Consider the following 288,358-nt stretch of genomic DNA (forward strand, 5'->3'; position numbering starts at 1 on the left):
TACTGAATTTACCACCTGGTCCATGACAGGACCCATTCACAAATGCTTACACTGAGCCATTTAAGAGTCATCTGTTAACCTAAACTACACGTCACACAGAAGTGAGAGGAAAACCAGGCTATCCTGAGAAATAACTACATCAACAACAATTTAGCACTGGATGTTTGAGGCTGCAGTACCAATGACTATGCAACTGTTTTTGCCTAATAATAATAATAATAATAATAATAATAATAATAATAATAAAGAAGTCTTCCAATTAAGTAAGGAGTTTCTTTACAGATATCATTTAGTATTAGGTTATCAAATAGGTTGAAACAATATTTTCAAAACCTACTTTGCTCACCCCCCATGTTTTATATTTTTAGTGTTCTAAACCAGTGAACAGAGAAATATATTATTCTTACACCGCTCTGTGTATTAATTAATTAGTACTTTACAGGGTTTGAACTTTTAGGTACCACCAATTCTTTGTACTATCAGGCCAGATCTGGCCAATGCATTTATGCCTATAAAGATTTACCTAAAAAGTATTCTGCATACTCTTTGAAAATAACAAACTAGCCGACGCCTGCCGTAGCATACGGCGGTGTAAGAATAGGAACGGAAAATGGTGAGAAAGGAATTCAGAAATCAAGAAGAAATAAATACTTTTTGAAAGACGCGGTGTGCATGTAAAATTTCCGGCCAAGCAGGATTACATGTGAAAGTGATAAATAAATCAGGCTTTCCGAATTTACGTACTATGGCCATGGCATCCTGATAGTTTTGTTGCATGTATCTTGGACTTCTTGGAAATGTGGACAGTAATATAATCATTTTTCCTACACGTACATTGTTATTTTCAGCATTTGCTTGCAGTGCGTCTGATAGTTCCAGGCGTAGATCTTGTTGATGTAATCTGAGATAGTTGAGACGCACGCCCTCTGTTTTAACATATGCATCTATGACATACTGTTGGAATAGTTTGCCGCTGGAGTGCAAAATACTAAATGTATTCCTCATTGCTAATCTGTACGCGTAAAATTGGCATTGAGTAAGTCTTATTCGCTTGGCGGTTCTTTTATCGAAAACATGTTGTAAATCTTTGTGCCAGCCAATGTCTCCGTAAGGGAGTAAAAGTGTGTAAACCATAGGATCGCAATTCATATTGGGCGTGGAAATCTGTTTACAGGAGTTGCCTATGGGATAGATGCAAATGTTCCTTTCGGCAGGCGTTTCGCCATCTTCTCCAACGAAAATCACTGCAACATCGGTGTGACATGTCGGGGCATTGTATCGTCGTAAATCCTGCCTAGGGTTTTCCTTGAAAACCATTCGTACAGCTGCTGTTGGATTGGACTGAGTGATTTCATGCATGTGTTTGTATGATTTAGCGATGGGGTTGATGGTTCTGAGCATGGAATCTAGCTAGAGAAGTACATTTTCGCTGCATGCAGAGTTTGCTTTATTTTGTAAGCGTACTTCAGTAGCTTGTGCTGTGTCAAAAACATACAACTCTCCATATCCTGGAGAGGTGGAAGTGTTAGCATATAGTGGAGAGATTTGGTGATAAATTTGCCTGTGTACAGTATTTTAAAACAGTATGGTCCATGGCCAGGAGGTTGAGTTATCTGTGCACCCATGGAAGCAAACGCTAGAGAAGAGTTGTATTCTCGAATGTGTTCACGATCATTTTTAACTTCTGATGTTTGCTGTGTAAGAAGCTGTTGTAAAGACACAGGTGGCTCCCGCAAAGGTGGTAAAGCTACTTTACCGTTCTGGCAGCACCTCAAGTACTTGTTGGATGTATTACGCTCAGCAGGCCAGTACAGTGCATGACATGGAAGAGGACGAATAGGAATCGAGAAATGCCGTGTCGGCTGCGTGTGAGCGAGATCGGTTTTGAAGTGGAAGCAGGACGGACCAGAAAAGAAACATATACTGTATAAGAGATCATATTCCACTTTATTTTCTTTCAAATACGGTTGCCTCCATCTCATCAGAATCAGATCATTTAGGTACCATTTATTTAAGCAAAAAATTCTTTCTTAGTAACTGTATTCAGTAAAGGTAATTTACTTTTAATCACTCATTGTTGCTTTCCTTTTTTATATTTCTTTTTATCTTTAAGATTTTTGGATTTATCTCCAAAGACATTGTGTTTTCTTTTTTGTATTTCTTTGGTTTTTTTTTATATACAATTGTAATACACTGAAGAAGGGGATTCATTTCCCAAAACACATCAGTAATTGGATATTGACAGATTTTATTAAGATTACTATCATATCCCAGACTTCAAACAACAGTTTCACACTATTGAAGTTCTCATTAGTTTACATATTTCATTTTTATCTTGGTACAGAATTACCTCCAGAGTGGGCCTATTTTTCATTTTTTATCTATTCATTCCCTTCATTATATACAGTATGTTATTTTTTATGTTTATTTTAAAATCAGTATTTTTCCATTTCTATATATGTAAATCACTTACTAGGTTTCTTCATTTCATCATATATGTATTCAATGTTTGTTTATATATATATATATATATAGAGAGAGAGAGAGAGAGAGAGAGAGACAGATACTGTATAAATAAATGTTGTTGTTTTATTTATACACATATGTATACATATATTTAAATACTCATACATACACAAGCTGGCCACATTATTAGGCACACTTGTTGAACTGCTTCTTAACACAAATATCTAATCAGCAAATCACATGGCACCAACCCAATGCATTTAGGCATGCATCCATTGTCAAGAGAACCTGCTGAAGTTTAAACCAAGCATCAGAATGGGAAAGAAAGGTGATTTAAGACTTCTGTCACTGTCCTGCTCCACAGACAGATTGAGGAGATCGTTCCTCCCCCAAACTATGCGACTCTTTAATTCCACCAGGGGGGGTAAACGTTAATATTTAACATTAAACATAGTTATTGTCTGTTTTTTTCACCTGTATTATTATCATTCTTTAATTTAATATTATTTATTGTATCAGTATGCTGCTGCTGAAGAATGTGAATTTCCCATTGGGATTAATAAAGTATCTATCTATCTATCTCTATCTATCTTTAATTGACTTTGAACATGGCATGGTTGTTGATGCCAGACAGGCTGGTCTGAGTATTTCAGAAACAGCTGATCTACTGGGATTTTCACACACAACCATCTCTTGGGTTTACAGAGAATAGTCTGAAAAAGGGAAAACATCCAATGAGAAGCAGTCATCTGCAAAAATGCCTTGATGATGCCAGAGGCCAAAGGAGAATAGCTAGACTGGTTTGAGTTGATAGAAAGGCAAAAGTAACTCAAATAACCACTTGTTACAACTAAGGTATATATATATATATATATATATATATATATATATATATATATATATATTTGCAGTTGGAGATCCACAAAGGGAGAAAAAAAAACGAATCACGTATCATAAAATAGTTTTATTCCTGAGCTTTCAACCCCTATCAGGGGTCTTCATCAGAGGATAATTTCCCATCGGGATTAATAAAGTATCTATCTATCTATCTATCTATCTAATGCTTAGACTTTCAAGAATCAAAGGCAATATATAGCAACACATTCAGGGGGGGGTGGGTGGAGGTGACTAAGTCAGTATGATCGGGGGGGGGGGGTTGTACAGTTTAATTATTGTGTACATGTCCTTCTTAAGTTGGCATATGCTGGGTTTATGTCCAAGTGTCTGTTGATGGCATTTTCATCTGATAGCCAAGACTCAGCCAACTCTCTGGCACTTTTTGTACTGGCCTTAAATTTTACTTTCACGTTGTCCCAGTTGAATGTGTGTCCTGTCGATTTAGTATGTGCATATATCAAAGATAGTGCGTCCTTTCTTCTGACAGCGTTGCGATGTTCCTGTACACGTGTTGAAATTCTTTTTGACGTTTGTCCTATGTATACAGCTGAGCAAGAATTGCATGGAATACTATAAACTGCGTTTCGTGTTTCGGCTGTCGATTTCTTGTTTTTAGCATTAAACAGGACCATGCGCAGATTGTTGGTGGGTTTATGTGCTATTTTGATGCCCCACTTGGTCAGGGTGCGTGCCGTGCCTTCTGACACATTATGGTGGTATGGGAGTGAATGCCAGGTGGGGGGGGGGGTTCTGATGTACGTCGCTTGTATGCTGATTCCTTTGGCGCCTGCTGTGTAGACTCCGATTAATGAATGATATATATATATATATATATATATATATATATATATATATATATATATATATATATATATATAAAATTCCAGCTCTTAAAACGACAGGCAACAAGCAAAACACGTAGCTCACCAGCAGCAGCAGCAAGTCAGTAGATGATCCGACCACTTCTCCTTAGTGTGCATTCAGCCCCCATTCACAACATGAGCAGCAGAGACGCAAAGTGGCAAAAGGACAGCTGCTGTACAGGCTTTAAAATGATCAACATGCAGCGCGGCAAGCAGAACATGCAGCTCACCAGCAGCAGCAGCAAGCCAGCAGATGATCCAACCGCTTCTCCTTAGCATGCGTTCAGCTGGCCCCCCCCCCCCACCTCATTTCGCAAGCAGCAGAGACACAAAGAGGCAAAAGGACAGCTGCTGTACAAGCTTTAAAATGATTGACGTGCAGTGCAACAAACAGAACACGCAGCTCGCCAGCAGCAGCAGCAAGACAGCAGCTGATCCGACGACATCTCCTTAGCATGCGTTCAGCTGCCCCCCTTCACAACACAAGCAGCGTTATACGTCCTGCGAGAAAGAGATTTAACCACACCCAGGGCCAGAAATAAAGGACAAGTATTATTTTTTACAAAAGTTTTAAAGTAAAAGTGAAAATAATGTATATGTAACAATTCCCATGAAAATAACAATTTCTAAACCAAATCCGGGGGTGGGTGTGCAAAGCAAGCAGTGGGCAGAACCCCCTAGTATATATACTGTATACATATATTATATTATACTGTATAGAGTCTCTTTCATAGATTACTAAAATGAAATTAGAATGTATTTGAAGGAATTTACTGTTCCATGAGCATATAAATAACAATAAACATGATGTCAATACAATTTCTGGAAGATTTATAAGTGTAATTTAATATAAGTCAACTTATGGGCTTACAGTTTAATGTATAAATATAACAAAAATCCTTACAAAAAGAATAATGAGATGTACGTCAGCTTTTTCTTATGCTGTTAGGTTATGACAAATGCACTCTGAGATTTGCAGGTAAAGAAGAAACAGGTTTCAAAGTAAACTAGTTATCTTTACTGATCATGATGCCAGAGAGTGGTCACATGTTGCATGTTGATCAGCACATGCAAGTCAGAATTTTGCTGTACTCTATATACATAAGAATAATGATGTTACAAACCTATACATGAGCATCACATTAGAAATTATTTTTTATTTTTACATATTAAGTGCTCAAGACCCTTTATAGGTAGACTGATTTTAAATTAGTTAATTTATTTTCTCATGGATCTCAATCCACAAACTACACAGCTTTTCATTTGGAGATCCCAATTTTGTAGTTATAACTTCCCATGGCAAAAGACATAGCCTTTAAATGTTTTTTGAACATTATCTGTTGACTAGCTATGATGGGGTCAGAATGGTGAAATAAGGTTGAAGCTATCAAAAATAACCGTAAGCAGGCCAGGAACTTAACTGACCAGCCCAGAAACAACCCACCACAGACAAGCTTGCCCCAGAAAACTCCCAGCAGGTTTCAACATGGCTAGGCCTAAAGTAGAGAACACTGTCTTAACAGTTCAAAATACAGCAAAAGCCTTGCAAGAGGTGGGATGACTGAAATTAGCTCCCACTTTCCTGTAGATAAAGGCAAACAATGCTAAACCCACCATCATTCTGGGTAATAATATAATGTCTAGCATTAGTGTAACCTCCACTTGTACAGGTAAAAAAGTTTTTTCTTAAAATGTTTAATTATACATTAGTAGGATCTGCTTATGGCCTACTCTTTTCAGTCCAGACTCCAGGATGTCAATCTGGTTTATTTCACAAGAATGAAATGGCCATTGAAAAACACTGCCTTTATTTTTATTCTGCTGTTTCTTTGTTTGTTTTTAGGTGTTCTTAGAGTCATTTGGTAAAATACACTTGCAACCAATTTGGAGATTTCTGACAAACAAATCTAGATATTTGGCAGAATATATAAATTGCTGGATTAATCATGCCATTAATCTTGAAACAGGCCCTAGTTGGTCTGGCAGCTAAACAGCCACAAAATATCAATAGGCTATTTTCCACCGCGGGAACTATGTTTTCAAGAACCAATGGGTGTATTGCTTTCCCACCTCACAACAGTAACTGTAACCTTTATGCAAAATATGTGATGTGCAAAGAAAAGTAATGTATTTGTTGTGTCCTAGTATGTTTTAAATAATATCAAGAAAAGTTTTGCAATTTTTTAACAAAGTTAAATGCTTAATTTCTTCACAAAATTAAATGCTTAATTTCTTCTCTAGCCTCTCTGGATTTTCTGGATAAAAGTAGATTTCATTTTACCTTTTTCCAATCGTCAAGTATTCTTTGCATATACCAAAGTAGCATAGGTCTCCTTGATATACAGCATAATATAGCAGTCCGGACTGGAATATGCAGTTTTTCTTTATGAAGCATTTGCCACGAGATGGCAGCAGCGAAACGCGTTATACGCAAGGAAGTACATGTGCCGGGTAATCCACTATAAAGAACAGGTAGCTGCAGAATGGAAGTGGCCGAATATTCTCTTGTGCGCACACTTATGAAAAAAAACAGACCACAACTAAGCAGCCGAACAACGAGCATGTACGGTATCCATTAACTTGGAGAAACCTTTTCAGCGTGTACGAAAAAGGAGACTGCTCTTTTCAGGTACCATATTTAATTTACAATTAAATGTCGAATTACGGATTATTGCAAATACTAATTTGCGGTCCTTTGGTATTAGGTGTTTGTATGGAGAATTATGTCAGGATAGGATACATTACAGAAAATGTTCCCAGAAGGAATTCTAAAATAAATAAATAAATAAATAAGGGTTGTCTGAACGCTTATATTGTTTTTGAATTACTTGTTGCTGGCAGGATTTACTTAGTTTGGGTTCTTTTTTTCCACACCTAGACTTGGATGTTTGACACATTTTGTGAACTCAGCGTTTTAAAAATGTTCTTGTTGAACATTTTGCTTAGGGCGCAACTTTAAATCAAAAAATCAGACTCGATCCTGCTTTGCTTAGAAATATTCTTTCTTTTTCTTTGGCGTTTATTTCCATGTCTTTCGAAATTAATAGTTGCGCGAAAAAAACGTCTGGAATCATATCATAGAATACGAACAACATATAGAGATGGTAACGCAGTTAACAATTTCACTCTAGCAAAATGCAATGTGGTGACTGATGATGTATGGACCGTTGTTTGTGTGAGTCTGCATTACAATTAGATTACTTTTTATTTTTGACAGAATATTTCTTATAAGTCCATTTAATATGTATGTTAAACGAATCTCTGCTTCCAATACTTGATATAAAATAAGCTATTAATATAATATGCATAGTGGTTTTAAATTTCTTGAAGCTAAAAAACAATCGGTCGCAATGTAAAGTGTGTTCAGCAAAACTTGCATCAATTGTAAAAATAAAAAAATAAAAAAAAGCCACAAAAATGGTTAAGTTACGTTTTCAGGCTGTATGACATTTGAAATAGGAAAAAATCAAATTCTCACTTAGAGGATCTGTGCAGAACTTTTTCAAAACCTGGCAGGATCTAATTAATAACATTTTAGATTAAGTTCTTAAAGCACTGAGGAAGCGGATTCTCTCTCCATTTCTTTTTCTTCTCCATTTATCTTTATCCGCTTATTAATTCATCGATTTACTTATTTTTACTAGCTTTAAATTTTACTCTGTTGGCCATGCTCTTTCTCAGGGGTGGGGGTTGATTTGTTTCCAATCCTATTTTTGCAAAAAATTATCTATCTGTATGGAATGTTGTGATTACGATAAAATCAATAAAATTAAAAAAAAAAACTGAATCACTTAAGTTGATGTTTGATAGTATAACTCCAGTGATATATCCATACCATGCCATTTAGGTTGTGCGTTTTATAGTGGGAATACTTCAGGTTTTTGTTATGTGTGCGATCAATAGATCTGTGCAGTTCGTTGGACTGGAAAACTTATTCTTATACTTAAAATATTTATACTATGCCAAAATATTTATGCTATATCAGTGACGTCTGGAAACAAGGAGTGTTGGATATAGGTTTCCATTGCAAACAAGACAGATTTAAATTTCATGCAGGGTGACTTTGAGAGTAACGAAAGTCATAAATGTACACACACACACACATATATATATACAGTATATATATAATCCCATATCAAACACGCTAGCATCGCACGCGAAGCACAATCCAGTCTTTATTATTTCATACCTAGGTTTAAATGTTGGTCAGGGGACAAGCTGCCACACTATACAGTAGATTGCTTCTCCGACTCTCAGCTCTTGGACCCGAATTCGTTTCCAGCAGGGTGTGCTTCTTGCGGGGCTCCTAAATTCTGCCTGTGTTCGTATTCTTTCTTTGTAAACATTTTTAGATGTGTGTTTTAAACTTAAATATAACTCACTATATATGAGACTTTACAAACTGAATCGTTGTCACGCATAATTTATGTTTAGTTTTTTTCTTAATAAATATAAATGCCCAGGGTTTGTTTCCTGTCTTGCGCCCTGTGTTGGCTGGGATTGGACTCCAGCAGACCCCCGTGACCCTGTAATTAGGATATAGCGGGTTGGATAATAGATGGATAGATGTATATATCAATGATAAATATCAGAGATTATGAACTGGGGGTAGATCCAGATCCATCCATAACTGTTTTTAACTTACTGTGTACTACTCATTTATGGTGACCCAGAGTCTTATCTCTACAACTAAAGGGGTAAGGCAAGAAATACACTCTTAAAAGTAAAGGTGCTAGAGTGGTTCTTCAGAGCAATGCCATAGGAGAACCATTTCTGATTCCTAAAACACCTATACACATGAAGACAAGAAAGACCCTTTATTTATTTAGATTTGTAACAGGCTCCATACTGCAAATAACCATAACTAGATGGCAACAGATTTGTGAAATATCTATGGTTCATAATTTTAAAAAGGACTCTCACTGCATACAATAACATGGGCTAAATCCAGATTTTCTTAATCTGTTAGTGTTGTGCAAAGTATCCTATAATGCATTACAGATTTCAGTTTCTTCCTACATATTAGTAAGTTTTTCAAAGCACATAGAATTAACTTCATATTCAAAGAACCCTTTCCAGAATGTAATGGTGCTTTATCAAGCAAAGACTCAACAAGGAACCACACAAACAAGTAAAAAACTATAACATGCCAATAAAGAACTGTTATTTTTATGAGTGTAACTGGACAAATTCCCAGTCCCAACCATAGGGTGCACTAGTGCTCACCGTTTATGAACCACTAGCTAAGTCTCTGGGATGTGGAGGAAACAGAGTGCCCACACCTGCGTAAGGTTAGCTTTACATTTGGTATTAGCTTGAAAACATTTACCCTGATGTAGGACGGAGATATGATTTTCAACATTTAGTCTAACATTACTTTGGTGATGTCATCAAGTGCAACCTGCGAAAGCCTCTCAACAAAATCAATAGCATAAGCTACTGCACTACTGTGTCATTTCCTGATTAAAAAAAAATCAAAAGCTACTAAGTTGAGCTGATTTTTTTTGTTACAGTATAGTTGAAGGCTGTATGTGTTATATCAGCTTTGATTTTCTTTAAGGTATGGAATCTGTGGCAAAGAAACTTCCTAAGAAAGTGAAAGAAAAATTGCCTGTGACTGGCCCATACGCAATTACAGTGAAAGAGCTCATGGTGTGGTATTGTAACTATACCAACACACACGGATGTCGCAGGATTGTTGTTTCCAGAGGAAGGCTTCGACGATGGATTTGGACTGTCTTGACGCTGTCAGCAGTGGCTTTGATTTCATGGCAGTGCGCCCTGCTCATCCAGACCTATTACTCTTCCAGTGTTTCCGTCACTGTGCAGTTCCAGACTCTCACCTTCCCTGCTGTTACTGTTTGCAACCTCAACCCACTAAGGTACAAATCTAAATTTAAACTCAAGTATTTACAGTAAAGTAAGCTTAATACTTTGTTTTAATAAAAGCATGCAGTGAATGATGACAGCTTTGTTGATTAAATTGGTTGAAAGCATTCCTCACAAAATAGATTTTATTAATCAATGCCTGTACAAAACTTTAGAATGGTATTTACGTACATCTGTTGTTTTTCATTAATACCACTGAAATTCACTAACACATGTCTGGGACATGGATGAAAAACAATGGGAGAATCTGGAGACACATTAAATTACTGCAATGTTTTCTGCTAACCTTACTCCATACTTTTTAACAATAATTGGATGAGTAGATTTAGAAAACCTCATGTTATCCCATCTCATTCACAAAGATGCTTAATCTAATTAATGAATATTTAGTCTACAACTTACTCTGGCAGCACTGGCTTCAGGGCAGTCCAACACAGGAAGCACTCATTTACACATGCCAATCATGCAGGTCAATCTGGAACTGACAAATAACCTTACATGTACATGTTTGGGAATGTGGGATGAAAACCCATAAAGACACGGGAAACAGAGGTACTGAATAACTGCAGAATATTCATACTTTCATATAACATGTTTTTAGTACTCCTTATGTTTCCGCTGATTGGGTGTTTAGCTCAGCTAGGACAGAAATTAAACTTTTAGATAGATAGATAGATAGATAGATAGATAGATAGATAGATAGATAGATAGATAGATAGATAGATAGATAGATAGATAGATAGATAGATAGATAGATAGATAGATAGATAGATAGATAGATAGATAGATAGATAGATACTTTATTAATCCCAAGGGGAAATTAACATTTCTTATGTGAATATCATATATCACATATATATATTACATATCTTCTTATGTTAACATAATTGCCTTGAGCACATGGAATAGCTCTTTCTGAGACAGAAGAAGCCATGCCAGTTATTGTTTCTCCATATCAGTTTCAGTGATACAAGGAACAGTAATGGATACGATATATTATATGTAAAAAGGGAATGTTTACATATATTAGTGACACCAGGCAGAAGGGACTGTCATCCACAAAGATCTGTAAGGTATTTGTAATCCTATTCATGCTCTTTTTCTCAGGTATAGTGCAACAAAGCAGCTTTTAACAGAGCTGGATGAACAAGCTGAAAGGGCCTTGCAAGAGTTGTACAGCCCTAAAGAGCCCACTGAAAAAAGGAAGCGTCGTGGTCTTGTAACAGATAAGCATGCTGAAGATGGTCAAGTGGTCTCCAATCTCTTAAAGGATATCCCACTTTTCTGGCTTGACAAGAAAACCTTTTCTGCAGCTTTTGCTCCAAACAATAGAAAACGCACATATCCTGAAAAGTTTCTTTCCAAATCTGGCAGTCGCTTACGTTTTCATGAAGCACAGAGGCAAGCAGGCTTCCAGCTTGTAAGTAACATTTTATATTAAAAAATATGTATTTTTTTGTCATCAGAACCCCTATAAATATGATTGGTAAAGAACTCAGGGGACTGGTTTATAAATATTAAGAAGGAAAAAAAAAGGTTTCCTGGTTTCCAGCCTGTTTAGGGAGCCGCTAGGCATGTATTCCCCCACAACATGTAGCTAGGGTTATGATCAAGTTGGTAATGCTCCTAAGAGCCAACAGAGGGCAATATTATCTTGTTACCACACTAGTATTAGGTTCACTCTTGTCCTTGAAGTGAATTATAAATGGTCTCTTATTGAGATTCTCACAATGCTTTGTATTACCAATGTCTCTTGATAATAAGTTAGTTTAGGTAACTGTGTGGCACAGTGTTATGTTACTAAATACAAATGGTGCTATATTGAAAAACATGACTGAAATGTAAAATCCAGAACATTTTACAACATTTCTACTTTTGCAGAATTATTTTCTTTTCTTACCACTAGTGCAACTCTACCAATGTAACTGACTGTGTAGTCTATGCCTTTGACACGGGAATTAGTGCTGTTCAAGAGTGGTACTGGCTACACTTCAACAACATCATCGCACAGCAGTCTCTGGAAACACTTGTGGAAATGGGTTATTCTGCTGAGGAATTTATTTCAACTTGCACTTTCAACGAGGCTATGTGCAGTTTAAGGTAAGCATGAATTTATGTATCAATATTCCTTTTTCAACCCAGTGAAAGTACTTTGGATGAAATGTATTTCTTAGTTTCACTTAGCTTTTTCCTTTGGAAGGGCTTCAAGAGGCTAGATAGATAGATAGATAGATAGATAGATAGATAGATAGATAGATAGATAGATAGATAGATAGATAGATAGATAGATAGATAGATAGATAGATAGATAGATAGATAGATAGATAGATAGATAGATAGATACTTTATTAATCCCAAGGGGAAATTCCCATACTCCAGCAGCAGCATACTGATACAAAAAACAATATTAAATTAAAGAGTAATACAAATGCAGGTAAAAACAGACAATAACTTTGAATAATGTTAAACGTTAACCCCCCCCCGGGTGGAATTGAAGAGTCGCATAGTTTGGGGGAGGAACGATTTCCTCAGTCTGTCAGTGGAGCAGGACAGTGACAGCAGTCTGTCGCTGAAGCTGCTCCTCTGTCTGGAGATAACACTGTTTAGTGGATGCAGTGGATTCTCCATAATTGATAGGAGCCTGCTGAGCGCCTGTTGCTCTGCCTCGGATGTCAAACTGTCCAGCTCCATGCCTACAATAGAGCCTGCTTTCCTCACCAGTTTGTCCAGGCGTGAGGCGTCCTTCTTCTTAATGCTACCGCCCCACACACCACTGCGTAGAACAGGGCGCTCGCCACAACCATCTGATAGAACATCTGCAGCATCTTATTGCAGATGTAGATGGACGCCAGTCTTCTAAGGAAGTATAGCCAGCTCTGTCCTCTCTTGCACAGAGAATCAGTATTAGCAGTCCAGTCCAATTTATCATCCAGCTGCACTCCCAGGTATTTACTGTATAGGTGTGTACCCTCTGCACACAGTCACCACAGCCTGGGCCTCCTAAAATCCACCACCAGCTCCTTGGTTTTGCAGGTGTTCAGGTATAGGTGGTTTGTGTCACACCATTTAACAAAGTCCTTGATGAGGTTCCTATACTCTTCCTCCTGCCCACTCCTGATGCAGCCCACGATAGCATTGTCATCAGCAAACTTTTGCACGAGGCAGGACTCCGAGTTGTATTGGAAGTCCGATGTATATAGGCTGAACAGGACCGGAGAAAGTACAGTCCCCTGCGGCGCTCCTGTGTTGCTGACCACAATGTCAGATCTCCAGTTCCCGAGATGCACATACTGAGGTCTGTTTGTAAGATAGTCCACGATCCATGCCACTAGGTATGAATCTACTCCCATTTCAAACAGCTTGTCCCTAAGGAGCAGAGGTTGGATAGTGTTGAAGGCTAATGAAAGTTCATCAAATGGGATACTCACACAGACACCCATTCTAGTATATATGTAGCATTTGGAAGTTAAAAAGGAACTGAAAAACTGGAATGCCAGGAGAAACCTCTCAATGATGAAGGGTGAACATGTGCACTCCACACAGTAAGCCTCTGGGACAAGAATCAGATGTGGCTGCCTGGCTCTAACCACTGTGCAACTCTGCCACCATGTTACCCCAGGATGTATTTTTGCCACGGATATGTAGTACTAGGATGTTGTACCGTGTAAGCCATTATGGATGTAGTTCCAAGTCAAGCAAAATGACACCTTTTATTGGCTAACTAAAAAGATTACAATATGCAAGCTTTTGGGGATATGAAAATTTTTATATTTTACAAGCAAGAAATTGGTAGATAGAAAAAGCATTATAAAAGATAGATTCCTACATGTGACTCTAATTAGCTTTTATTAGCCTTATACATACATACATAAATACTGTACATACATACTATATACTGTACATACATATAAAAAGTAGTAGGTGAGTACTATTGATGGGCTTTGTTGGGTTGAATGGACTTCTCTTATGGTATAGTTAGATGGATATTTTCTTTAAGTTACAGTATGTAGTCCAAAGACATTCTGTCAGGTTGACTGGCAAATCACTGCTGGACCTGAGGTCAGTTTTTAAGTGTGCCAGTGTGTGCCCTGCTTAAGGCTGGTGTGTGTACATAGATTATTCCAGTCTCACTCTACAACTAGAAAATGAACAGGTGACTTTTACGCATTGTGTTTCTTTTATACAAGTATATACCCATATGTGTTATCTACTACCTATTTAAGCTCAGGGTGAATAGAATATTCCTCTTTCCCTTTCTCAGTACTATCAGCAATCAGTTCAAGGCAAAAACATGCCCCAGACTGGATAATGAGACACGTACAATGACATTAACACACACTAAGTCAATTTGGAGATGTCTATCAACATAACTTTTTTCTTATTGAGAATGGAGAGAATACATGCAGAATCCACACATAAGGCACATCGAGCCTGGAATTATACGGATGTGGTACACTACCTGCTGTTACACTGTAGTACCATAATATATAATTCCAATTGAAGTATTAGTTTTCAAAGTTTCATGTTGTCGCTCAGATTTGCAGTGTGGTTATGCCCCTTATAGCATTAGCAGAAGTAAGGCAGGAACTGACCATATACTGGACAACAATCTGTCACTGGGATGTAAGTTTAAATAGTGCATAAAATAAATTAAAAAACTGCATTTATATTTAAAAATAAATCCATTAGTTCTTTTTGTATTTCTGAGTGTAAATACAAAATGGAACACAGTATTACTGCACATGCAGGGCTACAAGATTCCTTTGGATTATTTAAAGTCAATGCGATTAATATTCTTGCATTTTTTGTTCTATCTAGGAATTTTACACAGAGTTACCACCCCACTCTTGGAAACTGCTACACTTTCAACAGTGGATATGATGGAGAAATTATACAGTCTTCGACAGCAGGCATCAAAAATGGTATTTGTCAGATATAACTAACCCTAATCCTAACTCTAGATCAAATGTTTATTTTCATTTTAAATGCACTCTTCAGTGCAAACATACCAACATTCTGCTTATTAGTCATGACTATGAAATAAGTATAACTTTCCTTTGCTTTTAACTGCAGCAAGATGGGATTTAGATTCACATATTCTGATACAATGAAGTACTTTTGGGTAAAATGATTACATTTTTAATTATTGATTATTATTCACTGCAAATGCAAAATTATAGATTATAGCCACACCTTTTGAAAAAATAGACTATGCTATTTCCTAAACCTGTATAATCCAAAGCAGCATCACAAGGAGGGATAGAGCCTTTCTCAGCAAGCATGGGGTGCAAGTCAGGAGCAATTCCCTAAATAGGGAGGCAATCCATTACAGGGGAACACACTATCATACCAGGGCATCACAAATCCACATATCCTGCATGTCTTTTGAAGGAAACAGGAGTATCCAGAAGTAACCCACACTCACACACGGAGAATATGCAAGATCCACGTAGAGAGGACCCGGGATGCAAACCCTGGTCTCCTTAAAGCGAGACAGCAGCACTACCACTACACCACTGTGCCACCCCAAGTAGAATTCTTTATTATAAACATATTTTTATGAGTAACTTAATTAAAATTGTTTAGCTTTATTAATTTTATAATTATTACTCCTGAAATTAGTTTCTAGAATTTTACTAGTAATACTTGAATTTGAATAAGGCGAAATTTGTGATATACACTTATAAAAGTAACACATTTTCAAGTGATGCAATACCTTGGTTGATAAAATAGTTTGGTGGAAAAAATTTAAAATAGTAAAATGTTTTTTCATTATATACTGTGTATTCAGGAAAAATTGGGTTCTTCACTTATCATAAAACAAATTATGTAAATCACTTAGAGATGTGAGGGGAAAAATCTGAATAATTATTCATTATTAATTATTACATACACTTAGCTCAGCCTAAAATGTGATTCACACTTATCATAGATTTAATAAATAATTTTGTAGTAAAAGTAAAGTTTTCAATAACTGATCATTATTACTCATTATCTACAACAAATTCGGAAATTTTGAATTTAGAATTTTTACTCAACATTGCAAGTTTTTTGTATGATGAGGCATTTCCTGTTTAAACTGTTGTTTTTCCACTAACTGATCATCATTGATTATTATATAGGCAGCACAGTGATGTGCTAGTTAGTTCTTCTGTCTTTCAGCTTCAGTGGCCCCAACCATTTCCTATGTAATGTTTATGTGTTCTCCCCATGCATGTGTAGCTATTCTTGTATTCTTACCATATCCCAAAAGCATCAGTGTTAGGTTAATTGGAGACTGAAGATTTGCCCAGTATGGATGTGTTTGTGAATGTGCCCAACAATGGATTGGCACCATGCTCAGGATTTGTTCCTAAACTTTATCAATGCTGCAGAACTTGGCAGCAGCAATTGATGACTGTAAACTAGTTAGGTAGGTTTAAAAATGATGGATTATTATTGTATAAACTGAATTTAGCCAAACTCAGGATATAAAAGTATTAATGTAACATATTTTTAAATGAAGAAGCACTTTTGATGTAACTGGTATGTGCAAGATGGGCTGAGGTTTTGCACTGGATGCTGTTCCATGACGTCTGCCTGTTTATCCTGTCACATGTCTAGAGATGGAATGGCTCTAGATGACAAATGAATGAAGAAATTATTTGAATTTTTTACCCTTTAAATAGTAGGAGAGTTGAAGAATAACTGTAACTGATATTTATTATATTAACCAATAACCCCATTTAACACTATATACATCATACAGATAATAAGCAGTCTGGACATTTTCTTGAGCCATAAAAGAAATCACAGAAGGTATTTTTGGCTTGGCTTAGCATTTTCTTTTTCCTTTTTTTAAATCTATGCTGAATTATTTAGGTCTCATTGTGGTCTTGAATCTTGGCCTAGAGGACTATAATCCATTTCTGTCCAGTTCAGAAGGAGCTATAATTATGATTCACAATCAAAATGAACATCCTTTCATTGAAGATCTTGGAATAATGATACAGACAGCAAAAGAAACCTCGATTGGGCTTCAGTTTGTAAGTCTGGAAATGATTCCTTCCTTATTTTTGGGCAAAAAGAGTACGTTGAGTGAGCCTCTTCAAAGTGTAATTAGTGGAACCTAGATAAACTTGACATTCTTTAATACAGCAACCATTTTCATGTAGTTCAGTGCTGAGTCAAGATAATAGTAGTAGTTAGTAGTATCATCACGTGTGCAGTGTACAGTGAAATTCTTACTTGCATGTCTGACCAATATATTACAAAAATTAAATAAACTATATAAAAATACAAAACAATTCACCTGAGGTACTCTTTAGTCCTCTTTCAATGCATAGCATGTAGTAGATGTAATATCCCTAATATTAATTATATTTGTAATTGCCAATATTACATTGCCCTGGTATAAGTGAGTATGGGCTTAGGATGTGAGAGAATGACTTCAACAGTTCCTACTTTGTGGTCACTGCAAAAAGCATAGGCTCCAGCTGTTAGCAACTGCCAAAGGAGAAAAGGAGATTCCATAAATAGGAGAAGAGATTGATGCTTTGGCTTTGCATGGAGTGGATGTGACTGAAATTCTAAACTTGCACTTTTCATTTCTGATTCTCTTCACTTACCATGTAGCGGTCCAGTTCTGCTAAGATTCACACCATCGAGAAGACAGTGATTTATTTATTTTTATAGTGGAGATTCCAGGGATCCACCCAGCCTTGGCCCCACCCGTATGCACTCACAAACAGAGACAACAACAAAGTAAACCGGTAATCAAACAACAATTAAAGAATGTAATGAAAACAAATTAAATAAATGAAAACAACAATACCACCCCTGTTCGCTTACGATGACTATACATTAAATACACAAAGCTCAAACAAAACACACTCAGCAAAGTCCATGAAAAACGGCAATGGATGAAATGAAATGGTGAAGACGGGTGGACGGGTTCAGGAGAACTCCATTTTTTGCAGAATGGCCATGAATCCACTTACAGTCCTCATGTACACAGGCAGACGGCAGACAATCCAGACCCCAACCATGAAACAATCCAGGACAAAATAAATAAGTACAGGTAACCCAACAGAAAGCAGACAGACAGGAACTTGAAACACAAATTACAAAACTTTTCTTTCCTTTTGGTCATCGGCCCCTTTTTAAAAGCTGCACTGACCTCCTTTGACCCCAACAGCCCCTGCACCCTCAACAGAAGACCAATCATAGCCACTGCAAGAACTGCTGGGAGTCACAGTTTGAACTTCTAGTAGCACCACTACAACCATACAACAGCAGCCGCTGTTCCACGGCTCTGGAATGCCCTACCAGAGAGCCTAAGAACACAGAAGATTGTGGGCTGTTTTAAAAAACAGCTAAAGTCTTTTCTATTTAGGAAAGCTTATTAACAAGAATGTTATAATTATTGTTGTTTTGTCTCTGTTTTTATCTCGCTTTGTCTTTGTTTAAACTTTTTATGTAGCACTTTGAGATTTACTACTAATGTTAAGTGCCCTATAAATAAAATGCATTATTATTATTATCATTATAACCATTTTTTTTTTAAATTTGAGCTATTAATTGCCACATATTCATCATAATTAAAGCAGCTGGCTTCATTAAGACATTCAAATTATTCTTGCCTCCAAAAACTATTTCTGTCACATGCAGTTCTTCAGTTTGCCAACTTAGATTAGTTAAAGGCAGTGTAATGGTTAGAAACCGCACCATAAAGCACTTGGAATCCACTTTCTCAGCTACAGTGGCATAGTCAGGGGAGGCTTATGTGTTTATATCGCCCCAAAACTGTTTCTCCAAAATAGACATCATTGGTCAATACTTTACAGCACATATTCACCCACCGTTGAATTTGCTTAATCCAATTGAAAATTATGGTGGCCAGAGCCTCAGCAGTATCAGACACAAGGTAGTAAATGATCCTGAATTGGATACCAGTGCATCCCAGCAAACATATATACAGTCAATTTAATTATAATCACATACCAGCTTTTTTCCAAAAATGTTTAAAAGAAAGGTCTATTGACATCAGTTCCTAGCTACAGGGAATTCTGCATAGATTGTACATGTTCTCCCAGGTGTTTAAATGAATATCCTCCAACAGCTACACTAATTGAAGAATATATCATACTTAGTAAATACTGTTTTCTGCATGAGCTATAATAAACTGGCATTTGCATCAAATACTTCTGAGATAGATGGATGGATTTGTGAAATAGTAGCCTTCTGTATGGACTTACATACTCAATATGATTCATGCGGATATCCTCTGAGAATAAAGAAAGATGGAGTTGTTAAATAACTGCTCATGTATGCAGTAGTCAAGTCCTATGTATGCTCACATAGTTCTCCTGTGAGGAGTCCAATCCTTCCTAGGTATAAAGACACTAACCTAAGTTGAGTGGTTCCACTGTATGGCCAAGGTATTCCCTTTGATTGACTGGCATCCCAACAACGACAGGTCTCTGTCTTATAAGTATTGACAGCCCAATGGACAGGATAAGCATGTTAAATAGACAAAATGTATTACATATCTGTATTATCTAAAGGAAATCACGATTAGTTGAGAAGTAAAATATAAGACCAGAGTCAAATATATGCTGGTACTGAGCAAAAAGATTGCAGTTGAACGTGCCATTTTGTTTGATAGTAGGAAAAAAGGAAGGTTCAAGTATAATAATAATCAACTCATGATCCTTCCTAAAATCTTTAAATAGAAAAAGCAATTTAGTTATCTTTTTTCCACCCCTCACCCAACCCTCATCCAATCTCAACACTAGAAACACATAAACAAGGATCCCTGCAATTCCTCAACCTAGCTGTCTCAATACACCATCTTCACAAATTTCACTATTCTCTAAATTCACTAGTACATCACACTGGCAAGGATTTTCTAGGACTAATGAAATTGTCTCTCATTCTAAATCAGATATGGAATTGCTATTGTCAAACATCTAACACTTTTACTTACAAGCTAAACCTTTAGCATAATTTTCTGACCCTTAAATTCTTCCAAACATAATGCAACATTTTTCTTGCAACCTTATAAATAGACCAAGAGGGTGGAAAATAGACAGATGTAAATTATGTTGTTTGTGTATGAGGTAGGGATGACCGCAAAATGTGCAATCTAAATACTGTACAGTTGATTCCTGTTAATCGGACCACATCGGGACGCGATCATTTTGGTCTGATTACACGAACATGCCCTATACATGTGCAACCAAGACGGGACGTGCTATAAGTAAGATATTAAAATGTCATTATGACCTTTATTGTGCTGCACACACGTATGGCGAATGTACAAACAAGAACTACATACATGTACATGTACGGTTGCTTACAACTTTGTTTATTGAAAAAGAAATCTACAAATTCTTCGAAACGATCTACATGACACTCAGCATGCGAAGCACAATAAAAAAGGTTACATTACCAAATTCCAGTCAACATTTGAAGAACTTGTCTAGTGTGATCTGACTCATTCTGTTGACGCACTGCACTTGACCTTTTATAAAAGCATAAATTCTCCTGGGGAGCCCAGGGATCCTCCCGATGTCGCTGACCCGCTTTACATCCGCTTTCCGTGGGCGACTTGTGGCTTCTTTTTCTTATTCTCTGTCACGTTCTTTGGTCCGATTAAACGGAATTCTGGTCCAAATAATCAAACAATATTAGGCTTATGTAATATGATCTGTTTTGGTTCTTTAGGATTCGGTCCGAATAAGCGGCTGGTCCGATTACCCGGTGGTCCAGTTAACCGGAATCGACTGTATAACATTAAGTCGTTAACTCATACCACTAATTATTTAGAAAATAAATGAATACAGGTACCTTAATGGTGAAATTCAAGGCACCTTGAGTATTTCAGCTTTTAATATGCCAACACAGAAAAAAACAACAAAGCAAAATCCCTTTTCTATTTTTGATGGTGTGAAAGAATGAGAGAATATTGCTGGAGGTAAAAGCCATTGTACAGCTCTGAAATCCTATTCCTATATTACACATGAGCTCATTGTGCCAGAAGCCATGAAGCACAAGTCTTCTAATATTGTAGAATAATTGTTCTTATTTTGCTTTACAGATGGAATCCCACAAGCTTGGTGAACCATACAGCAGCTGCACAGAAGATGGCACTGATGTTTCCGTCAATAATCTGTATAATAAAACATACTCACTCCAGGTATTTAACAACCTATAACATGATGTGAGTTGAACTGAATCGAGTTGAAATGGGTTTTGTCTTCTGCAACCCTTACAGTAATTGGAATGAAAAGGTTCTGACACTGAAAGGATAAATAAATGGAGGGTTGTTGCCTTTAACACATTAAGTAGAGTCTAATCCTGTAATGTATTATTACATATTCTGTAATAGCTACAAGATATTGGCTCCCAAAACAACTCTCATCTTGGAGGATGTCACCTCAGGGAAAACAGAAAACTGAAAATCTTCACGTTGGAGAAAAAGTTAAGATAAAGGATAAATAAAATAACTTGGAAGAAGTGTATTTTTCAGCTTTTGTTAGGAGAATGTAACTATATATGGTATCCAGAAGGGTGGTTCTTTTTGACCGTTTTCAAGCTTTAAGGTGGTGTTGCTTTATTCTGATTTAGTTCGAAAAATGGAGAAACGGAATGTCCTTTTGCTACCTGAACCTACACTATTATAGTGTGCTTATTTTGGCAATAGTGTGAAAGTATTGAAAAGAAGACCATTTTAAGGGGCCCGTTAGGGAGAATTTAAATTATAAAATCTAACAAGCATTTTTTTCAAGATGTCTCTGTATTTTGTATATCAAATCTTAAGATGAAAATATGAAATGGCAAAAGCTGGTATTGAATTTAGTAATATTATCATTCTGAAATTCTATATCAAAAAGAATCTAAAAGTAGAGCATGTACAGCAGATATTGAATCAGGTTCATACACAAATTGAATAATTTTCATTTATAATATATTTAAGCCAAAGTAGGTAATTAAATTGATCAAAGAAATGAACAACATTCTGGAAATAGCTGTTGATCTCCAGTGCAAGCATTGCAAAATTAAAAATGACATTAACTGACATAAACACCTACAGTAAAGTGAACTGTTCAATGCTGTTGCCCCTATATTCACAGTCAAGGATATGAACCACTCGACTGGTCAATGTCTAAATAGGGTTTTCATATTCTTCCTATATCTGCATATATTTTGCTCTAGGCCCTTTTGTTTCTCCCCCTCACATCACAAAGATGTTTGTATTAATTGCCAGTACTAAATATGACTCAAATGAGTGAATGTGTGTGAGTGAATGTACCCTGCAGCAGTCTGATGAACAGATTTGGTTCCTGAATGGTACCTGATGTTGTCAGAAGAGCACTAGACCCTACATGACCTTGAAATAGATGAGGCAGGGTTAGCAATGAATGAACGAATAACTAAGAAAATAATTTAATACTGTATAGTGTAGCTTTCCAGGAGTCATAGCTAATTTTATTGACTGCAACAAGCAACACAAATTTCATTTAAGCAGAAAAAGGCAACACATTACTTGTGAATGTAGTGTTTTAAGATTTTATCTCTCCCATGTCTTTGTGCAGGTGTGTCTTCATTCCTGCTTTCAGAAGGAAATGACTTTACAGTGTGGCTGTGCTCATTTTCACTACCCACTGCCTGCTGAAGCACAATACTGCAACTATAATGCTTTCCCAGACTGGAGTAAGTATACAGTAAGATCACAAGTCCATTTCAGTCAGGAGTGTTAAACTTGGGGGGCCTTAGCAGCCATTGGCTTTTTGCTTTAGCCAAGCATTTATTTCATGTTTTAATTAATTTTTCTTCTTGTTTACCTGTTATTAAAATCAGTACAGTATGCTGCTTAAGTTCTTTGTTTTTAAAATAAAAAATATTTTAAAATAAAAAACATACATTTATTAAGTTTTATTTTAGCACATATTGTAGATATATATTGTGACTCACCTGCCAACATGGTCATTAATATATTTCTATACAAATAATGCTTTTTTTTTTACAATGCAGTCAGCTTCCTATATATAAAGACAGGTGCATGTGGCATGATGTTTCCTCACAGATTCAGAGAACTGGTTTCAAACCTTGGTCACTCTCTATGTGACGTTTGCACATTCTCCCGTTGTGCACAAAAGTTTTTTCTGTGTTTTCTTATTTCCTCCTGCACCCCAAACACATGCATTTTAGTATAATTGCGACTCTATTTATATGATATAAGTCAGTGTGGATTTATGTATTTATCCTACAATAGACATGAATCCAATCCTGCATTCTTGCCTTGGACCCAGGGCTGTTAGACGAGACTGTAATTCCCATTGATCCTCTAAAGAAATCATCAGGCTAAGAATGTAGATGTATTCAAAAAGATGAATAAACATATAAGTCATTTCTAGTTGCGAGAAATAAATCTGCATTTTGGAGTATTCATAGTATTGGGCCAAACATTTATGAAATTAAATGCAAATGTCAAATTGCTGAATATTTCTGCCCTGACTTATTAGCAACATGTGAAATGTCCTCTGGTAAAAAAAAATATGAAGGAAGTAAAATCCATCTACTATTACAACTGTTGTGAATGTGGATTTTATGTATTATACAAGTAGTTTTTATATGTGCTTTCTTGGTTTATTATTATTTTAAGAATATTATTACATTTTTAACTTTATTTAATTATATTTTGATACAATTTTGTGCATCATTTTGAACTGTGGGCACTGCCATTCAGTGACCTTTTGTTGTTGGAAATGGTGTAGGAAGCTGTGTTATATGGTTTCTGGATTCAATTCTAAAAACCTTTTGCATGTGTTGACTACAGTATTCAAAATACTTACTAATGAAAACGTTTGTTTTTGACCATAGCCTGTTTTTTGAATTTTATAACCTTCATCTCCTTGTCTTATTGTTTTATGGCCCACCTTTCTAGCTCAGCAAAACAGCAATCATGTAGGTGTTGAAACTGACATTCCCGATTTAAATTGTCTAAATGAGCCTAGGAGAATAAACAAAGAGTATAAATTAAGGAAGTGTTTTTGATAACATAATACTGGAAGCACCTACTGCAAACCTCCAGGAATGCAGTTTGATGATCCTGCATTAGAATGGGAAAACTATATGCCATGTTCACAGCCATGCTGCTTGACATTAGAAAAATCACGTTTAAAGATCAAGCACTATATTCTTGTACTGTAGATCTGCAGTAAATTTTTGTGCTTAACCAGTTATTTCCAAATAAATTCAGGGTCACTCCGTCTCTTAGTATGTATATCTCTGTTTTAGTGGTCTGCTATTCCAAACTACATGCAAAGTTTCTGCAAGAGGAGCTGAATTGTCAGAAAACATGTAAAGGAACATGCCAGTAAGTGTTTCCAGACTACAACAAATATATATTTACATTGTAACAAAAGTAATGTACCAAAAGCATATTTTTGTTACAGTACTAAAGAATGGATCTTGACAGAAAGTGTGGCACAGTGGCCATCAGTAAACTCTGAGGTGAGAGCACCTGGCTTTGTTTATTGTGAATTGCATGTTAAATGTTAATTTGTTGTTTAAACTGCATAAAAATAGGACATTCTGCAGTTATCAAGTTAATGATAATGGTCTTACTTGCTGACAAGTGCCAGGTTCAAAATCATAAGCTTCACACCTCAAAGAGCTGTGATGTACTGAGAAATACAAGTACTGACCATACAAAACACGAAGGCAGTTGGTGGTGGTATATTTCTTATTAGTAGGCGAGGTTGTAGTTGGTCATAAAGAAAATCATTCAATACTCTGGGGAGACAGTGATCAATATTTAAATGACAAAAGGACCCTGAGACATGGTGAATAACTGGGCCCGCATTTGACACTTTATAGCCAAAGGAGACCTTATCATCAACATATAGTTTCACGGGTTTCTTATTAGCTGTCATATTTATTCATCCCCCTAAACCAGTTACAGTCTTAAGCTCCAGTTTCCTCCTGTAATATGGAAGAAAAAAAAAAAAGTGAATCTGAAATGTGTACCAACAAAATGATAAAAGAGTCTCTAAGGAGATTTGAACTTCATACAGCACTGCTCCAGGAGTCTTTGTGTCTGTGTGGGTTTTTTTGGGGGTACTCTAGTTTTTTCTCTCCCATCCAAATGATTTATGTGTTAGTCTAATCAGTGACTGTAAATTGGCCCTGTGTAAGAGAAATGTGGTGTGAATATACATCCTGATGGCTAGGTGCTTAGTGCAAGGTTGTTTCCTGCCTTGCACCTAATTCTGACAGTTTAACTTCCAGCTCTCCAGCCACTCTGGACTGGATTAGGAAAGTATGAAAGACAAACTGAGGAAAAGCTGAAAATAATTGCAGCCATTTACTACTAAAATATAACTAACTCTGCTCTTAAAATTTCTTTTTTGTTTAGCTAGGGGCTTACAGATTTACCACCAGAAAGGCCAATCACATCTATCATTCTTGTTGTTTCATAAAATGTATTTTAAAATGTACCTCTTTTTGCTTTTTCTAATTTACTTCTTTCTTCTTGCGTACAGAAGTGGGTCCTTCAGACTTTAAGATTTGGAAATGTACTTAAAAAGAAGCAAAACATTAGCAAGTGAGTTGCAGATTTATAACAGAAATTCATGATTTATCTTTTAAGACTGTATGCCTCTTCTGATATTAAACAAAACAGCCTCAAACAAATAAACACAAAAATGTAACTTTTGCATTTATGGCAATTACTTACATTTCAATAAAAAATATGTACCTAACATTTATCCAAAGCAATGTAAAAAACACAAGTGAATATATTCATTTCTGTATTAGTACAGTTGAAACCCTGACAGATTAAGGGACACAAGAGTTAGCAGAGAGAAGTTTTTTGGTAAAGTCAAATTGCTCAACCACAATATCTAGTAGACTAGTGAGATTTATTTAGCTGGCTTTTTAAAGAAAACAACTTACAAATCACAAACACATGGCAAAAACATTTTTTTTAAATTACGGTACACACAGAAGTATCAGTAAATCAAATGTTAAATGACCCACTCATGTCACACTGGCAGTCAGTCGTAGGAAGTGCACCAGCAACATTGTGCTTTATTTCAACAGCAAGAGTGAACTTCTTTGAAAAGAGAAAATCACTGATAATATTTTATAATATTTTTTCTGATTGGTAAAAATAAGAACACACTAAACAGATACTGAACCTCAAGATAAATGATGATCAATAAGCAAAATTTAAAGGGTGAAACAAATATTGTGCTTAAAAGTGATTAGTTCCTAAAATTCTCAAAAAAATAATTTTGTACAATAAATTTGAACTTGAATTGTTTAGTTTGACAGTATTTATTTTTGAAAGTATAATATAGACAAGCCTTATTTAAGATGGATGGTAAGCAGTAAATACCCTTCATCTTCAATAAGAAGGTGTTTTAACCGATGAACATGCAATAACACACCATAGTGTCTTCAGATACAAAGCACAATACAAAACACAAAATCACTTGAAAAGAACCCAAAACTATAAATAAATTTAATTTTGAAAGGAAGAAAATATAGAAAAATCCAGTATTAACCTAAGTACTGTATATATATATATATATATATATATATATATATATATATATATATATATATATATATCCTCACAGACAATCATGATACTTATACATCTTTTATACATGTTACATTATGCACAAAAATCATAAAACAAAATGATAAAAAAAATGTCTTGACTGCCTCTGTGTGCTGAATGACATATCTTGAGTTGCTGGTCTAAGTGATGAGTGTCTTCCACATTTAAAACATTGAAGTGCACTTGCTTCTAACTCTTGCAATGGAGTTGTTTTTTCAATTGTGTGACTACACTGCCTTCCTACTATTTGGCTTTTTTCTTAAGTCACTTCTGTTAACTAATATGTATGCAATACTGCTATACGTATCACCTAGTAGGACATGAGAACACTCATGTAACTCAGATCAAGATTTCTCTAGAATAGCATGAAGTCACCAGAGTATGCCTCCTCCTGGCAATATCAGCCTGTAATATACGTTTTAGAAGTCAGTAACCAGAAGAACACTAGAATCTCAGCTTTGAAAGAATGCAGTGTGCTAGAGCAGCCAGGGCAATGAATTTTAAACCAGAAGACTTGGCAGTTTAAGGCCTGCCTCCAAATTACTTTGTAAAGCAATGCACTGAACCTACTTCTACTGTGATTGAACAAAATGTGCATAAATATATGTAATATAGGTTAATCTTGAATGTCATATTCAATAAAGATTAAACAAAAGATAAAAAGATATAGCAACCAGGGCATGGGAAAAGATGGACTTCAAGCAGGTCCCATGGCTAATTCCTCATGCCCCAAGTTGTACCTACTTGTCCACACCAGCTATATGAACAGTTCTCCTTTTGCTAATAGAAACTCTTCTGTATAGTCCCTGTCTAGCTTTGTAACTGACTCATTTGCATGTAATGTTGATTTAACTTGGCAATCTGGTGTAACCATTATAATGACTGATTTTACCATCTTATCATTTTAGGGAGAATTTTGCTAAATTTTCAATTTTCTATAAGGACTTAAACTTGAAGACAATTACGGAAAGTCCACTTAACAATGTAAGTTTAAAGGGTAATGTGAAATTCATTGATTTTTTGCATTTCCCAGGTTCTCTAGTTCAGTTAATTTAATGTAATAATCAACTTACAGTGAATATATCCATCCATCATCCAATATATATCATCCATCATCCTATATCCTAACTACAGGGTCACAGGGGTCTGCTGGAGCCAAACCCAGCCAACACAGGGCGCAAGGCAGGAAACAAACCCCGGGCAGGGTGCCAGCCCACCGCAAGGCGTGCACACACACACACACCCACCACACACTAGGGACAATTTAGAATCGCCAATGCACCTAACCTGCATGTCTTTGGACTGTGGGAGGAAACCGGAGTACCCAGAGGAAACCCACGCAGACACGGGGAGAACATGCAAACTCCATGCAGGGAGGACCCGGGAAGCAAACCCGGGTCTCCTATCTGCAAGGCAGCAGCGCTACCCACTGTGCCACCATGCTGCCCACAGTGAATATATTTTTGAGTTAATTTTTAAAAAGATTTGTCTTTAAATTTCCTCTATATTTAATATTGGGTAGCATGGTGGTGCAGCTCCAGAGTTCTGGGTTTGAATCTCATCCTATTCATTACCTGTGTGAAGTTTGCACATTGTCTTGGTGTTTTGTTTGTTTCTCTTTGGGACCTCTGGCTTACCTATAACATTTCAAAGATGTTTGGGTTGAGTTAATTGACAAATAAATTGTTACAGTTTGAGTGAGTGTGTATGTGTGCACAAATGTGCCCTCCAATTGACTGAATCAGACAGGATTCCTTCCTTGTACCCCATTCTGCCAAAATAGGTGTATTTATATAAAAAATATAGCACAGTGGTATTACTATTTCACAGCTCTTGATACTCAAGTTAGATTCTTTGACCAGTTACTGTTCACAGTATACAGTTCTTCCAGAGTTTATGCTTGTCTTATCCCTGAACTATATTTTGGTTTATTCCAACATCTGTGCCTATCAGCTTACTTAGTTACTGTATGTTTGTTCAATGCGAGTATGGGTGTAAGTGTATGTTAAGATAGTTTTGAACTTCAAACCCTGAGGTTGTGGGTTCAAATCCCGCTACTGACACTGAGTGACCCGGAGCAAGTCACTTGACCTACCTGTGCTCCAGTTGGAAAACCAAAAGACATGTAGCCAATTTGATCATACATGTTGTAAGTCACCTTGGATAAAGGTGGCAGGTGTCAGCTAAATAAATAAATATAAATGTGATGGAATAGCATGCTGTCCAGGTTTGGTTTCTGATTTGATTTCTTGCTTGCATCATAATAATAGATATTTCTGTCTGGTTATTGTTGATCTGTTTGTAAGATGCTCTGAACATTTCTGTTTCCAAACAGATTGTGACATTATTATCCAATGTTGGAGGGCAACTTGGACTCTGGCTTAGCTGCTCTATAGTCTGTGTCATTGAAATCATTGAAGTTTTCTTCTTGGATGCACCTTGGATTCTTGTTCGCCAAATCATAAGGAGTTGTCAGATCAGATGTCGGGAAAGACAGCAGAGACCAACACTTCCAACTGTCTCTGGTGGCATTCCTGTAGATGAAGACCCACCCACATTCAATTCCGCCCTGCGGCTCCCTCAGCCCAATCTCCTTGAAGTTCCCAAGACCCCTCCACCAAACTACAACACACTAAGGATACATAATGTCTTTTCCCACATGAATGATGAAGATGAGCATGATACAATTACTCCAATAGATGACAGCATTGTGCATGACAATACAATGACCATAAATCAAAGAAGAAGAAAAGAAAATCCATTTCTTATCATATAAGTACTGAAGCATTGAATGATAATTTGTCTTGTATTTAATATTTTGTAAACATGAAGGCACTTGCAGGCCAGCTATTTTTCCATCAATAAATGCTTTACACTGATGTACAGTTGACAAATAGCTGTTCTGATTTATTGAGTAAATTAACGTTATTTTTGTTATATGTGGCATGCTGGAGAAACAGATAATTGTACTATATTCCAAATCTTGACACCTGGATGCGGTATCTGACCAGTCCACTGTCAAAATAGAACTTGCTTTTTTTGTCACATTTAAGTATTTTTTCCAGCAACTCTGATTTAGTTTATTTAGTGCTACCACATAAAGAAGGAGTTTTATATGCAGGAAAAATAAAACAATCTTAGACCCACTTAATCCATTGTAGTATCGCAGGTGTCCAAAGTCTATCCCAAAACCTTAGAACAATGCAGATGAGTAGGAGTGGCCCTGTTATACAGCGTGTCCCTCTTGACGCTTGAGGAGGAGACGAGCGTAGGGTTCGGCGGGGAGCCCTACAGATGCTGACGGACTGGCAGCAGGAGAAGTTTCTGTTTATTTTAAATGGATGTTACAGATTCCTGGAATTATTCTATCCCTGTTTTTAGTGGATTATTTATTGAACATTTTAACCTCCACAACTATCATGGTTTAATTGATTATCTATTTATTGAAGAACTTGCATTGCACTTTGAAACACATTGTTTTTAATAAATGCACTTGACATTTTTGTACCAACCCCTTCCTGACTGTGTTTGTCCTGATTTGACCAACTCTTCTCGGTACCTGACTTATCTTAGGTTACGAATTCAAGAGGTTCCTGGAAACACCAGTAAGCATTGAGTCAACCTCCACCATCACACCTATCAGAACTGGACACAAAGCGAAAACAGCCTGCAAAGAATGCCTGTCCATCACAGGGCTCACTCTCACACATACTCCCACAGGGTCATTTTGGAAATGGGAGTTAAACTAACCAACATGTCTTTGAGGATGTGGGAGTAAAACCCAGATAGATACAGAGAATATGCAAACTCCATACTGAGCACAAGGACTGGAACGCAGTATGCTAGGTCCATAAGACAGCAGCACTACCAGACAAACAGAATTGTATAAACTTTTATTTAATACTAACAGACTGAAGAAAATGTGTCTTTTACAAAACGTTGGATGATATTTTGCTTTGAAATTCAGTTGAGGTGTCAAAAGGCTTCTATTTATTATGCCTAGAGGGGGCTGGGCGGTCTCGTGGCCTAGGAACCCCTGCAGATTTTTTTTTCTCCAGCTGTCTGGAGTTTTTTTGTTTTTTTCTGTCCTCCCTGGCCATCAGACCTTACTTTTACTCTATGTTAATTAGTGTTCCCTAATTCTATTTTCTTATTTATTTTGTCTTTTTTCACTTTCTTCATTATGTAAAGCACTTTGAGCTACATCATTTGTAAGAAAATGTGCTATATAAATAAATGTTGCTGTTGTTTAGAAATGAAAACAGCAAAGATTTTCATGTTTCTACTACAGGGTCCTGGAGAGCCAACCTCTATCCAGCATCATTAGGTACAAGGCAAGAACCAGATTGCACAGATTGCAATCCATCAATCAACTGCATTCACAAAAAAAATAGTGTCTTTAAAATACTTTGCAGGGAATTTAAGATCTTTGTAAATACAGTTAACCTTATGATTTTGTAGTCAGTAATAACAAGAGACTCTTTAAAACGGATGCTAGTAATGAAAAGAAAGTCTTTAAATTTAGACTCATGTCCATTTTCCTAACCGTCTAATACAGCAGTCATCGAGATAATCCAGTGCTGACCTAGTCTTACTTCAGAAACAAGACTAACTTTGGGGTTTAGCATTGTTCTAGTGTACCACAGAGATGCAAACTAGAAGCGGATAAATACTAAGATTAAGAGAAAGTGCAACTGAAGTTTCATCTTTGGAGCTGAAGAAGGGGAGAAAGGTTGCATAGTAATTTAGACCACCTCATGAGCTGGGTAATGTTGCAAAATGAATTCCACACACATCAGACAGGCTGCCACAGACATGAAAAAGCACAAATGTGCAATATAAATATGGAAACCCTATTTTATATTTATAAGAAATAAATTGTTGTTAGTAATTCGGTTATTAGGAAAAGCTGGACGCATAACTAATGACATGCAACTGTAAACACTTCTGTATTATCTACGTAACTAGAGAATGGGTTACAGCATTACCAAACCCCATAGGCCCCAGGGTGTTACACACATATGTTTAAACTCTATGAGCATGTTATATAAAAATAAAACAACCTGTTGGGGTGGTGTCCCTTGGAGATTTAAACCAGCGGTCATTAGATCAGTGGAAGGAGTAATGTACTAGTAGGACTGTCGTGGTGTACTACGTCTGGTCTTGATCTGCAGCTAGTTAGCAACCTACTATCTCAGGTACACTGCAACTAGACCAACCAGTCTATTACTGGGCAAACACACACACATACTAGGGCCAATTTAACAACATTGTTAAATAGGCGAAAGACAATCAAGCGGCAGCCATGGCGCAATGAACACTGCTGTAGTACTTTTAACAAGAGAAAGGCACTTTGACTACAGGGTGCAAAGTCTGAGAAGCCTTTAAAGTTCATTTTGTGAGGGGTCCCTTTTCAGCTCAGTGTCAGGCAGGTCTGTTAAATCGTTTGTGAATACAAAATGAACAAAAAGGGAATGAATGATTGTTATAAGCAGGTGGAGGCAGTCCACTATTCTCCTTACCAGAAGCCGGTGTCAATTCTTTTGGTCCTCAAGTGACCTCGGTTGCGTAGCAGACGGAGTCCTCGATGTGTGGGAACACACACAGAGATGGTCACCCCAGTTTGTGGACTACTTGCCAATTGTATTTTATTTCTTTTATAACAAAATGGTGGAGATACAGCACTGAGCTACTCAAGAACACTTCTCTTCCCTTCGACCTTCCCCCCTAATTGTACCTCGTACCTCATTTTATATAAATCAATAAACTTAATCAGCAGCCCAACATGAACTACTTATTACAATTGTTTTTGAATGGGTTCTGGCCCACTGGCGTAGCCACCTTGCTGAAGGCCCCTGTGCAGTGCGAATTTATTCGTAAATAGATCCTAGGGGCCGGCTGGGCAGTGGCATCCACGACCATGTCACTATCACACACTAGTGACAAACAAACCAGCCCTCTAAATGAAATTTGTAATAACTTTTTAAATCACTGTATTACAGCCACTGTAAGACAGTAAAAATAAAATAAATTGTGGGAATGGAACGTGGGAGGTGTGGGTACATAGTATATACATCTATGTAAAATGTGGACCTGCTTACTTTTCCAAGACAACTTTGTGAAAGAAGATGATTAAAATATAACATAAGCTACAAAGTAGAAACTGTTCTGTGCAATAAAATTAAGCAATTTCAGTTTGTTACAAAGTAAAACAACAACACCTGCTGACAGGATATTACTACACAATCGACCTGTTTTACACAATAAAACAGATTACAGATTTGTTAAACTGTTAAAGCTTACAAAAGTGGAACTGACTGACAAGTCACAAATCATATTACTTCTAATATTACTAGTACCTTAAAATATTCGCTTGTGTGCCGTCTGTTGCGCAAAAGTCTCACAAATGTTTGACATGTCAGGTTGTCTGGCACGCTCGTTTACGATTGGGAGTACAGCCAAGCCATTAAGTCTGTCTTGCGACATGGTGCTTCTGAGGTAATTTTTGATGGATTTTAACATGGAGAACGACCGCTCACACGCTGGTATAGTGTATAGTCACTGGTATAGTCAGGAGTAACATGTAAGCCGTGCAAACGTCACTGAAAGTAGACAACGGTGCACAGTGATCTATCAGCAACAGTTCAGGTACTTTGAAAACAGTCAACTTGGTTGACAGGATGGATTGAAAACATGCACGAAATACCAACAATTGAGCGCAAAACGGCGGTGAAATATCAGTGCTATAGCTTTCAACGAGAAGATCGACAGCCGCATACAATTCGTCGTCATCCATCGAGGTCAGTTGATGGTAACAAGACATTGAACGTTGAAGTTACTGCATCGAAACTGTGAAACCGCTGTTTTAGCTAAGTTATTAAAAAAATTTTAAAAATCTATATGGCCCCGAGTGGGCCCCCAAAGCTCGTAGGCCCTTGTGCTTTGCACAATCCGTTGTTACGCCAGTGATCTGACCTCCCACCTGCCTACGAATCACTTGTTGCAGACATAGGTTTCACCAGTGGCTGCCGTTTTGCATTTGTCAGGCATATACAGAAACATCCATCCATCCATTATCCATCCCGCTAAATCCTAACTACAGGGTCACGGGGGTCTGCTGGAGCGAATTATTTTTTAAATAGTCCATTACAACGGAGATTTACGAAGCAAACTAAAACTTTTCGTAAAACTTTAGGACGAGATATCCTCGACTTAATGTGTCTGCTGTATATCAAGCATGTGCATTCAAACACAAGAAATTGCACGTTATATCAAATAGAAACCGGCACACTAACTGACGCTGCTCAATCACAGTTAACTGGGCTCTGGACACTTTTTATTTTAATAGATTTAGGCGACTAACGACTCGCTACCGCTGTAATGGGTGTGTGTGAACGCATACCGTGTGTTCCTATTCAGGATTCATCTATTCCAAGGGTTCCCAAACTTTTTTCAGCCGCAGACCCCTTTACCAAAAACTTTTAAAACCGTCGACCCCCTAATTACATGCAATGGTTTTTCATATCCGCACTTGCTTTGATATGTTCGATAAGACAATGAACAGACATGTTTGTGCTACATGTATTTTCATGCATTCTTACGTGTGACTCTTTTAATGACACATTTTACCTTTTCGTTCGCAAATTTGGTATGTAATGTGTTTTTTTTAAATGATTTTACTTCTTAATTAGGTACCTATTGGAATCATAGATATTTTGAAGTAACAAACAAATAGCAGTAGTAAGGGGGTCTATTTTTGCTGTCGTTGACCCCCAAATTTTTTCATTGAAACTATCGACCCCTAGAAAGTTCAAATCGACCCCAGGGGGTCAATATCGACCACTTTGGGAACCCTTGATCTATTCCCTCTGTCAGATGCGATCGACGTTCTCATAAAATACGTTTAGGACATGGATGGACGGAGAGACAGAAACATCCGTCCAACTTCTGAACCCGTTTCGCCCAGTTCAGGTACACGGGAGGAACCAGAGGCCGTTTCGTATGAAGCGTAACAGTGAGCGGCACTGTTCAGGGTGACAAAGGCAGCTGACATTCATGCCACTTCCCTCATATACATCAACTGAGAGTAGGCAATAAACCTACCCCACTGAATAACATTGGATCTCATGCAGGGGGTAACAAACAGAAATAACAAAAAAGTGCATGATACGCATATACAGTAACCAAATCGGGTGTAGAACATCCTCGAACATTGAAGCAGCAACGCAAGGGACTCACCTCCTAAATAAACAAAAGCAGACGTCAGCTAGGGACTAAACTGAAAAGCGCGCGGCTAAAGATCTTGGCTCGTGCGTGGGCGGGACAAGGCGTCTGGGAAAGAACGCGCGCGGTGCTGCGGTGCTGTGCTGCCTGTCAGTGGAGCTTCAAGGGCGCGGAGACAATCTGTACGAGCAGGCTAGGAAGTGTTGCGGAGGTGGCAAGGTGCAAACCACGCAAGTATGTTTAAAACTAACATTTAGTTTCTATACGATCTAATGGCCATAAACGTGTTCATGTGATAGTAATTTTGACCAAATATCTTAACCTGCATCGAAAGTTCATTAGCGTTTTTCAGTTCCCCTGGTTAAGTTAGAATGCACGTTTTGCTTTCAGTTAAACGTTTTATGTAGCATGATAGATTGTTTATGCATCGGGTGTTTAATCACAATTCGGTGCAAGCTTGCTTGTCTTCTTTTACACATTTAAAGCAGTTTAACTTGTTCCCATTTGGACATCTGTGCCTTGTACTACGCATAGAATGGATTTTTGTACCCGTGTTTTCATTCGTGGTAACAGACGGCGTGTAGGTTCGTAGGCAGAAGAGACCCACTTTTTGTAATATATTTTATAAGAAATAAAAAAACAAAGCAGGTTGGCTTTGATACATTTTTATGTGTCATTTCATAATCGAACAAGAGTCACACAGTTACTGAAATATATGAGCTCGGTGCGTGGATTTGTTGGCTTAGAACTTAGTACACAACCAGCAATGCTTCCATCGTTTTTTTTTGTTTTTGTAAAAAGTCATATATGAAGGTCCTATAAGGATAACTGCTAAGCCCTAGGCTGCTACGATTTAGATCTACGTTTGTTAAAAAATGACTTCAGTTTGCAGGTAACGCTAGATGAGCTTAAATTCTTTCAGATGTCCATAACATAACACAAAATAATATTTTAGTTTTTGTTTGTTAAGTTTAGTATTTTACATCATGAAAATAAACATACTAGCCATATTTGCACTGTGGAGTATTTTGATTGGGAAGGTACTGCTTATTTATACAAAACAATGTTTAAGATTACTGCTCCCAATATGAAGCAAACAAAAAGGTTAATAAGAACAAGAACCAAGAGGTGTTAATCGTAAGCTCTTTAGTGCAATTGTAACATTACGCCAGGAACCCAATGTACTGTATTAGCTTCTGTTTTACAAAAAGGATCTAATGACTAGGTAATTGTATGTGTGCATTTATACACATACACACATATATATATATTTCATGTCCCAAAGTACATCACCGTAAATTAGCCCATTGTAGGTGCAAGAGTGTGTCCCATAATGGATTGGTGCTCCATTGTGGGCTTGTTCTGCATTGAGCCTGATGTTGCTGGAATAAGATTAACCTCCAAAGAGGTTACAGGTTTTCATTTCATGCCTTTTGTAAGTACACGGTAATTCTTGCAGCCAATTTGCTCAAAGTTTAATTAGCTTGCTTACCATTTTTTGTAATCTCAGGTTACTTTTCTAGGAAATTGAGAAAATGAAACTGAGAAAGAGGATTATTGCAGTGAGAACAATTAGTCGATTCACTTCTCAAACTTCTTTGTTGCTTTAATTGGTTAATTCATTAATATCAATTGAGTTATTTTTTTTAAACTTGGATCAATTAACAATAATCCTAGTGGTCAAAAGTGATACATTGATTTCATTTTCATCCATCCATCCATTTTCCAACCCGCTGAATCTGAACACAGGGTCACGGGGGTCTGCTGGAGCCAATCTCAGCCAACACAGGGCACAAGGCAGGAACCAATCCTGGGCAGGGTGCCAACCCACTGCAGGAGATTTCATTTTCACATGTGTGTTAATTTATTTTATTTCATTTCCATTTATTCCTTATATCTTTCTGAAGTAGGGCTTAAAATGTACATGCACATATTTTCTCAATCTCCTCATTCCAATTCAGGGTCACAGGGAGCTTGAACCTATCATGGAACCAACCCTGGCCTGGATGCTAGTCCTCCTCCAGGGTACACTCACATAAATATACACAGACATTTTAGAGCGTCATTTTAAATTCATTCAATCTGTTTAGGATGTGAGAAGACAACTGGAATTTGCAGCGGATACAGAGGGAATGTATAAACTACATTCAGTGACTGAGCCTGAATGTAAACCCAGAACACTGGTTCTTTGAGGCAACAATGCTACAAACTTTCCCTCATACCATGTAACATTTAAATACAATATTTAGATGTTGATTACAAAAAAATCGAAGGTTACCAATCCGAATGCTAATGTTAGGGCCACAAAAGCAAAAGAAAATCTTTAACTGGTATTGCCTTTATCCTTACAGTGGTGGGAATGAAAAATCACAGTCTTTTGGAGGTGCTTTAGAATAGAGTGACAACCTCAAGTCATTCTTCTAGAGTGTGAATACTTAAAATCTTAAATAGTTTCAAAGGAGATCATTTTGTATGAGTTTTTGATTCAATAAACTTAACAGTCACTTCAGCATCCAAGTGGAGGGGCTGGTAGAAATTCATATCTGTTCCTGATCTCCAGATACCTATGATATGGGTCTCCTAGTAGGCTATTAAGGACCAAGGCTTGGAAAGAGAACATGCCATTATAAGCAGTGTTTAGTTTGATATCAATTGAGAAGTTACAGCTTATTTAATTGAAAGGTACTTTTTCATTCAATGTTTTCACCTTTAGCAGCATGATAGCACATAGGTTAATGCCCTTGCCTTATGGACCCAGTGTTCTAGGTTTAAATCCTGCTCCAGGTTGTTATTTGTGTGGAGCGTGCATATTCTTCCTGTATCTGCATGGGTATTTCATTGATATTCCAAAAATATATGTGTTAGATTAACCAGCAAATCCAAATTGACCCCGTGTGTGTGTGTAAGTGGGCCTTTCAATAGACATCAGTCCATCAGTGCTACAAGTATAGGCTGCAACCCCAATGACTATGAATTGGATTAAGCAGTTTGAGAATGTTATGTTTTCACTTTAGGTGTTAGAATATAGTTTGGCTCCTGAGATTTTTCTATGTTGTTTTTCTTATAGTGTCACCTGATAATATTAAAATGTTATTGCAAGGTAGTTTGGCCTAAATAAGCTTGATTTGAAAACACAAGGTTGCATAACACAGCTGTATATATCAGATTTTTTCTTTTGTCTTGGCCCATATTCTAAGAATATGTAAATTAATTGCTTTCAGAAGAATAACATTTTGAGATGCTTAAGACTGAACGCAAAGACAGTGCAGACAATGTGTAGTTGGAATATGTAGAGAAAACGGATGTAGGGCTGCGGCTGCAGGATTTATATTAGCTACAGATTTGATACTCATAAAGAAGTGCCTGTATCCTTTCATGTTCAACCTGTCTGAAACATTTTGGGATGCTTAAGACTGAACGCAAAGACAGTGCAGACAATGTGTAGTTGGAATGTGTAGAGAAAACGGATGTAGGGTTGCGGCTGCAGGATTTATATTAGCTACAGATTTGATACTCATAAAGAAGTGCCTGTACCCTTTCATGTTCAACCTGTCTGACCGCTTTCAGCCCCGGTTTGTAACTAGCAGCATAGCCCCAATGAACATAGTCACAGATTATCTACTTGCTTAAATCAAACAGAGTATCTTGTTTCGGGTTTAGTATTGCTAATCGTTGTTATTCATTTCTCCTGTGGTATGATCTGTTCTGGTGTGCAAGTGCAGACTGCAGTTAATGACCATTAATCTCCCATAAACAAATCAAAGCCATGTCAGCCTTTACAGTGCAAACTAATATTTTAAACTTTACTGAAATTATCAAAGATACATGTTCTAATTTTGGGACAGTGGCCACGAGCAGCTAAGTTTAATCACACTTACATGATTAAACTGTTTAAATATTTTCAGTTGTCTAGCTTCAATTGTCTGAAGGCTTTAAAAAAATATTTACTAAGAAAATGTGGAATGGTAACCTGGACACAAAAAAATGAACATACACAGGCTTGGCTCGCAATAGAAGTAAAATCCTGTAGTACTTCTTTATACTCCCTGCTCTGCGCTCCAATAAATGCAAGTTATCACAAATATACTAATAACCCAATTGTGCTTTACTCACTCAGAATATGGAACCAACGTAGAAAGCATTTTAAGATGGAAAATCTTTTATCCGCGGCACCTCTGCAAGAGAACCACCTCTTTCAACCCTCGCAAACATATCCAGTTTTTAATACCTGGAAAAGTTTTGGGATTAAAATGCTCAGAGATCTATATATAGACAACATATTTGCATCTTTTGAACAATTACGTTCCAAATTCAACCTCCCAACTACACATTGCTTTCACTATCTTCAAATTAGAAATTTTGTTAAACAGAAACTGCCCGATTTTCCTCACCTCGTACCCTCCACCATGCTGGAAAAAAATACTGCTCAATTTCGTGGAATTAAACACCATTTCCGCATTATATAAAATCTTATTAGAGTCCCTACCTTTCAAAGACCCAAGAGGACATTGGGAAGAAGATCTCTTAATCAATATATCAGAAAAGGAATGGAAGGTAGCAAAGCAGAGAATTCACTCGAGCTCCATATGCGCAAAGCATAGAATTATTCAACTAAAAATTATATATCGAGCTCATCTGTCTCGCTTAAAACTGTCCAAAATGTTTCCAGGGCAAGATCCAACCTGCGAACGATGCAACAAAGCTCCTGCCTCACTGGGTCACATGTTTTGGGCCTGCACCAAACTAACATCATTTTGGACCAAAATTTTTAAGTGCCTTTCAGACAGCCTTGGGGGTCACAATCCCTCCTAACCCATTAACAGCTGTGTTCGGTGTTCTTCCAGATGGACTTGAAGTGGAGAAGGACAAGCAAACGGTGATTGCATTCACTACACTTTTGGCACGCAGACTTATTTTGTTAAATTGGAAGAATCCTAACTCTCCTCTGATAAGTCAGTGGGAAGCTGATGTTTTATATTATTTGAAATTGGAAAAAATCAAATTCTCAGTTAGAGGATCTGTACATAATTTTTTCAAAACCTGGCAGGATCTAATCAATATTATTTTAGAATAAGAGAAATAACTATTACTGCATTTATTTTCCTTCTCCATTTTTTATTTACCTACAGTATATATATTTCTTCCTTTCTTTTGTTTATTGTTGCCTTATTAAAAATCCCTAAGCAATTCTCCTTTGGCTAAGCTCTCCTTCTCAGGGGTGGGGTTTGATTTGTCTTCAATTTTTTTTCTTATAAATTGATCTATTTGTATGGAATGATTACAATAAAATTAATAAATAAAATTGAAAAAAAAGAAAATGTGGAATGGTTCCTTTCAAATGGTCTAGCTTTTTGAGCATGCTAGTTGATGTTTTATGTTCTCAATTGTAGTAACATAAGGTTGCTTTGTCAGTGCTATTACAAATAAAAGAACTGTCCATCCATCAGTTCTTGATTTAGCTTGATCCATTCAGGGTTATAGGACAGAGTCAAACCTGGCAGCAATGAGCACAAGATATGAACCAAACCTGTACAGGATACCAGTCCATCTCATGGCATAATTGGTCATAATCTCAGAAACGTGCTCATTCTTAGGCAAATTTGCAGTCTTTTGGACTTTGAAGCAATTACATAGTGTGCCACCTTTTAAAACAGCCTTTTCAATCAGTTGAGTCTCCAAAAATATGTAGAGGTTTCTTATCAAATATGGTCAAAATACTTCTGAAAAGCAAAAAAACATGTGTTCATCTTAAGCAGTAACACATATTTTGTTTTATTCAAATTTCTTTTTTCCCCCCCTTTAGAGCCGTCTTGACAGAAGCATGAAATGGGTGTGCAGAAATATTTGACATATGCTCTTCATCGTATCCAGAAAGGACCAGGTTACACATACAAAGAGCTACTTGTCTGGTACTGCAACAACACCAACACCCATGGGCCAAAGCGAATCGTCACAGAAGGACCAAAAAAGCGTTTTCTGTGGTTCCTTTTTACTCTTGTATTTGCTGCTCTGGTGTTCTGGCAGTGGGGCATCCTTATTCAGACTTACATGTCTTGGGGAGTTAGCACGTCTCTCTCAGTAGGATTTAAGACTGCCCCATTTCCTGCTGTCACAATATGCAATGTGAATCCTTTCAAGTAAGTATGTATCAGCTTTGGAAGTGTCTTCATATATTTAATACAGTCACATGCATTGCACTTTAAAGTGTGACTTTGGATCACTTGGCTTTCCATTTAGGACTAGTTTCAACTTTGATTCTGTTGCAGTTAGTTAGATAGGAGAGACTCCAACTGACAATGCTTTGGATCAGGGAGGATGACATGTACAAGTATTTGCAGTGAATTTTAACAAATTGAGATGTGACACATACCTTAAAGTGATATGTCTTTGGTCCATTAAAGTATTTTAATGTGCCTCCTGAATAAATTATTCAGTCTTCCCCTCTATTAGCTCTTTGAGCACATTTGATATTGATTCAACTGAATGAGTCATCTCTAACATTACCCACTAATGTTTGTAGCAGTTGCCATTAAACACATTCTTCTAGTACTAATCTCACTCGAAGTGAGTTCTGGTAAGTTTATAATTAAATGTTACACCTAGGTAAAATTGAATAATAATTGGAAAATTTTGTCAACTTCATGTTTGTGTCCCTTTTGCAACATTCTAGAAATAAATTGCTTGCCTGCTGAGATGAGAAAGCAGCAAGGTAACACAGTGGTTAGTGATCTATCTATCTATCTATCTATCTATCTATCTATCTATCTATCTATCTATCTATCTATCTATCTATCTATCTATCTATCTATCTATCTATCTATCTATCACAGCTGCTCTCTCATGCATCTGCCTTTTATTTCAGGTATTCCAAAGTGAAGCCATTAATAGAAGATTTGGATGAGGCTGCAAGGACAGCTTTGGCAAAAATCCACACATATTTCATAAGTGGTAAAGTGCCTGAACTGCCTTTGATGGCAAATACATCTCTAGTGTCCGTGTTTTTGCAGAATATACCACTAGTTATAATGGATGAAAGTGATGTAAATAATCCAGCTATCATCAGTTTGTTTGAAAATGGCACAGATGGCTTTGTTCAAAATAATCCACACCCACCAACATCAGACCTCAAGGTGGCAATAAAATTGGTAGGTAAAAGTCTGTTTTTACTGTTTTCTGCATCATGTCTTAATGTAAAAACTCATGAAAGCATTGTCCTTTAGTTTATATAATATTGGACAATTAATAAAGCTGGCATAAATAGAAGGTATAATGAATAAGATGCTCATCAGAATGTATATTTGCCCTTAGGATTCAAATATACATGTATTTTAGTCCTGTTCTTTAAATTTTCCCAACCAATGAAAACAAAAAATATGTTTGGGTACAGAGTTTAAACAAAATATATACATTAACAGTTGTGTTTGGTGTACTACCTTAGAAGGCTGGCGTCCTTCAACATCTGCAATAAGATGCTGCAGATGTTCTATCAGACAGTTGTGGCGAGCGCCCTCTTCTACGCAGTGGTGTGCTGGGGAGGCAGCATTAAGAGGAAAGATGCCTCACGTCTGGACAAACTGGTGAGGAAGGCAAGCTCTATTGTTGGCATGGAGCTGGACAGTTTAACATCTGTGGCAGAGCGAAGGGCGCTCAGCAGGCTCCTATCAATTATGGAGAATCCACTGCATCCACTTAATAGTATCATCTCCAGACAGAAGAGCAGCTTCAGCGACAGACTGCTGTCACTGTCCTGCTCCACTGACAGATTGAGGAGATCGTTTCTTCCCCAAACTATGCGACTCTTTAATTCCACCCAGAGGGGTAAACGTTAACATTCAACATTATACATAGTTATTGTCTGTTTTTCTGTTTTTCACCTGCATTGTTATCATTCTTTAATTTAATATTATTTATTGTATCAGTATGCTGCTGCTGAAGAATGTGAATTTCCCATTGGGATTAATAAAGTATCTATCTATCTATCTATCTATCTATCTATCTATCTATCTATCTATCTATCTATCTATCTATCTATCTATCTATCTATCTATCTATCTATCTATCTATCTATCTATCTCCCAGATGGTCTTAAAGTGGACAAACAAACTGTAATTGCCTTTTCTTCACTATTGGTACATAGGCTTATCTTGCTCAACTGGAAGAATCCTATCCCGCCTCTTTTAAGTCAGTGGGCAACTGATGTTATATAGTATTTGAAATTGGAAAAAAAATCAAATTCTTACTTAGAAACAATTAGAACAAGTTTTGAACATCTTATGCCTAGGGAAATACTGGTTATTTTTGAAAATTTCTGCAACTTAAAGAGTGCAGCTACAGTTTTGCAGATAAATGATTTATAGTAAAAAATAAGTTTAAGTAAATTGAAGAAACCAATAAACCCTAATAATAAAGTTCTATCTGTCTCTGCCCTAGAAGAAACACTGAAAAAGCCACAATAAAACATTATAATACATATAGCAGCTTTAAAACAGAAGATTTAGATCAAGTTTTCTTAATTGTTAAACTATATCTCCTCTGTGCCAGTTATTATTCCACTTTTAAGTGACACTTTGGACTGGAGTTTAGTGTGCAACATTATACAGTCGATTCCGGTTAATTGGACCACCGGTTAATCGGACCAGCCACTTATTCGGACCGAATCCTAAAAAACCAAAACAGATCATATCACATAAGCCTAATATTGATCGATTATTTGGACCAAAATTCCGTTTAATCGGACCAAAGAACGTGACAGAGAATAAGAAAAAGAAGCCATAAGTCGCCCACGGAAAGCGGATATAAAGCGGGTCAGCGACATCGGGAGGATCCCTGCGCTCCCCAGGAGAATTTATGCTTTTATAAAAGGTCAAGTGCAGTGCGCCAACAGAATGCATCAGATCACACTAGACAAGTTCTTCAAACGTTGACTGGAATTTGGTAATGTAACCTTTTTTATTGTGCTTCGCATGCTGAGTGTCATGTAGATCGTTTCGAAGAATTTGTAGATTTCTTTTTCAATAAACAAAGTTGTAAGCAAACATACATGTATGTAGTTCTTGTTTGTACATTTGACATACTCGTGTGCAGCACAATAAAAGTCATAATGACATCTTAATATGTTACTTATAGCACGTCCCGTCTTGGTTGCACATGTATAGGGCATGTTCGTGTAATCGGACCAGCCGATTATTAGGACCAAAATGATCACGTCCCGATGTGGTCCGATTAACAGGAATCGACTGTATACTGTATACATTTTTCAATAGAAGATTAAGACAGGGCCTAGCACAAAATATGTTAGTTGAAGTTTATATGGATTTTTTGATTACTCAGTTTCTACTTCTTCTGAATATGTTCACCCTGATTCTACAGTTCTGTTTGTTGCTTTTAAAGCATGTTGTTGGAACTATAAGTAATAAAAATTAATTGGTGCCTCATTAGAGTTGAGTCCCACCTTGAATCCCGTCCTTCTAGGAATATTGCATGCTCTCCACAGCCCTGAATTGGACAAGCAGGTTACTAGAAAATGGAAGGGTGGGTGAATGGATGGTTGAACAGTGTTGCTGCCATGTCCTTTACAGGCAACACAAAGTGTACAATGTTATTGTTTATTATTATTGCAACTACTGTTTCATTGATAAAGCATGTGTCTGTCAAATCAATACAGCAAAGTTCTAGTAACCTAATTATGAAACTGTAATTGTTTATCCATCCATCCATTATCCAACCCACTATATCCTAACTACAGGGTCACGGGAGTCTGCTGGAGCCAATCCCAGCCAACACAGGGCGCAAGGCAGGAAACAAACCCTGGGCAGGGCGCCAGCCCACCACAGGGCGCGCGCACACACACACACACACACACACCAAGCACACACTAGGGATAATTTAGAATCACCAATGCACCAAACCTGCATGTCTTTGGACTGTGGGAGGAAACCAGAGTACCTGGAGGAAACCCATGCAGATACAGGGAGAACATGCAAATTCCGTAATTGTTTATTTTAAACATTTTATTTTCTAATGAAGGGTATGAATATTTGTAAGCCTGGATTGCTTTTCTTTTTTTAATAATGCAAATCTGCCTTTTACTCTCCGTCACTAATAATGCAGATTGTGTATTGGTATTTACCACATTGATATAATAGGCTTATATAAAACAATATACAGTACCATGTTTTTTTATGAAAATTCAGCTGTGTCCACAACATGTTATGTCTATCTGCCTATATACGAAATTGTTGAATGAATGTGACAATAAAGCATAATGTCTACAGATGTAAGAAAGAGTTTGTAAAATGCTTTTGGAATTTTCTGGATTCCTGCATGAATGTGTACTAAAATGTGATACAGTATTTCTCATTTAAGAAGCAGTTTGAGCATAGTGAAGATGCTATATAAATGAAATGCTTTACCATTTAAGTCCTTTATATTAGATAATGAATGTCTGGTTAAACAAGTAGCATACATAATATTGTACATTGCTATGTCTTTATTAAACATATTGTGATTTTTAAGGCTGAGGCTTGAAAAGGAATGTGAACCCTTAGTTTTAGTAACTGGTGGAACCCCTAATGTAAGAGCATTAACTGTAACCAAATGCTTCCTTTTGCTGTTGGTCTGACCTGCACAGCTTGTAGAAGATATATTGCCTGATTTTTCTTTATAAAAATGTTTCACTTAATTTATATTTCTGTGATGTCTTACAAGAACTGCATGCATGTGATCAGTGCTACAGGATTTCACTAGCATTGTGATCTGGAGTCTGCCTTGGCCAATGTAAAATATGGAATTCCGTTTGTGAAGGAAATCTGTTGTTAATTTACTCCTTGGGTTGTGGCCTTGGTCATGCTACATGACCTGACATTTTCTGAATTTCAGATTATAGACAAATGTCCTTATATTCTACAGTAGAATTTTCTGATTAAACTTGGAATTCCTTTTTCCCTGAATGATGGCAAGTCTTCCAGACCCAGACGTGTAAAGCAGTTCAACATATTACTGCTCCCGCCATTGTGTTGGTACGTCATAGTTGGGACAAGGCTTTGATGCTAATAACTATGTTCTCTTTTTTACAAGCACAATACTCTTAATTTAAATAAAAGTCCAACACTTGTCATATCTGTTTACAGAAAATTATTCATAGGTTCAGTACTGTCACATGTGAAATTCTTATTTGCATCCAGCAGTGTTGTGAAACATCCAAATGAACATTTTTAAACTTGAGATAAGACAGCAGTATTCCTTATTTTTCTTATAATATTTTCTTATGTGTCTGATTTTACACATGGACACAGTCATTGATCACCACCTATCCATATCCATGTACAGTGGAGCTTTTCATTCATCAGTGTAAGTTGTTCTCTTTAAAGCTGACCTTTTCCTTATAGTTTTTCTGTCCTGTGCCAGCCAGTATATTTCTTCTGCCCTTGGCCAGACAACTCAGTACATTGTGTTGCAGGAATCCTGTTAGACCAGGAAATAAAAGGAAACGGTTTTGGTTGGCAGAGAAATTTCTAATTTTATAAAGAGATATAAGACCACCACATCTAACCTTATTGTAAAAGAGAAGTCATTGTGTTGTAAGTAGTTGTAAGTGATGAGGGAAGCTGTTTAAGAGTGCAGCAGACTGGTGAAGTATTTATTAATTCTGAAACACAACTTTATGGACCAAGGTTTGCATGTTTTTGTTTCTGGATGGTAGGGAGTTTTCCATACATGAAATATATGTCAATTGGCAACTGTAAATTGAGTAAGTGTAGAGGTGTGCACAAGTGTATCTTATCCTATAAATGAATAAAGCTTAAAATCTTGTTTTTCTTAAAACATTTGTGGTATGACAACTCCCTAGTAATTTCATACAGCCTAGTCTACTAGGAGAAGAGTTACACTACTTGTCTGAGGTACATTTGGCAGAATGTACTTACTGAATATTAGTAAGTGCTTTCAAAGATAGTAATTTAAAGTTAATGTAAGAAATATAAATTACTGGTGAAAGACAGAGGACATTCAGGGTAGGAAAATATAATAGCACTGTATCATATTTCCTTTAGAGTTAACAAGAACCTAACAGAAACTAACAAAAGTTCCACTTGATAGGCCACATAATGTTCTCTACTATTAAATCTTTATAAAAACTTTGAACATTTGATTTTTAGAAATGTCAAACCTGCTTGTTTAGTCATTAACAGTTTAAGTTTAGGTATGATAAGCACCTATTAACAATCTGCATGTTATAAAACATACTGTAAACTTATTCAAAAATATAAAATAATAAAAACTAATAATAGTAACTTATTTAAAGTGTCATCTTAATTTTAATGATAATGTATTATTGTTAATAGCATGGCTCATAAAATGTTCATGGATTATTATTAGCTAGATTATAATGGATACTTAAAGTGTGATTGTTGAGTCTTCTAAACTTTACCTCACATTGTCTTCTTAGGTGTGCTTATGCCCTCTCTTCAGCTTTTTCTTGCAATTTAGGGTCATTAAATACATACAATAGATTAGCCATGTAACCACCACCACCAGCACACACACACACACACACACACACACACTGCCCAATGGAATCCATATCTGTTCTGTAGTTGTAGGCTTGAATATCACTGTTACAAATCTGTAAAATCAAAGACAGGGAATACTGCACAGCTTTATTGGCCATCCATTCATTTAGTCAATTTATCCATCCCCCAGTGTAATTTTAAAATGACGTTTAATTAATCATACTTTATAAATGTTTATGAAGAGACCTAGGACTCTTCTTTAAAAGAAGCTTTATCAGATAGAATAAAATTGATGTATATTAAAATTCTTAAGGACTCAGTGATCACTCACATTGCTTTATATTGGTAAAGATATTTAAGCTTGTGTAGGAGACACTGTGCAAGTGTGTGATAACTTCGGTATATAAAACATTGAGTTTTTGTTCTAAATTTTCACTTTTGTTATTTTAGTGCAATGCAAATAAAACAGAATGCCTTTATTGGAATTTCACCTCAGGAGTCGATGCTGTGAATGAGTGGTATTCCTTACATTTCATGGACATTATGTCTAAATTTTCTATTAATGAAAAAAAACAAATGGCATACAGTGGGAAAGAATTTATCCTAACCTGTCTTTTTGGGAACCAACCTTGCAGTTATAAGTAAGTATTGATAAAAACGAATGTTAAATATTTGTAACGAACATTTGAAACCTTACTATAAAGAAGAGTTATAGATAAGTCTTTCACACATACAGTGGTGTGAAAAATTATTTGCCCTCTTCCTGATTTCTTATTCTTTTGCATGTTTGTCACACAAAATGTTTCTGATCATCAAACACATTTAACCATTAGTCAAATATAACACAAGTAAACACAAAATGCAGTTTGTAAATGGTGGTTTTTATTATTTAGGGAGAAAAAAAAATCCAAACCTACATGGCCCTGTGTGAAAAAGTAATTGCCCCCTGAACCTAATAACTGGTTGGGCCACCCTTAGCAGCAATAACTGCAATCAAGCGTTTGCGATAACTTGCAATGAGTCTTTTACAGCGCTCTGGAGGAATTTTGGCCCACTCATCTTTGCAAAATTGTTGTAATTCAGCTTTATCTGAGGGTTTTCTAGCATGAACCGCCTTTTTAAGGTCATGCCATAGCATCTCAATTGGATTCAGGTCAGGACTTTGACTAGGCCACTCCAAAGTCTTCATTTTGTTTTTCTTCAGCCATTCAGAGGTGGATTTGCTGGTGTGTTTTGGGTCATTGTCCTGTTGCAGCACCCAAGATCGCTTCAGCTTGAGTTGACGAACAGATGGCCGGACATTCTCCTTCAGGATTTTTTGGTAGACAGTAGAATTCATGGTTCCATCTATCACAGCAAGCCTTCCAGGTCCTGAAGCAGCAAAACAACCCCAGACCATCACACTACCACCACCATATTTTACTGTTGGTATGATGTTCTTTTTCTGAAATGCTGTGTTCCTTTTACGCCAGATGTAACGGGACATTTGCCTTCCAAAAAGTTCAACTTTTGACTCATCAGTCCACAAGGTATTTTCCCAAAAGTCTTGGCAATCACTGAGATGTTTCTTAGCAAAATTGAGACGAGCCCTAATGTTCTTTTTGCTTAATAGTGGTTTGCGTCTTGGAAATCTGCCATGCAGGCCGTTTTTGCCCTGTCTCTTTCTTATGGTGGAGTCGTGAACACTGACCTTAATTGAGGCAAGTGAGGCCTGCAGTTCTTTAGACGTTGTCCTGGGGTCTTTTGTGACCTCTCGGATGAGTCGTCTCTGCGCTCTTGGGGTAATTTTGGTCGGCCGGCCACTCCTGGGAAGGTTCACCACTGTTCCATGTTTTTGCCATTTGTGGATAATGGCTCTCACCGTGGTTCGCTGGAGTCCCAAAGCTTTAGAAATGGCTTTATAACCTTTACCAGACTGATAGATCTCAATTACTTCTGTTCTCATTTGTTCCTGAATTTCTTTGGATCTTGGCATGATGTCTAGCTTTTGAGGTGCTTTTGGTCTACTTTTCTGTGTCAGGCAGCTCCTATTTAAGTGATTTCTTGATTGAAACAGGTGTGGCAGTAATCAGGCCTGGGGGTGGCTACGGAAATTGAACTCAGGTGTGATACACCACAGTTAGGTTATTTTTTAACAAGGGGGCAATTACTTTCTCACACAGGGCCATGTAGGTTTGGATTTTTTTTCTCCCTAAATAATAAACACCATCATTTAAAAACTGCATTTTGTGTTTACTTGTGTTATATTTGACTAATGGTTAAATGTGTTTGATGATCAGAAACATTTTGTGTGACAAACATGCAAAAGAATAAGAAATCAGGAAGGGGGCAAATAGTTTTTCACACCACTGTACGTGCATTTGTCTGATGTTACATGAATAAGTGTAGCAAATACATCAATGGGATCCTTTCCTTTAAAAGATAATTATTTGAAACACTGTAAAATTGACTAACACCCTAATGAAAATTGCTTTTCTATATATTAATGGTGCAGCCAAAATATAATGTCTTTAGATAGTATGGCATGCACTGAACAAATAGTGCAATTTGCAATTCCAAAACTGTGTATAGATATTTTTTATAGTAGTTCAGCCCAGTCAACATAGTGCCTTAGTGAAAGTTTGTTAGTACTCTGTTAGCTGCTGTACTATTGAAACTTGCAACCATTTTAGAAACCATTTGCCACCAGCTGTTATTCCTACACACACAAGATATTATTTACCAAATATGTGAGGGTATTAATTGTTTACTTAAATGTGCATATATTGCATTTTTGAAACGCATCATGTACTCCTGTATTTAATGTTAATTTGTGATTGTTGTAGTAGCAAATTCTTAATCTGTGTTTTTTATTTGACTTTAAGCACAGTAAACCCCTTAAAACATTAAGCACATCTTTTAAATACATAAATAATGCATTTTTAAAAATATATGAACTTGTTTAAACCAATCGGGGCTGCAGAAAGCAGGAGCCCATTTTAGTAATACTGAGCTCAAAGCAGGTATCGGTCTTGGATGTGGCATCAGTCCATCCCAGGGCACTCTCACTCACACATACACATACTCTCACCCAGATCAATAATGTTCCAGTAAAATTATTCAGTCATTAAATTTCCTTCCATATTTTTAATTCCCCAAAACAATGTATTCCAATACAGTGTCTCAGGGAGTTTGATTCATCAGAATTGTTTATTTAATTTTAGGGCTGAACTGGTGCTAGGCTTTCCTGAATTGTGATTTTTGCTATTTTATCCTTGGTGAAGCGGGTGCTCAACAGAGGATGGACTATATGACTCTAAGCCTTTTAAGTGTGGGTGAATAAATATTTTTATATATTCTGTGTGATGGAATAGGGTTACTAATATGTGTTTTATTTATTACCATTTGTTCAGAAATTTCAGCCAGATATTTCATCACTTTTATGGAAACTGTTATATTTTCAATTGGGGTCTGCATGACAAAGCAATTTCTTCTTCCAATCCTGGAGGAGAGTTTGGTAAGTAGTTGCAGTACATTAATAATGCTTTTGGCTTGATTGAGAACACAAGTAATGGATGATACTTCTGTAAAATATAAATTCAGAATTCTCACACAACACAAATAGAGTTTATGGGGGGTATGGGAAGAATAACACCTGGTTGTGCTCTTGAGTCATAAAGAAAGCATCAATAAGTGTTGGACCACAAGAAGACACAATAGCTTGCTTAAAACAATTTTCAGTTTTCCATAAACATGATTGGAGCATAGGAACTATAAAGAGAATCATTTAGATAGTCATCTTTCCATTCATTATAAATATCTGCTTCATCTAGTTCAGTGGTGTTGCCGAGACTGTAGTCTATCCCAGCAGCATCAGAGAGAAATCGATAATTAACCCTGGATGGATTTCCATTCTGTTATGCTCAGTCATATAGACCGAGTTAGACTCAGTAGTTAACCTAACCTCCATGTCAATGGAATGCAGGAGGAAAGATGAAGTACCTGGAGAAATTGTGCATGCCATCAGATTACTCTAAATATTTTTGGCAACAATCATCCATTAATTTCATCCAACCATCCATTTCCCAACCCGCTGAATCCGAACACAGGGTCACGGGGGTCTGCTGGAGCCAATCCCAGCCAACACAGGGCACAAGGCAGGAAACAATCCTGGGCAGGGTGCCAACCCACCGCAGTCCATTAATTTCATTTTGTCATTTTGTCTGAAGGTTTAAATGTAGTGTTAGACATCAACCAGAAGGAGTATATTCCATTCCTTTCCACTACTGCTGGAGCAAGATTGTTGGTTCACGAACAGAGAAGCTTTCCATTCCTGAAAGATCTTGGCATCTTTGTGCTTCCGGGGACTGAGACTTCAATTGGTATATCTGTGGTAAGGTCCACCAGTAGTACTTGAGACAAGTTTTTATTTCAACTGATTGTTTTACTATCATTTACTTATGTTTTTTTTAACGGTCTTCACATCTTTAGACAGAAAAATATTAAAAAATTACTTACAAATAATTTTTTCTTGATAAATTTAATCACATTATATACTCCTTTAAAGTTTATTTTCTTTATTATTTATTAAATAGCATCGGCCACAAGTACATTGCATGATGTCAAGAGGTTTTAGTGCCCACTTATGATCTGTGTATACACAGTCATGTTCTTAATGTCATAAAAATAGTTGTAACCATGCTCCAGTTTGCCTGAAAGTCTACCATACCTCTGTATAATTTTCTTGCTTACTGTTTTTTATATATTGATTGATGCCTATTTGCACAACTAAAACTGATCAGACGCAAATTGTAGATATATTATCAACTATTAGCAGAACGATTACCCCTGTAAACAATACCCAGAAACAGACTGGGCGATGCGTGCACTCTTGCTTAGAGGCTTGTTCATCAGTCAATATTAAAAATCCATTTCCTTTGGGTTAACTAGAACTTTATGTTGGCATTTAGAATGAGCTGTCCTCTCATTATTTGAATACCCTTCTTGGACATAGAGAATTAGTGAATAATAGGGTAATCATTGACAAATAGAGTTCAGAGTGAGGATATTTTGAAGTGGTAAACCTGTCTAAGAAAACTGGAATTGGTGGCTACCTGTAGAATGACAAGTTAGTAAAATATGGCGTCACTGGGGGAAAAAAAGTGTATTTAACATTAAGTGAAATTTAAAGTACTTGCTAAATAAATAGCCTGTTTGACCAAAAGTGCTTGTGTTGTAATCCCGTACCTCCACTGTCATTATCAAAAGCACCATGAAACTCACTGGTTAAACACATTATATTTTTCTGAATCACACAAAAAATAGTCACAGTAATTCTGTCGTAATTTCCACCTACAAAACAAGGTATTATTCTGCTAAAGCGAGACACCTTTTTTGGTGCTTTTGTTCTGAATTTCTACTACTCATTCTTTGAACTTTAATTTTTTTTTTTTTTTTTTTGTGGAGGATAAAATTGAACGTATGGAAGCACCTTACTCTGACTGTACACAAAATGGATCCGATGTCCCTATCACTGATTTATTTTATAAGATGTATGAAACCAGCTATTCAGTGCAGGTAAGCTGATCCCTAAATGGATTATGATAGAACCGGATGATACTTTAGCTGGGAGCTTCAGGTATCTGTATGGTGAATACAAAGAAGGTAAAAGAACTATTAACAAATGTCTTATGGATCCTGTGGATTTTTGTTTGTACAGAAATGAAAATAAGCTGCTGGATAAAATATACTGTGTATGTAATATGCAAAAATGCCTCATGTGTCCGTCACTACAGTGATCCTTGTCTGACACAAGGATAATTATATTGTAAATTAAATATTAAAATTTAAGTATCGGTGAATTAGCAAAAAGCTAGTTTGAAATGTAATGTTTCTTAGCAATTTACATAAATATATACTTTACTCTTTTAAAATTACTGATCGTAAATCTCAATGCCTTTGAAGTGGCAGTGGTACTCACTGTTCTGTGTTTAGAAAGACACATGTTCTTTCAAAATTCAATTAAAATTGAGTATCTGACCAGTGTTAACTTTTCTGCATTGTTCAAAGGAAACATTATTGTATGGTAAAATGAAACTGTATGATAAATTATGGGCAGGTACATTCTCGTTTCCTGTGGCAGAGTTACAGTTCAGAACATTTTTTTTGTAAGTACAAAAAAAAAAGTAGCGTGACTCTGGGTAGGCGCATGCATTGCCACTAATATAACCAACCCTGTCCCTGCACTAGTGTCCACAAAATCCATTTAATTAAGTTTTAGTGAGAACATTTTAAAGTGGTGTGGCAGTGGTTTACTGATAATAAACTTAAGTTTCAAGAGCTCTTGGTAAAGTGATTTGTTTCACCCTAGGCAAAGATGACATAAAAAGAAAAGTTCAATGTTCTTTCATTTACATTGTTTCCCTTTGGCATCCATTTTTTCTCCTCTTCTGGTAAAAGTATCTTTCTTTTTAGTAAAAATACATATATTTCATGATACCATAAAAATTTTAGTTCTGTGGAAGTTGTCTTAGTGAGGTTTATATAATAAAACATCAGTATAAACATACAGAATAATAATCACCAACCAGCAGCACCAAAACAGTTGATTTAAAAAAACATTTAGACATAAATACAACTAGTTTTCACAGACAAACATATTACTTCTGAAAATTCAAGTTCAAGAAGTTAACTTCAGTTTAGTCTTCTTCTAAAACAGTTTTTCTTTTGTAATATCTGGTGTGGATGTTAAGAATACTGCAACAGCCACTTTCGCTTTTTGTCATTTTAGAGATACATAAACAGTTTGTATGTGTTAATTAAAGTATATTCTAGCCATCTGAAAACAAATCATAACTTGATCCTAGTCATGGTGGAGTTGATTTTTGCCTTGTAACCATCACTCGGGAGATGGGGTGGGTCAAGAGTCTTTAAAAATACAAAAACTTAAAATATTTCCCCTAGGGTGACTTACCAAAATACAGACCTATGGCCCATTTATAAACATATGCAAAATAATCCTCTACCTGAATGTATAGTTATTTCCTAAAAGTTCTTCCAAACAATTTATAAAACATCTGTACCCAGGAGTACATGTTCCTTGGTCCTTTTCACAGATGACCGGTATATATTTGTGAATTTCCCCTTGGGATTAATAAAGTATCTATCTATCTTATCTATCTATCTATAAATCACAAATGACCTTGAAATTATAGTGACATGAATGAGAGCTTTGCCACTGCTTGGAAAACACTCTGTAATATATACAGCAGGATATAATTGTTCTGCCTGGGCAGAAATGCACAAAAAAGACAACTGAAAATTCTCTTAGGATCAGAAGATGCTGAGCCAAAAATAGTAGTTTTTAAAGCGAGCAAAGGGTCAGAAGCAGATTCAAGTGAATGTGCACCTGAACCAAAACAGTAATCCAAACTGAAAATCTATGTAAATGAAGCAAAAGTCTCTGAATTCTCACCAACATACACTCTAAAACGTTTTGGAAGTGTGGAAGAAAAAGTATGCCACAATATTAATTAAAAAAAGATGGTCTTTAATTACAATCTTATAAGATGATTCAAAGTCACTAATAGATTTGAATAATTAGATCACTATTAAACAGGATTTCATGGGAATCCAAACCCCTACATGTGTCTCTGCCAGTACAGTGTATGTGGGAATGCTGACACCACATGCTTTATTTTTCAGTGCTTTAAAGAATGAGTATTGTTGTACAGCAAGGAAAAGGGCGAAAGCACATTATTCCTATTTTTCCATATTAGCATACATGGCAGAAATATTGCTAATTAGGCTAATACATATGGATATCGCTATTTGACTTTCCACAGATGTATCCACAATCCTAGACAAAGGTTTTGTCCATCGCAACAACCTTTATATAGTCTTTCAGGTGGCATTTTTATGTACAACTTCTGTGACCTCGCCCCCTAGTGACATGTCACAATATCATTGCAACAGCTCAATAAAGAGGCAGCACCCAACGGAAAACAAAACAGCATTGCAATAGTTAAATTAACAAAGCTCAAACAGAAATATTAATAGAAAACAAAAATATACATTTTGAATTCTGAAAACCTCCATAAAATTGCTTTAACAGCAAGAAAAAATGATTGACCTCAAAAATATTTAACATATTCTCACAATAATTTTTTTTTTTTTTTGTTCTTTATTTCGCCTTATACAATTTCTTGTATTAGGAATTTGGTAGTTTTCGCATACCCCTTGGGGTCAGAGCGCAGGGTCAGCCATTGTACAGTGCTCCTGGAGCAATTACAGGTTAAGGGCCTTGCTCAAGGGCCCAGCAGAGCAGTGGCCTTTTTGGCAGTGACGGGGATTCGAACCGGCAACCTTCAGGATACCACAGCAGATCCTTAGCCTCAGAGCCACCACTCCGCCCTTGCCATGTAAACAGCAAGAAATCTTCCATGAACATGTTTTTTAAAATGACAAGTGCACAGGAAATTCATTGCAAAAAGAAAACAGTCTCCAAATGGGACATGGGTTCTGACGATGGGGTATAGACGAGGTGAAATATTTTATATTGTACAATGAGCACTGGGATTAATGTAAAATGAAAAAATATGTAATGCTTGACAGACTGACAATGGTAGTCAAAAAACAAATCAAACAAGGTTTGACTAAGGTTAGGTTGAGATAATCATGACCTCTCAGCATCCATGGCTCAAAAATGTTTGTCCATAAATTGTATATGTAGTGCACACATTAATTTGTAATGAGTGGTGTAGACTGACAAGGTTAACATCTAATTTTAAGTTAATGATATTTGAAATACTGAGACACAAACATGGGTGTTTTGTTATAGTCCACTGCAAAATCAAAGTAATGCGTAAGTCCTTATTGTGTATGTTTTTTGTTAAATGAATTTAAATAGGGCTTCTATGGCTTGCTTTCTATAGCTTTCTGCATTGCTCTTCTGCTGGCCTTTAACAGTATGTTAATTTCATTCTCTTTTTGCTTATTGTTTTTTAGGATGTAAGGGGTTAACACTTGACAGATGCACTTAATTAATTATTTTTTATGTGTTTGTTTGTTATTGCTTTTGTATAATTCTTGTAAAGTTATGAGTTATTCTCCCACCTGGGGGAAAAAGTGACTGAGCAATAGCCTACTGGTATATCTGCAGAAAGAAAATTACATATACACTCCATTCAGCTTCAGTATAAGAATATTTTCACATCAGTTTCAGGCTTTATAAATTACAATTTTAATGTAAGATCAAATCTGTGGAATTTAAGAACAGATCTGTTCATCTGATTGTTTTATAAACAAGAAGCCTGATTTTTCACGGAATGGTTCATAACTTTATTCCATAAGAGCAGGCATATAGTCTTTTCATAGGGCTGGTTCTTGTGACAGAAGTTTAGGACTTCAGGCCAGTCTTTAGATAATTGTAATAAATTTCAGAGTTGTAGTTTCTTACAGTATTATTTGTTAGTGGCTAGTATAACAGTTTTGAATAAGTGCACATTTTGTACTATATCATAGTTTTGCCAATGGCTTCTTATTAGCTAACAGATTCTGCAACATTAGGTAAATTTTGCTTTGCGTTTTTTTTTCTGTTTCCACAGTCATGTCTAAGATCCTGTTTTCAAATGAACCTTGTGAAGATGTGTGGGTGTGCTTATAATCTGTACCCACTGCCTGCAGAAGCACCCTACTGCAACTTTGGTGATCATCCGGAATGGGGTGAGGCATTTCTAGGGGTCTGCAGTCCTCTTACAATGTCCTGTTATCTGAGAGAGCCACATTGTCTTCTACTCATTGCTCCAGTGAACTGCATGCTTACTGTTTTAATACCTTGTCATTACAGTGTACTGCTATCATAAATGGAAAAAATCTGCAGAATCTGAGTTACTCTGTCTTCAAACATGCAAGCAATCCTGCAAGTATGCATCATTCTGATTAAATCCAATTTTTGTAATGCTTACATCTGAAATAAAATTCAGATTTGGGTTTAGAGTCTTTTTCCCCCAATAAGTTAGGTGGGTAATTCCATGAAGTATTTTGATTCTTTGTTGTAATTATACAACATGCTTATTAAAAACCCTATAACAGCTATTTAAATGTTATTTAAACTATCCATCCATTCAGATAGTACTTTAAATAAAAATGGTAAATAAAGCTGCCTAACCTGCATATCTTTGGAATGTGGAAGGAATGCAAAGTAATGACTAAACATGGCTAGAAATGTGCAAACCACAGGTTTAGAATGACATGACTAGGACTGGGATTGAAGCTGATATCCTAAGGCAACGAGTTGGCAGTATTCACAATTTTGGCACTATCGTGATATCCTGCTTCAGAAGTGAGAGGTGAACTTTTTCAGAGAAGAACCAGAAGATACGCGTAAAATAAAAACAAACCAAATAAACTGATACAAAGCAACCAAAACCCAGACAAAAGGAAATAATTGAAGTCAAAAAAACAGGCAAGAATTCAATATTAAGAAAGACACAAAGAAAAAAAAGGAGAAATCAGAACTTTATTTATTTATTCTAAGGTGTTGTATCCACAGATTGAATAAAAAATGATCTCCTAGCTAACCTTTTATCCTGTCAAGCCATTGAATTGGAAGTCGTAACCTCTTAGGTCAAGTCCCTAGAAATGTAGGATGGGACCCTAACGATTGACCCAAAGTTTAGCCATCAAGATGGTAAAATATTTTAGCTTTACTTAGAAGTGAGTACACTCCAAAACTGAAACCTGTTCATGACACCTGCCCTCACTAAGACTAGGGTCTACAAACCAAACCCCATTAAAATTTCCCATTTGAACAAGTGTTATAATTTTGGGAAGAGTGTCAGGAGATTGCTAAAATATTAATAATTCTATCAGGGTTTGAAATATATTTGGTAATAATATCTTAAATATTCCAATATCTGTGAACATGTCTTCTGCTAGTATCACATGTGAGCTTCAAAGTGCTTTTAAATTAAAATAAATAATATTATATGGTTTAGATAGATAGATAGATATTACAGTGAAGTTTATTTTTTCTTCCTTATAAACAACTAGTATATTAGCAAAATATGAAATTCCCTGTGTAAACCCATTTTCATTTCTTATTCTTTATAATTGAATGCAGTAGCTAACTAACATTGCCTCCTGATGGATCCAACATCCTGGTTTTGAGTCCTAGACCTGGTAGTTTCCTTTGTGAAGCTTGCATATTCTTCCCTTGACTGTATGGCTTTTTCTTCATGTACTTTGATTTTCCTTCCACATTCCTGGGACAAGCATCCAAAGTTAATTGTCGAGAATAAATTGGCTCACTGGGTGTATGTCTGAGTTTGCTAGTGAATCCTGAATTATACTTTGTGCTGCCAGGATAGGCTCAGCCCACACACCAATTCTGAACTGGATTAATCAGGTTTGAGAAAATATGTTATTTTATGTTAATTTCTGCCACATTTTCACATGAGTAAGTACAATCAACTGGCTCATTATTACATGGCTATGCATCAACTATTTTTGTATTTCTTATTTTTATGGTATGGTAAAAATACCAACAGTCCAGTTTTTGGGGTCTTTTCCTAGTTGTATTAACCTCTAAGGCATACAGTATATATGAACAATTTATTTATATAATCTCTAGTTTCATTGAATTTTCCAGGATAAATTTTGTGCAATCATTGTATTTCATTATTTTTTACTACAGTATATTAATCCTTTTAGCACATAATATATATAATGTTCAAACTCTTTGTTATAGCTTTAGTTTTTTCTGTTTTCAAAAGTAACATAGGGCTTTGACATTTGACTTTTTGCTTTGGTCTAAATTAGCCCAAGACTCTATTCCTGACCTCTTCTTTCAGATGCAGTCTCTGGCTTTTTCCCATCCTTGCCTATCTGTTACATAGCAAGGCCAGTCTTACAATGGAGTGGTAGGAGAGTAAGAAAAACAAGGAATGATTGAGAATTATGGCAATATCTCTCTCCTTTAGCATTGTATATCTTTTTGCCTCCATCTAGTTGAGTGCCTTATGATACATTTGCTAATGATTGCTGATTTTGACCTCTGTGTATTTTTAACCTTGCCTTTGGATTTTCATAATCAAATAGAACATTTTTCTAAACTACATTTGTTCATGGCTCCCCACGTGCCTGCTTCTCCATGCTCTCTAATCCCATGGCTTGCCCGTCCTTTTTATAAAGCTGTTGTATTGTAGGTGGATGGTGTTGGAGATTTCTTCTACATCTTAATCTAAAGATGTGGCGACGTTTGCCAACCTGACAGCTTTAGCCACAGGAAAAACACTGCCTTCCTCAATTTCAAAAAAATTAAAAAAAAACTAGTGTGCTTATTATTTTCTTATCAGTATATCTGCATACACACACTTCAGTGTACTGTTACTGTTTTACTTAAAAAACCTTATGGGGGATTACAAATTAAATAATGGGAGAACGTTTCAAGTAAATTAGCAGTAATACTCTTCAGTTGTTGCTGCATGTTATATTTCCCTTTTAATGTTTTTCTAATGTTCATTGGCTGTAAGGTTGTCACTGCTGTCATTTTTCCATTTGATGCTGGGCTACATTTTTGAAGATTTTATTATCACTTCATTCATTCTCTGAGCAGGGTGCTTTTCTATTCTTTGTATTACTATGTCCCTCTTTTTGGGCGAGCATTTATAGCTGGCCTGCAATGGCTACTCAGGTCCATCTACTACTCCAGACATAGGAATTTTTGGGGCAACATCTTTAACTCTTGGGATTGTGTTTTTCCTGGCTTAGGCTTACATCCAACAGTGACCCATTAGTGTCTATCACTTTGGGCTTGGATGCTCAGCATCTTCCTGAACAACATGGAGATGAGTTCCTCCAGTTTTCGGTTGCAACAGAGTCCAGGTATTTTTCTCATCAGGATAAATTACTTTGATTAATAACTGCTAGAGAAGCTAACACTTCCAACAGATGTGCTTTGTTAGGAATCTGTTGCTTCCTTAAAGCCAAATATTCAACAAGGGCAACACTTTCTTATCACTATTAGAGTGTTCCAAAGTTAGGCATATTTAATTTTTTAGGCACTCAAATAAAATTAGGGAAGCAGGTACTCTTACTGCACGTGACACCCATGACGTTCTTCATCTTTACCTTATTTTGCCTGATCAAACATCTATCTATTATGCTTTTAAGAACTGCTAGAGTTTTACCCAACTAGCATCTATCTAAACAACTCTTTTTAATTTAAATGATGTTTTTGCCAGCCCTTAACCCAAGACTTCACTGAAATATAGCTCATTATGTGTTTTTCCTCATCAATCAGCCTTTACACTATCCTAGCGATTCATCCTGTGGGCTACCTGATTGTATTATGGATTAACTTAAACAAACCTCCATACTGCCACTAATTATTCTGCACAACCACTCACTTACCTATGTGCAAGTGTTGTTTCCATTGACCAAGCCTGAATATTAGGAGTAAAATAAACTTTCACAGACAGAAAATATCCCACCCAACCAACAGTGATACTCTCACTATGTGTGCCAGCAAATCAAAGTCGAGGCATTTTTAATTTACTGGATACAGTTCTCCCTCCAGTTTGTCCTTTTCCTCCACTGACTGATAGGGATAAAGGCATATTTATAATAGTCTTGACAAGTTGTAAAACAATTCTGTGTATTCCAAGACATATAGTAAACATTGTATGCTGTTTTACAAATAATACGTGTAGCAAAAGCAGGTTATCTATAGTGTTAAACGTTTTTCATTGTTTTTCCCTCAGTGAATCTCAGCACTTGTTGACTGTGTCCATGGCTGACTGGCCATCAGAATCTTCAGAGGTAATTCTTTGTTGTAATTATTTAGTGTAAAACAACATTTGCTGTATATTTTCCACAAACCCCCTAATGCTTTGAAATTAAAGGGTATTTTTCATACCCATTTGATTTGGACAGGGGTCATGTGCTACTGGAATTCAGACTTGGCACTATGTGTTTAGATTATAGGAAAACATTGATACCACTTGGGAGAGAATGTACACATTACTAACAAAGGGCAACCCAGAGACAAGCTAGGGCCAAGAGACATTAGGTAGTAACATTATAGAAGGTCTTCCTTAACTATAGTACTGCATATGAAAGACGTATGTTGGCTCAACTCAAGATTGGAGTCTTTACCAACTCGGTGCTTCTTTGATTAAATCTGTACTTGTTCTACAATTTATCCATTTTCACCTACTTACCACGTGTAGGCCTGTGATGGGACAGTGCCTGTTCTAGCAGCTTATGGTATAAGATAGGAACTAACACCAAACAGACAGCCACACAGCCACTTCATCACATGACGTACTCACAAATAAACTCAAACATGGGGCCACCAACTAACCTAACCTGCATGTGCTTGGGTTGTGGGAGAAAAACCAGAGTACATGGTGGAAAGAACATGTAGACATAGGGAGAATATGTGTACTCCACACTGGAAGTGGCCAGGCTAGGAGCTAAACTCAAGTTTCTGGAGCTTTGTGGCAGCAGTGAAGGACACTGTGCCATCATATGAAATACAAGACAGGAACTAACCTTGGGTAGAAGATGCACTGGCACCAGGACAATTAAAGCACACAGAAACTTGACACTGCCAGTGACTAGCCCAAGAACTGAACTTTACTGCCCAGGAACTGAGCAACTAAAGCCTGATTTTTACTCATGTTGTGTGTCATTTTTTGAACACTAAAGTGAAATAAATTGAAATTTTTTTTAGATATCATTAAGTAAACATTTTGTTTTCAAGGTATTGCAACAATCCCTGTCTATGGTACTATTATGTTTTTTTTCTAGCTGTTGCCTGTAATCAAGGTGACTGAGGAGATCAGAACACATTCTTGACCAACAGTCTTGATGTTTAAGGTCCATTACCTTTGCCATTCCACCACAATCCCTGCACATGTTCAAGCAACTTAACTAAAACTGTATTATTTTTTACAGGACTGGATTTTCCATGTTTTATCCTATGAAAGAGACTTTTCAAGCAATGTGACCATAAATCGGTAATTGTATTCCAGTTTAAAGTTTTCCTATTATTAATTATAGATATTTAACAGATTATTGAGCAAAATAAAGAGTAAGCTATTTTAAATATACTAACCTAACAAATCACATGCTAATAGAACATCTGTACAAATGTGCAATATGAGGACAATATTAATAATTTTTCCTAAACAGCTCACAAACAAAACAAAAACACAGTGAGAAGGTATTCTTAAATAACAACAGCACTTATTACTCCATAAAAATGTTGACAGATGTGTTTTAAAAGGTAGCTTTGAAAATGGCCATTAAACCTGCAGTGAGGCTATTGTGTTATAATGGAATTCACAGAATAAACATCTACATTATGAAAACACTTTAGTGGGTTAGCTAAACTGGTAAGATCAAAATGTATTGGTGCACCAAAATGCTATTTGACAGAATTTACAGAGGTTTTGTAGAACTATGCATTGATTTAAACTAGGGAATAAAGTTGAGTGTCTGGACAAATATCTGCATTTTAAAGAATGTAAAACACACCTTTGAGTCTTCCTCAGCGGCTCCACTTGCTTTATGTCTTTTAGCTTGTATTGTGGAAGGAAACAGATATTCTCAAAAACACACACACCCCTGTGGGGCATGGCAAACTGCACGCAGGGGAGTATTTAATTTAGCTGCTGTGAAAGACAGAATTACAAAAGAGTGTTGCAGGTGGTATTTTCTAATAGGAGGGGCTGTTATTTAATATTCCAACCAAGAAAAGTATGTAATTATAGATCGGTTTTCTAAGCATTTGTCTTTTTTGTATCAATTTAACGAAATTCAATCTAATAGGAAATCATTTTTTATTATATATTTTTTCTCTACCTTAAGGCAGTATAGTGGTTAATGCTCAGTTCAAATTCTGGATTTGAATTCTACATCTGATCATTGTCTGCATGTCTTTTTTCTGGGTACTTCTGTTTCCCTCCTACATCCCAAAGAAGTGCTGGTTAAACTGATTGTGATTGACGCTTTGCCTTGTGTATACAGTATGTGTGGGTATGTCCAGGGAATGTTTCTGCTATGCCAGGATAGTCTCCAGCCTTCCATGACTATAAAATTAGAAGTGCTATTAGGTATACTATGTGCCATGATTATATTATTTTCCTTTCTAAGAACCGCAACCCATAAACCCCCACCTCCCAAGTCTCTTTCAGTTCCCTCATGAGAAAGTCACTAAATAGTTCTGATGGACGGAAATATTTTCATTTTGATTTAGGTCACATACCTCAATATGGTGTAAAATAGTAAGTGATATTTTGAACCAAGAGTAGGATATGGTTGTGTGTGTGCCTACTAAACTCATAAATATTGTAATTTCTCTTTTGTAGAGATGGAGTTATGAAGATGAATTTATATTTTAAGGAAATAAATTACAGGAGCATAACAGAATCGGCTTCTACTACAGTAAGTTATGGAAATTTAAGAAGTCAGGAAACATCTCAAATACATCCATCCTTTTCAAGCCCCTTAATCCACTTCACCCATTGCTGGTGTCTGTCCCAAGAATGCTGGGCACAAACCATGAGCTAGTCCATCATAGAGCACAATCATGCATACACTCACACAATCATATCAGGAGTAACATGGATGAATGCACAAACCTCATGCAGACAATGAGAAAAGCAGAATATAACTGCATTATTTTGGTGCTGGGAAACAGCAGGTTCAAGCACTACCAGAACATGCTTTAAGATAATATGAGACCATCTGTCAGAAGACTGAAGCTCAACCAAAAGTGGAACTTGCAACATGACAATGACCATAAACATATTAGTAAGCCACCAACGAATGGCTGAAAAGAAAGAAATGGAGGATTCTGGAATGGCCAAGTCAAAGCTTAGATCTGAATTCCATCAAGATGCTGTGGGGGATTGCAAATGGGCTGTGCACACAAGACACTCCTCAGACATCACACAGCTGAAAGAAACATTCTCCCAGTCAATGTCAGGTACAGCTAGCCAGTTGGGGGAAAAGGCTCCTTGAGGGTGTTAATGCTAAGAGTCTGCGGTGGGTTGGCACCCTGCCCGGGATTGGTTCCTGCCTTGTGCCCTGTGTTGGCTGGGATTGGCTCCAGCAGACCCCTGTGACCCTGTGTTCGGATTCAGCGGGTTGGAAAATGGATGGATGGATGCCAAGAGTGCACATACTTTGTTCACAAATGGAAATGGCATATCTGTTCATTTATTTCATTGAATACATTATTGCAATGCAAAATTTTCATTGTTTTTTTCAGTTATATCACCTTTATCTAAAGATATCATATATATGAAGATTAAATTTTGATATCTCCACAGGTTAAAAAAGAAACAATTCATGATGTGTACTTACTTTATATGACTGTACTTTCCAATCTCACATTGTAATATAATTGGCCACACTATGAGGCTTTACTTTGTCTGCACTTCAAACTCTGTTAGCAATGAATAGGCTATTAAAACCTTTACAAGACTCACTTTCAGACATCTCCTAGATTGAATTCTGGAGTCAGTGTGTCTGCAATGCAATATGGGAGAGTGACCAGATTACAGTACTTTCCAGCAGCCTCAAGCTTTCTTGTCCAATAATCCTTTTCTCCTCAGTAAGCGAATACTTTAGCTTGCCCCTTGCTTGGATGATCAAATAACCTAAATAATGCATTGAAAACAGCAAGTACAGTATTTTGTGTTTTTGTCATTGATAAGTGGTTTAGCACAGGGGTGAGCAATGTCAGTCTTGGTGGGCCGCAGTGGCGGTGGCTGCAGATTTTTGTTCCAACCCTGTTCTTTAATAAGAAACCAATCCTTAACAATAGCGAATCATATTTAATTTTATGGTTTGTTAGTGTTTTAACTCTGCCATGTCAGGTCATTCTTATATCGTTGATTTATTTCCTTTTTAAGGATATCATCTAGATGATTTGTAGCCTAAAAACAGATGAGTAATTCTCAGTCCTTTACATTTTTCTCTTCAGTTTTCTTCCAAATATTTTACTAACCAATTAGTTCATGATGAATACACACAGGTGTAATTGGGGACAAGTTAGACTGAGAACTGCTGGTTTGTCATTTGCATCTTATCACTAATAAGGAGCAGTTAAGGACTGTGAATGCAGCATTTTAAGACTAAAATAAGCCATTAAGGATGCTAAATGGTCAACTAAAATGAAGCAATAAGTTCTTCATTAGCAACAACTGACTTTTCACTAAGAAATTTGGATAAAACAAAAACCTGCAGCCACTAGGACTAATATTGCTCACCCTAGTTTTAGCATAAACGGGAAGAAAAATGCTCAGCAGTAAGTGAGGTTAACGGGTTTTGAAGGTTTTTTCATTTAATACTTGTGGCTTTCAAATCTTCAATAAACTTCAGACCACTACTGTGATTTGGTCACACCAGTAAATTGTACTATAGACTGTAGGAGATACCTGGGAGTGGGCCCTGTACTGGTTTTAAAGGTTTGTTCATTGCCAGTTGCTGAGTCTGCAGGAACAATTAAACAAAGCCATAAAATACAATTGTTATTAGATATGGTGATACAAGGACCATTCTCAGGTCAATGTCTAACTAATCAGAGTCTTTCTTTCCCCAGGTTGTATGGCTGCTGTCTAATTTAGGAGGTCAGTTTGGATTATGGATGGGTGGCTCAGTGATATGTATAGTTGAATTCGGAGAAATCATAATTGACTGCCTTTGGATTACCATTATAAAATTAATCATGTGGAACCGAAACTGGAAATTGAAGAAAGCTCAAAGCCAATACATGGGGCCTCCTCCTTCCATTTCACAGCTTGCTGAAGGCCACATGAACACAGGATTTGAACCTGATAATGTTACCTCTGACTCCGGTCAGTCTCTGCAGACAATGAGTTCATGCGAACACCCGGTGCACCCAATTCCTGGTACTCCACCGCCACATTATGATTCTCTCCGTCTCAAGTCAGTAAGAGTAAACAATGAATAGGTTAGTGTACTTGGTTTTCAGCTGATAAATAAATCTTGGTAGTCTGAATGTGATGTGCCAGGGCAGTTCTGCTGATGGCTCCTTCCTTATACATGTTCTGTACATGCAGGTTTTCTTATTTTTCAATCTGTCACTAGAGGTGTAGGAGATGAGCCATATGAAGTGCACTCCAGGAGGTAAAGTTGTTTTTTCCAAGCTGTTAAGCACATTGTGGTACCTTTTGAAGGGCCCAAAAATACTTATCCTGATAAGGGAAGTGTTATGTTTAAAATATATTTAAAGTAATAAATACTGTGGCACTATCCAGGAGTGTAGCATAATAAAGATACCTATTGAGTGATAACTGCATTTTCATTAGAAAAAGAAGTTATTCAGTCAATGTGTGTCTTGCATTTTTCTCTGTCTTGAGTCTAGACGGATTCTTTTATCTGTCTGCTCAAGTTCTTCACCAGCCGTATTTTTCTACACAAAAACCCATCCACGTGCCAGCTATGGATACAACTCCTTCATTTTTGGCAGCAAATAAAAGGGGCTTTTTACCTAAAGGTATGTAAAAACTGCCCTCTGCTCCGCATCTTTTTCCTCACGTGTTCATTTCAAAGAGCAGTGATGTTTCAAATTGGCACACAGTCCACAATTTCCTCCTGTCGGCAAAGTACTGACCCCAAGCCGTTGAACAATAAATGGCTTTTATACAGTATGCGTTCTTTACTGGGCTACTACAAGCCTTCTGTGTCTTACTTTAATCACAAAACTGATCTCTCATGGAGGTTTTTTTTTTCCAGTGTATTTACTTCAACTTCTATATTGGTATTTGTCATAGCCCTACAATTTTTAAGTTCAAAGTTGTACTACTGATGAAACAGTATTTCCATGATGGTTTGTGACCCAGTTCACTTGGAAATTTAGGGTGGCCCTGCATCACCTTTTTTTTATAAGTGTAAATAAATGGCAACATATAGTCAGCATTCTGTAAGTTCTACTCAAATGTATTGCATTAAGTGTAGCATATCTGAGGCTCCTGCTGTTATATTTTGAACCCCATCAACATTTTTCAGTAAAAGCAAAGTAACTAAGTAAACTGCACTTCAGCAGGACCCCACGGATTTTGCTGTAATCCCAGATTTCTCTTCTGCCAGAGATGTCTAATGTGGTAATTTGAGCTCTCTGCGAGAGAGAGCTCATACCAATTCCTAACCCACGGTCTAATCTCATTATTTAGTAGCTATAATGAGGAACAAAATTAGTTAACTTTATATTTAATTTGTCCATTTTATTATAGGGTAATTTAGATGTAGTTTTTAAGTGAATAAAGTGTGTGTCCAGAGTTCATCATGAAAAATTGTTCTGTAACAGCAAACAGCCAGCATTTTGCTCACTGGCTACCTGCCCAATGATTCATAGGAAGTCAAACAGGATAGGGAACTGATGAAACGTTTTAAAGGAGTGTTGAATTTTGGGGTGCATGTAAAATAGACAAAAATTATGGAAAATAAATTGAAAAGCCACAGGAGTGTCATTCTTTATTAAAATACATATGTTTAGGCTTAGATATGGTAACCATTGTGTATAGGTTTGGAAAAAGTTGTGAAATGGGGGCTTGGAACTTGTCTCTCATGGCTAGCTTCAAGTAACTTAGCTGAAAAGCAACCAGACCTTGGGAATGTATCAGCTGTCCAATTTTGGTTGATGCAAAATGTTCCCTAAACAAAAAGGGCCCTCAACAAAGGTCAGGACTTCAGAAATATTACAACTGCCAAAGAGAGAAAACAACTCTTGTCAGCTTTGCCATCTCCTGTCCCTCCGCTCTCAAGCATCACACCTGCTTTAAAAAGACAAAGCTTGAAACAACTAAAGCTAAAGCCACCTGATATGGAGCATGCTGTGTGACCCAAATTTAAATCATTCAGGTTTTATGTTTTTTATACCCAACATCTTTGTCTAGATTGAGTAATGATTGGAATAAAGTTCAGGTATTACCTCTGAAGCTGTTTTGGTGTTTACTGAGATTTACAGTGCATCTGGAAAGTATTCACAGCGCATCACTGTGTCCACATTTTGTTATGTTACAGCCTTATTCTAAAATGGATTAAATTCATTTTTTTCCTCAAAATTCTACACACAACACCCCATAATGACAACGTGAAAAAAGTTTACTTGAGGTTTTTGCAAATTTATTAAAAATAAAAAAATTGAGAAAGCACATGTACATAAGTATACACAGCCTTTGCCATGAAGCTCAAACTTGAGCTCAGGTGCATCCTGTTTCCCCTGATCATCCTTGAGATGTTTCTGCAGCTTCATTGGAGTCCACCTGTGGCAAATTCAGTTGACTGGACATGATTTGGAAAGGCACACACCTGTCTATAGAAGGTCCCACAGGTGACAGTTCAGGTCAGAGCACAAACCAAGCATGAAGTCAAAGGAATTGTCTGTAGACCTCCGAGACAGGATTGTCTCGAGGCACAAATCTGGGGAAGGTTACAGAAAAATTTCTGCTGCTTTGAAGGTCCCAATGAGCACAGTGGCCTTCATCATCCATAAGTGGAAGAAGTTCGAAACCACCAGGACTCTACCTAGAGCTGGCCGGCCATCTAAACTGAGCGATCGGGGGAGAAGGGCCTTAGTCAGGGAGGTGACCAAGAACCTGATGGTCACTCTGTCAGAGCTCCAGAGGTCCTCTGTGGAGAGAGGAGAACCTTCCAGAAGGACAACCATCTCTGCAGCAATCCACCAATCAGGCCTGTGTGGTAGAGTGGCCAGATGGAAGCCACTCCTTAGTAAAAGGCACATGGCAGCCCGCCTGGAGTTTGCCAAAAGGCACCTGAAGGACTCTCTGGTCTGATGAGACAAAGATTGAACTCTTTGGTGTGAATGCCAGGCGTCACGTTTGGAGGAAACCAGGCACCATCCCTACAGTGAAGCATGGTGGTGGCAGCATCATGCTGTGGGGATGTTTTTCAGCGGCAGGGACTGGGAGACTAGTCAAGATAAAGGGAAAGATGACAGCAGCAATGTACAGAGACATCCTGGATGAAAACCTGCTCCAGAGTGCTCTTGACCTCAGACTGGGGTGACGGTTCATCTTTCAGCAGGACAACGACCCTAAGCACACAGCCAAGATATCAAAGGAGTGGCTTCAGGACAACTCTGTGAATGTCCTTGAGTGGCCCAGCCAGAGCCCAGACTTGAATCCGATTGAACATCTCTGAAGAGATCTTAAAATGGCTGTGCACCGATGCTTCCCATCCAACCTGATGGAGCTTGAGAGGTGCTGTAAAGAGGAATGGATGAAACTGGCCAAGGATAGGTGTGCCAAGCTTGAGGCATCATATTCAACAAGACTTGAGGCTGTAATTGCTGCCAAAGGTGCATCGACAAAGTATTGAGCAAAGGCTGTGAATACTTATGTACATGGGATTTCTCAGTTTTTTTATTTTTAATAAATTTGCAAAAACCTCAAGTAAACTTTTTTCACGTTGTCATTATGGGGTGTTGTGTGTAGAATTCTGAGGAAAAAAATGAATTTAATCCATTTTGGAATAAGGCTGTAACATAACAAAATGTGGACACAGTGATGTGCTGTGAATACTTTCCGGATGCGCTGTAGCAATGACTGACAAATGTTAATATACTGAGGTGCATTCAGGGGTAGCAGTTCAAGTGCGGGCTGCCATTCGGTGACTTGTCAAGCACGACTTTGGCCTCCGTTTGCGTATTTATTCGGCCCGTTCAAAGGTAGCTATTGGGGAACAGAGCACCACATCCATGAATCCGGCAGGGAAGCAGCCCTTAAAGCAGATCTTGGCCTTAGGTATTCTGAAGTGTAGCCCATTCAGGGGAAACAACCTGAGAGCGGATCGAATGGGATGAGTGCAGATTAGTGGGCTTTTTAAAACATTAGGGTGGTATCTTCATTCAAGTGTCCTCCCTTGTAAATAATGATAAAAAATACTGTATTAGAATAGCATGTTGTATTATTACTGTATTAAGTCAGATTTCAGCTCAGCCTCTTTATTATATGCAATCTCCAAAAAGCGTCAAAATGAATGTCACTTGTGGGAATTTGTCTTAAAGGATCCTGCATGTGGTGTACAAGCAAATTCATTCAGTGAATGACAACTGCATCAAATACGAATGAAGGCGTGTGGTTTACTGATTACACAAAGCTTGAGCTCCGTTCCGTTTGCGCAGTGGCATTTATGTTTTTCTTTTCATCAGTAATAATACCGATCATGACCTTGATTTTGAAGTCTGTGTATTGTTTTTGCATTACACCCTAGCATGATTTTGACAAACTGCAGATGTACATGTGAGCATAAACAAAGTCACCTCAAATGTGAAGCTCGATTACCTACATTTTACAAATCCATTTTTTTTTAAAGAAATGCTCATATTGGAGTTGGCAGAGGGCCTACCAGGGAAATATGACAGTGAACAAAGGTCCTTTCGTGCACGATTATACTTTTCTATCCTTCTTGTTTCTGCATACAGTATGTTTCCACTGAACAATGGACATTTATGCTGATCCAGTGCTTTAAAGTGCCCATTGTGTGCATTTCTCTGTTGTATTACGGGCACTTTAGTTCTCTGTTGATTAGCAAAGGAAAAAAACATTTCAGGTTTGGCATCTTTGCCTACAAGCTTACCTAAAAGAATGTCAACAATATGCTTTATTTCAAAATAGACTTTTTGTTTTTTTTGTAGTTGGCATGCAATTTGTAGTTTGACTGCTTGTTGGCACGTCTTTGTGGTGGTTTTTTTGGGGGGGATTTCACACTTTAACAATAAGTGGCGTTTGTTGCCACACCGATGCCTTGGTTACTAAACAAAGTGTTCTGCAGTGATATGTGAGACCACAGACATCCAGCCTTACCTCTGAACTGTGAATTTGTTTAGCTTTTATTTGATCTATTTCCATTTTTTATTAGCTCTTAGTATTTGTAACTGCTTTCTCGTGGCAGAGGAGAACAGGACGGAGTTTACTGGCACACGTCAGGCCAAAGCAAATATCAGCTGCTTCACGTGCCTAGAAGAGAAAGCGGTCAGTTTTAACTAAAGCAAACAAGTACATTCTGACTTGAATGGCTTGAAGTTTATTACACGTCTGCTGTAAATGTGCTGCATATTCGTATTGCGATCACAGAAAGCTACAGAAATAGTCATCACCAGAAAGACGTGAATCTTTACTTTTCAGGGCAGATGGAATTGAACATTTTCTTTTATAGAGTTTTTGGTCATTTTTCTTCCCTGGGTTTACACTTACGGTAACATCCATGCACGATTACCCTAATGTTCGATTACCTGTACAGCATGCATTGCTTATTTTTAGCTAGGACACATACTAGCATGGCGTCGCATAGCGGCCACATCCGCGGTCTCGTGAATCTAGTGGCCAGGGTTCAAAAGTGAGCTCACTGCATGTCTGTGTCTGCAAGGTTCTTAACACGTCCCAAGGGTCTTCCTCCAGGTACATCCCCCCCAAAGACGTGTGTGCCGCTTTATCTGGCACTGCAATGAGCTGATGCCCTGCGATGCCCTCAGTGCTCGTGACTCTGAACTGGATTACGCAGGTTTGAAACAGTTACTAGTATACAGAGAAGGATTCAAAAGTAATGAGCCTTTGTTCAAAAAGACAAATTTATTGAGCAAATCGGTACAACTAATTAATAGTCTTCAAAATAGGCACCTCCTGCATCAATACGCTTTTGTAGGCGGCTTTTCCGTGACTCGAAGGCGTCCACGTAGGCCTGTTCCGGGATGGCTGCCTTGACATTTGCTTGGATGTCCTCGATCGAGTAAAAGCGTTTTCCTTTCAGCGTTGATTTTAAGCGCGGGAACAAGAAGAAGTCAGAAGGCGACACGTCCGGACTGTAGGGAGGCTGGGGGACCACCCGGGCCAGGTAGGCGCTCACGATGAAGGCGGTGTGGCTGGGCGCGTTATCGTGGTGAAGCTTCCAGCTGTCCTTGATGTCCCTTCGCTTGCGCGTGACGCTTCTTTTCAGCCTTTTCAGGACTTCCAAGTAGTAAGCAGCATTCACGGTCTGTCCTTGCGGGACAAACTCGTAGTGGATGATCCCCTTCACTCCGAAGAAGGCAATGAGCATGGTCTTTGTCTTCAACGCGTACCGTTGCTCTAACGAACTTTCCATTCCGCCGTGTAACGCACTACCGCACAGGGGTTCCCGTCAAGGCCGATCCTACTGCTCCGAAAGCTCGGAGCGGTAGGAGCTCCGTTGCGTTGTGAAGCCAACACCCACCGTTGCTGGCAAGTGGGGCGCGCGGCGAGGTACGTTCGCGTCAGAACAAAATGAGGCTCATTACTTTTGACTCCTACCCTGTAGTTTAAAAGTGTATGTGATGTTCAGTTGTACGGTCCTCGTCAAACTTCACTGCAAACGTGAAATACAGGAAGTCTGTGTATAATATTCACTTGTTCGTAAATGGGCCTGTATGCAAAATAATAAAACTGAGAACTCTGTAATGTGCATTCTTATATGGATTAAACAGTCTTCTGTAAAATGCCCATATACATTTATTTTATTTAGATTCATATTTACATTATGATTGAAAAGAAAAAAAAACTACAGATCAGTGAACAGATAACATAAAACCTTGGTATAAAAATCATCTTCAGAACAAAGTTCCTTTATGAAACATAATGGTCGATGCTTCTCACTGCTGCAATGGTGGACACTACTCGTCTTGGCAGGGCTTTTGCCGTCTGTCTGTAATCTTCAGGTTTGGCCTTCAGAAGAGTCAGAATGTGCTGTAAAGTCCGTGAAGGCTGCAGGCCCAAAGCATCCATCACATTACTGAGGTAATCTGAAAATAAAATTTAAAAAACCTTTAGGCCCTTTGCTTTGAATTAAGTTATTTATTAACAGCAAACAGGTTTACCTTGTTGATCTTCTTGGTTTTGACTCCTATTTACATTTGTGTTAACTGAAAACCTACATTTTTCTTGCCAATGTGACATTTAACAGACAAGAACAGTAATCTTAAAATCCTACCAGATTATAAAATGCAATGAATTAAAATTAATAACCAAAAATATGTCCACTGCTCTCTGCTACTATCTACGTACTGTGCCTCAAAGGTGTGTGGAGTATCGACAGAAAATAAAGAACTGCCACATTAATCACTGAGTTCTATAAAATATCCGTCCATCCATCCTATAAAATATAACATTTACAAATCCACTTTATCCTGCTGAGCATCACGGGGGGCTGAAGACAAGGTAGCGTCATGTCCTGCACCGCCCCGTCGTCCTTATTTCTGTTGACTTCACAAACAATTATGTGGTTGTGTGGCTTAATGCTGCAGTAATCCTTTCCTTCTTCCAAAATTCAGGAGGTTTTATTAGCCGTGTGCAAGAGCCACAGTGGAACGAACGCTTACTACTGGGCCTTAGTTCAGCCTCATCCTCGAACAGAAAAAAATGGACCAAATAAAGTAGTAAAAGGCTATCAGTGCAATACAAGATAATCAGGGATAAAAACAAAAGAGACAATAGTGTAGTGAACACAATAACAGTATTACAGATCACCTTTAGGAAGGGCATGTATTTAGCAATTTATTATAATTTAAAAAAAGACAAATTAACCTGTGTGGGGAACAGCCCGGACACAAACAGGTAGACACGATGGTTTCACCACACACACGTTTATTTACAATATTTACAGTTATTGGTGCACGATACCCAGTGCCACAGCACCAATCACCCCTTCAGTCCTGGCCACACAACACAATGCCTTCACTGTCTCTGCTCCGCCTCCACTCCTCTCCACCGAGCTTCGTCCACTTCCACCCGACTCTTGCCATTGAATGGAGGGAGGTGGCCCCTTTTATACACCCCCGGATGGGCTCCAGGTGCTTCCCGACCCTCTTCCGTCGACACTCCCCTGTGTGGCAGAAGTGCCGGCTGCGCAACCGGAAGGACTCCGGGTGTCCCTGCTCCTCTTCCCCCCAGCACTCCGGGTGTGACGGAAGATCTGAGGTCCAGGGCTCCCAAAGCAACCAGGGCAGTCGCCCCCTCATGTTCTGGAGGAGGCACAAGCCCTCCTCCGGTCCTCCTGGGCATCCTGGCCGGGCATGAACCCCAGCCGGGTGCCACACCTGCAAAACTAAATTGTATTGCCACGAGTAAGAGGGTGCGCTAATGCATTAGCACAAATAAGTCTGGATTTTGGGCTCCACCAGCATCTTCCTTTGGTTTACCTTTGCTTTCAATTAGTAAAGTACAAACTCACTGCTGGAGCATACATTCTAATTCTGGGCGACCTGAACAACAATACTCTCAAACAAACACAAACTAAACCAGACTTACTGAAGCAAATGGATTCCAAACAGTACCTGTTGTGTGTTCTACAGCACTTAAAGGAAGTGCTAATGAGGAGCACTGACCGCTGCTCCAAAGTACAATCCCACCCACCCCACCGCACTATAGCAAACAACAGGAACCAGGCTAAAAGCCTAAGGGACAGGAATAAGTATAACACAGGAAAATAAATCACATAAATTAGGAGAAATAATCCAAACTGAAAAGGTGTGAGAGTTACCATTCACAGAAAAGAGAATGTGGCTGTGTGTCGGCTTCAAGTGCTTCATGGGCCCCTAATGTATCACAGTGAGTGCATTTGGATTTGACGAAAAAGTGTTAGGGATTGCTGCACGATATTTGGAGCATTAAAGATCATGCAATGCAGAAATTAGTTATTAGTTCAATATGCACCTTTATAATCATATTTAAAAAAAAAAAAAACACGTTTAGAGGGAGATTTACTGGTGATGGGAGGCATTAATTACCAAATATTAACTGGGATTTCTATAGAAACAGTGGGGCCAAAACAACATTTGACAGATTAATTTATACATTTCATATACATACATACATATTTTATATACATATATATACATATATATATATATATATATATATATATATGGAAGAGAAGGTCTGTGATACAGTTTGCATATTTGCAGCTGGAGATCTTTGTGGATCTCCAGCTGCAAATTATATTATATTATATTATATATATATATACACACACATATATATATATATATATATATATATACACATATATACACACACATATATATATATATATATACACATATATACACACACATATATATATATATATATACACATATATACACACACATATATATATATATATATACACATATATACACACACATATATATATATATATATACACATATATACACACACATATATATATATATATATACACACATACAGTACACACACACAAGGTGAGACACAAAAGTGATAACCGGTAATTCATTTACATAAGCAAGCACCATGGAAAGTAACTCTTAAGTTGGAATGTGCTTTTCTCCCGTGATGGGTGATGAACCAGGAAATGAGACGTGGTAGTGAGCAGGATCTGACCAGGGAAGGCCCACATCATAAACACAAATCAATTAAAGTGAGATTAGAGTCTTTGTTTTTAAAACTCTACATTTTCCCCCACCTGCACTGAGAAGATGAGCCGGTGTTTTCAGAAATACACGGCTCTGGATTGCGTTTTCAAACGTCTCTGTTTTCAGGGGTTAAAAACACTGGGTTAGGGTGGACAAAAGACAAAACCTCAATAAAGCCCAGCTGCAGTCAGGGCAGTTTTAGGCCTCGGACAGATTCAGCGACCTGAGCCATTCTGAGGCCTGTAAGATGAGGCCCCTGTCAGCTGCATCTCTTTTCACTCCACCCACTTCCTAGGACCGCCCCCCGTATTTGCAGTACACTTTTGTGCTATTATAGTAATGGTGGCAAATTGAACATGTGTGCAAAAAAATCTTTATCTTCTTCTATAATAATAATTCAGCAGGTACTGTTTGGAATCCATTTGCTTCAGTAAGTCTGGATTAGTTTGTGTTTGTTTTAATTTTGCATTGTTAGCACTACCGTGGCTGTTCGTTCGTCTGTCCAGGATTTTCAATCACCTGTAGCTCGCAAACCATTTCACCTATTGACTTGAAATTTGGTACACATATACTACGTGACGTCTACTATCCGCTTTTGGGGTGATGATTTTTATTACTCTTTTTATTTTATTTTATTGTAGAATCAACTCTCAGCAGTGCAGCAGGGTGGCCGTGCAGCACATGGGCGCCATTCTCATTCCCTACCACCTTTGCTAATCATTCTTGAGGCTGATTGGCACTTAAGTGAAAAATTAAAGAAAACGTACTAAGTAATTGCAACACAAAAACTAACAATCAGTTTTAACACGAAAAGATGCCAACAAAAGAAGAGAAGCATTGGGCCGCTAGGGTGGAGAAAAGAAGAGCTGCTCAGGAAGCAGCAAGCGCATCAACCTCTGAGCAAACGAATGTTAAACGTACAGAGAAAGAGGATGAAAACTAGGAATGCTAAAGTCAAGTGTATTCACTGCATGTTATCGTGCAGTACACCGTTACTGGTTATAAATAAAAAAGCCTCACCAGGATAAACTGTCATGCTAATGTAATAAACGTCTCTTCGTACTTGCTGTGAGGTCGCAAAAAATCCAAAAAATGGGTACGCAAAGCCACTCAGCTAACAAAGAAGGTCTTAGCTGGGCGACTCAAACGACTACTTTACACCTCTTTGTGCTTCTGAGGACGAGTTCATCATTCCTCTGGAGCAATTAATGCATCGTCAATATAAATATTAAAATTATGTGCAGCAGTAATAATACAGTACTAATGATATAACACAGAGAGGACCACAAAGACAGTACTCTAAAGAGCTCCTAAACATCAGGCACGTAGTATTACATATTTTGACAGTTTACACAAATTATATGATTTATTCGATTCAGATTCTATAAGAATATGCAGTGTTAATCATACTGAGCGCAGCATATACTTGTTTGTCTTCTTCCTTAGCATTTCCCATTTTTATATGAGGGTCAACCTCCTGATTACCAGTGTAGATCCTTAGCCACAGAGCCACTACCCTGTTAAGTGCAGCATCTAACTAACGCATTAAAAAGTGCAGTCTCATGAAATATATAAAACGTATACTACCGTATAAAACACAAAATGTTAAGATTTTTTTCTTCCATTTGTTTCTAATATATGACACCAAAACAACAGCTTCAGATGCAGAACTGAAAGACCTCAATAGTTTAGAAATTTATGAAATGCTGAATACACATTTGAGTGCAGGAAAACAGCGAAACAGGGGAATGGCTCCAGCAGGGGGCGTCAATTTATGGACCTCATAGTGTCTGAAGTGCTTGGATCTGTCCGAGGCCTAAAACTGTCCTGACTGCAGCTGGACACTTGTCCAAAAACTGAGACTTATGACTGCATTTTGAAATGAAAATGTAGTAATGTGGATATAACGTTAGCATTTTAGAATACCACGACAGAACTCGAGAGTTCTAGGAAAATTAAATAAAAGCATACAATCGATTATATACATGATATGATATTATTAATCGTTATTCAGACAGGGATTAGGAGGTGACATGACTGACATGTTTAGAATTATGAAAGGAATTAGTGCTGTTTCTTTCTGATGGGTTCATGAGCAAGCACATGGGGATACAGATGGAAACTTACTATGGGTAAAGTTTGCACAAACATCTGATTACGTGTGGCCTGAAGAAGGGGCCTGAGTTGCCTTGAAAGCTTGCATATTGTAATCTTTTTAGTTAGCCAATAAAAGGTGTCATTTTGCTTGACTTTTCACTACACAAACATTTTGAAAGTTTTTCTTTACACAGAGAACAACTGACGCATACAACAAGTAACTAAGTAGCACAGTAAACAGAAGTAGTTTGGGGACCTTCAAAACTCAACCTGAGGTTCATGACAGAGAAATTAGGAGCGTACATTTGACGAGCTTTTGTTGGGTTGTTCTCTTAATAAGTTTTCTAATTGAAAAAATAAAATAAAATAATGAAAAGTGCCCGTACGTACCGATATCTGTGGCCAACTGTTTGGTCGAGTGTGGAGTCAAGCCTGGGATTTGTAGAATGACATCACCGTATGTCTGCATTGTTGCTCTCGCTATAGACCCCAACCAGCAGTCTGCTATGTTGTCAAGCTCAGGTAAGTCATCACCTTTAGCAAGCAGATAAAAACTGAAAATGAATACACATCCCAATAACCCCGTCATTACGGATAAGGTTTTTCTTTACCATTCTAATGATTCAGCACTAATTAAATCCCAGGATGGCTTGCAGCTAAGCCTTGCCCATTCTCCTCGCATGTCATACACAACAGCTTTACGCAAGTAAAAGGAGTTGAGGACTTCAAATCATAGCAAGTCACTCAGCCTCTCCGTATTTTTTGAGTAAGAATATCCCGTGTTGTGCCAAAAATCATAATTTAGTGAAAATACGAATCATTAAAGGTGGTGTGTATAAAAAATACAACTTGTTAGAATCTGCCATAAAATCCCTTTCTAAAAACTGCTTTAAAAGCTTTTGCCTCCCAATATACTGAAAGGAAATCATACACTGCACTTCCAGTTTTAGTTCTCCACTCTCAATAAGACTCATTTCTTATTAATGTCTGAAATGTACTTTTAAAATTCCAGTTCCGTAAAAGGCCAGCTGACTACATCTTGTAATAAGCAAACATAAAATTAACGTGAGGGGATCAAATAATTGGATTTTTCTTTTTAAATAACTGTAAACCAGCTCTGGGCCTGCGAGTTCCTGCTACTTATCTTTACAATCTTTCCACCTCCAGAAGTTAATGTTAAATGTTGATTAAAAATTCTCAGATGACTTATTAAGTTCTGGGATTGCCTGCTGTGCGCATGAATTCAGCTTTTAAACTCCTGCAATACTTCACCGGAATTCATACACACAATGGCAGGCTTTCATCGCCAATGACAAACTATAAATGCACACTTTACATTTTTCAGGGCACATTCTGGTGTGTAAAAGATAACGGTGGTTGGAGAATTGTGACCTTCTCAATAAAGAAGACAACCAGTGACCACTAATGGCTTCTCTCCTGCAGTAGCGATAAATTCCAGCAATAAGAAACCTTTATTCAATCTGCATTTACTACCTTAGCTTTTACAATTAATTTGCTACACTGGACTGTTCAGGAGTGACTGGTGAACACGGGTTGCCTTTCCTAGTTTCTGACTCATCTTCCATACAAATCCTATTAAACTTGTGCCAATAAAACCATTTTAAAACACAGCAGGTTTGAATGTAATAAAGAGCCGTACCTTGCTCTGGAGGAAATGGAAGCTTCCCAGCATGTAATGCCAACTCTAAAGCTGGATCCTCTTGCGTGACAAAAGGCTCTAAATGCAGCGGTAGTGACATAATGTACTGGCCAATCTAAAAAGAAATGGGGCAAAGTATATTTTGATACGGAAGGACAAAAAAAACAGTTGAAGACTAGCAATTCACATGTTTATTTTTAAACAATAAAGTTTTACAAAACCACAAACAAAGAAAGTCACTCTGAAAATCCCTGCAATGCCAGTAAAAAGACACGGTTTTGCTTGATATTTTTTAAATCGGCTGTAGAGATCAGTGGCAGCTGAAGTGACATGCCAAGGTCCAACCTTCACTTAGAATGAAGTCCTTCAGATCTGACCAATTCCCTTTATTTTACCTTGGCTTAGCTTTAATACATCATCGTAAGGCTGAAATATTGTGCTTACATTTGTAATGTATTCAAGAGGGGAGAGACTAAAAGTTGGCAGGTCATCTGTCAGGGTATCGCCAGTGCCAACCGTGCTCCAGATCTGGGGGGGAAAAAAAAAATGGAATAAGAAAATTGAAAATGCAACTGCAAAATAACAGGCAGATCGGTACAAAATCTAAACGCCAACGTGCTTGTGGGAGTGATGGTGTGGGGATCAGGACTCGAACGACACCCTCCAGCAGCACATACCCCTATTACAAAATTGAAATTAGACCTTTTTAAATTTTGAATGACATTGGCTCTACTGACTTCTACAATTAACTGTCTATAATACTCGTGTTTCATGGATTGTAAACTAACATTAGATATTTTCATACTTGAAATGCTGTGATTACAACAAATTCTGCATCTCTATAAACAGTGAGGCAAACGCATATCACAGGAATCGACACAATGGCAGCTGGGAGCATTTGTTCTGTCTGTTGCTCTGCATTGCTGCACATTTTAAAAGTGGATGTGATGAAGCAAAATCCAATTGTTAGATAAAATGGATCCCAAAGAAACAAACATGTCAAATCTGGGTGTTTACTTCTTTTCTATATAACAATAAATTAAGTACAGTCAACCCTCGATATACGACCGGCCTGACATGCGAACAACTTGGTTTACAACCAAAATTTTTGTTTTGAATTACGACCAACGTCTTGCGTTACGACCTGAATGCGGTCACGTGTATCCGCTTGTGCGATTGTAAGCAAACAGCCGAGTTTTTGTAAGCGTCAGTCGGAGCCCAGATACATGTGTTTGTGGACGTAATTTCAGTCAATGCAGTGATTTATGTAATTTATTTCGATAATTGCTATCAAAATGGCTCCAAAAAAGCTAGAAATGAAGCTAAGGAAGGAAGAGAAGGTAATGAAGGTAAAGAAAGCGATCACAATCAAAACAAAGAGGGAAATTGTGCGGAAATATGAGAGTGGTGCTCGTGTGACCGATCTCGCTAATATGGACAGCATGTCAAAATCCACCATCTCGACAATTTTACAAAGAAAAGATTTGTCCAAACAATAACCACCTTCCATTTCATTCTCCTCCTCCACTTCCCTTCCTGCAAGTCAAAGATGTCAACTTAAATGGGGAGTACAGGATCAAATTGTTGTTTCTGGTAGGCTAGGCACTTTTTATAACTTTTTGGTTAGTACATTAGTAAAATTATTGGTGTTTTTGGTAAATTATGCACATTATACAACCCTTATTTTTGTTATGAAAACATTAAGTAAATGTTGCTGTGGGAGGTTCGGAACGCATTATGGGTATTTCCATTATTTCTTATGGGAAAAACATTCTTGACGTACAACCAAGTTGAGTTACAACCAGCCCTCGTGAACGATTTGAGTTGGTAAGTCAAGGGTCCACTGTACTACCTAATACCTTGATTCAAAAAGCACTGCCCGCCCCTTTGATACCAGCAACTGGTTATGCTGATAACATAAGTGTAACCAGACAAAGGAAAGCTACAAAGAAGTCAGCCATCACTTTGAAGGAACTACAGAAGTCAGTTACTGAAACTGAGCTACATGTGTAGGAGTCTACAATATCGAGAGCCTCCAATAACAGTTGTCTGTTTAGAAAGATGGCAAAAAAGAAGCCATTACTCAGAAAAATACAAATCTGGAGTTCACCACAATACATCAGAGGGACTCAGCTAGGATGTGGGAAAAGGTTTTGTGGTCACATAAAAGTAAGATGGAAGGTGGTGCAGTGGTAGTGCTGCTGCTTTGCAGTAAGGAGGCTGTGGAAGATTGTGGGTTCGCTTCCCAGTTCCTCCCTGTGTGGATAGCACTTTGAGTACTGAGAAAAGCGCTATATAAATGTAATGAATTATTATTATTATTATTATGGAGCTTGTTAGCCAAAATTTAAAGCGTTACGTATGGCGCAGACCCAACACTAAAGAATAATTGCTGTGGAGATGCTTTTAATAATAAAATAATAATAAGTTTCATTTATAGAGCGCCTTTCACAAACCCAAGGTCGCTTTACATACAGATGGGGGAAAAAAAATTACACAGATGACAAAAGTTCATAAAAGATGAATGTTTTCAGTTGAGATTTAAAGATTCAGAAAGAGGAGCAATCTCAGAGAGACGGAGGAAGAGAGTTCCAGAGTCAAGAGGCCATGGCATTGAAGGAGCTGCCTCCCAAGGTGGAGAGTCTGGCACGTGGGACAGTAAAGAGATGACTGCTCATGGACCTGAAAGAGCGACAAGGAGTGTAAGGAGCTAGGAGCTGAGTGAGGTAGAGGGGGACAAGGGCTTTGAAGGTGAGAAGCAGAATCTTGAATTTAATCCTTGATGGAACAGCTAACCAGTGAAGCTGGGAGAGAACCGGGAAGATGTGAGCAGAACGCTTTTGTGTGGGTGAGGACTCTAGCTGCGGAGTTCTTAATGTACCGTAGCTTCTGTATAGATTTTGCAGAGAGGCCGATGAAGAAGGAATTACAGTGATTAATACGAAACATTATGAAACAATGAACCAGAGTTTGAGCATCACTAAAGGACAGAAATGGACGGAGGCGGGCAATGTTACGGAGATGATAGAATGAAATTTTGGAAAGAGACCTCATGTGTAGCTCAAAGTTAAGTGATGAATCAAACAAAACACCAAGATTTCTGACAACAGGAGCAGGTTTGACAATGGATGCCATAGAAAGTTTTCTAAGATTTTTTTTTTTTTTTTTGAAACTTTTCACCTGCAAGGACTGGGAATCTCGTTAAGGCTGATGGAAGAGTGGATGGAACTAAATGCAGGGAATTACTGGAAGACAACCAATTCCTGTCAGCTGAGAAACTAAGGTTTGGGAGAAAGTTCACCTTTCAGTAAAACAACAATCCCTGACTCAAAGCCAAGGCAATAACTCAAAATCAAAATAATGAATGTTCTACAATGGCCTAGTCAAAGTCCTGATTTCAACTCCACAAAGAATCTGTGTCTCTCTTTGAAGATTGCAGTCCAGAGGTGCCACCCAAACAATCTGTATGATCTGCAGAAAATCTATTAGGAAGAAAGAGAGAAAACCACTCCTGAGCAGTGTGGAAAGCTAATTCAGATAACCCCAAACGTATTGTGGGAAAGGAGGCCCTAGTAAATGCTGATGTGTACGGTTGGAATACTAATGCGAGCTTTAAAAGCGGAGTGGTGGCTCTGAGGCTAAGGATCTGTACTGGTATGTGGAAGGCTACTGGTTCAAATCCCATTACTACCAGAAGGGATCCTACTCCATTGGATCTTAACCTGAAAAAGACGCCAGGAGCGCAGTACAATGGCTGACCCTGCACTCTGACCTCCAAAGGTCATGCGAAAAGACAATTTCCCTTCAGGGAGTAATAGTGTACCAAAAAAAATTGGGAAGTTTTTAACTTTTAGAAAAATAACCTTCATAAATTATTTACATTGCTTTGTTAGAACACCTAGCTTGTCAATAAAAATGCTTGGCGGAATATGTGCATGTATCATTTCAAATACAAAGAACAGGGATGACTTTGGACTGAATACTCTTGCAAGGCCTTGTATATACATATCCATTAGTTCATCCACAATGACACATTTTACTTTTTAAGCAATAACATGTTGTTTCAAATTATCTGATGTCTTTTACACACCTTACTGTATTTTATTTGCATGCCTGCAATACACCATTTTCCTTTGAACATTTGTTTATGACTAGTGGTCTCAACTCATGAGCTTTTCACCTTACCTCCATCTTTGAAACCTGGAACAGCTGTTGCTTAATTCTTAGGAAAACAGAGTCAAAGGCCAGCTGATGAGTTTGCTGGTTCAGCCGCATTAGCGCAGAACGTGGTTCAGTCAATAGGCTTGAGCTTCCAGTTCCCTTCTCCTAAAACAGAAGATGACACATTACCCTAATTTTCAGGACACTGCTCTTGTGTGTGCTTTCAGAATTACTCCAAATCTGAACTTAATGAGCTCTCTCAAGCACGTGTGGGGGGTGGCGGACAGAGCAGGCATACTGTCACACTGTTGTCTCCTCTGAACGTCCACCTACCATCTCCATACAGTAAACCCCTAAATCACTGACAACATTATATGTATAAACAGCCCTATTTAAGGCAGACATGCAAGTCCAAAGTTTCCATGTCATACAAGACTAAAGATTTTAATAATAAATGTTCCAGAACAACTGTTTCAGGAGAAGCAGACTTGTCAGCGTTTTCATGTACTGTAGAAGAGAAAGCATCACTGACATGTCACAAAAGGGTGCCCAACCACAGACATTTGGTCCAAAAGTGACTACAGTTGAAAGGGGCTGACGGAGGTTAGCACTGGAGTAAACATATGACAAGCTTAGTTTGTCATATGTTGTCATAGATGGGGTGTGGTAGCCAATACCCCAGGCAAGTTCTACTCTTATGGCTGGAGTGGATGGAGGAACAATAACAATGGTGGTTTAAAAAACATTGCCTGGTCTAAAGAATTTTCATTCACGTTGCAGAAAGTCCCCAGATACGAAGAAAACCTCATAAGTCCACAATGCAGTCTAGAGGTGGCCATGAAATGGAAAAGCTTCTCAGCAGGATAATACTTCATGTCACATGATTAATTAATATTTTCTAGAACATTATACGGAGTACAATTCAAAACAGTAACCAGTTCCCAGACTAATGAAGCATGTGTAAGACGGCATGGACAGGCTAATGTAAACATTTTTGAAGTTAAGAAAAACAGCGGACTTCTCTGCCACCACCAACAAAAAACGTTTTTATTCCACGAAACTGGCTTATATCTATATCTGGAACAATATGACCAGTTGTATACCTCTTTCCTTCTTGAGGGTGGCGTAACTTCTCTGTATTTCTGTAGATATTTCCCATAGTTTGATCAATTATAAAGGTAAGTTTTCAGTACAAATCCACCATATAATTTTATGATGCAACAAATTATTTGTTCTCTAACTGTCAAGTTTCTTATCCTACCTACTCCACTTCGGTGTCTATGGGAGATGGAAGATATCCTGGCAGTATCACTGCAGGACAGGGAATAACCCAGAATAGGTCACCCACTGTATTGCAGAGCATGCACATTCACAATATGACACAACATATGCTGGGGTAATTTAAAGTATCTACCATGGCAAATTTTAAAATACAGGAAAGAACCAAAGCACCTGTGAAAAATATACGCAGACCCAAGGAAGACGTCCACACTCCACAGAGAGCACTCTCGGAGCTGGATGTGAACACAGAACTCCTGGGAGGTACGGGAGCAGTGCTAACTATTAAAATGATGTTCTACCCATTACCTTTTAATTGTGTATATTAATTTTATATAGCACTATTCTAACCACTGACATGGAGTGGAATTCAATCCAGGAGAGTTTTTTATCATGGAGAGGGGTAGCTGTAAATAAAGTATAGTTCTCTTTAACCATAAAATGAGCTGTAAGAGTTCAAGAATAAACCTCACTAATAAAATAATCTTCTGTATTATGTATGTCTCTATTTAAATTTCATAGAGGTGTATAATAAGTGACTTCTTCTTTCGGCTGCTCCCATTTGGGGTTGCCACAGCGGATTATCTTCTTCCGCATCTTTCTGTCCTCTGCATCTTGCTGTGTTACACTCATCACCTTGCATGACCTCTCTCACCACATCCATAAACCTTCGCTTAGGCCTTCCTCTTTTCCTCTTCCCTGGCAGCTCTATCCTTAGCATCCTTCTCCCAATATACTCAGCATCTCTCCTCTGCACATGTCCAAACTAACACAATCTTGCCTCTCTGACTTTGTCTCCCAACCATCCAACTTGAGCTGACCCACTAATGTCCTCATTTCTAATCCAGTCCATCATCTTCACACCCAGTGTAAATCTTAGCATCTTTAACTCTGCCACCTCCGGCTCTGTCTCCTGGTTTCTAGTCAGTGCCACCATCTCCAACCCATATAACATAGTTGGTCTCACTACCGTCCTGTAGACACTCTTCTCCACCCATTCCACCCTGCCTGCACTCTCTTTTTCACCTCTCTTCCACAATCTCCATTACTCTGTACTGCTGATCCCAAGTATTTAAACTCATCCACCTTCGCCAACTCTACTCCCTGCATCCTCACCATTCCACTGACCTCCCTCTCATTTACACACATGTATTCTGTCTTGTTCCTACTGACCTTCATTCCTCTCCTTTCTAGAGCATATCTCCACCTCTCCAGGGTCTCCTCAACCTGCTCTCTACTATCGCTACAGATCACAATGTCATCAGCAAACATCATAGTCCATGGGGCCTCCTGTCTAATCTCATCTGTCAATCTGTCCATCACCATTGCAAATAAGAAAGGGCTCAGAGCCGATCCCTGATGTAATCCCACCTCCATCTTGAATGCAGCCGTCACTCCTACTGCAGACCTCACCACAGTCACACTTCCCTCATACATATCCTATACAATTCTTACATACTTCTCTGCCACTCTGCAAGGCACCCTGTCTTATGCTTTCTCCAGGTCCACAAAGACGCAATGCAACTCCTTCTGGCCTTCTCTATACTTCTCCATCAACACCCTCAGAGCAAACATCACATCTGTGGTGCTCTTTCTTGGCATGAAACCATACTGCTGCTCACTAATCATCACCTCACTTCTTAACCTAGCTTTCACTACTCTTTCTCATAACTTCATCCTGTGGTTCATCAATTTTATTTCCCTGTAGTTACTACAGTCCTGCACATCCCCCTTATTCTTAAATATTGGCACCAGAACACTTATTCTCCAGTCCTCAGGCATCCTCACTTTCCAAGATTCCATTAAACAATCTGGTTAAAAACTCCACTACCATCTCTCCTAAACACCTCCATGCTTCCATAGGTATGTCATCTGGACCAACGGCCTTCCATTTTTCATCCTCTTCATAGCTGTCCTTACTTCCTCCTTGCTAAGCCGTTGCACTTCCTGATTCACTATATCCACATTATCCAACCTCTTCTCTCTCTCATTCTCTTACCATACCATACCATACCATATTTATTTGTTGAGTGCTTAAAAACACAGCATTACAACCGACCAAAGCGCTGTACAGTTAAAACAAACAGGACTAAAAACAAAATATTAAAAGCAAACATTAAGAGAGAATTTGAACTAAGAAACTAAAAACAGGTCAGAGGACCCAATAAAATAGAGAAAATAGCGAAAAACAGGTAGAAAATGAAAACAAGTTAAGAATTAAAAGCCAATGTGAAGAAGTGCGTTTTTAAGCGTAATTTGAATGTAGCAACTGAAGTGGCTTGCCTAACCACTAAGGGTAGGGAGTTCCAGAGCCTGGGTGCACCGACGGAGAAAGCCCTTTCACCACGAGCTTTGAAACGTGCCTTGGGAACGGTTAGAAGCAGCTGATCTGCGGATCTAAGAACGCGAGGGGGATTGTATCGATGGAGCAAAACACTCAAATAGGCGGGGGCTAGACCATTTAATGCCTTATAAGTTAGGAGGAGTATCTTAAAATCGACTCTGAATCTAACCGGCAGCCAATGTAAGGTTTTTAAAATTGGAGTAATATGTTGGCCTCTGCCACTCCCTGTTAGAAGCCTTGCAGCCGCATTTTGAACCAGTTGTAGTCTAGAAAGAGTGGCTTTGCTGATGCCATAAAGGCAGGAATTAGAGTAATCAAGCCGGGACGTAATAAATGCATGGATTACTGATTCCAGGAGATGGTTAGACAGAATAGGCTTGAGTTTGGCGATACGCCTGAGCTGGAAAAAACAGGATTTTACTGTGCTGTTGACTTGAGCATCCATTTTCAGGAACGAATCCATTTTGATTCCGAGATTAAAGACAGACGAAGTTACTGGAGTGGGAAGAGAGTCGAAGCCAAAAGATGGAATCTGTTTGTAGTCGGGACTAAAAACAATGACCTCGGTTTTTGAATCATTCAGGTGAAGGAAATTTACAGCAAGCCAATCCTTAATGTCAGATAGGCAGTCGAGGAGAGGTTTGGTGGAGTCAGTTGGCTTAAGGGAAAAATAAATTTGGCAGTCGTCAGCATATAGATGATATGAAATTGCATGTTTTCTAAAAATTGCACCTAAAGGCAGAATGTAGATTGAAAAAAGTAGTGGCCCTAAAATGGAACCCTGGGGGACCCCACATGGGAGTAGGACTGATTCAGATGAAAAATCGTCCAACTTGACTCTAAGGGTCCTGTTGCAGAAATATGACCTGAACCAGTCGAGGGCTGAGCCAGATACACCAGCCCAGGATTCGAGTCGGGAGATCATGATGCCATGATCGATTGTGTCAAACGCAGCAGATAGATCGAGAAGAACCATAATCACATGAAGTCCTGAGCCCAATGCCAAAAGGACGTCATTTAGGACACGTAAATGCACGGTTTCTGTGCTATGTTGGGGCCTAAAGCCTGACTGAAAAAGGTCCATTACCTGATGGTCCTGTAAGTGATGAGTTAATTGCTCATAAACTACTTTTTCTAGTATTTTTGACAAGAAAGGTAGTTTGGAAATTGGACGAAGATTGGAAAGAATGGCAGGGTCTAAATCAGGTTTTTTCAGAATTGGATGTACAACTGCGTGTTTGAAAGCACGAGGAACTATAGCCGAAGATAGACTACTAGTTATAATCTTTAGGACGTCGTATCGAATCGCAGGAAACACATCTTTCAGGAGTCTGGGCGGCACCACGTCGTCCGGAGAGCCCGAAGGCTTCATTGAGGCGACAATTTTTTCCAGATGGAAGAGCGAAATGGGTTCAAAGCTGGTGAAAGAGCCGTGTGCAGGAACGGCTAAGTCAACAGAGCCAGAAGAAGAAATGGAGATCTGGGATCTAATGTTCGTGACCTTATCCAGAAAAAACGTAAGGATCTGATCACAAAGAGCAGTGGAAGCAGAAGAAAAAACAGTTGCAACTGGAGAAAGGACAGCATTTAGTGTTTTGTATAAGACACGTTGATTGCCAGAGTTTTTTAAAATGATATCCGCGAAAAAAAGGTTCCTTGCACCTCTGACTGCTCTCTGGTATTGGGACCACGCGTCTCTCATGCGGTCAAAGGTAACAATAAGACCATCTTTCCTCCATTTGCGTTCTAGACGCCTACAGTTTTGCCTGATGGAACGAGTTTGTTCGTTTAGCCATGGGTCAACCTTGACTTTAGATTGTCTCCGTTTGAGTGGGGCTACATCATCCATCATAGAACAGCAGGAAGTATGGAAGGTTTGCAATAAAACATCAACATCCGTGGATTCACATGATGTGGAAATTGATGAAAAAGCAGCTGCAAAATCTTTAGCAGCAGAGGGGAGAATGACACGGGAGAGACAGGTGGTAGTGGATTTACTATGCTTAACAGTGACCAAATCCAAATTAAACAAAACGGGCGAGTGATCGGAAAAGCTGGGAGGCAGAATGTCCAAGTCACTGATTCTGAGACCGCGAGAAAGAACCAGGTCCAATATGTGAACCTGTCCATGTGTTGGCCCGTTTACAAGTTGAGAGAGACCAAAGGAGTCAATAATGTCCAGAAAATCTTTTGCTAGAGGTTTAGCGGGACAGCAAGCATGGATATTAAAATCACCCAAACAAAGAAAGCCTTCATTCATCAGCCTCTCAAAGTACTCTTTCCATCTGCTCACACACTCTCCTCGCTTGTGAGTATGTTTTCCATCCTCCAAAACATTCTTGACATACTGTTCCTTCAGAATAACCCCTACCCCATTTCTTCTCCCATCCACACCATGATAGAACAATTTGAATCCACCTCCAATCCACCTGGCCTTACTCCCCTTACATTTAGTCTCTTGCACGCACAATATATCAACCTTCCTTCTCTCCATCATATCTGCTAACTCTCTCCCCTTACCAGTCATACTGCCAACATTCAAAGTTCCTACCCTCAGTTCCACTCTCTTTACTTTCCTCCTCTCCTCCTGCCTCCGGACACATCTCCCCCCTCTTCTTCTTCTTTGGCCAACAGTAGCCCAATTTCCGCCAGCACCCTGTTGGCTAACAGTACTGGTGGCGGTCGTTGTCAACCTGGGGCTCAGCCGAACTCATATGGAAATTTGTATTGTTGTCCGCATATTGATTTGGCAAAATTTTACACAGGATGCCCTTTCTGACGTAACCCTCCCCATTTATCTGGGCTTGGGAACGGCACAAAGAAGCACACTGGTTTGTGCATCCCCTGTGGCTGAGATGGATTAATATCAGAAGATGTTGAAATGTTTAAAACTTCTATAGCAGTATTTGGGCCCATCCTTCCAAAGTACACTTGATACCCAGGCTTCATGTCTTATACTGAACCTCATATTGTAATCAACATTTTAAACGCTACCTTGACTTACTAAAAAAAATGATTACATCAATGAGAAAGGGTATTATGATACCAAAAACACACACTTTAATTTTTGGAGAAATACAGCACGTAAATAAAAAAGTAATCTATTTTTATAGACTTCACCACAAAAGCCTACACCAGCTAAGCATAAGTAGGGCATGACAGCTAAGCCATCACTTATCTTTTTTCCCACAAAGCACACTGTCAGGTTCTACAGATAGATGAGATATCCTTTCAAGGTTCATAAATGTAACTTTGCCCATCAGTTAAATGCTGTATGTCTTACTTCTAGACTTGGTTAGACTGTCATGTAAGGTTCATCACTAGCTGCCTGTCATCTCTTAAACAAGGTCATCTAGCTTGAGAATGGTGCTTCTGAGTAGTGGTCCACTCATTAACAACTTTGTATCTACTTAACTGACTTTCCATTGCAATAATAACTCCACAGCTTTGACCTATTTGCTTCTTTCTAATTTTATTTCTAGTTTTAAATGCTATGCATCATAATGTTATCAACTCTTTCTCACCTTTTTCTAAGAAAGAGAAAATCCCTGTCACATAATTTTCATGTATATATGTTTAATAAAAAGAAATGCACCTGACAGAACTTTTGTCTAACCTTTAGGTTGTAGATCATCTCCATTAAGTCAGCATATTCAACTGGGTTTCCTTTAGCTAGATAATTGTAGTCTTGCCAGGGGTTTTTGATGCTACTCCTTTTGTCACTCAGATTGGCCTCCTGGATACCCGTCAAGCTTCGAGGACTGTATGAATCAGAAAGGTATTTTCCAGCTGTTGACAAAATCCTGTGAGAAAACAACAAATTACAAGAATAAACATCACCAACCGAGGCTAGAACTTTACTATAAAATAGATCACCAAGTCATAACTATTTAGCATAAAATTACAAAGCAACCATACTTTGTTATTTGTTTCATTTAGTAGCAGCTGAACACAGCCTAAATGTAAAGAATTATTATTATTGACTAAGATTTTCAGTAATCCTAGAAAATGCTTGTTCTAACTAGATTTAAGCATTTGTGACATGGTCCACCTCTTCAGCATGGAACACCAAGTACTATAAACAGGTCATATTATGTAAGAATAGCTACAGCATGGAACACCAAGTACTATAAAAAGGTAAATTATGTAAGAATAGCTATAGTATGGCACACCAAGTACTATAAACAAGTCCAATTCTAAGAATAGTTACAGTACTAATGCTAATCCAATACAAAGTATTGGAAAAGTATTCATTCTGTGGTCCACCAGGCTGGCACTGCCAGCTTAATCCGACACAGACAAGCGTGGGACACAAGTTCAAGGCACACTCTTTTTATTTATTTCTTAAATTTACAAATTTACGTTGGCTTTAAAAATAAAAGTGTTAGATAGACCACTTAAGCTGTCAAGAAAAGTATTTATTAAAGGAATATGTGTATCAGCCTTTTGAAATCCGAGGAATGGTATTGGACTTTCAAGGGAATTGAAATCTTTTGCAAGACACTATACATGAATAAAATAAATCACAAAGAGGGCTTTATCTTGTACTGTTGTACTCTTATTTCTTCTATTATCATACCTATACACACATTATTCTCTACAATTTCTCCAGTCTCAGCTAACTGAAGCCCAGCCACACTGTTCATACTTCAATTTCACTTTATGTATTCACAGATAAATACAGGTGGCATTTAAAACTTTTTTTTATTTAATTTAATACCAATCTGATTTACGGATTCAGACTACTGATTAAAGCATCCATTAGCATGTGCAACAGAAAATTAATTAAATCTTAATTTTATTTCTTTAAAGTGAATCTATATTGCTAAGAAAAAACTGCCGTGAAGGTCAGTTCAGCAAGTACTCTTGCACTGCTTGAAATATCCATAAAATATCAGCTCTCACTATTAGTTCCAATAGCAGAAATGTCTGTTCAAGTTTCCATAATGTAATGTGCTACCTCTGAGGTCAGCTTTAACATGACAGCACTTGGATAAACTTGGTGTAAGAAATGAAGCACTGAACTTTGTCAGTCTAGTATTGTTTCACATGACATGACATTCTTAAAAACCTCTTAATCCACTTTAGGGTTGTGGAGGGCTGGAATCTATCCCAGTGCTGGTCCAAAAGCACCTACTGACACTCACACAGGACCAAGCAAAAATCACCAATTAACCTAAGCAGCACATGTTTGAGGATATGCCCTCACTCACCTTAATTCTGTAAGTAAAATTATTAGAAATTCACTTGGTCAAACCTGACCTGCTTATGAAATGCTTGGTATGGATTTTGTCCCACCACTCTGTCCCTACTCCCCTGTCCCCACTTCTGCCACCCAACACCAAAACAGACTCTAGTTTGTTCAGTTTACCTAATGATAAGCTTATTTGGCTGAAGTAGATTATGATGATAAGGGCAGTACATAAATGAAATGAGTTTTATTTTCTACTTAAATTTAAGACTATGTTTCTTACCAAACCAAAACTGTATTCTTAACATGAACAGTTTCTGCTAAAAAACAATGATTCAACTCTTAGACTGTCTTGAATAACCAAATTCCAGGGCATGTTCCATCACATGCTTAACTTTATGCTCAAGTAACCATCTGTGATTCTATTGCAGAGAAATAAAGAACTGAAACAATTTGAACTAACAAACCAACCCACCTGTTTGCCAGCTGTTGCTCGAAGGCTCCACACTGTCTTAGTAGTTCACCACAAGTTGCGATAATTCTGCAATACACGTTAAAAAATGTTTTAGGTATTCTTACAAAACAAAATGGATACAATAGCAGAAGAGCAGACACTGCTCCAGCTGTCTACTGTGTGTGATCAGACATTTGAAATTCTCTGAAATGATGACTCCCATGCAAATTGAGCCACCAGCAAGTTACCTGTCTAATGTTTACAAGCAATTGTTCAGAAAGCTAGTATCCTAAGCAATCGTCAGAGAAAGTTCTTGTCCAGGACAATTCTATCATAGGCACATGTAATAAAGCTGATTTAAAAGCTCCATTAAACTGGCATGACATGAATACATCTAGGTGGCTCTTGAGTGTCTACTCATTTTCTGAAGCAGTGATCTACCTCCCACCAGTCCTTAAAGGCTGTCACTTCTGCCAAAGCAAGTGCGTAGTATTTCTGCAGTTTCCATTCATTCATTCATTCATTCATTCTTGAACCTGCAGCATGACAAATTAAACTATTCTCCTCTCATAACTAACACTCTTACTTTGGAAAGAGTTCAGTGATTAGTTGGACATCAAATTTCATTTACAACAAAAAGACTGACATTTGGTCAAAATATTTTGGGTCACAGGAAACCTGTGTCTTTTCCTCATCTTCTGTCCTATTTACCTGATCTATTATGCTACTGTATACAAACATAGATTAAAAGGAGTAAAATCCAAGCTGTAGTATATAAAAGCTATAAAGCCAAATATACTCTTATACAAGTAAAAAAATAATTAAGCAGAAAATCAGCATCATTATTAATAAATTATAAACATGAAGAGTTTTTTCTCTGCTTCTCATAAAACTACAAACCTGGCACAGTTTTGGAATGCTGTCCAATCTTCATGAAAATAAGAGCCATTTGGCAGGTCTTCTAGTTTGCATTTCTTCTTCACAGACTGAAGTGCATTTGAAAAGTCAGACACATACCTAGAATAAAAATTATGCAAGTAAATCTAAAAGTAAGATTACAGAGATAATAAAAATAAACCTGAAAAGGTACTAACTATTGTAATGTTTCATCGGCAGACCATTCATATCGTTTACTTACTACACTACAGTGGTGTGAAAAACTATTTGCCCCCTTCCTGATTTCTTATTCTTTTGCATGTTTGTCACACAAAATGTTTCTGATCATCAAACACATTTAACCATCAGTCAAATATAACACAAGTAAACACAAAATGCAGTTTTTAAATGATGGTTTTTATTATTTAGGGAGAAAAAAATCCAAACCTACATGGCCCTGTGTGAAAAAGTAATTGCCCCCTTGTTAAAAAATAACCTAACTGTGGTGTATCACACCTGAGTTCAATTTCCGTAGCCACCCCCAGGCCTGATTACTGCCACACCTGTTTCAATCAAGAAATTACTTAAATAGGAGCTGCCTGACACAGAGAAGTAGACCAAAAGCACCTCAAAAGCTAGACATCATGCCAAGATCCAAAGAAATTCAGGAACAAATGAGAACAGAAGTAATTGAGATCTATCAGTCTGGTAAAGGTTATAAAGCCATTTCTAAAGCTTTGGGACTCCAGCGAACCACAGTGAGAGCCATTATCCACAAATGGCAAAAACATGGAACAGTGGTGAACCTTCCCAGGAGTGGCCGGCCGACCAAAATTACCCCAAGAGCGCAGAGACGACTCATCCGAGAGGTCACAAAAGACCCCAGGACAATGTCTAAAGAACTGCAGGCCTCACTTGCCTCAATTAAGGTCAGTGTTCACGACTCCACCATAAGAAAGAGACTGGGCAAAAACGGCCTGCATGGCAGATTTCCAAGACGCAAACCACTGTTAAGCAAAAAGAACATTAGGGCTCGTCTCAATTTTGCTAAGAAACATCTCAATGATTGCCAAGACTTTTGGGAAAATACCTTGTGGACTGATGAGACAAAAGTTGAACTTTTTGGAAGGCAAATGTCCCGTTACATCTGGCGTAAAAGGAACACAGCATTTCAGAAAAAGAACATCATACCAACAGTAAAATATGGTGGTGGTAGTGTGATGGTCTGGGGTTGTTTTGCTGCTTCAGGACCTGGAAGGCTTGCTGTGATAGATGGAACCATGAATTCTACTGTCTACCAAAAAATCCTGAAGGAGAATGTCCGGCCATCTGTTCGTCAACTCAAGCTGAAGCGATCTTGGGTGCTGCAACAGGACAATGACCCAAAACACACCAGCAAATCCACCTCTGAATGGCTGAAGAAAAACAAAATGAAGACTTTGGAGTGGCCTAGTCAAAGTCCTGACCTGAATCCAATTGAGATGCTATGGCATGACCTTAAAAAGGCGGTTCATGCTAGAAAACCCTCAAATAAAGCTGAATTACAACAATTTTGCAAAGATGAGTGGGCCAAAATTCCTCCAGAGTGCTGTAAAAGACTCGTTGCAAGTTATCGCAAACGCTTGATTGCAGTTATTGCTGCTAAGGGTGGCCCAACCAGTTATTAGGTTCAGGGGGCAATTACTTTTTCACACAGGGCCATGTAGGTTTGGATTTTTTTTTCTCCCTAAATAATAAAAACCACCATTTACAAACTGCATTTTGTGTTTACTTGTGTTATATTTGACTAATGGTTAAATGTGTTTGATGATCAGAAACATTTTGTGTGACAAACATGCAAAAGAATAAGAAATCAGGAAGGGGGCAAATAGTTTTTCACACCACTGTATAGTTAATTTATAACACAGAAGCCAGGATTATAATCAGAATGAAGAATCAATTCCAATGGTATCCGATAAAAATTGTAAAGAGTTAAGCCACCTCTTATGCAACTAATTAGTGCTCTCAATCCAGGCTGTACATTATTGTAATCACAAAATGTACAGTAGGCTCCCTTAAAACTTCAAAGATAAATAAAACTAGTGTAGTATAGCACCCAAACACAAAAATGACCCATCTGCCAATATTAAGGAAGGTACCATTGAGGACATTTCTTATTGTCCTTTTATATTGCATTTTCAAGTAAATATAGCAATGGTTTTTCAATTGCCATTAATAAGTCTTTTCCATTTCCATTCTCTCCTTGGTGGCATCTGGGCTGCCTTGGGGTTGACTCAGCATCACATGTAATGGGCCAAATTTCAGATATCTTTAATTTAATTTAAATTGTCATTGTCTACATGGAACAATCACTCCCAGAATGTAGTTAGCCATGGACAGGTGGTATTTGAACTTAAAAACCACTCTACATATTTTATATATTGTGCTTTCTGCTTTTGTTACATTACAATTTTCATATTGTGTTTGCAATTATTACAGAGCAAGCAAAGTTCATGAATGAAAATTGATTTAATACAAATAAACTAAATTGATTTAATCTGTCAAAAGCATTAGATATTCAAAGAAAAAAATTGACATTAACAAAAATAATATGTTTGAGATCAAACTTGCAGGACTCACAAATTTACAGTACATGTGTAGATGGAGTTAGCTTTCGTAAATTAAGTTCACTTGCATATCCTGTCCTACACTAGAACTTGGGTTCAAGAGCTGGCACAGATGAATAATCTTTCTTAATTATTACAAATATGGAGTCAGGACTGTGTCAATTACATACAGTAAATACCCACATTTAGTTACTAACTTAGTTTTTAAACAACATTATTACATAAAAAGCTGATGAAGATGTTTGGTACCGGAAAGACTGAAAATGTCTTATTTTTGATGACAATCTTAACTTAACATTTGTTAGACATTTGAATGATTTGACATTTCTTTAGATGTGAGGCTTTAGAAGCACGCGCAGTAAGTCATACTTTGTAAACAGTGCCTTCAAAGCTTTCATGAGGCCACACACTGCAAGCCCATCAGTCAGCTTGATACAGCGCTCTACTGCTGCTGAAGCCAAGCTGAACAGCTTATTGACAGAGTGGTTCAGCTCCTGCACACAGTCAATCACTTCTCCGCGTTCCTGTGGGTCAAACACAGAGCACATTATGGAAAAGGCAATTGGATATTTTATTATCTTAACTCATTTCAAAGCCAATAAACATCCTATAAGTAGAGCTCTATCTTAGTTTAGACTATGGCAGCATGTTATTTTTCACTTTGTAACATTAAATAGAAGACTAGAAAGAATTTTTGCGGACACAAAAAAAACTGTTCAGCACTTCAATACATTTGACCAGTAAATACTTCAGTTACATTTTTCCATTACTAAAGAGGAAATGAAATACAATTTTGAAAACAAAAAATAACATTCTGTAAAACATGCACCTGTAAAACCTTGTTATCAATGTTTATAGTCCCATGGTGAGATTGCCTTTTGTTAAAGGGAGGAATCCTTCTGAAACAAAACTCTCAAGTACTTAAAAGCAATCAAGTCTGCACATTGCAGTGATGCATGTCGAAACTGTTGCTACTGTTTCAAACACTCTTTACACTTACTGTGGTATTTTTAATTGTTTTAAAGAAATTCTTTCTGCACCTTTCTTTGTATCATTTTAGAAAAACAAGATATTAAAACATTAACAGAAACAATGAAATGACATTTAAAACTTTTGTTTCATGTTTTTTTTACTTAAGGGCTCTGTGGTTGTATGGTCCATGCTGCAGAGGGTCATAAATAGCCATGGTTGGAAGCTCATTCTTCTTCCATTATTTCTTATCTTATTCTAATCAGCAGCATTCCAAACATGCTTCTTAATTTCTCACAAAATGATGGTTCTAAACCAGCAGTTTAGATTTTACTTTTCTGTTCATTCCTCATTTGTCTATTGCTGTTTATTGGATTTTTAAAATCTGATTCACTGATATTTAGTGCTAAAATATCTCCCTTCCAAAATAAGCATCTATATGGTGATGTAATTGCTTCATACAATACTCATAAAGTTATATTACATGTGAGGTCATAATAAAAGTATGCTCCGGACTTTTAAAATTCAATGTTTTATTAATTACTGACCATGACTCAATTAAATAGTTTGATAAATTTTTAGCACTGCATTTGGGGAGTTTTCACTCATACCATGCATCACAAACTACTGTATGGAGTGGACAGGTAGTCTCCCCTTCAACTTTCTGCAGTAAATATCTCCACATTATAATGCTTTGTGGTTTCAATATAATTTTGCACTTAAAAGGAATACCCCATCCAAATGTGTTTTTTAAGCCGTTAATTAAAACATATTGTTTGTAGATATGGCCAAAAAAATTTTTTTAATGTCATGAGTTGATGGAGAATAGCAAAATTCCTGATACAATATGCTAATAATAGTTATGAATACTTTGAAAAAAACTTTGATATTTTATTTTTTATTATAGTATATAACCATTGGTACATGTCTCAAATATTTACACAAAGTTGCTTTGAATATTTTTTTTATATAACTAAAGAATTTGACGTAAATGTTGTAGTATGCAATTATAATTTTTACTTGAATATATCTGATTATAGCAAAGCTCACATACATTGCTACTTACACAAATACTTTCTCTGCTGGCAGGTGCTCATTTCATTTTGAAGATACTCTAAAACTGGACATAATCTCCAAACCACATAATGAGTAAAACCCAAATAATCCGCCAAAAACAAACTGAAACTCTCAGGACCTTCCAATATTCCAACCCATTTTTATGTTGCTAAAAGAACCAGGGTTATAATAATGTACACTGAACAATTTCTAATAATACCACTGCAATTTCCGATGAACATTAAAAGATCTTTAAACCTCTAAACCTGTATATAGAGGATGTGCTTCTGTCCTAGAAAATAACTCAATATCACTTAAAAAAAATAATGAATTTCTCAAGAGAGTTTTTGTCTTACCAATGGCACAGCACTTATCTGAATAAGAAGGTTAGATTCTTCCAGTTCTCCATATTGTAGCCTGTATGGAGTAAATGGATCATATACAGCTACAACCAATTCATTCACTTTAAGAGGATTATTTTCACCTATGAAAAAGAAATACATTTTCAGCAGACCACATTCTATATAGTAACACAGGTTTACTAAAGAAGACAGAACTGTCTGTGTGTATCTGTGTGGGTGCAATACAATCCCTGATTTGGTTTCATCTTGTAGAGAACCAACTATAAAGTAGGACAAGGTGAGGTACTCTCTAAGCAATAACAAGGCAAAGCAGATATTACCAAAAAATAAATTTACTAAATTCACTTGTAGCTCTGATTTGAAAATAAGCATGAACATTTCAAGCAGGATGATGTGAAAATTAATTCTTTATATGTTGCCACATGCTGTCAATATATATTGACAATTCTTTGCACAATCTAACAACATTCACTTGTTCTGAATAAGTTTCTTTCTTACCAAGATGGGGCAGCATGGCAGCCTCAAGCGCTTTGGCAAAATGGGAAGCAGTTTCATAGAGTTCAAGCAAAACAGATAACTTAGATTCTTGTCCTGCTCTTTCCATTCCTGTACTCAAACAAACTGAAATTGAAGGCACCATGGCTCCCAAAGTTTGAATTAGGAGAACTGTCACAACTTCATATGGATTCTTAAAAACCTGTTTAAAAAAAAAAAAAGAAAAAAGAAAACCTAGAGTGGGCCACAGATCTGTTCTAACCACAGGAAAATATAGAAATAATAATATGTCACAAAGGCTGAACTACTAATACAAGCAACGCACTGGTGAGACCTCATCCGAAATACTGCATGCAGTTTTGGTCTCCACAAAAAAGGACATAGAAGAAATGGAAAAAGTCCAGAGAAGAACAGCAAGGCTGATTCTAAGGCTACAAAAGATGAATTATGTAAATAAAATTAAAAGCTGAAAAATTATCGTTTAAGCAAATGATGATTAAGAGGAGACATCATTGAAGTGTTTAAGATTATGAAGGGAATTAGTACAGTGGATCGAGACTGTTATTTTAAAATGAGTTCATTAAGAACTCAGGGACACAGTTGGAGACTTGTTTAGGAATTAAACAATTACAATAAATTTTACACAAACGTTAGGTAGTTTTTCTTTACACAGAGAACCATAGACACATGGAATAAGGTATGAAGTAGTGTAGTAAAAAGTGGGACTTTTAAAACTTGACTTGATTTTAGAGGATTTAAATGGATAGGGGGTGGCACGGTGGCGCAGTGGTAGCTCTGTTGCCTCACAGTAAGGAGACCCGGGTTCGGTTCCCGGGTCCTCTCTGCATGGAGTTTGCATGTTCTCCCCGTGTCTGTGTGGGTTTCCTCTGGGTGCTCCAGTTTTCTCCCACAGTCCAAAGACATGCAGGTTAGGTGCATTGGCGATTCTAAATTGTCCTTAGTGTGTGCTTGGTGGGTGTGTGTATGTGTACGCCCTGTGGTAGGGCTGGCGCCCTGCCCGGGGATTTGTTCCTGCCTTGCTCCCTGTGCTGACTGGGATTGGCTCCAGCAGACCCCCAGTGACCCTGTGTTAGGATATAGCAGACTAAATGGATAGGACAGAAGTGCCGTGTTGGACTGAATGGCCTGTTCTCGTCTACATTATCCCAATCTTCAACCTGTTCCAACGTCTTTTGTTAGCTAATTCATGTAAACACACCATATTTGCTTATAATTTTTTTCAAAATCTCAGCACCACCATGCACAGTGTAGAGCAGCTGCCTCACAGCTCAGGGAGACTAGATTCAAGTTTCAGCCCTTTCATTCTCTGTGAAGATGCACAGTCTCCGTGTGTCTTCATTTCTCATTCAATATTAGAAAAGCTTTTGATAATAACAGGCCATTCTGCCCAATAAATCTCATCAATCCCATACATGCCAGGCTCCCTGAAGACACTAAATTGGCCTTACAAGAGTGACTGTGCTTTGTCACGGACTAGTGGGTTGCCCGCAGCTGGTTCCAGTCTTGTGCTCAGTGTTGCATTCATAGATTTTGGCTCAACATAACAATGAATTGAATTACCGGTAAGTTGGTGTGAAAATAAATTAAAGTATTATTACATTTGCAGTATAATTTTTATTTTAGGAGTTTTAAGACTGAATCAGATAAAGTAGTCATACATGGATTTAATGGTCCAATGTGCATAAAAACTAGAACACATAGCAAATAATCCTATTAAAAAGAGATTCCAAAACTAAAACGAAAGTCAAACTTATTGGTCCATATCTGGACTGCTACACTTTAGAGGTTCTTGCTATCATAGAAATACAATTCAGCAATTTGTATTAGCAACCATACAGATTCTACCTGATGCTACTTACTCACAGAAGTCCAGATTATCAGGGTTATACAAACAACACTGCATGTGTTGTGTTTCTTTTAATATTACCACAACTTCTGTACATCACAGTCACAGCCATATTGTGTTTGCTTTTCATGGGTGCTAAAATTTGGTTTGCTATAACTCTACGTGCTTCCAGGCACATTTTGCCCGCTCTGTGTAACATGTGACATCATGGTAGGCACATTATAAAAATGGCGGGGAGGTTTGAAATGTGTCCAAAACAGATTGCACAGTAAAAGGAACAACTTGAAAGGGTTTTTTTGGACCACTTTTGAAATAGAATTCTTGTCACAACATTTAATCTAGTTTTCACCTGCCCAAACTTTGACCATCTTCTGAACTTGTCAATGTTAGACTACTCCACTTGAATGCCCCTAACTATTTATATATAAAATCTAGACCCATTCTGCTCTATAAAAGTTACACATCCTCTATGTTCTTGTGTGGGTTTACTTTAACAGATCCACCACATGCAGTTAGGTAGACAAGTAATTCTAAACTGATCTGGTCACAGTATACTAAAAGGTGGGTGTGTTTGTGAGTGTGCAATGTAATGCAGTGGTATTTCTTGGCACTTTTCTGGGAAGGCTCCAGCCCTCAAGAAAATCTGTACTAGAAAAACATGTGCATGAAAAGGTAAATTAAGTTTCTTTGGGATCTAATGTTAGTTATTCATTTTTTAAATAATCATAAAAAGAAAAAACACACCAAATACAAATAAAGAAAAAAAGATGTACAATCATTAAGTATGTAATTCATTTAATGTATCGTTTGCCATTTCAGAAATATTATGTGTCAAAACAAGCTCAGCATAATATGTTTCGCCATTGAAATGATTACAAAACATTTCAGAGTAAGGGAATATCAAGTAGCAACATTTCATTCAGCTTTGTTCCAGACAGAACCAGCCAGGTTAATTATGAAAAAGTTTAAACCATCTAAAAGTAATCAGCCAGCAACTACTTCAAGGGAGATGAAGAAGATAAGGCAGGGTAAACACTATAAAACAATAAAAAGAGAAGCCTTAAGTGCAGTAAGCCTATTCCATTTGGTCATCTGACAAAGAGATTTAATAGCAGGACTATCCTTATAATTTGAGTCACAACAAAGAAAAAACAAACAGAAAGGCAATAAAAATCAATTGAATGTAACACAGGAAGCTGTCTTTGTTGAGTAACTAACACCTGTCTTTAAAACACCCAAGTGAAGTTCACATTTTCACCTAAGTGGCTATGTGAATTTCCAACTATATTTGCCCAGCACATGACTGGGATTTAAGTGGATTTATTTTTCCAATACAAGAATAACTTAAAAAGTCAACATTTTATATAAAAAATAAAGTACCTGCTATTGCACAGGCTGAAAGTAACTTCATACACTTTGCGGTTTGAAAACTTAAGGTTGATGAATTGGCCCCAAAAGAGGACCTAAAGACTTGCTGCAGATCTGCCAATGCAAATGTACAACATATAATGTTTAAGGGTATACAGGGTGAGTGGGGGCTTCTGTTATATTCAGAATTTATTGTCATGAGCCGTTTCTCTCTATATAGGTTACTGGAGCTCGTTTGGGAAACAATTGCCAACAAAAATGGGCAGTGAATGGGATGGTGTATTGGTCTATAACTTGAAACCGAACACCTCACAATGAGCCTCTGTAAAAGCGCTCTCCTTTGGGCTCTGATGCCCTCTGCTGGACAAGTACAATAATACACTTTGTTGAATACAGTACTACATTACTCAATGGAAATGCAGAGAGATGAATAGGACAAGCATTTTTTAAGACACATTTCCAGCTGTATTGAATTAAACATAATAATCATCATATTCACTCTAAACAATTCAAAATATGTTGGTGCATATTTTTTTTCCGCAGTTTTTAAAATGCTTAATTAAAAAAAAATGAATTTGTTAATATCGCTGAGAATTCAGAATGTATTAGTGATACTTGATATAAATGTGCAACACAGTTTAAAAAAAAAAAAAAAAAAAAACAGTATCCACATCACTCTAAGTTCAAATTTCCACTATAAAACCTTAGATATCTGACAACTAACTTGTGCTTTAAATGTCATTCTCTCTTACATACAAAAATAAAAAAATAAAAAGGATGCATGCAAGATATTACAGTATATTGAGTAAGCTTAATAAGACACTTCAAGTACCTGAGAACTCCACTGCAGCTGTGAGTGCCAGGTTCCCAACAGCGTGTCATAGAACTCTGCCAGCTGCCGGTCAAGATTCAGGTCGCTTTGACAGAGATCTTGCCATACAGTCAGTAACTGACTCTTCAAGATTATGGAACAAAATGAAACAGTTAATCAATAAGGAATGCTTATTAGGTGCTTCAACAATTCAATCAAGAAATAAATGGGAGAGGTCTGCAGCCATTTGCTAAACAGTGTGAAGCCTGTCGATCAAACAGTGTTAGGTAATCCTTCTAGTGCTTGTGCTGCGTGAACTGACCAACTGTTGTATTGCAAAACCTTATGGGATATGGTTTTATTATCAATAAGTGTTCATGCAGTAATTTAATGTGAACTTAGTAAAAATAAATAAATAAATAAAGGAGCCAGGTGTTAGTTTTTATTAAATAGATAGCAAAGTAATCAACCATTTTGTAGCATCCTCTATAACTGGCCAGTGAGTGATAAAGCACAGGACACCGGGAAAATATTTTCTAATGACATACAATTACAGGTTAAGGAAATAAAACAGACAGCAAACCTTATGACACTTGTAATAGTAAGCGAGCAGCTGAGGCATTCTGTCAATCTCACTAAAGACCTTTACAAACAGCTTGGCTTGATCTGTTGGAGCAAAAGATGTGAAATAAACCTTTGATTGTACAGGATTTATGGGAAAACTCCATCTACGGCAACAACATCTCCCAGTTTTGATTTCTAAAACTCCATGTGAATACCAATAAAAAGAATGGTTTATTTACCAACTAAAGGCATAGACTTCACATAGATAATTTAACCTCACCCACAGAAAACAAATTAGAATGAATGGTACTGGCTGCCTATAAACACATTGCAACACTCTTAAGAACACTGAATTGAATTGTTTTATTGCTATTTTATGAAGAATTTACTATTGTCCAAGAATGCAAATCCTTATCATTCAATCTTAAATGCAAAGACACTTATCTCTAGCTGATGTTATTGCAATTTTCTCTCTTCAGTTCATTCCTGTTAAACGCGCCAACACATTCCAGGAAACTCAAGACCAAGACAAAGACAATAATTCCTTTTATGTATCCTTCAGGATTGTCCTTAAGACTGTTTTAGTGGGCTAAGTCACCTATTCCAAAGTTCTAAATATGAAGGTCCGACTGCTAAACAGGCCCACTAAACCTACAATACTACTTACTGGCACTTCTCAGTGTGGTTGTTCTATGGGTGGACACAAATTATTCAACCACTGCATTAAAATGCCAATTGAAGATTTGTTCTATAAAGCCACTTGACTTCAGTTATTCATAACATTACATTATGTGGTCACATAACCAATGACGAGTAACAGCTTTCTACAGTTCAACTTACCTGCAGAATGAGAATTAAAAGTAGACACAATCTGGGGGCTGGCCATTGCCTCCAACCTGTTCTTCAAAGCTTCCAGGTGAACACATTTCTCAGAATAGTCGGGAGTGTCCACAAGCATGGCTAAACTGTTCTGCATGCCAGTTAATTTTGCAGAGATTGCAGCTATGTCCTTAAAACAAAAAAGATTTAACATTACTTTCCAATTATAAAAAAAAAAAACAGTAAAGAATCAACATAAGATTTAATAAAACACATCAAAGCACAATAAACAGATTTGTGAAATAGAGGGAATTTTTTATGTAATACTCGTAATATCTTATTATTGTATAGTGCATGACCGCTATGCTATAAAGACAAATTTTCCTGTTATGAATATATTAAAGGCTCATATAGAGTAATTCAGCAAAACACATAAAACTGTACAAAAATGTATTTGACAAAGAAAAACAAATCAGTATTATTTTTTATTTTAATGTAGTGAATTTTTCAGAGCGCGTTTATCTTATCTTGCTCAGCTGAGATCAGCTCTAATTCCCCCTGGACCCTGTACCTGAATAAAGGGAGTTTACAAAATGGATGTATGGCTTTTTAAGACTGAAAACTATAGCACCAAATGTTGCATATTTAACATGAAATAACTACAAATGACCAATTGCTGAGGAGGCTAAAAAATTCTGGAACTTCTGGCAGTTTTTCTTGTGAGAAAACCTTACAATGTGTATATATGTAAAAGTAATGGCAAGCAGTCAGACAGCACAAGCAACAGTGAATTTATTAGAAAGAGAAAAATGGCAGGAATCAAAGAAAAATCATGAAGCATTGTAATACTGTAATAAAATAATACTAAGCAAAATTTAAGACTAAGACAAAACTTCAAACAGCTAAAAAGAAAAAAAATATATATGTGTATGTATAACAGCCATAAAATGGCTGCATTACACCATGAACCATCTTTACAATAACAGCCTAATATGAAATCTACGTGTGAATACCAGTTAACCTGAGTTTCTGGCACAATGCGCATTCTGCTGCAGTTTCATAACCTCTTATGTTCTCACCACTGTTATTAATACCTTAAGTTTTATCCTTCATGACTTTCTCTGTGCCAGAAAAAGCAATGATTAATGTTAGTAAACAATTATTTATCCATTTCTTACAATGACTTATTATAAATATACAAACTAACACATTTTAAAATAAAGCATTAATCTTTGGTGGGACAGTAGTTGCATTGCGGCCTTGCATGTTCTCTCCTTATCTGCGTGGGTTTCCTCCAAGTGGTCCGTTTTTTTTCCGCCATGCAAAGACATGCAGGTTAGGCGAAACAGCGACATTTGGTGTGTGGGAGTTCACCCTACAATGGACTAGCACCCAGTCCAGGGTATGCAGTACCTTGCACCCTATGCTAGCCAAGAAAGGCTCTGGAATTCTTGTCTAGATTTAGGTTAGAAATCACGTAATTATTAATCTATAAAAATATCTCAACTGACACTGTATCAAAATGGATTAATTAGTATAGTGCTTCTATATTTAACATCTACTGTATTTAGACATTGAGATGTTTACCATCCAGAACTTTAATTAAATGACAGTCTTCTGTTAGAGCAATAAAACTTCCTTTGTTTTATCTGCTGATTAGAGAACAGAAAAGAAGTAAAATATGAAGATATGGGAGGTTTTGACATAAGACCAGCTTTATTCCACGCAACCATTCACAGAGTCTTGGGGGGGGGAGGGCTATGGGGGTGTTGGAGCCTCTTGTTCTGCACTCCAGTCAAGAGCATTCTATAAACCAATCAGGACAAAGTATATTGGTCAAAACCAGCTCGTAGGCATTATCTACCAAAGGTTCTGTGAACTTAAGCATCCTGCAGTGTTCAACACATTCTCTTGCTTCTTATGTAATGGGTAAAGTCTTTTTTGTTTTTCATTTGCTGGTTGTAGTAGGTCTATGAAGTAACTGTAGATGTAATTCAGCAGATGAGGATGTGTTGACGAGAACATATTCAATTTGCTAGTCCACTTGTTGCTGTTGATCTAGGATTTCCTACTACTAAAGCACGATTTAGAATTTTTTGGGTAACTACCTTCATTTAAATGCAGGGAGCACAAACACTGCCAGTAACTTCCAAAAGATTACAAAACTGGAGTTATACTTTGGAAAGATATATTGTGATAACATGAGAAAAACAGTTCCCATACTAATTTTGTTTACCTTCAATAGGAATGTACTGTGACATCCATTTAATAACCAAAAGGTTTCAGAGAAACTGGTGATCTTCATGAAGATTGACTAAAAAAGCTGCATAAAATATCAATAGCTAAGATATCTGGCTATACTATATTCCTAAAGAAGTTTCCCTAAAAAAGGAAAACTATGGAAAGTTATTGTAAACTTTTCAAAATAAATAATCCTGCTTATTTTAAAGAGTTGTAGCTAAGAAAAGTATTTTTAAAATTTTTTCACTGAGAACCTACAAATACCTGGGGTTGTATATAGTGAACAGGTTGGAGTGAACTACCAACAGTCACAATATAGCATATAAATAAAATGCATTATTATTATTATTATTATTTAGCACTTTTCCAAGGTTCACAGCACTACACAGAAATTCAGGAAGAACAACAGGGTATATGCAACATTTCATATATATTATCCTCATCAAACATTAAACAAAGATAAATACAAGAAACACGAAGCATTGAAATAGAATAAGAGACAATGCACCAGAGTAAAATACAAAATACAAATACTAGGAGAAAACTATGAACAAATAACATTTATGATACAAACAGAAATCATCTGGACCATGTTGGTAAACTGAAAGAAGGGTCAGAAAGTCAGGGTAAGTTAAATGCCTTCTTGAACAAATGGGTTTTAAATTGTATACAGTATAAAGGAATGATTTGATTCAGCTGATCTTATTAATTTAGGGAGGTCACTGCAAAGTCTGGCTGCAATAGAGCTGAAGGCTCAGTCACCCCATGAGCAAAGGTTAGTTTGAGAAACTAATGTACAAGAAGTGCCAATCTTAGTGTCTGCTACTGAAGCCGCCGACTGAGGTAATTTCAGCGGGCAGTCATTATATTCTATACTGAATTCAAGTACTGTTGAGGTGGTGTTGATATTTTATACTCTGTAAAATATGGAGTTGTTCCTAGCCAATAGTGACCTGGATTTTTTTTTTCTTTTTAGTCACAATGTTCTATGGGGATTAATAAAGTTTTGTGTCTATCCATCCATCTACTGTACCTGATTTCTTCAGTCAACCTGGACAGTACGGACTCTCAGGGAAAATCTTTAACATCTACCAAACTGTTGATTTTCATTTTAATACCATTTTAATACAAAATTGTGAATGAACTAGACTTTTTAATGCAACAAAACAGTCAGGCAAATTAGTTATTTTGCTGCAAAAACATCATTGGTATCACTGTAACAGGAATCTATTTGTGTGTTTTTTGACATTTGTTCTTTTTGCACCTAACCCACAGATACTTTGGTTAAACTACCAATACAATGCTTACATTAACAAGTCTGTGTCAGGCTGGCAGTAGTGTTACACTTGCTAGATGGCTAGTGTCAAAAGGTCTTTTAGATGTATATTTTTGTTTGTGAATAAGGTCTTTAAAGAAATCTGGTCATATTTTTGCTTTTTCCAAATCTTTATCATTATATTTCTCTTCAGCTTTTAGACACTGATAATATCTTTAACAAAAATGTTAAATCCACATCAGAACAAAAAATGCAGGTTGTAATCATTTTCTTTTCAGACAGTGAATGTGACTATGACTTTAAAAACCGCACACAGGGGATGAGATCACCATGAGAATAGCATCTAATAATGTGCATAATTTTTGGCATAATTAGCATTTCTGTATTCTTGGAAATTTCCCAGCTATTTTAGTCAGAATTAATGGTCTATCCTTCCTTTTTTTTTATTATAAACATTTTTCACTCTTTGCTGTGTGATGGAACATGTTCTGGCAACAATGAGGGCAAGTCAGAAGACAAGTCTTGGCATAATTCATTTTAGGAATTGTCAAAATTCTTTCATACTTTTCCAGTTTAGGGGCACCACCCAAACATAACAAAATGTATTTAGATTAAAGATTGTGGTAAATTGAGCACTCTTGGAAAAGTACTTTTAACTCTTTGTAGGTTTGAGAATGTAACAATATATGTTATACAAAAGTATTGCACTCTGGGATAAAGACAATTATTTTTTTTATAACTAAACGTTTGGGTCAGTTGTATTTATAACAACAGAGTGAAAAAATGAATGTAACTGAATCCAGAAAATGCCTCACATGGTACGACAGAGTTCAATAGCATCTAGCAAGAACCTTTAAAAAAAAAATCAGTTTCATGGAACATAAAAACATGAAACGAAACATTAAATAGATACTCTAATAATAAACAACGCTCTACAACATGGGATATGATCAAATAAAATCAAGGTGAAAAAAAAAAAATCTGATCAATGACACAAAAATATTAAAGATCTAAAACCTACTGTCACACATAATTCTGTCAATGTATTGCAGGGTTTGTGGTGAGGGTAAAAAGGAGTGGTGACAAAGTAAGGACAGCATGATTAATAAAGCCACTATTCAATTTCTAGTAATAAGAAATGATATCAACTAAACACAGCCACCAATCTCGTCTACACGTTATAAAAGAATGCCATTACCGCATGACAATGTTCATTGGATGGACCATCTTCAAGGAGGAAACACAGCTACCAGAACCAGTAATAGTGCTATTACGTCAACATAATTTTACCTGAACAACACCTTTACCTTGTGGCAGTTAAACAGGGTTAAATAGTTGTCTCCTACTCTTTAAAATCAAGTCTCCTACTGTTCTTACACTGATGCAATTGGCAGGACTTCTTGAGAGAATGGCAAACCAGGTGAAAAGTCTCAAGCAGTATTGGACACCATTTAACAACTCAGCAACAAGGTACACCATATCCAATTAAATATTTTGCAGAACACTGGGCCTTACCCAGATACTTGTTCCACTAAAACATGAAGACGACATGATGCATGAACCACTATGCACCAATGCTGGGTGCTCCATGAGCAAGGAAAAATTTTAGCCCTGTTTTTTAACAGTTGAAATTTACATCACAGTATTCCCTTAGAGCAGATGGTATGCTACGGACTAGTAAAGAAAGAAACCTTGTCACAATACCATCTTCCAGTTGGTTTGCAAAAGACCACACTACAGTAGATAGGTGTGGATGCAAGTTTTTGAAGTTGTGGGGTAAATGGCTAAATGGCTGAAGCTATAATTCTAGTGATGGTGTAGTAGAGGTTAGGGCAGCAGACTATGTGGTTCATGCTTTGTCCAGCAGAAACCTTGACAGATGGTTAACTTTAAGAGAGCAGACCATAAAAAACAAAGACTATGATACTCTCACAAGAAGCCACACCAGAAAACATGTATCACTACCGCCTCTCCACTGTAATAAGTGTGGGTCAAATCTAGCCACACCATTTGACACTGCCCTCAACTGGACGAGTCGATAGGGCAAAGGAGGAAGGTGTATCGTTGCATGACTTTGCCTGAATCTCTTTCTCCTTTTGTGACTCGATATTGTTAAACAGGCACATGGTGATAGCTTTAGTGGATCTGGGCAGCAATTTAATTATTATTGCTGCCAATATTTTTTTCCCGCAAGAATATATAAACAAACAGGAGAATTCACCTGCTTTCATGAGGAGAATTTGGTCCTACTTGGTAGACAGATTGTACTTCTTGCCCCGACTCTCATAAATGTCAAATCCATTGTCACCAAAGAGCCTCCTATTGCTTCTTTCCATAAAAAAACTTTTCTTTCCAGTGCAAAGGGCTAGATGTAGCTGGCCTAATAGAACCCTCTGTTCGTAGACATACATACATACATATTGGTACAAGTTGATTATGTGACTCAATACCCAAAGCCATTCCCTTACAGGTTGGTAATTCTGAAACTATTACCTGGGAGTTAGCTGGGTGTTGAAAGGTTGGCTTCCCTAAGGAGATCTTCACAGATCAGGGGATACCTTTCACTTCTAAGACATTCAAACAAACTGCTACACTCTTACATGCAAGTCCCCTTAAAATATCCTCAAAATTATCCTCAAAAAGAATGCTTAGCAGAGATGTTCAACCAAACAAAGCAGATGTCACGAGAGGCAGAAAAAATAGGTGGTATGGATTAGGATCAACTGCATCCCCCTGTCTTGTCTGCATATGGGGAAATGATTCAAGCATTTACTGTGTCCTCCCCCTTTGAATTGCTGTACAGGAAACAACAAGGAGGTATCCTTAACTTAGTCAAGAAAGGCTAGGAGGGGCAGACAAACACAAAAAAACATTTTGGAATATGTTCAGAAGCTGCATGTGCAGCATGAGTACATGGAGGAAGTGCAAAAATCACAGGCCCAGTTATACAACTGCCAAAATGTTCTTAAGTTTCAGCTTGGGGAACAAGTCATGGTGCACATTGCCACTTGCCCCTATAAACTGGTGACACACTGTCAAGGCCTTTATGAGATTAAAGAACTACTGGATTAAGTGATGAGGCAGCAAAACCAGAGACTGGCTGAGGGATGTGCCAAGGGAATTTACTAAAAACCTGGAAGAAGATGGACTAGTCTGTGCCTCTCCTGAATCCTCTAGAGTTGTGGTGACTAAGTGTTCACAAAAGAAATTATGGACTGCAGTTAGGGCTTCTTCTAGTCCAGTGGCTGATATCATTTATGATATCCTAGAACTGACTCACCTGCATTTGCATGATACTATGCCTGACACCAGGGTTTTAACGCAAGCATGACCTTACTGACTGCCTGAAGCAAAATGAGCAGAAGTTAAAATGGAGATGGAAAACATGTCAACCTTGCAGGTTGTCCAGGAAAGTGTTCTAGCTCTTGGTCTAACCCTGTAATTCGGGTGCCAAAATCAGATGGCATTTTTACAACAACTTCAGGGGGCTCAACCGACTCTCTCGCTTTGATGTCTAAGCCATGCCCAGGGTTGAGATCGTTTCATCAAGAAGTTTGGTAATGATTGTCTCTTAACTATGACATATCTGACTAAGGGATATTTGGTAGACTCTTTTGGCCCCTGGTGCAAAGAAAAAAAAAACATTTTACACTGGCAATACCATGTGCTTCCTGTAGACTGCATGGTGCTCAGCAACCTTGCAGTGTCTGGTGAACAGACTGCTTTAGCCTCATTAACAAAATTTCTATTCCTTTTCCAGTATGGAAAAACCAGTGACAAATGTTGAGTAATAACCCCAACGCCACCCAATCACTATAAAAAGATGGTGCTTACTGGATGACAGCATTTAATTGGATGTACAACCTCCAAGGAAAAAACATGACTGATAGTAATGCCTCTGTTACCTAACTACAGTTCTGCCTGAACAACACCTCCACCTAGAGGTAATCTAACAGGGTTACCCTTTGGGTCCTAAACTCTTCATTTACAGTTTTCCTTTGTTCTTACAATACATTTTACTGAATTAGAAATGTTTCTATTCGTGATACCTGTGTTTTAAACATCTCTTCAATGTCTGAGCTCAACGTACTCCATTTGTCTGCTTCCTGAAGTGCTTCTGCAGCCACTTGCATCCTGGATTTCACTCGATCAATTTCAACAAGGACCTGGAAGAAGTAATGTAATCCATATAAGACAGTCTCAAGACTGTATATTGAGGTAGCAAATTGCATAATGTTCTATGTTTTTTGACTATACTCTCTATAGTAACTGCAACATTCAAATAAGCTGGGCTAAACATTTAAATAAAGTCTTACAAATTCATCCAAAGTCAATTCTGCAAATAAAAATATTAGGATTAGGGATTTTTTTGCAGGCATACTGTAATACCAGCACTTTCTTATTTGACACAGACCTCAAACTTTATGACCACTGCATCCATTTCAAATTGGGGAAAAAAAAACATGCTTTTCTTAACCAATTGCTGTAACATAGGAATGCTTTGAAGGAGTGCACTTAAACTGTATCTGCATTATAAACAACTTGCACAGGTTTCCTAATTACTATTTGTTTCATTTGTACAAATACAATAAATGTTACAATTAACAAATGCATTTTTGAAGTCAAATCATAAGAAATTTAAAAATTCCATTGTTTTTTTTGTGTTAACACAATCTGTTCTTCGTTGGAACTAAAAGATTCATCTTCAATTTCAGGCTTTAGCACAATACAGATTTACCACATTAATGCATTTTCCGCTGTTCTTGGTTTCTAAGAATCATATGTAAATTAAAACAATGCTTTAAATGATTTTTCATTAGCTTACTTCTGACTTAACACTCTTACACACTGATATCTTACATAAAATCATCTGTGTCAGGCACTTATCTCAACCCAAATTTAGCACACCACAACATACATAGTTTTCTGCCTTAAACAAGATTTTTCACATGATAGTATACTTGTACTACCTGTATCACTGACCTCATTAAGCACCTAATGTATGTCATCATCTTCTAAAACAATACAATAATGGGGTCAGAAACCTATAATGGCTGCAGGAACCAGCCTTGGACAGTACACTGTTCCATTGTAGGACCTACTCACAACTACTCTCATAGAGACCAATAAACATAACCTGCAAGTCTCTAGAGATATGAGAGGAAAACTGAGGTACCAGGAGAAGAAACCACACAGATACAGAAAGAATGTGTACATTGACAAGGTACGGGGTTTAATATGATATGAAGTGGTCGTCCAATAATATGATCATTTTATTAATTATTTATTTGCTTTCAAAAACACCTTAAGAAGATACCTACTTTCCTACATACAAAATAATATTTGATTAACATGTCAAGAAAATAAAAGGCAGCATTAGCTTGGAAGCAAAGGCAATGTGCCCATCTTGAAGATAATTTCTTACCTGCATAGACTGCACAGTATCCTGTTCGAATTTCTTTATATCCTCTTTAACAAGAATCATTTGCTCTTTGAGAAAAGATGCTTCTTGCTTTAAAGCCTCCACATCCCGAAGCACTCGTGGCATGTTCTGAAGTGCTTGGTGGCTACTTTCTATTTATTTAGAAAAAAAAACAAATTATAAATCAATATTATCTGAAGTTCCCTGTTTTACTACACGATGCTTCAGCAATAGCTGGAACAAAAATTCACAAGAGTATGCATACAGTTTTCATCTCCAGTTAATTCTTAAAATGTTTTCTACATAAAGAGAATGCTGAAAATGATACAATTCTGTGTAGCAATATATTATGTAAAGCTTATGCACAGCAAACTCTAAACAGACAGGTTAAGAGGGTTATTACCTTCAATGGCATTATTAACTTCTTGAATGAAAAGTTGTAATTTCATCACAAGAGTAGCAGCATGGCTATCTACTTTCCCAGGGGCATCCTTCTGGACTGTTTTAAAGGCTCCATTCACCCAATCCTTTACATCAAAGTCATCATTCAAAAACTTGGAAAAATCCATTTTTTAATGGATATGGATGCCCTTACTGCTTTTACGTTGGCATTCCTTCGCCTAAGTAGCTGTAAAGAACGACACATATTACAAAGAAACATGATTAGTTTTTAATTAGAAGGTACATTAAACAAGACACTAGATAACCAAGACAAATGTTCTTCAAGTGACAGATGGCATAATTACAGGCTGTTTTACCTCAATATAGGCCACAGATCATTGTTATTCTGTAGATAATGGATGCTTAATCCATTATCAGTAATAATGAATATAAATTACTGTAATGGAAAGTGAAAAAGTGCCCCAGAAAAAAATCCAGTTTAGAAAATTGTCTAAAACTGCCATTAGAAGATAGATGGCAGACAGTGTTGAGATCAAAGTCTGTAAGTCAGTGGAGAACCCTGTGGTGATGAAGAATATAGTGAAGGTCACAGCACAGTCTCTACAGGTGGTGTTCACAGCATTATAGAAAAGACTTTTTTGTTACGTTGTACACAGTACTGTGTTCCTTGTTGTGTAACAATAATTTTTGGATAACATAGCATTCTAGATAGATAGATAGACAGATAGATAGATATTCAGGAAAATCAGGAAACTAGATAAAGGTAAACTGAACAACAGGACAAAAATGTAATAAATAAAATGTACTAAATAATGACTAAGACATCAGATGACAAGATTAGACAGTTGTTATATACTGTGAGATGTGGCCAGCCATTTACCCCGGCCAATACCCCCCAGGCCACTAGATGGAGCCCTCCCTGTAGCATGGAAGTGCCCTGAAGACCAGCAGGGAATTATGGACAATGGAGTTTTTATTCCCAACCCTGCTGGACACCGTGGAGCCTACCAGGGTATGCTGCAGGGAGGCCCAAGGACTTGTATATGCCCTTTAACCCGGAAGTGCGTCACGATCATATGACCAGAGGGAACAACGTGCTTCCGGGTTGAAGAAAAGGACTTTTAATCTGACCCGGAAGTGATAAGGACTCATGGACTGCTGGGCTGGAGCCACTTCCGGGTCAGGGAATATAAAAGGACTGTGGGAAAGCCCAGACGCTGAGCTGAGCTGGGTGGAAGGGTGGCAACGCGTCTGGGAGGGAAGGATTAGTGTATTGATTATAGAGTATTGTATGTGTAGTGTGGAGTGGAGGGTGCTTTGTGCACACTATTATTATAAAATAAATAATAATTGGAATTTTACCCACTGTTTGGAGTGGTACCTGAGGGTTCAAGGGAGCTCTAGCGCCCCCTACTGCTACAATACACAGAAATTTCAAGAATGTATCAAAATGGAAATTTATTTTAAATAGATCATTTGAGTGTAAACCAATGAACCAACCGGAGTAAATGTATGTATTGATTGACACCGTTATGTAAATTCAGCAACTTCTAAAACAGACCCATACCTTTAATATTTGACCATTCTGACCATGCTGTAGAAGAATGCTCCCTGTTCAAGCATTAGTTGAAGAGTAATAAATGACACGATGATGAACAGCTTTTCTTCTGCCTGATTACTGACTCAAAATGTTTTTTTTTTATCAGACTTGTCTTGTTATAGGATAAGTAAATTTCTTTCTTTAATTAAAATGTTCCTTTCTACCACATGTTATACATCATTAATAATTTGTGTGCTTAATAGAGCCACACAGTGGGCCTTCACGAAGCATGATGGTCCTTCCTTCTAACAGAGTTGGTGATTGGGTACGGGGTTTAGTTGGGGGAGTCAGGGTACTCGCATCTGGAGATGTGATTCTGCATTGCCCAGATGTAGATGCAGCACATCAAAAGAAAGGTTGGCTAGAGCCACTGTCACATCACTGACTAATTGGACCATATGCCGTTATGTTTTTGAAGGAGGACTATGTTTCCTTTGCACAATTGCTAATCACTCGTCAAAGCCAAATACATCTGTTGCGGTGCCTCAAACTCCCCGATTTAGTATAATAATTGTGTTCTATCACCTTTAGTAATGAAAGCAGATTATGCTTCTGAATGAGTGATGGTTGTATATGTGTCCAGCTGAGATCTGGTGATTGATTTCACCCAACCTGTATACACATGTGAAACAAGGAGCCTACACTGGGTAGCATGGTGTGAGATATTATCATTTACAGTGCTTGTTTTGATCTGCTGTTTGTAGAGGGGACATTGACCAGCGCTACATCATCCAGCCAGTCCTGCACGAAAGAAGTGATGTGTTCTTCTATCAAGACTGCTCCCATCTATATTCTGCCTATACAACTCATTGTGATCTAAAGCCAGTTTGCCAACTCAGAGGCTGCACAATTACTGCGCCCCTTCCCAACTGAGCACATATGGAACTGGATTGGACGGCATGTTTCCTATGATCCGCCTTCAATGATGAGCCTTGACCTGGTGAAACAGGTAGGGAATGACAATCCACATTTGTCACAAGGTAGTTTGCATGTCAAAGTAAAAGCTAATATAGCAGTACAGGAAGGTTACAGCCAATATTAATGTGAGTATTCTGTAACATGTGCCTCTGAATGTACTCCAGGTAATGAGCACTCTAGGTACTACGTGAGAACCACAAACACGGAATGAATTACCAAGTAGTATGGAGGAGAGTAGTTTAGGGATACTCAAATATCAACTTGGTTATTTTGGAGGAATTAAGTAGATAGTTGGTGAGCCTTGTTGGGCTGAATAGCCTGTTCTCATCAAAATTTTACCAATGTTCTCATATTCTAATGAATAAACAGTGATGTATCACCTTCTGTGTGTGGTAATGTTCTAAACACACTTAAATGACAAAAATACCAGAAACTCATTCCAAGGTGTGACACCTACAGGATGCTTTTTTTTTCCATTTTCCACTATTGTATTACACACACAACAATGCAGAATGCACAAAAGATTTTTGTTTCTGCACTAAATCTGCACATGGACAAAACTGGGTATTTATGCATTGGTAAGGCTATATGTGTGTTCACGGTTTATACAAATTTGAAACACGTCCAAAGTAAAGAAAATATGCAACATTTATAACTATGAATCTCTAACTCCTGTGGAAAAATATATTAAATTGTTAGTATAACTTCAAAAATGTCACTTCTGGGGTCAGAATATGGTCTTGATAGACAGGGTAAGGAAGGTGCTCTGGGCAGTGCTAAAGAGAAAAACGTCCATGCAAACTGTTGGAGGAAGAAGGGGACACAGGAAGATGGAAAATGAAGGAAAGTTAAAAGGGACTGATATGACTATACATAGTCTTTCTGAGGGGTTGACCAACAGATAAAAGGAAAGAGACAAGTTGTGTGGTGAACAGAGAAAAGCTAAAAGGTTGAGAAAACTGGAGGGGAAGGCAAACAATTAATGGATGAAGAGAGGATGATAAAGTGGGTGAAAGTCAATTTATATCCAATATACAGTAACTCAGTTTTATTGCTATTAATTATGAGAAAGTTGTCTGTCATCCATGTATTAATGTCAAAGACAATGGAAATACTAATCCATATTGTCTAGGTCTGCTAGTTTATAAAATAAATCACAGCTGCTGACATCAGCCTCCAAATAAGGCCAACAAGGATGGGAAAGTACAGCAGAGTAGCTAAGCTCTGCTGCCATCAGCAATTATAATTGACAGGCAAGTAGAAGCACGCAGCTATGAACTTCTAAAAGATAGCTGTTAAAAAATTTTGTACTGTAGGATTCACACATTTTAGGTCAGGTTGGGGAGCATGCACTGGTACAGTGTATTGCTACACTCACCACACAACGAAACAGCTCGGGATCCTGGTTGGCAACCCCCCAGGCAGACACACAGTCCAGTCCCACCCTCTGGAAATGGCCATCTATCTGCCAAAGCCTGGTGTTACATGGCTTCCCCTTGGCCTGGTCCAACTGCTTGGATTCTCAACAATAAGGATCCTGCGAGCCAGATCACCCTCGGGGAGTCACGCCACATGGCCGTAGTGCCGTAACTGACGATTCCTCACAATGCAGGCAATGTGCCTCACTTGAGGCTCCGTGAGCAATCGCTCACTTGACACAAAGTCAAACTAGTGGTATCCAAGGATTCTCCAAACAGACACAGTACCAAAGGAGTCCAATCTTCATCTCAGGTCACTAGATAGTATTCATGTCTCACAACCATATAGCAAGACAGGAAACACCAGGACTCTAAATACTTGGACCTTCACCCTTTTACACATATACTGGGAGCACCACACACCCCTTTCCAATCACCTCATGACGCCCAATGCTCTTCTAATTCATCTACTGACTTCATAGGAAGAGTCACCAGAGACATGACTGCGTTGATCTTACCGCGGCAGTGACATTCGACACTCTCTCCACAGACCAACACACTGCTGATGGCTGTGCCTAATAGGTCATTAAAGGCCTGGATCTTGGTTTTTATCCAGGACACTCGCAAGCCCAGACACTCAAGACTCCTTGCTCAGTCTCTCGAGCGCCCCGATCAGAACCTCCATCGACTTTGCAAAGATCTCAGCATCATCAGCAAAGTCAGGATCAATGAATTTTTCTTCATTAACAGATGCCCCACAGCCACTGGACCCCATGACCCTGCCTAACACCCAGTCCATGCAAGCACTGAACAGAATAGGAGCAAGAACACACCCCCGATGAACCCCAGAATCAACTGGGAAAAACACAGAGGTTCTGCCTCCACTCTGCACACAACTCACAGTACCTGTGTACAGGTCAGCCATGATATTGAGCAACTTTGAGGGGATCCCATGATGTCTCAGGATGTCCTACAAGGCAGCTCGATCAACTGAGTCGAACACTTTATGAAAATCGACAAAGGCTGCAAAGAAACTGCCGATATTCGTGTTTGCACTCCATGAGAACTCCCAGTGCCAGGATGCAGGCGATGGTAGACTTCTTAGGAATAAAACCAGACTGCTTCAGTCGCTGGTAGGTGAGCAACTGATCACAGATTCTATTGAGGATGACCCTAGCAAGGACCTTACCCGGCACAGAGAGCAGGGTTATCCCCCTGTAGTTGCCACAATCCAGGCGATCACCCTTCCCTTTCGAAATAGGTATGACAAGTCCCATTTTCCAGTCAGTTGGGATAATGCCAGTCTCCGAAATAGAAATAAAGATTGCTTGCAATGCCATGAGGACAACCTTACCACCACCCTGGAGAATTTATACTACAGGATTCTGAGAAATTAATTCATGCATTTATTTCTAGTAGGATTGACTACTGCAATGCTTTGTTCACTGGATGTTCAAACTGTTCTTTATACAGCCTCCAGTTAATCCGAAATGCTGCTGCAATAATTATTACAAGTACAAGAAAATATGAACACATAACTCCAGTTCTTAAATCCTTACACTGGCTCCCGGTTAAGTTTAGGGCAGATTTGAAAATCCTCCTTTTAATATATAAAGCATTAAATGGCCAAGGTTCGGCTTACTTGTCTGAACTTATCATGGCTTACAAACCACAGCGCACATTAAGATCTCAAGATGCCGGTCTGCTTACGATTCCAAGGATTAATAAAATAACAGTGGGAGGTCGAGCTTTTAGTTACAGGGCCCCTAAACTGTGGAATGGTCTGTCTGCTACTATAAGAGATGACCCTTCGGTCTCAGCTTTTAAATCCCAGCTGAAGACTCACTACTTCGGTTTAGCACACCCTGACGAGAGCTGCTGATTAACTGTACAGACTGCATCTCTGTTGTTAGTCATTAGCACTAAAACATAACTAACATGATCGTTATAATTTGTTACTAACCCTCACCTGTTCGGTTTCTCTTCTCGGTACTCCAAATGTGGCACTTGGTGCCACGGCCCACCTGCCAAGTTGTTTTGCCTGCCTAAGGTAAAGTCATCCCTGATGGAGGATCGCAGGAATCGTGGGTTAGAGGAGTCCTTTCATCGGATTGGCTGGGCAGCACTGTTTCAGCTGTGGAATGGCCAAATGGGGGAGGCAGCTTGATGGCTGAGGTCTCCAGTACTCTAAACAAATCCAAATCATATTATGTGATTTCATCTACTGTTAAATTCTGCTCTGTATTTGTAAAATTTTTATTTTTATGCTGTATTGAGGATTTTTTTTGTTTTGTGTATTGTATTGTATTGACCCCCTTCTTTTTGACACACACTGCACGCCCAGCCTACCTGGAAAGGGGTCTCTTTTTGAACTGCCTTTCCCAATGTTTCTTCCATTTTTTCCCTACAAAGTTTTTTTTTGGGAGTTTTTCCTTGTCTTCTTAGAGAGTCAAGGCTGGTTGGGGGGGGGGGCTGTCAAGAGGAAGGGCCTGTTAAAAGACCATTGCGGCACTTCTTGTGTGATTTTGGGCTATACAAAAATAAATTGTATACTAACAAATTAATATGTATATGCCATAATGGTACATTTCTGTTTACAAATAGTATAACATGGTGTGTTAGATATCTTAGTAAAATAGTTTGGTTCCACCTACTAACTTCTGATTTTGTGCATTTCCCAATTAAATCATGCTCTTTACAAAGGTATAATTTTTTTTTTATGACAGACTGTCATGCATGGGAAAAACAGTTGAAACTGAGGTGTTAAATAATTTTTCTATTTGTAACACCTCATAAATCAGAAATCATGTGCTTGTTCAGACAAGTATCTAATTGCTAAATAAGATGAGTGACACGTTTTTATAAAAATATGAAAGATCTGATGTGGTTTTGTGTAGAGATACAAAGGACCAAAGTTACACTAATGCATAAAATACATTTTTTATACAATTTTCAGTTCCCTGACAGTGGACACTCTGCATAATGTTAGAAATGCATTCTGCTGATGGATTCGGCATGCAAGGTCTTCACAAAAGAAAACTGTCATGAAGAAAAAAAATACAGGAGGCATTTCTCCATGCAAAATGTTGAAGTAGATAATCTCTCAGTCTGATGAGATACTGACACTAACCCAAACAGTGAAGATGACAAAAATCAGCAGGCTTATATCCATGCATGTGCACGACGTTAATAACTGACGGATATTGCAGGCTACCTAATGGCAATTCTCCTTAAAATATAACATGCAAGCCAGGAAATGAAAACCTGAACATGTACTGAAATAGACAGGAACACGATTAAATACATGTTGGACGTTACGGGTGCAAAAATGCTATCATAACAAACACGAAATTGGTTTAACCAAACCATGTAACATAAAATATATAATATATAATCCCAAAACGTCACCGTTCCGCACGCAAAACAAGCAAATCACGTGACAAACGTCACGTTAATACGATAAAATAAGTTAATTTCTCAGTGTAGATTATATTATAAACATCACCAGCTTCTGACGATAAAACTGAAACATTGAAGCTTAATAATACACAGACAAGTTAATAGACCTGGAAATTCTTAAGGCAGTGCAACTTCAAACTTCAAAGTATGTTCAACTACATAAAGCAAACGTTAAAATAAAAAATTGAGCAAAGAAACAAAGGTCTCCTTCATCGACCGATACAAATTAAAACTTCAACAAATTTCACATTTCACATACCACATCCAAAGACTGACAACCACTTCCTGGATTTTGAGTGTGTATGTAAATACAGTTGTACGGAAACATCATATCACGGTAATTGGTTCCCACTTAAACAAATTTATAGAGCAAAGAAAAGTAAACGTACCATCCGTGGAATATACTTACCACAAGAAAGTGTAGTTAAGATACAATTTATATGATAAATAGATCCATATTTGACATGACTTGAATAATTAACAGTTCTCTACTATATAAGGCTACGTGGCTCGGTGCTATGGTGATTATGGACCGGCAAGAAGCAAGACGTTTGTTGATAACAAATGCATACGGAACTCGAGATTATGTCACAGAACGGTGTTTTAGGATTGAAACATTCCTGCTTTTTGCGTCCTCCTTTGAGTAATCGGGTATATAGCAATCCTGCTCACAGCAAGACAATTTAGGATCGCGAAATCGGGATAAATGGAGAAGAAGCGCAATATAAAACATGCAAACTCCACTCACAGTACTTGAGTTGGAATTCGAACCTAGAAATCGCGCTAATTGCTTCAAAACGCCAAGATCACGGGCATTAAATAGCAAAGGGAGTCTTCATCAGCAGTATGCAGGATGGTCACTTTTACGGTATAATATTCTTAAAGCAGAATAATTCACCTCGGGGTTTTTGTGGGGCAGCATTTTATGTACAGTATGGGTACATTAGGGTACAATTTAAAAAGCAACAGTATCCCCTCCATCTTCTTCCAACGACGCTTACATTTCCTCAAGTTCCAAATGTATAAGCTACAGTTTGTCAATTAAAACACAATGCCGAAGTTTAACTCTTAATCTTTATTGTGCAGGACAGGCCCGGTCTTAGGTTTTAATGGGGCCCTAGGCGAAATGGGTGTCCAGGGGCCCCCTGAAGGGGGCAGAGCACCCCCTGGAAGCTCTGTGAAATGCGTGAAAATTAGACCAAGGAGTCGATCCGGGGCCCTATGTGGTCGCCTACTTCGCCTATGCCTAAGGCCGGGCCTGTGCAGGATATCCGTCAGTGCTTTTGTCAGATTGTTGTCACCCAGTCGGAAAAAAACACAGAGCAGGGCTGCATCTGCAAAATGAAAATGAAAGGTAGAAATTATTTAATTTAAAATTGGCTTTAGACTGAAATTAACATTTTTTTTAACCTTGGTGCTTCTTTCTTAGCAAGACTTCATGCTCAGCTGCGGTTTGTATGAGTTTTCTCTGAGTATTCTGAGTTTCCTTCCATGTCCAGAGGAGGTGCTTGTTGGACTGTTCAGCAGTTCTGAATTGGCCCAATGTAGGTGTGTGGATGGACTGGCACCTCATCTGGCCCATCTTGGCCCCACATTTGATTAAGCAGGTTTGAGTAGGTCCTTTTCCTTTTTTTTCTTTGAAAATTAGAACAATACAATGGCATTCTATTCAATAAAACATATAATAATAACAGATATAATTATTTATTATGAAAATCAATACAAAGGAAAAATGGAAATACTGAGAATAAGGGGGGAAAAAAGCCCTCTATCTTTTTTTAAAAAAAAAAAAAATGATAATACAGCTAATAACATAAGAATGTCAATCACAGGCCCAACTGCTTATTATTCTAAAAATATATTAATGAATTCTTGTTTAAAAAAAAAAAAAAAAAGTTTTGTGCATATCCTCTAAGACAGGTATTGAATTTTTTTTCTAATTTCAGGTAATATAGAAGAGGGGTTTTCAATTCCTGTCCTGGAGGTCCGCAGTGGCTGCAAATTTTCATTCCAACCAGTTTTGTGGTAATGAGTATTTAATGATATAGCTTGTTTGAGCATTCATTCTTCCAAGACACATCTTTATCACATTGTCGATTTTTTGTTTTTTGAGAACATTATCCACATGTTTTGTGGCCCAGAACAGATTTGTATCTCTTGGTCCTTCCCCTCTTTCTCATTTATTTCAAAACATTGTATTAACACGGATACTTAATGAAGAATGTACACAGGTTTAAATGGAAGCACAATAGCTAGCAAACTGCTGCTTCCTTTTTTATCATGTGTACCTCATTGTTAACTGATGGCTGGTGAAGAAAAAATAGAAACCTTAATGCCACTGTTTAAAATTAAAGTAGGCAATTAAGGGTTCTGAATCATAAGAAAAGACTTAACTAAAACCACAGTATGTCCAAAAAAAAAACCCACATTCCTTTAGTAGTAAATAAATGGGTTCTAATTAGAAAGGTGTTTAAAGTAAAAACATGTACAGTAGCAGCTGCGAACTTCCAGGACCGAGGGACCCTGATGTAAAATGTCACTTACCCACTCAGTTATAGAGGGTGGATTGGAATTCATCTAGTTAAACAAGATAAGTTACTGTGCTTGTAGTGTGATATAGGCTATTACAATCATTTTATCCTTGTGAGCTTTAATTCTATCCAGGAGTACTCCAAATATCACCGTTAATGGATTAGGAGTGATTGTTAGGGCCATCTTAACAAATGGGCACAATGGGCACTGGCCGGGTGCCCCAGGAGCATAGGAACCCACGATGTTTCTGATGCCTATGTATGTTTCTAATTTGCTATCAAAACGGGTCCCAGCACACTACGTTGCTTGGGGGCCTATGATGCTGTTAAGAAGGCCCTGGTTGTTTGTAACACCAAGGCTGTCTGAGAAGTATGTAAAGACTTTGGTCCAAAATGATGTTAATATAGTGCATTCCCAAAACAGGGTTAAGTTTTGGCCTGGGTATATTTTGGACAATTTTAAACAAGATAAAAGTGATAAATGAAAGACCTTTAGTTGAATTATGAAATGCTTGGTGTCTATAGAGGCATGGTATATTGTACACGGGGATCAGTTCCACTCATTTCCTGAAATGCAACTTGAAAGGCCCTTCACCCATTATTCCTTAGGATCTTTGAAGGATAGATTCTTTAAAATATTTTTATAGTGTATACTGGTGAAATTCCACTTTAGCGGGGAGAATTAACACTGTCAAAACATCCTCCCTAAGCTGCTCTATCTATTCTGGAATATCCCTATACACATTAATAAAACCATTTTTTTTTAAAAATTAACATCATTTATCTGGAATTTGAAACAGCATCCAAAAGACAACTCTACAAAGATCTAAAACAGAAGGTGGCATGGCACTACCTAATTTTCAGTTTTACTATAGGGCCATAAATATACACACAATAAAATCTTGGAATTTGGCAGAAATTCAGGAATTCACACCGGCCAGCCTTGTTTCCAATATAAAAACAAACCCCATTCTAAACTTTCCTTGTATTCCCGGCTTTGTGCTGTTTTCAATACTAACTAAATCTACAGTTTACCAGTAATCCAGTCGTCCACCAATTTGTTAAGATATGGAGCCAATGCAGAAGGCATTTCAAGGTAGAGAAACTCTTATCTGTTGCTCCTATACATGATAGTCACCTTTTACAACCTTCTCACTCCTACTTAGCGTTTAACTTTTGGAAAATACTAGGGATTGAGATACTTAGAGATTTTATGTAGATGACAAGTTTGCATCATATGAGCAATTACACTCCAGATTTAACTTTCCAACTACATATACATACCTTGTAATGTGTTGTTATCAACTGCTGTTTATTCTGATAGAGCAAGCACAACAAAGGTTTTCCTGGACATGTCCATATTTGTTTTATGAATGTTTTACTGGAATGTGGTCAACCTGGGTGTGACATCATTCCCAGCTCCGACTTCCAAGAAAAATGGAATGCAGCAAAATTCCTATGCCTTTGTAAAACAGTAGAATTTTATATGAGGTCTATTCATATTAAGTGTTCAGATAGTTAGACATTCATATATAGCTAAAATATCAGTGAAAGTCCCACTTCCATCATAGAATAAAATGCCAGGGTCACTCTGTCATTTTTAAGCTGTGATTGTAATGTACCTAGTCCTACCGATTTATCCCAACACATTGTTGTAATAATATTAATTCATTACATTTACATAGCGCTTTTCAAGGTACTCAAAGCACTTTACACAGTGAGTGGGGAACCACTTCAACCACCACTGATGTGCAGCATTCATCTGGATGATGCAACAGCAGTCGTTTTGTGCCAGTATGCTCATGACACATTAATTGTGAGGGGGTGAGAAATAGCCAATTAGAGACAGGGGATGATTAGAAGGCCAGAATGACTAGGCCATGGAGGACAATTTAGCCTGGATATTGGCATACTCCCTGTTCTTTATGAAGGATGCCCAGGAATCTTTAATCACCACAGAGTGTCAGGACCTTGGTTGGACGGCACCATTTTTATAACACAGTGTCTCCATCACTGCACTGGGGCATTGGCATCCATATCCCCTCTGCTGGCCTTATCAACACTTCTTCCAGCAGCAACCCAAGCTTTTTCCTGGTTGGTCTCACAACCAAGTACTGGCCAGGCCCAGATGTGCTTAGCTTCAGGTAGATGACCTGTTCTGAAGTGCATGTGGTATGGCTGCTGTTTATTCCTCTTACAATTTCTTTATTACTGCCACACATAATCTAGTTAAACAGAGTACTACAGTGGAAACACGTGCATTCACTTAGTACTTGACATCATTTGGACCTGAAAGGGGATGAAATATACACTATAGGGCCAAAAGATTGTGGACACCTTACCACTACAACAACATGAACTTGTTAGGTATCCCATTCCTAAACATGGGCATTAGTATGGATTTGCCCCACGTTTTGTTGTTCTAATAACCACCACTCTTCTAGGAAGGCTTTCCACAGGATTTTGAAGGGTGTCTGTGAGAGCCAAAAGAGCATTTCTGAGGTCAAGTAATTATATAGGTGAAGAAGACCTGACTCACAATTGGTGTTCTACTTCATCCCAAAGATGTTAAGAAGGGAAAGGTCAGGGCTCTGTGCAGGCTGCTCTGGTTCCACCATATCTTTATGGACCTGGCTTTGTGCACAGGGGCATAGTCATATTGGAACACGAAAAATATTTCCCAAACCGTTTCCTCAAAGTTGGAAGTGTACAATTATCTAAAATCTCTTTGTATGCTGTAGCATTAACAGCATACTTCAGTGGAGCCAAAGAGTCTAGCCAAAACCCTGAAAAACAGCCCCAGACCATTATCCCTCCTCCACCAAACTTTACAGTAGGTACTATGCAGTCCGGAATATTGCATTCTACTGAGATCCACTAATCCCAGATTCATCCACCAGATTGCCAGATAGTTAAGCATGATCTCTACAGAGAACACGTTTCCACTGCTTCAGAGTCCAATGGCGGGATGGTTTACACCACTTCAGCCATCACTTGGCATTGCACACAGTGATCTTAGGCTTGTGTGTAGTTGCTCAGCCATGGAAACAAATTCATGCTGACAGTTCTAGTGTTGATGTTGTTACCAGAGGCAGTTTAGTATTCTGTTGTGAGTGATGTCACAGACGATAGGCAATTATTAGGCACAGTCCTGCTCTGTGAGTCAAACGCTTAATGACTGAGCTGTTGTTGCTCCCAGCTGCTTCCACTTCACAATAGTAGCATTTATAGTTGACCAGGGTAGATCTAGCAGAGCAGAAATGTCACATGTAGCAACGGTATAATTATATGACAGTGTCATGCATAAAGTCATTGAGCTCATCAGTACAACTGATTTTACTGCCAGTGATCAACAAGGAGATAGCATGGCTATGTGCTTCAGTTTATCCACCTGTTAACAATGGAGGTAGCTGAAACAACTAGTCTCAATAATTTGGAGGTTTCTCCACTTACTTTTGGGCATATGTTGTAAATAACCTAGAACTGGTGCAACATCTTGGAGTTGTTATTTCAAAAAGTGTAAATATCATAATAAGCATTCGTCAGCAGAGCTGCAAAGCAGGAAGTAGGGCTGTGGCTGACAAAGCATTATTTGTGTGGCATGTGTCACAAATACGTCAACAACTATCCTCATTTAGGAGCTGCATTTGACCTCACTGTACTTTTTACTCTAAGAAGGAGAAACTGCTTTCAAAGTAGTTATTTTTGAGTTTTAATCTAAAAACACATCAATATTGTCATGTTTGTGCAGACTTTATTTAGTTGCTTTTTATAAAGTGATACAATTGCCAATTGCACTCATTCCCATATTCACAAACAGGAGCAATGGGGAGTGAAGGAACACACACAGGGTCATGCACTGACTCCAAGATGGAAACTGAATAAGCAGTCTTGGAGTTTTACTATCCAAAACATTGACCACCATGGGACAAGACGTCCTGCCAATGAAGCCCATGATGCTTTTTCACAATGGGAGAGCAGCCTCTAAAGTATAGTGTGAGCCCATGCAGAGGATCTGGGGATGGACCTGTAGCTTTTTAGTTTATAATCTAACGTAGTCCAGTTCTTGAGGACTATTTCAACTAACTTCACAATCATTGTGCCATTCTTACTTTTAAATGATCTCATTGTTTAGTTATCTGGCCTACAAATGATTCTAAGAAATTCTTTGCCATAGCTTTAAATGTGGTCAGTTTCTTTTTAATTTCATTTTCCCTTTTCTATAGCCTCATTAGCACTGCAGTTGGGTGTAACAAAAATTCCAAAGATGACAAATATAGAAATAAAAAAGAAATAAATAAAAATGATAAAGGTAAAATAATGTAGAACATTGAAACCATCAGCTAAAACAATTACAATAAGAAATGCAATTTCCAGTTGTGCATTTGAATTGTCCAATTGGTACAAAAGAGCAGAGCATTACAGTCTCTTAAAGATTATGTGAAGTTATCAGTTAACAAGCAGACTTTCTAAACTGAACAGGACACGCACCATTGTAGAACAGTCATGGAAGTACGACAGCAAGTGTCAAGATGAGCTATGCAAATCCAATACAACTTTGGTAGAAAACTATGGAACAGGGTGAAAGCTGTAATATTAGTTACAAAGTAAAATGGTGGATCTCCAGTACACAGAGAAAAGTACAACTACAGACTTAAACTTCAAAACCAGATCATAAGATAAGGTACATTTAAAAACTGGATAACACTTTCAAGGCTAGAAGATAACTTAATATACAGACATCAGGGCAGTGAAAGTAAAATCACATTTAATAGCAGGGAGAGTGGATCTTCTTGATGAAGGAACAGTAATTGAAAAGTCTCACCCTTAATGTGACTCTGTGCTCTGTTGTACCAAGCTAAGCTCCCATCCTGTGAGCTTGGTGACACTTGCAGCTTTTATTTTGGCGTGTAAACAAGTGGTTCCTGTGGCTTGTCTGCAAGCTTTGAAGTGGCACGCTGTTCTGCATGTACATTAGCACACGGCATCTCCCCAAATTGAAAAACAACATTTCTTAGCAGCACCTAACAAGAGTTTTCATAAAAAAGGACACCAGTGCGGCACTGGTGTATATTACAGTAATTCACATGGACTCCGTCTCCCACATGTGAGATATCTGTGGCCTTGTTTCTTCACTCAGGTTAGCCAACAGGGTGAGATAGAAAGGTGAACTTCTAGGTTGTGAAGGTACTTCCACACAGGATCATAAATACAAAATACAAACAGGAGCTTTTATCGTAAATAAAGTGTGACACTTTTGATGTTAAGGTTAGAGGTGTTAGGATTGGCAGCTGTTTATTTTGGTTATGTTTTAAATACCTTTTTTCCTTGTTTTGCTTCATTCCAATTCATTTTTATTTGATTTATTTTTCATGGTTTAGTGCCCATTGAAGTGGTCAACAGTGCATGTGCGCAAATTTGTGATAGTAGTATATATCAGGTCATTTAAAAACTGGGAGCTACCATTAGCATTAACTAGCTGAAGTACCTGGTGTTCCCCGAGTATCTACTACATAATAAAACACTAAGGTCTATATGTTCATTTCCTCTGAGCAATCTGATTGGTCAGTTTGACTTTGATGATGCGACAAAAGAGAAAGAGCTAGCACGAGACACACGAAGAGGAGTACATGCAAATGAGGAACGCCGGGACCTTCAAAGATGGCAAAAGTAAAACTGGACAGAAGGTGAGAAAGGTGCCTCAAAAATAATGAGAGTCTGAGAAGCAGGCTTTATGGGAACATGGTTAAGAGAGGGAGTGAAATGGCAAAGAAATGTTCACACAAGCACATACGGGGGAAAGGAGCTGAAGGTACACATAGGATAAGAGCAAATATTTTTAAATTATTCTATTATCAGTCTTCAACAGGTACGATGGCCAATATTTATATATTGCATTAAGGTAAGAAAGAAATATTTCTGTTTTTTTTAATGTTGACCCTTATGTCATTGCTGGCTGAAATGCTGCTGTACCATCTATCATCTGCTCGCTATTAATTTGTCTACTGTCATGAGTCAAGAACTTCTTTTTGTGTATGATTGGATTCCATAATTGTGGTAACTCCTTGCTGGGTTGGAACCATGAAGTATCTGAATGAGCTATCAGCACAGCTTAGCTCCTAGCTAAACAAATGAGCTTACTGGATTGAATGGTCTCCTATTGTTTCTCAAATTTCTGTTCTTATGTTTTTATGAGGAAAGTTAGTTCATAATAATTGTAATATTTATTTTTTTATACAAATTCATTAGACATATATGCAATAAGAAGCTCATGTTATTTACTCCAATATACCTTCATACATCCATTTTCAAATTTCTAATGTATTTCAGAGTTGTGTGAGGGGGGCTTCAGTCCATCCTGCAACAGCATTCATTGTAAGGTAAGAATAAAAAAAATCCATGGTGGCTCAGTAATTTATGTTGTAGCCTCATTACCTGGAGCTTTCGCATTCTCCCTCTGTTTGTATAGGCTCTCTAGTTTCCTCTCATGTTCCACAGGCATCCAGCAAGTCCCAGTATGTTTGTATGCACAAGTATGACTTTCAGTCCACTGGTATCCAGCCCATAGTTATTTCCTGCTTTGCCTCCAATGCTGTTGGAATAGGTGTGCAATTTCCATAACACTACAATGAATAAAAGAAAATGGATGGCTAGAAATGAGTATTATAACAACATAGAGTGTTTAAATGTGTGAGAAGGATGTCCTCAAATGTAGTCAGATTGAGCGAAGTGTGATATAAAAATTAACTAACAAAAATGAATGGTCTGTAAGTGTTTGGAAAGAAGTTATTGAACTCCAATCGAATATAAAATTTAAACTGTGTCATCATTTTAGATAGCCTAGCACACACTGTTGTAGAATGCCCAGGAGAGGGTGGACAACCAGGATTCTGACTCTGCCGTTGGCTTTGAGAGTTATAACTGGTAGCACACAACTAGAATCAAAGGTGAATAATGAAAAATAACAAAAAGGTATTTCCTTTTACAGCTGAAAGGTCAGAAATGAAAAGGAACGGATCCATCCCGATGGTCAAACACCTTAACGTTCAGACACTCTGATTTGAGAATACAAAATCCACTTCCATTAAATTCTCAGTGAGAGCAAAATGTCTGAGCACGAAAAGCTGCACAGCATGTCTAACAAGGCAACGTGTGGCCTTTAGAGATAAATGGGACTTTCCATTATAAAAAGGCAGAGACACTTGACCAAGAGTGCTAACATACATGCAAGACAGACGTGGTAATCCAAGCTAATGCAAGAAGACCTCACTGAGGGGAATTTGACAGAATTTTCAGCCAAGTGCTATAGTGGTGTTTTTACAGAGAAAAAAAAAAACAGAAAGTCATTCCATAAAGCATTGCTTCTCTAGTTTTCTTAACTCCTACTTCTTATAATTATTAAATTAGTGTGAACGGTCAGTCTGCCATTTTTCACCAAAAGCAAATACATAAAAAATTAAATATCTTTTAGTAAGGACTTGGCATTTGTGAAATATAGCTTTGTTGTGGACATAAGGTGAAAACACAACTAAAAATCAAGTCAATAACCTTAAGATTTCTTTTATTTCATTTAGAGCTATTAGGATGTCCCACTGAGATATTCACGCTGTTGGCTTTTAATATTGGTTAGCCCACAACCCTAGTGTGTCACTTTGAGCATTCTTCATGGATTGATTTCTATGGCCCGTCAAATTTACTAGGCTTCCTCATAGCTGGCCTTATATCCACAGTCCAACAAAATGAAACTTGGCAGATATCATGTATAAATGTTTTTGTTTGACTGAAGTATTCAAAAATACATACAATACAGGAAATATTATCACTACTAGTTATTAAGGGTATTAATCATTACAAAACCACAACCTCCTTTCAGTTTTTATAGAATGAACTTGTCCTCTTCCATCCTTATATATTTGTCATTTCTGGGGTATGCCATGTGTGCACTTTGTATACTCACCCCATGACAGTGTTGGTTTTATCTCCAGGTACTTTAGCTTCTCTCCCACACCAAAAAATGTACGTTACATTAATTAGCACTTCTAAACCTGCCCAATATGTGTGAAAGTGGGTAGGTGCCCTGCGTATAAGTGTGTCCTATGAAGAGTTTGTTTCTGGCTCCCACCATTCAAACTCGAAAAGAGAAATGCTATTCTCCTAAAATTAGTTGAATTTTGACCATGATGAGTTTGGGTTGATGCTTCAGTATGATTCATTCTTGGCTTTTTTAGGTTCTTTTCCTGTTGTTTATGCCTTTTATCATTATTCTAGCCAAATCCATTTTGTGTTTTGTTTCTGTGGTCCCTGACTGTTATGATTAATGTTTTTAATTCATTTTCAGGGAGAATTTTCAATGGATTTTAGGAGTTTATACGCGTATTTGGTTTGTTTTATTTTATTTATTTATTCATTTTTTACTTCTCTTGATGGCATTTTGTTTGTTTACATATGCCACCATTTTGTTACAGTCACATTATGTGATGCTATGGAAAACTTTCCTACAACTACGCAGCAGTGTGCAACACATGACATAATTTTTGTCTGTATAAAGGTTGGCAGACACATTCTCAACTCATCTGAGTTTAGAATAAAAACAACAGTATTTGGTGTGTGATTTTGTTCAGTTTAAATTCCTTCTGGCTAACAAACGTCTCTTTGGTGTAAGGGTATTTGGTTTTGTTGTGTTTCAGCCAGGGAAGGCTTAAATGCTGTTTTTATGTTTATTTTGTTCATATTCTATATCAACTGAGTTAATTACTGTATTTAGTTTCCTTATGTCAATGTGTATTCTGTTGTGTTTCTTGTGTTTTGTGAGTGGCTCCCCAAGAGACAGGGCCACCTACCCATCACCATCTAGAGATTGTTCTCAGACTTATAAAGGCTGGTTTTGATCTCTGTATGAATCTATGTTCACATCTAATTTTCTGATCCTCCTTTTTTAAAAAAATCTTGTGACAGGACATACTGCCTCCTGGAAGCCCATGCCCGTCTATAATTGCATGTAGAGATACTCTTCAGTTACCACCTCTTCTGTCTCATTAACTCTTGTCAAGTCTTAACCCCTTTTTTATGACATCCTCCTGGCATCTCCCTACAAGAGGCAGATGAATGAGTCTCTAGCATATTCACTGTGTTATATGGGAAGAAACACAAACTCAGGGAGAACATGCAAACCCCACACAAATGTAACATGGCCAGTAACTTAATCCCATGTCCCAGGAGCTGTGAGCAACCACAACCAGCAACTAGCATACCATACTCTCCTGTCTTCTAATAAAAAAATCAAAAATTTAAAATGCCAAAAAATGAATGTAACAAATACTGTTGCCAGTGTTAAAGCTGTGAGAACAACACAGCATTCTAATTTCAGATCCATGTTTTGCTACAAGTAAAATAAACTAAAGTAACCTCACATCTACAAGGCAGACCTTATGTGGCATCCCTATTGAGAACATACATTGTGGTGGACGGCTGGGGACCGTACCCAGCCGGGACGCCTGAAAGGACCATGACAGGGACAATACCTCCCCTGGGCCATGAGAGGGCAGCTGCCCTGATCTGCATGGGGGCCACGGGATCAGAGCTGGGAAGCTCATCCTTGTTGGGGCCCGTGGCCACCACCAGGGGGCACCCGGAAGATTAAGGAGCTCTAGAATACAGCACTTCCGCCACAACCGGAAGTGCTGCTGGAAGAAATTCCAGGAACACCCGGAGTGCTGCTGGGTGTTCATGCAGCACTTCCACCACACCAGGAAGTGCCACCAGAAGACTATCCAAAAGCACCTGGAGCACATCCGGGGCATTATAAAGGGGGCCGCCTCATTCCATTAGATGAGCTGGAGTTGGGAGGAGTAAGATGGAGCTTGTGAAGAGAAGTGAAGGCGGCAGAAGAAATAGAGAAAAGGAAAAGGACTGTGAGCTGGATAGTGATTTGTGCACTGTATTGGTTGGGAAGGTGCTGACGGAAATAAACGTGTGTGTTTTTGGGCATTTAGCATCTGTTTGTCTGTGTTCCAGGGTTCATCTTCCGCACCATTCACTAAGCAAATTATTAAGAAGCAGTAACGGCACGCTGCATGATAACGTGCAGTGAATACACTTGACTTGTGAATACACTTGACTTGAGTATTCATAGTTTTCATACTCTGTACATTTAGCATTCATTTGCTCAGAGGTTGATGCGCTTGCTGCTTCTTGAGCAGCTCTTCTTTTCTCCACCCCAGTGGCCCACTTCTTCTCTTCTTTCGTCAGCATCTTTTCACTTTAAAACTGATTAAGTCAGTGTTTGCATTGCAATTACTTAGTACGTTTTCCTTAATTTTTCACTTAAGCTGGCACTTACGTTTTCAATCTGGCTCAAGAATGATTTAAGATATGAAGAGGTAGGGGAAGTGATGGCGAAGGTGGTAGGGATGAGGACGGCGCCCATATACATGTGCCGCACGGCCACCCTGCTGGCCGCTGTCAAGAGTTGATTTTACAATAAAATAAAATAAAAAGAGGAATAACCTTGGAGGTCAATCATCACCCTGAAAGTGGATAGTAGACGTCATGTAGTATATGTGTACCAGATTTCAGGTCAATAAGTCAAATGGTTTGCGAGCTACAGGTGATTTAAAATCCTGGACAGACTAACAGACAGCTACGGTAGTGTACTATATATAAAGATACCTGCACACCTTAACACATAAGAATCTCTAAGAGTTTACTCTAAAACAAAAATCATCCAGTGAGTGGCAGTACTAGGGACGTAAACACCTTGTTGATGTCAAAGGTCAGAGGCGAATGGCTGGACTGATTTGAGCTGACAGAAAGGCAACAATAACTCAGATAGGCACTCTGTATGACTGTTGTGGGAAGAAAAACATCTCACAACACACCAAATCTTGAGGTGGATGGGCTACAATAGCAGAAGACCACATCAGGGTCCACTACTGTTAGCCAAGAGCAAAAGCTGAGGCTACAGTGGGCACAGGCTCAACAAAACTGGACAGATGAAGACTGCAAAACTTATCTTGATTTCTGGTAAGGTACACAAATGGTAGAGTCAGAATTTAGGGCCAACAGCAAGAATCCATGCACCCAACCTTCCATGTGTCAACAGTCCAGGCTGGTGGTGGAGGAGTAATGTTATGAGAAATGTTTTCTTGGCACACTTTTGGCCCATCAATACCAATCAATCATCGCCTGAATGCCATGGCCTATCTGAGTATTGTTGCTGAAGAGATGCATCCTATCATGGCCATAATTTGTCCATCTTCTAAAATCTACTTCCAGAACATTAGTCCATCATGACACAAAGCAGAAGTCATCTTAAACTAGTTTTATGAATATGCCAATGAGTTCAGTGTCCTTCAGTGGCCTTCTTCAGTCATCCCATCTGAATCCAGTAGAACACCTGTTACATGTGGTAGAACAACAGCATGAATGTGCAGCTAACAAATCTGAAGAAACTGCGTGATGCAATCATGTCAATATGGACTAAAATCATTAAAAAATCTTGTGGAATCTATGCCACAAAGAAGAACTTCACTAAGAAAGCTTCACCCTTCAGTTCCTCCTTGAACCTCAATAGTACATGGGAGTGTTTGAATCTTTTTAAAGCATTCATTATTAACCCTTTACTTGCTGTGTGCCACTCAAACAGAAGCAGACTCTTATTCATTTACTCAACAAGCAATCGATCTGCTTCTGAGTGTGCTGTATGAAACCTATCAGCATTTAGTCATTCTGAGAAGCTGGGGTGGTTCAGCGATGCCATAAACCACACATACAGAGACTGAAGTCAATAGTAAATGTCAAACCAAAGTTCTGTTTTTTTATATAAAAGCAAATACATTTTTAACAACTTTGTAAGAAGGCAGTGAAATTGCATCTGAAAACAGAAAGTTGGACTTAAAAACAGAAGTCTGCTCTTGTGATGCTGAAGTGATTTATTTTCAGTGTGCAGGCACATTGTTTAAAGCAATGTGCTGTGTGGAATAAAATGACTGGTTCCTCAAATCCAGGATCTTATTAAATGTCACATAAATAATAGTTTTGTGAAAAGGAAGTCTGCTTTTATCATGTGATGAAGTGTGAAAAGCTCTTGAAGTGTTCCTCATTTTGAAGCAAGATGGTTGCAGTCAAAATTGAACTCAATCAGCCTTTATTTTATAACTAAGAATATTACGCTCTGTTTGCTCCGAAGGCACTTTACAAAGCAAGCATGAGTACAATAAAATAAACGTGAGGTAACAAGTAAGAAACTGCAAATGTCCTGAGTAGTCTATGTTAAATTTGTTTGTAAAACAAATCTGCCCAGATGTTTAGATATGCTTTGCTGTTCACTTCAGCCCCTGTTGGAAGAAACATGTCCTTCAGAAAAAGGTTTTACTGCCAGGCCATCCACAATATTGTATTTTGGTTTAGTTTGTAGCCAGAGATTTGATCCTCTTCCAAATCCAAGGATCTGCAAAGAACAACGTAATTCTCAGTTACTTGTTCCATCAGGATTTTTATAAAGAATCTTTCAGGTTTGTGTTCATTCTGTGTGCAGTTCTTGATTGTATGTGTCTGACTTTCAGATAGAACATTCTAGAATCTCACTTTCCTGTATATGCAGTAATGACAGTACACAACATGGATTCTGGCATCTTTATAACATTATCCATCTGTTTTTAAATATTCACTTGATTGGTGACCCTAATTTGGCCTGGTGTGAGTGTGACCTGCGATGGACTGTCACCCAATTCAGAGTTGTTTCCTGCCTTGAATCTTGCTGGGATAGGCTCCAGCTGTTATAAGACTGAACTGAATTAAAATGTTTTGAGAATTTAATTTAACTTTTTGTCTGTTTTTTTTTCTTTCAGGAGAAAGTTGCAATGCATTTCTGGTGGATAAGCATATTTTCACTAGCTCTGTTATCTGGCTTTGCCCGGGAAATTTTCTAAGTCACTGGGCCTCAGTTATTAGTGCTGTTAGTTAATCGGATGCATGAGACGTACTGTGTAACTAAGTAGTTTTCTGTGTATGATATTTGTATTATTATGATTAGTTTACTTGAGCTGCTTACTGTCGAACACACTGCATACAGTCCTGGGAGGTGCTGGTGTGAAGGAGATTGCAACAGAACTCTATATTAAAGCAATATTTGGTAATGTTACAAAGGTGATTTAAAGTTGATACATTCAATGGTATAAACTGCTAAAAATCTCGATTTTCCTTTAGCATGAAAGCCTAAAATTAGTACCCACTCAGTATACAGTGGATTTGAATAAATGTCCACCAACAAACAAAAAACAAAAGTTACTACCGTAATTACTTTTACTCACTCCAAAGTTAATCTGCATCCAGATCTGCAAGCAGGTCCTCCAACTTACAGGTAAAATGTGGGGGTTGGTGCCAGGATTGGCACTCCAGCCACCATAAAAAACCTCGCACTGTCCCAGTGTGGTGCTGAGGTGTCACCCACTACACACGGGTCCCAATCCAGGTGGTTCATCGTGTGGTGGGTGCTGCAATGCGCTCAATATCAGTGCATGAGCCTGACCAACTCCAAAGCACCATCCTGTTCTCTTCGTATCACATTCTGATAAATAGCATCTCCAGATATCTATAAAAAGAATCACTCTTCATTCTATTTAAACATACAGTCATATGAAAAAAGTTTAGGAACCCTCTGAGCCTGCATAATAATTTACTCTACTTTCAACAAAAAAGATAACAGTGGGATGTCTTTCAGTTCCTAGGAACATCTGAGTACTGGGGTGTTTTCCAAACCAAGATTTTTAGTGAAGCAGTATTTAGTTGTATGAAATTAAATCAAATGTGAAAAACTGGCTGTGCAAAAATGTGGGTCCCCTTGTAATTTTGCTGATTTGAATGCATGTAACTGCTCAATGCTGATTACTTGCAACACCAAATTGGTTGGATTAGCTCATTAAGCCTTGGACTTTATAGACAGGTGTGTCCAATCATGAGAAAAGGTATTTAAGGTGGTCAATTGCAAGTTGTGCTTCCCTTTGACTTTCCTCTGAAGAGTGACAGCATGGGATCCTCAAAGCAATGCTCAAAAGATCTGAAAACAAAGATTGTTCAGTCTCATGGTTTAGGGGAAGGCTACAAAAAGCTATCTCAGAGGTTTAAACTGTCAGTTTCAACTGTAAGGAATGGAATCAGGAAATGGAAGGCCACAAGCACAGTTGCTGTTAAACCCAGCAGGTCTGGCAGACCAAGACAAATACAGGAGCGGCATATGGGCAGGATTGTGAGAATGGTTACAGACAACCCACAGATCACCTCCAAAGACCTGCAAGAACATCTTGCTGCAGATGGTGTATCTGTACATCGTTCTACAATTCAGCACAATTTGCACAAAGAACATCTGTATGGCAGGGTGATGAGAAAGAAGCCCTTTCTGCACTCACGCCACAAACAGCGTGGCTTGTTGTATGCAAATGCTCATTTAGACAAGCCAGATTCATTTTGGAATAAAGTGCTTTGGACTGATGAGACAAAAATTGAGTTATTTGGTCATAACAAAAAGCGCTTTGCATGGCGGAAGAAGAACACCGCATTCCAAGAAAAACACCTGCTACCTACTGTCAAATTTGGTGGAGGTTCCATCATGCTGTGGGGCTGTGGGGCTGTGTGGCTAGTTCAGGGACTGGGGCCCTTGTTAAAGTCGAGGGTTGGATGAATTCAACCCAATATCAACACATTCTTCAGGATAATGTTCAAGCATCAGACACAAAGTTGAAGTTACACAGGGGTTGGATATTCCAACAAGACAATGACCCAAAACACAGTTCGATAATCTACAAAGGTATTCATGCAGAGGGAGAAGTACAATGTTCTGGAATGGCCGTCACAGTCCCCTGACTTGAATATAATCGAAAATCTATGGGATGATTTGAAGCAGGCTGTCCATGCTCGGCAGCCATCAAATTTAACTGAACTGGAGAGATTTTGTATGGAAGAATGGTCAAAAATACCTCCATCCAGAATCCAGACACTCCTCAAAGGCTATAGGAGGCGTCTAGAGGCTGTTATATTTACAAAAGGAGGCTCAACTAAGTATTGATGTCATATCTCTGTTGGGGTGCCCAAATTTATGCACCTGTCTAATTTTGTTATGATGCATATTGCATATTTTCTGTTAATCCAATAAACTTAATGTCACTGCTGAAATACTACTGTTTCCATAAGGCACGTCATATATTAAAAGGAAGTTGCTACTTGGAAAGCTCAGCCAATGATAAACAAAAATCCAAACAATTAAGAGGGGTTCCCAAACTTTTTCATATGACTGTAACTTGGCCCCATTTTTTTTTTACTTAAAACAGTAATTAATACTAATTGTTTCAGGAAAAACCCCAGCTGCATGGAACAAGTAATAGCCTTAACCACACACATTGAATCAGGGTACCAACATCAGCTGAAAACAGGAGTGGTATTCGTGGATCTTACAGCAGTTTACGACATGCACCAAACTCTGCGGCCTGCTCAACAACACGCTCACTAATTGTTTCTTTAAAGTCTTCCTGGGAGAAAGAAACAGCAGCTAGTGCAGGTTAAATGATGGGCTCCCACAAGGAAGTATACTAGCACGAATACTGTTTAATCTGTACATCTCAGATACAGTACACCTCCTACAAAAGCAAAGCAGTTCCAGTACGCTGATGACCTAGCTCTAGCATACCAGATAAAATCGCTCACAGAATGTGAAGACACCCTCGAGGAAGAGTTACAAGTGCTGAATGACTATTTCCATAGATGGCACCTTCAACCTAACCCCATGAAAACGACACATGTGTGTTCCATTTGAATACACGCAACGCACACACACAACTGACAATGCATCTTGATGGTGTGCAGATCCAACGTGTTTGTCATGCGAATAATAATATAATGCTGATCGTTGATTGGTATTGTGAATTTCTTGATGACTTGCAAGTGGACAACAGTGTTGGCTTTTTTGAAAATGCAAGGTTATGCACTGATACAAAAAACTGTAGTGAAATCAGTTTCTGTCAGATTTATTGTCATATGTGACCTACCCTGGGTTCAACGAAGAGATTGACAAATGCTGCGTGATATGTATTCCCCATTTTGTAACTGGAAAGGGCGGTGGAGTTTGGATATTAACACCAAATATGAGTGCAACATATTCATGTACTGTTATGAGCGATTGGCATGCATTACATTTATTAACTACTGTGGCACAGTAGTTGCGCACTGCTATCTCACTGCTCTTGCTGTAAATGCTTTCAAATATCATCTCACTTGCTATCTTATTGTTTTAAGTTACATTTAAAATGTCTAATAAAAACAAATTGTTTATAAGTACTATATAAATGTAAAGAATTATTATTATTATATTGTGTATTTTATTATATATTGATATTCTTCTATACTATTCATTTTTATAACAGCCCAATCACTGTCTGTGTAAAGTTTGCATGTTGTCATTGTGTCTGCATGGGTTTTTCTCCACGTACTTCAGTTTTAATTCAAAAGACATCCATGCCAGGCTATTTATGACTTCCAGTTGGCTACTCTAAGTGTGTTTAGATGTGCCCTGCAATGGACTGGTGCCGATTCCCGGTTTGTGCACAATGGAAAGGTTCCAGCTCCCTGCAAGGTTGAATTGGGTTAAGATGGATAGATGGACATTTATTATTAACATAAAGTGCACTTCCACTCAGTACATTTGTTTGTTTCTTTTAAGGCCTTAGGTGGATTTGCATTGTACTCTTGTTCACTCTGTTTTGTAATGTAATAGTTGCTTTGTGGATTTCAACACATAAAATAAAGAAGGATCATTTTAATACTACATTCATGATATGTCTTAGTGAAATAATGTGCCTCCCACCTTCTTGTTTTTGGTGACTGCTTCTCCTGGCTGGCTGACTACGTAAATGTGAAAATGTTTTTAGTTCTACCAACCACAGGAGGTGTAAGGTAGGGGGAAGGTGACTGGTTTAAAAGTGCAAGAAGTTACGTAACTCTTAAAAATTTTCTGTTAAGAACAGGGTTCAGAGTGTACTTATTTATATGCTGTAAATATAAATGTATATGTACAGTACATATAGTGCCTTGATAATGTATTAAGACCTCTTCAACTTTTTCACATTTGGTATGTTGTAGCTTTATGCCAAAATCATTTAAAAAATGGTTTCCCTCATCCAACAGCACTCAATACACCAGAGTGACAAAGTATGAACTAGACTTCAGGATATTTTGCAAATGTACTAAAAATAAAACACTGATATATCACATTGACACACGTTTTCAGACTCTTTGCTATAACACTTGAAATTTGGCTCAGGTACATGCCATTCTATTGGCTATCTTTGAGACATTTCCACCTGTGGTCAATTCAATTGATTGGACACAATTAGGATTGGCACACACCTGTCCATAGAAGGACTCACAGTTGACAATGTGTATCAGAGCAAAAACCAAGCCATGATGTTGAAGAAATTACTTGCAGAGATTAGAGACAGGATTATGTTGATGCAAAGATCTGGGAAAAGCTACAAAACATTTCTGTAGCATAGTGCACTCCATAATTCTTAAATGGAATAAGTTTGGAACAACTATAACTCTTCCTAGAGCTGGCTATCTGGCCAAACTGAGTAATTGGGGGAGTAGGGCCTTGGTAAGAAAGGTCACCAAGAACCCAATATTATTATATTAAGCCCCAGAGAGCCTGTATGGAGATGGGGAAAACATCCAGAAGGACAACCACCACTGCAACACTCCACTAATCTGGGCTTTATGGGAGAATGGCCGGATGACACATGAAAGCCAGCTTGGAGTTTGCAAAAAGGCACCTGAAGGACTCACAGACTGTGAGAAACAAGATTTTCTGTTTTGATGTTTGGCCTCAATTGTAACTGTCACTTTTGGTGAACACCAGGCACCACTCATCACCTGCACAATACCAATCCAACGATGAGGCATGCTGGAGGCAGCATCATGCTGTGGGGTTGTTTTTTAGCGGCTGGGATGGGGACACTAGACAGAGTTAAGGGATAGTCAAATGGAGCAAAATACAGAGATATCCTAAATGAAAACCTGCTCCACAGTGCTGTGGACCTCTGGAGTGCTTTGAAGGTTCATCAGCCAACGGGACAATGACACTAAGCACAAAGCAAAGATAACACAGGAGTGGTTTAGGGTCAACTCTGAACATTCACAAATGGCCCAGTCAGAGCCCGGACTTGAACTGAATCAAACATCTCTGGAGAGACCAGAAAATAGTTGTGCAGCGATGGTCTACATCCAACCTGACAACGCCTAAGAGTATCTGCAAGAAAAGAATGGCAGAAAATCCCCAAATCCAGATGAACAAAGCTTGTTGTGTCAGATCCAACAAGACTCCAGGCTGCAATTACTGCCAAAGGAGCTTCAACGGAGTATTGGGGAAAGGGTCTAATCACTTGTGTCAATGGGTTATTTCAGGTTTTTGTTTTTAATAAATTTGCAAAAATTTCTAAAATCCTGTATTTGCTTTATAATACTGAGGTATTGAGTGTTGCTTGATGAGAGGAAAAAAATTCATTTGAACGATTTTAGCATAAGGCTGCGACATAATAAAATGTGAAAAGAGTAAACACGTCTTAATACTTTCTGAGATAGATAGATAGATAGATAGATAGATAGATAGATAGATAGATAGATAGATAGATAGATAGATAGATAGATAGATAGATAGATAGATAGATAGATAGATAGATAGATAGATAGATAGATGATGCTTAAGAAACAATCCGCATTACTTAATATTCCATCCCACAGAGTACGCTTGACTAATAAAGCAACTCGCTTAGTCTGTAAAAACAGCCATTGAACGAAGCATCTGTGGCCCCACTGGTGTGAATTTCCCATCACTACCTACACCTTAGTCTGCTTACTCTGATTTAGGCCACAGAATTAAAAGAAATTATTTTAAAAGAAATTAGATTGATAAGATAACCAACATTGTGCTTAATTCAGCAAATGTGAAGTTTGTTCCGGTACTAAGATGGGCAAAATGTTGCTTGTTATTCTTTATAGCTGATAAGAGTCAACACAGCATTCAAGAGCTTCACCACTCCCACTCTCTAACCATAATGGAATTTTCTAATCATATCTAAAATAACAATATTTTTAAATGATATGGTTAAGGGGCCCTGATTTTCTTTTTTAAAGTGTGTGGGTCTTTATTTATGATTCTGGAGTTCACAAAAGTTCAAATATAAATGTATGCATGTTTGTAGTCCATTTTTGTTTACTGAGTGACGGTTTCATATTAATAATTCTTTGCATTTATATAGCGCTTTTCTCACTACTCAAAGCGCTCAGCAATTTCAAGTTAAGGGCCTTGCTCAAGGGCCCAACAGAGCAGAGCCCCTATTGGCATTTATGGGATTCGAACCGGCAACCTTCCGATTGCCAGTGCAGATCTCTAGCCTCAGATTATTAGTGGTCTACTCAGCACCATGGGATAAGTAATAAAGTAAAATATAATCATCATTGTAGCAGTAGCAACATACTGAGCTGGGCTGCTGGGCCTCCCTTCCACTAAAGCTTCCTCTAGCTTTTTTCAGTAAATGCCCAGATGTTCCCAGGGCAGTCAACAGATATAATCCATCCATTGTGCCCTTGTTCTGCCCCGCACTCTTCTACCAATGGACTGTCTCTTGTAAGTTTCTTGAGGAAGGCATCCTAATAATAATAATACATTTTATTTATATAGCGCCTTTCCCATGCTCAAGGCACTTCACAGAGTTTAAGAAAGAACGGCAGGGTATACAGTATATAGCAATGTACTAAACCAGATAAATAAATAAAGAAGAGTAAGATAGTAAATTCAGAGAGAAAAGCCTAACAGACAACATAAGTGATGGTCTAGCACACACACACACACAGGTTACATGAGCATCATGACATAGAGGTAAACTGAAAGAAGGGTAATAAAGTCAAGTAGAGCTAATAGCCTTCCTGAACAGATGAGTTTTTAGTTGTTTTTAAAAGAATTCATGGAGTCAGCTGATCTAATTCATTTCGGTAGGTCATTCCAGAGTCTGGGCGCTATACAGCTGAAGGCCCTGTCACTCATGGAGTGTAGATTAGTGTGGGGTACAACAAGATTACCAGAATCAGAGGACCTTAGTGGGCGGATAGGCACATAGTGATGGAGAAGGTCACTGATGTAGTTTGGTGCAAGGTCGTTTAAGGCTTTGTAGGTTATTAGTAGAATTTTATATTCTATTTTGTAAGACACAAGGAGCCAGTGAAGGAGAAGCAGGATGGGTGTTATGTGCTCGCTGCTGCTGGTCCTCTTGCAGCCGAGTTTTGAATAAGCTGGAGCTGTGATCTAAGATTAGAAGGGGCACCTGCCAGTAGGGAATTACAATAATTGATGCGTGATATGATAAAAGCATGGACAAGTTTCTCAGTATTAGAAAAAGAGAAGAAGAAGAAGCGAACACGTGATATGTCACGGAGGTGAAAGTAAGCATGTTTCTTAATGTGATTTATGTGGGCAGAATAAGAGAGGGAGGAATCAAAAATGACACCAAGATTCTTTGCAGTAGAGGCAGGTCTGATGAGATTGACTGGGAAGGAGCTCATTTTATTAAGATGCACTTTAGTCCCAATTTGCAGGAGTTCAGTTTTGTTGCAAATTAAATTTTAAGTGTTCTGCTCCATCCAGGTTTTAATTTCACAGAGGCAAGTTGTGAGCTGAGAAAGCTCTTATGAAGTTCCACTTTTAACATTGAAATAGAGTTGAGTATCGTCTGCATAAAAATGATAACCCAGTCCAAAGCTACGAATAATATGGCCAAGGGGAAGCATATAAATACAGAAAAGCAGAGGACAGAGAACAGAGCCCTGAGGAGCTCCTTGTATGACTGCCGCTGTGCTGGACCTGCTGTTGCCAAGACTAATAAACTCTTGCCTATCAGTCAGATAGGACTTGAACCACTGGAGGGCAGTGCCAGAGATACCCAGCATGTTCTCCATAATGGACAGTAGAATGTCATGTCTGACAGTGTCAAATGCTGCACTGAGGTCTAACAGAATTAATATGCTGGTTTGTCCAGAGTCTGCTGCCATAAGCAAATCATTGGTTACCCGTAGCAGAGCAGTTTCACAGCTGTGCTGTGCTCTGAAACCAGACTGGAAGCGTTCCATCAAATTATTAGAAGTTAAGTAGTTGGTGAGTTGGGAAGCTACAACATGCTCAAGAACTTTTGACAGAAAAGTTAAGTGGGAAATAGGCCGGAAATTGTTAAGATTGTCAGCGTCAAGACCAGACTTTTTTAACATAGGGGTTACAGAAGCGATTTTAAAAATGAGTGGCGCAAAGCCAGTCTCAAGGGATGAGTTTATTATTGTTGTAATAGTCGGGATTATGGCATGAAGGCAGGATTTAAGTAGTGTGGTGGTGATGGAGTCCAGTACACATGTAGACGGCCTCATCTTACAAAGCAGGTCATTAACAAAAGCAGATGTGACTGGTGAGAACTTAGAGAAGGAGCTGGGTGGAGTGGGAAGACAGGGAGAGATATAAACAGATGATGTATTTATGTTAGTTGAATTATTTAGATCTTTAATTTTGTTACGAAAAAAGTGGAGGAATTTCTCACAGACTTCAGTAGAAGAGGTAGTTGGGCCAGATGCAGGTTGGAGTAATTTATTAACTACAGAGAACAAAACCCTTGGGTTATCATGGCTACTTTCTATTATTCTGCCATAATGGGTGTTCTTGGCAGCAATTAGTGCTTCTCTGTAAGCTCTTTAGTGGTCAGAGAAAGCCTGGATGTGCATGATGAGGCCAGACTTATGTGACATTCTCTCAAGGCATCGGCCAGCTGCTTTCATAGATTGCAATTCTGAATTATATCAAGGAGCTGAACGCTTAAAGGAAATCTCCTTATGTTTTAAAGGAGCTGTTTTTTCTAATGCTGAATGAAGGGCTGTGTTATAGTGGTCAACAAGACTATCTAGTGTCAGTGGAATAGGTGAAGACAGTAAAAGATCACAAAAGGATCCAGAAAGGATAGAGGGACAGATACATTTTTTAAGGTTTCTGTAAGAAATTTGTTGTTTACAGGTAAGAGGAGGGAGAGGTAATGAGACAGTGAAAAGTATCTGCTTTATAGCCAGAGAGTCCCAAATCAGTGCTGTAAGTGTTGGCAACAGATAATCCAGATGTGCAGATCAGATCCAATATATGACCACCAGAATAGGTGGGAAAATCAACATGTTGTGTCAAGTCAAAACAGTCCAGTAAGGATAGGAATTCATTTCTCAGTTTAGATGTGGGGATGTCAATATGGATGTTGAAATCACCAAGAAGAATGACTCTCTGGGAAAAAGAACTTAAGTGGGTTAATAGTTCAGTCAGATCAGATAAGAAGGATGCATTGTATTTTGGAGGACGATAAAGAACAATGAGTAAGACAGGACCTGATTCCGTTATTAGTTTAAGAGCCAGACAATGGGCAATCAATTGGGATTCTTTTGATGTTTGACTCCACTCTGACAATTACTGCAAGTCCTCCGCCTTGTCTTGAGATACAAGGCTCTGTGAGGAAAGTGTAACAGGTCGCCTCCATGAGAGACATAAATTCATAAATTCATTCGGTTTTTGCCAAGTCTCCATTAAACACAGCAGTTTGGTGTCAATGATTAATTCTGACAGCACCAATGCTTTGCCATTAAGAGATCTCGAATTAAACAATGCAATATTAGTTGATGAGACTTCTTTTTGCACAAAGCCATGACCGGAGTTTATTTTCACATACTGTAAATTTGGCATACTGACACTTCTATTTCCAGGGCCATGAGTAGGATGGCGTATTCCTGAGCAAATGCTGCCTGTGATCTTTTCATTCACAGCCCGGCGGTGCCGGTGTCCTGACCCGCAATGTACATATTTCGGGCACCACAAAATACCGGTGTCTTTTAGGATATTCCTGTCAGACCATTTGCTCTGGACAAACTGTTTAATATGAAGGAGTTTGTCACAAGTATATTTTAGCATGATACTGACCAATACTTATCTGATAGTAGAGCAGCACAGAACAGTGGAGCCAGTGAGATGGGCGGGTGCGGTAGCACAGATGAGCAGCAATAGCAAAGCAGCAGAAAGAATAGCAGGAGGAGGTAGCAGGATTTGGAGGTTCCAACATATAGCCACAAACAAGTAACGCTGGGTATTACAGGCGTGATCACCCCAGAGCCACAAGCCAGGTGGGTGTGAACATCAGATCAATTCTTAGTCATAAAGCACAATAAAATGAATCGAGAGCAGACCAGCAAATCAACTATAATCAAGGAGACAGATCATCCCAGGCTCCTAGATCGCCAGGTACAAAGGTCTCGTCCCATGATCCACAGATTCAGTTGTTCCCAGTCAAGGTAAAGACCATAAAGTCCGTAAAAATTAATCCAAATCCATACAATTCAAGTCAGCTGCATCCACGAACTATACATACAATAAAGAAATAAAACAAACATAAAAAAGTGCAGGATTAAGGGGAATTTTATGAAAAGTGTTGTTAACAGGGAGGAGCAGCGACAGCATGCGTGTGCCAGCATCCCCTCCTCTGTAGTCTTCAATTCAATCCTACTTATACACTGTACAGGAAACTAATTTTAGCTGCTCATACCTGTCATCTCATTCTTTCAGTAACTACAAAGAGCTTGTGACTAAAGGTGAGATGTAGACTGACCATTCAATTGATACCTTCATCCAAAACTTTAGCTCCAGCTTCACCACAACAGACTAGCACAATATTCAGAATACTGCTACAGCTGTACCAACTCTCATCAATTTCACAGTCACCTTTATGCTTGCTTGTCAATAAGGCCCAGAGGCACGTGAACTCACCCACTTAGAGTAGCTGTTTACCTATTACATGTAGAGGACAAGCCACTATTTTCAGAAAAAGAACTATGACCTTAGTTTTGGAGTTCCCAATTCTCATCCAAACCACATCATACTTAGCTGTGGACATTCTCGTGAGCACCAACTGAGGAGACCAAGAAGGCCTGTAAACAGCAGCGCTGCAAACTAGATACCCTTTGAAGTCTAAGCCAGAAAAGACAATCTCAAAGACCCAGAGACACCCAAAATACCAGCTGATTTCCTCAAGCTACATAAGCAAAAAAAAATTAATTTTAGGCCAGAAGTAAAGAGCAGCCAGAATCTCAACCAATAGAAGAAAATCCAAGTACATCTCCCCAGTCTTAGCATCATTGCATTGGTTACCTGCTTCTTTTACAATTGATTTTAAAATACCCTTAATCATACAGTATGTAAAGCTCTGAAACTTCTCACTCCTTTACTTTGGAGTGTCTGTCCCCTTACATTCCTAATTGTCATCTTAGATCCTCAGACATTGTTTTCCTTATGCCAAGCACAAAAAATACAAGAACCAGAGAGGTAACCCATCTATCATATACAGTAAGTTCTAACTTTAAGTTAAGGTAGTGATTTCACATAAGACAGAAACTTCAATATAAGGAAGACAGATGATTTGAGGTAAGGTAGTAATATTCACTGATTATGGAGCTAGTGGCTATGTGTTACATGCAAGTAAGAATTTCATTGTACTCTGTACATGTGACAATAATTAGTTTATGAGCCTGTGAAAAGTATAAACTTTGTCAGCACCTTGATATCCTGTCTTTGAAAATCATTAACAGAAGAGGATGCAAGTTGCACTCTATTATGAGTCCAAATGCCCACATTGAATGATCTTGACTTAATACTGAGCACTTATTGTTAGCAGCCATACCACCTGTGCTTCAGAACAGGTCATCCTCCTGAAGATAAGCATGTTTGGCCCCACCCAGAACTTGGATAGGAAACCATCTAGGAAAAGATTGGGTTGCTAATGGAAGAAGTGTTGTTGAGGCCAGCAGGGGGTACTTACCCAGTGGTCTGTGTGTAAATTCCAAAGCCCCACTGCAGTGACGAACACACAGTGCTGTAAAAATGTCACAATTTGGATGAGATGTAAAACAAAGGTCCTGGCTCTCTGTGGTCATTAAAGATAATTGGACATCATTCGAAAAGAGTTGGGTTTATACCAATATCCTGGCTAAATTACTGCCAAGGCTTGGTCATTCTGGCCCCCTAATCATCCCCATCTCTAATTTTTATTTATTTATTTTTTTAGATCATTGGCTAACTATTTCTCTGTCCCATTCACCACCTAATAGCTAATGTGTGGTGTGTGCAGAGATGCAATAATGGTTGCCAATCCATCATCCAGGTGGGTGCTACACATTAGTGGTGGCTGAAGTGGTTCCCCTCTGTCTATGTAAAGTGCTTAGAGCATTGAGAAAAGCACTATATAAATGTAATTAATTATTATTACTAAATATGTGTTTTGTCATGGAAGATTCCTAGAGTGACCCTATTTTCCCTTTCAGTCTCTGTACTATGTAGACCTTAAGTCTCAAATTCCATGTATGACTCTTGCATGTTTTCTCTTACCAGCCTTCATGCTGTCATGGCTGATTGCCATACTCCCCCACTTCTTTTACATCTATAACCCCAGGGAATTAGATAAACTACAAGAGCAGGTGGGAGAGAAAGTTATATGCATAAACCAATTTAAGATTTCCAATTATGAGTGAAAATGAGAGTTAGCAACATAATACAACCTGATTAATAACCAGTTTATCCTGTGTGCTTATCTACCAGGTGGCTCTCTGTCTTAGTATGTTAGTTTGTCTCGTCCAATGTGTTTTGGCATGGCTCTTGGATGGGACTGTAGAGACACGACATGGCCCCTCTGTAGATATGATGTCAGCATGGCCTTCTGCATGAATGGGGCAGCAGAAAGACATTTCGTCACCCTTTTGGCCCTTAATTTAAGTCAGGTTCTGTCATTCCTGGTGTGCTTCTTGGATCTGTTCATGAACTTCCATCTCAGCCACCAGTCTCCATTCCATCCCTGGCAACTTGTTTTTCCCCAGACTATCTTCCTGGAAGGACAATGGGTGCTCATACTTCTAGAACTTGTCCTCCTTCATACATTCTACAGCCAGATCAATACAAACCCCCCGCCAAGCACCTAACAATATTTCTTATCTGATCTAGTAGGATCATAAATGTACTCAAGCAACAACTGTCTTATTTTGCTTCCCTATGAGGTTAAATATTTTTAAATTGTATATATATATTTTTTTAAATCATCCTATATGATATATATTACTCTCCATTGAAATATGCCAGCACAATTGATGCTTTACAGGTTCTGCCCAAGAAACTCAAATTCTTGAGATTCAGGAGTGTACATGGTAATGAGCTTTTCCACATTCATAAAGTGCATGTAGACAATATTGACAAAATCCCATATCCACTCAAGTGCATATGCAAAGACAAAGAATTGGCACACAGTTCTATAGCCATGAAAAAATCCACATTCCTCCTCCTGAATTTGAGTTTCAGCAACCAGACAGCATCTCAATTCCAGTATAGGCTTTCAAAGGGAGGAAGAAGAGTGTGATACATCAAAAACAGGAAATGCCTTCTTGTTTAAAAATGGGGACCACCACCACAGTCACCTAGACCCAAAGCACTGTCCCTGTGTTCCATACAAAGTTGAAAGGGAGCAAATACCCCCAACATACAGTATCTGGTACATTTAACGTTGCTGGTTGGATATCGTCTACTCCTTAGGCCTTGCGACTAATGAGATTATTTTAACTTCTTAATATATAATTTAAATATCCATCCATCCATCCATTATCCAACCCGCTATATCCTAACTACTGGGTCACAGGGGTCTGCTGGAGCCAATCCCAGCCAACATAGGGCACAAGGCAGGAAACAAACCCGGGCAGGGCGCCAGGGGACAATTTAGAATGGCCAATGCACCTAACCTGCATGTCTTTGGACTGTGGGAGGAAACCGGAGTACCCGGAGGAAACCCATGCAGACATGGGGAGAACATGCAGACTCCACACAGGGAGGACCCAGGAAGTGAACCCGGGTCTCCTAACTGCGAGGCAGCAGCGTGCCGCCCATTTAAATATTTTCACATTTTTAATTTAATGTAACAATGCAATATACATACAGGAGGTATGCTGGTGAAACAGAACACAGACTCTGGCTCTTGTGCATTCTCTGGGTAGTGCCCATGTTCACGAGTTTCATCCCAAATTGCAAAGACATGTTGTGTGACTGATCACCATCTCCTAATTGTTCTAAAATCATGATGTGGCCATTATGCTGAAGTTCTGTCTTTGCTCCTGTGGCTCCTGGAAAAGAGTCCAGTCAACTGACCAGGAAAAAGCGAGTTAATGGTTCTTAAAAAATGAGCATCATCGTGCTTTGCAACTCTTAATCTTTGGACTTCCCTTTGACCAGAAACTGCCCAGTTCAAGTGAGCGTTCGAAATCCACTGTCCTTATAGAGTTCAGCCTTCATACTGCTATATTTGCAGTCTCATATTGCGTTGTTGTATTCCAGTTAGGACTGAGGCGGGGGTATTGGGGGATGGGTTTTTGTAGCTTGCTGAAAAAATACCAATTCCCTTGAGTGTTTATATGATTTAGTTTGACACCCTCTGTGTGGAGGAAAGAAATATGAAAACAGCTGAAATGTATATGGTGAATTCAGCAAATCATAACTGAAACAGCAACCCACCATTTCCCAGTTAATACAAGTGGTTAATTTGGTCAGAAAAACTGTGGCAGCCATGTCATAATCTTGGTGACCCTACATATGAGCTGAGTGTGGGTGCCATGTTTAACACAACAGCTCTCTTGACAGCTTGTCATACTTTGGGCAAATGACTGATATCTGTTATAGACACCAGGCCATTTTTATGTTTTTGAGGAGGAAATCTGCTGAAACTATACATCTGACATTTTTAAGATAATGGAATTAAAACAGACTAGGGAAACTTCTAAACTGTTAAGACATACTGTATGTCCACAGCTCTGAACTTGCTTGGTGTTGGTGTTTTTGCATCAATTCAGTGAAGAATTCTTCTTAATCTGTCAGTTATGAACCAAGCAAAACATCATTGCCATAGTTTAATCACAAAACTTCTGGAGGTCTTTGCCATTGCTGATAGGAACACAAAACCAGCAGTTGATTTTTTTTCTTGTAAAGCTAGTGGGAGTACATCACAAACTTCTACAGGAGAGCCCTTTTTCAGAATCTCAAGGTGTCAAGTTTTATGAAATATGGCCTATTTGCATGCAAAACATTTGGCATTGAGGCTTGGTGGGGACCAGACGAACCATAAAAAATAATTTCTGCTATGAATTGTGCACTTTGAGAATTTTCTTTTCTCTCAAAAGATTTTAGAACAATACGTTACATGGGAATTTGGGCTGTTTTTTTTTATCTCTAGCACCTTCTTGTGTGGGTTCTCACGGCTATATGTTTCCTGAATATAATGATTAATTATTCAATGTGCCGTGACATTATTTTGTTTTACAATTGGGCACCGCCAGACTTGCAGACTACATTGGGTTTTCCTCCAGGATTCCCCATATTTTGCAGCATACATTTTGTTCTGTACCCTTACAAGCCTGCTGCAGAGAAGCATCTCCGTAACACGTTGCTGCCACCATGATGCTTCACAGTGGAGATGGTGTATTTTTGATACTGTGTAGTGTTGGGTGTAGGGTAAACATGCCACCTACTGAGTTAGCCAAATCAGACCATAGAATCTTCTGCCTGCTGACTTCAGAGTCTCTCATGTGCCTTCTGGAAATTTCTTGTTGTTGTTTTTTACCAGTGGCTTTCTCTTTACCACTCTTCCACAAAGCTGCTACTGGTGAAATGCCACTTGTTTTCTGCACTGTAGTTTGTAACTCTTTCATAGTTCTCATAGGTGTTTTGGTGGCCTCCCTCACTTGTCATGTTCTTCTTGCATAATCACTCAGTTTTAGCGGGCAGCCTGCTGTAAGCAGATTTCTAGCTGTGCCATACTCTTTCCTTTTCTAAATGATTGATTTAACTGGATATTCAGTGACTTGGATGGTTACTTATATTCATCCCCTGACTTGTGATTTTCAGGCAGTTGCTTCGACTATCCTTTTGTTTTCATCGTGAAGGTTAGGCCACCATACTGACTCACCACAAGCTGGACTTTTTAGATGAGGTGCATTGAGATTACAATCAACTGAAACCCCATATGGGTAACCTCCATTGAACTAATTGTGGTAAGTGTAAAACCAGCGGGCTGCATCAGTGAGGATTTAGGGGTGCCATATTAAAGGTTGGTTGATCATTTGTGATCAGTCATTTTGTGTTTTACATTTGTAATTAATTTAGACCACTTTGCATAGATGAGTTTTCACTTTGACAGTACAAAATCTTTTTCTGTTGCCAAGTGTCAAAAAAGCCAAATTAAATCTATCGTGATTCACAGTTGTGAAAACTTCTGAAGGTGTGAATGCTTTTTACAGTCAATTTAAGTAAAATAAAAGTAAAGATTTCTATTTCAGGGTTTGATTTTCCAAAAAAACTAAAATCTCAAGACCCCTCATTTTCATTACTCTATTTGCTGATATGAGCAGATTAGTGCTTATTTTTTTTGTGAGCCATTAGCATGTCATAATGTGGGAATGGTAGACATGATAGCAATTACAATGTTATATGTAGACACAAACAAAAAGTAAATGTTTAATTTTTATTACAGAAAATTACTTTTAAAAGTGATAAGTATTTTTTTAGTTTCATAATCAATTCAAATTCACTCTTTCATGGTTCACATGTCCAAATCCCCCTAAAGTAATGACAGAGGAAAACCCCAGATTTTACAAACAATGCAATAAAACACCCATGGCATAAACATGTACTAAAAGTGTTGTAATCTATAATCATGTGTTAAAGAGGAAATATCAGGACCAATCCAATTTGAGACATTGCAGAGCCAAATGAAATAATTCAAGTATTTTATAATAACACTGATTTTCTTGTTGAAAGGTTCCTAAGCTACTCTTAAAACCTGTCTGTAAATACATAGCAACACTGTGTCCACCTTTTACATCCCTTGCTCAGTTATTATTTTTCTTTTCCTGTCTGCTTTTCTACTAAACCCCAAAAAAAGCAGTTCTGCCTCATTCTGCTAACATTTCCCTGAGCAAACTTCCTCTCACCCTGTTTTCATGGCTTACAATACTTCCTTCATGCAAACACAAATAAGCCAAAATGTAGAAGTATGAAGAACATTTACTCCGCCTGTGTAAAAATTTGTATAACCAGTTGAGAGTGGAAGGCAGGAAAAAAAAAAGTAAACATGTAAACTTTATAGCACACATGTGGAAATCAGCAATATCACAAAGAATTCATATCAGTGCAATATAGTACAATATACATCAATGCATGTATTATAATGTATGATGCTTAATAATAACTGTATTAGGTATTAGCAATAAGGTCAGAAAAAAATGTATTATTAGAAAAAGTGTCAAGTCAAGTGACTCTATTATCATACCATTCATACTGTACACCGAGTTGCAGCATACAGTGGTGCCCCCAAGACCGCAGTGCAACATGTTCATACATAAACACAGGACAAATACAGAACAGGTAAACAACTACACTATACTATAAATAAGAGGTAAGTGAAAAGATAGTAATAATTTGAAACAGATAGTAATTAATAAATAAACAACAACAACTAATAATAAAAAACAACAGTAGTAACAAGTGTAACAAATGTAGTATATATAAATAAACTACTAGGAGCAGATCTGAGTGCTCTGGAACTGTAAAGAGTCCAGCGTCTGGGCAGCCAAGGGGTAGAAGCTGTAGCAGCACCTTCCAAGACTGAGTCAGATGCTACAGTACCTTCTGCCAGCTGGGGGTGGGACACGTTTCAGGGGTGGAAACAGTCCTTCACGATGCTAAAGGTTTTGTGGATACATCACATTATAAAAATGCCTTTAATGGAGGACCTTACAGTCAGAGACATTGTAGCTTCCAAGCCAGACAGTGATGCACTCGATGGTGCGCGTCAGAGGATCACTTTCCAGGCCTAACTTAGGTAAGTGACACCACCCCAGGGAGAGTAGGGACACTGTTTTTAACAGTATCATCTTTTCTTTTACCTGCAGCAGCAAGAAGAAGCCAGGTGAGGACAACTGTCTCTGCCCCTTCTGGTCTGATAACTATAAAAGACCATATGCCCCAGACAGAGTTGTCTCAATCGGGACACAAACTGCAACCAGAACAGAGCTCCTGGAAAAGACCCGCTCTACTGAGCTGCTAGACTATGAGAGTCATGAAGACTGCCTTCTATTTCTGTTACCTTTGTTAGATTTGCACGACCGAGTGCCTGTTTCCTTTAATACAATTTAATTTAGGATTAAATGTGGCGACCCAGCTGACACCCCAATACTCCCTTGAAGTCCTCGAGTGTCCTTCCACCTGTTCTACTCTAATTTTTGTCACTTGTTAGTCTGTTTGATACAAAACGTAAAATTGTTCTGTTGTGTTCCTGCCCAGGTGTTGCTCCTGCTTTGTGCCCAATACTTGTTGGGATAGGCTCCTGCTGCCTTGTGACTTTTCCCCAGATAAGTGGGTTTAAAAAATGGACCGATGGAAAAAATGAGATTTAGGCATGCCCAAAAAGAATTGAAAAACAGCAAGTTCTGTCATCCATGCATTTCTTTTTACAGAATGTGACCTGCGAATGGAATCTCATGTGGCAGTCAGTCATTGGCTTGCAAAGCAGCAACACAATGCAATTTTCATTTTGTTTGATTATTCTGTTTTGTTTCTTCACTTGTGGTAATATCACTTCAAGCAAGGCCCACTTAATTAACAAGCTAATTTAAAGGATAGGCTCAGTTATGGGACCCACTCTGAACCCCCTGGAGGTATCAACAAAATAAGAGAATTAAAACAAAACTGAGTGCCATTATGAACAATGCTACACATCCTCTCACTAACACACTAACACTGAGGACTTTCAACCAACGAATTATTCAGCAGAAATGTGTCAGGAAACACTACATGTGCTCCATTATACCGACAGCAATACGTCTACATAATGCATCACTGGGACTGGGACTGCCAGTCCATTGCAGCACACACTCATAAATACACACTTTTTTGCACAAGTCAAATGTACACTACAGCCTAATATGCACGTTTGACGGAAAACCAAGGGAACATAATAACTCACGCTGCCGTAAGAACAACGTGCAAACTCCGCCCTTAAAGTCTCCTGGCTAGGATGCCGAAGTCAGCAGCGCTAATCACTGAACCAACAGTAGTGAGCGGAGCGGATGCGCGCGTCCGGTATGAAAAGAGAGCGCGCACCAGAAAGAAGCTGCCGAGCGTCGACCTTTACACCTGCTATAAGTAAACCTCATACCAGTCGTGTGCCGTCCAAATCAAGATCCGGTGGAGGTGAGCGTAAGCTTGTTAGCATTCCGCGACGCCTCTCTGGTTTTAGCTCCATAACCACATCCTCCTGAAGCGTCGAGATCTGCAGGTTCTGTGCGAGAATGACGTCGAGCTCCACGGCCCTCGTCATGCACACAATGACTCGATCTACCACACAACTGAGTCGGTGCTGATGAGAATGATTACCGGGGGAGGGTGGCTGTCGCCGCATCCGTCTCTGGTTCGCTGGGAAAGAAACCCTTGTGAAGCAAAGCCTCGTCGAGTACCTCCGCTGCATTGCTGGCTCGATGGATTGATGAGTATGAGTACGGAGAGGACACTTAAAAGTAAGGCTACAGCTGTTTTTGAATCGTCTCGTCACCCGTTCGAGGGAGTGCTATATGCTAGGGGCTATTGTATGAGGTAGCGGATTTTGGTGATGACAGTTATCGTTCCTATGTAATAGCGCGAGTGCAGCTGCACATTTAACCAAAGGAGAACATCAGATGCGCCGAGGTAGCTTGCGTTTCGTCAAAGGGAACTTTTAAAGTTGGTCGTTCTGTCTTCTGCTTGTACAAAAGGGCTTTCTGACTTTTCAGTATTTCATAGAATCGAAGTTTCATTCTTAAAAACTCAATGAGCTGGAGGAACGTCTTTGGTCGATATTAGCAGGTGGTTCGTTTCTCTTTTATACACTGGTCTAAGTTTTCCAACTTTCTATTTAAGCACATGCCATGGCTGAACATTTTGTACCAACTGGCAGAAAGGAGTCCAGTGATCTTAAAGGAGAAAAGAGTCTGCAGTGAAGACATTCAGGGAAGCAGGCAGTTCAACATCTCAATGTTTGCCTAACAGTATAGTCCACCTGAGAATGTGAAAGGCACTATAAATAAAGTGTGCTTTTTGGTGTAACATATGTTCACAGGAAAATAACTTCAAATATAACTGTATTGCTTTGAGATTGGCAGATTTTCAAACTTTTTGGTTGTACACTCTTAAAAAGAACGGATCTGTAATGGCATGTGACTGGGTTGCGTGGTTCCTCGTAGCTCCATTGGTTGATAAAGATTTGTTTAATTTTGGTAAGGGTTCTTTGTATGTGAAGTTTGTTCTTTGTGCTTTAAAAAGGTTCCTAATATGTGGACAAAAAAGAAGTGTTTAATACATATTAAGAGGTCAAAAAAACCTGGACTTAGCCTGTGTTATTGTCTTTTTAAAATCATAAATCCATTGATATTTGCCAATTCTGTTACCTATGCATTGTTATTTATGGAACCTGTTTCAGAGCTAAATTAATAAAAGGTTCTTTCTGGAACGTTTTCTGTGGATGGTTCTTTATAGGCACCGCTCTGAAGAACCATTATAGTACATATATTTTTAAGTATGACCATCCATTTTCACCAAGGTAACGTAACAGATTACAGGAATTCAGAACACTTCTTTTAATGGAACTGATGACAGAATTGTCTATTTAGGCGTGGGGAATTTTTAAAAAGAAATATACGCAATGTATTTTGTACTTGTGTTTTTGTGGTGGGAGGTGTTAGATGGTCTGATGTTTTGTTATTAATTTGATGAATTAAGCTGCACTGTCCATAGAGAATCGCTGTGGGGTCTGGGTCTGAAGGAGATGCCATACTCGCTCAGACACCAGTGCACACGTCTTTGGGATGTGAAAGAAATTCGCATCACACAAATCAATTCCAAGTAAACATTCAAACTCCATACCTGACTGGGAACAGCACCCTAAACTCTTAAAAAAGCTGGTTCTTTAATAGCAGTTTGTGGCTCTTTACTTGGTTGTGTGGTTCCTCACAGAGCCATTGCTTGACCAAGCACCATTTTATTCTGTGTAGGGTTTCCTGCACATGAAGTTGATTCTTTCTGCTTTGAAAAACTTGTAAAAAAAGAAACTGAAATCTTTAATGTATGGCATGCTAACCAGCCGGACGCTAACAGATTACAAAAACCTGGCCTTGCCTGTGCTATTGTATCCAGTAAGAGTCCTTAAAAATTGTGACCTATTGGTATTTCACAAATCTTTTACCATCTATTCATGGTTATTAACTGTATGAAGCCTGTTATGGATCTAACTAAGTAAAGGTTCTTTCTGGAACCTTCCTGTAGATGGGTCTTCAGGGAACTAAAAATGGTTCACCTGTGGCATCGCTCTGAAGAACAGGCCTGGCGCCTTTGTTTTTAAGAGTGCAGCCTGCCTATCTGTACCTCACCATACTGCCCTGCAATAAAATATCTTGAAAAGAAATGTAATACCTGAATAATAAATGTCATTGAGTATCTGTCAGAATGACCATAAACTTGGGGTCTTACTTTTTACACATGCTGAACATTTATCTCTGCAAATAAAAATACATATTTCTAAAAGGCTGCCTTCAGCTTTCGTTAGGTATGGTATGAAAGGGCTGTTTTTTGTTTATATGTCTAGCTTGTAGTTGAAAACAAAAAAAATATATATAAGACAACATATTATTCTTAAAACAAAACAGTGCTAATTAAATTCTCCTTTATTTAAATTAACCATCTTTGGGATTGCATTTCTCAGGGGACTGAATAACTTGTGTAAAAATATTCTTTCATTACTAATTTCAGCTATCAATGTTCTTATCTAGCTGAGGGTCACCAGTACCCATTTTGGCACCACTGGGTAAACAGCAGGAATCCATTCTGCATGGGCTGCTAGTCCATTACAGGTGTAACACACTTACTAACGGTGGACCAATTTACATTTGCTGCGTATTTGGGAGACTGGTGGAATATTAGAGGACAACCTGTTTGATTTGCAAACTCACCACCCCAGGAAAATCAGACTCTCAAGTTCAAACCTACACTCTTAAAAATAAAGTGCCAAAGTGGTCCTTCAGAGCAATGCCATAGAGGAACCATTTTTGGTTCCCAAAGAAAAATGCACCTTCCAAAAAGAACATTTCTTTATTTAGATCCATAACATGTTCAATAAATATCCATGAACAGATGAAAACAGATCTATGAAATATCAGTGGGTTCCTGATTTTAAAAGGACACTCTCTGCATGCAATAAAACCGGGTAGGTTAAAGTTTTCTTGATCTGTTAGTATCCTGCTATGTAGCCTACTATAGATTTGTCCCAATATTAGGAATATTTTCAAAAGCAAAGAACCCTTCACAGAATGAAACAGTTCTTTGTCAAGCAAAGGTTCCTGTAAGGGATCTCACAACACAGTGAGGTGCCATTTTGGAGCCAGTATTTTTAAGATTATATATAGCATGATGCATTGTTAACCAATGCTACAACTGTGCTGCCACTGTCCATTCAAATTCCTTTTAAAATACAATATAAAGTGCACAGAGGTTGTCCTTACTGTAAAAGGGTTGTGTTTGTCATCACAAGGGGAGCCCCTCCTTGCCATTTTCTTGAAGATATGAATAAAACTGCCATTTTGATGTGGATGTGCTGGGATCTGTGTTAGATTCAATAGCTGCTCATCATCTGTGTGCTGTTTACATGTCCTTGCAATGTCTGAATGCATTTCTCTGAATATTCATTTTTTTTCTATGTTCAAAATCTGTGCATGTTAATTTGACCATCAACTCTAAACGTTCGTATTAATGAGTGAACATGGACACATGTATGAGAGTGTTGGCTTCCTATTAATGGATAAAGGAAGTTCAGAAAATGGAGGGATGAATAATAAATGATGGCTAAATGTTATAAGATTAAAATACACAAAATAAGTGATAGTTTAATATTTCAATTACTATCTTTCATCGTGAAAATAGGCATAGCCAAGTGATGATTGCTGATTGGAACACAAAATCGGTTTTATGACAGTTCCAAGTGATACATAGAATTATGATTTATGCACTTTGTCATCCCTTCCCTTCTACAGAATACTTTAACTTGTTAGATTTTAAAGTCATAGTGCAGTTTCAGTGTGGAGAAATAATAGCATATCCATGGCAGGCAAAACACGTGTATGATAACAATGCTATGCACTGTAAATTAGACATAATTGCGAGAGCAACATGTGATATTGCAGAAGTGCGGAGTGCTGTGGTTTTGACCTGGGACGGTTGTTGTTTTTCTAGAATGAGATTATTGGGAACAAGTAAACAGCCCGAAATGTAAATTAAAGCTGCACCTTCAATATATTACTTCACCATGGTACTTAATGTATGCTTATCTTAACTTAAATATGCATTTACCATTTTTAATTTTATAATTAAAGTAGTAATTAAATGAATACATGAATAAAAATATTTTGTTCAGAATTAATGTCATTTTTGAATTCTTTGTATCTTTATTTCCTTTTTAACTAATAACACATCAATCTGTTTTTAGTTAATCCATTTAGGTGATAAGATAATGATTTTTCAGATTATTAATTGTAGGTTAAAGGAAAATTTGATAGGAGTTGCATTGATGATCACATAAATAATTACAAGCAGAATATAATAACTGGGGTGGTCTTACTAGACTATCATTGACAAAATGTAACCAGAAGAAAGTGGCTTTTCACTGTGGTCAACTTAACAATACATGTTTCAACCACACATTTCCACACACCTCATTCATCTGTGACAAACACAGTAGGTACATTCCTGTGTAGAGGTGACATTTGATTAAGCTATCGGTACTTTATAGAAATGTTCTGAACTACAAAGAAGTAATCTTATTGTAAATGACTCCTAATGCACCTTTTCTCATCCCTGTAGGTAACATCTTCAGAATTAGAGTAGTTCTGAATTAGCTTCGGGTGTTTGCACAGTAACAGAGTTCTGGTAACATGGATGATTTATTGTCAGCCATAATAACACTTCTCCTTTGTACATTTATTCAAAACAGTAAGTACAATTTTTGTGTCGATCTTTTTCAAACTTAGCCACAAAGCACATAAAATGATTATGTTTAAGGTAGTGAGTGATGTGATCTGGCAGGTATATTTAAATAGTAAATGTTTAATGTCTTGAAATATATCTGTAGAATATATATTGACTTGCAAAAGTATTCTGACCCTTTAAATTTTTTATAATTTGGATTACAAATGACATTCCCTCATTTTTTCCCAATATGCATTCTTATTGCAAACTCAAATTCTGAATACTTCATCAGAGTAATTTATATTTTTGTGAGAAATGAAACAATAATATTGTAGCTCTTAGGTAAAGCAATTTGAGGAGATAATGTTGTTTTCCTGGGGAAAATATAAAAGCAACTTAGATAATGTAACTGAAAATGAAAATATATAAAACTGCTGACAAAATTAGAGGAACACTTTGAAAACACATCAGATCTCAGTGGGGAAAAAATCCTGCTGGATATCTCTACTAATATGGACTGATATGGTAATGTGTTAGGAAAGAAAGGATGCCACATTGTTTGATGGAAATTAAAATTATCAACCTACAGAGGGCTGAATTCAAAGACACCCCAAAAATCAAAGTGGAAAAATGATGCGGCAGGCCAGTCTATTTTGCCGAAATTTCATTGCAGAAACTCCAAATTGTGCTCAGTAGTTTGTATAGCCCCCACGTGCTTGTATGCATGCCTGACAACGTCGAGACATGCTCCTAATGAGACGACAGATGGTGTCCTGGGGGATCTCCTTCCAGATCTGGACTAGGGGATCACTGAGTTCCTGGACAGTATGTGGTGCAACCTGGCGGAGTCGGAAGGACCAAAACATAACATCCCAGAGGTGTTCTATTGGATTTAGGTTAGGCGAGTGTGGGGGCCAGTCAATGGTATCAATTCCTTCCTCCTCAAGGAACTGCCTGCATACTCTCGCCACATGAAGCCGGGCATTGTCGTGCACCAGGAGGAACCCAGGACTCACTGCACCAGCATAGGGTCTGACAATGGGTCCAAGGATATCATCCCGATACCTAATGGCAGCCAAGGTGCAGTTGTCTAGCCTGTAGAGGTCTGTGCATCCCTCCATGGATATGTCTCCCCAGACCATCACTGACCCACCACCAAACCGGTCATGCTGAACGATGTTACAGGCAGCATAATATCCTCCACAGCTTCTCCAGACCCTTTCACGTCTGTCACATGTGCTCAGGGTGAACCTGCTCTCATCTGTGAAAAGCACAGGGCGCCAGTGGTGGACCTGCCAATCTGGTATTCTATGGCAAATGCCAATCAAGCTCAACGGTGCCAGGCAGTGAGCACAGGGCCCACTGGAGGACGTCGTGCCCTCAGGCCACCCTCATGAAGTCTGTTTCTGATTGTTTGGTCAGAGACCTTCACACCAGTGGCCTGCCGGTGGTCATTTTGTAGGCTCTGGCAGTGCTTATCCTGTTCCTCCTTGCCCAAAGGAGCAGATACCGGTCCTGCTGATGGGTTAAGGACTTTCTACAGCCTTGTCCAGCTCTACTAGAGTAACTGCCTGCCTCCTGGAATCTCCTCCATGCCCTTGAGAATGTGCTGAGAAATACAGCAAACCTTCTGGCAATGGCACGTATTGATGTGCCATCCTGGAGAAGTTGGACTACCTGTGCAACCTCTGTAGGGTCCAGGTATCGCCTCATGCTACCAGTAGTGACAGTGACCGTAGCCAAATGCAAAACGAGTGAAAAAACAGTCAGAAAAGATTAGGAGGGACAAATGTCAGTGGCCTCCACCTGTTAAACCATTCCTGTTTTGGGGGTCATCTCATTGTTGCCCCTCTAGAGCACCTGTTGTTCATTTCATTAACATCAAAGCAGCTGAAACTGATTAACAACCCCTCTGTTATTTAACTAACTAGATCAATATCCCAGAAGTTTCATTGACTTGATGCTATACTGTGATTAAAAAGTATTCCTTTAATTTTTTGAGCAGTATATTTTATAATAACTTTAAAAAGTGTATGTTTATTAAATATAGCTATCCATTCATTTTCACAAGTCATTTTTATCATTCACAATCTTATCAGTGATGATTTCAAAACTTTTATTTTAGAGAAATCTGAGACAATTGTAAAATACAGTGCATATTCATGTTTTAAAATTGGTCATTTTTAATTCCTCTATCTATTATATCGCACCTTTCATATCTATCTATCTATCTATCTATCTATCTATCTATCTATCTATCTATCTATCTATCTATCTATCTATCTATCTATCTATCTATCTATCTACCTGTATATTTTCAGAAATTCACTTATTTAGCGTCTGTGTCATGAGGAGTCCCAGCGGTACAGAATATAATGCATGGTCAGAAATGAAAGTAGTGCCAGATCATTACAGAGTACACTAACACTCACTCACCTCACCGAGTCACTCATGTCCAGTTTAAGGGATGCCATTTATATATTCCATACATCTTTAGGGTGAAACTAGACTATGTGGAAGAGAGAGAGAGAGGTTAGGAGCACGCACCGATACAGCACATTGCCGCACCCACCCCACCACAAACCAACTCAGGATCCAGATTAGGACTCGAGTGCAGCCATGCAATGGGTGACACCACAGCACCACACTAGTTCAGATGGAATGGAACCAGTGTGAGGTTTTTTATGGTGGCTGGAGAGCCAATTCTGCCACCAACCCCCAAGTTTTTCCCTGAAGATTGGAGGGCCTACATGCAGGGATGGATACAGATTAACGTCATACCCAGGACGGAACAATTGTAGGTTAAGGGCCTTGCTCAAGGGCCCAACAGAGCAGAGTCCCTTTTGGCATTTATGGGATTTGAACCGGCAACCTTCCAATTGCCAGTGCAGATCCCTAGCCTCAGAGCCAATGACAAAATGTGTCAACTACACACACAAGAAGTCTGCATTGGATTCCCAAGTCACAAACCAGTAAGGGAGCAATATTGACCACCATGCAGGTCAAATTTTCAATTGGATAGTAAAATGCATATTCAGTATTTATTATCAGATTACTGTACAATAATATCAGCTTAAAGGTATTATTAAGCAATTTAACTAAAGTGTTATAGACTCCTTACAGGTTTATAACCCCTCTTATATTTTACACCAAAATTTAATGATGTCCGTATCTTCTAGTACTGCCCTGAGATACAGTAGAGACCCTTCCAGCATTGATTCCTGCCTTCTGATCAGTGCTGCTGGGATATGTTTTGGCTCCTGTGACCTTGAAGTTATTTATGTGTGATTAATGTTGGGTATATTCTAATGTATATTACTTTCATTGGTAATGTTCATTGTAGAGAATAACATAAGGGCATATTTTTATATATCAAAATGAAAGTAACAAGTGATTTAAAACAATGTTTTCTTTGAAGCTACTTGCTTGTGCAATGTGACCTGCTACACCGACTACATCAGCTCTTTGAACTGCACCTGCCAAGGCCAAGTGCCTCAGTCACCATATGAGTTGGCGATACCTCGGTAAGTAAGAGAGTGGAGTGATCTTTTCCACTGATAAAGCTCAATGCTTTTATAAGGTGCACATAAAATAGATTTGAGCTTTTTTGATCAGTATTTGCATTTCATGCTTACAGTCATAAAGGGCACTAGTGGAGGAATGATTTCTTAGCAGCCCCTTTGATACTAGTGGTGAAAAGTACTTTTTTCTTTCAGCAAATGTTTTTCACTTTTACTGCCGTGCATATTGATGGTCATTATTTTTTATGTGCCCATTGAAACTTCATCCTACTTATCTTTAAATTCCTGGTCCATTTACACTCTAGTCTCGAAAATGTTTATTTTTACCATAATTTCTTCACAGAATGTCATCCTCTTTTTTCAGGCGATACTTCATTTTCGTAGATCTGTTCCAGACAAGAAGTATTTACATTTTTCTCAAAATTCTTTTTTTTCCCTTCAGGCACCATGCCACCTACAAATGTTTCCAATGTTATTGACATAAAAACTGCCAGTACTCTGTAATGTTTTTTGCTTTGCTGTGAATCCCTAATTTGAATTTTTTGCTCTTCTGTTTCACACAGTTGTTATTGCAATGGAGATGCAATTTTTAGTGGTCCATAAAAAATCTTTCCTGTAGGTTGGTTTAGTCAATGATATCCTAAACTCTTTTGTTCAGATTTTCTGAATGCCCTTGGGCATTTTATTGCCACAAGCACTGAGGAAAATGGGTAATGAAATATACAGTAATATGAGAAATCGATATGTGAAAATATAGTGGGAAGTATTGGCCTTTTGCATTAGAGGTGTAACTGAATATACAATGTGGTAAATTTAAATCCCATAACTCCCCACTGCATGATCCAAACTTCCGACTGCATAACTAGGTGATTACACTGTGGAGATCTCGAAAATGTGGTACTGGACACCTAATAGAAAATTACACAGTTAAACAGTTAGAAATATTGTCATATCCTGAAAGTACTTTATATGAAATGACCATTTGATGCTTTCTTTCTGAATTTAGGGAATACTTTTGACATATTCTAGACAAGTCCTACATACAGTTTTTGTTGCTGGTAAGATTTAAGTATTTGAATATTACAGAATATTAGAACATACTGCCAAAAGAGATTCTACTCTGTTGGGCCCTTGAACAAGGTCCTTAACCTGGAAATTTCTCCAGAAGTGTTATACAATGGCTGAACCTGCATTCTGACCCCCTAAGGTCATGCAAAAAGACAATTTCCCACCCCCTAAGGTCATGCAAAAAGACAATTTCTCCTTGGAGATTAACAAAGTATGTCAAATCAAAAAAACAAAATTACAGATCAAAATGCATAATTTAAAATGTGAAGTATCAGTAACAACTGTAACTATAGAAAAGAAGAGAAAAAATAAGTGTTGGTAATGTATATGGGTTTGCTAACCTAAATGTATAGATAAATCATTACTCTCTCTCTCTCTCTTGTTTATAAATTGCTATATCATTTTCTTTTTTTACAGAACAAATGATTCAAATCCTTCAGCTTGTCAACTCAAACATAATCGAAATATTGGATCAATTGAAACATGGTGTTTACTAAACATTTCTGACCTTGACGATTTTTATACAGTATGTGCTTATCCAGAGAACAAAAGCCATCCTGAACATTGTGCCACCATTGAACTAAGAGAAATGAGTAAGAATTTGCAAACATATTATATTTTGGGTTATTGGATTTCGATTTGTTAGTTTATATAACATAATGCAATATTTTTTTACATACATCTCTGCGCTACTCTTTTTAGTTTCATTGCTTGTTTTTCTTGTTCTGTATATGGCATGCAAGACTAACGTATTTTAGGTACATTCACATATAATGCTTGAAGCATATATTGCAACAGCCCATGTCTGTCTGGAACAACTTGGCCCCCTATGGACCAATTTTATTGAGATGTGGCTCACTTATTCTCCAGAGAAATTTGTCAAGAAATTCGTTCATATTTCAAACAGATTGTATTCCTTTCAACTTTCAAAATTTCCCATTGAAAGCATTGGCTTATTTGTGAGCTTGTCCATTCCTAAAACATAGAAATGTTCTGTGTGTCTTCAACTACGAATTATTTTGCTGTTTTAGTTTTACCTTGAGAGCTGTTGCTTAAAATTGTATATTTTGTACATTTTCCTCTTGTACTCGTATGGCAGCTACTCTGATGCACAATGCAATTGAGTCCAACACCTGGCGAAGCGCGTGCCAACAGCTCACACAGCAGCATCCTTCTCCTACCTCTTTCAATATGTTAATTAATAGAGCACAAAAAAATTCACTTCTCTGGAAATGAATGGAAGAGGAAAACAATCATGTAAGCATATTTAAGACTGAATTGAATGAACAACAGTATCTGCAGATTACTAGGTTATCTTGTTTTTTTAGATAAGTAAGTGACATAATTTTAATGTTTATATGTTATGGAATGATGTTGTAGCAGCACTACTTAAAATATAATACATCTCCCAGTGACCAAGGTGGTAATAATGCTATTGGACAGCTTTGGAGGGTGCAGGGGCTGCTGGAAAGAAGATTGATCAGGCTGGCTCTTTAACAAGGAAGCCTGGAAGATCACGATCTTCTTATCTGCCTATTCATATGCTGTTCACATCCATTTGGATTACTCATTGATTATTTTGAATTACTGTTCCAGTCCAATTGTATGGTCTTGTGCCTGCCTGTTCATGTGAGTTTGTATGGTTTGGATATGTCTTCATCAGAGGTAGCGCTCCCAATCCCAATCACCTCATCAGGAAACTGGTAGGACAAACTTAACATTGCTTACAGTGAACTGTTCACAGAATTTTTCACTCACCCATCCATTATCAACTGCTCCTGCTAAATTGTACTGTGTTTTGGATATTGTTGTTAGTGTTTTTTGTTTGATTTTATTGTTAGCTGTTTATTGTTTGTAAAGGTGTGTTTAATGTATTATCAACGTCGGGGATCTGGGGAGGGCCTGTTGTATATGTGTTTTTTGCTATATTGCATCTTCTTTTTTCGTTCATTTCATTAATATATTTCATTATTATTTATCAATTTATTGGTCCACTAACTGTGTCTCTGTGAGTGAGTGTGTGAGCTTCAGGCCAAAGCTGGGTGTGTTCCTGTAGTCTCCACCATAAAATAAATAAATCAACGTCTTTCTGACAGCATGAATCTTAGTGTTACCGCGACCGCTACAATGTTATTCATTTGTGTCTTTTCATAAAGTATTATGCATTATGCTTATTTAGCCTAAGAGAACAGATGTGCAAGCCTTGGTCCATCCATCCATCCATCCATCCACATTCTTCACAAACCTATTCCAGTGTACAGTCCTAGAGCTGGATCCTGTCTTCTCAGCCTCAACTACAGGACATTAATGAACACTGCACAGGGCACATCAAAGGGCAGAATCAGTCACACACCCACACTTTCTTGTACCAGGTGAATCTAGAATCATTAGACAACTTATCAAGCATGTCCTTAGGATGTGGGAGGAAACCAAGCTACCTGGAGAAAAACCCATGCCGACACATGGGGAATGTGCCAGATCTCCAGCCCGGGCAGTGTTAACCTGTGAACAGCTGTTTGTATTTCCTAAATATATAAAGGAATTTCACATAGAATTTGCATTCAGTGTTTGAAAAATCAATGCAAATTTTAATTGCAGTCAGCAGGGTGTAATTTTACAGCAACAAGCAGGGAACATTTAGAAATAAACACAGACAAAATGTCAGTTTTATTTGCTTTGATACTTAAAATATGTGTGTCTGCCCAACCTTGTGGTTAACACTTCATGAACTGTCACATGCATGGGGTGACTCAAATGTTGCTTCACACAATTAGTTTATCTCTTAAGATAAAATCTTTCAAAATGATATACTAAAAAAATTATCGTAAAACCTTCATGAACTAATTCATTCGAATGCCAGGAAATGCTTGTTTAAAGTTGGATATTGTAAGTACTGCCATGGTGGTGATGAAGTAGGAGCTAAATCCTTGGGAGATATTCTCCATCTGTTGATTAAGCTACAGCCTCATCTTCACCTCATAACTAGTGGAAAGTAACCTGAAAAAATGGGATCTGTTACATAACTGGACTATATAAGCTTAATGCACAGAGGTGCAGGCCTCAGTCTCCAAGACAGACTGAGAAGCTTGATACTTCACAACTTTCTCAGGATAGAGCAGTTGCTTTTCTGTATTGAGAGGAGCAATGAGTTGGTTTGGATATGGTGTACTCGATACATGTGTCTGGAAGGAGACCTGTGGCACCTCTTGGACAAGTCGGATGGCTTGCATCTCTCAGTTGGCCTAATAGCACCTAAGGAGGAGGTGGAGTGTGTTGTTACATCTGTAAACCTTACTAGGACATGCTGATGAAAAATGAGAATATGATATGTATGTAAAATATGTATGACACCTGAAACCTTTTCTGGAAAATATCTTTAAGTAAACTGGGGAACAATAACACTTGTCTGCAACCTAATCCTCTTGCACAAAAAAAAACCTGAACTTTATAGATTTAGGTATACTAAATACACTTTTCAAATTAGAATTTCTCTGTTGATAACCATTTCCATGAGATTGGATTACATTTTTTTTTTTAAAAATTGGATTTTTTTTAAATAAGTTATATTTGTTTTACAGCATAAGTACTTTTCATGCTCAAAATATTATTTTAAATAGATTTTGAGCTTTAAAATAGTGTTCCTCATTCTTAAAGTTACAACCCAAAGTCAATTATTTGCTACTCATTTTTTGTTCTTAATCAGTATTTTTTTCTTTTTTCTTATTCCTTCAGAATAGCCAGGAATTTACATTTGTAAGGTTCAAATGATGCCTTTCTATTCTCCAGAAGTTGTTTATATCTGGACTTAAAGTGGGCCAATACAGACATGCACTTTTCCATATTTAAAAGTTGCGTACCACAGTGTTTTCAAATATGCAAAAATGCATGAAGCATTATCTAAGCCTCCCCAAAGGTTCCTCGATTGAGTGCAAAAGTATCAAAACACCAAGAGGGACTCCATCCATCCATCCATTTTCCAACCCGCTGAATCCGAACACAGGGTCACGGGGGTCTGCTGAAGCCAATCCCAGCCAACACAGGGCACAAGGCAGGAACCAATCCCGGGCAGGGTGCCAACCCACTGCAGGACACACACAAACACACCAAGCACACACTAGGGCCAATTTAGAATTGCCAATCCTCCTAACCTGTATGTCTTTGGACTGTGGGAGGAAACCCACGCAGACACGGGGAGAACATGCAAACACCACGCAGGGAGGACCCGGGAGGCAAACCCAGGTCCCCAGGTCTCCCAACTGCGAGGCAGCAGCGCTACCCACTGCGCCACCATGCTGCCCCCAAGAGGGACTCATGAATTGAATAAATCAATCTTAAACAGAGAGTACTGGCACTTATCTACTGTATACCCACTTCAGGCACTGGTTTAAATGGCTTAAATGGTTTGAACTTGGAAGAGGGTCCACCACGACATCACTCAAACGTTATAGTGAAAAGTGGAGTGAGTCTTATGTTAGCAGACATCTTCTGCTGGTCATTCCACCGTGAAACACTTTCGGAGAATTATAAGAGGAAAAAAACTACTGAGTGACTACTTTTTGTAAGCAATAAATATATTTAAAACAATTATACTGTATGTGTAACCATCATTTCTCTAAAAACTGAAGGTCATAGAGTAATTCTGTTGTCAGATTTGGATTCAGCACACTCAAAATCTATAACGAACACCTACAATTTTTGACGAAGGAAAAAAAATGTTTTTTGTCAGACTAGTGTAATTTCTATGTTAATCCATTCAGAATTAAATGAGGATGGAAAAGATACTCTTATACATATTCTTAATCTACTATGCCTACTGACATCATTGACACCTTCTTTTTATTTTTATCTTTAACAGTTAAGCCACAACCACCTTTTAATGTGACAATTGAAAAAAGTGACAATGATTATAATATGTCCTGGGAAATGATGTACACTGAGGAAGAAAACTACTATCTGAATGGAGAACTTGTATACGAAGTACGCTACAAGACTACATATGATAGCTGGGAGGTAGGAAATTTGTTTAATAAAAGTTATATTGGTGATTCAACTACCCATCTGGTTGTATTTAAAAAACAGGACTCTTTCAAAACTTGTTTTATCAGTATAGTATTAGACAATACAATGTAAAATATTAGGAGCAATTTATGTTACTTTTGTAATCTAGGCAGCATACATATATTAAACACGGTAACTCAAACCTTACAATGTCATTTTGTCAAATATCACCCGATTTTGTGTTTAAAATAAATAAAAACTCCCTAAACTTCATCTGTTTAGAAGGAAACTTTATGACTTTTCCTACATTTGCCACAATTACCAAACAGTGAAAAAAAATTCATAGCTTATAAGGCTTCAGAAAAATGTTACCTTTCCATATCTTTCAGGTCAGTTTTGACCCACCATTGACTTCAATGGATTTTCCATTGCAATTAGGTTAGTATGTTTGTTCACAACCTAAATGTCATCTGTACAGCTCAGAATTATAAAGTCTTTTATTAAAGTGTCCTAACTTTACAAAAAAAGCAAAAAATGTCCAACTTTTGTACAGCTGCTAAACATTTTGAACACTACCATGTCCTTCTGGTCAATTTTGACAAACCTTATAATTTAGTGGATTTAACACTTCATTTAGGGTGCATTCTTTGTTCCCCACCCATAAAGTCATCCTAAATGGTATCTTTTCAGCTCACGAATATGAAGGGTTTTCAAAACTAATAACAGGAATGGGAAAGTCCATAAAAACTTGAAGAAAACGCAAGAATGTGCTGCAATAAACTCATTCATAACAGTGGGGAACATCAGAACAAAAGCGGCAAATGGGATTATAGTATGAAGTTTGTGAAGGGTATGGTATAAGCAATGTAGAAATATGAACTGTATGTGCTGATTATTTGGTTTTTAGGCAATGCAGAGATGTTATTAAGGTGTAGCTTTCCATGAAATTGAACAATTAAAGGAGGTCATGCTGTAACACTGAAATAATAAAGATAGAGGTCTAGCAGATGCCTTATGTAAAGTTGTATAAAGGACACCACTGGCTTTAAGTTTGGAGACATCAAACATAATAAGTTTTAAAGGTGGTGGGAAGAGAGTGGAGAGGAATTTAGGACACCATTATCTTTAAGGAATGATCTGGTTGGACACAGAAAGAGCAGGAAAACTCTGGATCTCAGTAACCGGAGTGTTCAGAATCTGGAGTCGTCATAAAGTGTCACCAAGTGTTGTAATTTCTTGAGGTGGAAGTGGGTTTGTCATCAACACTAAGAGCAGCATAATGAAAGATGGGTGGTATATTTGTACCAAATTGGGGAAAAGCTAAAATGTTTCTCAACTTTTCACCAAATCAGCAAAGCTTAGGAAAGTAAAAGAGTTAAATTAGGGGGACATGATTTTAATTTCCGGGAAATGAAGGGAAAAGCAGAGGGGGTGATCTGAGGGAGACCATATTGAATTTAACAGGAAACCAGAGTGATGGGTTAGTGGTAGGGTTAAACCAGTTCCCTGTTATAATGGGTAATTTTCTTTAGTTTTCTTGTGGGTTTCTACTGAAAGATTTCGACAAAGTATATATTCTTTTCTTTTTATTTTTTACTCTATCTATTACCAACATTTGTTTCTTTTTTTGAGGTGTTCCACAGAAGATGACATTTATTTTGTGTTTATCCTGCATAATTATGGGCTCTGGCATCGTCCAGCAATAGCATCATCATTTGCTATGACAATCACTCCCAGATATACCTGGGAACGCGTGACATGTAATGTCATCAGAACAACCACGTAAATAGGTGGATGTACGTGTTCTCAGATCATCTGAGATAAGAATTCTTTGAGCACTTCTTATGAAACTTGGTGAAATTATGGCTTTTGATCTTTGCTTTCCTTTCGAGAAGTTTGATTCTTTTGTTTTGCATTTTGGACTCTATCGAGTGATTATTTGAACTTCCAGTAATGAATACGACATGTTTTCCCGACCACATCCTTTTTTCTGGTCTTTTCTTGTAAAAAAATTCTCTCTGTCAATTAACTCCACATTGACCGAAGAGTAAATGTCCAATGTTCTAATTCCAAATCAAACAATGACACTTTCACAGACTTTTTTGTGTTATGATATTGATTGGTAGCCACATTTATCTTTTGTTTACTGGTTTTAATTCACTATGCCAATAATGACTTGTATCTGACTGTAACAGTGAAATATTTCTAAAGGTACTTCATGGGTAGGGCCAGCTCACTGCACCTTACAGTTCTCCCCATCTTATTATATCTTACTTTCTACATCTGTTTGCATTCATTGCTTCTTCAATGCTACCACTTAATTTGCAGGACAGCAAGGTCATCCATTAATCTCTGTAATTTACCACAAAATCCTCCTTTCCAAGATAGAATTTTGTTAAAGAAAACAGTGTCCTAAATATCCCAGAGAGAAACAGTCCAATTTTTTTCAGAATTTGCCCACAATTTGTTAATAGTGTACTAAAATAAACACAATATGCCACCGTTTAGGTTTTGATGTGTGAAATTATATGATAGGCTATTGAAATTTAGTTGTTTTTTTTGTGACCATAACTCTCCAGATTGGGTATGCGAGAGTACAGATGTTAAATTAATTGGATTTAATATGACACTTAAATGTATGAGGAGAAGTATGGATTGAATCCCAGATTGTTCTATGTCTCATTTACTGTACTGTGAGTCATAAAAATATAAAATACGCAAGAAACTCAATGCCTTTTACTTCCAGCTGTTTATCAAAAAATCACAATTTTCTAAAACTATTGAATTATGATGTGCAAATGTTTTTTTCTAATTTGTTAGTCTTAAACTTACTATCTAGAAAACCAAAAGCATTGTATTTAGAGTATGCAAATATAGTATATTTTATAATCCCTCACACTTTGCTTTTAGAATTTTCTTGCATTTTTTTTTATTTTGTCTTTCAGAAAAATCTGTAAAGCTTTTTAACAGTTTGGCACAATTAAAATAATTTGTGTAATTTGTTTAATATTTAAAATGTCTTTATTTTTTGAAAGAAAAGCAATCATATTCAATTATAATGCATGTTTTATAATTGCCAGATATCAGGCAAATTGTAAGAATTATTGACTTATCCAAAAATTTGTATTTATGATTATTTAGCTTACTTTAAGAAATCTTTTCAAGTACATTTTGCTTACCCCTTTGGTAGATTTTTTTTGCTAAATACAAGCAAAACAACTCCCATTTAAAGTTTTTAAGCTAATTATTGTGTATGCTTTTTTGCAGTGTGGTTTGAAATCCACTTTAGTGTTCTATTTTTTTTTGGATCTTCCATATTTTCATTTTGTCTAATTACAGTAAGGCACTAAGTACAATCAAAACAATGAAGTTAATTTTTCTTAAACTTTTGTCAAACTAACTAATTTTACATTCCTGTTTAGGAATTGAAACCTGCTAAGTTTCTAGTGGTTAAATTATAAGAAAACAACACGTGCGATGGTTACATTAATTGCTCCTTTCTGCTATTGAACTCCTCTGTACTGTATTTTAATTGAATGGCAAGTCATTAAGTACATTTACTTAATACTGAAATACGAAATTAAATAATATTTTTAATATTCGAATTGTTTTTACCTTACAGAATCAAAGAGTTTGCCACATATATAATGACATCAGGAGCTATATTATTGCAAATACTTTATTTGAAAGTGGTAAAGAGTATGTATTTGAAATTCGTGCAGGAGTGAATAATGAGAGTGGCTACTCAGGTACCTGGAGCGAGTGGAGTAAACCTGCCATTCTAACAAGTCCATGTAAGTAGTTGAATGCCCCTTCTTGTAAAATGACTGTGTTTGGTGCATCAGCTGAAAGAATGGACATTTTTACATATATTTTATTGAAAAAAAAAATGGAAAATTGCAGTTCAGCTAGTTGGGACAGAATGATGCCACATTATTACTTGTTCGAAACACTTGGACCTTGCATTTCTTTGTGGCTGCAGTCACTTCTTTGGGAACTTAGTGTGTTCTGCTGATGTTTGTTATGCTTCTCCTGGAGTTTTTAATGGATCTAAAGGCAAGGTGTTAACTGAATTCTGTGATTCTAAATGATTTTGGTGTGATTGAGTTTCTTTTCAATTGGCCCACTGTGTATAGCTCCCACCTTGAACCTTTGGGTGCAGTCTGAGTCTTTCTCTTGGCCTGTGTTAGGGTTTAGCCAGGCTTTTAGCTCAGGCTCATGTAAAGTGTTGTTTTATGTGAGTTTTTATGTTTTGTTAGATCTTCATTTGTATCCTGTGTTTTTACTTATGTTTTTATCATGATGTGATGAACACTTATTGTGTTTATTATATATTTAGTTATATACTCTGACCTCAAAGTTTCAGAGAACAGGGCATGTAACTAAATATATAAAACACACAATACATACACTAATGTTCAACACATAATAACAAAAATCATGAATAATAACATACAAACGAAAATCGAACAAAATATACAACAGGCATAAACCCCTAAATAAATCAAAACAGTCTGGCCGGGAGAAATGATGTTTAAGCATACTATACATGAAATAACCAATAACATTTTATATTAATATTTGGTTTAGCTAATAAGCAGATTGTCCAAGATGTTGAACAAATTTGGCAAACAAATAATAATTTACAGTGATGTATTCCAATTTTATTGTTAAAAAAAACAAAAAGAAAATCTTTGTTTATTTTGAAACTCAGTGAGTAGTGCAGAAGTGCTTCCTGGTTTCAGTTTTAAATGCACTTCTCCTTAATTTCCACTGATGTCGTTGAGTACGTGATTCACCCTTAATCCGATAGAATGTTGCTGGATCTACTTTATTGATGCCAATGAGGATTTCAAATACCTGGATGAGGTGCCCACACAGTAGTCTCCTGTGCTCAAGACTAAACAGGTGTAATTCTCTGAGTTTGTCCAAGTCCTTAAGTCCTGGGATGCACTTGGTTGCTCTCCTCTGCACAGCTGCAGGTGCTGCTATGTCTTTCTTATACCTTGGTGACTGAGAAGACTTTTTTGTTTAATTCAAAATGTACATTTGGAAACAAATCATTAAATAAACACATATGCACTTTAATTTTATTTAATATTTACAGCCTGACTGAGTTTATTAATAATATTCAATGTTAGTAAGGTTGCACATTGGAAAAACATAAATATATCACTTGTTTCTACAGTATGAATCCATTTAAAATGTGTTTTGTTTCAGTTCTAAGTCTAATTTTATCAAGTAAAGGTGAAAGTAATGATAACACAAATTTCTAGTCAAATTGTCTTTAATATTTCCAAATGTAAGTGGTTTTCAGCTATTTTTTAATTTATTAGAACTTTTCTCACCCTTCATTTTCACTTTGTAGGTACTGTATATGGTATAATAACCTTCCTGAATAAACTGTATGTTTATATACTGTATGTAAGACTTATAAAATAAGAATTATAAGGCAGACTTGTTTTCTTTGTCTTACTTTTACAATTTTTCACATTTTCAGCTTGAACATATGAGGATGTGGCATGTGAGGTGAACATACCTGAGGTTCTATTAGTACCAAACAGATAAATAAGATCTGAAGTTTATGTTCATCCATATTTTCAATCTAGCTGTTCTACAATTTCTGCAGATTATTCAGAATTTGTCTTATTTGTTATACAAATGTGATTAGTTAGATGTAGTCTACATTTAGTACTGATATGCCACATTTCCTTTCTTTAGCAGTCAATAGAAGATCTTTCACTGAAATTTTTTCAATCCTGGTTCTGAGCATTTCCCTGGCTGTTCTGTCATTATATGCAGGAAAAATGTAAGTAGTTGACCTGGCAGTCAAATTTAGTGTGTATTTAAATCTTAGAACATCTTTTAAGATGGGAAATTCACGTAACTAAAAAAAGCAGTGAAAATATTGGAATAACTGAATCAGATGTCATATAACAAGTGAACACAAACATGTACAGTAAGACAGGCTTAGGCAATTGGAAAAATCCAAAAGTCATTCATACCATGCAATATAGCGTGGAAAAATTGAAAGCACCCGACTTTATTGTCATGTATAATTCATTCTCATATGTTAATGTGAGTGTGCATTGCAGTGGACACAGACTAGCCAAGGACTGGTTCCAGTGTTGCGTCCAGTTCTGGTCTCCCATGATGGTGAGTTGTACTAAGTGGGCTGGACATGTTGTGTTATGTTCTTTACTCATATGCATAGATGACACAGATTAGCTGGCACCTTGACTGGGTTGGTTAGTGGTACTTTTCCTGGTCGAGACTACCTCCCGGGGCTATGTGTTCCCCCAGTGCAATGGGAAGCAGAATCCCTCATGTTTGGTTAACCGCAGGGATGCACAGAAGTAGAAAAAAGCAAAAAATGATATCTAAACAACTGTTACAAGTATTTCTTATCATGACATTAAATTTTGTTTTCCTTATTGTAAAAATTATTGACTTATCAAAAAATGTTTATTTATGATTATTTAGCTTATTTTAAGAAATCTTGTCAAGTTAATTTTGCTAACCCCACTGGCAGATTTTTTTTGCTATATAAAGCAAAACAACTCCCATTTAAATTTTTTGTCTAGTTTTTGCATATGCATTTTTGTAGTGTATTTTTGCTGAGCAGCCCTATTGGGATTCTTGGGTGCCACTAGGGGAAGCTGCTGCGAGCAGACTCCCCAGTTACAGAGAAGTTCCACCAGACCCAGAAGTGCTTTCAGGTGGCTGTCTTGTTGCACCAGAAGTACTCCATGTTTTGGGTTGAAAAACTGCCGCTTTGCCTCATCTGGGGTCAGAGTCGGGAGAATGCTGAACAAGGCAGACTCAGAGGAGAGTGGTGGTGGAAAGGAAAGACTAGGTGATAAAAACCAGTAAAAGGTATTTGTTTAACAAAAATATCTTTCTTTGAACCCGTGACTATGAGGTTTGGTTATGTCTGGGTGTTTGGGGTGACCACTATGAATCACGATTTATATAGGATGTATATGTATGTATGTATGAATGCATGTATATTGTAGCCACCAGGGGGTGCTCCAGCTCCCGAAACCCGACTGAGACAGACACATGGCACAAGTTTCAGCACAACACGGGCTTTTTTTTTTACGTGGGAAACTCTTTCCCTTTTATTCCCTTTAATGCACAGTACAGCAAAGCACCAACAGGTAAATACACACAGGACTTTCTCCTTTCTGTCTCCGTCTCTCTTTCCGCCTCCACTCCTCCTCCAGCAAGTTTTGTCACCTTCTTCACGACTCTTACTTCTGGACCATTGGTAGTTGGCTCCTTTTATCCTGCACCCAGGAGTACTTCTGGTGGTCTGTTAGCATGGTCCTGATGTACGTCTGGGTGAGGTGGAAGCCCAGTAAAGTATGGCTCCACAGTGCCTGCAGCATCCCCTGGCAGCACCCATGGAACCCAACCGGGCTGTGCTCCAACTGACATGGAGCCCTGTGGGAATCAGGATGCCGTAGCAACCGGGGGGCTGCCAGCTAGCACTCTGGGGAAAGTAATGCCCCATGTAAGTTCTCTCCCCTGGTCCTTCATTAGCAACAATATGTATTTATATATGTTATGTTCTTTTTTAGATTTTTTTGCTGATGTCTTTTATGTACTGTACGGTATGTGGTTCCCTTTTGCTTGACAGACATTTTTAAATATTTGAAGTTCAAAGGTGCATCTGCTAGTGGATTGTTGTCACTCGTATTATCTGCCAGATGCTCATTCTAACTTTTGCCAGAAATTATGAATAAATTCCACTTAGTACATGTTATTCTTCCTTTACCCCTAACGTTACTGATGTTTTCATATATTATAGATAGAACCGGAAGTGTGGTCAAAATGACTGTAAATTTGTTGAGCTTGAGTAAGTGAAATATCGCTCATTTAGTCACTCTTCCTTGCAGTGCCTCCTACATTAACAAAACCACAAGACTCTGCAAGCCATTCAGTCAAGCAAGAAAGCAAGATGAATGCAGAGTGCTTATATACGTACAGGAAATGTGCTTTGGGCACATACTCACTCAAACTATATTAAAGAGAAAACATTTGGCATAGAGTTTATAAAACACTTTTTCAATCATATTTCACTTGATATACTATTTAATTCATTACCTGAGGTAGGCAAGGTAGTTCAGACCCATAATTCTTCTGTTTCCTCATTAGTAAATAGAACTATTATTGATGCCAACAAATAGCCTGGCTTTTAAAATGGTCAGCTTACAAGCCTGCATGTCTCTGTTTTACTACTGCTGGGTTTTCAGATTTGCTCCAAGTTAGCATCACGTTGCTCTTACACACATTACTTTCCAACCTTTTATACTTTTCTGGTTTTAAAATTGGAAAAATACAAATAAAATCTGCCTTATCGTTTTGTACCATGCTTTCTGATGCAAAAATACGGTGAATGCTTAAATTAAAAAAAATTGATACTGTAAAAGACAGTATCCATAGCCATTCATCCCCCTCAAAATACTACCCCTTGCTTCCATCATTCTTGCCACTTTCTGAAGCAGTTCTGGAAGCCTTCGGAAATGCCTTTAGTTTCGTTGTCATGGCTGCCTCGATGTCCTGCATATCAATCGAGATCAAACATCAAGGCGATAATGACTGTGTTTTTTGACCTTGATGGAGTTGTGCGAACTGAGTTTGTGCTCGGAAACACAATAGTGAATTATGAATATTATAAGGGCTTATTAGAGTGTTTAAGAAGCGATGTTGGTAGAAAACGACTTGAGAAATGAGCAAACGGTATCATCCTCCATCATGACAACGCACCGTGTCACACATCGCTGCTGGTGCAGCAATTTTTGTCAGATAAAAACATTATGATGTGTCCTCATCCACTTTATTCACTGGATCTGGCACTGTGCAACTTCTGGCTCTTCCCCACGGTCAAAATGACCATGAAAGGTAAACATTTTGGATCAATTCAGGATATTGAGGCAGCCACAACAGACCTTTTAACCCATTGAGTCAGTGAAGTCAGAAGTCACGACCTCAAAGACCACACCCCCAGCAATTAGGATTGCTGAGTGCACCTCTCTTATTTTATATGGACTTAATTAAATGGATGTGGCTTCATCATATTTTAAATGCTTAAATGAACAAACATTTCTAAAGGTCACTTTTTCATTTTAGTAAATAGGCCACATATTCAGAACAATAAACAAACTGCGGCCACTGTCCTGATTTTGCTTGTATTTTGTAGAGGTATTTTCATTATATACTTTTTAACAGGTCAGTGCTAATTTCATCAGTAAGAAATTGCTCTTCACTTCACTTTAACTTCCCCCACCACAATTTCGCATTTAATCAGTCAACCTGTGGGGAAACACTTGCTATCCCTTATGCAAATACATTATTACCACTACTTTGACATGTTTACATGGCAGTTAACATGCAGAATAAGGAATCCACAGTTCAACAAAATAAAATTAATGTTTTAAAATTGCTTGAGGGGGTACAATAATCTTTTAAATGTTTTCATCAAGTGAACATCATTAAAAGTGGCTTAAAAGATAATGTATTTGTCACACTTCGAACTGATTGCAGGTTAAACTGAAAAAGGCTATTATATGAGAAAATCTTGTAAGAGGTTCTTTTGAAACAAGCTTAAAAATGTATTGCTTTTGCAAGTGTAAATTAAATCCTTCACATACAGCTTTTGCAAATATGTATATGTTGCTTACTGTGCAACAAATACATAGACTATATTCATTTTGTAAGTTATTCTTTTGAATGCCTTTTCTTGTGTTTATTAATTAACCTGTATAATAAAGATCATGAGAGTTAAAAGAAGCAAAAATACATGTATTTTTAATAAATGTAGTAGATGTGTAAAAAAATACAATTTACATGGGAGAAGGTACCTACCAGAGCTTTACTTCTACCTGATAATTACAAGGTGATGACCTCTCCATTTCGGTTAACCTGGACTTGTATCTCAATTTTTACACTTCACTTCATTTCATGCAAGTGTATTCAGTTTCAAAATATGTCTAATGGGTTCTTAAGAATTACTTATGAATGCTTTGAAATCACCCTGGGGATTTCTATCTATCTATCTATCTATCTATCTATCTATCTATCTATCTATCTATCTACCGATCGATCGATCGATCGATCGATCGATCGATCGATCGATCGATAGATAGATAGATAGATAGATAGATAGATAGATAGATAGATAGATAGATAGATATGCAAGACCTTAAGCTTTTTGTGGGTCCCCCCCTGTTTTGGCTCCATAGACCTGAAAATGCCTAATTTTAGGCCTTTATTTTGTTCAATTTCACCCTTACGATAAAGAATAAACCAATAGGTGTGTTCAGCAGAAATGAACATCAATCAGCTTTGGGGGTTCACCCCTTCGCAGGATACATGGGGTCAAAATCATAGAAATGGGGATCAGTAAAACAGGCATATGAAGTGTTGAGGTTGCTGATCATGAATGTGATTATTTGTTTGATATTCGCTTCTTTACCAGTGGTCCTAGCCCACTAAGAGATACACCCAGAATATTAAAAATGACAGGTTTTAAGCATAAGCATTGTTGGATAACATTTTAGAGTATTTTAAGGTCAGTGATTATGAATATGATGCTGTTTTTAATTTTTGATTCTTTACTTGAGATCAAGCCCTCTAGGACTATCAGGGGGTAAAAAATTACAAGTTTCTTTACAAAATTTAAACTGAAGCACACATTTTAATATTTTAAATATCTGACGCAATCAATTTTGTCTGTATGTATTTATACTTCATAAAGTTAATTATTACATTTGTAATGAAGAGCCTGAAATTAGGGTGGCTTACGCAAATTCAGACTATTTTTTAGTTAATAAACACATCATGTGTTATTCAAGATTACAGGATTTTTGATTGTTTAGAATGCATTGCTTGCACAGAACATGCCCAGAAAATTATAAATGTTCATTCATATATCCTCTTATAAAAAGTGCAAATAATAATTTTTGTAATCAAATGTATACTTTACTATCCATAAATCTATACACATTTGAGTTTTTATTCCTCATCAATTTTTAGTTGTAGGTGATTAACATATTCCACTTGTTATCTTTCAGCCTTCACTCCAGGTTACTGAAGAAGCATTGTCCTTTCATTCCTAGCCCAGAAGACTTCTTCAAGCCTCTCTACATTATTCACAATGGAGACTTCAAGGTAAAACCTATTAACACTATTGATAAACATGAGTCACATCTTTAAAAAAAAATATACAACACTGGCTTACTGAACATCACAGCTTTAAGTGAAAGGGGAAATTGTAGGTGTGGCGTTTATAACCACACATATGATGCCATTAATCAAGGGGCTCTTAGCACAGACGTGAATGGAAAATACCATAAATGTTACCACAGTGCAGATGTTTTCAAGCTAAGATCTAGCCTTCTAAATTTAGCTGTTTACTTCTTAAGGGGTAATTTGAAAAATATTCCATGTAATTCAGAAGCAGAAGTCCAAGAACGTTTGTTCTTATTCAATGTTGTTTTCTTCTTTTCTTTTTTCATCTAAATAATCTGCTTAAGTTAGGTATTGTTCTGGGATAGCCCCTTGTGGCCAAGGCCAGCCTTAAAAATGCAAGGTCAGAAAGCAACTGCGTAGCCAACTCTACATTGTTCAGGCATGTTGCTCACGCACATTTACAGAAAAGAATGTCTGTACTTCAGACGGGGCTAACGTGGGTTCAGCTGACATTCACTACCCTGTGCACAGGCCTAACAAAGAAATCCTGTTTCCAAATTGAAGACTGCTGCTTTGCCATTAGACCTACCAAGCAATTCTCATTTTTATCTGCAAGTCATGGTATTCTTCTGATGAATTCAAGGAAGTTGAGCAATTGCTTTTTCCCCTCATCTGAACTAAAGTCCTCTTTCCTCTTTTTGTCAAACAGTGTCCCATTTTGTATTGTTTTGCTTTGGTGTCATTTTGATGCCATTTTCATGTATTTGTCTGTATAAGTTCTACCATTTTATGTTTCTTGTTGACATCACTTGGTGTTATCTGTTCACTATTACATTTCCACTTATTTGCTTATCAGACACTTTTATCCAAAGCAATTTACAAGAGAGGTCAACATAATCGAGTAAACATCAGTGTGGGGGACTGTTTCGGAACAAGTGTTACAGGACAAGGTGATCTCCACAACTGAAGACCTCAGAACAAAATACAAGCAATTTACAAACCCTAGATAATAAAATTTATCAGCTAATATCATGTAAATAGAACCTCCCCAAACAACAAATTTATCAGCTAATATCATGTAAATAGAACCTCCCCAAACAACAGAGTCTTCAAACACATTAAGATTGTCAGAATTCCAAATGGAGGTGGGCAAATCGTTCTACCAGCTAGGAGTTACACATGAAAAGACTGAGACTGAGATATAATATCACATAGAGATGGCATCAAAAGATGCCGTTCATCAGCAGACAGGAGTAGTTGAGAAGAACCACAAGAGCCCATAAATGTCACCATATATTTAGGTGCTGATCCAATGACTAAACTGTAGACAAGCATCAAGGATTTGCGTCAGAACTTTATACAAATAAAGGGTGGACTTTGTGAGCGACTTAATGCTGTGTTGCTCAGCAGTCAGATGTCCAAGCTAGGAACGATGTCACAACCCAAGTTGAAAGAGTTCCAGTAAAACATTTGGAAAAACAATATGGACACCTCCAGCAAAACCTTGGTTGTGTTTCCTCTTTCAGAATACAGACAACTACTGAACAATGCATTATGCAGTATTTTGCAGATCCAAACACTGTAGCAGAGCATGTCCACATAATGAGGTTGTACAGTGCTGTGTGTATGGCTGATTTAATGAAACACAAACAGACAAATCTGCTAATAAACATTATAATATTACAGCTTTCACTAAAGTTTGTAGTGTACGTCACCATTTTGGATTGACGTCATGATATGAAGTTGGATAAACCTGGACTTGACAGACCAACGGCAGGTTTCTGAGTTGAAAATCTGCCTTGTGGGGGTGCTCCAGTTGAAAGTTCCAACTAGGAACTCATAAATTCTGACATCCCAGTTCAAATTAGTGTTTGAGCAAAATCAATGTGTGTCTAAAGCTGGTACTCACTTTGTTTAATAATGTTTGAATTTAGTGACAATTCTCCTGACACACTCTTTCAAACAAACAAAATCTTCCACTGTATGATGTGCACACTTTGAGTTGAATAAGGTATGCAAAATAGAATACTATTGAATGAAGAACCAGGAAATGAGATTTGACAAAATTATTACAATTTTTGGAATTCATATTTTTTTCGTACAGCTCCTCACAGAACAACTAGCTATTTATATATGGAATATAGGGTTTTGATACATGGAGGGCCTGGATTTAAAGTCTGTTTTATTGTATTTTACTTCTTTAAAAAGGTCATAACTTTTTTACATTTTATCGTGACAAATGTCACCATTTTGGACTATTGTTATGACTATCTTCAAGGAAATCCTTTTCAGAATTCTCTGAAATATGCTTGTTTGTGAAATCATCCACGCAACAATTTAGAGATTGTCCTTAACAGTTCAGAGATTTCCAAGGAACAGATGATAGGTTACTCTAAGATCGCAAATTAAATACCGTTATTTTGGCTAACAAATCTTTTGCTCTTGTTTTTGATTTTTGATTGGCTTTGACGAAAAATGTATTTGAAGGCCAGTTTTGACTTTGTCCCGTTCCTTGACTACATATCACCTGGTCACTTCTCATTTTTTCTATTACTGTCTCAGGCAAGTCAGTATAAAAAATGAGTAGCCTGAATCAGACTCAAAAGGACAGGCAAAGTTCGTTCCCTAAAAGGGTAAGCTAACAAACATCAAAACCTAAATGTAGAGCAAAAGTCTTTGGTCAAAAGAGGCAGAGCGAAGGTCAAAAAGTGAGGAGTAGCACAAAGGAATTACTAGTCAAGGCACCAGCAGCAATTAACAGAACCACAATCTTGAAGTATTGACACAAAATAATGGCAACTACATTGAAGCCAAAAAAATGGTGTAGCCAGAATCTGATTAAAATACAAAAATCACAGAAAAATAAAATATGAATGTTGAAAAATTATTAAAACAATTGGAAAAAGAAGAAGTTTCAGAATCTTAGCACTCCTCTTGACGTGCTAGAAAACTCTCAATGGTCACAATGTCTTTTTTCAGGTAACAAGTTATTTTTATTCCAAGGAATTTACATCTGAAGTCACTTCAAAAGGTCAAAGGCTGATGCTGCTTCTAGGTAGTGCTAGTCGCTCCAAGAAAGTTGACAAGTCCCTTCCTTTAAATGAACAGGAGCTCATTAAATTGCCCAGCCTGTGCCAACTGCTAGTGGTGCTGTACCTAACTTAGTAGGGACACACAACCTTGTCACAGAACATTCTATGCCAGTCTTCTCCTGATGGTGCAGCAACCTATTTTAGTTTAATGTCCATTTATAAACCGTGTGTTACTTGTGTATTCGTATAGTATGTGGGACCCTGCCTGCAGCAGACACCAAGCTCTCACATACAATGGAAAAACTTAGTAACTGCCACTTCTTTCAAAATTGAGTTTTTTAGTTTTTGGAGTTACTAGGTCTTTCCTGATGTTATAAGGTAGTGGTGATGGCCAAATATGTTTTCATTCCGGTCATAGCACGATGGAAGAAGCTAGTATGTACACAGTATTTCACATATAGTAAGACTCTGCTTAACACAGGGGATACTTTCCAAGAAATCCCACCGCTAAACGAAACAGCGTTACACAAGGTCATTTTAACACATAAATAGTGGGGATAGGTGAAACAGGACAGAGAATAAAAAAGTTTATTTTTTTTTGTTTTATTTTGTAACATGTATAATTAAATACTTTTTTATTACATTCATTATAGACATTTTTATTGCTAATATCGATTTTTATTCATAAATCATTCATGAAAATCAAAAATATTCAAGTAAATACATAATTTTTGTTTGAAATGAGGAAGGGTCTTCCTCATTTGACACTTTTTGTTTTTTTGTGAAGAAGTCATCTAACATCATTTGGGTTTTTCTCTGTCGTTCAGTAAGCAAATGTCGATATCAAGACATCGCATCAATGAGACTTTGTCTTGCCTTTGAACTTCTAGCAAAATTTGGATTGTTTTGTATAAACTGATCCATAATTTCCATAATAGTGGCTAAACTTTTTTTAGAAAATTAATTGAATGTTCCTTTTGTTCCTCATCTTCAGAAACACTAATTTCGTTATCTTCGTGCACTTGTTGTTCTACTAATTCTTTAAGATCGTCATTGGAAAGACCTTCACCAGTCATAACTTGCAATAATTCTTCAATATCCTGCACATTTATATTGTGAAGTTGAAGAATTTAATGCAGTGCTGATATCAATTTGGCGTTCACCTGCATCTAATCATCTGAGCACCTGCATTTTAGTTTCCAGCGACATGCTTTTTCTTGTCACTTTACTATATTTTTCTTTGCAACTATTCATTTTAAAACTAAAAGGGATCATTGTTATTTATTACAGTAAAATAAAATGTTATGTTTATATCCTTACACAATAACATTGATGACCAATCATAAATGAACAGTGACGCAGCAGGCATACGTAATGTACTGTACTGCACTGATATCAAACACGCTGCGAGACTGCATGTGAGTATCTAATCAAGTCGTGTGATTGTGGCGAAAAACCGACATTTTTGCCGAAAACCCCACTTTTATGTGACTACAAAGTGAATCAGTGAAAAATTAGAATTCGAAAGAAAACACCTAATACCGAAACAGTGTTAAACGGAGCAGCGTTAAGCAGGGTCTTACTGTACTGCAAGACCAAAACCTACCAACTCCACTGACCAATGAGGAAAGACCGCCTACCAATGAAAACGTTGGATTATGATGACGTGAAAAAAACAATACTATGTACGTGAAGCTCAGGAAAAATGAAATCTAGAGATTGTTAATTGTAGGGGAGACATAATTTTCTCAATTTGCAGAAAATTTGAAAGATGTGACATATAAAGGTTTTTCTGTAGTTGGTGAGAGCTATTAACAGCCCCATTTCCACACCATGAGGCTCTTATTCAGAGCTAATGAAATAGGCTTCTGAGGAGACTTTCTTCTTCTCACTTTGGTGGAAAAGACCCAGAGACTGCATCTGCTACCCAGGACATTCCTACACATGGACTTTGTTGTATAGAGCACGTATTATTTGCTGTCCATAGCAAGAAGATAATCAATCCCTAAAACAGATCATTAAAAGAAGCCTAATGATTGAACTGCTCTAATAAAGGAGAAATTGACCAGGACACAGAGGGTATTGACCTCACTGAGTGCAGTCACTTGAACACTGCAGCCTAATGTCTGAAGTGTGTCAAGGCGATCTGTGAGGTTTATCCCATAGTATACGATCTTACTAAAAGCAAAGAGCATGAATTGGCACAGCTGAAAGTATCTAAACAATGCAAAGCAGCTGATGGGGTGAAACATTAGTGCCATGTAAGAAACCTGTCAGGGAGATGGGAAGAGACAAGTGGAGACAACTCAGGCAGGCTATTTAAAGAGAGTAGGTGTATCCTGTGGTCCGATGGTCAATTAATGGTCAATTGTTACTCTGTGCTATTTCCGTTTACCTTATGCCAGCAAAAGATTGTAATATTGCTCCTGCCCATACCTAGGAAACATGCCTCCTGCACTCCCTCGAGGTGGCCAGAGCTGACTGCAGAAATCCCACAACTGCACACTTTGCCAGGAGCTTTTTTCAAAATTGGATTATCATGAGTGTCGGCTGTAGGGTTATTTTTTCTTCATCTTAGAATCACCACCACACTAGGAAAGGATATAATATACACAGCCAGTCAAAAGTTTTAGAACACCTCAGTTTTTTGTTTTTATGGAAATGTTTAATGTCTTAATGTTTTATAAAATGAAGACATAAAACAAATAAACAATGGGAAATAAAAAAATGTCAAGAAATTGAGTGTACAAAATTGTATTCAAATTTTTGATTAATCAAAGTAACCACCTTTTGCTGATGTAACAGGTGTAGAGAACAGCCCGGACACAGAGAGGTAGACATCATTTAAGCACCACAACATGTTTATTTACACAATATTTGCAAATGAAACACACACACAACCCAGTGCCGCAGCACCAATCAGCCCAAAGTCCAGGCCTCACAATGCCTCTTCTCTCTTTCTCTGGTCCACCTCTACTCCTCCCCTCCGAGCTCCATCCTCTTCCACCCGACTCCAGCCATCGAATGGAGGGAGGTGGCCCCTTTTATACACACCCGGATGTGCTTCAGGTGCCTCCCGATTAGCCTCCGTCGGCACTCCCCAGTGTGGTAGAAGTACCGGCTGCACACCCGGAAGCACTTCGGGTGTCCCTGGCAGAAGTGCTGAGGGCCAGGGCTCTATAGGCATTGGGGCGCCTCCTGGCAGTGACCACGGGCCTCTATAGGGTTGAGCTTCTAAGCTCTGTTCCCGTGGTCCTCAAAGCCACCAGGGTGGTCGCCCCTATGTGGTCTGGGGGAGGCGTAAGCCCTCCTCCGTTCCTCCTGGGCGTCCCAGCTAGGTACCACCCCCAACCTCCTGTGAAACAGGCAAACTGTGGTAACCCTTCTGATTTTGAATCCCAGCAACTCTGTGCAAGTCACCAACTCTGCCTCCAGCAAAAGAACCCCAGACCATCACAATTCCTCCACCATGTTTGACAGTTGGTGTCACATACTGACGAACCATCCTTTCACCATCTCAACAGCGTACAAACATCACGCATGATGAACTGAAGATTTCAAATTTTGATTCATCGATCCATAAGAGTTTCTTCTAGTGGGCAGTAGTCCACAGCCAGTACTTCAAGATCCTATTTTGTCCTAATGCAATGACTTTCTTACTACCACTTGACCTGTTTCTTTCAGTTTCCAATTGCATTTGGATTGTGTTGGACATTACTGTACTCACTAACAATTGGATTTGTTTTTTTTTTGCAATTTCTCTAATTGAAAGGCCTGCACTACTAAGGGTGATAATGCTCTGTTTTATTTAATTTATTAATTCCCGTTTTCTTGCCATTATCACTGGAATATTGTGCAAGTAGTACTTCAGAGGGTTTGGTAACGCAGTCTGTTCCAACTCTGCTTTGAGACAGACAGAGGATTTTTAAGTAATCAGCAGAAGTTAGGACACCTTGGCAAATTGTTTGCTTCAAATTGCAAAGCTTAATTTACTTTAATTGCTGCAGAATATCTGTAGGTTGTTATTTATTAGTTGTTCCCTTAAGAAGGCCCATTTGTAATATTCTGATAATTTCCACTTTTTTTCAGTTTTTGCTAACCTAAACATTAAGTTTAAACCTCTGACAGCTTACTGCTTACCTTTTCATCATTTTAGGTCATGCATTACATTTCCAGTGATAACATTTGAAGAAAAACTGGAAAAACTGAGGTGTTCATAAACTTTCAGGGTAGACGTTTGGTTTAGTAAAAGCTGTAAACTCTAACAAACCTATTCCCAGGGAGTGTGCGCCCCCTACTGGATGCAAACTCCCAGTGAAAGAAAATCACTGCAGACAAGAAAATTCGTTTCATTGGATACTTTTAGTTGAATTGAACTTGTGAAACTGCAGAATGAATTTCATAAATTAAGACTCAATACAAATTCCACAACTTTTCTGCACATTTTTCGTAAAATTAGAATTACAGCAGACTATCAGCTGATTGTTAATATGGTATGTAAAGGCAATGCAGCATTTATACTCTTTAAACAAACAGCTTTGCACAAATGTAATCAGTGAAGAAACATAAATTTTCAATTAGAAATATACAAGTTTAATCATAAGTAACTTATTTACTGTAAATCTGAAGTTTGATTGAAGAGCATTCCACCTTCTGACATCACCATTTGGGCTTGCCCTTTCTTGGTTTTCTGCTTTTCTTGAACCTTACACACCAGCTCGCTCCATCAGGTCTTCTGATATCAGTCTTTTCTCTGTTACCCACACAAAATTGGAGTAAGGGGTGCTTCACAGGTAGAGCTGCTGCTTTGCAGTAAGGAGACCAGGTTCATGCCCCAGGTCCTCCCTGTGTGGAGTTTGCATGTTCTCCCTGTGCCTTTGTGGGTGTGCTCTAGTTTCCTGCCACAGTTTAAAAACATGTAGGTTAGGTAGATTGGCGATGCTAAACTGACCCGTGTGTGTGTGTGTGTGGTGTGTGTTTGTGTGCGTTCACCCTCCAATGGATTGGCATCCTGTCCAGAGACTGTTTCCTGCTTTGTGCCCAGTTCTTGCTGGGATAGGCTTCTGCTTCATGACCTTGATCAGGGTGAGACAGCTTAAAAATTGGAATGGTATGGTGTGGTATGGTACTGGAGCAGGGTCATTTAGTGTGGCTGCTCCAAAACTGCAGAACACCCACCTGTACTCTCTCTGTAACTGCACAAGCAATTCCTCTTACAAATCAAATCTTAAAACAGGTCAATACACTCAATATTACCATTCTTTTATTACAAACTAGCAGTTTATATTCTATTTTCTTGCCTGTAAATCTCTGATATTATTTTAAAGCAATTTATACTCTTTGCATTGTGCCTGCTGAACTATTTTGGCTGTTTACCTATTTGTTAATTTTTTTTAAAGTAATATTGGGTTTGAGATAAGGCATTATATAAATAAAATACTATTAATATTATTTTTGTTAATACTGTACAAATGTAATAAATACAGTCAATGGTTTAGTTCAGATTAGCTGGAATTCTCTCATTGGATGTACCTGCTGATGTGAATTTAAGAGTGAATGCAGACAGTACAGAAAAATAGCCAGCAGAGGTCACCAAAATGCTATCAAACCCCGCCAAAGTTCACTACTGAAAACAATGTACAGATGCAAAAAATGACACAAAGCCTTTGGAATTCCCTGGGTTCCTGTATTAATTAAAAATAAAATGTTGTCAGACCTTCATTTAAGTTCTTAATTCTAGACAAACACAATCTGAATAAACAATCAGCACACACACAGTTGTACTTTTCATGTCTTTATTGAACACACTGAGTACTCATTTACATTGAAGGCTGGACAATGTAAGTGAACTCTTGATTTTAATAACTTCTTTCGCAGATCCTTCTTTAGCAGCAACAACCCCCACCAATGTTTCCTGTAACTGCTTATAGAACTTGCACAACGGTGAGGACAAATTTTGCACCCTTCTCCTCCACAAGTCTATTTCAGTTCGCCGATATTTCAGGGAGGGTGGCACGGTGGCGCAGTGGGTAGCGCTGCTGCCTCACAGTTGGGAGATCTGGGGACCTGGGTTTGCTTCCCGGGTCCTTCCTGTGTGGAGTTTGCATGTTCTCCCCGTGTCTGCATGGGTTTCCTCCGGGCGCTCCGGTTTCCTCCCACAGTCCAAAGACATGCAGGTTAGGTGGATTGGCGATTCTAAATTGGCCCTAGTGTGTGCTTGGTGTGTGGGTGTGTTTGTGTGTGTCCTGCAGTGGGTTGGCACCCTGCCCGGGATTGGTTCCTGCCTTGTGCCCTGTGTTGGCTGGGATTGGCTCCAGCAGACCCCCGTGACCCTGTGTTCGGATTCAGCTGGTTGGAAAATGGATGGATGGATGGATATTTCAGGGATGCTTCACTGTTCCAGTGTGGTGCTGAGTTGTCACCCACTGCACTCAGGACCCAGTCCAGGTGGTTCATTGTGTGGTGGGTGGGTCAATGCTCTATCAACACATGCTTCCAACCAACCTTGATTTGCACAGCATCTCATTTGGGTTAAGGTCATAACTCTGATGTGGCCATTCCAAAACACAAATCTTCTTCTTTTTCAGCCATTCTTTAGTTGATTTACTTGTGTGCTTTGGGCCGTTGTTTTTTGCATCACCCAACCTCTCTTAAACTTGGGGTCATGGACTGCTGCCCATGCATTCACCTGTAAAATGCCATGATAAACCTTTGAAGTCATTGTTCCCTCGATGACTGCAAGGCATCCAGGCCCAAACCATGATACATCCTCCACCATGCTTTGATGAGGTTTTGGTGTTGGGGTGCAGTGCCCTTTTTCCTCCAAACATGGCCTTGTGCATTGCGCCACAATTCGTCTCATTTGTCCACGGAATTTTTTCCCAGAAACATTATGGAACATTCAGGTGGTCTTGGGCAAACTTGAGACATATTACAATGTTTTTTTTTTGACAGCCGTTGTTTCCTCAGCCTTACACTTTGATTTGGTGTGACTTAATGAAAATCCAATTTTGGGCAGTAATCAGTGCATGCTCCCAACAAACCTTGATTGCACAGCATCTCATTTGGGTTAAGGTCAGGACTCTGACATGGCCATTCCATCTGACTGACGTGTGCACACACAACTATAGCCAACATGATATGAGTATGTGAGGAATAGCTCCGTTATTTTACAGCTCTTCCTTAGATTCACAGAATAACAGCCTGTTTACTGGACTTCCATTCTCATTTCAGCTTTGAAAACTTAAATACCTGCCACATTAAAATTTTATCTTTTTATAGAAAAATTAGTCGTCTTTTACCAATTATTCAGTCAAAAATAATAATTGTTTACATTTGCCCTAGGTTATGGAAAGTGGAAATTTAGTATAAGATGCCTGTGATGAATAATCAGCACATGTATTTTAAAACACAGCTTTCTCTTGTGAGGAATAAAGCTTTAAAAATGGTATCAGATATAACCAGTTTATCAACTAAATAAAAATAATGAATTATTAATAATTATGTAATGCATTTATTTGTTTACTTATGTCACTGTCCTGGACGTTGTCCATTTAGGTAAGAAATGGGGCCAGTGTGTTAATACTGACTAGTTGGTCCAGCAGGGGCCAGAATTGCACAGCTGATGTTTCATGCCTGCTGCCATCATTTCGCTAAATGCTTGTTCTCACTGTTTTAATGGCCTCACCGACTTGCTGTTGTTTAAAAAACTCTCAGTAATAAGACTAATATTTCTTATAAACATAAAACTTTATAATCTACTCATTTTTAATAGTATACACCTTTTTACATTATAATCTTTAGCAAGAAAAGTCAACAGATATGCTTCACAATGTTATGAACTTGTGATTCATTATTTTTGTCTTAAAATCATTGATTTTATTGTTTTTAAAACCAAAAATACTTAGTTTAATGTATATAGCTTAAAGTGTATAGAATATAAGCCAGCATCCCTGCCTGGATTTCATGTTTTGTGTATATAAACATAACCAAACTAAAACTTTGAATCTTGGTCACTGTTTGAGAGGAGTTTTCATGTTCCACCCATTTGGTGCTGTTTTCGTTCCACACTCAAAAGATTATATTTGTTATATAAAAGTAAAAGTGTGGCAGTGTACATTAAAGTGCCCTTTAATATATTAATAAATAATTAATTTGTATGTTAGGTTAAATGGGTGCTCTAAAATGACCTAGATGTCATGCTGTTAGGTGGGTGTTGTATCACAGGCTGGTGGCTTATTCATGGTTGATTGCTGCCTTGTGTCTAATGCTGCCAGAATTGGCACCTGGTTCATAAAATCCTGAACTGGATAAGTGGGATAAAAATGGATGAATTTAAAGACTGTTAAAATATCTATTCATCTCCTTAATAGTATCTCATTATTGTGTGTTGTCCCTGACTATCTGAATTAGACTGAGTATGAAAATGTATGAAAACAATGATGTTGTTTTTTTGTGCTATTGAATTTATTTTGAGGTAAATATCTGTTATTTATGCTGCCACCTAGTGATGTTAAACATATTAAAAAAATGTCAATTTATTTACATATTAAAGGAAATTTGTGCCACTTGCCTTAAGATCTGCATAGTACTTCTTGAGGCTTCATTTTTTCCCCTCATGCTGTATTTGTATGTGTTCAACTTCATTAAAGTTTGATCCCCCAACTCAGCATTAACCAGATGAAGTCTAGCATACAGGAGTTCAAGTGACTAAAATTCACTTTTTGGATTTCCTGTGCGGTATTTCTACATAATAAAATAAAAAGGAGATATCATGATTCAGTGACTAGACCCTGCTAACCTGCTAGGGAGACCACAACTTTGTATTTTTACATACACTTAAAAATAAAGGTGCCAGTGTGGTTCATCAGGGAGATGCCATTTTTGGTTCCCAATATACCCATCCACATGAAGATTCCAGAAAGAACCTTTATTTATTTAAATCCATAAACAGATAACAGAGGGGCGGCAAGGTGGCGCAGTGGGTAACGCTGCTGCCTCGCAGTTAGGAGACCCGGGTTCACATCCCGGGTTCTCCCTGCGTGGAGTCTGCGTGGGTTTCCTCCGGGTGCTCCGGTTTCCTCCCACAGTCCAAAGACATGCAGGTTAGGTGCATTGGCGATTTTAAATTGTCCCTAATGGCTGTGTGTGCACGCCCTGTGGTGGGCTGGCGCCTTGCCCGGGGTTTGTTTCCTGCCTTGCGCCCTGTGTTGGCTGGGATTGGCTCCAGCAGACCCCCGTGACCCTGTAGTTAGGATATAGCGGGTTGGATAATGGATGGATGGACAGATAACAGATTTTTGAAATATCAGTGGGTCATCATTTTAAAAGAATTCTCACTGCACCATTATGTAAGAGTACTTTAGAAAAAGAAAACCTACCGTCTTCACATAACCAATAATGAATGACTCGTACATCTTAAGAGGCAAAGCCTTTAAAGCAATAAACTTACGCCTACTCCACATACAGATGCATCTTCTGCACTTTAAAGAATAAACTGTCTCCTTTGTAGATGCATTACCCAAGATATCAGTAGTATGGAGGAAATAAACCTTCTTTATCTTTAAACATAAATAAGTATATCATTGCCAAAGCATCTAGTGTTCATTTGTTGCCCCGAGAGTGACAAAGAGCATTAACACACAAGATATGAGGGAAGATGCTGAATACAATGAAAGACAATTAGAAATTACATCAGCTTAATTATCTCTTATATATATTTCTCTTCTGGTTCGTCCTGCTTCCACTTCAAAACCGGTACCCGCTGTGGACGAGACTCAGACAAGACAGCAGGTGTGGTTATATAGCAGCTTTTATTCTTCAGCGTCACAGTGAGCAGAATTTCAGAAAGCAGGCAATCAATATTACTTGACAGCGTCAGGGCTCTTCTGAACCCCGTCTGTCGGGTGGGGCAAAGTTTTATACCCCTAGAACGCGTGATTTAATATCATTATGAAATGTAACAATCATCTCCCAAGGTTGAAGTTTTAAGCAGCTTCATTTCTAAAACAATGATCTGCTTAGCCCTCTCAAAGTACACCGTGTCCTTGACTGAAGTTTTTAAGCTTTGCAGCAAAGATATTGGTGGCTTGCAGCTGCAAAGAGAAAAATAATAAAGTAGGCAGGCGCAGGCTTTTCATGATAAGAGGAAACGGGATAAGGCAGACTCATGTGAGGAATGCTTAGACCTTGAGTCCCTTGGACAAATATTTTTCTGTTTGCTCATCAAAGCATGCTTTTACATAATGTATGATTTCGTAAAGCTTACTTCTGCTTAACTTCTCAGACATGGATTAGTACAAGGGAACGAAGAGAGCATTCATCTTCCACACCGCCCACACGCAGCCGACACGGCATTTCTCGATTCCTATTCATCGTCTTCCATGTCATGCACTATACTGGCCTGCTGAGCATAATATATCCAACAAGTACTTGAGGTGCTGCCACAACGGTAAAGTAGCTTTACCACCTTTGCGGGAGCCACCTGTGTCTTTACAACAGCTTCTTACACAGCAAACATCAGAAGTTAAAAATTATCGTGAACACATTTGAGAATACAACTCTTCTCTAGCGTTTGCTTCCATGGGTGCACAGATAACTCAACCTCCTGGCCACGGACCATACTGTTTTAAAATACACAGGCAAATGTATCACCAAATCTCTCCACTATACGCTAACACTTCTACCTCTCCAGGATATGGACAGTTGTATGTTTTTGACACAGCACAAGCTACTGAAGTACACTTACAAAATAAAGCAAACTCTACTTGCAGCGAAAATGTACTTCTCCAGCTAGATTCCATGCTCAGAACCATCAACCCCTTTGCTAAATCATACAAACGCATGTATGAAATTGCTCAGTCCAATCCAACAGCATCTGTACGAATGGTTTTCAAGGAAAACCCTGGGCAGGATTTACAACGATACAGTGCCCCGACATTGTAGTGATTTTCGTCAGAGAAGATGGCGAAACGCCTGCCGAAAGGGACATTTGCATCTATCCCATAGGCAATTCCTGTAAACAGATTTCCACACTCAATATGAATTGCAATCCTATGGTTTATCCACTTTTTTTCCCTTACGGAGACATTGGCTGGCACAAAGATTTACAACGTGTTCCCGATAAAAGAACTACCAAGCGAATAAGGCTTACTCAATGCCAACTTTACGCGTACAGATTAGCAATGAGGAATAAATTTAGTATTTTGCACACCAGCGGCAAACTATTCCAACATTACGTTGTAGATGCGTATGTTAAAACAGAGGGCGTGCATCGCTACTATCTCAGATTACATCAACAAGATCTGCGCGTGGAACTATCAAGACGCATTGTAAGCAAACGCTGAAAATAACAATGTACGTGTAGGCAAAATGATCATATTACCGTCCACATTTCCAGGAAGTCCAAGATACATGCAACAAAACTATCATGTATCATGTATGGCCATGGCCATAGTACGTAAATTCGGAAAGCCTGATTTATTTATCACTTTCACATGTAATCCTGCTTGGCCAGAAATTCTACATGCACACTGCATCTTTCAAGAAGTATTTATTTCTACTTGATTTCTGAATTCCTTTCTCACCGTTTTCCGTTCCTATTCTTACACCGCCGTATGCTACGGCGGACGTCGGCTAGTTGTGTTTATTTTTATATATAGACATAGAGAACCTCTTAAACGTGCAGCTGATGTAAGTATAAATGATTCTTGTTAAGATATACTCTGACACATTACTTTAGAATAACCTGCTGCATCTATTCTGGGCTAGGTGCACACTAAACACAGAGTTTCCTGTGCTCATTTGCTTTGTGTCATCCACCCATCCGTCCATTTTCTGTTGCCACCTTCTCCATTATACGGTCACAAACTGCTAGTGCCTTCAACAAGGCAAGGCCCATCTGTGAACGAGATGCCAGTCCATCTTAAAGCACTATGGTGCACTCATACACACTCAAACAGAGAAAGCTTATACACATCAATGAAGACAGAAGTGTAAGGAAACCCTTACAAACTTTAAAGCAGACTCGAAACTGGTCGCTGGAGCTTTGAGACCTCTCTTATGCATGTAAATATGTTTATTTTACTACAACGTTACATTCTTACATCCATTTAATTCAATTCAGGGGTACAAAAGGCCACAGCCTGTCCAGGAAGGAGACCGTCCTCGCAAGGGCAACAGTCCATCATGGGACCCACTCCTGCCACACTGACATAGGGATGATTTAGAGTCACCAATTCACTTAACAGGCATGTCTTTGAGTATATGGGAAGAAAACCAGAGTATCTAAAGGGAAACCCATGGAAGGACATGCTGACTCCATGGACAGTAACTAGCTGTGGGACTGAAACTCAGAACACTGGACCCCTGAGACAGCTAACTCAAAATAGTAGTGTAAATGTCAGATTCATGTCACATTCAGGCAATTCTCTTACTATGCAGGATATAGCAAAATAACTCCTGCAATATTTTACCATCTGGCAGTTCAAGTCAATTTCCATCTGTGTTAAGTTTAACACAAAATAAAGTAGCAAAGATAATAAGAAGTACTAAGAAGGATAATCTGATTCCTCTATGTCCTTCTGATTCTTTCTAACCTGGCTTCTGATTGAATTAAAATCTGTTACAGAATCTGCTTCTCACTTATAAAAGTATGAAGGTTTAGCTGCCGTTTATGTTTTTAAATTTATTTATGCCTTGTGAGGGATGAACTGGCATCCCAGCCAGTATGGACCCCACTCCCTTACCTGGCCAGGAGGTCTTGATAACAGAAGGTCAGAGAAGGAGTTGCAATATCTCCTTTTCACACCAAGACCCAGCTGTGAAAGGACATTAACAGCGGCTACATTGTGGCTGACACTCTTAACAGCCTCTGAGACACACTCAGGGTGCACTTGGGAACTGGGAAGGACAGCACAGTGGATGACTGCCTACTAAGGGTAGAGAGTCCCCCTGTACACTGAGTGTCAGCATCCTGTCTGGCAAGCCCTACTGTGGATACATGAAGGGCTGCATGGGAGATGTGGTCCCATGGGCCTGCCCTGTCATGTTCTGTTGGGACCACCAAGGTGGATCTCTCAGATAGCGACACTGCAAAGACTGTTGTGGTCTTGCTTGACCCAGACGTGCTTCCTGAAGGTAATTGATTAAGACCTTAAAGAGTTTAAAGGGAGTCAGAATCGGACAACACTTGCCTGGGTGGAATGAAAGAGATCGGAGAAAGTAAAGGACTGAAGAAAGTGTTGTGTTGCACTGTTGGGTTTTGGAACCCTTTGCAGCAGAATGAGGAAAACACCTGTACAAGATACACTTTGGTGGTTAAATAAAAGAACTGCATTTGAAGCCAGGATTGTGTCTGTGGTTTGGGGTGCAAGTACACCCCCTAGTGGCCACACAAACTTTGGTGGTTAAATAAAATAAATGGGTTTGAAGCCATGACTCTGTTTCTGGTATTTGTGTGTGGGCTTTGGGACGCTTTTACGCCCCCAGCTAACCACACAGCTTATACATGAGAGCAACAAAGACGGTTGATAAATTGTACTGAATCTAAGGGTAGATTGGTTGAAATCAGAAAACCCCAAGTTGATTGTTTCTGTTATTGTTATCGAGTGGAAACTGGAGCCAAATCCAGGGCCAGTTCCTGTCATGTGTTCATTGCTACTGGAATAAGATCAAGCCCTCACAACCCCTGAATTGAATTTAGTGGGCTGGGTAATGGGTGGATGGATAGACAGGCAAACAAACAGAGGGCACTTTCTGTATATCAATCATTTTAAAGCATTTCTCAGTGTTCTGGCTCCTGTTTTCAGCCAGTCAGCCCTGCACAGTATACTGTACTGTAGTGTGCCATATACACTTACAAGGGAACAACAGAGTCGCAACCAAAATCTCACGAATAGAATACAGTTTTAAAAATTAGTGTAGCAGTTAAAGAATTTTGATTTGGCTAGCAGAACTGTCTTCTGCTTTGTTAGCTTGAAGTTGATAGCCTTCATTAAAAGCTTGGTGTTTAAGTCAAAAATAGTAAAAAAAACCAATAAGAGGTATGTGTTAGCAAAGCGTTCTATTCATAATACCGTTTCTGCAGCTCATTAAAAAAAGAAACAAAATTGTCACTCACACAAAAGTAACTGCCGTTTGCCCATCTCCTTCAGAGCTGGTGGGCTTGCACACAAATGAATGGCCATTTGAAAGTTCATTAAGTAACTCGGCAGCCACACGCACTGACAGCTGCTTGAATGTCTCTTGTATGTCTGTGTGGCCTGGTGTCGTATTCATTGTCTGTTATTCACTAGTCTGTGCAAGAAATGCAAGTAAGTATGCCATCGTTAACGTGACACTGAATGGAAACCTGATTTTAATTTGGAGCACAACTGTAATTGTGCTTAACGCAGAGGGCACTTTAAATAAAAGCCCTCCCATTCCTTATTGAGTTACCCTTTCTTTTTATTTAAAATAATCACATGCTGTCATGACGTGAACAATCCTAAAAATGTGTGCATTTTTATCAATAACCACTGCTTGCATCGCTTCTATTTGTGATTACAGCAAAGGCATGCACCTTTACTTTATCAACGTCTTAAAGGTGGCTTTTCATCTTTAAAAAAGGCTTCCTTCCACCTTTAATCATAGTGTAAACAGATTATACAGGAAAAAAGGTGAAGTAATTTTATGTTGTGAGAAACATCTGGTAAAAGACCTGTTTTGCAATTTGTTATTTTTTTCTTTTAAATTCTGACTTTAATGGGGGTTGTGGGTTTTCATTTAATTCTTTTACTGCTGAGTTGCAGACCACTCCTTATTGTTCAGAAGAGAATTAGCAAGGCAGCTAGAGGCTGCTGTTAAATATAACTTTGACGACATCACAGTCGTGTTTTTATTTTTATAGTCTGTACCAAGCAATACACAGCATTGCCTCAGCTTTGGTTGTTCTGCACAATATAATATAAAAAGTGTGCTGCAACAACAAGACCAGGGTTCAAGTCCTAGTTGCTGCCTGCATGTTTGCTTGTTCCTTTCATGTATGTGTGGTTTTTTCTGGCGGTGCTGACTTCATCCCACAGTCCAAAGCCGTGCAGGTTAGCTGAATTGGCATTTTTGTTATAATTTGCCATAGTGTGTATGTGTGTGTGTCCACCCTGGTGCCCTGTCCAGCTGTTGTTCCTGCCTTGCACACAGTGGTTTGCATGATACTCTCCAGCTGTCTCATGCTTCTAGCCTTGAATAAGCAGGTTATGAAAATGTATGGCTGTAATAATTTGAGTTTTTATTATTATAGTCTGTACCAAACAATATACAGCATGGCCTTAGTTGTAGTTGATCATCAAAAAACAATATAAATATATAAGAAGTGGGCTGCCTTACAACATGCAGACCAGGGTTCAAGCCCGGGGTGCTCACTGCATGAAGTTTGCATGTTCTCCCTGTGTACAGGTGCATTGGAATTCATTCCACACTTAATAGCCATGGAGGTTAGCTTAACTGGCATTTTTTCTTCTGGTATGTGTGTGTGTGTGTGTGTGTGTGTGTGTGTGTGTGTGTGTGTGTGTGCTTGACCACCCTGCGATTGACTGGTGCCCTCTTATTGTTCCTGCCTTGTGCTCAGTGATTGCTAGGAAAGGCTACAGTTGCCCAGTAAACCTAGCTTTGGATAAGTGGGTTACAAAAAAGAATAGATGTAAAAAGTGATAATCTGAGAGACTAGGGTGACAAATTAACAACATTTACCTTTAACAGATTCTACGTGTTAGTGCTTTATATAAATTAAGACAGGCCATGACATAGGTCTTCAAACAACATGTTTGTCTGCTCAAATATCACCTCCTATTTACTCTGTGACCCTGAGCAAGGCAATTCATTATATGTAAAAAGCTGTAACACACAGCCTTGTAGTTATAGTGTCTTAGAATCTTCAGATGATGTTCACTGTTGAAGGGCACTACATAAAACTGATTATATTTCTGTCTTTGGTTACAACACGTAAAATGTGTAGTTTTCCTTTTGCTGGGATTAGATGTTGTCTGTGCTGAAACACAGTTCCAATTGTTTAATAAAGTCTTCAGAATTAGATTGGGAGAATGCTGGGCACAGTTTCTACTCTTCTTTTTGCAGGGAGTGAACTGAATTCTCTTTTTCCTGGTTCCCCTTTTATCTGCTGTCTTTGAGTCACATGACCTGGAGGAATTTGGGAATGATGTGTGTCTTTTATTATTCCTGTTTTCACTTTCCATCCTAGCCATTGGCCATTTCCTGTTAGTTGCTGGTCCAGCTTGAGGTAAAAGCAAAATAGGCTTTGAGAGAACAAGAGCTCCTTGACATATATCCAGTTATTCCTCTGTGCTCTTAGCCGGGACATCGCAGATGAAGTGAATAACATTGGTTATCTTGTTACAATGTCACCTGTCAAGGGGTGGGATATATTAGGCAGCAAGTGAACAGTCAGTTCCTGAAGGTGATGTTTTGGAAAAGGAAGAATGGGCAAGCGTAAGGATCTGAGTGACTTTGACAAGGGTCAGACTGTTATGCCAGATACCTTCTCAGAACATCTCATAAATGGCAGGTCTTATGGGGTGTTCTCAGTATCTGGTAAAAGTCCCTACCAAAAATGGTCCAAAGAAGTACAACCAATAAACTGCTGACAGGGTCATAAGTGCCCTACTCTCATTGAAGTGCATGAGAAGCAAAGGCTATCCTGTCTGAATCAGTCCCACAGAAGAGCTACTGTAACACAAATTGCTAAAAAGTCTAATGCTGGCCATGAGAGAAAATTGTCAGAACACAAAGTGCATCAAAGTTTGCTTATTATGGGGCTGCACACCGGTTAGAGTTTCCATGCTGACCCCTGTCCATCGCCAAAAGCACCAACAATTTGCACATGAGCATCAGAAGTAGATGGAGCAATGTAAGAGATGGGCTGGCCTAGTGAATCTCGTTTTCTGTTAGATCAGGTGGATGGCCAGGTGTGTGTGTGACATTTACCTGCAGAAGTGATAGCAGCAGAATACACTATGAGAAGAAGGCAAGCTGGCAGAGGTAGTGTGATGCTCTGGGTAATGTTTTGTGAGGAAATCTTAGGCCCTGGCATTTATGTGGATTTTACATTGACACCTACCACCTCCCTAAAAAACAAAATGTTGCAGACCTCATACACCCCTTCAAGGCAATGGTATTCCCTGATGGCAGTGGCCTCTATCAGCAGGATAATGCACCCTGCCACCCTGAAAAAATGTTCAAGGATGGTTTGAGGAATATGACAAAGTTTTCAAGGTATTGACTTGGCCTCCAAATTCCCCAGATCTCAATGCAATCGATCATCTGTGGAATCTGCTAGAAGAACAAGTCCAATCCACGGAGGCCCCACCTTACAACTTACAGGCCTTAAAGGATCTGCTGGTAATGTCTTGGTGCCAGAAACTACAAGACACCTTCAGAGGTCTTGTGGAGTCCAGGCGTTGATGGGTCAGAGCTGTTTTGCTGCCATGAGGGGGGCCTACACAATATTAGGCAGTTGGTTTTAAAGTTCTGGATGATCGACTTGTGTGTATAAAGGTTTTTGTTTGTGTTTTACAATGCATTGTCCACTGATGAACACTTACTTACAGAATGTTTTAGAAGCATAGGAAAATTCTCTATCCAGTCACCACTGCAAATAGAAAATAATTACACCTGAGTATTATAAGACACTTTTTATTATTATTTAATTGGAACTTCAGTGATTCTGTTATATTCGCACTACTGTTTTTATTATTTTACATGAATTGTGTACACTTTATTAAAATACATTTTTCTAATAGTTTATGTTAATATATATGTTATTATGTATTAAATGCATCCATTGATACTATATGGTATATATCCTTTGCATTTAAACCACTTACAAATTCAAATTGATAATTTTCTATAGAATTTTCAATCTAAAAGAAACAACAGCTAGCTATATATATATATATATATATATATATATATATATATATATATATATATACTGTATATGTTTATGTTTTGTCCCCCCAGAAAGTTACCACATTAAGATTACTATACTTGCAAGGCTGTGACTATAAAACATTAACCAAACATCTTTTAAACAGCTGCTGTAATCCACGATAATCAGATTTTGAATATAGGATGCGTCAGTGACCCTGATTATTTAACTTTCAGGATGTTATCAGTTATGTGCTTGACTTGTCAGACGTCATTTGGCTTCGTCTTCTCAGGCTGTGTGTAATGTACAGCCATGATAATAATCCCTCTATTGGTTATCTGAACTGATGGCCTACTTTCTGTGTACAAAATTGACAGAAGTAGTTAAAAAGCTGGAAAAAAAACACACAGAGTATAAATGTGAGCTTCATAAATACTTTTAAGATGCTGAATTTATTTTTAGGGATGGTAGAGGGATGGTATCACTTCTGAGTGGAACTGGTGTGTGACAGAAGTCTCATTTAGAGTGGATGGTAGTCCATTAATGAGAAGATTCAGTTACACGTACACTCAAACTGGTGCAATTCTGGAGTTGTCAGTGACCCTGAAGTTTGTCTTCCGACTCCAGAGAGCTTGCACTGCCATGCTGCCCTATACAAAGGCCAAACAATAGTTTAAGAGAAAAAAAGTTTAAAACGAAAGTTTAAAAGCACCAGGCTCAAAGAGAAGAGTTTTTATAGGCAAAAATCATTTGGCAAAGCAGTTAATTTGTTTAAAATTGGATATGAAGTTCACATTGGATTCAACACAGTCCATATCAGGGCACACACCTACCAGGCCAGTTTGGGGTTGCCAGTTATCTTAACCCGTACAGCTTTGGGATATGGCAGGAGAAGTAGAGTACCCAACAATGGGAGAACGTGCAAACCGCCACAGTTAGTGGACGTTGTACCCCACTCGACTAAGAGTGCTTCAGCTGTTTGGCTGAAACAGAGCATCTTTCTTGTGTCAGTTTACTCCCAAGTGTTGGTTTTATTTCAGCACTTCAAATTTAAATTGCACTTCACCGATCTAAAGGTTAGCTGAGTTTTTGAGATGTACCTTTAAGATGTATCTGGATGAGCTATCGGGAAAGCTTAGTTATGAGCTAAATCTGGTCAATTTTTACATGCAAATGTGCCACCACTATCAGCATATCTTGTTCTGGTCTTTTTTCTGGTTAATTTGTGTCATCTTTAGCAAAAAGACAAGAAAAATTACACAACTTTAAAATATTCTTAAACAAGAAAAGAAATGTCACAATGCAGAGTAAAGTACAAGATGGCTAACTGGTGGCAGGCCTAAATCAAATACATTTAAGTGCACTGCTTCTTCAAATTCTCTTTCACCTAAAAATGACTGGATGTGTGAATGTTTCTTTCTGTTGCTCAACTGAGGATTTTTGTGTTTTGTTTTTTTTTTCTGTCTTTCAGAGCTGGGTTGGTCACCCTCATATGTTTACAGGATTCGACTTTGTTGAAAAAAACACAGTTGTTCCAATTGTGAAAAGCAAAGAAGAATCTGTGAAGAACATGGTCGAACTGGGAGATGACATCACCAGCAGGGCAGCAGACAGAACAAGTAACTGTGGTTTTATGTGTCGAAGCATGGCTAGCAACAGTTCTTCTAAACTGTACTTCTCCAGTGGAAGCATGGCAAGCGTTTTGAAAGATAACTCCATCGGTCACATTTCAATCGATACCGTTACTGTCTCAGCTGAAGATGCACTCTGCTGTCCACAGTGGCCCGGTGCGGAGGAGGATGAGGCCTACAGAGGCAGTGATGAAAGCTATGATTACTCATCTGCTGGTGTACTTGATGGCTCAAGTCTGTCTGAAGAAGACTCCCTTTTGTCCAATGGACCAGAAAACAGACCAAGCGACATGGTCATTTTGTGCAGTTGTGTTTCAGAAGATACAAAACGCAGTCCATGCTTTCCTTTGAACTCCATAATGTCTTCAAATCCTATTGCTCTTTATGACCTGATTGGTAACGATTCTGAACCAGGAGACCAGCGGCACTTACCAGATGAGGAAAGCCTTTCGTTAAATTCTTTTGAATCTAACAGTAGGTCTGAAGGAGAAGATGGGTATCCAAAAATCTGTCTAGATTTGGACACAATAGACAGTGGCTTTACAGAATCAGGCTGCAGTAGTCCAGTTGAATCAGATTTTCATAACAAAGATGAAACAAATTTGTCGGTTTTGGGTGAGAGGGAACACTCTTCCAACTACGTCAAGCAGTGGGTTGCCTATACTGTCTCACCACCTGGTGACTCATCTTCCTCCAACTAAACATTACTTTAGTGAAAGTGAAGGCTGTGATGCAGTTGTCCATCTGGCAGGAATGCTGATCCACTGACACAAACTTTAGGATTCTTGCAGTGGAAGGACATCTTTGGTAAATCGTACTGTTAACGCACTCCAGATTACTGCACTGTATGCCATTGATTTCACCTTTTCCATCTGCCTTTTTGACATGGAACTGTTGCCCAGTTCTGCTTGACATTGGTCTTCAATCTGAGCCTTCTGCTTCCCTTTAGCCCGAACTGGAATGAAATATTACAATAAATTGATGGCCTACAAGGCTTGTACAACTGTGATCTAGATACATGTTGGAACCATCCACCAGAACACACAAAATATAATTTTGCCAATAACGTACACATCTGAAAGATCTGAACAGTAGATGACAGTGGTGTCTTTCATGCAGACCTCAGTGCACTCTACGTAAAACAAAGTGTAGACATTGACCAAGAGCTTATTTTAAAAAGCACACGTGGTAGCATCAAAGAAAGCTGGGTAGGACGCTAAACAGATGAGACTTTGAGCGTCTGGCAACCAGGAGGAACATTTTTGTGCTCCGGTGGATCCTCTTTTATTAGCAAGCTGCATTGGACTAAAAGATTTCCTCAGGGGTAATGTTTTTAAATTCTCAATTCAGAGCGACTGTAAGAGGGGTTCGAATTTGACAGTCCTGCAGAACCAAAATGTCCAATCATCATTACAAAACTAAACTGTGCTAAGAGGTTTTCAGCTCATAAACTGAGACAGTGCACACTTCAGAGCTGCAAGTGACATGTGCGCTGAGGTAAAGGAGAGTGCAGTTTATATTTCAACCACAAAGGACAACTGCAGTAGCTTGTCTGACTTAATATAAACCTTGCACTTAGCTCCCAGTAAGGATTAAAAAGTACTACATTTATTTATAAACACCGTCATAGATGTGAGAAAACTGACAAGTGTTATGGCCAATTTAACAGCAGGACTTTAAAATTTAGGGCTTGATGTTTGGTACTGAACGCAAAATATGAGCGGTCCCTACAATTCTTCTGAGCCAGTCTTTTTTGTGCTCATTATTGTTGTTTACATGAATATTTGTATATGCCTCAAAAGTATATAATTCATACAGTGTATAGCAGTTCTACTGATAATTGCTGAAGAATGATTTTGAAAAATGTAGTATTTGTATGGTCTATTTTTGGTCAAATGATATTAGTTATCTGTCCTTTATGTGGTATCAAACAGCCAAATCTCACAATGTTTGTATACTAGCAATGTTCACAATATATGTGAATTTACAAAAGTTCCTCAGCAGAAAAGCAAAAAATCTGATGTGTCCATGATTTCCTCCATATGACTGCAGCATATGGTGAGAATTTACTTACATATATGCCATCAGTGCAGCACCGTGCTTACTTCACTACATTGACCTGAACTTCGTTTTTCACCCATTGCCACTAAATTAATGACAGTGTAGTCGAAGAACTGCACCTTAATTTATCAAGGCCCTTCCTTGAGTTTACTAATTAATATACAGTGCATCCGGAAAGTATTCACAGCGCATCACTTTTTCCACATTTTGTTATGTTACAGCCTTATTCCAAAATGGATTAAATTCATTTTTTTTCCTCAGAATTCTGCACACAACACCCCATAATGACAACGTGAAAAAAGTTTACTTGAGATTTTTGCAAATTTATTAAAAATAAAAAAATTGAGAAATCCCATGTATATAAATATTCACAGCCTTTGCTCAATACTTTGTTGATGCACCTTTGGCAGCAATTACAGCCTCAGGTCTTTTTGAATATGATGCCACAAGCTTGGCACACCTGTCCTTGGCCAGTTTCGCCCATTCCTCTTTGCAGCACCTCTCAAGCTCCATCAGGTTGGATGGGAAGCGTCGGTGCACAGCCATTTTAAGATCTCTCCAGAGATGTTCAATCGGATTCAAGTCTGGGCTCTGGCTGGGCCACTCAAGGACATTCACAGAGTTGTCCTGAAGCCACTCCTTTGATATCTTGGCTGTGTGTTTAGGGTCGTTGTCCTGCTGAAAGATGAACCGTCGCCCCAGTCTGAGGTCAAGAGCGCTCTGGACCAGGTTTTCATCCAGGATGTCTCTGTACATTGCTGCAGTCATCTTTCCCTTCATCCTGACTAGTCTCCCAGTCCCTGCCGCTGAAAAACATCCCCACAGTATGATGCTGCCACCACCATGCTTCACTGTAGGGATGGTATTGGCCTGGTGATGAGCGGTGCCTGGTTTCCTCCAAACGTGACGCCTGGCATTCACACCAAAGAGTTCAATCTTTGTCTCATCAGACCAGAGAAGTTTCTTTCTCATGGTCTGAGAGTCCTTCAGGTGCCTTTTGGCAAACTCCAGGCGGGCTGCCATGTGCCTTTTACTAAGGAGTGGTTTCTGTCTGGTCACTCTACCATACAGGCCTTTTTGGTGGATTGCTGGTTGTCCTTCTGGAAGGCTCTCCTCTCTCCACAGAGGACCTCTGGAGTTGTGACAGAGTGACCATCGGGTTCTTGGTCACCTCCCTGACTAAGGCCCTTCTCCCCCGATCGCTCAGTTTAGGTGGCCGGCCAGCTCTAGGAAGAGTCCTGGTGGTTTTGAACTTCTTCCACTTATGGATGATGGAGGCCACTGTGCTCATTGGGACCTTCAAAGCAGCAGAAATTTTTCTGTAACCTTCCCCAGATTTGTGCCTCGAGACAATCCTGTCTCGGAGGTATACAGACAATTCCTTTGACTTCATGCTTGGTTTGTGCTCTGACATGAACTGTCAACTGTGGGACCTTATATAGACAGGTGTGAGCTTTTCCATATCATGTCCAATCAACTGAATTTACCACAGGTGGACTCCAATGAAGCTGCAGAAACATCTCAAGGATGATCAGGGGAAACAGGATGCACCTGAGCTCAATTTTGAGCTTCATGGCAAAGGCTGTGAATACTTATGTACATGTGCTTTCTCAATTTTTTTATTTTTAATAAATTTGCAAAAACCTCAAGTAAACTTTTTTCACATTGTCATTATGGAGTGTTGTGTGTAGAATGCTGAGGAAAAAAATGAATTTAATCCATTTTGGAATAAGGCTGTAACATAACAAAATGTGGAAAAAGTGATGCGCTGTATGTACAGAAGAACTGTTCCTCCAACCTTCAAGGACCCACTTCATGCCAAATATATATATGCGCCAAACCAGAAAACCTAGTAGACCTCGTGCCAGTTTGGTTTCTCAGTTCTCTGATAATGTCCTACAGAAAGACCTGAGTCAGGCATGTGGGAAGGGACAGTTTTTTAACAGACATGTCTACCTTATTGAGTGCTGACTGTTCCCTTTCACAGTGCCATCCCAGATCCCATGCTGCATGAAAAAAATCATCAGAGCAGTCTGACCCCACTTCTGGTACCAAAAACAGTGGAAGAAAAATAAATCTTTAATTTAACAAAAGGAGGTCTTTATTAGTTTTAATCCTGATTCAGGACTTCAATGTTAAAAGTTCTGGATCCGCATTAATGCTAATAAAAGACCTCCTTTTGTTAAATTAAAGATTGTGGCTTATTTTTCTTCCACGTATGCCACATGCAATACCACATTTGAAATGTCTGAATGCAAAATTCCTCAAAGTCCTAACTGCATATGCCAAATTGTACAAAGTTTTGGGCTGTGGTTTGGCTGCTGCTGGTTTCAGCTTTAAAAACTTTGAATTTTCAAAGCATAATGCTGAAGAGTTGCAGTTCACCCCAAACCTAATCAGTTCTTGCAACTAATGTGGTCACAAAATTTCACCAGAGTCGCTCTATTTCTTCTCATATTACAGCAACCAGCAAATTTTTATCACAAACACAGAAACACACAGACACGCGTTTTTCCAAAACATTTTCTAGGATTATCCAAGAGTGTTTTTTCATGGACAACTTAAAAGCTGACTGATTTTAGAAAACAGTACTTCTTCCTGTTTACAGTATGAAATATGGAGAAGCTAAAAATACAGGGTGTTTGGTGGAGTCAGGTACTGTAAGTTTGATTTTGAATTATTTATTGTTTTCAGTTATTAGTTTCAACGTGTATAATAACTATCTATCCAATCTTCTCCAACCTGCTATATCCTATAGTGGTTATCAATTTGGAACTAGCTATTGTTAAAACGTAAAATTGATGTCAAAATTCAATATTGATAAGATAAAATTCAAATTCTTGCTTGGATAGGTAGAGGACAGTATGGAAGAGTTTTTAGGCCATTATACTGAGGATTAATAGAATAAGAATATCCCCTGCAAAATAATTATTTTATAAATGGAATATGTGTACCAATGCTTGCCTTCAGGCTTCTATCCCCTAATCTAAACCTAACTACAGGGTCATGGAGGTCTGCTGGTGCCAATCCCAACCAACACAGGAACAAATCCTGGGCAGGTCACACACACACACCAGGGACAATTTAGGATCGCCAAGGCACCTAACCTGCATGTCTTTGGATTGTGGAAGGAAACCCACGCAGACATGGGGAGAACATGCAAACTCCACGCAGGGAGGACACGGGAAGCGAACCCAGGTCTCCTTACTGCGAGGCAGCAGCGCTACCACTGCGCCACCGTGCTGCATACAATAACTACATATTCTAAAACTGGTACTTTACCACAGTATATATTTTATGAAATACATACAATTTTCATATTTTCCTGGTTGGAGTCTAAGTAAGGAACATGCCCAAAACCTGCTAGCTCTCTCGACTCCTCAGTGTTAAAACATATATGGACATTAATAACAAATTTTGAGTTGAGCCATTATGGATGTGAAGAAATATCAAAGGACCTCGCTTTCTTCTGTCTGTCCTTGACAACCTTTAAGAATCTGGATGAGCTGACGGGACAGCTTAGCTATTAGCTAAACCAACAGGCTTGATGGACTGAATGGTCTCCTCTCGTTTGTCAAATTTCTTATGGTCTTCTATCCATTTTGAAGCATGCTACTGACCCAAAGCCTGTCACAGCTACCAGTCCATCAAAGGGTATCATTTTGCTTGCACCCACACTCCTTCATGCCTGGCCCTTCCGGTGATGTCTGACCGTTTTTGGAGTGTAGAAATAAAACTAGAGTACCTGGAGGAAAGTCCACATAGACACAGGGAGAACATGTAGACTCCACTAGGCTAACATTTGTACCCAAGGCCCAGGAGCTCTGAGGAAGCAGCATAACTACTGTGGTATTGTACTGCCTTTTTGTAATTAAAACAGTGCCTTATACTGTATTTGCTTAAATATTTTGTGTTCTTTTAACCAAATCATCGTGCCTAAGGATATTTATGCATCTATTCTCTGCATTGTTATGTTTTATTTTGAAACATAACATTTAGTAAAGACATTTATACATCTGTTCTGTAAATGCATTTATCTCATTCCACTTGGGCAGAGACCAAAAGTAGTTTTCCTGCCACACTGTGGGCAAGGCAGGAACCGATCCTCGATAGGATGGCCGCAGATCACAGGGTACTCTCCAGTACATTCTTACACCGCAGAGATGTCGCTGGCACCAAATGCATCTGTGCATCCAGAGACCACCCAAACTCCATATAGTCAAAGGCTGGGCCTGATTTTTCAATTTTGTACCGTACAGTAAAACAGTTGCTTCCGGTTTAGACGTCAGAGCGCTGACTTTGAGAGTCACTTCTGCGGTTAGGACTGGCACCCTTCAGACTTTCAGATCAAATGCTTTAAGCTAGCATAGTTAACTATACAGGATTTGTACATTCCCTCTGGATAAAGTTGTCTGTTAAATAAATGTGAATATAAATAATGTCATTTTGGGGTTTTGGAGGGACAATTAAAGTTGGGATTGGAGGTATTCTGTACATTTGGTTATTTCTTGTTTGACAATGCCACCCAATCACAGGCACACTCATTAGTGTAGCTCTAAACTGCAACACCTACTCTACATGTGGAAGGGAGACTGTAACCCACCATTTACTGAGCCAGGTTTATCGAGTATTTTTATTGACAGGAAAAAGCCGAGGAGCTTCAGGGAGAAGGCAGGGGCCGAACCTGAATGAGGTCAAATTCAGCTTTAGGGCACTTTCACGTGTTCATACAGTCGCTGGTAACCATAACATGCACATCGCAGGGATAGAGAAAGAAAACTGAAGTGCTTGAAGGAAAAACCCGCAAGGACAGGCAGAGACTGTGACTCCTCACTTAAAGCAACTCAGCAGGGATTTAAATCCATAATCCTGAACCTGGAGCTCAAAGCACAACCCAATGCATGACCGTGCAGCCAAAAAAATGTTTGATTGTAATTAGGAAAATATTACACAGAACAGAAGTGCTTTATGTTTATTAAAAACGGAGCAAAATAACACGGACGATATTCACAGTATTGAAAGCAGACACTTTGAATAGACCTGGCGTGCCTGCTGAGGACAGCTTATTTGGGAAGTGTGGCCTACGGATATGCGCCATTAGCAGAGTTCCTTTTCCGTGGCTGGATTTCAGGTGTGTGGAGGTGTAGAGAGCCGTGCAATGCATTTCAGGTTTTTTTGTTTTACTTTTCCAGACAATGGCCTTTCAATAAATGCATAAAGAACGGCTTGCACATTAATATTTTTATAACATTTTTACACGGTTTTCAAGTATCACAATTACTTATTTTCACAAAACTATAATTTTGATGTATGCACAATATGATTTTATACTTGTTGTACTGTTATATCTTTACATATCTGTTTGAGTCAATAAAAAAAAATGAAACCTCGCAAAGTCTCGGGTTTTTTACAAAGTTTTTATGCACCATTTTCACCCCAGCATTAAGTCTGAGAGACGGCACATAGAGTTTATTGTTAAATTTACAACTTGGGCTCAGGCTGTGCTTTCATTGCTCCATTTATAGTGGGGCAAAAAAAGTATTTAGTCAGCCACCAATTTTGCAAGTTCTCCCACTTAAAAAGATGAGAGAGGCCTGTGATTTTCATCTTAGGTATACCTCAACTATGAGAGACAAAATGAGAAAAACAAAATCCAGAAAATCACATTGTCTGATTTTTGAAGAATTTATTTGCAAATTATGGTGGAAAAAAAGTATTTGGTCACCTACAAACAAGCAAGATTTCTGGCTCTCACAGACCTGTAACTTCTTCTGTAAGCGGCTCCTCTGTCCTCCACTCGTCACCTGTATTAATGGCACCTGTTTGAACTCGTTATCAATATAAAAGACACCTGTCCACAACCTCAAACAGTCACACTCCAAACTCCACTATGGCCAAGACCAAAGAGCTGTCAAAGGACACCAGAAACACAATTGTAGACCTGCACCAGGCTAGGAAGACTGAGTCTGCAATAGGTAAGCAGCTTGGTGTGAAGAAATCAACTGTGGGAGCAATTATTAGAAAATGGAAGACATACAAGGCCACTGATAAACTCCCTCGATCTGGGGCTCCACGTAAGATCTCACCCCGTGGGGTCAAAATGATCACAAGAACGGTGAGCAAAAATCCCAAAACCACACTGGGGGGACCTAGTGAATGACCTGCAGAGAGCTGGGACCAAAGTAACAAAGGTTACCATCAGTAACACACTACGCCGCCAGGGACTCAAATCCTGCAGTGCCAGATGTGTCCACCTGCTTAAGCCAGTACATGTGCAGGCCCATCTGAAAGTTTGCTAGAGAGCATTTGGATGATCCAGAAGAGGATTGGGAGAATGTCATATGGTCAGATGAAACCAAAACAGAACTTTTTGATAAAAACTCTACTCGTCGTGTTTGGAGGAGAAAGAATGCTGAGTTGCATCCAAAGAACACCATACCTACTGTAAAGCATGAAGGTGGAAACATCATGCTTTGGGGCTGTTTTTCTGCAAAGGGACCAGGACGACTGATCCGTGTAAAGGAAAGAATGAATGGGGCCATGTATCGTCAGATTTTGAGTGAAAACCTCCTTCCATCAGCAAGGGCATTGAAGATGAAACGTGGCTGGGTCTTTCAGCATGACAATGATCCCAAACACACTGCCCGGGTAACGAAGGAGTGGCTTCGTTACCCGGGCAGGTCCTGGAGTGGCCTAGCCAGTCTCCAGATCTCAACCCCATAGAAAATCTTTGGAGGGAGTTGAAAGTCCGTGTCGCCCAGCGACAGCCCCAAAACATCACTGCTCTAGAGGAGATCTGCATGGAGGAATGGGCCAAAATACCAGCAACAGTGTGTGAAAACCTTGTGAAGACTTACAGAAAACGTTTGATTCTCTGTCATTGCCAACAAAGGGTATATAACAAAGTATTGAGATGAACTTTTGTTTTTGACCAAATACTTTTTTCCACCATAATTTGCAAATAAATTCTTCAAAAATCAGACAATGTGATTTTATGGATTTTTTTTCTCATTTTGTTTCTCATAGTTGAGGTATACCTGTGATGAAAATTACAGGCCTCTCTCGTCTTTTTAAGGGGGAGAACTTGCGCAATTGGTGGCTGACTAAATACTTTTTTGCCCTACTGTATAAACCCTTTCTAGGTGAAGTGTGCTCTAGTACACAGCGGAGTCACACCTTGCAGCAGAGTACAAGAAAGTAATGCCCAGCTTACTGCTCAAATAATGTACAAATATTGAGGGAGTGCTGTACAGCACATAACACTCACTGAACAAATTACTAAGAACACCTGCCTATCGGTGCAATGATCTAATCAGCCAATCACATGGCAGCAGCACAATGCATAAAAGTCATGCAGGTAAAGGTCAGGAGCTTCAGTTAATGTTCACATCAAACACCAGAATGGGGAAAAAAATGTGATCAGAGTCATTTCAACCAATGGCATGGCTGTTGGTGCCATTCAGGCTGCTTTGAGTATTTCTGTAACTGTTGATCTCCTGGGATTTTCATGCATTAACAGTCTTGAGAGTTTACTGAGAATGGTGTAGAAACAAAAAAAAACATCAAGTGAGTGGTAGTTCTGCAGATGTAAATGCCTTGTTTCTTTTATGTGATCAAATATTTACTGAAGATTAAATAGCAATAATGAGTTATGGAAATAATGACACCAACAAATGCTCTCATAAAATAAACCCTCAAAAGCAGATGGAAATGGCTTGTTGAAGACAGCGGTCAGAGGAGAATGGCCAGAGTGGTTCAAGCTGACAGAAAGGCAACAGATGACCTTTCTGTACACCTGAGGTGAGCAGAAAAGCATCACAGAATGCACATCACGTCAGACCTTGAGGTGGATGGGCTAAAACAGTAGAAGACCACGTCGGGTTCCATTTCTGTCAGCCAAAAACAGAAAGCTGAGGCTGCAGTTGGTGCAGACTCACCAGAACTGGACAGTTGAAGACTAGAAAAACGAAGAGTGGTCTGATGAATCTCAATTTCTGCTGAGGCATACGGATCGGAAATTTGGTGCTAACATCATGAATCCATGCACCCAACCTGCCTTGTATAATCAGTCTAGGCTGGTGGTGGTGGTGTCATGGTGTGAGGAATGTTTTCTTGGCACACTTTAGGCCTGTTAATACCAATCAATCCTCTCTTGAATACCATGACCTATTTGAGGATTGTTGCTGACCATGTGCATCCCTTCCTGGCCACAATGTGTTCATCTTCTAATGGTTACTTCCAACATGATAAATCACCATGTCACAAAGCAAAAGTCATCTCAAACTGCTGTCAATAACATGACAATGAGTTCAGTGTTCTTCAGTGGCCTTCCCAGTCACCACATCTGAATCGAGTAGAACACCTTTGGGATGTGGTAGAAGAGCAGCATGAATGTGCAGCTGACACATCTGCAGAAACTGTGTGATGCCTTCATGTCAACATTAACCAGAGAGTCATAGGAATGTTTCCAAGATCTAGGGGAATCCATGCAAAAAGAACTGAGGCTGGTTTGAGAGGCAAAGTAGGCCCACCCGGGATTAGTAGAGTGTGCGTGAGAATTTGCTCAATGAGTGTATGTTGTCACTGATGGTCTTTAATATCTCACCTAAAAGTGGGACTAGAGAGCAACCAAAGGGGACCAGGCAGTGGGGATCACATTATACACACATCAGGAAGAGGACATAAAAGTGAGCAACAAAAACACACATACATTAAAGAAACAAAAAGAAAGAATTGACATTTCTTACATTGCTTATTAAAGACAAGGGGTATTCCCTATCTATTATATAGTGCCTTACATCTAGCTACAGTGTATCCGGAAAGTATTCACAGCGCATCACTTTTTCCACATTTTGTTATGTTACAGCCTTATTCCAAAATGGATTAAATTCATTTTTTACCTCAGAATTCTACACACAACACAACACATTTATTTTTAATAAATTTGCAAAAACCTCAAGTAAACTTTTTCCACGTTGTCATTATGGGGTGTTGTGTGTAGAATTCTGAGGAAAAAAATGAATTTAATCCATTTTGGAATAAGGCTGTAAAATAACAAAATGTGGAAAAAGTGATGAAGCGCTGTGAATACTTTCTGGATGCACTCTATCTATCTATCTATTTACCTGGGGTGTATCTATTATACAGTGCCTTACATCTATCTATCTATCTATCTATCTATCTATCTATCTATTGTGGCACGCGGCTGGGGGTGGCACCCAACCGGGACGCCCAGGAGGACACGAGGAGTGCTCATGGTTCCTTTGGGGACCACCCAAAGCTCAACCCTGTAGGGGCCCGTGGTCACCGCCAGGGGGCACCCCAGTGCCTGGAGAGCCTTGGACCTCAGCACTTCCACCACATCCGTAACTGCTGGGGGGAAGAAGACTGGGGACACCCGGAGGGCTACCGGAAGCACAGCCGGCACTTCTGCCACACAGGGGAGTGTCCGCGGAGGAGTGTCGGGAAGCACCTGGAGCCCATCCGGGCGTGTATAAAAGGGGCCGCCTCCCTGCAAACGATGACTGGAGTCAGTTGGAGGTGGATGTAAGTCATGGAGGTAAAGAATGGAGGCGGCCTGAAGAAGGAAGGCAGTGGAAGGAGAGGCCTGGACTTTGGGGGATTGGTGCTGGAAGCACTGGGTTTGTGCAGTGACTTTTGTAAATAGTGTAAATAATAAACGTGTGTTGGGTGATATAACGTTGTCTGTCTGTGTCCGGGCTGCTTCTCACACTATCTATCTATCTATCTATCTATCTATCTATCTATCTATCTATCTATCTATCTATCTATCTATCTATCTATCTATTAGCACCCGGAGGTGCAGACGGAAGGATTACCAGGGACACCGGGAGTGCTTCCGGGTGCTCGTGCAGCACTTCCGCCACACCAGGAAGTGCCGCAGGAAGCTCATCGGGAGACACCTGGAGCACGTCCGGGTGAACTTAAAAGGGGCCACCTCCCTCCATTCGGCACCTGGAGTTGGGTGGAAGTGGACAGAGCTTGGAGGAGAGGAGTGGAGGCGGTGAAGGAAGGCAAGAGAAGAGTCCTGGACTGAGGGTGCTTGGTGCAGGGGCACTGGGTTGTGTGCGCTGGGACTTTCACTTGTAAAAATGTACAATAAACGTGTGTGTGGTTTTGAACCATCGGGGTCTGCCTGTCTGTGTCTGGGCTGGTTCATACACTATCTATCTATCTATCTATCTATCTATCTATCTATCTATCTATCTATCTATCTATCTATCTATCTATCTATCTATCTATCTATCTATCTATCTATCCTTATTTTCATTCTATGTTACATTCAGTGAGTTCTGCCACATTTACTGGGATTAAATTTTCAGATATTTTATTTAAATATTTCCAATCTCTTTGCATAAAACTAGTTATTAACAATTGAACAATGACACACACTCCAGATTAACTGGACAGGTATACTTGAGTGCTGGTGGGTAAGAGAGGGGTCCCCCTCAAGTGTTGCACTCAGTGTTGTCATTATACTGGCAGTAAAGCCTACAGTGTCCTGTGAGTATCCCACAAAGAAGGATACATTAAAATGTCAGCAGAAAGGTAAGTGGAGACTTTTGTGTTATAAACAGTTACATTTGAAATAGTTGATGTGTTTTTTGGGTGCCTGGCTACTCACCCCCTTCTCTAAGGCAGCATTGCTATTGCAGGAAACCCCCAAACTCAACTTTGCTTTATTCTAATTAGACAACTGGGTTCAGTGGATTGCTTGGACCCTGTTCTTCTCACACACCCACATGCACCTCCTTTTTCTAAATAAAAAGGTTTATTTTGGGAACGCTGTAAAAGGCACTATATACTAACAAGCTTGACAGACTGATTGAAGTGATAGTCACACCTTGCTTAGTTTTAAACCAGAAAACAGAGGTGACAATCAGCACCATGACATGTGAATTCCTTCCCAGATGCTATGCAGTCCAGTCATGAAGGCATTCAACTGCAGAAAGGAAATCAAAAGGGCTCTTTGATCAAATTGCTTGACTAGCTTAGCGTGAGACCTGAAATGGAGGCATCTCTACCAGATGCATATCTCTAAGTTTTAAAGCGTAGAACTGAGAAAATGCCTCAAGATGAGAAATTTGTGGGGGAGTAGACAAGTGTGTGACTATCTGACTGGCATGTAGTCATTTTCTATTCCTGGTTTGATTGAAATCTAAAATTATTCATTCATTACTTTACCTTCATGTATAGATGACAACAAAAACATAGACATTGGAACCAGAGGGGTTTCACCCAGGGCTGGGCTGCTGTTGCCTGGGGTGTCCAACTCCAATGCAGGCTGGGCTACCATGGCTGCTGGTTTTCCTGTCTTTATTAGTGACCAATTTCTGCTATTAATTGACTTCTTTTCCCTTCATTTTAATTGCCTTGTTTTTTTAAAAAACTTAGTCCTCTGAATTTGCTTCTTTTTTCTTTCAATGGCAGCAAAACAAAAAAACAAATGAGAGGTGAGGTGAGCCAACAGATGACCAGCTAAGTCAGGTCCTCAACCATTTTCATAATTAGAAGACAATTCTTGCTGTTCCTTAAACCTGTTATTTAACTCCATGGCTTCTTGGTGCTCTCATTCTGTCACAACAAATATTTCCGAAAATTGTTTTTTTTCTTGTAAGAAGACCCTCAAAATGTTTTGTGAACCCGAGCAGACTTCCATTACTGAGACTTCACTTTTCTTTATTTTCCAAAATTGTACGATGGACACAAGTTAGATGGCCGTGCATCGGCTCAATTTGTATCTCATTGTTCTTAAGGAAAATAGAAAGAACTGGGGTGGGGGTCTGGATTACCTGAAGTGAAGATAAAGAGTTAAATAACAGCTAAAACTGGCCACCAATTAAGAAGAGGGTTAGGATGAAAGCCTGCAGCCACAGTAGCACTGCAGTAGTTGGACATCACGGTTATAGATCTCCCCACACCAGCCCAAGAGAGGTCCTGCATGTAGGCCCCGCAGACGAAACAGACGTATTACACTTTGATGATCCCTTTTCCTACAAAACATGTCCTGCATCTGTAAGAGATGAGCTTGTTTACAAGCCTACAGGGTATGTCTCAAGAAGGACAGTAAATAACTTGATCAGCAAAAGCTGATAAAATTAAAGTTTCCTCAAGCAAGTAGATCAAAGCGAAAGATAAAACAATATAAACCGTTTTTCTAAAGTTTCACATATTCTTCCGCAATGGTGAAAAGATCGTAAAAGCCAAAACACTCTAGGGGGTTAAAGGGAGCAGAACACCAACATAAGGTTAACCGCACTGTCTGTACGTTGGTGTTTAACAGACTCCTCTAAAGATGGAACTTGATGGCAACAAACTAATTAAGGATCTCCCCACAATCTAACAACAAAAATAACACTAACAAAACACAGAAAACAGTAATTCCAACTAACGCAAGAAATACTTAATACATAATGAATTCATTAGAAATGACTGACAGAAAGAAATTCTAAACGAAATGGAAAAGGTTCAGGAATCAAGTCCTTGACAATTCATTGTGGATGTCATGGAATGAACTGGCCTCCAGTCCAGCGACTGTTCCTGCTTCGTATCTCATGCTGGTGGGACACACTTTGACTCTGTTTGACTCTGTAATGAATAAAAGCAAATGTGGAAAGCAGATGGATACTTGTCTGTCCTTAATGGTTTATGTGTTATTTTGCATTTGTCCATCAATGTCCATCAATCCATTCAAGTGAGAACACTCAATCCAACTGAAGGATTCCAGCAGCATTAGTCACGAGGAAGCAACAACATTTATTTCTATAGCACATTTTCATACAAACAATGTAGCTCAAAGTGCTTAACGTGATGAAGAAAGAGAAAGAAGACAAAATAAATAATTAAAATTAGGGAACACTAATTAACATAGAATAAAAGTAAGGTCCGATGACCAGGGGGACAGAAAAAACAAAAAAAAACTCCAGACGGCTGGAGAAAAAAATAAAATCTACAGGGGCTGCGAGGCCACCTCTAGGCATTCTGCCTGACATCAATGACCTCACAATCAGTCCTCATTGTATTCAGGGTTCTCATAGAAAAATTTGATGATGTTGGTCATGTGGACTTCTGGCTTTTAATCCATCAATGTAAGGACATCACAGTGCTTTGATTAGGTGGTGGGTGTGCAGATCGCCACCACAGAAAACTGGAAAAAGAACAGAAGAGAGGGTAGGGGTTAGTGCGGATTTTGGAGCCACCAAATCAGGGAACCAACCAGTACAGTACATAGAAGGTCATACTGTCACACCCTCATACTCACTTATTACCTGACGACTTTCAATTGTTTAATACATCCATTACACTGGTCAACAAGCATTTTGCTACTGGGAGTCTTTCACCTTTAACAGGTTTCACTTGCTAACTCCAAATCTGAAAACCGTTTTTGTCCAGCACGTCCTGTTTGTTAGTTATGGTGTTCCAGGTCTTGGACAACAAGGGTGACTGGACAGTAAAGGCAGATAACCATTTTGATAAATACCAATAATTCCACTAGGAATGCCACTGAGATAAAAGAATTTGCCACATGTTACTAACAGCTGTGAGTTGTTTAACTTGTCATTATTAATTAAAAAAAAATATATTAATTTTTAATTAGCAGAAAAAATATTTGTTACTGATTACCAGGTTTTATATGACTCTAAAGCATAATGACACAACTCAGACGTGACGGTGCAGTAGGTCGAGGTTTTATTGTTAAACATAACATTGCATTTCAGGACATTTTGCTTGTTAGATTCACCATTACTTTAAAAATTTTGTCAAGGTGATGGACAGAAACGGCGTTGCTTTCAGCATTTAAGAAACAAGTTTGGTCTCGAGAAAAGTGAAGCCAAAATTAAGGAAGGTGTTTTTGTTGTTCCTGAAATCCGTAAACTGATTAATGCGTGACGATGAGTTCAAAAGGAAACTGAAGCCCACTGAATCAGCAGCATGGGAAGCATTCGTGCGGGCTGTCCAGAATTTTCTTGGCAGTCACAGAGTAGAAAATAATGCTGAGCTTGTGGAGAACCTGCTGAAAGCATATTAGCTTACAGGAGCCAGAATGTCACTAAATATGCCCATTTTTTACATTCTCTCGACTTTTTTCCACCAAATCTGGCCGATGACAGTGATGAGTATAGGGAAAGATTTGATCAAGATATAAAGGTGATGGAAAACTGATATCAGGGAAAATTCACTCTGAGCCTGATGGGTGACTACTGTTGGCTCTTGGAAAGAGAGATGGATGTGCAGTACAAGTGTGAAAGCGAGTGCCTCCAACATTTTTGTGCATGCTGACCTCACTTTTATAATGAGGTAAATTGACATAAATATGCTTTAAAGTGTCTCTGGTATCATCTTCTGGTTTGTTTTCAGAATAAACACATCAAAACAATTTTGGTGGGACATAGTCCAAACTCCAGATATCGTGTTGATATATTGATATTCAAAAGTGTCTAAATATCAATGATGTGTATATCAAAAACCTAACATGCTAGCTTAATTCTGATTAAATATATGGAATCAGTGTAAAAAACTTCATAACCAGCTGCTCTGAAGTTCCAAGTAGCAAGCAAAAAATATTTTTTTGTAGACCAGTGTTATCTGAACTCACTTTAAGAAACGCAGTTCATCCCAAAAGCATCAGCCGCAAGGTAGATAGATAGATAGATAGATAGATAGATAGATAGATAGATAGATAGGAACCAGTCCTGGACGTAGCATCAGTCTATCACAAATCACACTCACTCACAGCAGGCCAGGGCTGCTGCCTTTTTAGTACGTTCAGTTAAATAATGGACTCAAGCAATGTAGGGCTCTGGTGCTAGAAGGGGATGTGGACAAAGCTTATGCCACGAACCAATTTATTAGATTTTCCCTCCCACTGCCACCTTCTTCCAATGACCAGTCTACCTACATCATCCCAACTACGTGAACTGGAATGGCTGGTTATGAATCCACCTGTGAACTGCAGTATAGGCTGTCCAAAACTGAAGACCAAGTAAGGAAACAACTGAGGAAGCTACACACAGGAAAAGCTGTGGGACCGGATGCAGTCAGTCCTCAAGTTCTTAAGGCCTCTTGTGGTGTCCACTGTCACCTGTCCAGTCTGTCACTAAGGCTCTAGAAAGTGTCGCTGCTGTGGAAAACATCTTGCATTGTCCCTGTTCCAAGGAAAGCAGGCATGACTACACACCAATGGCACTTACGTCTCACATCATGAAGACCTTTGAGAGACTGGTCCTGAAATATATTAGACCTCTTGTGGTAGACCACCTGGACCCACTGCAGTTTGCTTATCGGACAAAGATTGGATGCAATTATCTAACTACTCAGTCAGTCATTTTCCAACCCGCTATATCCTAACACAGGGTCACGAGGGTCTGCTGGAGCCAATCCCAGCCAACACAGGGCATAAGGCAGGAACAAATCCCAGGCAAGGCGCCAGCCCACCACAGATCTAACTACTCCACAAGGCTTATTCTCACCTGGACGAAGCTAGCAGCACTCTGAGGATGATGTTTTTTGATTTCTCCAGTGCCTTCAATACTATCCAGCCATTCCTGTTAAGGGGTAAACTCAGAGATGTGCAGGTGGATGAGCCTGTGGTGTTCTGGATAATGGACTCTATCTGTTAGTCAGACTGCAGTTTGTGAGACTCAAGGACTGTGTCTCTGGTATGGATGAGCAACACTGGAGCACCACAAGGAGCAGGCCTGTCACATTTTCTCTTCACTCTGGACACCTCTGACTATAAATATAACACCAGGTCATGTCACTTGCAGAAATTCTCAGATGATTCCAAATTTATGGGGTGTATTGATAAGGGGGCTGAGACAGAGCGCAGGAGTCAGGTGGAGAACTTTCTTATATGGTGCTAAAAGAATTGTCTGCATTTTAACAACAACAAAACCAAGTAACTACTTATAGCCACTCACCACAACAAAGAGCCTCTATGTCAAGTCACTATTCAGAGAGAGGATGTAGAGGTGGTTCACTCATTCAAGTACTTGGGGGTCCACATCAACGACAGCTTGGGCTGCTCTCATAACACAGACGAGCAGCATAAGAAAAGGCAGAGGGGACTCTTTTTTCTTAGGAAACAGCATTCCTTTAATTTGGGACGTGACATCCTTCACATCTTCTACAGCTCTGTGATGGCCAGTAGAATTTCCTATGCTATGGTGTGCTGGGCTGACAACATCACTTCAGGAGAGACCCACCAAATCAACAAGCTAATTAAAAGGGCAGGCTCAGATATGGGCACGCTGTGGACCCCCTGGAGGTTGTAGCAAATCAGACAAAACAAAACTGAGTGCCATACTATTACTACTACTAATAATAATAATAACTAGGGGGCTTTGCCCCCTGCTTGCTCTGCTCACCACCCCCCGGCCTGTGGTATGCGCCAGCCACTTTGCGTCTCTGCCGCTCGCGTATGTGGATTTCACTTTCACCAAACAACAAATCTTTTCATTCTCCCGGATATGCCTCTTCATTGGGAAGAAAGTCTACTTTTCCCCGATAGCAACACGAATTAGATGATCTACAAGCCTCCGACTTGCAGTTTAAATCCAAACAATATATTCGATCTCTTTTCGCTGTTCCGTTATTTCACAGAGTAATAATTTCCCTTTGTTTGCGCTAATGTGATCTTTTCTATCATTTCTTTGAGACTTTCAAATTTTAGTACTTTCATTAACTCTAACCTGCTCTGCATGTGTATCGCGCCAATATTTTTGAATTCTTTACAACGTTGTCATCTACTCTTTGTCTTTTATTTCCAGCCCCGGGCAGGGTTAAATCTCTTGGCACAAAGTCTCATCTCACGGGACATGAAAGTATCTCTCTGAAAAAGTCATGTCTTGTCCCAGTCTAAAAAGTCTCAGGATTTTTTAACTTTAATAGAGAGATACGTTTTATTTATACTGCGTCTTTCCCATGCTCAAGGCATTTCAAATACTCTCAGAAAGAAACATCAGGTATATGTAACATTGGATACAAATGTTTCCTGAATAGAACACCAAAACAGATAGATACAGGATACACAAAGTATTAAGTAGAATAAAAGACAATAAACCAGAGTAAAATACTAAATTCAATATTTGAAGAAAAGCCTAGAAAATAGCATCATTTGTGATATAATACACACACAAATTCTCCTGAGCATCTGGACAGAGAGGAAGACTGAAAGAAGGGACAGAATGTCAGGTTAAGTGAACAGATGAGTTTTAAGTTGTTTTTTAAAAGAATGAATGGAGTCAGCTGATCTAATTAATTTCGGGTGTCATTCCAGAGTCTGGGTGCTGTACAGCTGAAGGCCCTGTCACCCACAGAGTGTAGGTTAGTGTGGGACACCACATGATTGTCAGAATCAGAGGACCTTAGTGGGCAAACGGGAGCATAGCAATGGAGATATTCACTTATGTAGTAAGGTGCAAGGCCATTTAAAGCTTTGTAGGTTAATAAGAGAAGTTGATATTCAGTTCTGTAAGACACAGGAAGCCAGTGGAGGAGAAGCAGGATGGGTGTTATGTGCTTGCTGTTGCTGGTTTGTGTTAAGACTGTTGCAACAGAGTTTTGAATCAACTGGAGCTGTGCTATAAGATTAGAAGTGGCCCCTGCCAGTAGGGAGTTACAATAATCGATGTGGGATGTGATAAAAGTGTGGACACATTTCTTAGCATTGGAAAAGGAGAGGAAGGAGCGAACACAGGAGGTGAAAGTAAGAAAGTTTCTTAAAGTGGTTTATGCAGGTGGAATAAGAAACAGAGTAATAAAAAACGACACCAAGATTCTTTGCATCAGAAGAACGTCTGATGAGATCACTGTCAAGAGCTCATTCTCTTAAGCCGCGCTTTAGTGCCAATTTGAAGGAGTTAAGTTTTGTTGCAATTTAATCTGAAACAGTTCTGCTCCATCCAGGTTTTAATTTCACTGAGGTAAGTTGTGAGCTGAGAGAGCTCTGATGAAGTTTCACTTTTAACATTGAAAAGAGTTGAGTATCATCTGTAGAAAAATAATAATCCAGTCCATAGCTACAAATGATATGGCCAAGAGGAAGCGTAGAGATACAGAAGAGCAGAGGACCGAGGACAGAGCCCTGAGGAGCCCCTTGTGTGATCTGGGCATAGCTGGACCTGCTGTTGCCAAGACTAACAAACTCTTGCCTGTCAGTCAGATAGGACTTGAACCACTGGAGAGCAGTGCCTGAGATACCCAGCATGTTATCCACGCTGGACAGTAGAATGTCATGTCTGACAGTGTCAAATGCTGCACTAAGATCTAACAGAATTAATATGCTGGTTTGTCCGGAATCTTCTGCCTTAAGCAAATGATTGGTTACCCAGAGCAGAGCAGTTTCACAGCTGTACTGCGCCCTGAACCAGACTGAAAGGGATCCATCAAATCATTAGAAGTTAAGTACAGTGGAACCTCGGTTTGTGAGCATAATTCGTTCCAGAAACATTCTCGTAGTCCAAAGCACTCGTATATCAAAGTGAATTTCCCCATAAGAAATAATGGAAACTCAGATGATTTGTTCCACAACCCAAAACTATTCATATAAAAATAATTAATACAAAATATAAAGTAAAAATACATAAAACAAATTAACCTGCACTTTACCTTTGAAAAGAATCATGGCTGGTGTGAGTGAGTTTCTAAACTCTTGTGGGATTGCACCCAACTGGACGACACGCGGAAGAGCGTCCCAAAGCAATCGCAGTCTCCCAGCGCTGTAGCAGTTCGCCGTAAAAGCAAATCCGAAAAGATCGTAGACATGCTATAAGCACCTGCAGTCAATGGGTGATACAAGGAACAAGGAACATTATAAATGTGCAGGGCCCTGCCTGACTGCTGTGTCTGTGTATAAATAACCGCACTGTTGCTGTTTCAAGATGAATAAAGCTGGTGTTGCTAAAGTACTGAGACTTAGCTTTGTGTTTTAGGGTGCAAGACGGGGACTCGCACGTAACAGCACACACGCGCGCGCGAGCATACACACACACGAGCGCGCGCGTGCACACACAAATACACACGCGCGAGCGAGCGAGCACACACACATACACACACGCGCTCGCACACACAGTCACAATGCTAATGCTGTAGTAAACAGTATACGCTCGTACGGATGTTGACTATATGAGTGAGGCACGCCGACTCAGACGGAGAATAGGAGACGATTGCCCACAATCCCGCAGTCAGAGAGAGAAGAACCATCAGCTCAGTTGTGATCACATGATGCTCAGCAGACAAAGCATATACATACTACTCGTACTGCAAGACCTCGCTCGATTATCAAGTCAAAATTTATTAAAAATTTTTGCTCGTCTTGCAAAACACTCGTAAACCAAGTTACTCGCAAACCGAGGTTCCACTGTAATTGGTGAGTTGGGAGGCTACAATGCACTCAAGAAGTTTTGACAGAAAAGATAAATGAGAAATAGGCCAGAAATTGTTATAAAGATTGTCAGCATCAAGACCAGACTTTTTTAACACTGGGGTTACAGAAACGATTTTAAAAGTGGTTGGCACAAAGCCAGTATCAAGGGATGTATTTATTACTGTCGTAACAGTCGGGATTACGGCATGAAGGCAGGATTTAAGAAGTGTGGTGGGGATGGGGTCCATTACACAAGCAGTCAGCCTCACCTTACAAAGAAGGTCATTAACAAATGCAGATGTGACTGGTGAAAATTTAGAAAAAAAGCTGGATAGACTGGGAAGATATAAATGGATGATGGAATTATGTTAGTTAAATTATTTAGATCTTTAATTTTATTGCAGAAAAACTGGAGGAATTTCTCACAGACTTTGGAAGAGGATGTAATTGGGCCAGATACAGGTTGAAGTAGTTTATGAACTACAAAGAACAAAACCCTTGGGTGATCATGGCCACTTTTTATTATTCTGCCATAATGTGTGTTCTTGGCTGTGGTTAGTGCGTCCCATTAAGCCCTTTGATAATTGAGAAAGCCTGGACGTGCATGGTGAGGCCAGTCTTACATGGAAATCTCACATGGCGTCGGCTACTTGCTTTCATATGTCTGTGACGTTTTGTTTAAGGCTTAAGTGGATTGCTTATATTTCATAAAGTTTCTATATGTTATCTCAAACATTAGGACTGTACACAAATAACTTAATGCTAGTGTAGAGGCATCAGCCTGAAAACTGTGTGTCCTTATGCCTTTCTGTCTAACAGTTTATGTTTCTTTCTGGCTCTCTAACTACATTTAAAGAGAATTCCATTGTCTTGTAGTGCAGAGCATTGAGGACATTCCATTAACTTATTAACTTGTAGGGGTAAACAGAATCTTCCATTATCTAAGTTAAATTAAGTGTAAATTTACCATTAACTTATAAGGTTTAGCTATTCCATTTTCTTTGAGGCCAAGGCTAAACACCTAAGAATTTGGGTCTGGAGTAATCATTTTCAGCCAGCCCCAAAGAATACACGGATGTACCATTTGGTCAGTTTGACTGAAATTTTTGTTAAAAGGTCTCTGAGCCACTTATTATCTATCTATCTATCTATCTATCTATCTATCTATCTATCTATCTATCTATCTATCTATCTATCTATCTATCTATCTATCTATCTATCTATTCTCCTGAAATTAGTTATGTTGACAAGTTTCATGCCATTTGTTAATATAATTTAGGAAGTGCAACTACATCAGGCAATCCACTAAAAACATCTCACTTGGTGTATCAAGCTGCTTGTGTTTTGAGGGGGTGTCAGTTGTTAACTGTTGAGTAACATGTAAGTAAATGGACTCAAGAATTAACCCATCAATATGGCTGGTCAGCGACACCTATAGATTTTATTAAAGAAATGTGTTAGGTTTCAGCCTGTGTTCCTTCCCATGGCTCGGGTTAAAATATGTTTTATGCCTGTTTGGTTCACTTTTTTATTATCTCTCTATTATAAAAGAAAATCTTGAGACGAGACGAGATTATTGCGAAGAGATTTTTTTCAAGTTGGTAGAGGGGGTCCCGCCCTCCTCTCATCCATTTCTGGTTAACAGCCCACACTAACGGTCCTCTCACCTCTTATTCGTGTAAATGCTTTTGTCAGATACAGTTCCTGTGCTCTCAGCTCTAATTTTTACATTTTCCTCACTTTAAGTTCCCAATAAAAGAAGACTTATTATGTTCAAATCTTATTGAAGAATTTCATCCCAAGGGGATATCAACAAAAGAAATGAGTACTTGGGCAATCCTAGCACAGAGAAATGATGAACTCAAACGAATTAATGTGAAAATTGTTGATCGGTTACACGGCAAATAAGTTAAATGTGTATCAATAGACTATGCTGAAGCAGTTGGTGGTGATGGTCCAGATGATGAAAACATCAACTTACAATATCCTGTAGAATATCTACAACTGTTAACACCATCTGGTCTTCCACTGGCTGAATTACTGTTGAAAGAAGGATGTCTCGTAATGTTATTGCGTAATTTATGTCTGAGTGATGGGCTATGCAATTGGACAAGATTAGTTGTTTTCAAAATTGGTCAAACAATTCTGACATGTCAAATTTTAACAGACAACAAGAAAGGTAATGTAGTACATCTTCCATGGATAACATTAGACACCAAAGGAGATATCGATATGCCATTTGTATTTAAACATTTACAGTTTCCCGTTAGAATAGCTTTTCCTATGACAATTAACAAATCACAGGGACAAACATTCGAAACAGTCGGTTTATTTATTAGAGAGAAAGAAATGATATTTACTCACGGGCAGTTATACGTTGCGTTTTCACGATATAAGTCCAAACACGGAATCAAAATTCAATGCGATATTGAATAAAAGTTAATTCCAAATATCGTTTTTACTGAAACTTTACAGTAAAAGTGTAAGTTTAAAAAGTATTTGCATATTAATTTCAAAGCCAAACAGAACAAAAACGTATAACGCAAACAAATACCTCTAACACAACATGAAACATAATTTTCTTTCAATTAATTACGTTTTACTATTTTTCACTATAGTCAATTACTAATGTAAAATAGTTAGTTCATGAAAATAAAAATCTGTTTAAATTGTACATGCACTTCCCCATACGGGAGCGGCAGTGTCGCAAAGTGGCTAGCATGTAGCGCCCGCCTGGGGGATGGCGAGCAAAACGAACAGGTTTGATTTATCCATCCATTTTCCAACCCATTGAATCCGAACACAGGGTCACAGGGGTATGCTGGAGCCAATCCCAGCCAACACAGGGCACAAGGCAGGAACCAATCCCGGGCAGGGTGCCAACCCACTGCAGAGGTTTGATTTATGCTATGTTAAAGTTACTGTTATTGATTACGTGCATTATTCTTTGTTCTTTGACTTTGTTTATGTATGTAAGCTGCCATGTGTTTTGTCAGTGGTCCCCCAAGAGGCGGGGCCACCTGCCAGTCACCACCAAAAACTGCCCTCTGCCCTATAAATCCGCAGTGTCTCCCACACTTCCCGGTACTTCATTTCAATAGTGCCTGGGAGTGGTGAGTTTACTTGAGTTTAGTTGATTTATTGGATTTCTGCATTTTCGATTATCTGCTCTGTATGTTGATAATTCTTTGAATACTGTATCTGCATTGAGTCTTGATTGCTTGGGATTGCCTTTGGTGTGCCTTTATTGCCTTGTGTGCTCCTCTGGAGACTTTATTCTTGTTACAAGAAGTTTTGTGAAGGATAAATGCTTTTATTTATAAAAACTCTGTATTTGGTTTGTTGCTACCTGAGGTTTGACAGTGAGATTCCCCTCTACTGGACATTTTTGGAAGTGTTTTTGGGACTATGTGCTTCCAGCAGAGCGCAGATACAGACTGCAGCACCTATAAGGTCAGTCATGTATTGCCCAAACATTATAAAAACACCCTTAACATCAGTCACAAAACAAACTTCACATGTCTGATTACACTGTGGTTAAGGCTTAGGGTTGTGTGAAGGCTATCTGACTCAAAGGGTGTTTTCTGATTTGCGTTTTGGGCATTATGAGACCAACGTCATCGGTTTTGTAGCCTGCAGTTAGAGCCATCTCCATACTTTGAGACTCTTAATCCACAACAGGATGTTAGACTTGTTTAAGAGGTGAGTACTAAAAATGCTTTCTTCCTCATTCATTCCAAAGATGCTATGGTCTTATATACAGCAGATTCAGAAAGTATTCAGAGCCTTTCATTTTATGCACAATTTATTGTGCTGTAGATTTAATTCTAAATGGTTACATTTGCTATTTTCACCTATCAATCTGCACTCAATAACCCAAAATGACAAAGTTAAAACATGATTACATAAAGGGTTACAATTTCATTACAAATCAAAAGTGAAATTACTCATTCATATCCATCCATCCATTATCCAACCCGCTGAATCCGAACACAGGGTCACGGGGGTCTGCTGGAGCCAATCCCAGCCAACACAGGGCACAAGGCAGGAACCAATCCCGGGCAGGGTGCCAACCCACCGCAGTACTCATTCATATTCAAATCCTTAATTCAGTTCATTGTAGAAATGTGCTTTGTGGAGTCTAGATTATTGGGTAAAATTGCTAATTTGTCTATTTAAAATTAAATCTACAATACAATAAAGAGTACAGAAAGTGAATGATTCTCAATCCTTTCTAAACCCACTATACATGGTATCTTAATTTCAGACCCTCCCTGATTTAAGACAAATATGAACATTTAAATATTTTTATTTTGTTTCTTCAACAATGTTTAATTGTCTAATAAACTACTCTAATAAACGCTGCTATGCTAACAACAAGCCATGGATTACAAGTGACATCAAGGGCCTTTTGAACAAGAAGAAAATGGCTTTTAAAGGCGGTGATCAGCATGAGCTCAAGCGTGTGCAGAAGGAACTCAGAGTCCAGCTCAGGGCGGCGAAGGAGCAGTACAGGAGAAAGCTGGAGCAGAAGTTGCAGAATAACAGCATGAAGGAAGTGTGGGATGGGATGAAGATCATCACTGGCTGCAGCTCGAAGCGGTGTACCACCATCGAGAGAGACGTGAAGAGAGCAAACCAAATGAACAGGTTTGACCACCCTAACCCACTCGCACCTCGGAGTACCACACCATCCACCCAACCTTCTGCTGATACCAGCATAGGAGAGACATCCCCACCCACAATTACAGCAGTGCAGGTGAGCAAAGAGCTGAGGAGACTTCGTGCCAGCAAAGCGCCGGGTCCAGATGGAGTATCGCCATGACTACTGAAGGTCTGTGCGCTGGAGCTGGGGAGTCCTCTACAGCACATCTTCAACCTGAGCCTGGAACAGGGGAGAGTCCCGAGGCTTTGGAAAACATCTTGTATCACCCCAGTCCCAAAGCAATCATGTCCTAGTGAGCTGAACGACTTCCGGCCTGTCGCTCTGACGTTACATGTGCTGAAGACCATGAAGAGGCTGCTGCTTCAGCATCTGAGGCCACAGGTATGCCACGCCCTCAACCCTCTGCATTTCGCATACCAGGAGAAGGTGGGAGCAGAGGATGCCATCATCTATATGCTACACCGATCACTCTCCCACTTGGACAGAGGCGGTGGTGCTGTAAGAATTATGTTTCTGGACTTCTCTAGCGCCTTCAACACCATCCAACCTCTGCTCCTTAGGGACAAGCTGACAGAGATGGGAGTAGATTCATACCTGGTAGCATGGATCGTGGACTATCTTACAAACAGACCTCAGTATGTGCATCTCGGGAACTGCAGGTCTGACATTGTGGTCAGCAACACAGGAGCGCCGCAGGGGACTGTACTTTCTCTGGTCCTGTTCAGCCTATATACATCAGACTTCCAATACAACTCGGAGTCCTGCCAACCAAGGAGCTGGTGGTGGATTTTAGGAGGCCCAGGCCCCTCCTGGACCCCGTGATCATCAGAGGTGACTGTGTGCAAAGGGTACAGACCTATATATACCTGGGAGTGCAGCTGGAAGATAAATTGGACTGGACTGCCAATACTGACTCTCTGTGCAAGAGAGGACAGAGCCGGCTTTACTTCCTTAGAAAACTGGCGTCCTTCAACATCTGCAATAAGATGCTGCAGATGTTCTATCAGACGGTTGTGGGGAGTGCCCTCTTCTATGCAATGGTGTGCTGGGGAGGCTGCATAAAGAAGTGGGACGCCTCACTCCTAGACAAACTGGTGAGGAAGGCAGGCTCTATTGTAGGCACGGAGCTGGACAGTTTGACATCCGTGGCAGAGCGACGGGCACTGAGCAGGCTCCTGTCAATCATGGAGAATCCACTGCATCCACTAAACAGTATCATCTCCAGACAGAGGAACAGCTTCAGCGACAGACTGCTGTCAATGTCCTGGTCCACTGACAGACTGAGGAGATCGTTCCTCCCCCAAAGTATGCGACTCTTCAATTCCACCTGAGGGGATAAACGTTAACATTATTCAAAGTTATTGTTGTTCTTACAAAGTTAGTCTGTTTTTACCTACATTTTTATTACTCTTTAATATTGGGTTTTTTTTTGTATCAGTATGCTGCTGCTGGAGTATGTGAATTTCCCCTTGGGATTAATAAAGTATCTATCTATCTATCTATCTATCTATCTATCTATCTATCTATCTATCTATCTATCTATCTATCTATCTATCTATCTATCTAAACAAAAATTACAAGCTGCCTTTGACATAGTAGACTATTACATGGATCAGATCTCTGGCCAGTAACCTCAACTTGAAGTAAAGATTATTGTATTTCATAGTGTCCAAGGATTATAGTGAGTGCTTCTGAACTAGGAGATGATAAACATTGGACAAAATAAAGTCAGGGTCAGGCAAATATTGAAAACTGAAAATGTCAAAACAAAATCAGGAATCAAAGGGCACATAATACATGAGTCAAAGATGAAATGAAGTCGACAACCAAAGATCGTTCCTTAGAATAAAACTAACTGCTCACTGAGAGAGTTTAGAATCATCGTTTATCTACCAAGGGATAAGAAATAATGGGCTCACATCCATATATATGTCGTCACCTCTGGTGACGTAACAACCCTAGCCATTGGGGTCACATGACATAAGAAAACAAGACGGCAACGACATTTAACTTTTTCAGTTCTTAGTTAATTTAAAAGTAAACAATGAGAATCGATTCCTGGTGTATACAAACCCTAAATGAATCAAAAACATGCATATAAACAAAATACTGTTTTACCACACCCATAGGCTTGTCATCATTACATCAGCAGTGCAAAATTCAGCACAATCTGCTGTGGTTAGAGTTTGTTGAAGTGTTCAAAAGTAACCCTTGGAGCTTAGAAGTGCAACATACACCCATGCTTAGTTAACTGCTCATAAAAGATTTTGAAAGAACACCTGTAGACTTTCAGATAACTTTGTGTATTGATATCAGCAACAACCATGCATCATTTGCCATGCTTATCTGCATACTGCACATTTTAGAAGAAAGGACACTTCTCTGCTTTAGGAATCTACATTTTTTGACATAATAAATCTTTTGTTTGGCAACATTTTTTTTCTTAGGGAGACAAGACGTGATCTTCTCGGAAGACAATTTGAAGTCCCGCGAGAGACACTTTAACTTGCTCCCAGCTCTTAAAACAATGACAAGCAACAAGTAAAACATGCAGCTCACCAGCAGCAGAAACCCAGCAGATGATCTGACCGCTTCTCCTTGCGTGCGTTCAGCCACCCTAACCCCCCCATACCAACGTGAGCGGCAGAGACACGAAGTGGCAAAAGGACAGCTGCTGTACAGGCTATTAAATGATCGACGGGCAGCGCAACAGCAGCAGAAAGATGGCAGATGATCCGACGGCATCCGATGGCATCTCCTTAGCATGCGTTAAGCCGCCTCCCCCTTCTCTCCTTACCCCCTCCCCCCCTTGATAACGCAAGGAACGTTATATGTCCTACGAGAAAGAGATTTAACCATGCCCGGGGCCGTAAATAAAGGACAAGTATTGTTTTTACAATGTCACGCGAGACAAGGCAGTGAGACATCATTTAAAACAAGTCCACGGACATCTAACCTAGCAGTTGCTGGATTGCTGTTGGCAGACACGCTTCATGTGCTCCCAGCTCTTAAAACAACGACAAGCGACAAGCAAAACACGCAGCTCGCCAGCTGCAGGAAGCCAGCAGATGATCTGACCGCTTCTCCTTAGCATGCGTTCAGCTGCACCCCCTTCACAACGCGAGCAGCATTATACGTCCTGCAAGAACGAGATATAACCACGCCCGGGGCCGGAAATAAAGGACAAGTATTGTTTTTACAAAAGTTTTAAAGTAAAAGTGAAAATAATGCATATGTAACAATTCCCATAAAACTAACAATCTCTTTAAATAAATATATTCGGTAAACCAAACCTGGGGGTGGGTGAGCGAAGTGAGCAGGGAGCAGAGCCCCCTAATGATAATTACTGTATATTAATTGTTTCAGTAATAACGATATCTAATTCACATTTTTGAATGTTGGTTTTGGTCACGTGAGCTACCATTTTGTTGAATCGTGGCAGCACCATCGCCACTCACATAACGTGTAACATCTCCACACTTACAGGTATTTAAGATGGAATCATAATAGCTGTGGCATTCTAGAGTTTGGGATAAATCTCTAAAATTCACAGTGATTTATAAAATTCTGGTTTCCATTGTGGATTTGACCTTTTGGCTTGATTTGACTAGCATTTGTTGACAATCGTTTTCTCTGGCTTCCTACTGTGCTCTGACCTTTTCCCTGTCTGTTGACTATGTCTTATCTTAACTATTTCAATTCAAATTCAATTTCTTATTCCCATTCTTGCCACTGGCTACTATCCAGTTACTAAATGTTTTGAAACCACGCCTTGACACTCGGAAATAAAAATGTATGCACTTGTAAAGTATTGACAGCCTTACGTCATCTTCTGCAGTGAACTTCTCAAGTGACGAAATATAAAAGACCAGGGGTTCAAAGGTCGTGCCCACATACTGTCTCTATTGGAAATGAGACTAAATTAAACTATCAAGCAGAAAGTGAGAACATCCTAATCATTTCTAGTTGCCATTTAAATTGTCACAGGCTTGCACTGCCAATGTTATATATTACTGTACACATTAAGAGACCATCACATCACATGTTAGGCTTCAGCCCAACGCAGCCCAGAATTGAACTAATTGGGTCAGATAGTGGATGGATGGATGGCAATATGGATGCATCATGTGTAAAATGTGGTGGTTGTAGGAATTGTGCTGCATCAGGGTGTGTAGTGAAGTAGGTCTGGGGACCCATGGAGGATCTGACCTGGTGCAGAATAGTGCAGCTCAGACCTCATGAGTGTAGGTGTGCAGGAAGAAAGGCGTACGACCACAGAAAACTTAATGTGGGAATTAGCTGCTTGCTCATTACATGCACCAGCACAGATGACATAGCCATCCCTCACTGAGGCTCTTCGGATCATTTAGTGCAGCTACTCTCACAGGATTATAGAAAGGTCTGTGAAGATCAGAACAAGGAGGAACCGAAAAACAAAGGAAGAGAAAACTATGGAGAAAGGGAGAGCATGATCAACTGATCAGGCCATTGCCATTGGAAGGAGGTGAAGCAGCCCCATTGTGGAGCAAGAGAAACGGTGATCCAGAGGCAGATCATTCCTGCTGATCAGCTTGGAGCTTGGGTGACTGTGGGCTCTAGGGGTCCTGCTCAGCCTACAGATGAGGGAACCAGAGTTGGACTGTCCCAGTGGCTGGGATGTGAGTTGAAAGGTGGACTGTATTTGTTACTGTCTAAGCCTGCTGAGTAGACCTGTGTGGGTGAGAGCAAAGGAGACAAGAGACTGGAACACTGGAAATTAGTTGGATAAACATTGATCTGACTTGTTTTATTCCTGGTTTTATTGATTTATTGACATGGATGTATTTATTAGTTTCATCTTCGTCACCGGGGCGGCACGGTGTCGCAGTGGGTAGCACTGCTGCCTCACAGGTAGGAGACCTGGGTTCAGTTCCCGGGTCCTCACTGCGTGGAGTTTGCATGTTCTCCCCGTGTCTGCATGGGTCTCCTCCGGGTACTCTGGTTTCCTCCCACAATCCAAAGACATGCAGGTTAGGTGCATTGGCGATCCTAAATTGTCCCTAGTGTGTGTGTGGGTGTGTGTGTGTTTGTGTGTGTGCGCCCTGCGGTGGGCTGGCGCCCTGCCTGGGGTTTGTTTCCTGCCTTGAGCCCTGTGTTGGCTGGGACTGGCTCCAGCAGACCCCTGTGACCCTGTAGTTAGGATATAGCAGGTTGGATAATGGATGGATGGACCTTCTTCTCCTTACTATTGATTTAATGAATTTTTTTGTTCATGACTCAGCTTAGGTACTAGACTCTGAACACTGTTTGTTTTAACAAAAAGATGTATGCACTTTGCACCATTCTTGTTGTTTGTATCCTCGTATTCCATCTCAGTTATGACTATCGATAGTGATGTCCTGGGAGATGGAAAAGACAATTGACCGTGGGCACCCGGGGTATCACATGGTACTGTTACACAACATAACATTTTGTCTCGATGCATGCTCAGTAATCCAGGTAACAAAATTCTAGAAAGTTGATTCAGTTCATCTGGATGTAGTTCTTTTCCTATGTCCAGATGAACTGAATCAACTTTCTAGAACATAACATTTTCAAATGGCTTCATTTAATTCAGGGACACTTGGGACTATTGCCTATCCCAGTAGTGTTAGACACAACTATGTACTGTACAGGGTGCTAGCCCATTTTAGGGTCCACGCACACACATATTTTATTTAAAGCTGTCCACTAACCTAACATACACATCTTTGGGATGTTCTTTAGAATAATACAGACACAGGGAAAACTTGAAAACCCCACATAGCGATCATGTGCAGGATTTGATTGCAAGACAAAGTGGGGGTTATGTGGATCCCAGTATTGTTCATGTCTACTCCTCCTGGCAAAGTTTAATAGGCCTCATGTTGTATTATGAGGAAAGTGGGCTGCAGTTCACACATTCTAAAAAGAAGCACAAAGGCATGGAAGACTGCCTGGGAGTTGGATAGATAGATAGATAGATAGATAGATAGATAGATAGATAGATAGATAGATAGATAGATAGATAGATAGATAGATAGATAGATAGATAGATAGATAGATAGATAGATAGATAGATAGATAGATAGATAGATAGATAGATAGATAGATAGATAGATAGATAGATAGATAGATAGATAGATAGGACTTCATTTGTCTCCAGGGGGATATTTGGATTTGCTGCTGCGTGTGTGCAGTGTTACGTTACTCATTATAAATCTTGATGAAAGAAAGCACGCAGAACTAAATAGAAGGACGGCTAGCAAACCTTTAAAACATCTTTACTGCAAAATGCAACAGCAAGCACAAAGCAAGATGAAAATATTTCTCAGAGTGACAGAAGATAACAGCACTATTCAACAGAAGGAATTGTTTTTAATGTGTTTAAGAATGTAATACAGCTTTCTTTACAAAAGTGATACTTTAAAAGCAGATCTGCAATGAGTTTTCTAACTTTTCAGATCCTGTTACAGTGCAAGTCTTTTGCAATATATTTTTTTTAACTCTGCACCTCTTCGGAAGGCTGATAAGAATCAAACTAAAAAGAAAAAAACAACATTTTTACAAGCTGATTTTATCATATATTGAAACGCCTTTTCCAGTGAAGCAGCTACAATGCAAATTATTTTATACTTCAGGGTAATGAATGTGTTTTTAAATGTGTTTTCTGTCTTCATTCATTAGGGGACTATTTTAAATGATTATCATTAAATATAAATGAATCTCCAATGGAAGTTAATGACACAGTGAAACACTTAGCACTTGATTCTCATTTCTCATGGTTGATGTTAGATAAAAACATTGGTGGTTTACTTTGTAACCTAAATAGGTCATAAGGATTATTATCTTTTCATGTTCTACGCCAGTCCATCACTACCAAAAAAGTAAAACTGAGGTTGCATTTCTCAAGCCAAAGTCATCTAGAACTAGGCAGCCAAAGAATCAAAAAATTGGCATTTATTTCATATATGTTGGTAACCAACATAATTTCTAGAAGAATTAAGCTTTGGTGTGTTAGAAATAGCATCTGTACAAGTGAAGAGATGAAAATTTTTTTAAAATTTCATAACAAATTCAGAAGTCAGTGCAGGACACAGAAGCAGCCACCCTGGTGTATAAAGACCTACTGGGCATGTTTTAAAAAAATGAGCATAATTTGAACAAGATTCACCGGCAAAGTGATCCAATATTGCTTTCCTAACCACCTTGCCTCACTTTTGATATGCATTATGTCTACACTCTTGAGCGACCTCCAAACTAGACTGAACCAAACACCCCAAATGGCTAAACAGAAGGCAGCCTTACAAAATTAGGCATTCAGGGGAAGGTCAACAACCAAAAAGCAAACATGGAAAAGAGGAAAACAAATAATTAATGCCTCAATGGGCCTTATCAGACAAATGAGTGCCACTAACTAACCTGTGGTGGTACCTACTGCATTTATCAAAAAATCCCTCCAAAACCATAGTGTCCTTACACTTCTGGCCTTTATTCCACATGCTATCTGACCTCTTGCCAATATCCATGAATCTGACACCAAAAGCTCCCTGGCCTTACAGCCAGCAGCCCTCCTGGAAACGCTTCCAGCCTAGGGGCTAATCTATATATATATATATATATATATATACACGACTATATATATATATATATATATATATATATATATATATATATATATATATATATATATATATATATATATATATATATATATATATATATATATATATAAATAAATGAGTTGGATAGGAATATAAGTAACAAGCTGGTTAAGTTCACAGATGATACCAAGATAGGTGAATTAGCAGACAATTGAGAATCCATTAAATCATTACAGAGTGACTTGGACGGCATACAGGCTTGGGCACATTTGTAGCAGATCAAGTTTAATGTCAGTAAATGTAAAGTATTACACATAGGAAGTAAAAATTGTAGGTTTGAATACAAAATGGGAGGTCTGAAAATTGAGATTACACTTATGAGAAGGATTTAGGAGTCGTAGTGGACTCAACAGTATCAACTTCCCGACAGTGTTCAGAAGCCATTAAGAAGGCAAACAGAATGTTAGATTATATAGCACTCTGACGTGTGAAGTACAAGTCCAAGGAGGTTCTGCTCAAGCTTTATAATGCACTGGTGAGGCCTCATCTCGAGTACTGTCTGCAGTTTTGGTTTTCAGGGTACAAAAAGGACATAGCAGAGCTAGAAAAAGGTCTACAGAAGAGCGACTGGACTGAGTCCAGGGCTACAGGGGATGAATAAATAAATACAGTGCTACAAACCATCCCATTTTAACATTTCCACCCTACATCCTCCAATACCAACCCAGTGGTAAACAGCATTAGGCAATGCAGTCCTAATATATCAGCCCACCTGCTCTAACCCACAAGGGTTGTATTGTAGGTAAAGAGCAGCACTGGAAAAAGTCCAGAGAAGAGCCAGGAGGCTGATTAGGGCTACAGGGGATGAGTTATGGCAAAGATTGATAGAGCTGAGCCTTTTCAGTCATGCCTCTTCTTAATCTTCTTTATACTGAACAGGGTCACAGAGAAGCCTGGAGCCTATCCCAGAAAGCATCAGAAGGCAGGAATGATCCCTGGACAGGAGCCCAGTCCATCGCAGGGTGAACACACACACACACAACACAACACATACATATCAAGGGCTGATTAAGCTTCGTCAATCCACTTACACTGCTTAATCCAATTTAGGGTCAGATGAGGCCAGGTGTTACAAAAAAATGTACACATAAAAAATATGATGTTTGGAATATTTATTATAAATTTTTTTCCCCCACACACAACTTGCAAACCTCATTAATGCTTACAGAAAAAAGACTTTGAGAATGAGGTCATTAATAAAGAATTTAAAATACTAAAGTAATTGCTTTAAGTTACCTGTATTTCTTTTCCTATTTTTGGGAAGGATAATTTACTTGATGGTCAACCATGAACAAAGAGGACCTTAAGATGTTCATTTGGGTAATTTACTACAATAAGTTCTTTAGCATTTTATATTTAGTGTGAAAACTATTTCTATTATAAGTAGCTGTTAACAGTCTAAATATTAGTACACATTGTAAGCCTTTTAAAATGATAAAAAGAAATAAAAAAACAACAGTATGACTATTTCAGGAGTCATTTGCATGTGTAATTTATTATTGTTAAATTCATTTTTAATAAAATGTTTACAGGCTGTTATTAGTGTTGTTAACTAGAGGTTCATAAGTACAATTAGTCTTACAAATTATTCAAAAGGCACACCAGAGATGGAATAGACTGTCTAATCCTGACTAGTCACAAGAAAGGGTGAACGTAGAATATTTATTTTTACAGAAAAGCTCTGTTGCACTAAATAAGCTCAGAGAAGCACAAGCGGCAAAGGAGATGCCTGAAATAGCAGGTGGGTTTTATTCAGCCTTTATAGGGCTGAGACGGTCCCTTGACAGTGATGGACAGGTGGCCCCACCATATATATGCATATATATTTATTTATCTATCTATGTTTGTATTTATCTATTTAAAGAGCTTTTGTTAAAATCCAAATTTCTCCCTGGTGACAAATAAGAAAATCTATCTATCTATCTATCTATCTATCTATCTATCTATCTATCTATCTATCTATCTATCTATCTATATACAGTTAGGTCCATAAATATTTGGACAGAGACAACTTTTTTCTAATTTTGGTTCTGTACATTACCACAATGAATTTTAAATGAAACCACTCAGATGCAGTTGAAGTGCAGACTTTCAGCTTTAATTCAGTGGAGTGAACAAAACGATTGCATACAAATGTGAGGCAACTAAAGCATTTTTTGAACACAATCCCTTCATTTCAGGGATCAAAAGTAATTGGACAATTGGCTCAAAGGCTATTTCATGGCCAGGTGTGGTCAAGTCCATCATTATGTCATTATCAATGAAGCAGATAAAAGGCCTGGAGTTCATTTGAGGTGTGGTGCTTGCATGTGGAAGATTTTGCTGTAAACAGACAACATGCAGTCAAAGGAGCTCTCCATGCAGGTGAAAGAAGCCATCCCTGAGCTGCAAAAACAGAAAACACCCATCCGAGAAATTGCTACAATATTACGAGTGGCAAAATCTACAGTTTGGTACATCCTGAGAAAGAAAGCAAGCACTGGTGAACTCAGCAATGCAAAAAGACCTGGACGTCCACGGAAGACAACAGTGGTGGATGATCGCAGAATCATTTCCATGGTGAAGAGAAACCCCTTCACACCAGCCAACCAAGTGAACAACACTCTCCAGGGGGTAGGCGTATCGATATCCAAGTCTACCATAAAGAGAACACTGCATGAAAGTAAATACAGAGGGTGCACTGCAAGGTGCAAACCACTCATAAGCCTCAAGAATAGAAAGGCTAGATTGGACTTTGCTAAAGAACATCTAAAAAAGCCAGCACAGTTCTGGAAAAACATTCTTTGGACAGAAGAAACCAAGATCAACCTCTACCAGAATGATGGCAAGAAAAAAGTATGGAGAAGGCGTGGAACAGCTCATTATCCAAAGCATACCACATCATCTGTAAAACACGGTGGAGGCAGTGTGATGGCTTGGGCGTGCATGGCTGCCAGTGGCACTGGGACACTAGTGTTTATTGATGATGTGACACAGGACAGAAGCAGCCGAATGAATTCTGAGGTGTTCAGAGACATACTGTCTGCTCAAATCCAGCTAAATGCAGTCAAATTGATTGGGTTGCGTTTCATGATACAGATGGACAATGACCCAAAACATACAGCCAAAGCAACCCAGGAGTTTATTAAAGCAAAGAAGTGGAAAATTCTTGAATGGCCAAGTCAGTCACCTGATTTTAACCGAATTGAGCATGCATTTCACTTGTTGAAGACTAAACTTCGGACAGAAAGGCCCACAAACAAACAGCAACTGAAAGCCGCTGCAGTAAAGGCCTGGCAGAGCATTAAAAAGGAGGAAACCCAGCATCTGGTGATGTCCACGAGTTCAAGACTTCAGGCTGTCATTGCCAGCAAAGGGTTTCCAACCAAGTATTAGAAATGAACATTTTATTTCCAGTTATTTAATTTGTCCAATTACTTTTGAGCCCCTGAAATGAAGGATTGTGTTAAAAAATGCTTTAGTTGCCTCACATTTTTATGCAATCATTTTGTTCACCCCACTGAATTAAAGCTGAAAGTCTGCACTTCAACTGCATCTGAGTTGTTTCATTTAAAAGTCATTGTGGTAATGTACAGAACCAAAATTAGAAAAAAGTTGTCTCTGTCCAAATATGTATGGACCTAACTGTATCTATCTATCTATCTATCTATCTATCTATCTATCCTTATTTTCTTTCTATGTCACAATCAATGAGTTCTGCCACATTTTCTGCCATTAAATTTTCAGATATTTTATTTAAATATTTCCCATCTCTTTGCATAAACTAGTTATTAAACACTGCGGTGGGTTGGCACCTTGCCCAGGATTGGTTCCTGCCTTGTGCCCTGTGTTGGCTGGGATTGGCTCCAGCAGACCCCCGTGACCCTGTGTTCGGATTCAGCGGGTTGGAAAATGGATGGATGGATGGATAGTTATTAAACAATTGCACAATGACACACACTCCAGATTAACTGGACAGGTATACTTGAGTGCTGGTGGATAAGAGAGGGGTCCCTCTGAAGGGTTGCACTCAGTGTTGTCATTATACTGGCAGTAAAACCTACAGTGTCCTGTGAGTATCCCACAAAGAAGGATACATTAAAATGTCAGCAGAAAGGTAAGTGGAGACTTTTGTGTTATAAACAGTTACATTTGAAATAGTTGATGTGTTTTTTGGGTGCCTGGCTACTCACCCCCTTCTCTAAGGCAGCATGGCTATTGCAGGAAACCACCAAACTCAACTTTGCTTTATTCTAATTAGACAACTGGGTTCAGTGGATTGCTTAGACCCTGTTCTTCTCACACACCCACATGCACCTCCTTTTTCTAAATAAAAAGGTTTATTTTGGGAACGCTGTAAAAGGCGCTATATACTAACAAGCTTGACAGACTGATTGAAGTGATAGTCACACCTTGCTTAGTTTTAAACCAGAGAACAGAGGTGACAATCAGCACCATGACATGTGAATTCCTTCCCAGATGCTATGCAGTCCAGTCATGAAGGCATTCAACTGCAGAAAGGAAATCAAAAGGGCTCTTTGATCAAATTCCTTGACTAGCTTAGTGTGAGACCTGAAATGGAGGCATCATGGAGGCAACACAAGACTTTTTACTCTAATCTTTGCTACTCAGAACCTAGGATCAAAACTATTTAAAAAACCCTTCTTGCCAGTTACTCAGACCCCCAAGCCATACCCTAGAGTCAAGAGTAAAAATGAAGTGTCAAACATCTGACTGATAGTAAGAAATACCTGTGTGCCAAATTTCAAGTCGAAACAAATCTGTGCATAGAGCACAAACAAACAGAAACTGTGCTGTGCTTTTTACTTGTGTTATTTCCTTTCTTTTCAGATATTCAGTTTCCAATTATTATCTTTGCTGCATTATGTTAGGAACAGTAACATTTAAATAGATTGATCTGACACTTTGCAGTATTTAAGACTGTTAGACACAAAACAACAAACAAGCTCTACTGTATCCTGATGAATAAGAAAACAGCTTAATTTTGTTAAGGTGGAAATACAGTAGCAGACATCAGATTAGACACAGATCAATGACGGAGGTAATGCGGAAATTCTAAGTTGCTTTAGCACAGCTCCAACCCAAGCTCCATAAACTCACAAAGCAGAAACATATTACTATCTGCAGAATGTTCACTTAGTGATATCAATTTTGTCTGTTTGTTTAAGTTCAAGGACAAAACAAACATGGCCATTTAAGTCCTTCATAGCACTGAATCTTAAGTTGGTCTCAGCCAGATTTCATATTGTCATCATATGTCTACACTTATCAAAATTGATTTGATAAGAATCTTGTATAACTAAGACAATGAATCTGCGTCAGTCCAACTTCATTCTAGATGGGGGTGGCACTACAAATGAGCACACGGAGACACTTGTACAGGCTGAGAAATCGCGTGTCCAGATAAGTACACCACAAGAAAAATTCCCAACCATAAGTGAAGCTTCAGCTTTCTTATCTACTGTAGAAAGACACATCCTACGAAAGAAAAAATCATCTGAGTCTTATTATTTATGATTATCTTTATATGTTGGTTTTGTCATTTGGTGTGGACAGCAAAGAAAGAATTTCATTGTACAGGGAAACGTACAAAGTTTGGAGTGGAGGATGCCATCACCTGTCTGCTCCACGAGGCTTATTCTCACCTGGACAAAGCTGGCAGCGCTGTGAGGAGGATTTTTTTGATTTCTCCATTGCCTTCAATACCATCCAGCCATTCCTGTTAAGGGGTAAACTGAAATATGCAGGTGGATGAGCTTATGGTGTCTTGGATAATGGACTACCTGTCAGACAGGCCACAGTTTGTGAGACTCAAGGACTGTGTCAGTAAAGTGGATGTGAGCAACACTGGAGTACCAGAAGGAACAGGCCTGTCACTTTTTCTCTTCACTCTGTACACCTCACACTATATATATAACACCAGGTCATGACACTGTCAGAAATTCTCAGATAATTCTGTATTGATAAGAGGGATGAGACACGAGTATAGGAGTCAAGTGGAGAACTTTTGTTTATTGGTGCAAAGAGAATTGTCTACATCTTAACATCAGTAAAACCAAGGCACTGGTTATTGACTTTTGCTGCACCAAAGAGTCTCAATGTCCAGTCAGTATTCAAGGAGTGGATGTAGAGGTGGTCCACTCCTACAAGTACTTGGGGGTCCTCATTAATGAGAGGTTGGACTACTCTCATAACACAGAAGAGCAATATAAGAAAGGGCAGAGAAGGCTCATTCTTCTTAGGAGACTGCATTCCTTTAATGTGGGAAGTGACATCCATATTTTCTACAACTCAGGTCAGCGTGATTTTCTACACTGTGGTGTGCTGGGCTGGTAACATCACTTCAAGAGAGGCCCAATCAATGAACAAGTTAATTAAAAGGACAGGCTCAGATATGGGATGCACTCTGAACCTCTCGGAAGTCGTAGCAAAGGAGAGAATTAAAACAAAACTGAGTGCCATTATGAACAATGCTACACACCCTCTCTGTGACACACTAACACTGATGACTTTCAAGTAACAAATTATTCAGCAGGAGTGGGTCAAGAAACACGACTGGGGCTCCTTTCTACTAAATGCAATCCGTCTGCAAAATGCCTCACTGGGTCTGGGACTGCCAATTCAGGCATTTTCTTTCTTATTAATTTTCTTCTTTGTTCAGACCAAAGTGTGTGCGAATATTTTGTCATTTATTTACTTACTTATCTACCTCTTTACTGCATGCATTTATTTATTTAAAGTCATTCTTTAAAAAGTCAAATTTCCCCCTGGGAAATTGTTCAAGTAAGGCTGGCATATTGCAGCTATTTGTAATTTATTATAGTTAATAATTTGTTTTGTGCTGCTTAGCAGTTTAGTTAGGACTCTCAGGAGCATTAGTTACTGTGCTATGGCAGGACACGGTAGGGAATCCAACAACTGTGGGCATGAAAAATCATATTCTTTAGGTTCTGAAGGCATAAAGGGAACAGTTGAAAACAAATCACAGTGGCAAACCAATGTGAAAACTGATCGGAGTGTTGGACAGTTTAACTAACTGTGGAAAAGAGAATTATGTCAGCAAAGGTGTGGTTCCTACTATCAAGCGTGTGCACATAGTGGACACCTTAAAGCTCTAGTGATTGCAATTCTCCACCATTGCAGGGGTTGCTGCTGTGTCCTAATGCTTTTTCTCTTCTTCCCTTTGATGGCTGGAACACCACTGACATCACTTCCAGTGTCCATCCACCTGGACCCACCTCTTCTTACCAGAAGAGCTTAAAAACCAGAAGGTCAACCATGATGAATCAGTTCTATTATGAACTTGCATCTGTGAAGACGTCTTTGCAACTGTTGCGTGGTACGCCAAATCTTTAAAGGGATCTTCTCTTTCTCTTACACTTGGCACATTGTGAAATTTCATTTGGACATGTTATACTACCAATAAGGAAGTTCTGTTAAGATCTAGCTACAGAAAAAAGGTTGCTGCTGATAATCACAAAGAGGCAGATGGAATTTTTACTCCACATACAGTAATGAGAAAAAAAAGGTTTTGAAAATCTGGCAGTTATAGGAAAAGTTGAAGAAAAAGGAGATCACAGGAGACAAAGACAAACTTTTATGGGGAACCTTTCTGATCGGATGAGAATGGACAGTTTGAAGATTAGTTGTGCCTCATGGAACAGAGAGTCATTGAAGGCCATGGTCACCAACATCCTGTTTGGATATAGTACCTAGAAGATTACAGCTAGTTTCTGTAGGACAGTGGTCTCCAACCTTTTTTGCACCACAGACCAGTTTCATGTAACACAATTTTCCATGGACCACCATTATACGTGTATAGAAAAGCATTTTTTAATGCAGGGTACCTGGTCTCTATGTGGTGAAGCAGTTTTAGAGGCTTCATGGCCTCATTGGACAGCTGGTCACCATATATTATACAGACTGGGCTTTGAGCATGAGAATCACCTGTCACGATAAACCAGTAATTATGGGAAAACTCTTGGCATTTTCTTTTAAGTGCAGCTTTCTTTTTATTGCCAGTCTTTGAGTCTTCTTCTGTCTCATCATTGGGTCTTTCCCTTTTTTCAAAGAAGCTCTCCAGAGATGTTTGTTTTTTACCCATTTTAGGGTTAGCTTGTGAGCTTAATTTATCGACAAGTGTGGGAAAGAGGCACAGACGGAAGTGATAGGGAGATTGTTGAATGACGATGGGTCACTGTTATTGAAAGTTATCAACAGTTTATTGTACACCACAAACAAATCAATCTGCACACACACCAAACATTATTTAATACTGCCGCCCCTCCTACTTTCTTAACTACAGTGGCTGTCATGGTACATAAACAACAACAGAGTCAAAGTCCTACGTCCTCCCTCTTTAGCTTTGTTCCCTATTTCCAAACACATGAATACATTTTCTTAAATATTTTCTTTAAACACATTCAAGAATTAAACATTACATCAACAACTCAACATAGCCTTGTAGTGTTCTTAAGGCTGAAGTAGAGACACCCTTAGAATAACATTTCAAATTCTATTTATTTACTAACCCTGTTCAACGTTCAGCGTTCAGCACCGCATTCTTCCCTAAAGACATCATACGTCCCAAAAGACGCAGACCATAGTAATCAATACCTGAACATATACTAATTGACAAAAGCATTACTGAACAAGGAAAAAGAAAAAGTGTATGATGAGTTGTATGAGAGGTTGGACACTAAAGAGGGAGAAAAGGACCTGTGGGCTAGACAGAGGGATCGAGCTGGGAAAGATGTGCAGCAGGTTAGGATGATAAAGGATAAAGATGGAAACGTACTCACAAGCGAGGAGAGTGTGTTGAGCAGATGGAAAGAGTACTTTGAGAGGCTCATGAATGAAGAGAACGACAGAGAGAAGAGGTTGGATGATGTGGAGATAGTGAATCAGGAAGTGCTACGGATTAGCAAGGAGGAAGTGAGGACAGCGATGAAGAGGATGAAGAATGGAAGAGCCGTTGGTCCAGATTACATACCTGTGGAAGCATGGAGGTGTTTAGGAGAGATGCAGTGGAGATTTTAACCAGATTGTTTAATGGAATCTTGGAAAGTGAGAGGATGCCTGAGGAGTGGAGAAGAAGTGTACTGGTGTCAATATTTAAGAATAAGTGGGATGTGCAGGACTGTACTAACTACAGGGGGATAAAATTGATGAGCTACAGCATGAAGTTATGGGAAAGAGTAGTGGAAGCGCAGTTAAGAAGTGAGGTGATGATTAGTGAGCAGCAGGATGGTTTCATGCCAAGAAAGAGCACCACAGATACGATGCTTGCTCTGAGGGTGTTGATGGAGAAGTTTAGAGAAGGCCAGAAGGAGTTGCATTGCGTCTTTGTGGACCTGGAGAAAGCATAAGACAGGGTGCCTCAAGAGGAGCTGTGGTATTGTATGAGGAAGTCGGGAGTGGCAGAGAAGTATGTAAGAGTTGTACAGGATATGTACGAGGGAAGTGTGACAGTGGTGAGGTCTGCGGTGGGAGTGACAGATGTATTCAAGGTGGAGGTGGGATTACATCAGGGATCGGCTCTGAGCCCTTTCTTATTTGCAATGGTGATGGACAGGTTGGTAGACGAGATTAAGCAGGAGTCCCCGTGGACTATGATGTTTGCTGATGACATTGTGATCTGTAGCGATAGTAGAGAGCAGGTTGAGGAGACCCTGGAGAGGTGGAGATATGCTCTAGAGAGGAGAGGAATGATGGTCAGTAGGAACAAGACAGAATACATGTGTGTAAATGAGAGGGAGGTCAGTGGAATGGTGAGGATGCAAGGAGTAGAGTTGGCGAATGTGGATGAGTTTAAATACTTGGGATCAACAGTACAGAGTAACGGGGATTGTGTAAGAGAAGTGAAAAAGAGAGTACAGGCAGGGTGGAGTGGGTGGAGAAGAGTGTCAGGAGTGATTTGTGACAGACGGATATCAGCAAGAGTGAAAGGGAAGGTCTACAGGACTGTAGTGATACCAGCTATGTTATATGGGTTGGTGACGGTGGCACTGACCAGAAAGCAGGAGACAGAGCTGGAGGTGGCAGAGTTAAAGATGCTAAGATTTGCATTGGGTGTGACGAGGATGGGCAGGATTAGATATGAGGACATTAGAGGGTCAACTCAAGTTGGACGGTTGGGAGACAAAGTCAGGGAGGTGAGATTGCATTGGTTTGGACATGTGCAGAGGAGAGATGCTGAGTATATTGGGAGAAGGATGCTAAGGATAGAGCTGCCAGGGAAGAGGAAAAGAGGAAGGCCTAAGCGAAGGTTTATGGATGTGGTGAGAGAAGACATACAGGTGATGGTTGTGACAGAGCAAGGTGCAAAGGACAGAAAGATATGGAAGAAGATGATCTGTTTTGGCAAAACCTAACGGGAGCAGCTGAAAGAAGAAGAAGAATTATTGAACAAGGGATGGCACGGTGGCACAGTGGTAGTGCTGCTGCATCGCAGTAAGGACCTGGGTTCGCTTCCCGGGTCCTCCCTGCTTGGAGTTTGCATGTTCTCCCTGTGTCTGTGTGGGTTTCCTCCGGGTGCTCCAGTTTCCTCCCACAGTCCAAGGACATGCAGGTTAGGTGTATTGGCGGTCCTACATTGTCCCTAATGTGTGCTTGGTGTGTGGGTGTGTGTGTGTCCTGCGGTGGGCTGGCGCCCTACCCGGGATTTGTTCCTGCCTTGCACCCTGTGCTGGCTGGGATTGGCTCCAGCAGACCCCCGTGAGCCTGTAGTTAGGATATAGCGGGTTGGATAATGGATGGATGGATTACTGAACAATCACATACAACAAGCCTGTCATATTGATAAGTATAAATGCTTGTACAGTATGTGTGTGGCTTTGTTATGAAAATATATTCTTGTTCAAACACACACCAGTTCTCTGTGACATTGCCATCAAACACCAGTGGTTTGGGAATATGAAATCCTTCTGCCATGCCGTCAATGTATATTCAATTACCTTTGATTATTGTACTTCAACGAGACTTAGTTACTGATGATTTCTTCGCCATGTTAAATGATGAGTGGTCACAGTTATTGAAAGTCATCAACAGTTCACTGTACACAACAAAAAATCAATCTGCATGAACTTTCAAACCTTACTTAATACCGCCGCCCGTCCTACTTCCTTAACTACAGTGGCTGTCGAGGTACAAAACAACAGTATAAAGTCACTGTTATACAGAGACGATCCGGTCAGTTTTTCAAAATAAAACACCCTGCAGAATCTGATAATTAATAAAATAGAAATAAAGTAAAATGAAGAAGTTTTGTATTCTTTGGCTGCAGCCCGGTACTAAATGATCCACAGTCTGGTACCGGTCTGAGACCCTGTGGTTGGGGACTGCTGCTGTAGGAGATCAAAGAAGAGTTTTTAGAAGTGACAGCTGTCTGCTACATTGAGGTATCAGGAAATTTCAGGCTTAATTCTGTATTACTTTTTGGCTACTTTGAGCACAAGTTCATAAATGGAAAGAGTTAATGTACATTTTCTTCTGTTTGGGTAAACTAGCAAGTTGGCCTTCCTTCTGTATGTTACAAGCAAGCATGATGCAGCATGGTCCATCTTGTGCAAGCATGAGTTGTTCCATGAGAAGCCAAGCAAAATGACACTTTTTATTAGCTAACTGAACAGATTATAATATGCAAGCTTTCAAAGCAGTGTAGGCCCCTTCTTCATCCGACTTGTAATGGTTGTTCCATCAATAACAAGAAAAGATTTGTGGAATTCTTTTTGAAACACTGGACTCAATTCAGTATAACGCACGCAAGAAAGTTGGAGTTAGTTGTTCCTAATGAAAAAAAAAAGCATGTTGGTGCCCTCCATTCTGTACAACACATCCATGATTCTTCTGTTCAGAGCAAGTACACTCTTAAAAAGAACAGTTCTTTAATGGCATTTTACTGGGTTGTGGGGTTCCTTGCAGAACCATTTAATTCTGGGAAGGATTCTCTGCCTACGAAACTGAATCTTTGAGCTGAATTGGTTTCTAATGTGAACAAAAACAGAAATCTTTTATGTACAGCAGGCTACCTAGCAAGATATGAACAGATCAAGAAAACATGAGGTGTGCCTGTGTAACTGCATGTAAGAAGAGTCTTGTAAAATTCACGATCCAACTGGAATTTCATAAAAATGTTATCTACTGCATTCACGGTTATTTATGGAGCCTGTTACAGATCTTAATAAATAAAACTTCTTTCTGGAATCCTCATATGGATGGCTATTTGGTATCACTCTAAAGAACCTTTTTGGCAGCTTTATTTTTAAGGGTGTAGGCAAGCATTGTTGGTGTCAATTCAATTTCTGCACAGAGCTTCAGAATCTCGACAACACAGATAACTGTTTCCCTTATAGGGAAGACAATGGATCAGCACAGCATAAAGAACAAACAAGGATAGATTCACCAAAAGTAAAAATTGAAATAACTGTACACAGATAACTGGCCTATCTTTGAAACATGTTTCCTAATTACTGCACAGGTTACTTCTGTTAGTCTTCACTGTTTCCATTGTATGGAATATGAACTTCAACCCAATACAGAAAGGCACACTTAGCTCTTACAGCATAGATGTACAGTGAAATGGCCTTAGTTTTTAAATACCTTGGTAATGTAGCATATCACATTATGGATTGGGTTTTACCTTTTTTTTTATTTTTGACCCTTTCATGTCCCATCAGTTACTGTGCCAATATTGTGCCTTTGCAAAAAAAGGAACTCAGAGCCACCACTGATTCTAGATCCTGTGTAACAGAATAATACATTCAGTTAGGTTAATAAAAGGTAAAGGGCATGCGTACCAGACACTGAGGGGCGCCACTGATGTAACTCAAGTGGTGTGCACCCTGAAATCCCCTACCCACAACACCCAAAGGGACAAACTGTCCACCCCCAAATCACCCTCACCTAAAAAGGCTCCATATGAGCTTCGACTGGTGTTATGAAGATTTGTGCTGCCTTGTGGAAATATGCTACACAAGCAAATATTTCCATCCATCCATTTTCCAACCCGCTGAATCTGAATACAGGGTCACGGGGGTCTGCTGGAGCCAATCCCAGCCAACACAGGGCACAAGGCAGGAACCAATCCCGGGCAGGGTGCCAACCCACCGCAGCAAGCAAATATTTGCACGTCTAAAACTCAAAATGTCGAAATGAACATAAGATTTTTTATGATATTACTCACCATCAGCCAAAGTGTTTTTCTATGGTTTCACAAACAAATCATGTTCGGCTTAAAATCACAGTACTGTACTGGACAAAAAAAAATTTAATTAAAATTTGAAAGGCATTGGATTGAGGCACGGGATACGTTTGCTCGTAATGCCTTAAACGACGAATAATAATGTTAGTAGTGTCTGTTTTAATCAATTTAATGTATTTGTTTAAGTGACTTATTTATTGACTGTTTAGAAGAAAGGTATACTGCGCGTGCGCAGAACAGCTTTGGCGCACATTTCTAAAGGTTGCGTGGTTCGATAGCACACCGGCACTGCGTTCAGTTGTCTCGCACCGTGACGGTCGAAACCAATGTGGGGCTCTAGGCTGGCTTAGGGGGATTATGGGTCCAGACTGATCGTAAATAAAAACATACCTAAACTGCCCTCCTTTGTGCCAGGTCCCTGCAGTCGGTGCAGTTCTGTGAGACAAGAAGGAGCTGGAGGATCTCCCTCGGTGTCCGGAGCGCACGTCCCTTAAAAAACCTAAATGGCGCTCCTCGGTGCCAGGTTCGTGCAGTCAGTACACAAGGAGGAGCTGGCGGTCCCCCCCACCTCTATGTCAATGGTGCGTGCCCCTTAAATTACCTAAACGGCGCCCTTCAGTGTCTGTGGCTGACTTTGTCGCCTAATGGGTTGAACGCCTTTGGTCTAAATAGTTGAGTTTGAATGTACATAATAATAATAGTCGCAGATGGGGGCTGCTGAAGCATTTCAGACAGGTTTGGTAAGACTTGGAGGAATATTTTTTGTTTGCTGCTGGAAACTTCAGAGCAGCTCTTTGTTACGTTTTTTACACTGATTTCATATATGAAATCATAATTAAGCTAGCACGTCAGGTTTTTGAAATACACATCATTGACGTTTTGACACTGTCGAATATCAATATATCAACACTGGAGTTTGGACTCTGTCCCACCAAAATTGTTTTGATGTGTTTATTCTGAAAACAAACCAGAAGACGAGACCAGAGACACGTCAACGCATATTTATCAATTTATCTCAATATAAAAGTGAGGTCAGTGTGCCCAAAAATGTTGGAGGCACTCGCTTTTGCGCTTGTACCGCACATCCGTCTCTCTTTCCAAGAACCAACAGTAGTCACCCATCATGCTCGGAGTGAATTTTCCCCGATTTTTTCCATCCCCTTTATATCTTGATGAAATCTTTCGCTATACTCTTCGCTGACATCGCCCAGATTTGGTGGAAAAAAGTCGAGATGAGAATTTAAAAAATATGCAACTTTAGTGACATTCTGGCTCCCGTAAGCTAATATGCGTTCAGCAGGTTCTCCACAAGCTCAGCATTATTTTCTACTCTGTGACTGCCAAGAAAATTCTGGACAGCCCGCACGAATGCTTTCCATGCTACTGATTCAGTGGGCTTCAGTTGCCTTTTGAACTCATCGTCACGCATTAATCAGTTCATGGATTTCAAGAAAAACAAAAACACCTTCCTTAATTTTGGCTTCACTTTTCTCGAGACCAAACTTTTTTCTTAAATGCTGAAAGCATCGCCGTTTCTGTCCATCGCCTTGACAAAATGTACTGTACTGTAATGATGAATCTAACGAACAAAATGTCCTGAAATGCAATGTTATGTTAAACAGTAAAACCTCGACCTACTGCACCGTCATGTCTGAGTTGTGTCATTATTACGCATTAGAGTCATATAAGACCTGGTAATCAGTAACAAATATTTTTTCTGCTAATTAAAAATGAATAATTTTTAAATAAAATTAATAATGACAAAGTAAACAACTCACAGCTGTTCGTGTGGTGAATTCTTTTATCTCAGTGGCATCCCTAGTGGAATTACCGGTTTTTATCAAAATGGTTATCCGCCTTTACTGTCCAGTCACCCTTGTTGTTCAAGACCTGTAACATCATAACTAAAAAACAGGACGTGCTGGACGAAAACGGTTTTCAGATTTGGAGTCAGGAAATGAAACCTGTTGAAGGTAAAGGTGAAAGACTCCCAGCAAATGTTTATTTACCAGAGTTATGGAGATTACTGAGAAGAAGTACAGTAGACCAAAGCACTCATAATTCTCCGTTATATTAGGGTGTAAATCAGGCTTTACTTATTAAACACCTGGCAATATATTTTTAAAGAGTTACTGATTGCTTGCTTGATAGTAATATAGTCAGTTTGTTAGTGAGTCAACACATTGTCTTGAAAGGTTTTTAAGGTTTATGTAAATCTGCGCCGTGTAGAAACGCCCCCTCCCCTCTGTCTTTTCTTTTCCTCTCTCTCTCTCTCTCTCTCTCAGTGTGCGTGTTTTCTTGCGGAGCCGACGTTTAAACTTGTATTGAGCTGCCCACTTAGGCAGGCAGACGCAGACGGATCAGCAGGCGCACAAACTGACGCCGCTCAGGTAAGTCTGCGGAGGTCGTACGGTACTGTCAGATATATGTCTGTTAGTTCAGACCAGTAAGCACAGTGGTGAGGCTTAAGGATTTATATACTGCACGACTTGATTTACTTGTCGTTTCTAATGTGACCACTTGTTAACCGAAGCGCCGCTTTCAAACCCCCCAATGACTGCCGATATTTACATGAAGATGAGGGCAAATCCACAACTATAAGATTACGCTAGCATCTAGCAAGTGACTACGGCAATGTAGCATTGCCTATCAATTAAATGCTACTCTGTGATGAGCGCCACAGAAAACTTTTTCAGTTTCCTGTCTGGCCTACATAATCCATCACAAAATTCCCGGTACAGCCTCTAATGGTGATTTTTTTCAGTGCCGTTTTAAAAACCTCTCATCGGACTGTGGCAAAATTTGGGCACGAAGTCCCTTCCGTGAACGCGCATTAGTAAAGCTCGCTCTCGTAGCAGGGGGTGTATTCACGTGCGCTTCTTAGAGGTTGTAAATGACAAAACCCGGGGATTTTTTGCAGATAATTTAATCTCGTTTTTTTATCTGCGCGGGGGAACTCGTTTTCTTCAGACGGAAAATATTTGTGATAAACCTGTCTTACAATGGGGTTTGTTAAATACGTTCAAAGGGTTTATCTAGTGCTGTACAAAACTAAAATGATTTACACGTAAGCCGGTGAACTTTAATATAACTCATACATTTCTTTGGAAAAACACATACACACCGAAACGCTTTTTGTTTGTTCCAATCGCTCGTTTATACAGGATGACATTACTCGATGTAGACATACCAAAAGAATTTTTTTGCAGTCTTCGTTCGGTGTTTCTGATCTATTTGTATTCGGTCCTTAAGGTTTAACAGAGCTTCAACCAGTAGGTGCTTTTAGGAAGTCAATACATTCAAGCACTTAAAAACTAATGTTCAGGGAAAGAGGCGGCATGGTGGCCAGGGCTGGATTAATCATTAAGGAAAATAATCACGTGTTTAGGGCATCAAGATAACGGGGGGCACCCCAGAAATTTACCATTGCCGGATTTACCATGGATCATATGGTGCAAAACTGCAAATTGTGCAGCTAAACGAGGTTCCCCAAAAAAGGGCTCCCACATTAAATGAAAATATATGTACATGGACATATATATACATAAAATAATAATAAAATAGTAATAATAGAGGTTAATGATATATATTAATCTAGGGAATACAACAACATTAGAATCTGGTAACTGCCACATGGACCACCGAGGCTCACATGATTTTTCTGGTCTTGATCAAGTCAGCTGTCCTGTTCAGCTGTCCACTGAGAGTGAGTGCAGCTCATATATATGGTGGCAGAAAAATGTTAAGTGCTTAGGGCCCCCTGGTCTTAGTCCGGCTCTGATGGTGGAGCAATGGGTGCCGCTCCAGCCAAACTGATCCTGCAGTGCCAATCGCTGCCCATTAATTGGAAGCTGTAAATTGGCGCCGTATGTGTAAGTGGACCCTATTTACATTTACATTTATTTACTTTGCAGACGCTTTCTCCCAAAGCGAATTACAAAGGAGGTCAACATAATCGAGTTTCATCAGTTTAGAGACAGTTTTGAACAAGCGTAGCAGGACAGGTTGCAAAAGCTGATCACCAGAAGTGAAGAGTTATAAAGCTAGTGTAAGAAAAAAATATCAGCATGACATTTATCCACAAAGCAAAAAACATTCATTAACAATTTGACAGATATTCACAGAACAGTAGGGTTTTCAAACGCTTCTTAAACATATTGAGGGAGTCAGCAGTTCGGATAGAAGTGGGCAGCTCGTCCACCAACTAGGAGCTTAATATGAAAAGAATCTGGCTTGATATTTGATACCACACAGAGGTGCATCTCTAGATGGTGGCAGACCTAAGTGGGCGATAAGGAGCATAACACCTCAGCGCACCAGTGTCTCCTTATGCATAGCTGCTGACCCATTGACCTCTCTGTGGTCAAGCATTAAGGATGTGGACTTATGTGCTGCAACGGGGTATCAAAGCAGCGACCTGAGGAGAGCAGTAGCATGCGGCCGTCTGGGCTGGTGAAATAGAAGACGGGACGCTGCATTTTGATAATGCATGGGTCCTCCTGCTAGCAGTGATTTGCAGTAATCCAGACATGACAAGACCAAAACATTAACCAGAAGTTGTGCTGCATACTCAGTCAGATGAGGTCCGATTCTGCAGATGTTTTACATCTCGCCACACCAGGACACATGGTAAGATGTGCCCAAGATGTACGAGTCAGACCATCTGAGAACAGTCCAGAACTGTTTACTGGCAAATGCTATAGCCTCTGGTCATCCACAACCCTGAATTGAGTTAAAAAGTTTTCAGAATGTTAAACTATATTGTGTTTAAAGGTATAGTTTACAAATGAGTTTTTGTTTCTTTCTGTGCTAGGTATTAAAAGGTTAACTTTAGCCACAAACTCTAACCCCAATCTAAATTTAGAAAAGGCAGCATGTTTAATGAAAGCTGTATGTTTTATTTTATTTTTATCAATTGTTTACATGTGTGGTTTTAAAGCGTAGTCTTATCCTCCAAAGTACCATCATATCTTGTAAACGTGTGAAGGCTTCATTCGTAAGCCCAATGTTTTCTCAGAGGATGTCACAACAGAAGGACCCATTGGTCTTTTGCAGTGACACCTCTGGTTCCAGTGGCTGCTTGAAGTTGAGGTCCACAATGGCTGCAGTGTCTTCAACATTCTACTTTAATTAGTTAAAGGCACTGTCAGCTCTTTCTTAAACATGTTTCTTGGTTAAAACATCATCCATCCATCCATCCATCCATTATCCAACCCGCTATATCCTAAGTACAGGGTCACGGGGGTCTGCTGGAGCCAATCCCAGCCAACACAGGGCGCAAGGGCAGGAAACAAACCCCGGGCAGGGCGCCAGCCCACAGCAGTCCATCCATCTATCTATTCCTATTCATCTTGTTGTTGAGTTGCTGAGTTTTATTAAAAATATCACTTTTTAAGAAATTTTTTGACTTTTTAAAAATATGGCAAAAATCAGATTGCAAACTTGATAGACGGAGCCAAATAAATATGAAGATCATGGATATTGAGGACTTTTATACAAATTCAACCAACTGTACTTCATTGTTTTACTCCTCCCTTGGGCCTTGTGCTTCTGGGATATGTGAAGAATAGAGATGAACATGAATTATGGTTTGACAATTATTTACATATTTGAGTTCACTGAAGATGCACATGCAAACTAGGTCCAGTAATTTCACTGAGGACACATGCGCAGACATCACATATGGAAACTAATCCAAGTGGCTTTCATTGTGAACAAACCTAAAAATAATAATACAAATTAAACCAAAGTGATTGTAAAAGGACAGACATGCACATTAGACTAAACATACTTTAAAGCAGATCCAAAAGCAAATTACACCTGACAGAGAGAGGTTGGGAACATGCGCTGATAGCACATTGCTGCACCCACCACATGCTGAGCAACCTGGATTGGGACCCGAGTGCAGCGGGTGACACCTCAGCACCACACTGAAACAGTGTGAGGTTTTTTATGGTGGCTGGAGTGCCAATCTTGCCACCAACCCCAAAGTTTTCCCTGTAAGTTGGAGGACCTAGCAGGGCTGGATACAGATTAACCTCATACCAGTATGGAGTATTTGCAGGTTAAGAGCCTTGCTTGAGGACCGAATGGAGTAGAGTCAGTTCTGGCATTTACGGGATTCAAACTGGCAACCTTCTGATTGGCAGCGCAGATCCCTAGGCTCAGGGCCACCACTCTGCCCTATACCCAACAGCTTCACAATAATAATAATAATTCATTACATTTATATAGCGCTTTTCTCAGTAATCAAAGCGCTATCCACACAGGGAGGAACCGGGAAGCGAACCCACAATCATCCACACTCTCCTTACTGCAAAGCAGCAGCACTACCACTGCGCCACCTGTGAGGACAATAAAGCTAAATTTTACTGTGGACAGACATGCAAATTAGATGGAATTGACTTAAGTGGACAGATATGCAAATCAGTCCAAACTGGCATGAAAGTAGAGGCCTATGATATACCAAATGGACTTGACTGAGGACAGACTTTACTGTAGAGTAGTGAAGACCAGAAGCCAAACATGAATAAAGTCAGAGAAAAAAAATACAACGGTTGGCTAATGTGTGGATAGCGCTTTGAGTACTGAGAAAAGCGCTATATAAATGTAATGAATTATTATTTTTATTATTATTAATACTGTAGGCCTGTAACTGATCCTGGAATTTTTTATTTTTTTAATGTAGCGATCAAAACCCTTCTTTTCACAATCAAATATGTATTAGTTTACACAAATAAATAAATACAATGCTACATACCATCCCATTTTAACATTTCCTCCCTACATCCTCCAATACCCACCCAGTGGTAAACAGCATTAGGCAATGCAGTCCTAATATATCAGCCCACCTGCTCAAACCCACAAGGGTGGGTTTGAACAGGTCCAGAGAAGAGCCAGGAGGCTGATTCCAGGGCTACAGGGGATGAGTTACGGCAAAGATTAATAGAGCTGAGCCTTTTCAGTTTAAGAAAAAGAAGATCAAGAAGAGACATGGCTAAAGTGTTTAAAATTATGAAGGGGGTTAGTCCAGTGGATCAAAACAGTTACTTTAAAATGAGTTCAACAAGAGCACAGGGACACGGTTGGAAACTTGTTCAGGGTAAGTTTCACACAAGCATTAGGAAGGTTTTCTTTATACAGATAACAATAGACACTTGGAATAAGCTACCAAGTAGAGTGGTAGACAGTAGGACTTTAGAGACTTTCAAAACTTGACTTGATGTTATTTTAGGAGAATTAAGTACATAAGACTGGCAAGTTTTGTTGGGCTGAATGGCCTGTTCTCATCTAAATTGTTCTAGTGCTCTAAAAAGCAGACTGCACTGCCCAAAGAGACTCAGGTCTTCTGATGTATGCAGCAAGCTGCTGCAAATGTTCTGTCAGTCCAGAGTGTGGTGTTTGTTCACTGTGGTATCCTGGGAAAGCAACTTGAGCTCAAAAGATGCACAATACCTGAACTAACTTATCAGGAAAGTCTGCTCCATGACAGGGTAAACACTGGACACACAGGAAACTTGTGGAAAAGAAGATGGTGGCAAAATTGGATACCATCATGAAAAATCCCCTCCATCCCCTTCAGGAGGCGCTCGCTTGGAGCACTTTTAGCATTGTTCTAATTAAGAACAGAGAATTGTGAAGCAGGAGGGCAGAAGTATGGAAATAAAAATATAACTATTGCTTTGAATGTTATTGATAATCGCCTAACAGGTTTTAAAAATCAAGGAATTTGATGGATTTTACTTTTAATTGCTAGGGAAACCCTTCATAGGTCTCCTTTGACTTACCATACATTACAGCTGCGGAACATGCCGCCTTCCTACCTACCTGACTCATTTAGAAAACAGACATTTGACATATGAACAAGATATTTAGATACTGGAAATCTGACATATAAGATGAGACATTTGCCATACAAGTTTTATACTTCCTATTTTTCTCAAAAGAAAAACATACACATTTGAAAAAACAGAGTGCTTTTTATATTTAGCATCCTCTAAATCAGGGGTGATACTGTTATATTCTGGAGGTCAGCAGTGGCTGCTGGTTTCCATTCCAGTCACTTTCTTAACTGGTAATCAATTAGATAGATAGATAGATAGATAGATAGATAGATAGATAGATAGATAGATAGATAGATAGATAGATAGATAGATAGATAGATAGATAGATAGATAGATAGATAGATAGATACTTTATTAATCCCAATGGGAAATTCACATTCTTCAGCAGCAGCATACTGATACAATAAATAATATTAAATTAAAGAATGATAATAATACAGGTGAAAAAAAACAGACAATAACTATGTATAATGTTAAATATTAACGTTTACCCCCCCCTGGTGGAATTAAAGAGTCGCATAGTTTGGGGGAGGAACGATCTCCTCAATCTGTCTGTGGAGCAGGACAGTGACAGCAGTCTGTCGCTGAAGCTGCTCTTCTGTCTGGAGATGACATTATTTAGTGGATGCAGTGGATTCTCCATAATTGATAGGAGCCTGCTGAGCGCCCTTCGCTCTGCCACAGATGTTAAACTGTCCAGCTCCATGCCAACAATAGAGCCTGCCTTCCTCACCAGTTTGTCCAGGCGTGAGGCGTCTTTCCTCTTAATGCTGCCTCCCCAGCACACCACTGCGTAGAAGAGGGCGCTCGCCACAACTGTTTGATAGAACATCTGCAGCATCTTATTGCAGATGTTGAAGGAAGCCAGCCTTCTAAGGAAGTATAACCGGCTTTGTCCTTTCTTGCACAGCGCATCAGTATTGGCAGTCCAGTCTAATTTATCATCCAGCTGCACTCCCAGATATTTATAGGTCTGCACCATCTGCACACAGTCACCTTTGATGATCACTGGGTCTATGAGGGGTCTGGGCCTCCTAAAATCCACCACCAGCTCCTTGGTTTTGCTGGTGTTCAGGTGTAGGTGGTTTGAGTCGGACCATTTAACAAAGTCATTGATTAGGTCCCTATACTCCTCCTCCAGCCCATTCCTGATACAGCCCACGATAGCAGTGTCATCAGCGAACTTTTGCACATGGCAGGACTCCGAGTTGTATTGGAAGTCCGATGTATATAGGCTGAACAGGACCGGAGAAAGTACAGTCCCTTGTGGCGCTCCTGTGTTGCTGACCACAATGTCAGACATGCAGTTCCCAAGACGCACATACTGAGGTCTGTCTTTAAGATAGTCCACGATCCATGCCACTAGGTATGAATCTAATCCCATCTCTGTCAGCTTGTCCCTAAGGAGCAGAGGTTGGATTGTGTTGAAGGCGCTAGAGAAGTCTAGAAACATAATTCTTACAGCACCACTGCCTCTGTCCAAGTGAGAGAGGGATCGGTGTAGCATATAGATGATGGCATCTTCCGCTCCCACCTTCTCCTGATATGCAAACTGCAGAGGGTCAAGGGCGTGTTGAACCTGTGGCCTAAGGTGGTGAAGCAGCAGCCTCTCCATGGTCTTCATCACATGTGATGTCAGAGCAACAGGCCGAAAGTCATTCAGCTCACTAGGACGTGATACCTTTGGGACTGGGGTGATACAAGATGTTTTCCAAAGCCTCGGGATTCTCCCCTGTTCCAGGCTCAGGTTGAAGATGCGCTGTAGAGGACCCCCCAGCTCTGATGCACAGACCTTCAGCAGTCGTGGTTACTGAAAATAAAAATAAATGAAAATAAATCATTTGCATTAATTTTAATCAGCAGCAGTAATTGGCTACTAAACAAGAAATTGGGTGTGATGAAAACCTGCAGCCATTGAGGCCCCCCAGAATACGAGTCTGTAAAAATATGTAAAAAAAAAAATAACAGCACAAAAATAAGTGTGCCATTTTACGAGAGTTTTTATATTTGGCACTCTCTAAATTTAGGAAAAAAGGAGAATGTAAAATAGAGTGCGCAATTTTACAAATGGTGCCCCATATATTTCAAGAGAGTCAATATCAAAATGTCAGGTTTTATTTCTGGTAAAGCAATACTGTATGTAAAATGTACTGTATATAAGGTATCATAGTATAAATCAAAGCTGTTAAAATAAAAGTCATTTTATTAATAAAATATGCTTGCTGGACGTACAGTAGCTGCCTTTGATCTTGACTGCTTTTGAATTTGCTGCCCTCCGTGTCCTGCACGCTAACAGCCTTGGGTGACAAACCAAAGAATAAAATGCAGAAACTTTGCCTTTTCTCCTTGTTGGCCTACATATCCCTAAAATTGTGTTACTTTCTCATCATTGTTCTTGTGTATTTCAGTGTTTTTGTTTTCTTCCTCAAGAAAAGTTTATCTAGAAACTACTAACATGTCATATACAAGGTGCATAGGGTTGGCAGTAAGCTTAGGGTAATTCAGGGTAAGCAGTGAAGGAAATTGCAATTGCTCAGCTTAGAATAATCAGCTTGGGAGAAACTCTGGAAAGTGGGTAAGCATACTTTTGAATACGACATTAACAAATAAGATGTGTTTTGGAGGACTTGATATTTATAATAAGCAAGACCTCAGTCCTTTTGAATGGTATACATAATGACCTTATTCTGTTAAATGTGTTGCATGGGAATATTCATGTAATATCATATTATTCTCAAACCTGCCTAATTCAGGATCACTGGGGCCAGAGGTGAGCCAGAGCATATATCAGCAGCAGTGGGTGGAAGGCAGAAAACATCTTTGGACAGGGTGCCAGACAATGGCAGGACACACTCAGCCACACATGAAAATGACATTTACACAGAGTCAGTTTACAACTGCCAGTCTGCCTAATCTGCATGTCTTTGGTGAAGGGGAGGAAAACCCAAAATGGACTCAGAGAGAATGTAAAAATTCTACATGGGAAACAACCAGGCGTAGGATTCAAACCCTGGATGTTGGACCCATAATGAACAGCACTAACCACTGTGTCACCATGGCACCTGCATAGGAATAATGTCCCAAACAATGACAATGATGAATTACTTACAAAGTAAGTAAAATAAATACTATGACCTTCCATCAGTCCATCCATTTACTAACTTGCTTTAGTTTAGGCTAATGGGCAGCCAGTGCCTGTCTCTCTGGAGACAACATGCATACATATTGCTACTCAACATTATTACAAAGGAACATTGTTCAGTAATAAAATGCCTGTTTTTCCAGTGGTGGTTCGTAATATTACAGCCAGTCCGGGACTCATCTCAAACAGCACATTGGACTTAGCAAGTTAGAAAAATCAAAGACTGAACATGGCTAATACTTCTCATGCCCTGAACTGCAATATCATTGCACACTGGAACTGCCAGTTGTCAAGATGAAGCTAAATTCAATTGGTTACATCAGGATGTAGCAATAGCTTTTGAGAAGACCCTTTCATTTTACTGTTTAATGTGGAATTAACGTTTGTGGTACAGTGCCACCAACTGGTTTCCATAGTCACTTCTATTTCAGAAAGACTGTGTCATGCATTTAGTGATATTTGTGTACAAGTAAAATCTGTTCCCTGTTTATTATTAGATAGCAAGAGCGACGTTTAGGGGCAGCAAGTGGGGCAACCGCCCCAGGCCCCATGCCTAAGGGGGCCCCGTTTTTAAGGTCCACGTGTCCCGTTCAAGCGCATTTGTTATATTCTCCAGTATCTTTATATATAATACGCTATCGTGGCTGTCCGTTTGTCTGTCCAGGATTTTAAATCATCTGTAGCTCGCAAACCATTTGGCCTATTGACCTGAAATTTGGTACACATATAGTTCAAGTTCAAGTTCAAGCACTTTATTGTCATTGTGTAACACAACGAAATTACTTTTTGTGACAGCCCCGAGGTGCATTTAAAGAAAAGTCAAATAATTCCAAATATGTCATATACAGTGTTAAGTGATCAAGTAACCAGAGCAAATTATTATTATTGCTCAAAGTACAGCAGCATAAATTGTTATTGCACCTGTTAATGAATAGTACATTACATATTCTACAGTATATTGTATTACACTAGTATATTGCACATTACCAATATAGTTTATTGCACATGTTCAATTAAAAATGGTCTCAGACTGAAGAGATTCAGAGTTCAGAAAGTTTAGGGCAGATGGGAAAAGCTATTTTTTAGTCTGTTTGTGCGTACACGGATTGACCTAAAGCGTCTGCTTGATGGGAGGAGCTCAAACAAAGAATTTCCAGGGTGAGAATGTTTTTGGCCCTTCTCACACAGCGAATCTTATACGAGAGTTCGAGTGATGGCAGTTCAGTCCCTATAATAGCCTCTGCTGTTTTTATGCTGCAGGGCTTCTTTAGCAGCCATGGATCAGCTGTTGTACCAGGCCATCATGCAGTTAATGAAGATGCTCTCTATAGTGCATCTATAGAAATTAACCAGCAGCTTCTGGGGGAGGTCAGCTCTCCTTAGCTTCCTGAGAAAATAGAGGCGTTGTTGTGCTTTGCCTATTATAGCCAAGTTGTTGTCAGCCCAGGACAGGTCCTCTGAGATGGTGACTCCTAGAAACTTAAAGCTGGAAACTCTCTCCACAGCATCTGCATTGATTGTTATCGGACTATGATTGATCTTTTTAGTGGTCCTAAAGTCCAGAATAATTTCTTTGGTCTTTTTGGTATTTAAGATCAGGTTGTTGGTGTTGCACCATTCTGTCAGATTCTGAACCTCTTCCCTATATGCAGCTTCACTGTTGTCTGTTACAAGCCCGATGACAGTTGTATCATCCGCAAATTTAATAATAATGTTTGATTGGTGGATGGGTTGACAGTCATGGGTGAAGACTGCATAGAGAAGGGGACTTAGTACACATCCTTGCGGCACACCAGTGCTCAGGGTTAGGGTGGAGGATGTGTGTTTGCCCATCCTGACAGACTGGGGGCGGTTGGTGAGAAAATCCAGTAACCAGTTGCATATGGATGGAGCAAGTTCTAGTGCATAGAGTTTTTGGATCATCTGGTTAGGTATGATGGTATTAAATGCAGAGCTGTAGTTAATGAAGAGCATCCTAACATAGGCGTTGGGCTTTTCCAGGTGTGAGAGGGCAGCATGTAGAGCCACACAGATGGCGTCCTCAGCTGATCTGTTTGACCGATAGGCAAACTGGTGTTGGTCTAGATCAGCTGGGATGGAGGCTTTGATGTGGGTGATTACCAGTCGTTCAAAGCACTTTGCGATGACAGGGGTGAGAGCAACTGGTCGATAGTCATTAAGACAGGTTATCCTCGTTTTTTTGGGAAAAGGTACAATGGTTGTGGATTTCAGGCACAAGGGGACTACAACTGAGGAGAGAGAGAGGTTGAATATGTGTGTAAATACCTCCGTTAATTGGTCAGCGCAGGCCTGGAGCACACGTCCTTGCACATTATCAGGACCAGCTGCCTTCCTTGTATTGATGTTTTCGAGTGCCCGCCGCACATCATGTATGTGTACGACCAAAGGCTGTGAGTCTCCGTTTAGCTCAAAGCCTACTATCCACTTTCAGAGGTGATGATTGACCTCCAAGGTTATTCCTCTTTTTATTTTTAATTTTATTTTATTGTAGAATCAACTCTCAGCAGCAGCTAGAAGGGCGGCCATTCGGTGCATGCATACAGGCGCCATTCTCATTTCTACCACCTTCGCCGTCACTTCCCCTACCTCTTCATATCTTAAATCATTCTTCAGGCAGATTGCAGACTTAAGTGCCAGCTTAAGTGAAAAATTAAGGAAAACGTACTAAGTAATTACAACAGCAACACTGACTTAATCAGTTTTAACGTGAAAAGATGCCAATGAAAGAAGAAGAAGTGGGCCGCTAGGGTGGAGTAAAGAAGAGCTGCTCAGGAAGCAGCAAGCACATCAACCGCTGAGCAAACAAATGCTAAATGTACAGAGAAAGAGGATGAAAACTAGGAATGCTCAAGTCAAGTGTATTCACTGCACGTTATCGTCATCAACGATTTTTCCAATCGAAAGACAAGAACTCCTTTGGTACTGTGTCTCTTTGGAGAATCCTTGGGTACCGCTGGTTTGACTTTGTATCGAACGAGAGGTTCCTCATGGAGCCCCGAATGAGGCACATTATCTGCATTGTGAGGAAGCGTCAGTTACGGCACTATGGCCATGTGGCACAATTCCCCAAGGGTGATCTGGCTTGTAGGGTCCTTATTGTTGAGGACCCGCGTGGCTGGACCAGGCTAAGGGCTGCCCATGTAACACCTGGCTGCGGTAGATAGATGGTTATTTTCAGATGGTGGGGCTGCACCATGAGTCTGCCTGGGGGGTTGCCAACCAGAACCCTGAGCTGTTTCATCGTGTGGTGGGTGCAGCAACGCACTGTACCAGTGCATGCTCCCCAACTTGACTTGACTTGGCTTGAAGGCAAGAAAAGTGGATTTTCGTCTGTGAACCTGGAAACCGGTAAGAGATTTCATGATGATACCTCTATGTTAATTTCACACTTCCTGTCGAAACACAGAATCTCACATTTTATTTGTAGGCCATTAACATGTCTGAATATTAATGCACAAAAACATGTATCGCTAATGATAACCGGATGACATGACATCAACATGAGTTATGACTATGACATCTTGCATATTAAGACTCAGAGTATACTTGCAATTTGGGTACTTTTCTAGAAGAGGCCCTGCTAATTTCCGCATGACACCTCATCTCATTTCGTACTGTTGTGGTATTGTCATGAATTATGAATTGCACTTTTTTAATAGATTATATCATTATATTTCCGCATGTTATCGTGCAAAAATTTAGCTGAATACTGTAATGAGACAATACGGTGTATGTTAACATTATTTTTATTAAATTTGCGCGTAAGTTTATACAGTCCACACATACCAGTAACAGAATTTGACGTAACCGACCACGCATGAGGCTGGTCAGCCCTAGGCCCCCGCACACCCCTATCTAACACCTTCTGTTAGATAGATAGATAGATAGATAGATAGATAGATAGATAGATAGATAGATAGATAGATAGATAGTCCCCAAGGGGGAGTTATTCTTATCGTTATTATTCATTCATTTGTTTGTTCATTCATTTTTTAACCCACTTATTCAATTCAAGTTTGCAGAGAACTGGTACCTATAATGGTAATATTGGGCATAAGGTGAGAACCAGACCAGAACAGAAAGCAATCCTTTGCAAAGCATTTTCACACACACTTCCACACACTTTCACTCCAGGCCAGTTTAGTTTGCAATTAACGTAACAATCTCATCTTTGAAAAACCAGAGTCCATTGAGAAAAAAAACGCCCATAGGGACAAGAGAAGAACGTGCAAACTCAGCATAGAAAGTGGTGTCTGGGCTCAGGACTTGAGCCTAGGCCTTCAGTGTGTTAACCTGAGAATCACTGTGCCGTTTTGTTATTTTCAATACAGGATCTGAAAATCAGAAGTCAGGACCTGTGAAGCAGCTATTATTTTAAGTTTGTGTCCTAAAGGGGAGTATGGTTGTACAGTAGTCAGTGCCATAGCATCACAACTCTGCTTCAAATCCCAGCTAAGTCAGTATCAGTGTGGAGCTTGCACATTCTCCTCATGTGTGTATGTTTTTCACAAGCCAGTCCGGTTCTCTACAACCCTCATCTGATAGACCTGCATATTAAGAATACTTCAAAGTGTCCCCGTGTGAGTGTGGAGCTGTATGTGTGACTGTGCCCTGCAAGAAATTTGCAAGTGCTGGTTCCTGCCTTGTGCCTGATGCTGCTAGGATGGGTTCTAAACTGGATTTCTATGACTAACAGCTGGATCAGAGTTTAAACATGGCAGAAAAAGCAGAATGAGTTGTTTTGGTAAGAAATAAGAGTCATTTGGATAGTTGGAAACAATGAGCCTGAAAGAGTAATTCAAACAAAAACTATACACATTTCAGGCCAAGAAACGGACAGGTAATACAGTATAGTCAAAGGCTTTCAGCAACAGGGTAGCCACCTCACTGAGTTGTTGCATTTGGGCACATGTTGTAAGGCAAAATAAGGTTCACGCACCATTTTTCCTAAAGGAGTCACTCTGGTCAATCAAAGCATAGGCCTCCCCTTAAGTCTATAAACCACAAGGTTAATGTCAGACTTTGTCTTTAACTCTCCAAAGTGTGAAAGATTAGAGGCATAAATGTAACATTTTAAGTTATAAAATTTGTTATGTTATTCATTTATTAAATACTGTACTCAATTGTATTTAATTGCTTATAAATAGTAAAGTGGTGATTTTAGAGAATATAACATCAATGGTAGTGCCACTACAGGTTACTCCAACAGTGCCACATACCTGTCACTTCCATTACAGAAGGTTTATGTCATGCATTTACTGTATGGACATTATTGTGCAAGAAGCTATTTAGACAGTAAAATCTCAATTAATTGTGTTCATAAGAATTACTGTACTTTGAACTCACTTCTTTTTTTGTCCAGCACCTTCTGACTCACCAGTTTTAGAAAAACCCCACATATTATATGCCATTCAATTCATTCTGATGTCTAGTTATACAAGACATCAGCTTTTTGGGGTTCCCCCCTTCTTTTGTCTCTCTAGATCTGAAAAACCCTAATGTTTAGGCCGTTTTTAACCATATTTTATGCAGAAAACTACAGCATTATGGTAAAGAGTAAACCAATAGATGTCTGCATCAAAAAAGATCAGAAGGACATGAAGATGTGCAGGCCACATCAAACAACCCCAGGAGATACCAGGGCTCAGTTACTCCTTTTCACAAAGCTTCACAAAAACAGGGATTGGTAAATATATAGACACATGGGGTGTTGTTTTATGTTGATGATCATAAATATGTGAACATTTTTGATATTTGATTTTTTGCTAGAGGTCCTAGCCCTCTAAAAGCCACTCCTAGAAGATTAAAAAAGAATATTAAGTTCAAACATAAACATTTTGGGTGTTGTTTTAGACTATTTCTAGGCCAGTGATCACAAAAATGATGTTATTTTTAATTTTTGATCCTTTACTAGTGATCTAGCCCTCTATGGACCGCAATTAGACAAGTTTCTATTACATTCAAGAATATTTAGACTTTAAGCATTTAAATTGAATCACACATTTTAATATTTCAAATATCTGATGTAACTATTTTTGTTTATTATGTACTTCTACCTTATGAAGTAAATTATTACATTTTTTATGTACACCCTGAATTTGAGTGGCTTATACGAATTCAGAATTTGTTTGTTTTTTTGTTGATTATGTTTAAAGAAATTCAAGACTTAATTTAACAACAAAGAAAGAAACATTACATACAATTGAGTCAAACTTAACAATCCTAAAATAAACCCCTTGTTGTTGCTCTTCTTCTTCTTCTTATTATTATTATTATTGTTAAAAGTTCCAGATAAAGTAATAAATAGGCTCTGCTCATCCATGGATTCGTCTTTGAACTTCTTAGTGCACGTTTAGGTCATGGAGCCTATCAAGGCAGCTTAGATTGCAAGGCAGGAACCCCCCGCGGACCTTTTCAGAAATACTGGCTTTTAAAACTAAAACACATCAAAGGGATTACTAAGGAAAATGCCTCAAATTGCAAAGAAGAACAAATTACACGTAGATCCTGGCAGCCTGCCATGGCTTATGATAAGCTTCGGACCCTGTAACCCTGGACTGTATTAAGCAGATTTGATAATGGATGGATGGATACTTGACCTTGTCTATCAAGTGAATTGTCCCCCACTGTATCTTCCTGTCAGTACCATATATGCCCACTGATAAATTGTATTTTTCTCTCTTTTTTTATTTATTTACAGCATACAGTATATTATATATGACTTTTGTTCCTTTTGGCTCCTCTTCCTTTCTCTCAGTGATCCTTTCACTATCTCACCTCCTGACTCTAGATTCATTACAGCAGCGTGACAGTGAGACCTTATCTGAGGTTAGTCTCTTGGTCAAACCCTGAAATCACGTAATTCTGCTGTCAGATGCAATCACTTGGATCTTCAAGATGACCGAGTCATAGATAGCCCCCCTTATCCATCGACGATGACTGCAGGCTCCTAGTTCTCTTGAGTACACTGCACATCTCAATTGGCACCAATCTGCTGCAAGCCACTGGCTAGGGTTGATTTTACATGCCCTTCTGTTACACCCTCATGGTCTTATTGTCTAGGTTTGGGTTTTCTGTGCCATCCGCTGTACAATCAGAAGTTAACCAGTAATATCTAATTGTGGAAGTAAAGAACTAATCCAGGGTTGAGTGCAGCAAGCCATTTTGGTGTTCAAAATTGTACACGTGGAGAGATCTGAGTACACAGGTCTGTCAAGGACCTCTGAGATGTGGCAATTAACTTTATAGAGTACAGGAAATGTTCCTTTCTCCAATAGAGCAACAGAAGAAGTTAAACTATCTAATGGCCAATGTCATAATAGAGTAACAACAGTAAAGACAATTCACCTTTTCTCACAGCTACAAATAGCCTACAAAGTCAAATTAAGTTTACAGCATATTTAGGTATATAACCAATCCCATCATTTAATGCACCTTAATACTCTGCAGAAAACATTTATGAAAAAATTAATGTCAAGTTGTATAGAAAATGTTTGCATATTTGTAATGAGATCATATGCCCTCTAGAGTCCAGGAGGAATACAACAAAACAGAGATTACTTCCTGGGCACTGTTCATGCCAGCACAGAGTGGGCCCATGCTTACCATGTAAAAATTCACTGTGTATGACCCAATTACTGCCCCACTCTTTCACCAGTTCCTGTCGGATGTATTTACCATGCAGTGTTCTAATGATCTGCGGTGGGTTGGCACCCTGCCCGGGATTGGTTTCTGCCTTGTGCCCTGTGTTGGCTGGGATTGGCTCCAGCAGACCCCCGTGACCTTGTGTTCGGATTCAGCGGGTTGGAAAATGGATGGATGGATGGATGTTCTAATGATGTCACTTTATGCTTTGCTGTTGACTGCCTTTGCCCCTAGGCCATACTGCCTGTCAGCAAGCAAAACGAGCCATCTAACTGAGCAACAGGTTTTGTTGTAGGCATTGTAACCAGTAGGGGGAACCACTGAGCCCAAACCCCAGAACCAACAATGTCCAGTACAGTCACAGGTTCAAATAATGGATTTTTAGTCCACAGAGCACTTTTTTTAACAATGAAACACAGTCAAAGCCATACAAACAATGAACCTCTCCTTCCACCTCCAGTTGAGTGTTGCCAGCTGTCTCCCGACTCTAACTCCCCGAGGTAAAGCTGCAGGATATTTTTATGCTGGACCCAGAACGGCTTCTGGTGACCCAGCATGACCCGTGGGGAGTATTTCCAGGTTGTTTGAGAACAAGGGTAATCCATCCTCAGCACCAAGGATCTCAACAGGGCCGAACTTCCGGACTCCCGTTCCAATGAAACCCTGCAGGTGTCCAAGCTTGGATGCCTCTAGCGGACCGCTGCCATCTAACCTATGGGGAGATGAAACTGCTCCTGGCTTCTTTTTATCCATCCCTTGGCACCTTCCAGTTCGTCCCGAGGTCTTGCCCATCTGTCCTCTGTGGTACTCACAGCATGCATTGACTACTGGGTAAATGAGTTGGGATGAAGTCACTGCTGCTCTCCAAGACTAAAAAGATATGTTAAACACTACTCTGTAATGAGTAATGTGTTAGACAAATAACACTTAAATGGCACGTTCTTTTAATTTATCTTCTCATCATCGTTATTTAGTCATTTTTCAAGGTTAATAATCAATATGACATTTCTGGACCACTGATAGGCATCACTGAAGTAGCTGATTAACTGATAAGGTGAACTTTAGTCAAGGTGATTCATCACTAGCATTTGAAAGTACTGAACTGACTGGAAAAGATGAGTAAGTGACATTTGTAATCACTTATCAACACTTTAAAATGAGCTTAATCCCAAATTGAGTATTTTGAATTCTGTTTGACAATCACAAGGTTGGAGAAGTTTGAACTTTAGTTAGGTTGAAAACTGCCCTAGTGTTCATTAGCTTCAGTCTCACACTTTTCATGGAGATTATTTAAATAAGGAATGTGAACGCTCACAAATGTAGCACGTGATGTGTGAAAAAAAATGTAGCATCGCCATTGTGCAGCACTATTAAAAAAACAGAAAAACACAAAGTTTAGGTTGGTGTTTGAAGATTCTTTTTTGATTTTCTATAAAAAAGTAGATGTGAAATACAAATTAAAAGAGCAGATAAGATAAAAGATAAGATTTTTTAAGATAACCCGCCAGCATATTTTTAACCAATCAACAAACACAAGCCTCATGTTAAGCTTGCCAATGGCATTACACCAGGCTGGTTCGGGCATGCACTGGCTGCATCGAGCGCTTCCCATGTTCATAACAGCCAATCAGGATACAGATCTGTTGGCGGGGATGTGAAAAGCCTATGGATTGAAGGCAACATGGCGCCGCTGTCAAAAATGTACGAACGACTCTGTCCTTGGAAAATGTATTAGCATATGAATTAAACAGCAACAGACAAAAATATTGTAATACATACATTGATGGTTCGGGTATTCGGGCGGTCGTTTTTCTAAGCCAGGAGATTTCACTGCGCATCCGAGCAGAGTGCAAAAGTAAGACATTTACCCTACTTTTAAAGTGTGCATATTATTATGATTGTGCATTACGTTGTGTTATTCTATTATAGACCGATAAACTAAAAGGTAAAAATGAAATGCTCTTGTTGTCATTTTTAATACGCGCCATTTAATTTATGATAGGCCTATAAGTTGGTAAGACAGGCCAGGGCAAATGGTCTTGTAAAATAAATAAAAAATCCGATAAAGCGTTAATATTTATGTATATATAGGTTATGATGGTGTGTACGTTTCACTAGTCTTTTTATCCCTGGTATGATGAACTTGTGCCTTAAAATAAGTATAAGGAAAAAAGAACCGGCGCATTTAGTACGTATGTTGCCGGTGACGCTGCACGCATAGAGCTGTCATTTTCTAAGCCAGGAGATCAGGGGTCGCATCCGAGCCGAAGAGCAAAAAGTAAGACATGTACTTTTAAAACTGTGTATATTATTATGATATGATATGTCATAAATGAAATGGTAAAATGGAATTCTAGGTGTCTTTACAAAATTAACATCTGTTGCTGTTTGTTGAGATAAGACGCGTGTACTTGATCCCGGGGCCTTGTTGGAACATTCTAGAGGCAGCCATAGAATAAAATTTCATAAAAATTCATTGGAATATGCCTTTCACCGGCTGTCTATAGGTGATAACGTTGGAACATTCCAGTGGTACCCTGATACATGGTATAAAATGATAAAATTCCATATGGAATATTTTTATTTACGTTTTCACCGTGTGTTTATAAACGATAATGTTTGATTAATGTTAGATGGTTATCGGCCTAATATATATAGCTGACTTGAGCCGAATTACACATTAACATATTTTAATGCATTCCTGGAGCATTATGGCTCGCTTCTTAGATTCGGTTGAATTTGATGCTCAGCTTTCCGATCAACATAGAATTAGTACCGAATCGTCCGGTAAGATTTGTATATAATATATATATATATATATATATATATAATGTATAATTACTGAAAAAAAACACCTTAAATGCTTTACACCTTAAAGGGTTATAAGGATATTTGTATGTACATCCATCCATCCATCCATCCATCCATGTTCCAACCCGCTGAATCCGAACACAGGGTCACGGGGTTCTGCTGGAGCCAATCCCAGCCAACACAGGGCACAAGGCAGGGAACCAATCCCGGGCAGGGTGCCAACCCACCGCAGTGTATGTACAATGTTAATTTTAAAAATACAGCCACCACCTTATTATTATTATTATTATTTATTTTAACAATATTTCATCACGTGAGAAATTGCTTGAATATTCCTCAATAAATAAATGACCAAGTATAATATTTTTGTCTAATTTATTTAACTTGTTTCTCTTTATCTACTTTTATAACTTGAGTGAAAATCTAATGATGTTTTAGGTCATAATTATGCAGAAATATAGAAAATTCTAAAGGGTTCACAAACTTTCAAGCGCAACTGTATTTCTGTATATTTCCCTTTCAACATTTCACTCTTAAAATGGACAGGAGTTTATACACTACCTACAGTATTTCACAGACTGAAACTGTGTTTGCATTCCCTCACCACAAGGAGACGCTCCAGGTAGGAGCCTATATCACTAAGCCAAAGGCCAACTCTGGTTATTATGGCGTATTAACAATCAACAAAATGAACTCCCTACTTTAAAGTAATTTTAGCACTGGCAAAGAGAAGCCATCAAATCTCTTATTGGGGTTACTTCTGGGATTCAGTGGCAAGTCAGACTGTCCGCTAGCGATTGCTGGTATACCAAAGTTGCCCTTAAAGGACCAGGCCTTTTATGCCACTTCAAGACTACCTTCCTTTTAGGACAGCTGCCCCCCTTATTTATTACAAGCTGAATTCCTGAATAATACTGGTTAGACTGAAAGGAATTGAGTTCTCACCCTTCAGCCCTCCATGGCATCTCAGTCTTTACCTGTTTTATGGAACTCTTGGCAGGCCCCTGGTTACTACCATTCTAGTATCAGGACAACAGAGCCAAATCCTGCTTATGCTAACCTCATGTTCTCTAATGTGTCCCTGGAGAAATGGGTAATCTTCCTCCCAGAACACCAAACTCTCTTGCATGTAGAAGTGGTCTCTTTCTTCCAAGTAGAGTTTCATATTCAAATAGTACCTGGTCCAATGCCACCCACTAGCCAAAAATGTGCAGTGTATATACTGTATATTCACTCACACAAGAGTACACGGAGAATAGACTTTGCAGAAGTCTTTGTGACCACATTGGGTAGCAGATAGAGGAAAGGAGACAGTTACCAATACAATCTACTTTTCCGTCACCGGTATGGAAGACCATGCTGATGAACATGTCATATTCACACAACTGTTAACTCCATCCTTTCTGGTTAAATTGAATAAGGGAACAACATAAGCAGAAGGCTGTCATTTTATGGACCACCTTCTGTAAGAAAGGAATGACACACATCATTCAGTACTATTAAAACAAACAACACTAAATTATCTTTTCGAGCCCATGTGACACAGTTACCGTATGGCTTTTTCTTTTCTTTTTTTTTTTTTTTGTCATTGTTACCCCAAATTATGCAGAGAAATGCTTAACAGTTAAACATATAAGCCAAGACACATGCAAATAGGACATGAAAATGTTTTATAATAGAGCAAATCTTTTCCATAAATGTCACAAAATTAAATTTAACAAAACTACTGGTTTATAAGTCTTCCATTAACATACTGTTTGGATCATTGAACTTTTCTCTGATGAAAAAAATAAAAAAAACTCTGACAAAAGTAAGGTCCAGATGAGCTCAAACTAATGTTTCAATAAGAACATTTCTCAAAATTTAGTGTACAGGATAATCACTTAAATTAATGATTCAAAATGAAATTTGCAAATTACCTTAAAAAATGCAAAGATAGGTTAAAAAAACAAGACATTAAACTATAAAAGGGGTCAGGAACATGCTGCTTGAGAACATGGATTATTAAGTGTCTATCACAGACTATTCGCAAAATGCTTTTCTGCTAAGAATTTCTGATATGATTACTGAAGCACCCATTTCTTTATATAAACATTGACTAAGGCTTAAATATATATTCAGTTTTAAAAGTGCAATAAATTAATTTTAGTGAAAATGTTAACAAAAATCATATTTACTTAAAACATCTTTGGTTACACCAGTACTAAATAAAATTGTACATTAAGAATTTTATAGTTGCCAGTTAAATAAAAACTGTACTATTCAGAAGCTCAGTATTATTTAATTACTGGTGAAAGAAGGATAAACTCCTATGAAATTCTGAAATCTCCCTTGAAGCTCTACCAAGAGGTGATGAGAACAGCGAAATCAAATTACAGTATCTATCGGACTTATTGCAAATGATGCCTCAAGACCTAGAGTGCTTTTTAACACCATGAACACTTTCTTTACCCCACCTGTCAGCAGCTTCTCTGTGAGCTTGCCTGAGAACTGCGAGTTATTCCTAAACTTCTTTCCTGTGGGCCAGTGCAGAGCCAGTTTATGTTGTTTCAATCAGTTTCCATCTCCCAGCTAACTGATATAGTCTACCATTTCAAACTTCCGCTGATCCTCTTGATATTTAACCTGCACATCTGTTTAAAGATTATTTTGGAGACATCAGTACACTTGCCTTCGCACATAATTAATCACTGTTTAAAACTGTGGGGAAATGCCGGACAACTTCAAGCATGCAATTGTTCAGTCACTATTGGAGATGCCTACTCTGGATCCCACAGTGTTTTCAAATTACAGGCCTATCACTAAGCTCCCCTTCCTGTTCAAAATTATGGAAAAGGTGGTTAATGTGCAATTACTGTCATATTTGGAGGAAAACAATCTATATGATGTACAGTATTTCAATCTGGTTTTAAAAAACTTCACAGTTCAGTAGTACAAAAACTGATGGAGTGTAAAGATAATATTAAACTTTGGATGGTGCAAAATTTCCTCCAACTGAATGACAATAAAACAGAGGTTATTTATCTTTAGCCCTACTTCTTTCGCTAGTGAAACTGGCACTCATTTAGGCTCACTGAAACTCCACACATGCAGTGCTAGCTGCACTTACAGCAAGTAAAAAATCAAAAAACCTCTAAATCAAGTGGCTAGCTCCGAATTATATATTGGTGTACAACACTGAGTTGTCAATCACATATTTCTACACAGGAGTCATGACTGATCCAGAGAACCACTGCATTAATGAAAGGCACAGATAGTTATTGAATAACTCTACGTGCCCATGCTCAAACAAAATTTGCACACCCCAAACTGTCAGAACCCTAACACAATATATACACTGAAAAACCACACAATGTGCTTTGACATGTACTGCATTACAAATCCAGACACTGGACTGCAGCAATGTTAATGTTTGCTGCTTGAGTAATAAGGTGCAATTACACTACCAAACAATGCAGACTCCATACTTCCTATAGAATAAGACTAATTCTTAATGTATACAAGCATAATTACTTGTGAGAAAAATTATGGGGTTGAACAAAAAGGATACAAAAGAAACCTTAACACTTTTTGAATATATTTTAATCAAAATTTAAAATAGTTTTTATTTAAGAACAGTGCATTTTTTATTTTAAGAGATAGTGTAGAGTTTTATTTAACCACCTTATTAGGAAGTGTGACGACACAGGCTACAGGTATGAAAATAAAAAGAAAAAACGTTTGTTTTAAATACCAAAATCGGGTCTGTATGTGTTTTGGCGTTCACATAACAGGCAATAGCACTGGTGTGATCTGCAGGGCCAGTTGTCCATGTATAGCTTCAGTTGTATAGCGCCCACACTCTGGAATGACCTACCACAAATTAATTAGATCAGCTGACTCCATGAATTCTTTTAAAAACAACTCAAAACTCATGTGTTCAGGAAGGCTTTTAGCTCTACTTGACTTTATTACGCTTCTCTCAGTTCACCTCAATGTCAAGATGCACATGTAACCTGTGTGTGTTTGTGCGAGACCATCACATATGTTGTCTGCTAGGCTTTTTATTTATTTATTTATTTTTCCTCTGAATTCATGGTCGTAATCTTCTTTATTTATTTATCTGGTTTGTACAATGCTATATACTGTATATAACGTACTTCTTATATTCTGTAAATGCCTTGAGCATGGGAAAGGCTCTATATAAATAAAATGTATTATTATTATTATTATAGTACTCAATGCACCCTAGCGTTAGCCAAGAGCAACACACGGACACGGGGCCCCCTTGCTTAACCCTGTGTGCAAACCACTGATAAGAACTTTGCTGCCCAAAGACCTCAGAAATAGCGACACACGCCCAACCTTTTTTTCTATGCAGTTTTGCCCATTTTTCTGAGGCCTTTGGGCAGCAAAGTTCTTATCAGTGGTTTTTTGATTTTTTTACTTGCTGTAAGTGTAGCTAGCATTGCATGTGTGGAGTTTCAGTGAGCCTAAGTGAGTGCCAGTTTCACTAGCGAAAGTAATCCGAAATACGTTTCTAACGGTCCAAAGTCCTTATAAATAATTTATGGATGACCGATTGGATATCTTTTGGTTTTATTCACATATGGATATAAACTCGTAAAATCATAGTAATGGACTTTTTCACCAGCGCAAACCTTGTAATATAAACGTGCTGCTTTTGTTCGTCCGCCAAAGAGAGATTCCCTAGGGTTCAAAGCCTCTGGGAGTCGAGCGGTTTTCAGGAAATTCTGCACACGGGTGTTTTCACGAACCATTTGTCGCCAATTATGTTCCCAGATTTGATGCACCTGAAAACCCTGCATTTTTAAGTAGTGAACTTTTTCCATAGTTCTTGAATAAAGCGAACCGAATGACGTGTTTGTAACACTATTCCATGACTTTTCATTATAACGGATATTACACCCGTGGAAAAATCAACCGTTAAATTCAAATGCCATCATTATGCCGTTATTTTCGGCATAGCCGTCTAGATAATATTTACCAATACGCATTTCACCTCCGGGTTTTAGCGCGTGCCGAATATCTAGTTTATCTTCGGCCTCTAAATACATGATCCATTGAATGGCCGGTGTAGAGTAGCGCTTCTGTATTGTGTGATAACTGTCTTGTAACGGCAAAGCTATGGTTTGCTCACGCAAAAATTGAAGTCTAAACATTGCCATACAAACACTCGCTAAAGTAACACATTGAAAAGGATCAATCGATAATTTTTTGTATTTGATCTGAAACTGCTCGTCTAAATACACCTTTGTCGTTTTGGTGATCTCCATAACCTCTTGTCTGAACAAAATACAAGCCGACCTTAGAATCTCTACATCTAAGCGACAGTACATTTTTAATTCCTTTTGAAAATCAAATGCGTCATTCTTGTGATTAGAATACTATAAAAGAAATTCTTTCTTTTCGTCTGGCATCATACTTTCCACACCATAAAATTCTACAGCCGGTCCAGGCCCGACATAATTTTGGTTCTCAATCGTGTTAAAAAAATGAGGAAAGTATCCTTTAGCCCCTTTAAAACCCAAAGCCTGCGGTAATTTAGACAATTTTGATGCTAAAAAGTTCAAAGAGTCTATGAATCTGATGTTTAAACCTTTCACCGTTATCGACATGATTTTTCCACCGATCGTTAACAAATCCATTTTCATTATTTCTTTTATTAATTGACTAATTACAAAATAACTGTCATAGGATTTTGCATTGTGTGCAATAAAAGTGTAATTCTTAAACTTACTATCTATAAATGTTGATATAAATCTTTGAACACAATCGTTTCCGGCAAATTCCCAGCTTGTGTTACCATCCATGTGTAAAGCGTATATGTAATTCGGTTCGTGTATACCCGTGTCTTGCCGACATTCAAAATCATAAAATATATATTTTTTTGACATCGGACTCTTTAATAACGGTTGCATATAACATAAGTGATTGTCGCAGCTTGTGATTGTTTCTTTACAATGAGGACATAGCCTCGGTTTGCAACTGTGGGTAAGCTCTGTATAACACTGACAGTATTGTTTCCACTGGCACGTTTTTTTTTGTTTTGGTGTCTCTCATGGCAATCGTTTGATTGACAGAAGATTTTGCATATCCGGCATCTAATTAAACAGCCAGTTACTTCAATGCAGGAAGCATCATGGCAGGTCCTGCAAGGATTGGCACAAACATGGCGAACTTTGTGAGAATAAGCAGCATGGCAAATTTCACAAAAATAATTAGCCCCGATAAATTTCTTCACGTTTAAAATCCCATAATAATGCTCATTGTGTAAGAGTAGGAAAATCACTTTAGAGTTTGTGAAGTATTTCCACGTACTCTCATGCATGTATACTACCTTTATAGAAACATCTAATAGACGCTCAAATTTTTCTACATCTGAAAAAGATATTTTCTTGTCACCCGAAAACCCCAATTGTTTATGCATTTGTCTAGCTTTTTGCAGAATGCAGCTATCCGGTTTGGCTTTCCGACTGAGTAAACGGATGACAGCGCCTGCAAAACATAAATAACCCCAATATGAGAAATCTACTAATAGACGTCGTTTAGTATTAATAATTTTACTGAAGAGTAATGTGTTAATTCTAAGTCTTGCACCACCACGCATGTTTTTCACAATGGTTACTACAAATCGGAGAGAAGAATCTGTAATAATTTCTGTATTACTTTGCAGCATCTGAGACACGTAATTTAAAAAGCCTGTGGTGTCAAAGCTGTCTAGATTCTTTTTTGGGGAATAAAGATTGTTTTGCAAACTCGGGGAAATAAGTCGCAATTGAACAAAATCACATGGTGCAATATTCGGGGATAATGCATCTAAAAGACCCTGAATACTTTGATGAACAATGTTTATGGCCTGTGTATACGACTTAATCCTATCCAAATCGATAAAACGGAAGTCATAGTTATGCTCTGTAGCTCTAAACCTTTTCATCCGTCTTTCAGATTCCCTTACAATTTCAACATGTGCATTAAGAGCCGAAGAATCTGTTTGGTCTCTTGTTCTATTAGCCCTAGGACCCCCGGTACATTTCAATCGCCTTTTCTGATAAGCAGACAGCCGTTTGTATTTATTTTTGATCTTTCTGATCATATTTAAAAATGTGTTACTGGGTTTCATTTTAGCTTGCTTTAGTCATATAGAATTTGTACCAGAACCGGTACCCAGACTTGTGCAATCTTTTAAGATCACGCTTTCCAGTCTATGCAGCCTTTGGTAAGCTGTCTGAAGTTCAACTACAGTACTGGTATCTGGTCAGAATCAAAAATGCCTGAGATACAGGTCAGAAGATATTTCTTTAAAATATTACTCTCAGGACATAATATCTCCTCGATAAAGGCTGATAAAAACTGTATACCTTTACGTCTATTGCTAAATTAATTAATAATTCTAATAGCACACATCAGCCATTTCTCGATTAAATGATGCACATGGTTATCAACTTTATCATCTGAATGAATGGTTTTTCCAGACTTGGTTGTTGCTTTCTCAGTTTTCTTTCCTTTGGAAATGCTACCAACGGATTGCCCAAAATCTGAAAAAAAATTAAAACAACCACAATCTTAATAGCTATATAATATAAATATGGATACGTACAGCAATTCATTAAGCTCGCCGACCCAAAAGGGCCCGAGAAATAGCGACACACACCCAATCTTTTTTCTATACAGTTTTGCTCATATTCTGAGGCCTTTGGGCGGCAAAGTTCTTATCAGTCGAGTGCACACAGGGCTAAGCAAGGTTAGCAGGCCACGTCAGGGCGTTGGTCAGCAAAGTTCTTATCAATGGCTTGCACACAGTTATGCAAGCCGGGACCCCTATCCATGTGTTGCTCTTGCCTAACGCTAGGGTACATTGAGCGCTATAATAATAATAAAATAATAATACATTCTATTTATATACTGTAGAGCCTAGTCCATGCACAAGGCACTTACAGGATATAAGAAGCAGATCATAACGTCATAAATAAATAAATAAATAAATAAATAAAGAAGATTACGACCAAAAAATTCAAAGAAAAAAATAAATAAATAAAGCACAAACACATACAGGCCGACCCCTGAAGATCACAGGTGTCCTTATTGTCTGTGATGTGAACGCCAAAATACATACACACCCCAATTTTGATATTAACAACAAAATTTATTTTTTCTTATTTTCATACCTGTAGGTTGCCGAGGTGCCGTCACAGTTCCTAATAAGGTGGTTGCAACTTGTCCTTGCGGTTATGTGGTGCTTTTTCTCGTTGTTAATCGAGATTCAAGCAATTTCTCACGTGCTGAAATATTGTTAAAATAAAATAATAATAATAAGGTGGTGGATGTATTTTTAAAATTAACATTGTACATACACATATCCTTATAACCTTTAAGGTGTAAACCGATGTTTTTTTTCACTAATTATATATATATATACTAATTCTATGTCGATCGGAAAGCTGAGCATCAAATTCAACCGAATCTAAGAAGCGAGCCATAATGCTCCAGGAATGCATTAAAATATGTTAATGTGTAATTCGGCTCAAGTCAGCTATATATATTAGGCCGATAACCATCTAACATTAATCAAACATTATCGTTTATAAACACACGGTGAAAACGTAAATAAAAATATTCCATATGGAATTTTATCATTTTATACCATGTATCAGGGTACCACTGGAATGTTCCAACGTTATCACCTATAGACAGCCGGTGAAAGGCATATTCCAATGAATTTTTATGAAATTTTATTCTATGGCTGCCTCTAGAATGTTCCAACAAGGCCCCGGGATCAAGTACACGCGTCTTATCTCAACAAACAGCAACAGATGTTAATTTTGTAAAGACACCTAGAATTCCATTTTACCATGTCATTTATGACATATCATATCATAATAATATACACAGTTTTAAAAGTACATGTCTTACTTTTTGCTCTTCGGCTCGGATGCGACCCCTGATCTCCTGGCTTAGAAAATGACAGCTCTATGCGTGCAGCGTCACCGGCAACATACATACTAAATGCGCCGGTTCTTTTTTCCTTATACTTATTTTAAGGCACAAGTTCATCATACCAGGGATAAAAAGACTAGTGAAACGTACACACCATCATCACCTATATATACATAAATATTAACGCTTTATCGGATTTTTTATTTATTTTACAAGACCATTTGCCCTGGCCTGTCTTACCAACTTATAGGCCTATCATAAATTAAATGGCGCGTATTAACAATGACAACAAGAGCATTTCATTTTTACCTTTTAGTTTATCGGTCTATAATAGAATAACACAACGTAATGCACAATCATAATAATATGCACACTTTAAAAGTAGGGTAAATGTCTTACTTTTGCACTCTGCTCGGATGCGCAGTGAAATCTCCTGGCTTAGAAAAACGACCGCCCGAATACCCGAACCATCAATGTATGTATTACAATATTTTTGTCTGTTGCTGTTTAATTCATATGCTAATACATTTTCCAAGGACAGAGTCGTTCGTACATTTTTGACAGCGGCGCCATGTTGCCTTCAATCCATAGGCTTTTCACATCCCCGCCAACAGATCTGTATCCTGATTGGCTGTTATGAACATGGGAAGCGCTCGATGCAGCCAGTGCATGCCCGAACCAGCCTGGTGTAATGCCATTGGCAAGCTTAACATGAGGCTTGTGTTTGTTGATTGGTTAAAAATATGCTGGCGGGTTATCTTAAAAAATCTTATCTTTAAATGCTTTGATTGGCCCTAGTGTTGTAAAAAGCTTCGTCCAAAACGGGTTTTATTTTTTGTAACTCTTCTGCATAAAACGTCCCTTGAATTTCATCACCTGCGTAATCTTTTAGTTTATAGACAGGTTTGATCTGTTTAAAACAGTCCACGATAATAAATATTTCATCTGTAAACGACTGCTCATAGCCTTTTTCGAATACACCTTTTAATTTTGAAACTCGGACATGATCCCCTATTTTCAGAGTGCACGGAGTAGATGTTCTTTGCCCGGCCCTACCATAGACTGTTTTCCAAACACTCAGAGCATTTTCCGGAGTCACATCTACAGGTCTTGTTTTAATCGTGGTGTGAAAACTGTGGTTATAACTCTTTAGAAAGTCTGACAGGACATCTATATACCGAAAAGTATTGGCATATTTAAAATATTTCCACATTTTGGACTTTAAGGTTCTATTGAACCGTTCTACTATGCTGGCCTTTACATCGCTGTTTGTGACAAAATGTACAATATTGTTCTGTTTTAGTAGTTTTTGTACCAAAGTGTTATGAAATTCTTTGCCTTGATCTGTCTGTAGCTTCTTAGGAGCACGACCCTGTCTAAAGATCAAACTAAAACCCCGAGAAACTTTTTTCCCTGTCTTGGCTTTTAACGGTACAGCCCAAGCATATTTTGACAGTACACCGATACACGTAAGGATAAATGTATATCCATCATTGAATTTTGAATAATAAGACATCTCTACCAAATCGGCTTGCCACTGGCCATCGACAGTTGAAACAATGGTTCTGTTTCTCTTGAACCTCAGCCGTGCTGGTTTGTGCACGCTGTAAGTGTATTGCCCAGTCATCCATTCAAACACATTTTTTCGTCGACTTGATACGTTTCTCAAGAAGCTGTTAATACCAGCAAAACTGCCAGGCTCCTTGGGTGTGTAATAGAGTCTCTCTGAAGTTTTCTTTTCCATCCTCTTGCAGGGGTCTGTCACTCAAGCCCCGGCGCTGTAAGCAGATAAGAGCAGGCTCACTCAAGCACGCTGTACTCTGTGTACACGCACCCGGCGCTGTGCGCAGCCAGGAGCTGGATGCGTGCTCCGCCCAAAATCGCTGACTTACCTTTTGACACATTACCGGGGCCCCGAAGGACCGGTTCGGATCACAAAGATGAACAGACTCAGTTTTTTAGGGTCAAGGCTAAGAGCAGCCGACCATTTTCCATACGCACGACTGACAAAAGCCCCGACAACAGGCAGAGATCAGAGCGCGGGGAAACACCCAAATTAACCCAGGTGGCATATGGTGGGTACCGGAAATGCCAGGGGGGCGGGACAAACACCTGTCAAAAATGTATGATGGATAAAAGTGACGCTCCTTTACTACTTACCTAATAAAAGGCTTTAGAAAGTGAGGTGACCTTAACCCATTTAATGAAATTTGATGGACACCACATTAATATTTGCTGTAAAGATCTCCGCAATTTTAGACCTGCAGAGCTGCCAGGCTTGAATGTGAATAATTTAAACAGTGCCCACTTGCTGTCCTTAACAGACCCTGCTGTTTAATCAGACGTCAGTCAATGTGACCCAGCGGCTCAGCTGTAAAGTTCAGGACTGCCAGTTGAATCCCTGCTTCTAAACTGTGTTCTGTGCCACCTTAAAAGTGTCCCTTAAAGTCCCTGTACACCAATAAAAAAAAAAAAAAATACTCAATACAATTTTATTAAAGTCCCTCATGTTTAAATCACATTAGATGCTCTGTAAAATTAAACAGTATGAAATTCTCATGGGGTGAAAATTCTTGCCATATACAATTTGCTATTCTGATCAAATTCAAGAAAATGTTATGCAAAGATAAATGAATCCAACACATCTTTTGTTTCTTATTTCTACATACGGTGGCGCAGTGGGTAGCGCTGCTGCCTCGCAGTTAGAAGACCCGAGTTCGCTTCCTGCACGTTCTCCCCGTGTCTGCGTGGGTTTCCTCCAGGTACTCCAGTTTCCTCCCACAGTCCAAAGACATGCAGGTTAGGTGGATTGGCGATTCTAAATTGTCCCTAGTGTGTGTGTGCCCTGTCGTGGGCTGGCGCCCTGCCCGGGGTTTGTTTCCTGCCTTGTTTCAAGAAAATGTTATGTTATATGTGACCCTGTAGTTAGGATATAGTGGGTTGTATAATGGATGGATGGATTTCTACATACACATTTATAGTGAGCACACAGTGGTATCAAGTTAGCTGTTACTTGCTAGCTACAGACAGCAGTCCGTTTCCAAGCCTAATAAGCTAGAGAAAATGAAGTAAAATACTGAATGGTCACCTGTGTGTTAAAAGTTATAATTGTGATAAGTTTATTCCTGACGTTCATAGATTCTAGGGTCATGTCCAAGGCGTTACTTATTACCAGATGACGAAGTTTCTCATGGAACAACGGTCACTCACCCTTCTACTAGAAATGCTTCTGTATCCCATGCTAAGGTGCGCTGAAGCTGTTGTCCAAGTTAGTATCGGCCCAATGCCCCATAAGGATAGTTAATATGGATGTTCATTTTGTCATTTCCCTGTAGCTTTTCAATAAAAGAACATTTTTGTAATGGAAGACCAATGGCATATACTGTAAGTAATAAATACACAAGACTCACATTGGAGTTTTAGGTAGATGCACACATTTTTCACAATGTCAGCTACTGTTAGTAATTGAGATGTGTGGTAATGTTTTATAGTAACACTAGCACTTTAGCAACAGAACATAACTTTTTTTACCTGGCAGGTTGCTTTTACATTTACTTACTTGGCTGACACCTTTATCCAAGGTGACTTACAACATTTATGATACAATTGGTTATATTTCTTTTTGGTTTTCAGGTTGGAGCGCAGGCAGGTCAAGTGATTTGCTCAGGATCACACAGTTTCAGTAGCAGGAATTGAGCACCCAACCTCAGGGTTTGAAGTCCAAAGCCTTAACCACTATACCACATTTCAACAACATTGATTAATATCACGTATTTTCCTTACTGAATGTAGCTCAAAGTCCTTAACAAAAAGAATGGCTAAAAGAGCTACACAAAGAAAGTGAAAAAACAACAACAGTTATTTATAAAAGGCTACTTCAGACAGAAGAAATGGGTTGAAAGCTTAGAGCAATCAATGTCAAAAATAATTGCTTCATTTAACTTTTATGTGTTGCACAAGCTGAAACTGTGTGGTTCATTTACGTGTTCATTGCCCATATAATTTTGTTATTGATCGGTATTTTCTCCAAAACACTTCTAATGCAGTGTGGCGTGGTGGCACAGCTTTTAGTGTGATTGCCTCATAGTCCACCAAAGGGAGTACATCCACACTCTCACTCAAAATGGGTCCAACCTAGAATCACCAGTTAGTTTAGCACATAGAGTGCAGTATGTCTTTAAGGAGTAGGAGGAATGAACAGTGCCAGGTGAAAAACGCACAAACAGACATGGAGACAATGCGCCTACTCAGCAATCAGGCACAGGAGATGATCCCAGGAAGGTGAACCCAAGAGACAGCTACGCTGAACACTGTGCCACTCATGTAAACAAAGTTAATTAAAAATTAAGGCACAATATTTAATACAAGACTTGAAAAAGCATTCAGATGGTAAATAATTATGGGATTGCTTAATTAAAACATTCACAAATCTACATTAACTCAAACGTCATGCAAACGTAGAGATGTATAATCCTACAGCAAAAAAGAACAATCATAAACATTAATCCACCTTAATAAAAGGACATGTGTTTGTGTCTGTGTGTTTGTCTGGTTGCTCTGTGTCTGTTATATACCATTTGGTATTCGATTTGCAAAAGTAGTGCTAATGCGTGTCATGCGCCAACTGTTGGAATGAAAAATGCAGGGGATTTTAATACTGCATGACTTATAAAATACATTCCAATAGATGGTGCAGTGCATACCATATTAATGCTGAATATGTTCAACAGAAACTAACTGCCAGACAAACAGATGTCAGCTTAACCATCTTAATAAAAGGACAAGTGACTATATGTGTGTCTACGTATCTGTGTGCCATACTGTTGCTAGAGTCAGAAAGAAAAATATAAAACTAGGAAAAACATATAGAAGAAGGGTCAAAAAATCAACAATGACAATAAAAATACCAAATCAGGCTCTAAAAATAACACAACTAGCCTTATCAACCTATTGTGTTGTCTAACTGCAGCATGGTAGGAACCTTCATGAAACTGCTCAGGGTACATGAACAAGGTTTATATCTGTTATGCTAATGACAGATAACTTCACCTGGTAGGCAGTGGATGAGGGAAAATAACAATAAATCAATGTGCAGGTTGAAAAACCAAAGTCCTGACATGACTAGGCTAGAGTCACCAAAACAGACCAATGAGCCAGCAACCACCACCATGTTTTTCCATCAAAATTATTTGAGTGTGAGTGAGAGTGATTAGTTTGAAGACCCATGCTAAGTGGAAGCAGCGAAAATGGCCAGCTCTGCCCAAAAAGGAAAAGGTCACCATGAGGGAAAGGGATTGACTGTGTATTATTATACCAGCCAAAACAGACAACAAACGTGTCAAATAAGAAACTTGAAGTCTATGTTGATTACTTAGATTTCAAGCCATCTTAGACAGGTAGCAAAGCTTGTCTATGCATATAAAAGGCTAAGGGTTGTTCATCTGTCACTCAGAAACTCGAGAACCACTGGGCCATGAACTTTAATCTTAGTCTTAATTGGGAGCTTATATGCGTAACATGACCCGCAAATTAGAGGTGCAGGCTACCTTGGCCATGTAATATGGATCCTCTTCGCAGCAAGCAGCAGTGTGGATACGCACCATGGCTGACAGGAAAAGAAATGCGATGACATCTCCTAATAGTGAAGCGACTTACAGAAGACAATGGTATGACAGGATGAATAAGAATGACAGCTCCAGCATCTGCTGCCTGTCATACAAAAATATTTTTAATATATAAGTACATCTTGTTTATACATTATATGGTTATTATGAAATAATACTCATGCTCCTGAATTAAAAATACACTGCACAACATTTACTCATCCACCAATTTACTAAACTCAACTTTCATGGTCTTAAGGAACCATATCATCAGGTTGCAAGGAACTTAACCTAGCAAGATATTAGTGCAATAAGCTACTATAAAGAAAAATTATTTCAGATTCCAGCCTTCTGAATTTTTCATCAATTTACCCAGTTTGGAGCGATCTACAAATGTTTCCAGCCTAATGCAGGCCTTCAGTTTTTAAACTCACAGTCTTTTTAAACAAGTCTTCTTCAACATGATTCACTACATATGATGCCAGACCCAAAAATACTTAATTTATTTTTTTAATCATTTCCATAGTTCATTTATAAAATGAGATCCCTGGGGAAAAATAATAATTATATAACCCTAGTGGGTTCGCCTCCTGCTCACTTAGCTCGCCAACCCCCCCAGCCTGCGCTAAACACCAGCCACTTCGCGTCTCTGCCATTTGCGTTGTGAAGAGGGGGGCTGAACGCTCCCTAAGGAGATGCGGTCGCTCCTGCCGAAA

The 288,358-nt window shown here is 38.7% G+C and overlaps 5 protein-coding genes across 7 annotated transcripts in view; 4 read left to right on the top strand and 1 right to left on the bottom strand.

Moving 5' to 3' along the window:
* The first annotated feature begins 6,733 nt into the window (after positions 1-6,733).
* Positions 6,734-29,637, top strand: LOC114661242 (amiloride-sensitive sodium channel subunit gamma-like). The gene is made up of 13 exons (XM_028814455.2): positions 6,734-6,855; positions 9,787-10,108; positions 11,223-11,535; positions 12,022-12,215; positions 14,934-15,037; positions 16,977-17,140; positions 21,196-21,294; positions 22,694-22,811; positions 24,399-24,477; positions 24,557-24,614; positions 25,646-25,707; positions 27,639-27,714; positions 29,066-29,637. Exons 2-13 carry the CDS (start codon positions 9,789-9,791, stop codon positions 29,504-29,506), a joined length of 2,028 nt encoding a protein of 675 aa, XP_028670288.1. The 5' UTR covers positions 6,734-6,855; positions 9,787-9,788; the 3' UTR covers positions 29,507-29,637.
* A 5,448-nt stretch (positions 29,638-35,085) lies between these two features.
* LOC114661243 (amiloride-sensitive sodium channel subunit beta-like) lies at positions 35,086-67,937 on the top strand. The gene is made up of 13 exons (XM_028814456.2): positions 35,086-35,187; positions 40,757-41,090; positions 41,816-42,098; positions 47,913-48,103; positions 50,855-50,958; positions 51,671-51,834; positions 52,908-53,018; positions 57,047-57,164; positions 57,289-57,364; positions 61,205-61,262; positions 62,403-62,464; positions 63,818-63,893; positions 66,058-67,937. The coding sequence occupies exons 2-13, from the start codon at positions 40,780-40,782 to the stop codon at positions 66,427-66,429; spliced, it is 1,926 nt and encodes a 641-aa protein (XP_028670289.1). The 5' UTR covers positions 35,086-35,187; positions 40,757-40,779; the 3' UTR covers positions 66,430-67,937.
* A 5,004-nt stretch (positions 67,938-72,941) lies between these two features.
* On the bottom strand, positions 72,942-121,922 carry cog7 (component of oligomeric golgi complex 7). The gene is made up of 18 exons (XM_028814457.2): positions 121,859-121,922; positions 114,206-114,430; positions 113,806-113,954; positions 112,430-112,546; positions 104,885-105,053; positions 104,064-104,146; positions 103,502-103,624; positions 99,438-99,636; positions 98,934-99,061; positions 96,922-97,076; positions 93,971-94,087; positions 93,092-93,157; positions 91,042-91,228; positions 83,828-83,968; positions 80,087-80,170; positions 79,643-79,757; positions 78,373-78,516; positions 72,942-73,254 (listed from the first exon to the last, which is right to left on the bottom strand). The coding sequence occupies exons 2-18, from the start codon at positions 114,369-114,371 to the stop codon at positions 73,079-73,081; spliced, it is 2,319 nt and encodes a 772-aa protein (XP_028670290.1). The 5' UTR covers positions 114,372-114,430; positions 121,859-121,922; the 3' UTR covers positions 72,942-73,078.
* Positions 121,923-156,680: 34,758 nt separating this feature from the next.
* On the top strand, positions 156,681-206,707 carry il21r.1 (interleukin 21 receptor, tandem duplicate 1). Of its 2 annotated transcripts, none has more exons than XM_028814459.2 (9): positions 156,681-156,827; positions 161,194-161,322; positions 164,717-164,822; positions 166,305-166,480; positions 170,743-170,897; positions 174,508-174,679; positions 176,607-176,694; positions 181,964-182,060; positions 204,505-206,707. In XM_028814459.2, the coding sequence occupies exons 2-9, from the start codon at positions 161,265-161,267 to the stop codon at positions 205,363-205,365; spliced, it is 1,713 nt and encodes a 570-aa protein (XP_028670292.1). In that variant the 5' UTR covers positions 156,681-156,827; positions 161,194-161,264; the 3' UTR covers positions 205,366-206,707. The 2 variants fall into 2 exon arrangements, with proteins under 2 accessions (XP_028670292.1, XP_028670293.1); XM_028814460.2 differs by having other exon boundaries at positions 181,976-182,060.
* Positions 206,708-253,892: 47,185 nt separating this feature from the next.
* LOC114661248 (interleukin-21 receptor-like) overlaps positions 253,893-288,358 on the top strand; it is a 70,461-nt gene continuing 35,995 nt past the window's right edge. The window contains exon 1 of one of the 2 annotated variants that reach the window (XM_028814462.2): positions 253,893-254,030. The gene's annotated coding sequence lies outside the window, so the exon portion shown is untranslated. The remainder of the gene's footprint in view (positions 254,031-288,358) is intronic. The other variant, XM_051933968.1, reaches the window with a different exon arrangement.

The sequence above is a fragment of the Erpetoichthys calabaricus genome, chromosome 11, assembly GCF_900747795.2.
Source record: "Erpetoichthys calabaricus chromosome 11, fErpCal1.3, whole genome shotgun sequence".
NCBI classification, from domain to species: Eukaryota; Metazoa; Chordata; class Cladistia; order Polypteriformes; family Polypteridae; genus Erpetoichthys; species Erpetoichthys calabaricus.

Excerpts from the sequence above, each read along its gene's own strand:
- LOC114661242 (XM_028814455.2), top strand. The coding sequence starts at position 9,789 with ATGGAATCTGTGGCAAAGAAACTTCCTAAGAAAGTGAAAGAAAAATTG. Across the intron at positions 11,536-12,021 it reads GGCAAGCAGGCTTCCAGCTT|TGCAACTCTACCAATGTAAC; the intron begins GTAAGTAACATT and ends TCTTACCACTAG. Across the intron at positions 24,615-25,645 it reads GGCCATCAGTAAACTCTGAG|AAGTGGGTCCTTCAGACTTT; the intron begins GTGAGAGCACCT and ends TCTTGCGTACAG.
- cog7 (XM_028814457.2), bottom strand. The coding sequence starts at position 114,371 with ATGGATTTTTCCAAGTTTTTGAATGATGACTTTGATGTAAAGGATTGG. Across the intron at positions 103,625-104,063 it reads ACTATTACAAGTGTCATAAG|AGTCAGTTACTGACTGTATG; the intron begins GTTTGCTGTCTG and ends ATAATCTTGAAG. Across the intron at positions 93,158-93,970 it reads GCATTCCAAAACTGTGCCAG|AATTATCGCAACTTGTGGTG; the intron begins GTTTGTAGTTTT and ends CGTGTATTGCAG.
- LOC114661243 (XM_028814456.2), top strand. The coding sequence starts at position 40,780 with ATGGGTGTGCAGAAATATTTGACATATGCTCTTCATCGTATCCAGAAA. Across the intron at positions 51,835-52,907 it reads CTTCAATTGGTATATCTGTG|GATAAAATTGAACGTATGGA; the intron begins GTAAGGTCCACC and ends TTTTTTGTGGAG. Across the intron at positions 57,165-57,288 it reads TGGTGATCATCCGGAATGGG|TGTACTGCTATCATAAATGG; the intron begins GTGAGGCATTTC and ends TTGTCATTACAG.
- il21r.1 (XM_028814459.2), top strand. The coding sequence starts at position 161,265 with ATGGATGATTTATTGTCAGCCATAATAACACTTCTCCTTTGTACATTT. Across the intron at positions 170,898-174,507 it reads CTACATATGATAGCTGGGAG|AATCAAAGAGTTTGCCACAT; the intron begins GTAGGAAATTTG and ends TTTACCTTACAG. Across the intron at positions 174,680-176,606 it reads TGCCATTCTAACAAGTCCAT|CAGTCAATAGAAGATCTTTC; the intron begins GTAAGTAGTTGA and ends TCCTTTCTTTAG.